Below are 248,839 nucleotides of genomic sequence, written 5' to 3' on the forward strand. Positions count from 1 at the left end.
TTTACCACGATAGAATTTAAAGGAATTTTGTTCCTTTTGGTAACTTGTTATTTTTCCATGATGTGGTTGGCATTTCAGTGGAATTGCCAAACCCGTACATAGTATGAATTTCTAATATATTGTGCTCACGTGCAAAATGTGAGTTTTGTTGTTTTGAACTACAAAAACAAAAGTGTGAAAGTGTTTTAGAAGTACAACATAAGCATTTTTCACATCAATCATCATGCTATGATGTTTAGTTATTTTATTAATCTTTTTTTATCATTTTATCTCCTATTTATCTTTGTGGCTTTATTTTAAAATGTTGGCCTGTCGTGTGTTCAATAGATCCAATCCATGTTCAATGGGAATTATTTATTGAAAGTATTTAGACCCCTTCAATTTTTTTTCACATTTTGTAATGTTGCAGCCTTATGCTAAAATGCTTTCAATTATAGATTTTTTCACATCAATCTACATACCTCTATAATGACAAAGCAAAAAACTGATTTATGATAACTTTGCAAATTTATTAAAAAGAAAAACTGAAATATCATATTGACATTTTTTTCAGACCCTTAACTCAGTATGTTGTTGATGCACCTTTGGCATCGGTTACAGCCTCAAGTCTTTTTGGGAATGATGCAACAAGCTGTGCATACCTAGATTTGGGGATTTTATGCCATTCTTCTCTGCAGGATGGTGACCATTGGTGGACAGCCATTTTCAGGTCTCTCCAGAGATGTTCAATTGGGTTCAAGTCTGGACTTGACTGGTCCATTCAAGGACTTTTACAGAGTTGTCCCTAAGCCACTCTTGAGTTATTTTGGCTGTGTGCTCAGGGTCATTGTCCTGTTGGAAGGTCCAGTCTGAGGTCCTGAGCGCTCTGGTACAGGTTTTCTCTGTATTTTGCTGTTTTTAACTTTCCTTCAAACCCTAACACATCATGATGCTGCCACCACCATGCTTCACCGTTGGGATGGTATTGCGCAGGTAATGAGCATTGCCTAGTTTCCTCCAGACATGATGCTTGGAATTGAGGCCAAACACTTCATTTCATCAGACCAGAGACTCTTGTTTCAGTCTGAGTCCATTAGGTGCTTTTTTTATGGGAATTTTGTCTGGCCTCTCTGCCATAAAGTCCAGATTGGTGGAGTGTTGCAATGATGGTTGTCCTTCTGTAAGTTTCACCCATATCCACACGTGATTTCTGAAGCTGACCATCGTGATCTAGAGTGACCATCGGGTTCTTGGTCACCTCTCTTACCAAGGCTCTTCTCCCCGATTGCTTGGTTTGGCCGGGTTGCCAGCTCTAGGAAGAGTCCTGGTTGTTCCAAACTTATGGAGGCCACTGTTCCACTTGGGAACCTTCAGTGCAGCTGATATTTTTGAGCCCCAGATCTGTGCCTCAAAACAATCTTGTCTCTGAGCTCTGCAGGCAGTTCTGTTGACCTCATGGCTTTGTACTTGCTCTGATATGCATTTTCAGCTGTGAGACCTTATATAGGTGAGTGCCTTTCCAAATCATGTCCAATCAATTGAATTTGCCACAGGTGGACTCTAATCAAAGTGTAGAAGAATGATCCAGATAAATGGGATGCACCTGAGCCAAGTTTCAAGTGTCACAGCAAAGCGTCTAAATACTTATGTCAAAAATTTTATATTTCAGTTTTTTCTTTTTAATACATTTGCAAAGTTATAAAATATTTGGTTTTTGCTTTCTTTATGGGGTACGGAGTGTTGATTGATGTGAAAAAAATATTCATTTAAAGCATATTAGCACATGGCTGCAACATAACAAAATGTGAAATTAAGGGGTTTGAATACTTTCTGAAAGTACTGAGTAAAAAAGTGATCTGAAGACAAATTAAAGTGGCAAAAATCTGTATTGGTGTATAGGTTTTTTATTAAAATCGGTATCTGCCAAAAAGTGTCATATCGGTGCATCCCTTTTTTTTTTTCTTCCTTTTTTTTTGATAGTTGATTTAATTTATTATTTAGAGTTATTTCAAAATGTGGATGATAATCTGTGGTACGGTTTGTTTTACTTTGGAAATTATAATTTGTTTTACATTTTATTAGTTGATTTACCTTAATTTGTTATTTGAGAACTACATTTGGTGGTTCAATCAATAATTTAAATCTTGAAAATTATCTTTTTTCATTAATTTACCTTAATTTGAATTGAGAACTTTTCTGTTACATGGACAGTAATTCGTGGTTAGCTATATTTTACATTCAAGTGGTTTATTCATTATTATTCTCAATTGAGAACTATTCTCAGTGCCATAAAATTTGTAAAGCTTTTTGTGCATAGCAATTTATATGACGCTAAATTTAGGGACGATCCCCCATTGAACTCTGATGTTTTTCCTTTCTTGAGCAGTTGTATTCTGTACTCTAGTGATGCCATGTTGTGATCAAACCTGCAGCCTTTTAGTTTGCTGCCTGAATGTTTAACCATTATGTTTCCACCACCCCATATTGAACAAACATGGGTCTTATTTAATTGTCAAACTATAATGTTTGGCGTGTTGGTCTGTGGATGAGTTAATGTGGCACACGCATAGATTATTTCCTTTGTTTTGTGTTTGACTCCACATTGCAAATCTTGTTGGACAATTACATACCATTTTGATTTGCAGCATAACTTTATAGTAAACACTCTCGACTGGATTGCAAGCTGTGAAATAATGAAATTATTATGAAATGTGAAATGACAGATGATTACAGTAGAGGAATGGACATTTTCAGCCATTAAAAGGTTGTTATAGTCAAGAGGACACATTTTGTGCTCACTTCGTTTGTAAAATATTGTTTTTTGTGTCTGTTTTCTCTTTTACAGTCTACACCTGACCACCTTCTGCTTGCAGCACAAACCCACAGTGGTGGCGTGTGTTTGTATTCACCTGGCCTGCAAGTGGTCCAACTGGGAGATCCCAGTCTCTTCAGATGGTAAACACTGGTGGGAATATGTGGACCGGACTGTGACACTGCAACTTCTTGATGGTAAGTCCATGACATGATTTGTATGAACCAGTTGGTCTGAACCAGTTTGATTCTACATAAAGAGCAAAAACTAGTTGTGCAAAATGGGCCGATGTAACCATAAAATTCATCTCTCTGTTTTTGTAGACCTGACGCATGAGTTTCTACAGATCTTGGAGAAAACCCCAAGTAGATTAAAAAGAATCCGAAACTGGCGGGTAAGTTTTAAATAAATTAATACACTACATCTCAAACCTCAATGACCCACAAATATGTCTGGCAATTTTATTTTAATTATCTTTTTTTGTTCCTGTTAAGGCGACGCAAGCTGCCAAGAAACCAAAACTCGACAACCAATCAATGGATAGTCCCTTCCAGGCACCTTCTCTAAACCTTGACACCTCATTGATGTCGAGCATGTGTGACATCCGAGGGGGCTTGTATTCTGAACCTTCCACCTCTTTCCCATTGGATGGGGTTTCGTTGGCTCTCAACGGCCTGTCGAACTTGCAGGATTCTTCCTTCTGCTTTCCAGCACCAGTTGCCCTGAGCGCCGATGCTTTCTTAGCGCTCCAGGGGGCGCCAGTTAGCAAACATGGACATAGCTCGGCATCTCTCGCCCCTGAGAAACTTACTCTAGAGAAATACCGCGAAAAACAGGTGGCTGATTTGGAGCAAAGACGCAGACACGAAGACGACGAGAGTGACCATCGCAAACATGGGCATTTAACGTCCGAACAATCTACTTCAGTCAGGGTGAAGTGTTCGCAAGTACAGGAGCGACCATTGAAAAGCGGGTCGCTCAAACGACGGCACCCGTCATCGTTGGAAAATGGTTCCGCCAGTCAGGAAGAACTGAAGATGAAGATCAAGGTTTCATCGGAAAGTAGCGGAAGCAGCAGCAGCAGTAAAAGCCGACACAGTCCGCGCTCCAGCCACGAGAAACATCGTGAACATTCATCGCACAAAGTGCAGAGAAACGACTCGTCGCATACGCGCACACACTCTCACACACACAGTGGCCACCATCACCACCACCATCACCATTCATCGTCCAAAACTCACAGATCTTCCAAGAGCCACTCCTCCTCTGCCTCCATATCTGTCAGCCAACCGCTAGGCCACGGCCATTTGGCGAAGATTGACAGGAGGCTGGGGGAGGGGCAGAGTTCTGAACCCAATGCTGCTTTAATTAATAACGGTCCACACATGGATTACGAAGACACTTTTAATATGCTTGATTCTCTATTAAATGCACACAATTTCTAGATTAGTGAAGAAATCGAACGATTTTGCGCGAAACCTCAAAAAATGTGCGATTGTCTCTCTTGAGCTAACTTTATGCAAGAATCAGTCGTCCGTTACATGTCATAGTCACTTTTTGATTTTATAATGTTTTATCGCTGAATTTAAAATGAAAAAAAGAGAGGAAAAAAAAAAATGAAGGTTGTGTTTAACGTACTACAAATGTGTATTTACGAGCTTTCTAAGAAATGTGAACGGATTGCGAAATGCCTCTGGTCATTTTTTGTTTTAGGTGGTTAAACACGATGTGAAGCGAATATGTATATGTTCTTTATGCCTGGTTCATGTTTTTATTTCGTTAATCAAAGGGATGAAAATAGAAAGGTGTGACTGTTTACAAAAGGAAGGTGCAGATATCTGTTCACTGTTATTTGTATCGATATATCTATGTCTAAATATTTCACAAATGCTCAGGTTTGGACGTTTCTAAGGTGAAAAACAACCCAAGTTGAATTGTAACAGTTGAAATGTTGATTTCGAGGATTCTAGCGGAAATGACATGTTTTTTCCGAATCGCAAATACCTGACCACATATTCCACTATATCTCTGTGTATTTTACATTTACATACTGTAACGTTATCTTTCTTTTTTTTGGTTGTTTTGTTAAAACGGTGAACTGAATTGCATAGTAACTGTTTGTCTTCAGATTTGAAAACTTTACTGACGTAATTCCACTTCGCTTTATCGACCCTTTAAGGTAGTGGTATTGTGGTAATCAAAACGTTTCACCCGTTTCTGAAATCGAGAGGAGAGCATTGTGGGTATTTTCTGTTTTTCAAATTGTGTACCAGGTTTGAATGGATAAGATCACGTCCCAGAATTCTCGCCTGATCTGTTCTGTTCATTGTGGTGTATTTTTGAGCCTTAACTGACCGATTTAATCAAACAAATATTTTTTTTTTGTGTCCCATTTCATCTAATCTGTATTAGGGACTTGCTCAGAATTCAAGATATTCTGTTCTTGTCTCCTCTCCTAATTAGCTGCTGATTCTGATTGGTTAGATAGGGGGCTGCCAAATCACATGAACCCGCAGTCAATTTCCTTTCCCTGTTTTTATTGGTTTGAATAGAGATAAAGAGGAGAAACTCTGGGAACTCACTCTGTATGTGGCCTGGATTTATATTTCCGTTTAAAGAGTGTTTTGTCATGCTGTTTTAACCTCCATTCACCAAAGGTTGTGCCTCAGTGTTTGCCCACCAGTGGAACTGTATGAAACTTATTGGTGTCTGTAATTTTTTACATTTGATTTGAATTGGAATGCTACAATTCTTGATAATAGTGTTAGATCGAAGTCTGTATGGATGATGTTGGATTGTCTAATAAACATCCAATAAAATTGCTTATCTAAATGGTTTGTGATGATTTTGTGATATTCATCCTTCACTTGGAACCGTTTAAAGGAACATTTTGAGTTCAGTACATGTTCAGTTCAGTTGACCGCATTTGTAACACGTCCTAATTGCCCCGTTCCGAGCGGGATTCAAACCGGCATGGGAGGCGGGTGTGCCAACAAGGAGGCTAAAGGCTACAGCCCCTAGCGTCAGTCGCTAGTTTGCCTCTTGAGGCCAGGGGAGTGAGGTTTACACACTGAACAGCGGGCTACCGTTACACATTTGTGGAATAAAAATGTTTTGTTGATTGCTACAACACTTTTTGACATGTCCCTATTTAAAAAGAAAGAGGTTTCAGTGAACCACTTGCAGTGGAAGTGAATGGGGGCCAATTTTTGGAGTGTTTAAAGGCAGATATGTGAAGCTTATCATTTTATAAAAGCACTTACGTAAATTCATTGAGCTGTAAAGCTGGTTAAATTACCGTTTTTGCAATCGTTTTAGGGCGTTAAGTTGCCGTGGCAACAAGATTGTAAAATTGGAAACTACACAGAAAAAGGTTAGCATGCGATTTTACGTTTAGAGGACTGGCCCCATACACTTCCAATGTAAGTGCCTCACTGTAACCCAAATTGCTGCTTTTATTTGATTATTTCTAAGAGGGGTGGGGGGGCATATCAGGGTTATTTCCCTCTTTCTTTGTAGTTGACATTTCTTGACATCTGTTCAGGGCTGAACTTGTTCGTTTCGCCATCCGACTTAGAAAATATAGTGGGCAATGACCCCCCCCCCAAGACCCCGCAATGCTCTATTCCAACTATAATGCTCTGTTGTTGTTTGGAGAGAACAAAAACTAAACTTTGGAATAAATATAACACTGATCACCAGTGTTATACTTATTCCAAAGTTAAGTTTTTTTCTTTCGTACACGCACACCATATGCTTACACAGCTCCTCCGTGAGGAACATTTCGAAGATCAGCAAAATTGCAGTCCCAGTAAAACAGCCCTGCTAAATCATAATGTCATATGCTGCTTGTTTTCATTGTCCCAAAGCACAGATGAGGCTCCATACAGACATGTTAAAACCACAATTGCATGCACATGAAATTTCACTTATCAGTGGGTGGTCGCTTGCATTTGAATTTTCTGTTTATCTTATAAGCTTAAACTGGTCAAATATTGTTTTTCGTTTTACTGCATATACATACTGCAAAAATAGCACATGTAGTGTGTGGGATGTGATTTCCAACATGTGCATTGTTACATGGCAGGCAGTTCCTCCTCGTCGCCAGTACAATCCCTCTCTTGACCACCAGGTGTCATTGTTGAGTCATAATGAGTGTTCGGTGTCTAGTGGCGCAGCTAAATCAGGTTTACACGCTGATCAATTCGCCATGACGTGATACGACCTCATTCCCCATGAAACGCCAGTCTTGATTTATGAAGAATGTCACTGGTCTGACTCTGAGCCCAATCTTTTTTTTTTTGTGTTTTTTTTTTATCAGCCAGGTGTTTGTAAACGCACACACACTTCAGGAAGAGGCCTAGTTCAGTGCAATCTCCAGTTAGCATAAAGCCCATCTGCTTCTAACCTCAAAACTTAATTGAACTCGTAGCATCTTCCTCATCTTACACGCTAACTCCATCAGTCTTACTAGCGTTATAACTCACTCCTACTGCAGGGCAAGTGTCGACTGTCTCCATCAGAGCAGATAACGGTGTGCTAGGGTTGTTTATGTAGGTTACGCTAACCCAGGCTAGCATAAAACGTAAACTTGTAACTTGTGCTGAAGACGTTCTGTGACTCTGAGAAAGTAAAGAACTTAATATTTCAGTCTTAACCCAGCCTCATGTCGTTTTTATTTTCAATATGACTTTCCTCTGAGGAACACAAAAGGAGATGTTATGCTGAATGTTAGCCTCATTCATTGAATGAAAAAGGATGCCATTTTGGCAGAGTTATAGGTCACAGTTGAAGTTTTAGCTACAACCCTTAAAGGGTGTTAAAAGTGTTTTAAAGGCAACATGAAGCAACATTTAGCAGAAATTAATCAACAGCTGGGCTATTTTGGAAAACAGACCAAACATTTTGATGACTCATCTTGTTCGAAGGGGCGTATACTAATTTTCTGTCCAATGAAAATGTCCCCTCCTGTTAATACCACCTGTTACCGATTAGCCGTAAGTAGTAGCAAGCGTTTTGGCAGCGTCTGCAACTACATCTCTTCAATAAGTCTTGTGCAAACTTCCTGTTTCAGTAAGAAATATGTCATCACAAACTTTGCTCATCAAGTCATCTCGTTAGGTTTCAAAAGGTAAGTTGATTTTAATTCTTCTATCTTTACTTCTCGTACCTTTCCACTTCCTCACCGTTCCTTTCCTTTCCTTTCTTCACGCTTTCTCTTCTTTCCATCCTTGCCTTTTTCTTTCCTCACATTTACATTAATTATTTTGTTACTTCCACACTTTTTTCTTCCTTTTTCTGCCTTCCTCACCTTCTATTCCTTTTATTTTTTACTTTCAGCATTATTTATTTATTTTATCTACATCACCCCTAACATTCCTTTTTTGTTTATTATCCTTCCATATCTTTTTCCCTTCCTCTTCCCCCTTTTTTTCTTTTCTTTTCTACTTTCCTTCCTTTTTTTCCTTCCCCTCCCTTACCTTAATTTGTTTCTTCCTTCCACAAATTTTTTTCCTTGCTTGCTTTCCATCTTTTCTTATACCCTTTCCTCTGTTATTCCTTCCATCGTATCTTTTTTTTTTTCGTAATTTTTTTTTTCTTCCCCCTTTTGTTTCCTTCCTTTCAAGTGGACAGAGGTGGGCGCATGTCAGTACAATATTGAGCTGTTATGCTTCCTGTCTATGCAGGCTGGAGCCTTGAATGAAACTGTGTGTGTGTGTGTGTGTGTGTGTGTGTGTGTGTGTGTGTGTGTGTGTGTGTGTGTGTGTGTGTGTCTGACATTGTCAGATAGAGGAGTGCTGGACAACTTGGTTGGCTCTAAGTATGTCCAGTTATACACTCCGAGAACAGATTTTGACAGACATCTCCATCGAAGACCATTTGTCCTGTTTTTCTAATGGAAGGCAAATCAGTACAAACCTGTAGAAATGTGAACGTTCATCTCTTGTTCTTTCAGGCCCACAACATGTTTTCTGTTCTTGACTTAAGTACTCGTAAACTGCGTTACATGGCAATTTAAGCACATTTCTGTCAATTCTGAAGTACCATTTGTACAAAGGAGAGTTTTGGTATATTTAACAAGACAATTTTGTGCCATTGCTGTGCAAATTTAAACCTGTAAGTGGAAGCAAAATGTTTATCAGTCTCTGAAAATACTGTAAATATGTCATTGTAGCTTTTGCTAGAGATTTACAATTAATTTTGCATGACGTGTTCAGATCACTCTGTTAAAAAAAATGTATAAAGCAGTTTATCACATCCTTCATTTTAGCAGTTATCCTAAAATTACAATCTGAATTGAATTTTAGATGCTGTTAGAGCCACAAACTTAATTTTCCTCATATCTCCTTTGAAACCTTTTGCACAGTTCCTCCTCCTGAGATTTGAGCACAACAACTTTTTTTTTAGCAGAGTTATGTTTAGGAATGAGGTCTCGGATAATCTTCTCATAATCTTGCTGGGTTTTTGCCCCGCCAGTGCAGAGAAAACGAGAGTTGGAGGGAAGAAATCATATTTCTGTGAAAACGCAACCTCTCTGTGGACTCTGATTTAATCAAACCTTGCTCTGGGATGGGCTGAGTTCATATTTAACCAGTATATTAGAGGCAATATGCTGATCTGAGCTTGGTTTACCCCGTTTGTCCCAGCTGACCCAACAAACGTAGACGGGGTGAAAATTAGATCACACAAGATCTGCAGTCCCACTCAATTTTCCGCAATGTTGCTGCTCTTACGAAAATGTGACAACTGATACACTTACAGCATCATGAATTTACAGGAAATCTGCGTGTTTTTAAAAATGTTTGCACCCAAATTCGGCCTAGATGTACCGATGTACTGACAAGCGGCACCAGACGGTGAAAGTTGAAGCTTTTGACGTCCCTCTCTTCAGATTTCCGGATAGTGAGATACATTTGCAGAAAATGTATTGTTTGGTTTAGGAGTTAATGTCATTGGGAAGGTAAAGATGTGTCGTGCAATGGCACATTTAGCTGTATTTCCAGCTTCAGCCACTGGGGCCGAATGCATCCGGGTCATATTCTGCATCAAAATATTGTATTTTTCTTCCAATGAAGCCTAGTTTGGTGTTTTCTTCACAACTAAGCACCGTTCCACCCCCAATTTTCATTCTCTGCAAAACAATCTCTATCGTGGGGGAAAGATAATGATGAATGATTGGTAGTAATGCCCAGTCGAGTGTCCTGGGCCTGGTAATGATCTGTCGTTTGCTAAGAAGATCATAGAGTACGTGAACAAAGTGGAGGGAAACGGGCAAGAACATCCACCGGTTATGTAACAGACTGGATTTTATTACGTAAACTGTTGGACTGTAAACAGTAGTGTATTATTGATAGGGTCATAATTGGACTATATTACACCTTACAATCTTTCAGAAAGCATGTAACATCGCTTTTCTCTGAATGGAAGGATTACTGAAGCGAAGACTGCATATAAATCAATGTGTCACCATGATAGCATGATTTACACAAGATATACAGTATTTCTATACAGCAACACCCCATTGTTGTTCCAGGAACAATATTCACATTTGCATGAAGGAAATGAAGCCTATTTTAGTGCCACTTAATTTCTTTTTTTTTTTTTTTTGCATTGTGACATTATTTTAATGACAGTTGAGGTGTGTGCGCGTGTGTGTGTGAGAATCAGCATAAAGTCAATAAAACAATTACAACCAGTTTAGGCAAGTTAATCTAAAGTAATTCATTACTAATTAAATCTACAGAGTAATCAGATTACTGTATAATTACTCTGTCTGAAAAGTATTTGCATTACTTATTACTAATTACATTCTAAAACCCTAATGAACCTCAACCAGATGAAAAATACAAGTATAGACGTGAAACTGTTCTTTTAATTCTTCATGAACTGGCCAAAGAATTTAAGGGAGCAGCGTTAAATTAGAAAACATGTATTTTAACATTAGACTTTAAATTTGTCATAAATTTATTTTTGTATAGAATTGTTCTCTAGTCTATACAGTATTTAACGCAATTTCATCAGAAGTAACTTATTAAATTACTGAACAATTAAGAGTAATCCCTTACTTTTTTCAATTATAAAGTAATTTAATTACTTGGCAATGCATTACACCCAACACTGATTACAACCATTATGTATAAATTATTTGAATACAATTTAAATATATTTTTTCACTTGACCTGGTCTTGAAAATAACGTCGTTATCCAAAAATAATGTAATTGTCCTATATGTTGTTTGAGCAGTGAACACCCGAGCAGAATTAGTTGTGTTCGGTGAAACTGCAGAGTTTGGTCAAATCAGGGCACGTAAAGTGATCCTCTGTCGTAAACAAACGATGGTGTAAAAACAAAAATGCATAAAATTTGATTGACTTCCTGTCTCATCCACAATTCAGAGGTTTTGACGTTTAAACTAATTCTGGCTATGAGAGTGACCCATTTTATTTATCTTGTGCTCTGCGGAGAGATTCATCCCCCTCTCTCACTGCCACGGCTCGAGGGGGTTTGAACCCCAAAACAGCTGTGACGACCTTACTACCAAACTAAACCAAAAACTTTGAGGAGAGAAGGAACAGACATGATGTACTTAACCAAACAGCTGTAAGATTTTCAAGAACTCAACTCTAGAAAACCTAACCAATGCATATTGAACTTTTCTTCTAGATTGGGGTCCAATCCGTTAAATTTGAAACCTCTGTTTTCAGTTTCCAAACATCGTGTACATTAATGGAGACCATGAAACGGTCCATTTTCAGTGGGGATTTTTAGTATGGATGAGAAGCTCAATCGCAGCAATTTATGCGTTTTCAAACAAAAACATTTTGGTGTGAATGTTACCTGACATTCAGGGGTGGGTAGTAACATGCTACATGTAGTCTGTTACATTTACTTGAGTAAATTATTTCAGAAATCTTACTTGTAAGAGTAGGTTTAATAGTGGGTACTTTTTAAATGGTCACTGAACAAATTTGTAAATGAAAACATAATGAACGATAAATTGGGGGTCTGGGTAGCTCAGTGAGTAAAGACTCCCACCCCTGGAGTCGGGAGTTCGTATCCAGGGCGTGCTGAGTGACTCCAGCCAGGTCTCCTAAGCAACCAAATTGGCCCGGTTACTAGGGAGGGTAGAGTCACGTGGGGTAACCACCTCCTCGTCATCACTATAATGTGGTTCTTGCTCTCGGTGGGGCACGTGGTGAGTTGTGCATGGATGCCGTGGAGAAACTGAGTACTTTGGAGTGACACAGGAACAGGACCATATACAGATGCCCCAGCCGTTCTGCCCTATGGCTGACCTCACAAAAATAAGTATGATTCACGGAATATGGAACATCATAAAGAGGAAGAGAGCAAAGAGAAACGGTCAGCAATTGCTAAATATATTGCTACTATACCATGCACACCCTGAGGCGTGTGGCGTGCATCTGGGGTCAACTGAACACGCATACATAGAAAGCAAAGACACACAGAGCAGAACAGCATGTATAATTTCACATTACTCCCACTCGCTCAACAAGCCACTTGATAAGATGTGTGGATTGACTGTCTCAGACATGGAGGCAACTGAGATTCGTCCTCCGCCACCCGGATTGAGGCGAGTCACTACACCACCACGAGGACTTGGAGCGCATTGAGAGTTGGGCATTCCAAATTGGGGAGAAAAAAAATCAAATGTCCCGTTCACTCTTTGGGAAGGCACGGACATGGAAAAGTGAAGTGAGTCAAATTGTGAAGCATCCCAGTGCGCTCTACGAACGCTGCCAATCGGAACGGAGAACCGGAGTTCACTGTTGTATAGCTTGCCATAAACTTGGCCACCGAGTGAGCAGTTTTAAGAAGTTGATTATGTTGCTTTAACATAATTGGCTAAACATGTTGGTTCGCTTAAAAGAATGTAAAATGTCAGGCTGTTTACACCAACATCTCTACATCTCACATTCAACAGGATCTTGGTGCAAATTCATAGGCCACTTTGTAGAAGCTAGCCAAATTGGGGACGGGCTCTTCGAAAACCATGACGAATGTACAAATCTGGATCCTGAAGCAAAACCGGTAAAGAACCTCTAGTCTAGGCCATTTTGTTGTACACCACGAGACCTCTCCGCTTTCGTAAATGGCTGTTTACTGAAGCAATCATTCCCTTTCACACCTACATATGTGCACACTTTCTCAACATTGTCACAGGGTTTTAGAGCAGTCTAAAAAAAATGGCATAACCCTCCTTTCCCCCATACAGTCTCTGCTGATACAGCAGACATAACTGAAGTGTAAAACATGCAAGCAAAACAGCCCTCGCCTTATCCATTAAGCGGCTGCAGTTAGCAAGAAGCGTGAATAATTTTAAACGGTCTTATTTTTGGCTGAAATCCCCACTGATAGGACTGATTGTGTTTTGGTCATTATCTACCAAGAACCTTGCATACTGCAAGACTACATCTGAGCCCCGCAAATAAACAGAGAGAGAGAGAGAGAGAGAGAGAGAGAGAGAGAGAGAGCAGCAGTTGTCTTGTTGTAAATATAATCACATTAGCAAACGACAACCATTAGGCAGGTTTTGGAGCACATCACATGGTCTTTTTTTTTTTATTCCTTGGGGCGGACGCTGTGTGTCCGCAACACTGATGCGTTACCCATGTCATTAGAAACTCATTTAGCAAGTGCTGGCCTCCAAATTTCCAAGAGCTAGGAGTGTGTGTGTGTGTGTGTGTGTGTGTGTGTGTGCGTGTGTGTGTGATGTGCTTAGCGCAGCATTTTTTGCTGTTTTTTGGTTAACTAATGAGCTCGCCACTGCATGGGGAGTTTAAGCAAGATTAATGGTTCACGCAGCAAACGAAGTATCGGAAGAACAAATTACGCACTGCTTTTCAGCAACAAAACCCCCCATCCCGAACACCAGAGGCTGCACACCTGCCGCTCCTGTCTTTATAAAGCCCCATGTTCATTCTTCTCTGCTTTTTATTCTGTCTTATTCCTTCCTCTTCTCTCTATCATGCGTTTGGCATGTCTGTTTTTGTGCTTGCAGGGATGTTTGGCGCCCGCCACTGTGATTACTGTAATTAATTGGATGGAGGGGAGAATTCTCTTGACGTGCTGGTCTGGGATCAGTTCTGAACTGAAGTCTTATTACAAGATTATGGTTTGGCTGGTGAAAAAATGATGACTTCGAAAAAAAAGTTTTTTTGTGGGGGGCACTCATATGATGGTAATATATGATTGTATATGCATTGAAAAATGGTGCTTTGGTAAGTTATGAGATACTAATATTTCTAAGGTAAACTGTCATTTATAATATAGAAAAGTCAAAGTTATAATAAATCCAAATTATGACAAGGTAATTCATAGTTTGTCTATACTAATATACCAATGTAATATTTTTGACTTCTCATAATTATGACTTTCTCATCATTTTGATTGACCTCTTATGACTTACAGTTTCATAATAACGATTTTCTCATTGACTTTTAATTTCATGATTCAATATATGAGGTTCAAGATTCAATATAATCTCTATTCGGTATAATAACTCAAATGACAAAGTATGACAAAAAAAATGCAATTTTAATCTTTGAGGAAAAATGCACATTTATAATTTTTAAATATCGTCTCATCCCAGTTGACTTCTCATAATTGACTTTTCATAATTTTGATAGTATGTCAACTGGGATGAGATGATATTTAAAAATTATAATGTGCATTTTCACTCAAAGATTAAAATTGCATTTTTTTTTCATAATTTTGTGTTATCTCAAAGTTGACGTATTTCAGGACTATTTATCTCAATAAAACTTTCTATTTTATAACAGAAATTTTGTCTTTTAAACCTCATAATTATGACTTACTATCTAAATGGACTCCGTACATCATGACTTTTTATCTCGTTTCTAAATTGGGACTTTCTCATTATGACTTACTATAGCAATTTTGACTATCTCATAATTGTGACTCGGTATCTCATAACTTTTTATTTCATAATCATGCCTTACTATCTCATAATGACTTGGTATATCAGTTATCATGACTTTCAATCTTATTATGACTTCATTTATACTTTCTCATATCTCATTTTTGACTCAGAAAATTATCTAATTATGACTCACAATTTTGACATTGTTTGACTCATTATGACTCTGTATCTTATGACTTTACCTCCATAATATCTATTTTTGTACTTTTTATCTGAGACTTTTAATCTCATAAGTATGATTTGGTATCTCAATTTTGGTATCTCAATTTTGACAATCTCACTGTGACCGTATCTCATGACTATTTGGTAACTATGCCTTACTATCTCAGAATTGTCATTATGACATAATTAGGACTCTGTATTTGAGTTATGACTCAATCTCATTATGACTTTCTATTTTTTGACTGCTCAGAACTGACATACTATCTCATTTTTGGCCTGCAGTATCTCATTACATTTACATTTATTCATTTGGCAGATGCTTTTATCCAAAGTGACTTACAGTGCACTTATTACAGGGACAATCCCCCCGGAGCAACCTGGAGTTAAGTGCCTTGCTCAAGGACACAATGGTGGTGGCTGTGGGGTTCGAACCAGTGTCCTTATTACTAGTTATGTGCTTAGACCACTACACCACCATCACTCATTATGACTCCGTATCTCAATGACTTCTCAATTTTTAAAATATCATAGAAATGACTGGGTATCTCCTAATTAGAACTGAACAAGGCTCTATATTTCCATGTAGCAGAAATAGGCATCCATAGTAATACCTTGTAATTACAAGCAGACATAGTGACTATCCACTACAGTGCTTTCTCAAGTGACCGTCTTTATTTAGCATATATTAAAGTGCCATAGTTCAGATAGTAGCCGCCTTGTGTAAGATTCATGGAGATTTTGGCTTTCACCAAACTTTGATTGCATAACTATCATAATTCAGTTGTGAAAGGTGTTAAGAGCAAGTTCTTGACACACAGTACATTCTCAAAGAGTGAAATGTTTATCGAATTTCTTCCCTTAGAAACGGGCACCATTATTCAGGGCATCGTGGCACTTCATCTCTAAAGATCACACAGAGGAAACCATTTTTCATATCCATACACATTTGAGTCTTCATGCATATACACATGACCGGGGTCTCCATCTGGTGGCACAAAACAACACAAAGCACATTTGAGGTTTCAAGGACATGGAGCAATTGCTTCGGGCGATAGATGGAAACAAAGCACATTTAAGGATGTGAACCAAATGCATCGGTTGCAATCTGACTCAGAAGTTTCTTGCACTCTTTACTTTGACGGACAACAGCTAGTGTCCTACCCCGGAGTGCTATTTCTGTCCAGCGTCACCTCCTTTATTACCTTCATCCAAGATATTGTCTCGTCCCTCTCTTTTGTCCCCCGCCGCTATCGCCCAACAAATATACAATGAAGTCATTTGAATCTGGCCTGCTTCAAAGATCGCCCAGGGGGCGTCATAACTCGCATCTTCAGTTGACGTCCACTCAATATCTCTCAGTCTCTGTGTTATTAAAGTTGTGGTACAGCTACAATTTTGTTGTCGTTGGCAATAAAGTAGCACAGGCGTGCTGGTGATCGCATCGGTCCGTGTCCACAATTGTGACCCCTGATTTTTCTGACAGGTTCAGAAGTGATTGTTACTCAGTGGCACCTTATTACAGGCAGACAATGAACACGTCATCCCCTCTTCAATGATCTGAACACACTTTCAAAGTCAGCATGGCTCTGTTCTTTACAGTTAGAAATGAGTTACTTCAAGGGCCAAATTTCAGAAAATGTCCTCCCATATATAGTAGAATATCTCTAAACCAACTTGCGAGAAAGTAAAGGGACTATTTCTTTAAATATGATGTCAAAACGACAACTATTAAAGCAACCCTGGATAAGCCGATTTTGTGCTGAATTCTGACTCCCCACTACCTGATTGGCCCTTAACCCTAAAGCCGGCCCATAACCCTAAAGCCAACCCTTAACCCTATCCTCATTGGTCCCTACCCCTAAAGCCAATCCCTACACCTACCTCTAAACATAAGGATACTGGGGAGACAAAACTTGGCACTACACTGGTTAAAATGTAATTGTCCATCATATTAGCTTGAACTGTTCACGACCATATCCCGATAAATGAATGTGTTTTGAGGTGTTTACATGACCACATATGTTGTCAACTTCTTAAAAAGAAATGGTGTAAGCATTGCATATGGATCACATTTTATTTTTAGTCTATAGTACGCATAAGGCAAATATTCTGCGTTCCACACTTGGCCTATCTGCTCATCGCCAAATAAAATGAACTGGAAAAGTTAGATGTTGGCTTGTTACTTTTGAGTATTTTTATGTAGGCTTATGTAAGCCAAAACAACATGTGTAAATTGCATTGTTGGGTTATAAAAGAACCCGTTTTGATAATCATGATGTTCTGTGACTTGTTCAACACCTCAGAGTGTAATTCCACTCAGGTGTGAGATACGTTTGACTGTGCGAATTAATGAGACAAGATGAGAAATGAAGCGAGGAACGGTTTTCCGCCTGCCACGGTTTATATAAATATGGCTGGCTAGTTTTATTCCCTTTACATCCCAGTTTTTTAGCCAAACAGTCCTGAATAGACCAGCGACTAAATTTAGAATAACAAGGACACTCAAGCATCCAATCACGGCTGATTCTGCCGCTTCCTGCCCTTTTGAATCACAGTTTTGGATTTTCTTTTCTTTAGAGAAACACTGTCTCTGACATCTGAAATCTTAAGTAACTCATGCACTGGGTGAACTCTTAATTTACACCTCACTGATGAGGGCAGTAATGTGCCTCCATCATAGAAAAACATATCATAATGGCTACAAATACAAGCATTTCTTTTTTATTTCTCATAACACAAGACCTTGGTAAAACCACAACACACATCAGACCACCAGTTTGTTTTTCATGGAGAATAATACAGATGTATCTGGCTAATACATCTAAAAAGTCATTTAAAAAGTCCCACAAATTAATGCTAACAACAAAGGGGCCATTCAAGCCGAACGCGTTCTTGCACTTCAAGAAGCTAGATGCACATGACAAATAGAACAAACAGAGTTGTGTAATTTGATTACAAAGTAATTAAAAGTAATTTGATTGCAATAACTAAAGTGGTATAATGCATAACATTTAAAATGCAATCAGATTAGTTACTTGAGTACATTACTTCAGTTACAAATATTTCTTAAATAGTATTATGTATAATACATGCATTTAAAAATGTAATTCATATCTTCATATATTATTGTCTGTTTGCATGTTTGTGTCCGCTGAAGGACGTGCAACAATAAACAGGGGAAAGTTAGACATTTTGAATTAGTTGCGTCGAGAAACAAAATAGTTTCTGTGAAAAGTATTTCAGAAAGTAGCTTGTAATTAGTAATGTGATTACTTTTTGACAAAGTAATCAGAAAAGTAAGCTAATAACAATTTTAGAGAACAAGTAATTTGTAGTGGATTACTTTTGAGTAACTTACCCAACACTGGCCTTAAGAAATGTCTTTAACTTCTTAAAAACATGGCGCTCCTGTGCGAGATGCTGCTTAATGGCAAAAGACGTATATCTAGCACGTTTACATAGAAAAACAGCGCTGATGGATGCAAACCAGTATGAATGGCCTCGAAGTGGTTTCATTTACAGTATGTACGGTCCAAATTATTTGTCAATATATTGATAAGCAAAAGCTCAAATGTCTCTACGTAACAGGACGGCGTCTCATTGACAACAGATCTGTAATCGACGTTAGCGATTGAACTAGCTTACCTAATCAATTGTAAATGACAATGCGACAATTTCTTTCGCGTCACTCTAAAAAAAAGTTCAGTAACTAGGGTGATATCTGTGCTGTTTTGTTCCCTTGTGCTAATGAACGATGCTGTGTTTCTGTACGAGAGCTTTGGTCGGAGGGTAATGATGCTGACTTTAGAGGAGTGTTCACTAGACTGAATTCACACAGCTAATTTGTGTGGCGGCATCGCAGTGCACAAAGTACTAATTGTAAAAATATCCTCATGTCCTTTACAATGTGCATCACTTCAGTCTGTTGCCGTGGCAACGGGAGCACTGTCCTACACCCCCTCCTGGCTTTTATTGAGTTCGCTCAAGAGAGACAGATTAAAGTAACACAAACTTTTGGTTCAATGCAAATTATTTTCTCTGCAATGCCTAAAGAATCACATCTGTTTCAAAACTCGACACTAGTTAAATGAACATATGGCCTAGAACAGTGTGTGTGTGTGTTATACATGTATATTACACACACACACCTGTATAGAGTAGAATTTACATTCAGGATTGTTTATTACATTACTGTCCAAAAGTTTTAGGCACTTGAGAAAAAAATTGACACATGGTTCACATTAATCAACATCATACAAAGTCCAGTAAACTGAAAAAGAGCTAAATCAATATTTGGTGTGAACACTTTTGCCTTCAAAACAGCACCAATTCTCCTACTTGCACCTGGATACAGGTACTTCTATTTATTTCGGCTGTCTCAATTGCTTCTGTGTCTTTGTGTAATCCCAGACTGACCCGATGTTCAGTGGGGGGCTCTGTGAAGGCTGTGCCATCTGTTGCAGGGCTCCCTGTTCTTCTATCCTATTTGCAAAATAAATGTTTGAGAGCATAAAATGTATATTTCCTATTGATACACTAAAGTAGCTAAACTTATTTATGCGATTATCTAATCAACCAATCATGTAGCTGCAGAGCATAAAATCTGCAGATACAGGTCAGGAGCTTCAGTTAATGTTCACATCAACCATCAGAATGGGAACATTTTTGATCTCTGATTTAATCCGTGGCATGACCCTTACAAAAAAAAAATCTCAACTTGCCGCAAATTTGTTGCTTGTTATTTTCACATGCATATGAGTTTGTGATTCGCCGCAAATATTTGCCAGACGTTTTAAACTCTTCACTGGTAATGGTGAACCTCCGGCAAACCTTTGGCAACAATGGGCAATTTGCCTCAAGTTTACCGGAAAGCTCGTTTGCATGTGAAAATTATCAGTGGCGAATTTGCAATGAACAAAATTTTTGTAAGAGGATTGTTTGTGCCAGACAGGCTGGTTTTGAGAATAACCGCTGATCTTCTGGGATTTTCACACACAACAGTCTCTAGAGTTTACTCAAAATCGTGCTAAAAACATTCAGTGGGCGGCAGTTCTGTTTACAGAAATGCCTTGTTGATGAGAGAGGACAGCAGAGAATGGCCAGACTGGTTTGAGCTGACAAAGTCTACGGTAACTCAGATAACCCCTCTGTATAATTGTAGTGAGCAGATTAACATCTCCGAAGGCACAACATGTCAAACCTTGAGGCGGATGGACTACAACAGCAGAAGACCATGTCAGGTTCCACTTCTGTCAGCCAAGACCAGAATGCTGAGGCTGCAGTGGGCCTACCATACATCAGCAGAAACTGGGATTTGTCAGAGCTGGCAATGTTTTTCCAGTCTTTTAACGGTCCAGTTCTGGTGAGCCTGTGCCTACTGTATCCTCCGCTTTCTGAGTAAACTCTTGAGCAGGGGTGACCAACCCATCTGCTGGAGAGCTACCTTCCTGCAGAGTTTAGCTCCAACACACCTGCCTGTCATTTTCAAGTAATCCTAAAGACCTTGATAAGCTGGTTCAGGTGTGCTTGATTAGGGTTGGATCGAAACTCTGCAGGAAGATCGCTATCCAGGAGCAGGGTTGGTCACCCCTGCTCTAGAGACTGTTGTGTGTGAAAATCCCAGGAGATCAGCAGTTACAGAAATACTCAAACCAGCCTGTCTAACACCACCAATCATGCCACAGTCCAAATCACTTGGATGACATTTTTTCCACATTCTGATGGTCGATGTGAACATTAACTGAAGCTCCTCACCCACATCTGAATGATTTTATGCATACCACTTCTGCCACATGATTGGCAGATTAAATAAGTGGAAGTAGAGGTGTCCCTATTAAAGTTGTCGTGTGTGTGTTTGTGTGGTCAAATCCAAAATATTTTCAGAAATTTTAAATATGAAGAATTTCATATTTTATCATAATTTAAACAAGTGCCTTAAATGTATCCAGCAGTACCAGAATATCTAACCTTGCATCTTGTCACAACCTGTCTGTCTGTGGGAGGGAAGCTATTATCATGCTGTAGTAGACACCCAGCACTGCACCAGTGAAGGTGATCCAGCCTGCAGAACATTCTGTCCCGATCGCTGCTCCTAACACCCTTCTTTCTGCACTGACCCAAAAACTCAACAGACTTTGAGTCTATGAGGGACTGTGAAACCTTTTGCGGTGACCAATACTAAAGCAATTCAAAGTAGTTGCATTGCAAAATATTTAATTGGCAGGTTCAGACTTTTGCAAATGCATACTCCAAAAGAACAGTTCTTAGGCAGTTTTGATTGTGATTGTAGAAAAGATACAAGAATTTTATTCTGGTTCTATTGTGCGCTAGTCATGTCGCCCGTATGAGCAGCACAGCTCAATGTGTTGGAGCATGTCCGCTACCCACCAGGTCAATTTTTTTTTTGAAGTATCTAATTTTTAATAACCTTTTAAATACTGCAATTTCCTTCAACGCATGAAGACAATTTTAAACCATCTTGGTTGTGCACAACAAATATAATCATTTTAAATGGCAGAATCCAAGACGCCAGTAATTAAAACCAGCTGCCTAAACAACTAACACCTCTTCAGATACTGCAGATGATAATCTTCAGATGTTTGTAAATAACTCTTGTGACACGTAAATTGCAGAAAGGTCATTTCCAAGGCAACAGTTCTTTTGCTGCTCAAACTTTTGATTTGGTATTTATTTGAAATGACTAGTTGCAGGCAGAGCATACATTTATTTATTTTTTTACTAAGAATCACGTGATGTCGGACTTCTGTCTTTAGCTTGCTGTGCCGTCCTCTGCAAAACAAACTGTTTAAAAAATGCTGCATATACAGATTTCATAATTAAGCCTGTATGTGCTGTAAATTGTACTGAATGTAAGGACAAAAACATACTCCATGCATGTGAACGCATACGCTTCTAGCTATGCAAGCTTGATTTTTGTATGCCGCAGGTATGCATTGTATTCCAATCACTGCCACAAGGGTCAAAGGTCAACTATTATCATGGCGGAGCAACAGTTTAATGAGCATCTAAAGCTAAGGCTTTGGTATACTCCGCTATTCTGCATGCCGGTCCATCTCGTGCACGGTCGAGCGCTCAGCCTTTCAAAGTATACTCTTTTGACCGCGAGCCCATACTCATCAGTTTTCATCATCGGCACTGTAAGCATGCTCTGTCCGTGTGCAGGTTATTTACTGGGCGGAAGACGCACTGTGCACGAGACGTACTATAAACCGTTGACCAGCTAGTTTGCTGAATACCAACACCTCTAATTTAATGACACTGATATTTGAAGACAACTCTAAACGGAGGTTTGTTACCGCCACCGTAACAAGAATGCACGTTAAGTATTCAATCAAGCTGCGCACTCTCGCATTTTGACATTAGCCAAACATTCTCGTCTCTATATGTTAAAGTTAGGGTTAAGTCTAAATCATGGACAAACTTTTTTATGCTTATGGAAATTATGAAAAAGCCCTTCTTGGATACAACCAATTTTCTGGCAAAAGGGTATGTTAGAATGTCGTTGAGATGCCATTCCATACGATGGCAGATGATGCAGAGTGTTTGAAGGTTCTCCAGTGAACACTGTGTTCCTCCTCTGTACACGGGGTTAATGTGGTTCACCTACCAGAACTGTCCTTCAACAGGATTTTGAATCATTTCATTCATCTGAAATGCACAGCCAAACCATTTAAGCATTGAGTGCTGTGCATAAAATTTAACTTGAATCTGAGTTTGGTTCATTTGCTATGTGAAGGAAACTGCACCCTAGTTCATTGACTGGGATTTACGTCGACTCCAGTGAAGTTTGCCACCCTCCTCAACCTAACCCTAAAGCCATTCTGCCTATTTTATTGAAGTGATGAGTTAAAAGTCTATTAAAGTCTATTGAGTCTATTATGACGATGTACTTCGTATTGCTGAATTACATTTCAGAAATGGCCTTTTGTGAGTAATTTTTGCAATACATTGGTGCACATTTACCAGTAAAATGCAGTGTTCTCTAGTCAACAATTACTGAAAAATGTTTATCATTGACAAAATAAAAAAACCCATCATCAACAAAGATGATAATCAAAGTTAAAGCATACTGACTGCGGCACCTAAGGGCTATCCTGAGATCATTGAGACGGACGGGACTCGTGGCAAACCCAAGGAAGTGCATAATTGGGTGGGTGGAATTATGGTATCTGGGCTTCAATTGGGTCATGGGCAGGTGCCGGCCCCAAATCAATTAGACTGCAGCGATTGCAGCCTGCCTTAGACCAAAGGCGGTGAGACAGTTCCTGGGGCTAGCTGGCTATTATCGTAGTTTTGTGCCTAACCATTGGACCGTCACCAGCACGCTGACTAAATAGGGGGGAACCAGATCTGGTCCAGTGGACTGAGCCGTGTCAGCAGGCGTTCACGCTTGTGAAAGCTGCACTTTGAGGCGGGAAGTTATTGCGCACTCCTGATTTCTCTTTCCCTTTATCTTTCAGATGGACTCATCGGACAGGGGAGTGGGAGCAGTAATATCTCAGATGGTGGAGGGGGAGGAGCGCCCGTGCTGTATATTAGTCGTAAGCTCTCGCTCAGGGAGACTAAGTACAGCACAGTGGAGGAGGAATGGTTGGCCATCAATCGGTCCTCCCCCTCCGGTACTATCTGTTGGGGTGTGCTTTCACACTCTGTTCGGGCCATGCCCCACTCTAGTGGCTCCATCGCATGAAGGATACCAATGCATGGATCACCCATATGGTATCTAGATCTCCAGCCTTTTAAGTTCGAGTTGGTTCACAGGCTGGGTGGTAAAATTTCATTTGAAAGGAGGGTGGGACTTTATTTTCTGGAATCGATTGGATCATGAAAAGTAGGCATTCCATACCAGAATTAAAAGCAGCTGGAACTCGAAAGAAAATTAGTTTTGGAGGTGGAGCAAATTATTTCATTTTGATGGAAGATACCCCCTGATAACTCTATCGAGAAAGAGAGCAGACGCCTCAGGGCGCTAGCTATTATTGCTCCTGTAAGCTAAACAGGCTGTTTTTATTTATCTTTCTCTGTAAGCAATATTTTTTCAATAAAATGCAGTGCTTGCAGAGTTGGTTTCAAATGTTGGATATAATTCCGACTAATGTGCTTTTTGGAAACTCTAGCCAATTTTTTCAGGTTGAAATTTGTCCTACTCGTACAACTAATACAGACTGTGTTAGGGAAGGTATTAGAGCTAATCAGTGAGAAATACTTTGAGTTAGCTTTCAGGATGCTGATAAATTTGAGTTGAACAAATTCCACAAAGTTCCACATTGCCAAAGGTGTAGATTTAGGTAGGGACAATGGGGACATGTCCCTATCAACTTTCAGAAGATAGGAATTGTCCCGACCAACATTTGTGTTGGTCAACCACCAAGGCAAAATTATTTTCCTGCCTCTTCTGAAGTAGCACATAAACGGTGTTGTCACATGACATCTGTTACTTTTCTCATTGCCATTCTGGATGCACCAATCACATTTGTTTGTAAGATAAAAAAAAATAATAATTCTGGAGATTACACAGGCAGATTTTCATTGGTATTTTATGACCTATCCTTGAAATTAATAGATTAACAAGCATAATTTCCATGTTCAAATGTTTTCATGTCTAGGTCAAAAAATCTTTTTAAGGATGCAGCCCAATGGAGGATTCGGCTTTTTTGGCCATTAAGCACCCTCTTGAGGAATTTTAGATTTAAACGGTTGTGACAGAGGGGCAAAATTGAAGATGCCAGTATATCTCACAATAAAAAGTAATTAGTTGTTTAAGAGGCCTAACTTTTCAGATAAAAATGCAATTACATAAAAATAATCAATATTACAAAATATTATGTGGGAGTGAGGGGTGTTGGAAAGCAGAAAGTGCGGGAAAACATCAGTGCTCTATTCTCCACAATTTGTTAATCTTGAGATGTCATTTTGCACATGCAGTTAGTTAATTTGCCCTTCATTTTATAGATTTCCATTTGTTCAATGCTGTAAAATACATTTTACAGAATGTAACTTCATGTCCCTTGGATATAATTTTCTCAAGTTTAATCTTCTTAATTTGATTTTGACCCATATCACATTTTTACGTCTAGCCTTGAAGCCATAGTGGTCAGTTATTAATTTGTTTGTTCTTTTGAAATAAAAAAAAACAAACAAAAAAAAACAAAACAAAGAATCAAACAAACAAAGGCCAATATTTCATATTGCAGGGAGGGAAATAATAAATTAATTTAATTGAAGAAATTAGAATTGTTATATGAGGTAATAATGTTAATTTTGCCTGTAATATCAGACTGACTTTCTCGCATTTTCTTAATACCAAAAACTTTGAATATTATCCTTGCTATATGTCCATACCAACTTTCAAACCAAACTGACACCCTCGCACATTGCTAAATTATTATTTATGGGTTTCCCCATGGGGGGAAAAAAGACCCCTTTTTGATTATCTATAGTTGAATTCAGAAGTTTACATTCACTTTGTTAGTATTTGGTAGCATTGCCTTTTAAATTGTTTAACTTGGGTCAAATGTTTTGGGTAGCCTTCCACAAGCTTCTCACAATAAGTTGCTGAAATTGTGGCCCATTCCTCTAGACAGAACTGGTGTAACTGAGTCAGGTTTTTAGGCCTCCTTGCTCACACATGCTTTTTCAGTTCCGCCCACAAATTCTGTATCGGATTGAGGTCCGGGCCACTCCAATACCTTGACTTGACTGTACCACAACTTTGGAGGTATGCTTCAAACATTGGAGGTACAACATTGTCCATTTGGAAGACCCATTTGTGACCCTAGCTTTAACTTCCTGGCTGATACCTTGAGATGTTGCTTCAATATATCCACATAATTTTCTTTCCTCATGATGCCATCTATTTTGTTGAGCTATTTTCCCTCCTGCAGCAAAGAAACCCCACAACATGATGCTGCCACTCCCATGCTTCACTGTTGGGATGGTGTTCTTCGGCTTGCAAGCTTTACCCTTTTTCCTCCAAACATAATGATGGTCATTATGGCCAAACAGTTACATTTTTCTTTAATTTGACCAGAGGAAATTTCTCAAATGTCCACATGTACACTTGCAAATTGTATTCTGTCTTTTTTTTTAATGGTGGTTTTGGAGCAGTGGCTTCTTCATTGCTGAGCACCTTTTCAAGTTATGTCGATATAGGACTCGTTTTACTGTAGATATAGATACTTGTCTACCTGATTCGTCCAGCATCTTCAAGGTCCTTTGCTGTTGTTCTGGAATTGATTTGCACTTTTTGCACCAAACTACGTTCATCTCTAGGAGACAGAATGCATCTCCTTCCTGAGCGGTATGTGGTGTTTATACTTGTGTACTGTTGTTTGTACAGATGAACGTGGTACATTCAGGCATTTGGAAATTGCACCCAAAGATGAACCAGACTTGTGGAGGTTCACAATTATTTATCAGAGGTCTTGGCTGATTTCTTTTGATTTTCCCATGATATGAAGAAAAGAGGCACAGAGTTTGAAGGTAGGACTTAAAATACATCCACAGGTGCACCTCCAATTGACTCAAATTAGCCTATCAGAAGCTAATTGCCTAAATGCTTGACAATTTTCCAAGCTACTTAAAGGCACTGCTTACTATGTGTACGTACATTTCTGACCCACTGGAATTGTGAAAAAAATCTCGAAACAATTGTTGGAAAAATTACATGTCTTGCACAAAGTAGATGTCCTAAACGACTTCGCAAAACTATAGTTTGCTAATATAAAATATGTGGAGTGATTTAAATTAGTTTTAATGACCTCTTCATCCTAACTGTATGTAAACTTCTGACTTCAACTGTAGTTTCTCCTAAAAAGCAATGAGTTTAAATGGAGCCATATTGGTGTCTTCTGCTTCTCCGATGTTTCTTCTGAGAAAAAGACCCAGTTCTCTCGTGTCTCCTTTTAGTTTCAGAAAAGGTCTCAAATTATGTTTGTCAAGGTTTCAAAATAAATGAACATTTCTCAAAATTCCATGGCCAATTTATCTGAGATATGCCATCCTTGGTTATATTATCACTCTTTACCATTTCTGTATGTAAACAAACACACATATTTGTTTTACTCAAGAATTTATCCTCTGTGAACACCTTTTGTAAAACCAAGTCAATGTAAAATGCTGTTGGTAACCAATTTTACTTCTGTAATCTGAAGTATTTCCGAGTGAAACAGGATAGTAGTAAGGCAGGACTATTTATTTATTTGGGAATTGACAGGATTGCAAAAAATTCAGGTTGTTGAGGGGGGTGATAAAGTACGATGCATTTGTGACATTGGTGGAAAAGAAAAGTTGTTTCAGAGGTGAATCAAGTAATTACAATTAGATGAAAGATTATGAAGTCAAACATTCTATTTATATGGAATAATGAGCACTGAAGAATTGTTCACAACACTGAGCAACAGTCTAGTTAGAAAGTAAAAAACCCATTTATTGTTTTCCATAGGGGAACCCTTAAAGACAGACCCTACCATAAACTCTGTTGTTAATCAAGGCTATGTGCTTCTGTTCTGTGCTTCAAACCACCAGTCCACGTTATTTCAACTTAATTTTTAACTATCATGTTACCAACGTAATTCTGGGTGAAGAATTAAACCATCCATGATCCTGAAGAGAAAGGATCCACCAATCAGGGCAAACAAAGTCACACTGTTGTCCAGTATCTCCTTGGGTTGTGTGCGTGGGGCATCTCAGACTTGCAGGTAGAGTTGGTGGGCATTCAATCCGCAGTGTTGACAGACCTTGCTCAGTCTCCAGCATGCGGGCGCACATGTAGCTCTGATTGGAGTGCAGCTAGAAGTCCTCCATACAGGCAGGGCTGCAGAAACCTCCTGCCCAGCCAGAGTGCTCCTACGGAACCTACGGCCTGCAGGTAACCAGACTCTGAATCTGCCTGGAAACATACAGAGGAGCTTTCGGCTTCTCTGTGGATACACAATGAAAAAAACATGCACAGAAATACCGTCATACCGTCAATGTCAGAGATATGGACTTGTCTAAAAGATTAGATTTGCTAGTAGTTGACACGTTGGGTCTGTGATGAGTATTTGTGGGTAACATGATTTCAGGTGCGCTTATTCCATATGGTGATGGGAGAAAAAGTTTCCAGTCCACAAACTGCATACTTTGTATGTGCATGCAAATGTATATTTCCGATATGTGCAAATATATTTTCAATTACGCTAAAGTGTCGTTGGATTTGACAACGTTTGTGGCATTAAATGCTTAATAGATGTTTAATAGAATTTTGTTTAAAGCCCTTTGTAACAAAAAACAGATATCACAAGCAGATTGTATATTGTGTTTTTGAGTTATGTCTGTGAAATCTACTACCTTAATTACTTTTATTACTTGAGATATTGGCTGTTTCTAAATGTGCATTCTTGTCTGTTTTTCTGTTCTTGTGGAGTTCAATTACAATGCTCAAGAACGCAATTCCCGGAAATGAATAAAATTACACAGATATGTTCTTCACATCCAGGTAATCAGGCCGAAAATAGAGGACCAAGGACTTGTGGGTAATAACCCAGTATTACGGTGGCAGACGAAGGACGCATGTTGTCTTTTTTTTTTTTTTTCTCAAGAGTTTCCTACTCTAAGCTCGCGAAACTATGACTGCTATTGAGACTTTGTCAACATTGGTTGTTCTGTTGGGCATAATTTAAATATAGTAATAAATGCTGAGGAAACGAGTGTTAACAGACTTTTCTTTAAATGTGTCATCTAGTCCTGTAAAACCTCACTGGTGTGATAATACAGTCAATTCCTCTCACTGGCTACAAACAAGTTGGGACGAGCGATTGCCCAACAGGAAGATCACGGCATATCTCAAATCTCACAATGGATGCATTCTACACAGGGCCATTTCTAATCGAAATCCTACTTCGAGGCCCCCCCTGCACGAAACCCCCTTCCCCCAAAAGAAAATGAATGCATAAGAAATAACAATAAATTACTTGGTCATGATCACCAAAAACCAATTGAGTGTGTACGTATGTCCTTGCGGTTACATTCTCCCTTCCCTCTTGGGCCACAAGGGGGCCCCCTATAACTGTTTTATTGAGCCATTACAGCAACCTGAGTCTTACACTCCGATTTTAGTAAAAGACCTTGCTTTGTGGGCCCCCTGGTGGCTCGGGGACCTAAGCGGTTGCTTATACCGCATATAGCTATAAACGGCCATGATTGTACAGCATCCTGTCCGAATTCATTCTTCCAAGGTGGCTTGGCAAGTCCATTCCCTGTGTTCTTCGCATTGAGCAACACCCATATTCTAGTTAAATGTCTACAAACCTTTCTGGTAATTTCTCTGGTTTTTCTGTACAGCTAAAAACTGACACGTTGGCCAATTTACATATCAGTCAAGACAAACTCTTTCTTTCTAAGTGGGGGGTTCTTGGACCGAACAAGCAGCAATATGGACCAGACTTCATGCTGGTAGATCATCCAAGCATCTTTCTTTGTCGACTATGCCACTTAGCAATGCCATGCCAACTGATTATTTTATATAGTTGATTGAGTGATCGAATGCATCTTTACCATACTAACTTACGAAAACTTTATCTGGAAATAGCTCTTTGTTTATAACATCTACCCTTCATTTATCTGGACATTTCTCTGTAGATATCGAAAACCATAACACTCACTTCCTCTTTTCTCCATTCCTTCCCTCATTCTTGCCATCTCCTAAAAATATCCAGCCCCAGACAGCGCTCAGTACGCCGCAATTTTCCCTCCTGCGGTTTCCATGGTGACGCCGCAGCACTCATGTATGTGGATTAAGCCCTTATCCTCCGCACTAAGCATTCTTGAGCACACTTTACAGAGTTCCTACACACACACACACACACACACACACACACACACACCACCCACCCACCAGGTTTACAAGGTTAACAGTTGGCTCCACATAATTACATGAGGAAATGTACTTTCAAAATAAATTGTCACTTGCAGTGCAATATTTGTATTTTTTTCAGAAGCAATGCAAATTCATAAATGTGTGTCTGTCAGCGGCAGTTTCCACACCCTGACCATGGGAGGGAAAGTAATTTAAAGATCCAAAAGCCAAGTGAAAAATATATATATATATATTAATTTCCCTTTTGGGATTGCATACACCTGGGGTTGCAGCCGTCACATTTCTGAGTTTGCAAAGCGATTTCATCGTAGAAGATCAGACTGTTGATGAGAGCATCTGTTTTTCACGTACAAATGAAGTTCAAGAGGAAACAGCTGTCACATGTGATCAAAAAGCAACACCATGGCTGACGGGAGTGTGTTGATGGCTTCATCAGTTGACTGTGGATGATGAGCGTAATTCTCTTTCCTGTGAGAGTGGCGGTGTTGAGAAATAATTCAGATTGTGGTGTTTGTGTGTTTTGGTCACTTCATCAAACCTGATATGAAACAGACTCACTCCAGCATGATTTTTGAGAATACTCATTGTGAATGAGAGCCAATGATGTTGTGTTTGTTTGTAGAGGAGTATTTCAGTAAGGATTCAACGTTTGAAATACTCACTTTTTCAAGTGTGTCACTAGTATTTGTGTTTCTGAATTAGTCCATTACATGTTGCTATATGGTTGCTACGGTGTTCTGGGTGGTTGCTAGGTGGTTGTTTACAACCTGAAATTATTGGGTTGAATGCAATCACAATATTAATGTAAAATATCTCCAATAAGGCAATGATGTCCTCTGATTTGAATGTCGCCCAATGGAGGATTTGCTATATGAACCGTTGAATGCCCCCTTGAGGAAAACCAGTATGTTCTGCATAGAAACTGATTTATTTATATATATATATATATATATATATATATATATATATATATATATATATATATATATATATATATATATATATATATATATTATACACACACAGTGCATCCGGAAAGTATTCACAGCCTTCACTTTTTCAAAAAACAATTCTATTACAGCCTTATTCCAAAATGGATTAAATTATTTTCCTCAATTCTACAAACAATACCCCATAATGACAATGTGAAAAGTCTGTATGAAATCTTTGCAAATGTATTAAAAATAAAAAAACAATTATATGTACATACGTATTCACACCCTTTGCTCAATACTTTGCTGAAGCACCTTTGGCACAAATTATAGCCTCAAGTCTTTTTGTGTATGATGCTACAATCTTGGCACACCTATTTTTGGGCAGTTTCTCCCGTTCTTCTTTGCAGATCCTCTCAAGCTCAGGTTGGATGGGGAGCATCGGTGCACAGCCATTTTTAGATCTCTCCAGTGATGTTCAATCGGGTTCAAGTCTGGGCTCTGGCTGGGCCACTCAACGACATTCACAGAGTTGTCCCGTAGCCACTCCTTTATTATCTTGGCTGGGTGCTAAAGTTCGTTGTCCTGTTGGAAGATGAACCTTCGCCCCAGTCTGAGGTCCAGAGCGCTCTGGTTTTCATCAAGGATGTCTCTGTACATTGCTGTATTCATCTTTCCCTCGATCCTGACTCGTCTCCCAGTTCCTGCCGCTGAAAAACATCCCCACAGCAGGATGATGCCACCACCATGCTTCACTGTAGGGATGGTATTGTTCAGGTGATGAGCGGTGCCTGGTTTCCTCCAGACATGACGCTTGCATTCAGGCCAAAGATTTCAATCTTTGTTTCATCAGCCAGAACATTTTGTTTCTCATGGTCTGAGAGTCCTTCAGGTGCCTTTTGGCAAACTCCTGGCGGGCTGTCATGTGCCTTTTACTGAGGAGTATCTTCCGCCTGGCCACTCTACCATACAGGCCTGATTGGTGGAGTGCTGCAGAGATGGTTGTTGTTCTGGAAAGTTCTCCTTTCTCCACAGAGAAATGCTGGAGCTCTGTCAGAGTGACCATCGGGTTATTGGTCACCTCCCTGACTAAGGCCCTTCTACCCCGATTGCTCATTTTGGCTGTGCGGCCAGCTCTAGGAAGAATCCTGCTGTTTCCAAAATTCCATTTACGGATGATGGAGGCCACTATGCTCATTGGGACCTTAAATTCTGCAGAAATTATTCTGTGCCTCGATACAATCCTGTCTCGGAGTTCTACAGACAATTCTTTGGACTTCATGGATTGATTTGTGCTCTGACATGCACTGTTAGCTGTGGGACCTTTTATATAGACAGGTGTGTGCCTTTCCAAATCATGTCCAATCAACTGAATTTGCCACAGGTGGACTCCAATCAAGTTGTAGAAACATCTCAAGGATGATTAGTGGAAAAAGGATGCACCTGAGCTCAATTGAGAGATTTTTGTATTTTTTAATAAATTTGCAAAGATTTCAAACAAACTGCTTTCACGTTGTCATTATGGGGTATTATTTGTAGAATTGAGGAAAATAATGAATTTAATTAATTTTAGAATAAGGCTGTAACATAACAAAATGTGGAACAAAGTGCTGTGAATACTGTGTGTGTGTGTGTGTGTGTGTGTGTGTGTGTGTGTGTGTGTGTGTGTGTGTGTGTGTGTGTTATAAGTAAAACATCTCAATAAAAAAAAAAATAATTATATAAAAATATATACAATGTAAAAAATAAAATGTGAAAAAATAAAAATGTACTTCCAAAATAGAAATTGGGGGTGTGAAAAAAAAAAAATGGGCAGGCAAATTTGATTGGCACTCAAATCATACATCCACCCACATGTCCCAAACCTCTCCATATCCTCTGCCTCCTCAATGTGAGGGAGCTCCACTCGCAAACAAAACGCACAACCTGAAACACACACAAAGGGACACGTTTGAAGAAATCTGATGAAACCATTCTTAAAGATACTGACACACACACACAGATGGGACTCATTAAAATCTGAAGAAACTATACTAGAAGATTCTCTCTCTTTCACCTGTCTCCTGTTGTCAGGTTGATCAAATTCTGGTGGCAGTTCCTCCCAGTTCTTCAGTCTGATATGCAGAGGAATGAAGTTACATTGGCACGGGAGACCATTCTAAACACACACACACACCTTGAGTGATGGCAAATTCAGGGCATAAACAGGGCATTTTCATTTTTGGCTGAACTCCCTCTTTAAACACGTCTGTTTCTTCAAGCTAGAAAAATGAAATCAACGACACATCTGAAGGTCGTCCCTTGGGTGATCTCAAGACCATGAAAGTGGTCAACCCATCAGAAATGTACATTAAAGATCTGTCAATCACAAGCACGGCCCTCATAAGCACTGGTCTAGTTCTCGTACAGTAGGGTAGCAACGTCCCCAAACGATTGTCCACAGGGAACAACTCGGGCCTTTAGAAAATATTAAATTACGAGCCCACGGCAGGCGTCTTTTCCATCTCTTCCTCTGTCTTTCTCCTAAACTCCTCCATTCATCATCGCTCAGCTGTAATAGCCCGAGGAAAAGCTCTTATTAAAAAAACTAACCCAGATAATATTTCTCAATCAAAGTCAATTAGAGGCCCCTGTGCTTATATCGGCTTTCCTTTAATCCAGTTGAAGAGAACTATAAGAATCCCATCCTTAAGCCATACAAACGAGGACTGTGTGATTTCGACACTTTAGATAAAAATCTTAAATTCTGGTCATCTGACCGTGTGTTCAGAGCTCTAGATGGAGGCCATTTAATGCCATTTTCACACTAGAACTTTTGAGGTGAACCGGAGTCCTTTGGACATTTAGAGATTTGGTTTGTTTGGTCGATGTGAAAGTTGATTTCCAAATAAAAAAATACGACTAAGCTCTCGTAAATCAACTTGAAAACTGGTCAGTTGATTGGTTCACGTGGACAGGGGTGTAGGAAAGCTTGTACCTGCAATTTTCGACAATCACAATATTTTAAAAGCTACATTTGTCGCATTGCGAAGAAAAAAGTCATAGCCATGCAGCAAATAGTTAATAGTGTACTGGCTGTCAATGAATGAACAAGTGGTTATCCTCATTTTACAAGCACACACTTACCTGCTTTTCAGCCAGTCAGCTACAACCAATGATTGAACACCTGAAAAACGATTGTAGCCAGTGGCATAAAACTGGTTGCATTGGCAGTTGAATGAACAAAGTAATTATCCTAATCTTACTAGCACCTGCTAGCTACTTTTTAAACAACCAGTTACCACTAAAAGTTCAATGCTTAAATGGAGAGTCTGAGGTACGAATCACAAGAACAGGGGTGTAGAAAGTATTCTAACTGGGGGTGACATGCCCCCCTCACCTTTTAAAAATGTCTAAGTTTGTCCCAGCACTTTTGCACAATAATAACATCTAGAGCTTTGTTTCGCTTTGCCAGAGCAGAAACCTTCGCCAAGTGTTGCATCGGCAGTTGATTGATAGAAAAAGCGGTAATCACAATGTCAATAGATAAACCATTGACCTACATTTTAGCCAATCATTTATGACAAAGTTAAATGCTTAAAAGTCTGGACAGGGGTGTAGAAACTATTTTAACTAGATGGTGACATGCCCCCCACCTTTCGAAATTTCTAAGTTCGTCCCACCACATTTTGGACAATAACTATATTTTAAGAGTTTGCTTTGCATGCAGAAAAAATTCAAAAACATTGTAGCCAGTCATGTAAAATGACTTTAAGACCGAGCAGAAGCTTTCGCCAACTGGTTGTATCGCCAGTTGAACGACCGGCAAAGCGTCAGTCCTAATATCACTAGCACCCACATACCTTCTTTTCAGCAAATCAGTTACAAGTACAAGATACTCAGGTGGTATTTCACCCCACACTTCCTGTAGCACTTGCCATAGATGTGGATGTCTTGTCGGGCACTTCTCATGCACCTTACAGTCTAACTGATCCCACAAAAGCTCAATGGGGTTAAGATCCATAACACTCTTTTCCAATTATCTGTTGTCCAATGTCTGTGTTTCTTTGCCCACTCGAACCTTTTATTTGTGTTTTTCTGTTTCAAAAGCGGCTTTTTCTTTGCAATTCTTCCCATAAGACCTCCCGAGTCTTCTCTTTACTGTTGCACATGAAACTGGTGTTGAGCGGGTAGAATTCAATGAAGCTGTCAGCTGAGGACATGTGAGGCGTCTATTTCTCAAACTAGAGACTCTGATGTACTTATCCTCTTGTTTAGCTGTACATCTGGACTTCCACATCTCTTTCTGTCCTTGTTAGAGGCAGTTGCTTTGTCTTTGAAGACTGTTGTTACACCTTTCTATGAAATCTTCAGTTCTTTGGCAAATTCAAGCATTGTATATCCTTCATTCCTCAAAACAATGTGTGACTGACAAGTTTCTAAAGAAAGCTGTTTCTTTTTTGCCATTTTTGACCTAATATTGACCCTTAATTGACATTTAAACCTACCTGCCTAATATTGTGTAGGTCCCCTTCGTGCTGCCAAAACCGTGCCAACCCACATCACAGAATAGCATTCTGATATTATACACTTCTCAAAACAATTGTACAGACAAAGTCCACAGTAACTCAGATAACCGCTATCTAATCTATACCAGTCTGGCCATTCTCTGACCTCTTTCATCAAGACATTTCAGTCCACAGAACTGCCGCTCACTGGATGTTCTGAGTTTTGGCACAACCCAAAACTTGCCAAACCAGCCCATCTGGCAATCACCAAGATCACATTTTTTCCCCACTCCGATGGTTGATGTGAACATTAACTGAAGCTCATGACCCGTATCTGAATGATTTTATGCATTGCACTGCTGCCACACGATTGGCTGATTAGATAATCTCATGAATGTTTGAACTGACGAAGTCTATGGTAACTCAGATAACCGCTCTGTACAATTGTGTTGAGAAGTATATAATATCAGAATGCTGTTCTGAGATGCAGGTTAGCGCTGTTTTGGCAGCACGAGGGAGAGCTACACAATATTAGGCAGGTGGTTTTAATGTTGTGGCTGGTGTGTGTGTGTGTGCGTGTGTATATATGTGTACACAAATGAAACAAATAAAAACTATTCAATTTAAAATGAGTACAAATAGATACAGTAAGTAAATAAAATAAACACATAATAAATATAAAAGCAACAAGAATATGTAGAAGTTTAATCAAAGATGCAATTAAACCATCTGTAGTAACACTCTCATACTTACAAGCCTTGAGACAAGGAAGGATCGAGACACTAGTTTATAACGTGCTCCTTAGAAAAATAAAAGGCCAAAAAAAAGGGACATCATTGCAATATTCATGAAGATGCATAATTACAAATCATGAGCAAAATCATTGCAAATATCTGATGTATTGCACAGCCATTATGGGTATTTGAGTTTGTTGCATATTGTACCTTGTGTTATATGTAGATCCTATCAGTGTTTTTGCTGGCACAGAACTTTAGACTATTGTACACTGGAAAGAATCATCTGACATCACCTATCAGAAAGGAGAAACAAAGAACCAGACAATGAGAGGAAGATTCAAGAGATCATTATGTACCAGTGGCTAATAAAGGTCACGTGTAACGGCACCAATGAGTGCTAAATCACAGTAACGATGCCAACACAGACTGAAATTCAGGTACGAAATTACCTGAAATGATCCTGCTGTTCTAAACATTTCGATACGTCCAGAATTCATGCCACACGGCTGCCCTGTGTTCATTTGGGTCAGGTTTGCTATAAAGACACCCCTTGAGGCTTAGTTACCAGAACACCACTGCAGTCTAAAATGCTGTCTGGCCAGTCACACTATGTTATTAAAGAACCATTATGCGTACTGTATGCTGGAATTGTGTGGTACGTAAAGGTAAGACTTAAGACAAAGCATGCGGAGTGTGTCTAAAAATCACACTCTTTATTACAAAGTTGAATGTGTTTCTTATTTTTCTGCTTTCAGGGTTCTTTGAATGGAGGCCTGTTATTATCATATTTTAAATTGGACACGCTGTGAGTGGCGGTGACGCAATTGTGAAATCATTCGTACAAGCTAATTTTGTTTTCCAGGGCAAATCTTTCTTAAAGGAATAATTGACCAAAAAAAACGTTGTTTCAAACATGCATGACTTTCATCCACAAAACACAAAAGGAGATCATTTTCAGAAAACCTAAGCAGCTCTTTTCCATACAATATTCGTTAGAATGTATCTTGTAACCGGAGGCGACTCGCCAAGTCTTACATTTCCATTTTTTTCTCACGTAAAGCTATCGTATGGCTTCAAATAACTCCGAATATAGCACACTAGTCATATGGACAACTTCTATTGTGCCTTTTTGTCCTTTTTAGAGCTTGACATCCCCTGGTCACAACATGCTTGTGTTGAATGGAAAAGAGTAGAGGTCGACCGATGAAACGGTTGATCATATAATCGAAATAACAAAACCTGCATTCAAGTGAGGATTAAATATGGACCGCCAATCCGCACAAAGTGTATGTGATTTCAACATCGTCCACGGGGAAAAAAACCTATTAGCATAATAGCATTTTTTGCGGATACCCGACATTTCCATAAGCAGCTATAGGTACCGATTCATCTGCTAAACCGATTAATCGGTCCGCCTCTATAAAAGAGCAGCATGAACATTCTTCAGGATTGCCATTTATGTTTACTGATAACCGACAGTTCCAAAAGAAGCTATTGTCGCTGATTAATCGTCCAATATATTGTAAAGAGCAGAATGAATATTTTTCACGGTTGGTGTGCATTTTTGCAGATAATCGCTAGTTCCAAAAGAAGCTATTGTTGTCTATTAATCAGCAAAACTGATTAATCGGTTAACTTATAGAAAAGATCATCTTTTGTGCTCCACGGAAGAAAGAAGTCATACAGGTTTGTAACGACATGAAGGCGAGTAATTATGGAATTTTCACTTTTGAGTGAAAGATCCCTTTAAGGTCCTTAAAATAACTTGTTAAAGGGTACTGATAACCATGTGTGAGGGTAGACAAAGTATTGAGAACAGATATGGATTACCAATACAGTGCATTTTTGGGGTAAGTCCTTCCATTTTTCGAGAGGTACTGTATGTATGTATGTGCATCTTTGCTTCGTCTTGACTGGCGTGTTTGTTCGGAAGTGCGTGTGGAGTCTGTGGGGTGCTGGTGGTGGAATTGCTGTCTGGGGCACTGGGTAGCTTATTTTTGTTGTCTGAGTCAGAGATGCAGGAGCCAGCAAAGCATTTATGGAGTCCCGCAATCTGCTGTCGTAAACGACACATCAGTACTGTTCGCAACATTCAGTTGATCACATCTTTTGACGTAGAACTGGTTTCTTTAATTAGGGCAGTAATAAATCTCTGCGGCTATCTGATGTAAAGGGCATCAGCACACAAACCGCTTTGGAACAGACTTCCTTTTTTCCATGAACCATAAATTGTGAATATTTGAAGAACATCCTGAATGCTCTCTTCAATATAATGAACGTAAATGGAGATTTGTTGCTGTTATGCTCCAAAATAAAAAGTATCATAAAAGTTTTATATTATTTTTACATTACTTTTACGACAACTTGCATTTCAGTCACTTCATCACACAAAGCTTTTGAACGACGTCAGAAAACATGGTATAAAGTGACAATTTGTATGTGCTATTTTCTATACTTATACTGATGTTGCAACCTTCTCACTGTTTAAAGTGGACCACGGCGCCACCTCTGGTCATGAATCTGTAAAAGTCCAGGGAGAACAGCTATTAAGCACTGTATTCAAAATATTCCACTTTCTTTGCAAAAATATATAAATTATAAATTTTTTCAAATCTACCACAGCATTGGTCATGGTGTGTTGAACAGCTTAAAATCCTTGTGCCAGTGGTGGCTCAGTGGTTAAGGCTCTGGGTTACTGACCGAAAGGTCGGGGGTTCAAGCCCCAGCACTGCCAAGATACCACTGTTGGGCCCTTGAGCAAGGCCCTTGACCCTATCTGCTCCAGGGGCGCTGTTTCATGGCTGACCCTTCGCTCTGACCCCAGCTTAGTTGGGATATGCGAAAACAACTGCATTTCATTGGCTCTGTACCTGTACTCTGCACAATGACAATAAAGTTGAATCTTAATCTCAGGCCGAGCCACTAAAAACTGACCAAACAGAATTTTGATTAGCGGTTTAAAATTATGCCAATGTGAACGATGGCGACAAAACAGAAAGTGAGCCTGTATCTTGTTGACGCTTTGGTCTTTTGAAACAAAACTTGGTATGCTTCATTAGAGCCATGATCTGAAGGTACATGCCAATTTTTGTAACGGCGCCACCTATGGGTCAAGAAATATACATAAAAAGGCTATTTTGGCCCCTCACATTTGAACAGTTTTGTCGAAGTTCATGATGTCAACCAAGATTCAAGATTTTGAATGAATAGCAACTTGGTCTGTTCGTCACACAAAGGTATCGTATGTATTCAGTAGACTTGGAAAATAGTTACATGACCTACTTTAATGATACTTTTATTATTTATTTTTTTGGAGCTTGGCTATCCCATTAATTACGTGGAAAAGGTCGACAAAAATATTTTTGAAATTTGACTTTCTTCCATTTGAAGAAAGAAAATCATACGGGTTTGGAATGGAATGCCAAGAGGATAAATAAACGTTGATAAAATATTCATTTTTGGGTGAACTATCCCTTTTAAGTTCTCGCCAAAGCTGAGAATTGGAACAGATTCTGTCTGTTTTGCTTTTGACTGATTTCCTTCCCTCAGACCAACAGATTCACATCTTGTTGCCATATGGCGCCACGGGACACGTCGAAAAAACACGATCTACATTTAAAAGCCTCCCTTGTGCCCTTCCATCTTTAAAAAGCATCTTCATGACATTGAGTTGCTGAAAAGCACTATTTGTCTTATTTGTCTTATTGCCTCCTCAAGGGGCCGATTGTCTAAAATGTGACTGGAGACTTCATCTGTAACGCAGAAGTTTGATGTTGTCGAAATTCAAAATTCAAGGACAGAACGATTTTGTTTGGATTTGAGGCAGCAGATGAGTTTGATAATTGCGATTTTGTCTTGCTTTGAGTTTCAGAGATGCTGCTAATGAATTTCCACACCTCTGATTCCCCCTTCCCATTTTTGGATTCTATCACTCTTCTTTTTCACACATTTCCTACTATATTTTTTGAGCATTGCATTACGCTTTCTTTCTTTCGTTCTCACCCTCACTTTCTCACTCTCTCAGAAAGGTCTCGTATGGATCTTCTGAAATGTCAGCTGAATTTGTGAGAAGCTGAATAAAAGCTCCACTGCTGTGCTGTCGCTTAACGAGTGGACTTGCAGAAAGAAAGCCAGGCACTAGCAGAAAACAACTCCTGCTGCGTATCTGAACCCTTATCACTGTCTAGAGTGGACCATGGCACCACCTTTGTGGCCGCAAATCTGTAAAAGTCCAGGGTGAACGGTTCAAAGCACTGTATTCGTAAAAGAAAAAAAAAAGGATTTTACATCTGTGCAATTTACCACAACGTCACATTTGTGACCACATATTTTTAAAAGTCCAGGGTCAACCGCTAAAAAGCTTTGGATTTATAAACCCTCCACTTTCGAAAGTAAGCAATCAAGAAAGAAATTTTATGGTAGGCCTAAATGACCAAAGGGATGCATTGTGGGAGTTTCAGAGGAATGCAGTGAATAAGCAAATCATTCTACAAGTTTTATAAGATAAAAAATAGATGCTATTATTTGTGTAAATCTGGGTTTACTGAAGGTTTACCAAAGGTTAAATGACCAAACTGAACCGCTAAAAAGCACTCAATTCGTAAACAATCCACTTTCATTCAAGTAAAAATAAATAAAGGTTTACTAAAGTTCAAAACTACAAAACCAATGCATGTTGAGATACAGAGAACTGCAGTGAATATTTATTTATTTTTTTTAAATCAAAGTCTCCAATTCTAGTGCGAACAGCTAAAAAGCCCTGCATTTGTAAACAAACACTTCACTTTCATTCGAAAGAAATGCTAACAAAATAAAAACAATGCATAAGTAAATAATATGCATATCATGCTCCAACTTAAAAAATTATGAAAAATATATATTCACACTGGCAGCCAAAGGTTTGGAATAATGTACAGATTTTGCTGTTTCAAAAGGAAATTGGTACTTTAATTCATCAAAGTGGCATTCAACTGATCCCGAAGTATAGTCAGGACATTACTGATGTATAAAACAGCACCATCACTATTTGAAAAAAGTCATTTTTGATAAAATCTAGACCATGTTAAATTTATAATTTGGTACTAGAAAATCACGCCATTTATATCAAACACTGAAGCTGAAAGTTATTTGGTTTGTTAAATGAAGCTTAACATTGTCTTTGTGTTTGTTTTTGAGTTGCCACAATATGCAATAGACTGGCATGTCTTAAGGTCAATATTAGGTCAAAAATGGCTCAAAAGAAACTGCTTTCTCTAGAAACTCATCAGTCAATCATTGTTTTGAGGAATGAAGGCGATACAATGCTTGAAATTGCCAAAGAACTGAAGATTTCATACAAAGGTGTAACTACAGTCTTAAAAGACAAAGCACAACTGGCTCTAACAAGGACAGAAAGAGATGTGGAAGGCCAGATGTGCAACTAAACAAGAGGATAAGTACATCAGAGTCTCTAGTTTGAGAAATAGACGCCTCACATGTCCTCCGCTGACAGCTTCATTGAATTCTACCCGCTCAACACCAGTTTCATGTACAACAGAAAAACAAAATGTATTGAAACAGAAAAACAAAAAGGAAATGGCATTTCCACCAAGGAGTGGTGGTGGTGTAGTGGGCTAAAGCACATAACTGGTAATCGGAAGCTTGCTGGTTCGATCCCCACAGCCACCACCATTGTGTCCTTGAGTAAGACACTTAACTCCAGGTTGTTCCGGGGGGATTGTCCCTGTTTATAAGTGCACTGTAAGTCGCTTTGGATAAAAGCATCTGCCAAATGCATAAATGTAAACGTAAATACATCATCATTTTCAGATATATAAATTTTATCCACTTTGGAGTGCGTTTTCAAAAAGCTCAGTTTTCGTGGACAAAAACGTAGTCTCCGTGTGGACAGAAGGCCAAAACGGAGAGAAAAAGATGCGTTTTCAAACAAAACTTTTTAATGTGGACAAGAGATAAGCTTTTCAGAAATGGCATCTTCGCGTTGTACCGTAGACTGCGAAAAGGATATATCTGAAAAATGTGATCCATTTCAACCAAAACAATCAAGATGGCGGCCCATGTTATAGTGGCACTGTTGTGCCTGATAATAACTTTTATCACATTGTTAAAGATAAATGTTACATTGTATAACGCTCACACTACATTCCTTTAAAGGTGACGGGATGTTTACTCGGAATTGGTGTTCGTGACTGAACACAAGGACAATTGCGTATTTCCTCCCCGCATGCGCATTAGAGGGATTTAAGCGTTTTCGTATGTTTTAGTGTGGATGAGCAACTTCTGGAAAATACCTAAAAACAACAGCGTGGACAGAGAGCGTTTCCAAAGCACTGTCTTTAATCTGGATTAATCTAGTCATAGCCCTGAATTTCGAAACGCACCACTTTGTTTGAAAGAAACAAAACAAAGAGAGATCATTCGTGGCATCCAGGTTTTTTGAGTAAATCTGCACAATTCACCACATTGCCAGCTTTGTGAACAGTTCTGTAAAACAACAGCTAAAAACAGCTACGAATTGCGTAAATCTGCCTGAATTACGACAAGCCACTCATGACCACAGATCTGTAAAACTAAAGATTGAATAGCTCAAAAGCCCTGTAATTTTAAACAATCTACTCTTGCTCAAAGAGACAAAATGACCAATGAGATAAAAGAGATAAAAAAACCAATGTATGCCACAGATTGTGTAAATCTGCATAACTTCAGGGTGATCAGCTAAAAAGCCCCACATTTGATCAAAAGAAAACAAAGACAACATAAAAAATGGCATGATACAAACATTTTTAAATATGTGCAATTCACCACAATGCCACGTTCGTGACCACAGATCGGTAAAGTGGAGTGGTGGTGGTGTAGTGGTCTAAAGCACATAACTGGTAATCAGAAGGTCACTGGTTCGATCCCCACAGCCACCACCATTGTGTCCTTGAGCAAGGCACTTAACTCCAGGTTGCTCCAGGGGGATTGTCCCTGTAATAAGTGCACTGTAAGTCGCTTTGGATAAAAGCATCTGCCAAATGCATAAATGTAAATGTTAAAGTATAGGACGAGATGCTAAATTTCTAAACACCACTTTCGTTTGAATAAATGAAACAAAGAGCAGTTTTCCAAAGGTCTAAACAATGTTTCAGAGGAATTCAATGAATAATATAAATTTTTGAATGTTTTGAAAACATCTGGATGCCATGGGTTTTGAAAATCTGCCCCCACAACAGTGTTAAGATCAATGTTGTTTTTAAAACATGCCTGGGTTCTCTCAGAGAACAAACCTTGAGTGAAGTCATGTAATGTGGCATACCATTGCTGTCGTTTTCAAACTGCAATCCTTCACTCATACTTTGATTTGGCAAGTGTGCATTTAATAGTTGACAGAGATGCCACATTTTGCGTGTCTGTTACTTTTTAAATTGGGCTGATAGTCACAGAGACTCCCAATATGTGCTGCAAATTCTCTATCTGAAGTGACAGGATGTCAGCGTCGTGTTGAGCAATTGGTGTAATTTAACAGTGTCATTGCTTTATAAGTGAGAGCGATATGTATTTGTGTGCCGTTTAGAAAGTAAACATTACTCATGGTACCAAGTTAACAAGCACTGAGGAAAATGTGGAAAAAAGAGGTATAGCTTGTGTAATTTTTTCACATCCAGCAAATCACAACCAATGTTGTTGTTTTGGAGATGTGTTTCTCAGAACGTATCTCGAAAGTCTCAAAATAGTGTGTTAAATAGTTTATATATATATATTTTACACACACACACACAAAAAGTTAGTTCCGGTCCTCGAATCTGATTGGACGAGAGACGTTCCATGAGTAGTGATGGTCTGACACCATCAGCACTCCGGTGCTTCACTGTGCGTATCACTCCATTTGTGTTCATGCTGTTCTAAACTAAAGTGTAAGAGCTGTGCAGATTTTAGAGCTACGGTTTGTCTTTTTTACATGTCTTGTTATCCAGCAGGTGGTGGCAAAATATTGTGTAATATGAGCCAGTTAGATGACGTGAAGTGAATTTCGCATCAGCTAGTGTTTACATAGAACAGTGCTCTGTGATCGCTCGTATTACAACTAATGCTAGGAAATAGCTTTAAACGAACAACTTCAGCATTACGGCTCATCACAGTTGAGAGACACAACAGACTGATTAATTACACGAACCAAAGGCGCTTGCCTCTTATCGGACTTTCCACATTGGAGTGGGCATACTTGACATTACGGTTTCTATAGCGAAAGACTCTTGCGCACCGGCTACCGTGAAATAGGGAGAAATACCCGGCTATTTTTCCACTGAGAAAGCTGATCTTCAGAAAGCTGACAGCATCTCTGCTTGGGAGTGGCAACAGGTGATCACACATGCTCCGTCTGTCTCTCACACACACACACACATTCATCCATCCATTCTTGTTTATCCAATAACTTGTAACCGTTATACTTTTTCTGAAGTGACATTTTTTTAATTACTAATGAATGTTTGGACGCATCATTTGGTTTGAACCAGCAATGGTAGATTCTGATCCGTCGCGTAAGAAAGTAGTTCCATGCACAAATGCGTTTTTATGACCGTACCCAGTTTTTCCTCATTTATTTAAATGTACTTGTTCATTGAACTGTTGTATATAAGCAATATCACACTCATAATCGTGCTATGTGTCCCTAAATCAGCACTGATGTGATTACCTACAGCACTCGTCCTGCGGCCGAATCACAGCAGTGCTGATGTTGGGCCATATCGCACTCTTGCTCGTGTGATATTGCTTAAATATTATGCAAATATGATACATTTGTAATATACTGTAATATAGTCATATCAAATAGTGTATCTTCAGTGTAATAGTGCATTTAAGAATATGTGTTTGTACTGATTCTGTAAAAGATGACGCAAGAGTGGCTTTCAAACACATCAGAGCATCAAATACACATTCATACACTGGTAATAAGATGGCAACAGCTGGCCTGGTGTACGCTTATATATTTCTGTTTTGATTTCACGTCAGAGAGCTGTTGTCAGAGAACAGGCTGACGCTCTGATTGATGGCATTGGAGTTGATGGTGAAAACAAAGCTCACAAAGATTTCAAAGTTTTCCAGCACTGACATTGAACGAAAGCGGCATTCTTGATTTGACAGGTGACTAAATCCATTCCACCTCACCATGGCCATTATGAGTCCTTTTCAATCTGATCTATTTCTGTCGTTCAGCATGCATGGATTCTTTTTTCACTTTAGTTTTTTCTTTCATTACTTCTAGAGGCAGACAACACAGGGGAAGGTTTCGACATAGCTTTAATATATATTAGGACTTTGGATAAAGGCCATTTCTTTAGAAAAATGTTTAAAGTCTGAGACCAAATTGAAAATTCGGTATTCAAAATGTAAACCTGGAACTGAAATAAAAATAAATACTTAGTTGGAAAAACTGAAACTAAAACACATTTTAATGGCTTTTAATGTGGCTCAGGTGGTAGAGCGAGTTAGCCACTAATCGCAGAGTTGGCGGTTCGATTCCCGGCCCACATGACTCCACATGCCGAAGTGACGTTGGGCAAAACACTGAACCCCAAGTTGCTCCCAATGACAGACTAGCGCCTTGCATGGCAGCATAGCATTGTATGGTGTATGAATGGGTGAATGAGTCACAGTGTAAAGCGTTTTGAATACCGTTAAGGTTAAAAAGGCGCTATATAAGTGCAAACCATTTACCATGACGGCTTTGTCCACCCTCACATACTATAAAACTAATAAACACTGTACTGGTCCTAACTAACTAAAAAAAGGGAAAACTAATAAACTAAACTAACGAGAAGTATTATATCCTTGCTTCTAACCCTGTGTAAAATAATAGTCATAATAAAGACTAAAAAACATATTTGAGAAAAAAAAAACTGAATCAAAACAATGAAAATAATAATAAAACTGCAACTAAAACTAAACTAAAACAGTCACCGAGTGAAAACTAACAAAATCTAAACCAATTTGGAATGACAAATTGAAAAAAATAAATAAAAACGTAATCTAACATTTTTTTTTATCCCTGGCATTTTAAACCAGATTAAAATAATAATAATAATAATAAAGAGATTGTAAAGACATTTAGAACTACAATAAAAACTAAAATAAAATAAGTAAAAAAACAAAAAATACTAAACCGTTAAAACGGTTATAGTGAAAACTAACAATATTTAAACTAAATCATAATGACAAAATGAAAATAAATAAATTCTAAAATATTTTATGCCTACTTGCAAGCCTGAGTAAAATAATAAAAAAAGAGATTGTAAACATATATAACTAATGTAACACATTTGTGTGTGTAGATATCACCTGTGTTTCACACATCTCACAGTGTAGCAGCAATCCACTCTTGGAGAAGGTACATGCTGACCAGCTCCGATTTTGATTGAGGCGCTGTGCCTGCAGTCCCACTGACAGCCTTCGGGGGGCGCACAGGGGTGACAGAGGGCTTTTCTTACCCCTGCAGGACAAGGGGCTAACCTGCCTAAAAGCACTTCACCTGGGGGGAGAAGTCTTCCCCTGATTGGCCTTCGAAACAGAACTCTGGATCTCTGGGGTCTGATTAGGCTCCGCCCCCCAGGTAATTGGATGAGAGGCGAGCTGTCCATTCTGTTGATCTGCTAGAGTGGCACAAATACCTAAAGACTGCTCTTTTTTTATTTTTATTTGTGATGATACAAAAATTATACACCTATTAGGAAAGGCCATCTATGTCGTACTCCGAGTCGCCTCTCGTGATCTCACTTGGTGTCCAAGCTTGAGCGAAGTTTTGGAAGTCCCATTTCTCCTTGTTTCCCACCTCAGCTTTCAAATACTCTTTCTTTCCATTCAGAACACTCCTCGTTACTGTTTCCTGTCCAATATGATTTTTAAGAATGTCACTGTATATATTGCATAATTACCAAAAATAAATCTTATTTTACGCTCGGAAGTTTATACATTGCTGCCACTCGTTGTTCTTTCGGAAAAAGGTACCGTTTTGCACAGCCTTGCTAAAACTATAAATAGTTTCTTTTAAGAGTACTTTTAAAAAGTCTGGGGTCTACAGTGGGGTATTGTTTTTAAGTTAAAAAGAGTTAATCTATAAATTATGAAGGAACGAACTGTCATCTGACCTGAGAAGTACATCACACACTGAAGATTTAACTTTCTGTTGAGCGTAGCCCACATGATGATGTCAAAAGTTCCTTTAGCGATGAGGTAGTGGATGTGTACAGTGGTCGTCTGTCCTATGCGGTGCGCTCGATCTTCCACCTGTTTTATGTGTCCTGGATTCCAGTGGAGTTCCGCAAAGACAAAGAGAGATGCGCAGTGAATGTCAGACCCTGAGCAGATTGAGCAGAAGCATTGTAAAGTACAGTATAAAGTTTATACTGTTATTAAGATGGACATACTTGAGTACATACTAGTTGATAAGGTTAAGGTCCTTACAAAGTTATCTGAGGTATAACCAACAGGAATACAAGGTTGTGTAAATTAGAACATTATGATTTTTACAAGGCTGAGGTTATGAAGTTGCATGAAGCATTATGAACAGCAGTATGATAATTATGAGGTTGAGGTATTATGAGGAAGTGTGAAGTATAAAGAAAAATACAATGTCTACAAAGTTGAGGTTTATTAGGTTGTATTAAGTATAAAAAAACAGCATGTTTATGAGGTTGACCAGTTACAAGATTGAGTGAAGCATTACGAACAACAGTATGATAATTATGAGGTTGAGGTGTTATGAGGAGGTGTGAAGTATAAAGAACAGTACCGTGTTCACAAGGTTGAGGTGTTGAGTCGTGAAATAAAAAAAATTGTAAGATACTAAGGAGCTTGACATCCTTTTAGTAATGAGGTTGTTAAATGTAAAGAACAGTCAAATGTTTACAAGGTTGAGGTGTTACTAGAAGGTGTAAAGTTGAAAGGAAATAACAACAGTGTTTATGAAGTTGATGTACTACAAAGTTGTGTGAAGTATAAAAAAGAACAGTAAAAATTGAGGTTTCACGAGGTTGTGAAATATAGAACAGTACGATTTTTATGAGGTTGAGGTGTTACGAGGTTGTGTGAAGCATAAAGATCAGTACAATGTTTATGAGGTTGAAGTGTGATGAGGTTGCATGATATATAAAGAATTAAGAAATTTATGAGGTTGAGGTGTTACAAGGTTGTGTGAAGTTTAAAGAAGAACAGTACAATGTTTACGAGGCTGAGGTTTTACAAGGTTGCATGAAATATAGAACAGTAAGATATTTTATGAGGTTGAGATGATATGAGGTTGTGTTAAGTATAAAGAACAGTACATCATTTATGAGGTTGAGGTGATATGAGGTTGTGTTAAGTATAAAGAACAGTACAGCATTTATGAGGTTGAGATGATATGAGGTTGTGTTAAGTATAAAGAACAGTACAGCATTTATGAGGTTGAGATGATATGAGGTTGTGTTAAGTATAAAGAACAGTACAGCATTTATGAGGTTGAGGTATTACGAGGTTGAGTGAAATATAGAAAAGTAAGATATTTTATTAGGTTGAGATGTTGTGAGGAGGTGTGAAGCATAAATACATTTTAAGTGGCAATGTTTATGAGGTTGATATACAGTACTATGAAGTTGTGTGAAGTATAAAGAAGAACAGTACAATGTTCACGTGGTTGAGGTTGCATGAAATCTATAGAACCGTAAGATGTTTACTAGCTTGTTACGAGGTTGCATGATATATATACAAAGAAAAAAACTTTACGAGGTTGAAGTGTTACAAGGTTGCGTGAAATATAAAAGAACAGTAAGATGTTTATGAGGTTGAGGTTTTACGAGGTAACATGAAGCATTTATAAAAACAGAACAATGTTTTTCAGATTAAGATAATTATTACCTTTCCAGCTGCCTGTATAGTCCGTATGGCCACACGTGTGTCTGGATCATTCTGAAAACGATGCACCAGTTGGATCCTCTCAGCAGATGAACACTACCATAAATGTGGATATAACCAGCCTGGAAGAGATTGCGTAACAGAGAACAAAAGCCATATACAGTAGTTTAACACTGTGTCCAATCAGATCACGTCACATCAGAGTAATTGAACTTGTTATTAGGGCGTTTAAGTTTAAAGTTATTACAATTCAGTTTTACATAATTAGTTTAACTGTTTAGTCTTTTGTTTTACTGCTACAAACAGTTTTTGCACTGATGCTAGATTTATTATTTGCCGTGCATCTCATCTTTTGGTTCACGTACATAAAGTTCCAAATAAAAGATAAAATAATAAATAAGATGATCTTTTATTTGTAAATATTTAATTCACTACTACATTATCCATGTTGACCTATTTTTTTTTTTTTTATTTCCAGTAAAAATAATGATATTACAAAATGTCCTGTTACCATGATCTAAAAGATTTTTAATAAGTTATATAATAAGATTCTAGTCATACCACCACCCTCATGACTGGATACACTTCAAATGTTGTGGTTATGTTGCGGTTATTCAGAAAGTGTATATGCACTCAACTCAAAACTTTCCCCATTTTTCTGCAGCATCATCAGTATGTTCAATCGTACTTTTTCTATATTTGACGTCAAATACGTTTTGGACAATATCATCTTTGGCTGACAGCTGAATAACACAAGTGAACTGCTGTGCAACACCTCTCTCTCCTTCTCCCTTGCTTTCTCTCAAAACATCAGAATTTTTCTCACCCTTTTTAATTTTAGCTTCCTCCCCAACTTGTTTCCCATCTCTCGCTCGGGTGTGAGGAGTGTGATAGGTGTGAGAACGTTAGAGCGCGTGTTTTGGCCCTTTGAATGCGCGATCACACCTGCTGGTGTGAGGTCCCCACTTCTCCCAATAGATTCATAATCACCAATTAAAGGTAAGACGGGAAAAGACAAAGAACATTTTTACAGTGTCTCGGATCAAATGTTTGGCCAGAGAGAAACGGAAAAAGAAAGGGAGAGAGAAGGGGAAAAGAGGGGGGCTGGGGGCCGATACGAAAGAGGAAATTGACAAAACAAGCTCTCATTAAAACAGTGAGACATCTGTGAAGGCGTTGTGTCGGCAACCAGCCGTGCTCTTTAGGGTGCAAAGTGCTTTCAGCGAGTCGCTGCGTGAACGGGTACAAGAAGAGCGATAGATTGCTGGATTATGGTAAAAGATGAATCAACAGCTCTGATAAAGCGTCTGTTAGACAACAAAAATGGATTTGTCAAGTGACGTGATTCAAGTTTTGCACCGATACAACCCAGAAGCTCAAAGTCTGAGTCAAACCAAAGTTTTTGATGGGTTTGTCAGGTATTGCTGAGATTAATAAAAGTTTTAAAACTTATTTTAAGCATAAGATTTATTAATAGTTTTACGTTTTTGATATTGTTCTCCTTCAAAGGGGCTGGGGATATTGTAGTCTGGCAAACCTGTACCTTTGCAGGTATCCATGGACGTGCCATCCATGGCTGAGATTAGGGCCGAGAAAGGTGCAGTTCGGACGTTAATTTAGTCTTTAGTGACTGCAAGATGATGATTCTAAAAAATGGACCGAATGGATGTCCTGAATGAGTGGTTCATACCAATAGACTTTCCTGACTGACAAGAAGTCTCTAATAGGCAAATAGGAGCCATTCTTCTACTGAAAAAACGTTACAGTGCCCTACAGCAGATTGAACTCTATCCTGGGAATCAAACCTTCTCGCTAACTTTCTTGTGCTTTTATATCTCATTCTGCTCACACACAGTAGGGCTGGATGGTATGAACTGTATAACAGCAGAAATTTGTAACAGTAGATACTCTTCTATACCACTGAAACTGCTGTATATCTGCAACGTGATTTACATAAGCTAGTAGCCATGTTCTACTTTGCAACTCTGTCACAGACAGGCGATTCCTGTATAGAGGGCTTTGTTGATTATAAATGGGAGCAATTTTGTTTTGATACGTCTAGTTTAGTTTCAACTCTATTTAGTCACTTACGGCAATTTGACCTTTGATTACAGCGTGCGCTCATCGTGGCATTGTTTCGACAGACTTATGCAACCTCACAACATTTATTTCTGTCCAGAGTTGCATGAATTTTTGGCCGAGATCTTGTATTGATGACGGGAGAGTCGAACCACTCTGTAAAGTCTTCTCCAGCACATCCCGTAGACTTTAAATGGAGTTAAGGTCAGAACTCTGTGGTGGCCAATTCATGTGTTAAAATGATTCCTCATGCTCCCTGAATCACTCTTTCACAATATAAGCCCGATTAATCTTGGCATTGACATCCTGGAATATGGCCATGCCGTCAGGGAAGAAAAATCCATTGATGGGATAACCTGGTCATTCAGTACATTCGGGTAGTCAGCTGAATTCATTTTATTGCTGCAAAACGCTGCTGAGACTAGACCTGACCAACTAAAGCAACCCCAGATCATAACTCGGGCGGGCACTATGCATGATGGGTGCATTGCTTCAATTCTTACACTGATGCGCCCATTGATTTTGAATAGGGTAAATCTGGACTCATCAGACCACATGACCTTTTCCAATGCTCCACACTCCAATTTTTATGCTCCCTAGCAATTTTCCCAATTAGCATCACTAACAAGTGGCTTTCTTGTGGCCACACAGCTGTTCAGTCACAATCCTGTAAGTTCTCATCGTGTTGTGAATGTGGAAATCCTCTTACTTTCTCTATTAAACATAGCTGTGAGTTCTACAGTGATTTAAGGCCAATAATTTGCCCCTTCTGAAACACAGTAACATCTTTTCCACGGCCACAGGATACGTCTTCCGACATGGTAGTTTAAGAAATGAGAAGCTACACACAGCATCAGTTAGGGTTAAAATTGTTGCCAGCTGAAACATATTAATTACTGCAATAATGATCCAATCATAGGCTCAAGTATCTGCTTCTTTAAATCCAAATGGGTACTTTTTTTTTTTTGCCAGGCATTGTGATGAACTTAAATAGCCGTTACAAATAATAAAAAAACAACAACATAAGAATTCATCATAAGGGCATTTTTTTGCATCCACATTTTGAATTTCAGAGGCATTTTTGTCATTTATTTTGGTGGCATTTCTGCCCTGAGCCCCTCAATTTCTGATGCTGGTTGCAACTGTTTAACAAGACTTAAACATTACACACCTGTTAACATGATCATAGCGTAATAAAATCGCTTAATAATTTTATCTGTATAAAGTTATATCCAATATTACTTGTAAACTCTGGAATTTGGTAAAACTCTGGATAGAAAATCCTGACAGTAACAGCGCTTTTTTTTTTTTTTTTTTTTAAATAAATGAGGGACAAGTAAATATTTTGTTGCGGTAATCAACGTTTATTAAAAAACATTGTTAATTAAGCTTGAATCATTTTGAACCCAGAATACTTCTTTTAAAGTATTAAAGTCACTAGATGATAAAACATAGACTTTATTATATTGTTATTTTAAATAGTGTTTAAAAGACATTTTGGGGTTAATTTCCAAATATATTGCATTATATACAGTTACCATGATATATAATTACACAAACCATGATACAGTATTAGAGTTTAGTCATATTACCCTCCACTAACAAATGCAAAACATACTGTACTCCTCTCTTACTGTCTGAATAGGTCAGTGTGTGTGTGTGTGTGTGTGTGTGTGTGTGTGTGTGTGTGTGTGTGTGTGTGTGCGTGTGCATGCGTGCTTGCGTTTTGGGACAGCACTGTGACAAGGTTTGCTGCTGGCTGGTTTAATGAACCGAGTTGAAGTGCTGAAATACTTTTGCTTTCACTGTTCTCAGTGTAAGCTCTCTCTCACACACACACACACACACACACACACACACACACACACACACACACACACACACACACACACCTTGGCCTCAATGACAGCCTCTGTACACGCCTGCAGCATCCTGAGATGATGAGCAAAAACTAGAAACTTCAGCTCTTCTGTCTCCAACATCATCTTTATATAGTCCTTCACCACTCCAGAGAGAGAGAGAGAGAATAACAACCATCCGGATTGCAATCTAGTAAAACAAATTATAATGTTGATAATTATAATGGATAGTTCTGGCTCTGAAATCTGATCGGATGAGCCACGTTAAAAGCCGTTGTAAACCGCCAACATATGGTCACCTGCGATCACACATCAGTTGAATTTCACAACATGCAAAGGTAACGCTTTACAATGAGGTTATACACGTTATCATTAATTCATGCATTCGGTATCATGAACTAACAATGAACAATGATTTATTAACAGCATTTATTAATCTTCGCTAATTTGTTCAATGTTAACGTTAACTAATATAGTTAACAAATGTTAACGAATATAACTTTTAATGTAAAAACAATGTGTACATGTTGAAATTGACAGTAACCAAAATTACTAAATGCTATAACAGTATTGTTCATTGTTAAAGTTTCCTAATATAATGTAAATTAGTACAAATTAATGACAAGAAATGTGTATGTTGAAATTAACATTAACAAAGTTTAAAATGAAAGTATGTTCATTGTTAAAGTAAACTAATATAGTTAATGAGCACAACTTAATGAAAACAAAAAGGAATTATTTTGTTGAAAATGACATTAACGTAGATTAAAATGCTGTAAAAGTTCATTGTTAAAGGAATAGTAAACCCAAATATGAAAATTCTCGCATTATTCACCCTGATGTTATCCCAGATGTTTCTTCAGCAGTTCTTCTTTTGTAAATAAGCGCTGCTTCTGAATTCTCGTGTGATCTCGCCGATGCGCTTACATCACGTGATATCTTCGTAATAAGTCAACTGCTGGAAGGAAGCGCTTTTTAAAAGTTAATAGCGGTTTCATTATCTATGTATTTTTTTACACAAATATGTCGATTTGCTTCAGAAGACATTCATTGATCGACTGGAGTCGTGTGGATTACTTTCATGCTGCCCAAGTGTGACTTTGGGACCGTCAAAGTGCTGGCACCCGTTTACTTGCATTATAAGGACCTGACAGAGCTCTATATCTCCTTCTAAAATATTAATTTGTGTTCTGCAGAAGAAAGATAACGTTAATGTTAATGAGTACAACTTAATGAAAAATATTATACCGTTAACCTATATTTAATAAATGCTGTAAAATCTTGTTCATTGTTAATGATAACTAATATAGTTAACTATGTTAAGGAATATAAATATAAGCATGTTGAAATTAACATTAACCAAGATTAATAACTGCAATAAACTATTGTTCACTGTTAGTTAATGATAACTAATAAAGTTAACTAATATTTGGGAATACAACATAATGTAAAAATGTATTGGTATGTTAAAAATAACATTTACAATGAACAATACTTTTTTAGAATTTATTTATGGTTAATGTTATTTTCAACATATATATTTTTTGTTCGTTAAGTACTCATTAACTAACTATAATACTTTAACCATAAATAAATGCTAAAAAAGTATTGTTCATTGTTAAAGTATTATAGTTAGTTAATGAGTACTTAACGAACAAAAAATATGTTGAAAATAACATTAACCAGGATTAATAAATGCTATAAAAGTATTGTTCACTGTTAGTTAATGAGTACTTAACGAACACAAAAATGTATATGTTGAAATTAACATTAACCAAGATTAATAAATGCTATAAAAGTATTGTTCACTGTTCATATTAACTAATATAATGTTAATAAATACAACTTAATGAAAAAAAAATTAAATAATGCATGTTGAAATTAACATTAACCAAGATTAATAACTGCAAAAAACTATTGTTCACTGTTAGTTAATGATAACTAAAGTTAACAAAATATTAGGGAATACAATTTAATGTATAATATATATATATATATATATATATATATATATATATATATATATATATATATATATATATATATATATATATATAGGCATACCAACACCAATCAACAAATATATATTTGTAAAAAATGTGTCTTTTATCATATTCCTGTTGCCACTATTTTAGTGTTACACTGATTTTTATGAACTGAAGGGTATGGGGTGTTTTACAATATTTTTGTATTTACAATACAAAGGTCCCAGAGCTTGTCCATCCTGATAAACTAGTTTCCTTCTCCAAAAACATAAAATCTTCCAAACTCCACAAATCCTGAGATGAACTCCTCGTATAATGCCTGTTATGGTTAGAGTTGTTAAATTAACAGTGTATCAAGTCAATTGCAGGAAACCTTTCCTCTTTTCCTGTGTTTCAAAGCGCTGCTCTGGTTTCTCATTATTCAAGGTTTGCCTTTTCAATATCGTCTAATTGGCATCCAAATCTCTAGCCTGTCGAGGAGCGCAAAGGCTTTTTAAAGCCCCAAGTGTGTGAGTGCAGGGGCTGTAGTTCACTCATTTTTACTTTGCAAAAAAAAAAAAAAAGATTTCAAAAACTAACACCATTCCTGACATGGCACTATTTCTGCCCAGAGAAAGAGGGGGGTGTATCATCTCAGTGGCAAACAATACATTAAAGAACGAACAGGACAAGAAGAGCAGGGACAGGAACTTCAAATTCAAAAACAGAAAATTTAAAAAACACACTTGCTCTCACAGTGTGGTTCGTCTGGGACTCGCACTGGTTTCACACACAGGCGGGTTTAATACACACCCAGAGTTAAAATCACAAGCACAGAGACACGCACAGTGGAAGGCTTCACTCAAGACACACACTGTGCTCAAGAGGATGATAAAAACTGCTCGTAGCTTAAATTGCTTGAGACGAGTGAATGTCCAAAACTCGGTGGAAAAGAATTTTTTTGTTAGTGTGTTTTAAAAGGGATAGTTCACCCAAAAAATGACTACGCCTTCAAAAAACACTAACTTTGCACTTCATTCTAATCAGACACAACATGGCAAATTCTGATCATCAAGATTATAACCAAAAGCTAAAATGCAGTGCATTTTCACTTTGAATTATTACTTTAAAACAATGGAGTGAAATAAATAATCAGTTGTGGCACTTTTGCTTACTGTATTTTAGTGCAAAAATGTGCATATTATTCACTAACCACCAGCAATTGAGTTTAACTAGGCTCTAACTGTGTTTAAGGACCCATTAATGTACACCTGCATCAGACATGCTTGTGTAGCGTCTCGGGTGTGTTGCATCATAAACATAAAATGTTTAGGTCACTGTTTCAAGTTAAATATAGTTTAATACTTAATCTTTAAACACATCTTGAGATCCCTTAGATCGCATTTGCGCTCCTTCAAGTGTTTTGAAAGCAAGAACGTAACACATTTTTTTGTGTTGTTCTGCTGCTCAAGGGTGTTTTCTTCACTGTATAAACTGTGCGTAGCTCATACGGCTGAAGTTTCACTTACAGGTGGTACTGCAAGCTTGTATTTCTCAGGAATCTTCCTTATTATGGTCCGTGGGCATTGCAATTCATTACGTAAATAGTTTTAACACATTATTTTTTATACAATTAATCACACTGAATTAACGTGTTAAATCGACAGCCCTAATATTATACAATACAATATTATACATTTGGCCTATTCACAAAAATCAGGGCTATTTCACTAGATTCCTGAAGTTGCATTGCACTATACGCAGAATTTTAGAGATGTGAAAATATTTTCTAAGCACATATTTTTAAGATATATTCTCTTAAAGCAAGTCTAAATATCTTATATGTTGCTTCTCAAGTACATTTATCTTGTTTAAAAGGTTTTTTAGACAATTTTAAATGGAAAACAAGACAAAAACGCTTGATAACAATAGCTTTTTTTTGCAGTGATTTTCTTTATTGAATTAAAATTAATAAAAAGTATTTTTTCCCTTTAATTCAGTGAATGTCATTTAGAGAGATTTTTATTGTTAGTAAGCACGTTTAATACAACTTTTTAAGTCGGCCACAAGCTGAATAATCGGTTAAGAGCTAACAATTAATCGTTGCAATAATCGCCGAATAATCGATTAACAAAATAATCGTTAGCTGCACGAATAATTGTTAGTTACAGGGAAAAAAACGCTTTTTTCTTCGGATCATTCAAATTGGGTAACACTTCGAAATGAGGTTGTATTCGTGCTAATGTTTGTTAGCGAAATACTTTCATGAACTAACAATGAACAACCATTTTACTGCATTTATTTGTAAATGTTACATTCTATATTTACTATACAATACAATCTTACATTTTAAGTTGTACATGTTGTTGTTATTATTAGTAAATCTATGTATTAACATGAAAGAAATTTAATAAATGCGGTGAAAATTAACTGTTAACTGTTAGCTCTTCATCTCTAATGCATTAACTACTGTTAATGGATACAAACTTAATATAAAGAGTTACCAAAAATTGTTAGTATCATAGCAAGCAAAGTCGTTTTATAATTTCGCACCACAGTATAAAAGTTGTTCATCCGAATGATGCAGAATCACTAAAAGCTATGGTAGGTCACATCTGGGTGAACTCGTGAAAAACACCTTGTTAAATCCAGAGATCTACAGGAAAAAGAAAGAAAGAAGTGTTCTGCGATCAAAAAGGTCAGTGTTAAGGTCTTTGCGGCTCTGGACCGGCCCCCCTGGAGCTCGTTCCCATGGCAATGCCACGGTGTTTGATGTGCAGAACAGAAGGGCTGGTTGCCATGATGGTCGTTAGCAGCGATATCACGCTGTCCCTCATCGTTAGAGAGAACGAGTGGGAGAGAGGAGGAAACTGCAGATGGCTGCTATTTCAATGCCATTGGACAACATATTGAATTGACGTCTAACATTGTTTCGTAAACCACTAGCTAAATAATTCTCTGCATATAATCAGAAGTGGATCTAGTATGTAAATGTTTTGTTTTAGAGAAAAAACCCAGATTTCTCATTTGATTAATAATGTTTGCTAAGGCAAGCATCACTATTACTATTGCTCATACTTGGGGGATAGGGATTTGAAAAACTCTAAACCCTAAATATTACATTTACATTTACATTTATGCATTTGGCAGACGCTTTTATCCAAAGCGACTTACAGTGCACTTAGAATTGTCATTTTTGGGGTGAACTCTCTCTTTAACCATCTCTTTATTTCCTTTGAAAATACAGTACGTGAAACCCAAAACAAAAGTCAACAGAGGGACAATAAAGAGAGACAATATGAATCTATAAAGAACAGCACAATTAATTATACAGTAAACTTTCCCACTTTCCCTCCGCTTGGCAAAAAGAAGTGAGGAAAAAAATGAAAATAAAAGAAAGATGGTGAGAACGAGGGAAAGAGAGAGGTGGAGAGATGACACAATTCCCTGAAGTTGCAGAACGACTCCTTGGGTCATGTGACCTGCCCAATTATAGCGCTACTGTGACAGCAACGGGAGAAGATGGAAACACACAGCACCGGCGCTATAAATCACACACACACACACACACACACACACACACACACTACTGGCCCTAAAACAAATGCATATTCTTCTCCCGGTCTGTCTTCACACAAACGCTCAGCACCATCCATGAGGTGCTGGCAGGTTTTGGCTGTCTCAATGTCAAGAAGGGAAGCACAGAATGAAGTAGAGCATTGAAATGACACACACGATCATTATTCCCTTGAATGTTGTTCACCCAGAGGCTGTTTTATAGTCCTCACTATGTATACTTTGCTAGTAATACTGAGAGGGCAATTATACTGTATAGACATATATAACATATAGAAAAAGAAATGTAGACATAGATACAGTATAAGAGTGATTGTTTTAAATGGTAATGCCATTGTACTGAATGTGTTTACATCATACTCCAAGGTTCTTCAAAGAATACCGTGGTATTACTAGGGCTGGGAATGGATACAAATTCCCGGATTCGATTCCAATTCACAAGCTTTAAATTCCGATTTGATTCAATATCGATTCATATGGGAATATTTCAGATATAATGTCCCTTTTGCTTACATATATGAGAAATTCTCTCCAAGCTAATACTGTTAATTATACAGGGGACGTTCTAACTAGGTGCATTACACGCGTCAATGGTGTATGAGTGTGTGTGTGAATGGGACACAGTGTAAAGCGCTTTGGTAACTGATAAGGTTAAAAAAGGCGCTATAAAAGTGCAGACCATTTACCATTTTACATTGAGTATAGTTTAGCTTTATCATTTGTCACATTTTAGCTTTAAAAAAAATCCATGTATTCAATCATTTTCATTGATTTACTGAACATATGTTAAAACCGTTACTGTCTCTTTAAGGAAACCGGGAGTTCTGTAAAGAGAATCTGTAGATGAGCTCATGTTAACGAGAGAAGAATCGAATGGCTTTATCTCATCTGTGCCATGCATGATTGGAACAAGATGTTTATTTTTGCATGTTCTGATCAACAACCGACAGTAAAGAACAGAAATGGTATAAAAAGAGAATGTATTCAATGACAAATGGGTCACTTGGATCTCATCTTTGGACACGCATTACACAGAACAACTTTTACTCTCAATGCGCAGTGAAAGGATCTCTCTGTTGAATACTCCACCACTCACTATACTACACATTCACTGGTGAGTTAAATACCAGCCAGTTGCCATATATTTACATTTTAGTCATATAGTGCAACATTTGGTTACAAATATTAGCCTAGTCGACAAATTGAAAATGTGACATTTGCCGCCTTCAGCCCGTTTCCATTCAAATGGCCTTTTATCGTTAAAAATGGTGTGCGTGATGACGTCATGCCTAAAAAAACACTTTGTTGCGCAGAAGAAATCTGCTCTGAAGCCGTTCCCATTCAGAAATGTGTGTTTATCGCTAATTCGCCTCCCAGATGTCCCTCATTTTTTTCCTCTGAAGTTTGAGTAAAATGGGGAGATTATTGAGACAATTCATTGAAATTAGTCAGCTTTTATTTATTATAAATTAACAAATAAAAGCAATCCAAAGAGGAGGCATTGCAATCAAAAGGGAGCAGTTGCCCTTCTGATAGGACTGTAATATTGGTCCTGATGTTGCGCCTATCGCAGGTTGGCACCGGTTCCGACCCGACAGCGGATCGTCATATCCCGGTTCAAGCTGGCCACCTATCGGCAAAAGTAGTGGGGGAAACTTTCCGTCTCAGTATGAGGACCATCAATCGATGTGTATATGCTGTGCGCACAGCTATTATAAAAAATAAATATGTGGTGTTATATCAGGGTTTACATACGATACATTCCTGATATTCAATATTTTGAACAATCATCTAATCAAAAGCATCGCCATCACAACTGCATTATGTCCCGCATATTTCTCCAGCAACATTTAACAACCTACAGAAGTTGATTATTTAGCTTCATAATGCAAATTTACATTTTCTGAAGAAGCAGTAAATGTAATCGGAGGTAAAGAGGGTTAGATTTAAAGTATTTAAACGTTTTAAAATGTTCAAAAGCTCGTTTTCTGAAAGTGAACTCATTGGACAAATAGTTCTGATAGTTTACAGCATAAAGCTAAACTAAGTTTGAGAAAAGAAAAGGCCTAAAAATAAGTATTTTTTTCGTTTGGTAAATAGTTTTTTTTAATTAAATGCTTTTTTTGTTTGGCAATTAATTTTTTTAATTTAATGCTTTTTTTTTTGGTAATTAAAGTTTTGTAATACAGAGAATTTTGCCGGCATTTTTTCAAAAGTAATATATTATCAATTTTATCACCAAAAAGTGTTTCCAATCCAGTTTTTCGCGACATTTGATGTATCGACATAAAAATATGTCTGCATTTGTGACATTTTAGCGATAATGTGCGTTTCTATCAGCTTTATTTTGATGCGCTAAAACTTTTTTCGTCAAAAATCCTTGGATGGAAGTTATTGTAGTGGAGAGTTGTGCATAAAGTAAAAGATCGATCTTGGTATTTAAAAATCAATATCGAGATGAAGATCGCAATGTATTTGAAAATCGATATTTTTACCGTATCTAAGGTATTACCGTAGAACATGTTTAAAAACCGTAGTATTACCATTAGAGGTGGAAAGTAACAAATTACAACTACTCACGTTAGAGTACTTGAGTAAATTTTTCTACTTTTTTATATATAAATAAATGATATTACTTTACATTTAATTGAGTTGATTAAAATTGAAGTATTCAAATTTGCAACATATACTTTGCACCATAATTACAAAGTACAAAAAAAGGCAACATCCCTGAATATTCAGCAAAGAATATGTGCTAAATATTGAAGTGATTAAGTGGCAGATTTTTAAAATAGATTTATAGAATGTCGAAAAATGTCCTCACTATGGCAAGCACGGAAAAAGAGTCCAAAATGAATAAAATCCCAGATGCGGTTTATTGTTCAACAAAAACTCCTGACTTTTCAGTATTAACGAGCCCGAAACACACCGGAGTCTCTTATTTTGAAATTAAGAAATTATGAAAAAACCATCAGCAACTATTGGCATAGATTTTAACCAGTGTGTGTGTGTGTGTGTGTGTGTGTGTGTACTGTATGTTTGAGTGTGTGCATTGTCAGCTTGTATGTGTGCTGACAGAAGATGATTTATGAGGTCTTACAGCAGGTGAGCTGCTCTTTGTGTTTCAGAAATCTGACACGCACTCACACACATACACACACACTCAAAATATGCTGTACAAGCGGTCTTGCCCACACACACACACTCATTACTTGGAGAGAGAGAGAGAGAGAGAGAGACAACGAGAGAGACAGACAGATTAAATAAATTGTGGATATGGTGATGAATTTAATGTGCTTTTATTTTGGTCATAACATTTGTTAAGGGAAGGGATGCACAAGATAAGAACGACTGGTCAACAAAATGGTCTTAAGGAAACCCTATATTATTTGGCTGATTTTGGGTTCACCTGACCTAGATTGGACCATTTAGTATGTGTTGTTTACATAAATCGCTTTCCTCTGTTTAAAAAATGCACAACTAATTAACTAGTTGATGGTGAAACGACTAGTTGACTAGTCGACCATCATGACTCATTCACAATAAAGACCGTCTTTAAAGATTAGTTTTGCGATCTCTCGTTTCGCCACTCGTGAATCTGAGAGCGTTAAGACAAATAAGTTGCGCCTCTGATTTTAATATCAACATTCGAAACATGAAGGGATGCACCGATCCGATACTGACGTTTTTATATGCATCGGGTATCGCACTGACGAGCCTGACCCAAATCCGATACTGTGTGTTAGTTATGTTACTGTCAAGCTCCATAACTGACATAAACATAAAAGCACCATTAAAGTGGTCTACAAGTGGTGCATTTTATTCAAAGCCACTTGAAGATGTGCGATTAGCTCTGTGAATCACAAAAGGCTGTGTTTAATAAGTAAATATAAAGTATGCATGCGCAGTGCGTTTTAGCGAATGCCGCTGCTCAATTCACACACATGCATAACATGCACAGGCTGGTGAGGCGGTCAAGAGCTCAACTTCAGATGTGAGCGCTACTCACAAACAACATCTCAGATGTAGATGCTCAATAGTTCGGTTCACTTGTAAAAATGCATTTAGAATGGCACCGCAGGATAATTAGCAAGAAGCTAATTAAACTACTCTGAACTACGTGCAGTACAGACACATACAGGACTTCCTGAAGTGCTCTGACCGTCAAAATAAAAGCCAAAGGTTTTTAAAGTTAAATGTGCACGACTGAAATATATGCCTGTTGTATTTTTACATTCTAAAAGTCAATAATAATAATAATAATAATAATAATTGTATAATCTATAATTAATATCTTTATTATTTGTTAAAACAATTATAACAATATTTAAGTTGAATGGGTTCCAAAAATAACTGTGTGAATAAGTGGACGGATATTTTACTAAATTGAACAAAAATAAGATCTGAATCATTTAAAATGCAGATACAAAAGATTCAAAAGGCCGGGCATTTATATTGCAATAATGTGTAGTTAGAGGTTTGAGTTTCTTTACTTATAAAAGTGTACTCCCATTTAGTTCCACGTAATAATGTAAAGATATTCTAAACTAATTATGCAAAAACAAAACAAAAAAAACAACAACACTGGTATCGGATCAGGATCGGTATCGGCCGATACTGAGATTTCAGATATCGGAATCGGAAGAGAAAAACGTGGTATCGGTACATCAGAACTTTTTGTTTCAATTTATCAAAAAATGGTGGTTGTTAGATTAATATTTGATTCGTCACACATTGTGACACATCCATTGTAAATAGTGTGTTATTAGATTAGTTTCGCGATCTCCCCTTTAGCGACTCGCAAATCTGAGAGTATTATGACAGATTTAAACTTAAGCTCATCTTATTTTAACGTCAATGTTCAAAACGTTAGTTGGTAAGCTCAATTAATATTCATGAATTTGTTCAAACGGTTTAAATTATTGAAAAATACTAGACTAATTGACTAGGTGGTTGTTAGGTGACTAGTTGACTATCATGACTCATTCATAATAAAGATCGTGTTATTAATTTCGCGACGTCGTTTCACGAGTCACGAATCTGAGAGCGTTAAGACTGATGTAAATTTAAGCACCTCTGATTTTAACATTTGGTATATTTTCGTTAGTTGGTATGTAATTTTCATGAATCAGATTAAACAGTTTGTTTCAATTAATCGAAAAATGCTACTTTAATTGACAAGTCGGTTCACAGATGGCTAGTCGGCCACTGTGACCCATCCATTGCAAAATGGTGTTATTAGACTAGTTTCGCAATCTCTCATTTCACGATTTGTGAATCTGAGAACATTAAGACAAAGATGTAGCGCCTCTGATTTAAACTAATGGCCAAAAAGTTAGCGCTGGTGAGTTTGTTAATATCCTTGAGTGAGTTGAAACTGTCTGTTTCAGTGCATTGATTCAAACTCAGTGATTTGTTCATGTCATCACTTCAAATTGTTCACAGAAGTCTCAGAGTAGCATTTAACATGTATTAAAATGCTTCGGTAAAAATTTAAAATTATATAAAAATGCTGCAGTTTATTATCGGGTACTGTTATCTTAGTGCACATAAATTAAAATAATTAAATGATCATTCTTTTGTTTATTTACTGAAAAACATGCATTGATTTATTTTTAACGAAATATTTTTTTTACTTCTTACATCAAACATTTGGAATATATTTGGCTATAATTGCTGTTTGGTTGAAAGGAAAATTCCTCTGATTGAAAAAAATTTCAGAGCAAATGCACAAATATTAAGAAATATATCAATATCGCCAAACGATATCATCCAGCCCAACTGGCAAGATCCAGGGTAAAAATAGCTGTAAGTTCATATGAAAATGAAATAACAGAGGAACAACCACTTCTGATGTGTTTTTTTAGACACTGCAGCAATTATAAGCTGTGCTAAGCGCGATGGTTCGGAACAGAATGTGATGATTAGTAACGTCCATTTTTTCTCTGAAAAACAATGATGGGGAAATAAAAGTAAACGATCAGAGACAAGTGAGATGAAATGATAATTTGTGTTAATCGCATACTATTGCCTAGCAACAGGCACGGGGCGGTTATACTGGGGTGTAATGGGGTAAATCACTATATTTAACCGCTTTTGTTCTCTTAGTTCAGAACAAGTGATTAGAAAAAGTATAAAGGGAAGAGAAAGAGAGAGCGAGAGAATACGCTGTAAAAGTGAGAGCTTAAGAAATACAGCAGTCACAATAGCTGCAAAATATGCCATTGACAACATAAACTAATGAATACAATTAGCCGTTTCTGGTTAATTTGCTTGTTCTTTATGTAACAATTTTAGTTTTAATAATTATTATTTTATTTATTAATTTATTTACTTAATATAATTTTTTTGTAATTTATGTATTATTATTCTTGTGGCAGTGGAGTGCAACAGTCCCCACCCACATTTTCAGCCATCTTGGTTCCGGAAGTACCCCCCCATCAATTGTTGATTATAAGTATAGAAAGAATGCATTTGAAAGTTTATTGCAAAATATTCAGATATTTACAAATATTCAAGTAGTTTGAGAGTGTAGGGAGACTGACTTAATTGCGTCACTCACAGCACTTTTGATGCGCTTTGTATGCTGCGATTAGCTGATTGGACAGTCGTTTCCCATTAGGATCATGGGTAGTGTAGTTCATCACCAGATATTCTGCTAATAAACATCAGTCTACTGATGGAGAGAAGCGATGATTGCGTACCTTGTTTGTGTCTTCGGGTAAGTCAAAGGGAATCCGTTGCCATATTTTGGGTGTCAGTTGAGTAAGCACTTGATTTTTGAGTCTACGAATCATGATTTCACCGAGATGCTGGTGTAACTCGTCCAAATGAGATGCGCGTGACAATCCCATTGGCGTCTGGCCCCAAAATACCTGCACAAGACACATAACACAAACACACACCTGCAGTATGCACTTCTTTCATTCATAACACACACACAACCATACATTCCTGCTGTAGCCATTAGTACACAAATGTACTATTGTAATCATAGTTTGCATCAAAATATCAGAGAAGCAGTTTCTAGCCACTGGCAATGTTTCTGTCATTTTATTTCTTTTTTTTTAATGACAGTGGTGGCCAATAACATGTTTATTGTAATAATAATTACTGCAGTAACTATGGTTACCATGGTACATTTTGGTACAGGCATCTTCACCAAATTTGTCTTGAACGTTCGAGTTTTATCATGTTAATGAGACATTTTCAAATGTGAGATTTAATTATGAATATTCTATATTTACTTGGAGCAGCTATCTGAATGATTGACAGGAGGTTGAATGAGTGTGTGTGTGCGGCAGTGTTTTCAACTTGATAAATTAATTTGTTCTCAGGGACCCTAGTGTGATTCACTGTCATTGAATTTCTCTGCTATAGATTTGAAAAGAATAAAATAACTTTCAGATGTTTCGAAGTGTCACACACACACACATGCACACACACAACTTCATTACATATTTTATGTCTGAGTTAACTCTGAAATGATACAAACGAAATAACTAAAGTAAATGGTCTGCACTTATAAAAAGGCTGTCGACTTCAATTATTATATGTGAAAATCACTTAAAACCTAGTTTAAAACGGGGCGGCTGTGGCTCAGGTGGTAGAGCGGGTCGGCCACTAATTACAGGGTTGGCGGTTTGATCCCCGGCCCACATGACTCCACATGCCGAAGTGTCCTTGGGCAAGACACTAAACCCCAAGTTGCTCCCAATAGCAGGCTAGCACCTTACATAGCAGCTCTGCTGTCATTGGTGTATGAATGTGTGTGTGAATGGGTGAATGAGTCACAGTGTAAAGCGCTTTGAATACCGCTAAGGTTAAAATGGCGCTATAAAAGTGCAGACCATTTACTATTTAGTTGTACCTTTTCTAAATAAATAAATGCAGGCCTGCTAAGCTTTCAATTGGATTGTGTATCAGAATGAACTGATCAGCATTAATGGCGCTTTTTATTATGGTGTTAATTTAATTCTATATTGTGCATTTATTTTACCCCAAAAAAGTTGATTTTCACTTGTAATGAGCGTTGCAGTATTTTTTGGCGTAGTAGCTCCAGGTTCCAGAGAGAGAGAGAGAGAGAGAGAGAGAGAGAGAGAGAGAGAGAGAGAGAGTGAGAGAGAGCATACATAACATATTAAACAATGTAACTGTACAACTTCCAAATGGAAACGAATGACAAATTAGTTCAGTTCTTACAAGTTTTGACCTTGGAACTTGTGTGCAATCATGAAACCGAGTTTACTGAAAATCCGTCAGCAGATTTCTGTTTATAGCTGGTGCGAAGCGAATACTCTGCAGATTAAAGCTGATTAAATCGGGTATTAAGTTCATAAAATGCAAATGTGTTTCCTCTAAGAGCATGTCTCAGAGTGCATGTTATGTTCTGTTAGTATAAACCACAGAGAGATTGTTTTGATGAATTGAGAAACACAGCGTCTTTAGTAGTCCAGCGAGTCCAAAGAGGAATTGGGGTAACAATTTAGGTTCAGAGCTCCATATTTAATTCAGTGCAAACAAAAGTGAGGCTGTGAGGTGTGCAACTAAAATCCATGGTTACACTTTATTTTACAGTGTCCTTATAACAGTGTAATTACACGTGTAAGTACTAAGTAATATTAATAGCATGTAATTACTATAGGTTTAGGGTTAGCTGCTTGTAATTATGCATAATGAACTGTTCCATGTCAAATGTGTAACAAGGACAAGTGTTGCTAAATCCATTTATTTGGGTCTCATTTATGAAACACCAGTAGAATGAATGTGTTAATCGTTTGTGAAAATGTAAATTGTGAACATTAAATTCAAAAGTGATGGTTTATGTAACCATTACAATTACAGAAATAGTTTTTGCACCCAAGAATGTTTTTGCGAACGTTATGAGGAATTTGTTGTGCTGGTAAGAATGGATTTCTATAGGTATTCGTTCTGCTCATTTGAATGGTTTTAGGAAATTTGCGCAGAAATTTTGCTCTGTTCGTAAAAATTATTTTTACGAGCTATCCACACATTGATTTGTCCTGCTTGTTTTGAATGGTTTTATAAACGACTTACACTCTACTTTATCCTACTAGTAAGAATACTTTTACAAATGATTTACACAGTAATTAGTTCTACCTCTAAGAATGGTTTAACACGGGGGCCTGGGCAGCTCAGCGAGTATTGTCGCGACTTCCAATCCAGGGTGTGCTGAGTGACTCCAGCCAGGTCTCCTAAGCAACCAAATTGGCCCGGTTGCTAGGGATGGTAGAGTCACATGCGGTGACCTCCTCGTGGTTGCGATCAGTGGTTCTCGCTCTCAATGGGGGCGAATAGTGGGGGAAGAATAGTTTTACGACAAAGTAATGGACTCTACTTGAAAGAATGGTTTAAACGGTAATTCGTCTTGCTTTTATCTTGCAGGAATACAAATTTGTTCAGATTTTTGTTCACTGGAAATTAGTACAGAGACACATTTTCAGTGTTTCATTAACAATCAACACACATGTACACAATTCAACATGTTGTACCGTCATGTTTGCGTTCAATTAAATACAGCGCTCAGCCTGACTAATGTCAAAAGGTATATTTTCTGGAGTTTTTTCCCACTAGGGGACATTAGTAGACAAACGTATTTTCAATTGCTTGGCCCACAATTAAAAATCCCACATATTGTTGTATCCTCACGTTTGCTTGCATCAAATGTAATGTGCCATCTACTGCAAGGTCTCTGATAGTTCCTATGACAATATACAGCAGTTAAACTCAGATTTCTTTGCTTTTTCGGTTGCAAAAATAAGAAGGAATCTATTCGTCAAACTTGCCAATGCACTAAAAATGGTCTGAAACTGGTAAGAGTGATTGAATGTTTGTGATGTAAAAGAAAAAAGAAAGGGAAAGGGACAGAGGGTGAAAAAGAGCGAAGTCAGGAGCGGAGCGAGACCAGGTGTGCAAGTAATATTTGTATCTTGCACAGAGTAATAACAGCAGAGATGATCACTGTGCTTTTGAGACTTTAGAAAGACAGAAAGAAAGGCTTCCTCACTTCTCATTCATAGCTCTAAAAATCACTTAAATCCCCTCATTTTTCCTATGTCACCCCTTGGCATCGATATCCAGCCATCTCACTAGGGGTCACTGGGTTATATAAACATCCACAGCAGCGTAATATCGAGCAAGGTGAACAGACCTGAAACACGATAAAATAAATCAGCTTACCCGCAAATGACAGAGACAACACCGGTGTCAAATTACTGGGCCGCACTGTATAAAAGGATAAACGTTGAAAATGATCTCTTTTTTGATTGATTAATTTAATTTAACTGCAAGCAGGTCATTAGACCAGCAAGACTGATAAATTCAAACTGTCACTTTACAAAAGAAATGAGAATGACTATAGATGTTTATTCGCAATGTAAACTAATCTGTCGCACAGGAACAAGAACTCTGTGGATAATTTGATAATCGGGTGATTTTACAGTGTGTACAATGGTAAAATAAATGATTTTAATAACTTAGTAATAACATTCAGGGGGAAACTTATCAAAACTTTTAGTTTATGATATTATCTCAATTGCAATTTTGGGTGACATGAGCGATGAGTGTAGGATGGGAAATAATTCAGCTAATGACAGGATCTCCTCCTGGTTTTGTTCAAACAAATCCACGCTGCATATTACCAAATGGCTTAATAAATCAAAGCAAATGACAAGCAGATTTGGAGGAAGCAGTACCTCCTCTGGTCTGCCCAGCACTGGGGTACCAGTTAGAAGGACATGCATGGCACGCATGGCATTCTGAATGATTGGCACCAGTACATTACTACGAGCTGCATTAAGGGGCTTCAGGTAATGGGATTCATCTACTATGACAATACCAATTCATTGTTTGTTCAGGGCCTCCAGCAGGGGGCGTGCGTCCATGGTGAGTAGCCCGTATCCAAGAATAGTCGCATTGCTAGTGCCAATACTCCTAGAAAAATAAACAAAGTGAAAACAATTATGACTTAAAATAAGTCAAGAGGTCGTAAAAGCATATGCAAATTTTACTCTCAAAATTGTGTAAAGATACTAGCCATATTTGGAAACAAAATGTACTTTTATACACAGTATTTACACATTATAAAATAAAGCTAATATTTCAGTTAAGATGAACTTATTAAAAATATTTAGTAACTTTTCCATCCAACCAGACTCTCTCTATGCTTATACAAATCTATCAAATTAGATTGTCTACAGCCGTGGCCAAAAGTATTGGCAGTGACATAAATGTTGTGTTTTGCAAAGTTTGCTGCTTCAGTATTTGTAGATTATTTTTTCACATGTTTCTATGGTATACTGGAAAACAATGATAAGCATTTCATAAGTTTGAAAGGCTTTTATTGGCAAAACATTCAATATATGCAAAGAGTCAATATGTACAGTGTTGACCCTTGTTCTTCATAACCTCTGCAATTCACTCTGGCATGCTGGATATCAGCTTCTGGGCCAAATCCTGACTGATGGAGATCCATTCTTGCCTTATTAGTGCTCAGAGTTGATCACAATTTGTGGGCTTCTGCTTGTCCACTCGCTTTTGAGGATTGACCACAGGTTCTCTATGGGATTAACAGCCGGGGAGTTGCCTGGCCACGGATCCAAAATTTCAATGTAATGATCTCCAAGCCACTTCATTATCAGTCTTGCCTTGTGATATGGTTCTCCATCATGCTGGAAAATGCACGGATCATCACCAAATTGCTCCTGGATCATTGGGAGAAGTTGCTCTTGCAGGACGTTTTGATACCATTCTTTATTCAAAAAGAATTGCAGAATTGTGAGAGAGCCCACTCCCTTGGATGAAAAGCAACCCCACACATGGATGGTCTCAGGATGCTTCACAGTAGGCACGACACAGGACTCATGGTAGCGTTCACTTTTTCTTCTCCGGACTATTGATTTTCCAGATGTCAAAACAGTCGGAAGGGGGATTCATAAGAGAAAATAACTTTGCACCAGTCTTCTGCTGTCCAATCCTTGTACTTCCTGCAGAATTTCAGTGTGTGCGCTTGATGTTTTTCTTGGAGAGAAGTGGCTTCTTTCCTGCCCTTCTTGACACCAGGCCATTGTCCAAAAGTCTCTCACACCAACCTGTTGCCAATATTGAGCTCTGCACTGGTGGTGACACGATTCCGTAGCTGACACCTCAGGAGGAGACGTCCTGGCGCTTGCTGGACACTCTGGGTTGTCCTGAAGCCTTCTTCACTGCAGTTGAACCTCTCTCCTTGAAGTTCTTGATGATCCGGTAAATGGTTATTTCAGGTGCAATATTCTTTGCAGAAATTTCCTTGCATGTGAGGCCATTTTGATGCAAGGCGCTGATGACTGCACGTCTTTCTTTAGAGGTAACCATTGCGAACAAGAACACAATGATCGGAAGCACTTCTTCCCTCCTTTTATAGCAAATAGTCTCCTCTTATAATCCAGTCAGAATGATAGAGTGATTTCACCTGACTAGTACTCGTTCACGCTTTCCCAGGTGCTGCGGATATGACTGGTGAAATGATGTTGGCTGGACATTTTTGTGCCAGGACCAAAAAACAGTGAAATTTGGGTTTTTGTGATAGTGATAAAGTTTTTTGGCCAATTAAGCTTTTTGCAATTATTTCAAATGCATCTGATCACACCACAACAATTGAAGCAGAAACATTTGCGAAACACAGAATGTATGTCACTGCCAATACTTTTGTCCATGGCTGTATGCTTCAAAAGTATTTAGAATACTTATAGCTGAAATGTATTTATTGGAAAGGGCAAAGAGGACTCAAGAGGTCATAAAAAATGTAGCCGCATAGTTAAGGCACTAGCTTCCTGTTACATTCCAACCATATGGTGAGAGGAAATAATGTTTGTTCCTTTTCTGCACTATAAGCCATTAGAGTGAATATATCATTCACCGCCCTGACAACCCTTCATCAAGCTCAGAGGGAGACGTTGCCGTGGTAACAACTTGAGGTCGACTCAATCCCGGGCCAGAATTCTCAGGGTAAACAGAGCAATTTGTGAGCCTCTTTTAGAAGCATCAATAACAGGCAAAAAGACAACATGAACCTGTGACTGCATGGGCTGTACAGTCTATCCCAACATCCTCTGTGGAAAATCAACCCTGGCTGTATCCCAAAATAAAGAAATGTATTATTCATTGAACACTCGTAGCTGTAAAAGGTGAAATAATTTAGGATTTGTTTAATATCTTTCTAAGATTTGATTGTGTCTGAGGTATAATGTGTAACATGCTATAATTCTGTAGTGTCTGAACAGGTGATGTTACGTTCTTTGAAGACATTTTTACAAGCTAAAAAAACAGAAAAAATCAGCAAGCACGATTTTAATAACTTTCTAAAGCAGCTCCTCATAAAAGCAAGACACAAAGAAAAAAATAAAATAAATCAAGAGATTTCTTCACAACTTTTCCTGAGGCATCTGCAAAGTCAAACTCAGTCATAAATTTCATGAATCAATTTCACCACTATGATTAAACTCAGACACAGTCTGAAAGAATCAATCTTTCATTTTGAGCAAAAATTATCTCGGTCACCAGTGAAGACAGACGTCCTCTTGTTTGGTCCACTGGACCTGAATGAATTACAAACTCATGTCCTCTTTCTTTTTGTCAGGGAATGCAAAACAAACGTACACGATCAATTTGTTAAGACACTTATCTGACATGATAAAACATCTCGGCCATTTAAGGTCAATCATGTACGCAAGTACGCAATCATGAATGCTTGGACAACACATTGCAAGAGCCTCTTGTATTGCTCTGGCGATGGCAAATGTCAATACTTAAGATGCCAGTGTTGTGGCAACACTGAGAATACAGTTTGTTCTTGGGTTGTGCTAGATATTGCCATCTGACAAATTTCGGAACGCAACAACGCACAAAATCACACGTGTAGCTAGAATCATTTGCGTTCATGTACATGCACGAAATGTTTCGGAGCAAACGGATGTTAGAACAACATTTACCAGAAGTTTTTGTGAAAATCTCAAAGAGAAAACCCAGTATAGCACCCCTTGTGGCAACACTGAGAATGCAATTTGTTCTTGTGTTGCATGAATATTGCCATCTAAAGAAATTTGGAACGCAACAATGCACAAAACTTGCATAGCTAGAATTGTTTATGTTCACATACTTGCACGGAGTACATTTCAGGCCTAAAGGATGTTCGAACAACATTTATCGTAATTTTTCATGGAAATATCAAAGAGAAAACTGACCCTAAAAAAAGATTGTTTAGTCTAATGCCCACAGTAGCGCTCCTTGTGGCAACATTAAGAATGCAAATTGTTCTTGTGTTGTGCTATGAATTTACATCTGACGAATTTCGGCAGAAGCATTTATGTTCACGTGCTTGCGTAAATGAGTATATTTTGGGGCATGACAGATGTTTGAACAACATTCACCAGATGTTTTTGCAAAATGTTTGCGATTGCCATTTTTAAGATTTTAATTGGATGTTTGAAGTCATTCAGATTTGACAAGATGAAGGGAAGGGTAGAGGATGACAGAATTTTCATTTTCGGGCAAAATATTGGGTCATGTTCTCATACATTGTGTTGGTCTTGCTTTCCACCAAGTTGAAGTCTCTAGGGTCGAGTTCAGGAATCCAGTTCTTTAGTCCTTTAATCTAGGGGTATCTCAGTGATGAAGGCACCACAATCAACAGGGGCCATTCCTGTATGTAGATATACGCCACAGAAATGGCCTGGATGGTCTTTCCTAAACTCATTTGTAGGTGAGTAAAGAAAACAATTACTGCCGTTAAAGTTAGTACAGTGGCCCCAAAATGTTTTTGGACTGTTAAGTCACACTTAAAATGTAGGAATAATTTGCAAATACAATGAAACATCTTATCAATCAAATTGGATTACAGGTGAGAAAAGCAAAATACACTTACCTCATCAGCAATCAGACACCTGTGAACAGAAATGAAAATGAATGAAGCATATTAAGCTAATGACTTCAATGTTCACTGACAATGACCTACCCATACACCAGAAGTGATCAAAATCAGTAGTCAGTCTCCATGTTAAGCTCTGAATAATTACCCTCTGAATCATGCTTTTAATTTCTTCCCAAAATCAATGTCCAGAGAGGCATATATTGATCCAGGCAATATTGTGAAAGGTGGGCTTCCCAGCCACTGCACATTGCTCAATATAATTTCCTGCACACCTGAACTCAATGGCCAATTTTGCACTGTTGGCCAATCAGCACCAAAAAATCCCAAATTAGATCCGTGTTGAGCCCTGCTGTGGCATCCAGGGGTTTATTCATTATAGTCACTCTTTTAGACCTGAATAATGAACTAATACTGTCCCATACTGAACACGCTGTTCCATTTACATTTAGCAGATGCTTTTGTACAAAGCAACTCACAAATGAGACACATAGCGAGCAATATGTCTTCCAAAGTTTAACAACATCTGCAGTATATGACTGCCAAGTTCTCAAAATGGCAGGAGTAGTAAAGATGCTAGCACAAAAGAAAGAGACAGTCAAGGATTTATTTATTTTTTCCTGTACATTAGGTGCAGGTTAAGTGCCGTTTAGTGTGGGTTGGTTAAGTGCTTGAGGAACAGATGTGTTTTCAGCTGGTTCTTGAATGTTGAGAAGGTAACAGCAGATTGTGTGGAGGTTGGAAGTTCATTCCACCACAGAGTTTGCAAAGAAAGTGAACGATCGTGAAATAGACTTTGAGATTCTTTGTAATAGGACCATCGGGCGTCGCTCATTCATAGACCGCAAAGAGCGAGTGATGCATAGACCTGAAGAAATAAACTGAAGTCAGAGGGAATGGTTTCATTGGCTGTCCTGAAAGCCAGAGTGAATTTGATGCAGGCAGCTACAGGTAGCCAGTGGAGTGCATTCTGGACCATCAGCAGTGGCCTAATTGCGTTAGCTAGAAGGCCAGCCAACAGAGCATTGCAGTAGTCCAGTCTTGAAATGACCAGAGCTTGGACTAGGAGTAGCATATTCAGGCAGGAAAGGTCTGGTTAACTGATGTTGTAAGTCGCAATTCTGCCAGACAGTGTGGTTGATGAGATGTGTGCAGTGAAATTAAGCTGGTCATTAACCACCACTCCCAGGTTCCGGGCTGTTCTGGTTGGTGGTAGTGTAGCTGAACCAAGATGAATGGTGAGGTTGTGGTCCACAGATGGGTTTGCTGGGATCTCGAGCTGAAGGTGTCGTTCCTTCATCCAGGACGAAATGTCCGAGACACGAGCTGAGACAGTAGGGTCAACAGGCTGGAACGACAGGTAGAGCTGCGTATCATCTGCGTAGCAGTGGTAGGAAAAGCCATGTGCCTCACAGCTTTTTTTACGCTGTTGCCCTAAATTCATTTTTACCTAACATCCTGAGGTCAGCATGTTGTATCTGAAAATATAAGCCACTCAGTTCCTAATCAGTGAAACAAAAAGAAGTTAAAGAAGCCATATTCTACACTTTTGTTGCGTTTTATTTTCCCCACCTAAAAAAAGTCGACTTAAATTAATACGTTGAAACAATTAGTTTTTTTGCACCAAAAACATTTTACATGGCCATTTTCCACCCTCTCTTTGACGAGTTTAAGGCTTTTAAGGCCTTTATACTGTATGTAAATGACCTCTGTTATAATTGGCTAACCTCTCAAGACAGCTGTAGTCCGCTAGTAGCGCTAAACAGAGCAACTTGTCGCTAGAGGTGGGCATTTTCGAGTAATTTGGAAGTTGAGTACTCTAGGGCTGAAACTATTAGTCAACATTATCAACAATGTCGACAGTAAAAACACATTTTCTTTTCGAATAGTTGTTTGATCTCATTTAACGTAACATGAGATCATATGAAACTTATGATTGCACCAGGGGAGCACTTCAGCTCACGCCTGACTGAGGAGAGGAAAATAACTGCTCACAGACCAGATGCACTCCAAACTTTCCAAACAGCTTTAGGTGATATAGATCGCAACGTATGAGGGAAATGTAAAATAAGTAAAGACAGAAGCACTCTCATTGTGAAATAAGGCAGAGCTGGAGTTACCGTTTCACTTAAGCAAATCTTGCATGTCAGAATGTCTTTAAAGGAAACACCCCGGCATTATATCTTTAATGCATCCTTTATTAAAGTTAAAATAATAAGGAAGCAAGTCATATATAGAAGTACAAACTCTACTAGAAACTGGCATTTCTCTGTGCGGTTAGCGCCGCTTCTATGAGTCATGTGAAGTGACCCTATCTAAGGGGGAGAGATTGAAACTGCATCCCGGCTGATGCACACCAGCGTGGGGAAGCTCTACAAATATAGAGTATATAAATATCTAAAACTCTTTTAAAACAACATACATTTAATTTAGGAGCTCTACTGCAGAAGAAAGATTTATCTGAGAATGTTGAATATAATATAAAAAATGTAAATACCAAAATATCCTTAATAATAGAGATGCATTCACCTGAGAAGCAGCATATAAGTTTGTAAAGGGGTTAATGGAAAGGAAGAGGCGAGAACCGGCTTGAGAATATAAATAATATCTTAATAAAAACTTAAAAAGACAAACACACAAACACAGGTGTCGGACAGCTGCCCGTAAATCTCTCTCTCTGTCCCACTGCAGTCTCCAGTCGGCCTTTATCCCTCTCCGAGGCTTGATTAGCCTGCCCCGCCCCTGGCAGCGGTAACCATTCCAGGCGGTTGGTTGGGAGCCCCTCCTCCTCTCGCGGTCCGTGGTCGGGTTCCTCCATCCTCCGGTGGATGGCCACGGATGCCCCTTTCGGGTGAATGGTAGCGGCGAGAAATCCACTACGGCGCATTCCTCCTCCTTCCCGGATTTCGGCACAAAAAACAAAAACAAATATATATATACAAACAAACAGGTCTAACAAGCTTCCGTGTTTCTCTCACTGCTGGGTCTGAGATCTTCATCCATTGGTTTGCATGACTACAACAATATTGCACTTCTAAACCATGAACAGACGTCAACATTTATACTGAAAAATGACTTAACTTTGCATTGTATCTCACTAAGTATGGCCTAAGAAGACGATTAGGAGTATACCTACAAAGTACATCATACTCCCTTATTACAAAAAAAGCCAAAAAATAATGTTTTCTGTGATATTTACCCTTCAAAATGAAGGGCCTTCTATACTTTACCTCTATTTCCTAGTGTTTAATGTATGATATCTCTACCAGCACCTCCTTTAAGTTTCCTTGAATATTGCATGATGACACATGCAAATAAATATACTAAAACAGCCTACAACATTTGTTTCCTGGTGAAACCACTAAGGAAACAAAACATCAAGAGTTTTTTCATTCCTGAAATGTCACTGTGCTCCCCGAGTTGCCCGTCTCCATTGTTCAAACAGCGGATCTACTCATTAGAGGGAGATGTTAGCTCTTTTTTAGCATCCTTTATTCTTTTTTTAAAAGTAATGCTGTGAGACACTGATCTTCTGCGGATTCTTTCAGGGGAAAGAATTTAATTGCTAGTGCGTCAGGCAATGTGCAAGGATTTACTGGGAACAAATGAAGCGGATACATGCAGAGCCACAAATAAAAAATTTCCCCCATTTTGTTTTTTATTAATTTATTTATGCAGGATTTTTTTCCTTCTTCGTTTTTTGTTTTATTGTTAATGTGGCTTCATTCTGGATTCCAACAACACCTCGGTTGGTGATGACGTACACGATGGTCAATATAAACATGCATGACATTGATGCATTCAGCTAATGTTACTCTATATAATGCTAATATGTTGTTCTGTTCCTAAAATTGTATTTCCATACAGTACTAGACATTAATAATATCTAGGATGCTTTCTAAAGAATTGTAGGAGTAGGTATAAATAGTCTCAGAACAATGGCATATTGTACTGTACAAGATGCTAAAGCAGCAAAATGTATTTTTACAATTTTAGAAGCAAATCCTCCTTCGTCTTTTATTTTTTTCTGTTGATACGAACAAAAAGTGGACATAATACCAAGGTGATGCCATGTTGTTGTTTATTTTATTTTTTTACAATTTACCATGGAACCACCACAGTTCAATGTAACATTGTGTATTGGTATTAACATTGGTGTTCTTTGAAGTTCCTTAAATTGCCATTTAATGACCATCCTATATGAATGATTATCATTTCATTGCCACTATTTGTATTAGAAGTATGTGCCATGGTACTACAATCACAGCACCATGAAAATCCACTGTACTTTTAGTTTAGGTAATAAAAAAATACAAATAAGATAATATAGAGCTGTTTCTCTATCGATAGCAGCATAAAGTGACCTCTTGAAATGTCTATGAGAGTCACAAACAAAGATAAAGAGGTAGAGAGAGAGAGAGAGAGAGAGAGAGAGAGCTATGATAGTCTCTTCATCTTGTTTTCTCCTCCCTCTGTGTGAAAGGATGATTAACAGCCTCTGTTCTGCCAGTGGTTTTTTTTTCCCACCTTCAAATTGTTGGAGCACTTGCTGGCATTGTGTAATGCGCTCTCACACGCCGAAGTGCCACTCAGGTGTGTGTGTGTGTGTGTGTGTGTGTGTGGTGTTCCGCCACACATTAATCACTGTTCTTTAAATAACGCTGCTTGCAACAGACACACCGCAATGTTCTGAAGAGGGCTCTGTCGATTTGCCTGACAACAGCACCAAGAACATCGTTCTTGTATTTTCAGACCTGTATGACTTTCTTTTCTCACAGCCCATTACAAAACACAACACTGGAGTTATTTTTTTGTCAAGTACAGTGCTGCACAGCTGATCATCACAGTATTAATGATATTTATTTTTAGTACAACAGTACTCTTTTGAGAAACTGCTTACATATAAATGTAATTATTATTGATATATTATTATTTTTAATAATATTACTATAATTTATGAACACTACATTTCACTATACACTAAATGTATAATACAGATAAAGTACAGAAATATATTACTGTTGCAATTTCTTCAATTTAACTCGTCTACTTAAACTGAGCTTTTATTTTGCCGGAAAACCGCACTTTTAGTTTGTATGTTTTTGGCAACAGCTTTTCACTTCCGAATGAGCAGTTCACTATATATGGCTTAGTGTGCTTATTAAGCCACAAAAGGCTGAGATTGAATTATATAAATAAATGGCCTGCATGTGGTGTGTGCTTGATAGTGAAGAAATACTCTGCTCTTTGTCATCTACACACACATTTGTGATGTTTATGATGCAGTGTTGTCAGCGCATGAGCAGCTGACTTCACACATTCACTTTAAAGCATGCAGCACAAGCAGACTGTATACTTATTTAATGAAATCTCAGCCTTTTGTGGATTCATTTTCATACTAGCACATATCATCATTTTACTTTGATTAATTAGCATTAATACATTCATAATCCCCCCAAAAAGTCAAATTCCATGATATTTCATGTTTTATAGTTAATTCCGTTTTTATGACTGGATGATTCCGTCCATGTTTTCCACATTGCGGAAATCATTGGGCCTTGGTGACTGAGTCATACAGGTTTGAAAAATGAGGGTGAATAAATTATAACAGAATTTTCATTTTTTTGGAGAACTATTCTTTTAACATTCTGGATGGTCATTTTGAATGGTCTCGCAATTAATGAAGTGAAAATGTAGGGTTGCGCAATTAATCAAATAAATAATCAAGATTATTGCTGCACCGATAAACTTAACATTTAGAGTAGGTCTACTGGTGTTGCATAAAAATTTGGTATTTACAAATATTCAGCATTGGAATCAATTGACAGAATTGTCATTTTTGCTCGAACTACCCCTTTAATATCCTGGACAATAATCATGAACCATCTCGCAATTAATGAAGTGAAAACGTTGGGCTGCACAATTAATCATAATCGCATTACGGTTTTGCATTTACAAACATTTATGCAGCGGATGAGCTTTGTTACCAATCAGACATTTACGTTGAGCAAATTAACACAATGGCGTATCGCAGTCAGTTCAATGAGTCCATCAGTAATGGCAAACAATCCAAGTCAATGAAATTTAAGCAGTCATATGTAGTTGGTTGATGGTGGCCAACGAAACGGAGCACTAAATTAGCTTACACTCAAAAAGAAAATGTAGCTGCAAAATTTTTTTTTCCTAATTTGAAAATATTCCCGGAACGTCTATTCACGGAAACAAGACCTCATCGTTGCTTCGAACTGAGCTACAGGAGCCATTTTTAAGACCAAGTTTCACCAAGTTATCAAATACCTATATTTAAAATATCTCGATGTTCAAATAAGCACTGTGATGCAAACAAACGTTGCTAACGAGCGATGTTTAAGCAGTTGCTCAAGCACTTTGGTGTACAGTGGCCAATGAAAAGGAGCACTAAAAACATACTTGCACTCAAAAAGAAGATTAAGCTGCAAAACAATGCTGACTGTAATTTGGCAATATTCCCAGGAACGTTGTGTTTGCGAATGCATGACCTCGTCATTGCTAGCGCCAAACAAATTAAGCTATAGGAATCCCGCATATCGTGCCATGAAATTTCCATTGTTGAGGCAGTTAAAATTTATCAAAAGTTACCAAATAGTAATAAATAAAAAGTTAAAATTTCCAAAATGTGCTGCACTCCACAAATGATCCTAACGAGCAATGTTTATGCATTTCATGATTTTTCACTTCAATTCGCGGTGGCCAACAAAAACGAGTGCTGAAGAAACATTAGCTTGCACATGAAAATGACCTTTAGCAGCGAAAAACGTAGATCAAAATTTGGTAATATTCAAAACATTGTGTTTTCCCGAATACATGACCTGATCGTTGCTAGCGCCATTGACTATGAATTTAGCTACAGGAACCCTGCGTCTTATGCCATGAACGTAATGCCTAAAATGATCAAAAGTTACCAAATACCAAAAAATTTTCAATTTTCAAAATAAATGTCTGTTCTACGCTGTTGCACTCATTTTAGCTGTTTTTAAATGTAAGAATGCGCTCTATGTGAACACTTATCCATTCACACCCATCAAGTCGTTAGAGCTAAAAAAAAATTGGGCTGAGTCAAACCAATATGGCTAGCAAATTCTACTTAATCTGCACTAATTTGCTTTGTTATTTCAATAGCGTTACAAGTGTAATATTGAATTATCTCTTAATCTTCCCCCATGCCTTCATTTGCACCTCTGATGCAATTATAAATGGGCGTCCAATACACTCCTTTGCCATCTTCCATCTCGGATCAATAGCTATCGATTGGCTCAGTCATGATGCTCAATATGGAGACAGAGATCGTTTAGCTCCTGTGCGTCACATAATGGCCCGTGGTGTAGTGGTTTGATTGTTGGTTCAGAGTTCAGGGCTCATTAAACTGCAGTTATTGTGTCAGCACGCCGTATGCTAATCTGCCCTTGCGTACCGTTTCATCACCCGATATGATGAATTACTGTTTAGTTGTAGTCCATACGCTGGTACATTATGACTTTATTAGCTTCTTTAATGCAGAATGAGTGTTCTGGGAGTTAGTATAGAGTTGATAAACGTGGGTTTCTTGTTTTTGTAATGAACGAAGTGTAAAAGTAGCATTCATCCTGCAACAACAGGCTATGTTGGCTGTTCCATGGAAAAAACAACATTTTTAAACATGAGACAACAGTTATATATAGCAGCCCTGCTGGAAAATAAACGGCTTAAACCAGCCTTATTACGATTTTGCCATGGCAACAACAACATACCGTTGCTATTTTAGCAGAAACTATGGTTACCGTGGTTCATTTTGGTCATCCATATCATTAGATATTTCAAGATGTTCAAGTAAGGTTTTTATCAAGTAATGACTGGTGTTCACCATTTGTGCTTTCAAGATACGAAAGCAGCCATGGGTATCTGTCTTCTCGACTTGTAACAAGTCACTGATGAAATCTTGCTATAAGCAGTACAGTGCTGCTCTAAAACACTGCATAATTTGAACAAGTATGGTGTCTCAGTGTGTAGTTTGGCTGTGTTTTAACCAAAAAAAAAAAGCAATTCCGCTTCAGGGGGATTATCGAATTGCAGAGAGAGAGAAAGAGAGAGGTGGGAGATAAAGGGAGAGAAAAAAAACGGAAATCGATGGTTTAGAAAACACCAAGTGGTTGTATTCTATTACATGAGAGGCACAGAGGCATATCTACTTCAACCGCAAGGTAAAGATTCACAGATTAAACGAAACCGACTCTCTAAACTTGTAAACAAACAAACAAACATACTGCAGACTACTTCTTGACTGCCTCGGCTTTACAGGTTTGTTTAACTTGGTTGCAATAAACACAACTGTATGCAATTAAGTTAGTTGAAGCTAAATAAAGTGTGCAATTTCTGCGCAACTAGCCTCACCAAAGGAAATTGGAAAAATTATGATTGTTTTAAAAATGTTTCCCAAACATTTGGTATTCAGCAATAAGGTATAACGCAATAATTAACATAAACGGTTATGTTAATATAGACACTTCAAAATTAAGTTCCAATTTTTTTAAGATAACCAATATTGTGTCACGTGTGTTATAAAAGCTTACCTTCATGGATGTTTAACTAGGATGCCTGAAGTTTTTCTACAAAACTCGCTGTGGTGACTCTAGGGCTGTGCATGAGTAATCAATTAATAGAGTCCATTAACATGTGAGTGACTGCACTTTTGTTTGTGGTCATTTTTGAATCTAGATGTTTATGCATAGTGCTAAGGAAAATGGGTTCAAGGGTTGAACTTAAATGCTAAACTTCAAGTAATCAATTAATAGGTTTTTATGTGTTAGCATACTCGACTACAAAATTGCTTGAAATGCCCATTACTCGGTGACACATACGTGCAATATTCCTCACATTAAGAAATCAGAACTAAAATATACAAATATTGATTAATTACATTTTCTTTTTTATTTGTATTTAACTATAAATTCAATTTCTTCAAATTTGTCATGGCTTCGGTTTATTCTGTTGTTTTGTTTTTCTCTCTCCCTCATGTCTCGCAGGCGGAGATCAGTGTTTCCATGGGAACATTGATTGTTCACGGGGAAGCGCTGATCATGCCGCTGATTAACGTGCTAGCTACAACTGTTCCACTCTGATTGCACTCCCTACTTAATCCTTGTGTGCCCTCACAGTCTTCCCTACATTATTGCTTGTGCTGTCAAGCGGCGAACCTTGCTCTCTTTGTCTAGTTGGTGCTGTTTCGTGTATCTGTTGGTTGCTTGTCTCTGCCCGTGTGTCAGGAACCGTGTTACCTTCCAGTTTGCGGTACGCCTGTCCTCACCGCCCACGAATCGCCAGTGTAGGATTCCTCGTCTCTGCTTAGGTGTCAGGAATACGACTGCCCTCCATCGCCCGGGCTTTGTTCTCTACACCACACCATGCTTCCACGCAAACTTCTGCTCCTGACTTCCACAGCGCATACACCTCTGCATGCCCTCTGCAGCCACTGCTGGGAATCTAATACTTTACCAGCACAGTTTATGTTGGCATTTTTTGTTAATAAATCCTTTGAACTGTTCTTCTGCAATTGGGTCTCCATCTCATTCTTGCTTTGACAAACTTGTCATTAAGAACAACAGTAAAATTGGTCAACCTGTTTCGCAATGACACTGTAAAAACATAAAAAAATCTTGTTTGTTATAGTTTAGTGAATTTTTTCTCACAATATACTCTAAATGGACCGATCATTGGCATTAACCTAACATTAAACTTCGATGTAGGAGGACAAGAATGTTAGTCAAAGTTGAATGAACACAAGGAAATTTAAGTTTAAGTTATTTTTTTACCTTTCAGCATCAACGATGCTCCGAAAATCTAGTTTGTGTTAATCAGGCTTAATTTTTTCATAAATCCGACAAGTTGAATATGGAAAGTAAACAGTAACTAGCCACCTTAATTTCCCATGATAAAAACAAACAAACAGAAACGTGGATGTTTACTGGTGATGACTCAAAGCCATGTGGACACCTGTCCCGGTTCATTAGACAGTAGGTGGAGAGTCTCCACACGGATAAAGCAATTACAGTAGAGGATTTCTCGGGTTATTGGCTGGAGTGGAGATTACATATTTAATTAGAGAGCAATTATCTGGGCCCATAATCCACATACTAACTGATTAGCAGGATCAAAGCGCGACACAAGGGGAAATTAATTGCAAAATTAAATTTGACAACAAAAACAAAGGACAAACTGCAAGTCCGATAGTACAAAATTGAAGGATGCAGTGTTTTAGACGTGTAGAGGAGGATTTATAAGATGACTATGTAATCAAAACTTTCTTTCAGACTTCTCTTTCTTCCGTGATGAAACATTTTAAAACTTCTCACAGCTTTTTATAATGAAATATCTCATGGTGCATTGGTATGCTAACATACACCGATCAGCCATTAAAACCCCCTGTCTAATACCGTGTATTTCACCCTCATGCCGCCAAAACAGCTCTGACTCGTTGAGGCATGGACTCCACAAAACCTCTGAAGGTCTCCTATAGTATCTGGCACCAAGACATTAGCAGCAGATTGCGAGGTGGGGCCTCCATGGGTCGGACTTGTTGGTCCAGCACATCCCATAGATGCTCAATCAGATTGAGATCTGGGGAATTTGGACGCCAATTCAACACCTTGAACTCTTTGTCATGTTCCTCAAGCCATTCCTGTGCTCATTATCCTGCTGAAAGAGGCCACTGCCATCAGGGAATACCGTTGCCATGAAGGGGTGTACGTGGTCTGCAACAATCTTTAGGAAAGTGGTACGTTTCAAAGTAACATCCACCTGAATGCCAGGACCTAACACTGCCTCTGCTGGCCTGTCTTCTTCCCATGGTGCATCCAGCTGCCATTTCTTCCCCAGGTAAATGACGCACATGCACCCGGCCGTCCACATGATCTAAAAGCATACATGATTCATCAGACTAGGCCACCTACTTCCATTGCTCCATGGTCCAGTTCTGATGCTCACGTGCCCATTGTTGGCACTTCCGGTGGTGGACAGGGGTCAGCATGGGCACTCTGACCAGTCGCAGCAAGCTGCGATGCACTGTGTGTTCTAACACATTTCTATCATGGCCAGCATTAAGTTATTCAGCAATTTGGGACTGGACCAGATGGGCTAGCCTTCGCTCCCCAAGCACATCAATGAGCCTTGGGCACCATGACCCACCTGTTGTCCTTCCTTGGACCACTTTTGGTAGGTACTAACCACTGCATACTGGGAACACCCCACAAGACCTGCTGTTTTGAAGATGCTCTGACCCAATCGTCTAGCATCACAAATTAGCCCTCAGATCAAAGTCACTCAGATCCTTACCCTTGCCCATTTTTCCTGCTTCAACACATGAAATTCAAGAACTGACTGTTCATTTGCTGCCTAATATATCCCACCCCTAGACAGGTGCCATTGTAACGAGATAAACAAGTTATTCACTTCACCTGCCAGTGGTTTTAATGTTGTGGCTGATCAGTGTATGTGTATTTATTCTGATTTCTTTTAAGGAAATGTTTACACCATTCTCAGGACATCAAACCTGAAAAGTCAAAAATAATATCCATAAATAATTATTATTTTTTTAATTAATTTATTGTTCAACATTTTCCAAGAGTAGCTGGCAACTCTAGTTAAAGAGGAAATTAGTGCCAGATGATTAAACACAGTCAGACTTGATTACAGTCAATATACAGCTTTATTCATTCAACCCCTCACACAGAATCAAGACACCAGCACTAAAATTCAACAAATACATAATGGAGTGGTGGTGGTGTAGTGGTCTAAGCACATAACTGGTAATCTGGGTATCAGAAGGACGCTGGTTCGCACCCCACAGCCACCAACATTGTGTCCTTGAGCAAGGCACTTAACTCCAGGTTGCTCCGGGGGGATTGTCCCTGTAATAAGGGCTCTGTAAGTCGCTTTGGATAAAATCGTCTGCCAAATGCATAAATGTAAATGTAAACATAATGACATGGAAATTACTGAAAAGATCATGAATTAGAACTGCCGGTGATTGGTTGGAAATTACAGCTGATGTCAAAACAATAACTAGTCAAAACAATTTGTAATGTTTTTAGAATAATCTCATTATAGGCCTATTTAAGTCATAATGTTTTGAGAATAAAGACAAAATTACAGGAATAATTTTGCAGCACTATGATTTTTTGCACAATTTTTTCCCCATTAAAAAAGTTTACCTCCTAAAGAAATGAACTGTAATTTTGAAACATATGTATAAAATCATGAACACTCGCATGAAATGAAGACTCTAGTCCTATCAGTAACCTTATAAAGCTGTTTTATTCTACAGGGGGCGGGGTCGCCATCATGGGGGCTGCCATTTTAGAATCACATGATCAGCTGAACACTACTCGCTTAATCTCAGTAACCCTTTTGTTATTGGACACTTTCACTCTTGGATTAAATTAATCATGTCTGATTGTGAATAGTGAATTTCTACAATGGCATCTGAAAACTATTGATTTTGAATGATGCTGCATCCACACCACTAGGTGTCACTGTAAGTTCAAGATGACACAAACAAAAATGTACTGTTAGTTTTAAGAAATTAAAATAGTTTCTGTTCGATACATACAGGAAAGGGTGTACAATTTTATTGTGCATGTAATTTTAATGTGCAAGTTATTGAAATGTTTGCAAAGGCAAGAATCATTATTATTATTATTGTTCATACTAAGAACTGAACAAACCCCACACCCAAAGTATTCTGTTTTAGCATGCAACTTGTCCCGTACTGTTTGTCCTACAGAGATAAATGATATGGCACATGATGAGGCTTATTGTTGTGCTAGTACATCTCTAAGCAATCAGACTTACGATTTTTGCTCAGGCAGTGGCTGAAACAATGTCATAGACTTACACTGAAGGAGGAAGCCAAGCAATATCTAGGAACCAGAATATCATAGACTTGTAGAGCAACTTTAAAATGAAGATATGCCAGTAATTGGCAATTTTGTGTTCTCTCACTTAAATAAAGGTCAAACCAAAAACAGGACATTTGTAACTACATCTATCCCATCAGCCACTGTGACTCACAAAGATTCCTGTGGGATTCTATAATATGCGTCCAGCTGAATGTCTGCCTAATTAAGTGACTGACCCTGTTCACACCAAACAGAGCACTGTGTGTCTTATCATTGATCCGAGACCCACCACAGCGTCTACTAAATGACCCGTCTGACCCAGAGCTACAAAGAGCATTGACTGACAGAGAGCTTGAGTAAATTAGATTCTCCCTTGCTTTAATCAGGCACAGATTAAGAAACAACTACACACTGCACAGACAGACAGACAGACAAACATTTATATACAGTACATATGAACATTGTGATATGTTATTTTGTTTAACTTTCGTTAAACTATGGATTGATATGTTTTATTATTATTTATCTGCTTTGGCAAAACTATATTGTTTACAGTCATGCCAGTAAAGCCCGTTTGAATTCAATTTAATTAAATAGGCAGATAGACAGACAGAAAAACAGATATATAGACACACAGACAGAAAGAGAGAAAAGACAGACAGACAGATAGATAGATAGATAGATAGATAGATAGATAGATAGACAGACAGACATAGATAGATAGATAGATAAATAAATAGATAGATAGATAGATAGATACATACACAGACAGAGATAGATAGAAACGTCTGAAAGACAGACACACAGATGATAGACAGATAGACAGACAGACAGACAGAAAATACAGTAAGACAGACACGTAGATAGATAGATAGATAGATAGATAGACAGACAGACAGACAGACCAATAGATAAAAGACAGACTGCCAGACAGACTAAATAAAACAATATATAGACAGATAGATGGATGGATGGATGGAAAAGTACTATTAAAAATATAGAAACTAACCATCCATCCCTTGATAGAGCAAAACAGACCACCTCTCTCTGGAAGGGCATCAGTTTTTCCTGCAGTTTCTTTGGAAGAAAATGGAGTTCTGTGCATCCTTGCGATGGAGAGAAGCTGGCCTTTCCTCATTCTTTTGCCTTCATTTACAATTCTGTAATAAAGAAGAAAGAAAAAAGTATAATATGATCATTTTTAGATATAATACTGGTCTAGTCTAATGCATGTTGCACAATAGCAAAACACAATAAATGCATGGATGCGCATAGAGCATTTTCAATAAAACTCTAATAAGTCATTACTAATGCAGTTAAAGCACACTCACCATATGAGGATTGTGGAAGCAAATAATTTCATAAGTCCTGCAACCATGTTTTGACATTTCGCGGCTATACAGTCATTGACGTCATATATGCACGCTATATCCGCGCGACGCGTGGCTTTTAAAAATGTAAATTGTGATTTTTATTGTGTATCATTGCTAGTATGTTGAAGTGCAAGATATGCAACTGGAACAGTGTATTCCACAACAAGTGTTAAATTGGGGACGTTAGGTATTTTTAAACGTGTTTATTTTTTAAAGGTTATGGGGCCTCATTGCTCTCATCTTTCGGCGGGCGGCACACGTTTATTTTTACGAAATGTAATTAGTAATAATAAATGCCTCTCACTGGGCTTCTTTCACCCGTCTCTGGGTCTTAGAAATGTAAACAAAACCTAGAGCGGAAAAGACGCTGGAACAATGGGCGTAACTTCCGGTACGAGAAACTTGATCAGCGATTGGATAAACTCGTATCACGTGACATAAAAGTATTTTTCAGATCGCAGAGCTTCGGTATTAAACTTGTATTTATATGTAATTTATATAACCTGTTATTTATTTATTTATTTAAATGTTATTTATTTTTTGTACATTACTACATGTATTATTTATATTGTAATTATGGTATTACTATTGTTATTTTTGTATGTATACTAATATATACTAGTACTAATGTATACTATTATTTTTTACATAAGATAATTTTCTTATAAAAAATAAACTGTAATAAAATATATATTTGAGCCAATTCCATATTAAAGTTTCTGTTATGAAGCTATTATATATATATATATATTGTTTCTTACTCTATGCGTATTTGCCCACCAAAAATGTTGAGATGTTTGTGTTCAGTCTTCTTTTTAGGGCCACGCTGCGCAATCTATAGGTTAAATGTTGCAATTGCATATGATTGAAACGTATTTTTTCTTCCAGGTGTTTGTGTATTTCGTCTTTAGTGCCGCTGACAGACCGAAAGCTTCGACTGGAGCCTTAGCATCCATTAAACGAATAATTTGTCCACATTTCTCCAAATATTTACACTCAGATCTGTACCAGAGGTAAGCTAATAGCACATTTACCTTCCTTAACCGCTTAAATATCATGATATTTGGTGTTATTCTGGTGAATGTAAGTGATCTGGAAGAGCTATCCATGTTTAATATCACTTAGCCTAACCATGTGTGTTAGCACACCTCAGTGTTTTAGTCTTATTTTATGTATTTGAAACAAAATTTCAGCCTTTGATGACAGACAATTTGTATATTTAATGTCAAAGAGTGTTTTACAAACGCTGTTTAGATGCTCATATTTATAAAATAAATGTGCTAATTGATCTATATGAGGGCCATGGAGAGTCCAGACACTAAAGAGTAAACAAGCATGCAGCTGAATAAACCAGAGACACGTTCGTGCTTTGAAGTGGTTTATGATTATTTAATCTGAATGCACTTCTGTTGGGATTAATTGGGTTGAAAGTTGTTTTGCGTAGGTTGGTTTAAAAATCAAGGCTTCATTCATCAGGGCCTGTCCTGGAGATCTAACCACCAGAAGTAGATTTGTCAAAAATATGACTGTGTTTATGTTATTAAATAAGATGTTCTTTGTGTATGTTATCTTATCGTTGCCACTGAACTAAAAGGTCTGACTAATAGGTGTTTTATGCTTGTGCATTTACGAATATGCTCACGATTTGTGCTATTTGAAATGTGGAATATATCTGTGATTGTGTCTATATTGGACAATTGTGACAATTATCGGTATGACTAGGCCGATATTACAAGCAGATAATGACAGGGCTTTTTAAAATTTTAAATAGTGGTTGATTCTAGTTAAAACAGAAATTGTGTATTATCCATGCACAGGACTACTGTTAGGAAGACAACAGATGCTTATAATTGGCCAAATGGGCACGCTGTCGGCAGATATTCTCAACATGGAGAAATATTCAAACAGTAATCAAACCTTTTTTATTTACAGCATGCAAAAGAGTGTGGGTTTATAATGTCAGCCATCATATCTGTTATCGACCATATCTTATACATAATTATCGGCTATCGGCAAAACTTATATTGGTGCGTTCACAATTCTGCTTTATTCCACATTGCTACATTTGTGATATCATTGGCTCCTTATAATTAAAAGGTGTGTAAATCACCAGTTTCGTTATAATTCAAATGATCGAATCGATACAAGATCATATCGATTCTCTTAACCAGCTATCTGATGTTTGCCGATACCTCAAAGTGTGCCATGATTTGATTTAGGAGCCTGCGATCGATATCACGATATTATGTGCCTATTTTGCACAATAGCATTTATGTCAAAAATGCAACCAAAATCTAATTTGAATATTTTAATGAGCTCACTTTGCTCCACATTGGGACATCCACAATAAAATAAGGTACTTCAGTTTATACAGAAAAAAAAAAACATACACTGGCGGCCAAAAGTTTGGAATAATGGACAGCTTTTGCTCTTATGGAAAGAAATTGGTGCTTTTATTCACCAAGGTGGCATACAACTGATAACAAAATATACTCAGGACATTAGTAATGTGAAAAATTACTATTACGATTTGAAAAACATTTTCAGAATCTCTTAAACTACTTTAAAGATTTCTCATTTAAAAATCCTCCATGATTATCAATGACAGCTTTGCAGATCCTTAATATTCTAGCTGTCAGTTTGTCCAGATACTCAGGTGACCTTTCACCCCACACTTCCTGTAGCACTTGCCATAGATGTGTCTTGTCTTGTCGGGCACTTCTCAAGCACCTTACAGTCTAGCTGATCCCACAAATGCTCAATGGGTTTAAGATCCATAACACTCTTTTCCAATTATCTGTTGTCCAATGTCTGTGTTTCTTTGATCACTCGAACCTTTTCTTTTTATTTTCTGTTTCAAAAGTGGCTTTTTCTTTGTAATTCTTCCCATAAGGCCTCCTGAGTCTTCTCTTAACTGTTGTACATGAAACTGGTGTTGAGCGGGTAGAATTCAATGAAGCTGTCAGCGGAGGACATGTGAGGCGTCTATTTCTCAAACTAGAGACTCTGATGTACTTATCCTCTTGTTTAGTTGCACATCTGGTCTTCCACATCTCTTTCTGTCCTTGTTAGAGCCAGTTGTGCTTTGCCTTTGAAGAATGTAGTGTACATCTCTGTATGAAATCTTCAGTTATTTGGCAATTTCAAGCATTGTATATCCTTCATTCCTCAAAACAATGATTGACTGATGAGATTCTAGAGAAAGCTGTTTCTTTTTTGCCATTTTTTAACTAATATTGACCTTAAGACATGCCAGTCTATTGCATACTGTGTCAACTCAAACAAACACAACGACAATGTTAAGCTTCATTTAATGAACCAAATAACTTTCAACTGTGTTTGATATAATGGCAAGTGATTTGCTAGTACCAAATTAGCAATTGAGCATGATTACTCAAGGATAAGTTGTTGGAGTGATGGCTGCTGGAAATACTTTATGATCAGTTGAATGCCACGTTGGTGAATTAAAGTACCAATTTCCTTCCGAAACAGATAAATCTGTACATTATTCAAAAATGTTAGCCGTGTGTGTGTGTGTGTGTGTGTGTGTGTGTGTGTGTGTGTGTGTGTGTGTGTGTGTATATATGTATATACACTCACCTAAAGGATTATTAGGAACACCATACTAATACTGTGTTTGACCCCCTTTCGCCTTCAGAACTGCCTTAATTCTACGTGGCATTGATTCAACAAGGTGCTGAAAGCATTCTTTAGAAATGTTGGCCCATATTGATAGGATAGCATCTTGCAGTTGATGGAGATTTGTGGGATGCACATCCAGGGCACGAAGCTCCCGTTCCACCACATCCCAAAGATGCTCTATTGGGTTGAGATCTGGTGACTGTTGGGGCCATTTTTAGTACAGTGAACTCATTGTCATGTTCAAGAAACCAATTTGAAATGATTCGAGCTTTGTGACATGGTGCATTATCCTGCTGGAAGTAGCCATCAGAGGATGGGTACATGGTGGCCATAAAGGGATGGACATGGTCAGAAACAATGCTCAGGTAGGCCGTGGCATTTAAACGATGCCCAATTGGCACTGAAGGGCCTAAAGTGTGCCAAGAAAACATCCCCCACACCATTACACCACCACCACCAGCCTGCACAGTGGTAACAAGGCATGATGGATCCATGTTCTCATTCTGTTTACGCCAAATTCTGACTCTACCATCTGAATGTCTGAACAGAAATCGAGACTCATCAGACCAGGCAACATTTTTCCAGTCTTCAACTGTCCAATTTTGGTGAGCTCTTGCAAATTGTAGCCTCTTTTTCCTATTTGTAGTGGAGATGAGTGGAACCCGGTGGGGTCTTCTGCTGTTGTAGCCCATCCGCCTCAAGGTTGTGCGTGTTGTGGCTTCACAAATGCTTTGCTGCATACCTCGGTTGTAACGAGTGGTTATTTCAGGCAAAGTTGCTCTTCTATCAGCTTGAATCAGTCGGCCCATTCTCCTCTGACCTCTAGCATCAACAAGGCATTTTCGCCCACAGGACTGCTGCATACTGGATGTTTTTCCCTTTTCACACCGTTCTTTGTAAACCCTAGAAATGGTTGTGCGTGAAAATCCCAGTAACTGAGCAGACTGTGAAATACTCAGACCGGCCCGTCTGGCACCATCAACCATGCCACGCTCAAAATTGCTTAAATCACCTTTCTTTCCCATTCTGACATTCAGTTTGGAGTTCAGGAGATTGTCTTGACCAGGACCACACCCCTAAATGCATTGAAGCAACTGCCATGTGATTGGTTGATTAGATAATTGCATTAGTGAGAAATTGAACAGGTGTTCCTAATAATCCTTTAGGTGAGTGTGTGTATATATATATATATATATATATTAGTAATAAATCACATACAAGTGATGATCAATCGTTTGATGACTACTCATTGCCTTGTGAAATGAGGAAAACACTACAGTGACAATTTGTTATCTCTACAGTTGTCAAGCAAGTCTTTCAATCCAAAATACTTAAATACCCACAACAGGAGAGTACTGTATGTGGTAGAGCTGCACAATGAATAGTTAAAAGATCATGATCTCGATTCTGCAATCTATATTAATGTTCCAGTGGCATGCATTTGTAAGGCGGTCAAATTTAAAAGCAAAATTCACTTCAAGATGTGTTTCTAAATGTTGATAAACTTTATATGCACTGTAAAAAAAAATCATAATTTTACAGGAAATAACTCTTTATTCTGTTTTTTAATTGACATTAAAAACTCATTATCTGTATATTAACACCTCAACTGGAATTCTACGGTTTATGACAATAATGACAAATTACATGTATTTCAAAAAATTTTATGGATAAATTACTATATTATTTTACTTTGTTTTTTCAATTTTGTAAAATTACAGACAAATTTATGTCAAATGAAAATAATTATCTGTAATTAAATATGTAGCTCATTATATAAAGGTTTATGTCCATACTAACAATTTAACGTTTTTCTTTGTCATTTTAAGGTAAATCTTATTAGATTTATATCAACAAAATACAGCGCTCCTGCACGAGATGCTGAATAAACTAAAATGCATCGGCCAAATATGTTTGTCCAGCACAGTGCTTTACAAACTGCAGGGTGTAGCCATGATTAGCTAGGTGTGTGACATAATCTCTGTTCAGTTCAATATTTTAATAGCCACCGAACAAAAACACCGGCATTACCAAGATCTGACTAAATTCGCTACCCTTGCGCTGTTTCATCACAGCCGACTGCTTTCAAACGTTCACATGCGTGTGTCTGCCCATGCGTTTGTGTCTTGTGATGAATGCAGCGGTCCTGAGCGTGACTGATCAAAATACCCCTCTTTAGGTGATAATGTAAACACACAGCTGTTAATGTAAAAGGAGACTATTTATTCTTAAAATGTTAGTTTTTTGCGATGTCTAAATGTATATAAGCTGCGTGCTGTCTGTTATAGGCGTTCAGGCATTCTTACTGCATCAAATCAATATTAATGTAGATCTTTCACACAGTAAAGTGTTCCTCTGTGGCTGGCGCTGCAGGATTCTACATTTAAAACGGCTTTATTCTGCAGTATAACAGTGTCTTTTAGAGGTAATTAACATAATGGGTGTTATATATATATATTCAAAACCCATCATGTGCTCCAGTGTTTCTCAACTGGTGGGTCACAGGTCTTTTAGAGCTGGGTCTTGGACAGCAAGGAAAGAACAATGCCATGGCTCCCCATTGAAGATTTTTCTGTGACAGCCCAAGTGATAGCCTATTTAGGACTGCCAAGGCCAATTTAATTATAATCTCACGTTCAACTAAAGGCTTCTCATCTGCACTGCAAAATTTTCTCTGTGCAATTAAAGCTTTTGCACGAGTGTAACCGAACCTTATGATCTGCTCTGCTCTCTGGCGATCAACAACCGGGCTTCCCTCGATATTGCGGCGTGCAGACCTCAAAACTGATGTGACCAGACTTGACTTGAGAGTCAAAACTCTAAAACATTAGGCAGCCCCAATATGACAAACAGCACTGATTTGGAAAAGAGCAACACTGTTCTATGCGCTAATGTATTTATTTATTTTTTTCTTTACACATCACCGTTACAAAATTGTTTTATGATTTTACACGAGTAAAAGCAACTGTTATATTTTGGAAAAAAAATAATTTTATAGTTTCATATGAAATAATCTATTAAACCTAATTTTTATATCAACATTGGCAGTTGTAGTTAAAGTTTCAGAACGTGTTTTTGGCTAGAGATGATCCGACACCTGGATCAGTATCTGCTCCGACACTGTCGGTTTTAGATGAATTGTGTATTGGTCCAGCGAGTCCGATCCAAATCCGATACCGTGTGTCAGTCATTTTCGTTACTGTCAAGCTCCAAAAATTACTAAAAAGAACCATAAAAACACAAAGTAGTTCATATGACTCTTGCATTTTATTCAAAGCCACTTGAATACATGAGATAGCTCTGTGAATCGCAAAAGGCTGTTTAATAAGTAAATATATTATAAATTGATACATCTTTCTCAAATTCTCGAATAAGATATTTAAAAGTACACATTGACACCAGCCTGTTTATCTTTAAATCATTTTGTAGAGTGTTCCAATCACAGGGGGCAGCATACCGAAAAGCTTATTTCCTTAATTCTGTTTGAACAAATGGAACCGAAAGGGTATAGAAACTCTGAGAACTTAAGTAATACTTTACTGCTATTTTCTGTTGGTAAGAGAACAGAGATATGATGGCAATAAGCCCAAAATGTATTTATAGATGAACAGATACCAATGCTTTAGTCTACATGTGGACAATGAGTGTCTTGTGACCCTATTATACAACTCACAATGATGAATTGTAAAGTTACAATTTGTTATAACCCTAAGTGTATCATGATAAATAGTGTCTAATGAATGTAAAAGATAGGATGGTGCAGATTTATACAAAACATCTCCATAAGCAAGCACAGGCAGAATAGTAGCTGAGACTAGTTTCTTTTTTGCATCAAACATAGACTTATTTCAAAGCGTATTTCTGATGAAAAAAAAAACAGTTTTGTCTCTAACTGATGCACATGAGACTTAAAAGATAATGATTCCTCAAGTATAAAACCCAAGATATTTATATTCAGATCCTGACTCTATCGTTGTACCCTACAAAGTTTGAAGAGATGCTAGATTTGTTGTTGATTTGAGTTTGAAGTTGAGTTTAAATGCTTTAGTTTTATCAGCATTTAAAACAAGTTTTAAGCTATAAAGCCTTTGTTGCACAACATTAACTGAAGACTGTAGCTGAAACACAGCTTGATGTATAGTGGGAGCACAACAATTAATAACAGTGTTGTCGGCATAGAAATAAAAACTACAGTTTATAATATCAAAATCAAGGCAATTAATATAAATAGTAAAGAGCAGTGGCCCCAGAACAGACCTCTGAGGAACACCCTTGGTGATCTGTAAAGGCGTAGATGAGTGACTTTCTATTCGCACCTATTGTGTTCTGTCATTTAAATAGTTTGCAAATCATGATATAGTGTTATCAGATAGTCCTATAGTTTTAAGTCTAAGTTTCAATATTTCATGATCGACAGTATTGAAGGCTTTAGATAAATCGATAAAAAGGGATGCACAATGATGTCCTTTATTAAGGGCCTCGATGAAGTCATTCACGACCTTCTTAGCAGCTGTAGTGGTAATGTGTTTTTTCCTAAAGCCTGACTGGTTTATAGATAAATGGTAAAATGGTAAATGGTCTGCATTTATATAGCGCCTTTTTAACCTTGACGGTATTCAAAGCACTTTACGCTGTGACTCATTCACCCATTCTCGCACACATTCACACACCAATGATGGCAGAGCTGTCATGCAAGGCGCTAGCCTGCCATTGGGAGCAACTTGGGGTTCAGTGTCTTGCCCAAGGACACTTCGGCATGTGGAGTCATGTGGGCCGCGAATTGAACCGCCAACCCTGCGATTGGTGGCAACCCGCTCTACCACCTGAACCACAGCCGCCCCGGATAAAATATTATTTTCAGATAAATACAAAGACAATTGTTTACTGATAAGAGTTTCTAAAACCTTTGAAAGAACGCATAGTTTAGAAATGGGTCTACAGTTATCCAATTTAGTAGGATCACCACCTTTTAACAAAGGAATAACAAAGGCAGATTTCCAAATTTTTGGCATTTCATTTGAGTATAAGGAAAGATTAATGATATACGTTAATGGAGAAATATAGGCAGCTGTTAATTTTATAAATGACGGTTCTAATTGATCTGGACCAGCTGACTTATTTGTATCTAGTAATGTGAGAACTGTTTGAACCTCATGGATGGTAAACTGTCGAAAACAAAAATTAAGATTCATAAGACGTCTCTCTCCATAGTCAATATCTGATTTCATATCAGTGATTTTAAGTGCCTGAAATAGAGATCCAGCATCAACAAAGTGCTTATTAAAACAATCAAGCATTTGAGCCTTGTCCAAAATTTTGGTGAGGTTGTTCATTATACATGGTGTAAGCACTGTAGTCTTTTTAGTGCCAGATAAGGAATCGATATTTAAAAAATAAAATGTCATTTGTTTATTTAAATTCAATGTTGTTTCAGTAAGGAAATATTCAGCTTTAGCTCTTCTAATTGCTACTGTTCATTTATTTCATAATTGTCTAAAATAGAGCCAATCTGATTGAAGATCAGAGCGTCCTGGCCCATGCAACATCACGCTCATAAAGCAAATTAGAACCAGGGATTGTCCTGACCTTTAACTATATTTTTTAAATGGAGCATGCTTATTGATAATGGTAGTAAACCCATCATAAAAATATTTCCAGGCACACTCAACATATGCTATCTGAAATGCCTTCTCCCAATCAAACTGAGCAAGATTGTGAAAAAAGCCTTGTTCACTAAATTGAGATATGCATCTTCTAAAGATAACAAGAGGTTTTATTTTGACTAACTGTAGCGACAGCACAATGTTCACTTATATCATGTGCATAAACAGATGCTATTGAATAATTAATTATGTGGAGCATCTGTAAAAAAGAAATCAATGTGACGATTTTTCTTTTTTTTAAGTTGAGTCTGGTAGGTGTATTTACTACTTGCGAAATATTAAAGGTGTCGCAGAATAATTTAATTTCATCAGACAATGGCTGCAGCTAGTTCCAGTTAAAATCACCAATTAAAACGAGTTCCTTAATGTTTAGTGATGACAAAAGACCCCATTAAAGATGAAAAGCATCACTAGTTGCTGACGGAGGCCTATAACATACTACAGTAGTACGTTTTAAATTCTTTGAGGGCAAGAAGTTGAAATTGTTTGGCGATCGATTTGGATAACGGCAAAGTAGCATCATATCTATTTTTTTATATAAATGGCTATCCCACCTCCTCTTGGGCGATCAGTCCTAAATACATTATAACCATCAATATTAATGTCTCTCTCTAAAACAGAGTTATTAAACCAAGACTCGGAAATGACCAAAATAACAGTATCAGAATTGTTTACCCATATCCGCACCATATCTGCACCATATCCATTTTAGGAAGCAAACTTCGTACATTTAAGATTTTTTTGTTTTTACATTTTATGACAAAAATACAATTTATATACATCTTTTAGAATAATTTGTTTTTCAGTGTAGATAGAATTGTGTGTATAAATGCTGAAACATTTGTCATTCTGATCAAATAATTACAAGTTAAGAGCATTGCATTGTAAAATACTGTATTCTGTGCAGTGTCCTTTGGTTGTAATAGTTGACCATCTGGATATTTGTTTTTGCATACGATGTACAGTATACATACTTGCTATATACAGCAGATCTGGAGTGGACCTTTAACCACCAGCACCCCAACATCTAATGTTTTTTTTAACCTGTATCAGGTACACAAGCTTGGTTTTTCTTGAAAACCGCTGACGTTATACATCGTCTTGTTCCAAAGTTCTTTTTGACCTTGCGATTGTTCTTCTGTTGTTCTTTTATTTATATATGTTTTAAATGCTCACACAGTGTATTGTTAGGCGTCCTGGTTTCCTGTGCTACCGGCCTGTTTCTGTCACGCCGAATATTAATGTCGGTCCGCGGGAGGCTCTGCGGTAAGGAATGATCCACGAGCTCCCATCCGTACAAGCTCATCTGCATCACCACAGGAGGATTCTCACCTGCTCCCCAACCCCCGTTCCCCGTACATTCACCTGAGCCTCACTTTACTCAGCGCTGCATTTGTTCATTTCCCTTTGGTTCACACCGTTTGAATCTAGATGATGTGATGACTTTTATTTAATGATTTTTATGCTTTATAAAACCTTCCTGCCATACTGTATAATGTGTTCAGAATGGAATACTAACATACTGCAAACTGCACAGTATGTACTGTATGCTATGTTTTTTAAATGGCATATGAAATGGTATGCAACAATGAATGTTTCATATGGTAGTATGTGAGTAGTGTCCAGTTGACATCTTGGCAACAAATATGGTAAGGCCTATCAATTTTTATTCTGATCAAATAATGAGTCAAGGAGATGGTAAAAGTTGCAGCTAACATCAGTACCAGTTCAAACTGGAAAAGGAAGGTCAAGAGCACTGCAATGTGGTAAGCACTGTGCTCCAGTTGAATACTGCACACTTTGGTAAATGGGTCATCTGGGTAATCTATATATAGAAAATGAGCATAATATGCACAGTATACATGCTCTATACTGCAGGAACTGTCAAATTAGTATGGCAGAATGCATATTATGATAAATTTGTTTCATAATTTTATGCGTTAAAGATATTTGTGCTCTACATTCAACCAGTATGTACCAAAAATCAGTGCAGAGCTACTTTGGCTGAAGAACTAGGACTAGTTTTGTGATATGCATTTGTACTGGTGTCCAAAGGTTGTAAAAATCACCTTTTTATGGTGCGTTCACATAGAGGGTGAAGCGAGCATTTCATGCGGCGCGATTACATACAAATCAACGCAAAGATGCGAATAGACGCGAAATTGTGCCGGCGACGCGAATGGCGCGCCTCGAACATGCGAAATCGCTTCATTCGCGGATTTGCATAAGTTTAAATTGTTCAACTCGAGCGAGAAAATCGATTTACGCGTTGTCACGAAAGCCTACCAGCATTGAGATTATCTGGTTGTCACTGACGTAGTAGCAGAAGAAATCTGGAAAAATGGATGAAAGAATTGTTGTAGCGGTGTGTGCACACCCGGAATTGTTTGACACAACGTCATACATGTACAGAGAACGGACGAAAAAAGACATCGTTTGGAAGTAAGTAAGTGAGCGAGGAAGTTGGACTACCTGGTAAGTTCTGAAAATTTGCACGTCTACTTGATTCCAGCTATTGGTTGTACTTTACTATGAACCAAGTCGTAGAAGCCCCTCCTCCTGTCCTTTTCCAGAAGAGAATACTCGAGGGTTCACGTTACTCTTGCGAACGTGAATTTAAAAAAATTTATAATCCAGCGGTCAAACTCGTGCAAAAATTTTCTTCGCGTTGTATGTGAACGCACCATTATGCATTTTCCAAGATTTGTTAACATCTGGAAAGATACATGTTCACCATTTGAGCCTTTTTCACCCAATAAGTACTTTGAATCTAGAACAGCACTGCCTTTAGTTTGCCATTTGTTACTGGCCTACTTTTAGCAAGATGTTTTATTGCCTAGAGAGAACCATCAGAAAGCATCTTGCACCCAGAATTCCACAAAACCCTCGTTGGCACATTTTTCTTGAGCGTAACTGGGTCTTCTAGGTGTCACCTAGACCAGAGAAATGACCTTCGTGACCGGTCACCTTTAAATGTCAACACATTTTCTCATTCTGTTCTTACACGGCTGAAAAAGCCACGGGACAGCAAACCTTCTCTCTTCCAACTGTATTAGTGAGAATAATGACCAGTGCGTTGATTCATGGTGGGGTGGTATTTTGGGGCGCTACTGAGTTATTGACCTGTTCCCTCTTATGGTAATCGGCGTGGAGCTGGACGTTTCACACTAATGAGATTATATTCAATACAAATTACTACTGCGCTTCCTCTCGCTGTCTGTTCTGGTTCATTAATCCATATCTTTTTCATTTATTCTAGTTTTATTTTATTGCGGAGGTAACATTTCTTGGTCAAGCTAACCCCCTAAAATGCTTACTAGGAGCCATCTACAAATTCCTTATCGCGAGGATATTCCCACCATGCTTATGGACACCAACTTGAATGTAAGCTATTCTCACCCTATGCACCCTGTTCACCCAAAGAGTACCATGATTTAGTTGTGGGAATGGGTGGGGCGATGTGAAATTATATTGATTTCTGGTAGATATTGATGCACCGTATTTTAGGCCAATACCTGATCAGACATTTTTCTTTTTGAAGTGTCCATTGCTACACTTTAACAAGCAATAATCTGCACTTATGTTTGTGCCCCACACTGTGAAATTACATTCAGTTAAATGAATTGGGAAATGCTGACATTGAATTAAAAACCGTTATGAATAGTTCTGTTATCACTATCAAATATCATTACATACTGGCAACCAGTAAACACCATAAGAGTACCACACAACTGAGTGAAAACCAGGAGCCGTTATTGAAGATTGAAGTTCTCACAAAATAGTGTTTGGATGAGTGACTGATGAGAGATTGAGAGCACATGTTGGAAAGTGAAACTGAAAGCGTGCATGATTGCTCATATTGTCTCTATAGCTCCTCACACCGTCTGACTGTCGGGACTCGTGCAACATTACGTATACTCAGTTTTTTATTTGCATCTTTATTTGTTGTATAATCATTTTCACATCCGTTTGCAGCATCTTTTTCCTCTCTGTGTCTAATATAAAATACAGCTTGGTATTTGAGGGTGTCATTTGAGGTAACATTTCTTGGTCAAGGTATTAAAGCAATGCATAGCACCATAAAGTGCTTATTAGACAGTGTCTGCTAATTCCGACCCTTATCCTGCAGGCTATTCCCGCCTGCTCGCGGCTGTCACGTTTCCTCTGCAGGCGAACGGCATCTTGGGCTACAATTAGCCAGCAGTGGCAGCTCTCACCCCCTCTGGTCTTTTGTTATGCAAATGAGATGCATGTAATGCCCCGTTTAGCTGAAATTTAGCAGATTTTCTCTTTTACCTAAAGGAGCAGTGGAATTGCTGGATGGTGAATGGGGAGTTTTACTTTTACTTGACTGGCTTTGTGCAACTGTCAGTGCGACTTCCTTTTTCTAAAACCAAAATGTGGTGGTAGTTGGCGCAGACAGTCACAATCATTTCAAAATTATAGTTCTTTGTTAATTTGTAGTTTTGTCTGCACATTTTGTGTAGTCTGGAACAGTGGTTCTCAGCCTTTTTGATTCCGAGCCCCCATTGTCCAATACAATTTTTAATCAATAGATTTAAATACTTATGATTCATTTTGTGATTCCAGACGTTTTAGGAACGGTCAGTTTCCATGTTGTAGACCAACATCATGATTTTCGGCATTTAAATTAAAGGCCCCCTAGTGGGTCCCAGACCCCTGGTTGAGTACCACTGGTCTGGTTTGAACTGCCTACCTAAACATCTTTTTTTTGTACATCAAACCTATTGAGCGTTCTACCTAGACAATATTTTTTTGGGCATCATATCTTGCGTTTCCTATCACCGCAGCAGTTTTGGGGATCTTACCTCGCAAGCTGCCTAGCAAGACTGCACTTTTGGGCATCAAACCTAGTGAGCTGCCTACCTAGACTGTATTTTTGGGAATACAGCAGCTTTGTGCATTGCACCTAGCAAGCTGCTTTTTAAGACTGAACTTTTGGGTGGCATACCTAGAAGGTTCCCTTCCTAGACTGCTTTTTTTGACATCATACCTTGTCAGTTGCCGGACAAGACTGCATTTTTGGGTGTCGTACATGGGTAGCTGCCTGTCTCGACTGCATACTTGAGCATCGTATTAACAAGCCACCTACTTAGCATTTTTTGTCAGCACAACTAATGATCTTGGGCTGCTTGCTTAGATGGCATATTTGGGCATCGTATCTAGTGTGCTGTGGATCTCAACAGCAGTTTTGGGCATCGCACCTTGCAAGCTGCCTATCTAGACTGCATATTTGGGGGGCTTATCTAGTGTGTTCCCTATCTAGACAGCATTTTTGACATCAAACCTATTAGTCTCCTTACCTAGACAGCTTTTTAACCTAGCAAGTTTCCAGCCTAGACTGCGTTTTTGGGTGTCGTACCTAGTTAGCTACCTATCTAGACAGGATATTTGGGCATCATATCTAGGAAGGAACCTACCTAAACAGAATTAATTCTTTATCAGACCTAGTAGGCTGCCTACTTCGACAATATGTTTGTGCATCAAACCTAATCTGCCTACCTAGACTGCATATTTGGCCAATATATCTATCAATCCACCTACATGGACAGTATTTTTGGGCATCAGAGAAGGCAGTCAAAGCGCTAATTTACAATGAAGGTGACAATTTATGTTAAGACCAACATTGCTTCGCACTGTACGGTGTGCTCGGGAATCTGGATTGTCGAAAACAAAACAGAAATCAAATGAATCCCAGCTTTTGGTGCACTCTGGAAAACTGAATAAGGTGGATTTGCAGTACTGGCTTGATCCAACCCTGACAGACTGTCCCACAGTAGCACCTCGCCGTGTGTGTGTGTGTGTGTGTGTGTGTGTGTGTGTGTGTGTGTCTTTGCCACTTTTCTCTTTGGTCCACAGGGGCCATCTGATTGGCTCTTGAGGGTGGAGCCCGGTTTAGTGCTGACATACTTCATCCAGCCCTCAGGGCATTCTGATTGGCTGAGGGAGGGATGACATCACAAAGGCCAGCTGTTGATTTGGCGGAGAGTGTGTGTGCATGAGAGAGAGAGAGAGATAGGAGAATCAGGAAGGATTGCGGCAGCGATGGCTTTGTGCTGGTACGCGAGCAGGCTGCGCTCAGACGGAGAAGAGCAGAGCTGCACTGAACGTGCTCCCTTTGATGGCACTCGGGCTGCTATGGAAACTAATGATGTGAGCCGAGATCCGGATCATGAATGCCACCAGGCAGGTGTGTGTGAGTGACAATTCTTCAGCATGGAAAATCATGTTTGTTTGATTGCTGACGGTGGTTTTGTCATAATTGCATTTTATTGCTTGTTTTTTTTTTTTTTTATTGGTGTGAACATAAAATAAAAAAATATATTGCACCAAAAAAAAAACTTTATTTTTGTTTTTTTACATAATTTTGTTTCAAAAGAGATCAAAAAGGAGATCATTTTGAGGAAATTTTTAAATTACACTAGTAATGTTTGAGCTTTGTCTTCACTTAAACATTCTCAAATAGCTTAAATTAGCAATTCAATTAAACTTTACATTAACACAACTCATTAAAGAATCCAATTAGATCTAATTAATAATTTTTAGTCCCACATTTTCCTAGGCTAACGTTAGACTCTTTCGACAGTGACTGTTAAATTTAGTGTGACTAAATTTGTGTGTCAGCAAATTGCACTCCGTGCATGTTCATGTGTGTGCGCGCACGCATTTGTGGTTTTTAATGACATTCACGTAATTGCTCCATTGTATAATTTGCAAAAGTGCCCCAGGCAGCTATCAGCGTAAGCTGGGTGTTTGCGCGTTTGCGTCAGTGTAAATTACGGCTGAAGGCATTCAGCTAATATCGTTAATGTAGCGAGTCGTGTAAATGAACCGATGAGGGGAGGAGAGAGATCACCCAACTCCGACAGCGGCCACACTCTGAGAAAATGGATTGTAACAAAAAAAATAAGGAGTCAAAAACCATTAGCGATTCTTTTATCCAGAAATATGGATCATTTGCATTTTAGTCTAAAACAGGAGTGAAGTCTATGTAGCCTGAAGCCCAATGCAATGACGCGTTTCTTTTGTCAGGAGGGTAAGTGTTCATTGCTTTCTGAAATATGGTAATTAATAATTGATTGTGGGAAATTATGGGTGGCCTTTAATGTCTTGTGCTACATGTAGCGGTCCAATAAAGACCGATAATGACAGCTGAGTATTTGAAAAGGTCAAAAAAGTTCAGTGGTCTCATTTATTATAAGACTAACTCATTTGCTTGTCTTTTGTCTATATTTGGTGGTTGCCTGAAAGAAAATTGGACAAAGAAATGTGAGAAAAGTGTGTCTTTGTTTGTCATTTCTATTGGACTCTGCTGGTCCATCTCCGTTCCAGAACTGGTTATTTTTGGCACTATGTCTTAAAGTCTAGTCTGCTGCCTTTCCTAAACAGCAGCAAAGCATTGTGCGTGGTGAGTTGCTTACCTAGACAGTGTTTTTAGGAATAATAATTAGTAAGCTACCTGACTAGACAACCTTTCTGACCATCATACTATATGCACTGCCCAGCTAGACATCATTTATGGCCATCATACCTAGACAGCATTTTGGGGGGAGTTATACCCAGAAGGCTGCTTATGCAGACTGCAATTTTTGCATCTATATGGCAGATTTAGGCATTGAACCTAATGAGCTGTTGACCTAAAACTAGACACTTTTTTTGGGGGGCGTAATACCATGTGATCTGCCTACCTAGATGACATTTTTATGCATCATACCTAGTGAGCTGCATAGCATTTTTTGGCATTTTAAGTGCATTTGAAATCAGAATGCTTTTTTGAAATGCAAAAATGGATCTTCACCTCACCTCTGTGTTTTTACATAAACTGCATGTTAGGGGGAAAAGGTACAGCAGCACTGAGATTAGCCCGCGGCAAGAGAGATGCTTGGATATTTATGAACCGCTCTTGTATCTCTGGTTCACTTCATAGTGCATATTGTTTCTGCAAACAGTAGGTGTTTAAATCAGTGTGTGGGCGGAAATGCTCGCTCGCCCTCTCTCTCTCTCGAAAGTTGTAATTGTCCTTGAGAGCATCAGTTTCCATCATCGGGTACAATTAGTTCTCTTGGTTGCCCGTCACCCCGCGACCCAGAACGGCTCATCCGTTTGCTAAATTTAATGGCTTTGAAGAGCCGAAAGGCTTCTGATGCGAGACATTGGAGATAAAAGCTGGTTAAAAGAGACACTTTATTTGGAATTATCGCTCCCACTTTCATTGCACGAGTGGGATAAAGGCAATGAAGTGTGCAAACTAGGGCCAGATGATATAGCCAAACAAATTAGATCTTGATATTTTTCAGTCATTTGACAATATTCAATATTTGTCTATTTATGTATTTGCCCAGTGAGCAATAATTTCAATCCAGAAGCTATTGGGGTCAATGTCAATCAAAATATTTAATTAGAGTTAAAAAATAAATAAATCAGGAAATATCTAGTTAAAAAAATCTAGATGTTTTTAACTAAATGGTCACAATGGACAATATTTAATTTCTTTCATTTAAATGCACCATTACAACTAAACAGTCTTCAGTGAATCTTATTTTATTGATGGTGCAAATTACTTTGAGTTATGAATCAATTAATTGAAACGGACAGTTTGAACCGTTTCACAGAAATGAATTGAACTCGTGAATCGCAAGTCACAAATAAAAGAAGATGGCGAGTCAGTCATAAAAAAGTAACAACCAGTTAAGAAGCATTGCGACGTTCATGATGCTGCTTCATTTTATATTGTGAACATATCATGAATATTCAGTTACCCTGTCCTAACACACACACACCCAGAAAGATAGCATGGCACAGTCGGAGATAATTCTGATGGACCGATGGATGACAGCTTGGGAATTTGTGTGTATATGTGTGTGTGGTCATACCCACCTGTTCTTGTCATTGCTGCCACCTGTGTTACTGTCATAGCATGTGTGATGCTAATCCTCTGAATTCTGGTCTGTGTTTCTGTGTCGCAGTATTCATCTTCTCTAATGGTTTTAGTAACCTGATCGCACTCGCACTCTGTCTGAATTTCTGGCTGTTCTGTTCTGTGGTCAGATTTGACCACAAGTGTGTTCTGACCCAGTAGAAGCCAGTGGTTGTTGTTAACAGGATTACAAAGATAAAGGTTAGGACCGTTTGATCTCGAGATTCAGTATGGGTCTTAACTTGGCACAGGTATCTAGATTGGCAGTGCCAGGATTCAATGATGTACCATCATGGAAGGGGTTATTGATGCCCAGGCAAACTCTGTTCCATATGTTCCGTTCAGACGGACAGCACACGGGCAAGAGTGAATTAATCCGATGTTGTTGAAGGTTTGGATAGTGAATTTTATTTAGGCTACAAGACATGCTGCATTAGGAGTGTGACCTAAGTTATATTCATTAAGTTCTTGACATATCAGCACAGCCCAAGTAGTATTCATTAACTAATTGTTCGTCATAGTAGTATTTGTAATTTCCCCACCCCATATTATGTACTATGGTGCTAATTGTTCATTATTGTAGGATTTGCCATTTCACCACCCAAATTAAGTTGGTACTGGAATACTAATTGTATGTCAATGTAGGATTCGTAACATCGCCACCTATAGTAAGTTTGTAATCCTGATACTAATTGTTTGTTAGGGCATTTGTAATTTCACCACCTGTTTTGAGTTGGTAATACAGTACCAATCCTAATCATTTGTTAAATTTTTTATTTTTTTTTTTTCGGCTCCCGTTTTGAGTTTTTACTTCCCATTTTAAGATTAGAAATTTCAGCACCTTTTGAGTTGGTACTTCTGATACTAATTGTTCTTCATAGCATGATTCGGAACACCAACACAATAGGCCTACTGAGCTTGTACTACCAATACTTATTGTTCGTCAAAGGGTCCTAATGTCACCACCCATTTTGAGTTGGTACTACCGATACTAATTGCTCATCATAGTAGTGTTAGTCATTTCACCATTCAAATTAAATTTGGTTCTCTGATACTACTAGTTCGTCATAGTAAGATTTGTAATTTCAGTTACAGTGTTTTAGTAATTACTGATTGTTTTCATAGGATTCATAATTTTGTATGTAATTATGAACGATGACGCTAACTCATAGTAGGATTCGTAAGTAGATTTCAGCACACGTTTTCAGTTTGTACTTCCGAAATTAATTGCTCATTATAGTAGGATTTGCCATTTCACCTCAAGTTGGTACTGGAATACTAATTGTATGTCATAGTAGGATTCGTAACATCGCCACCTGTAGTAAGTTTGTACAACCGATACTAATTGTTCGTCATGGGATTTGTAATTTAAGTACCTGTTTTGAGTTGGTACTAACAATACTAATAATTTGTTAAAGGATTCATAATTTCGGCTCCCGTTTTGAATTTGTTCTACCGATACTAATTTCTGATAATTGTAGATTTGTAATTTCGCCACCCAAATGGAGTTAGTACTGCAATAGTAATCGTACGTCATTAGGATTTGTAATTTTGCCACACATATTACCTTCATACGACAATTTGTTCCACTTGTTTGGACACGGTATGATGTTACGAAGATACATCAGAATGACCTAAAATATTTATGTGTTAAACTTTCAGCATACTACAATCCATAAATTATCTATAAAATAATCTGCATGCACCAAATATAGTCGTTAATAACGATTCTCTTGAACTAAACACATTGAAGTCACTTCCTTCATTATATCAGCAATTGTTCTCTTGTCCACCCAAATGTCCTTCACATGTCCAACTTTTTTTGCTCTGTCCTTTGTTCGATTGTTATAATTATTGAATATTTAATTGAGGGCGGAGCAGCATTATTGGCAAGAATATTCAGCTCATTTAAATACTTTATGTGAAATGCGGCATAGGTTCAGCTTAAAATGTGAGTACTTCTCTTTGTATTGCAGTGTTCTTGTCTCTTTGCGGCACAGTCTGTTCTCAATATTCATGTCTCAGTTTTGACACTTTTTCAGAATTGCTGCAGTATTTCAGCTCTCAAAATATGCCACACATGTTCATGTTTTCTCATGGACGCTACTGTAGCCACTCATCCCTGACCTCTTGATCGCTCCATATTTGACCCCTGACTTCTGTCCTCATGTGTATGACAGGTGTCCGAGGGTGATGCGGAGGGTGTGTGTGAGCTGTGGCTTGGCGACCCGACTCGAGCACTGGTGACGGGGGTCATGGGACTGCTGCTGCCCCCTGTCCGTCTCTCAGTCCACCCCTCTGCCTCCGGAGGCCCCAGGGTCCTACGCTCCCCAAGGTAACAGTCTAAACCAGCCTTGTCCAGAAAACAGCACAGACGGTAAACAGCATGACATCCTGCTGTATTTTTTCTACTTGTATTTTAATAGATGCAAGTTCATATTCATATTCAAAAAATATTTTTTTTTACAATTTTGGCATTGACTTGGTGACTTCATGAAATCACTAGATGGCAGTCAACTCTATCATGTAGTTGACTAAATTACCTGTAGATCTTTCTCTCACTCAGGCGGTGATTTTCGGTGTTGCGTCTGAGGATAATGTCTGAGTCTTCTCTGGACACCAGAAGTTGTGACGTTATGAAGGTTCTGGAGAGTACTGAGCCACACCCGGCTGACTCGCCTGCGACACATATCGAGCCCCAAGACACGCCCCAGAACAATGGCACACACACTGCCCACCAGGAGTGTGTCACAGGCCAAGGCTCCTCCCATCAAACTCAGGTAAAAATTGTGTTTTGGCTAATTATACCCCAAGTGGTGCATTGTGAATGCATAGTTCAAAGCCAGCAGCATATGGAATTTGTGTTGAATTTGTTATTTCTCCACCCACACTAAGTTGGCACTACTGGAACTAATCATTCGTTATGGTAGGTTTTGTAATATTGCCACCTGGATTGAGTCCATGCTACCATACAGAGACTAATTGTTTATTGTAGAATTCGTAATTTCACCACTTGTATACAGTATCGTACTAAAACTAAACATTCGCCATGGTAGGATTTATAATTCTGCCACCTGTATTGAGTTGGCACTACTTTTCTGGTACTAATAATTTGTCATTTTATAATTCGTAATTTCACCACCTGTATTGAGTTGAAGCTACCATACTAATACTAATACGAACTACCATACTAATTGTTAGTTATTGTAGTATTCATAATTTTGTCACCTGTATTGAGTTGATGTAACCGTAGTGATACTAATTGTTATTCTTTGTAGAAATCTGAATTTTGCCACCTGAATTGAATACCGTACTGACAGGGTTGGGAGGGTTACTTTTGAAATGTATTCCATTACAGATTACATGCTGTAAAATGTAATTTGTAACATATTCCGTTAGGTTACACAAGGTGAGTAATGTATTCTAAATACTTTGGATTACTTTTTTAGCAGTGGTAGATTTTTTTCACTTGTTTTGAGTCAGTACAGTAAGACAAAATACACATGTTAAAAATACATTCTCTGAAAAACCAAAATATCTTATACAGTGTTGTTTCTAAAACAAGATTAATCTAACTGATCTTGTTTTTAAGGATTTTTAGATCTTTTTACAGGAAAACAATACAAATATTATTATCAAGAATATTATTTTTGCCCTAATATTAAATGTATTACTAAAAAAAAAGGAATATGATCTAAAGGGAATTTAATTGATAAAAAAAATTTGATCGTGTCTGGTATGTAAAATTGCTAGAATTTGCATTTTAGCTTAGCGTAAAACTGACAATTTACACACAGTTTATTTCTATTTCTTCTGCTCCAAACTTACTTCAAACTTACTTCTCTGTCTGCTCGTGTGAATGTTACACATCATAAGAAAGTGTTTCACCGCTGTTCAAATGCACTTTGAATCACATCATTTATATGTATAAATGTTTTCCATCTGAAAGGACTAAATATTAAATGAAACACATGACAATAAAATGCAAAGTAATCTGTTAAGTAATCAAAATACATTTTGAATGTAACTGTTTTTTAATTACCAATGATTTAAATTGTAACTGTAGTGGAATACAGTTACTTATATTTTGTATTTTAAATACATAATCCCGTTACATGTATTCCGTTACTCCCCAAACCTGCGTACTGATAATCATTCGTTATTGTTAGATTCGCAATTGTCACTTTTATTGAGTTTGCACTACCTTATTGATAGTAATCGTTTGTCATTGTAGAATTCGTAATTTCGCCACCTGTATTAAGTTGATGCTACCGATCTGATATTTATAGTTCGTCATTGTAGAATTCTTAATTTCCCCACCTTTATTTAATTTGATTTATTTTGATTCGTAATTGTGCCATCTCTGTTGAGTTTGTACTACCATATTGGTAGTAAACTTCTTCATTGGAGTAATTTTGCCATCTGTATTGAGCTGGTGCAACCATTGTGATCATTCATCATTGTAGAATTTGTCATTTCTCCACCTGTGTTGGTTGGAACAACTGATACCTGCTAACTGATACTCGACCTTTTTCCTGAACGTGGAAGTGTTCCACGATTCGACTGTTTTCAGTTTGTAGTCTCCAGTGTTTTCACGCATAGTCACATATTCTTAGCAGGTAATGTAACCTTTAAGGTAGTACATTTACAATTTTCAAAAACATGTCGATACTTCACACAATTGAAAACAGGCAATTAGAATTATCATGGTGCCACCCAGTGGTTGCTTAGGAAATCTGTGCCTTGAAAAGCTAGTGTTGGGCTACTACATATTGTAATTTTCAATTTTGGTTTTAATATCATCCAAAGCCAGAAAGATTTGAGATTGTATCCACTCGTTAGTTTTTTTTTTTTTTTTATTGGCAGCACGGTAAATGAGGTGTTTATGGGGAAACGCTTTTCTAAGTTAACCGTTCTTGTGCCCCTCTATGGGATCGCACGCGCACATTTACTTAATGGCTACTGAGTGGACTACCATTGCCATGGTGTCTTTAAAGACAAAGATAAGACAACAAGATGAGTAGAATCGGGCAAATCCTGAGGCTGTTCAAGCTGGCATGTGATTGGCTGATGCCAGGAAAGAGAGGGAGGACAGTTAATCTGCACCTGAAATCCTGCTGGTTTATGTGCAAACCCTGGGGGTGTTTGAGAGAGAGAGAGAGAGAGAGAGAGAGAGAGACTTTGCCACCATCTGCTCTTGGTGCATTGAGAAAGGGCAGTGGCCAGGTGCATTAAAACACATGCTGATCTCAGCTCTTCTCTCTTTCTCCCCCTCTTTGTTCATTTTTCCTCACCCTCCTCCACAATTAGTTGCTTCAATGGTGCACACACTTTGTTAAAGATATATTATCCAAAATAACATGCACGCATTACTTTTTACCTTCCTGCCAAACCAGCATGTCATACATACGCTGTGACGTTGAAATGTTTTAAACCTATAAAAAATCGTTTTCTTAATATTCCTACTCCTATCGTGACCGATGCACCTTATTCTGTAGAAAAAAAAAATATCCATCTTTGTAATCTTTTATTAAAATGTTAGAACTTGCTTGGCATCTAAAATGACCAATTCCTGGTCCAGTCAATTCCAGATGAATTAAATCAATGCTGTTTTACTCAAAAATGTCTGATTACAAATGAATATGGGTTGCGAATGCAGTTACATGTTGACTTTAATATCATGACTGTACAAACGTGGCCTCATTTTCTCCATTCTCTCTGATTCATGACAGCTCGGCCAATCAGCAACGAGTATTAAACGTTCCAAGGTACAGTATTGCAACCGCATGAGTATGTAGCAAAGATGGTTGGTTTGTTTTTTGATTGCCTGCACGTTGTATTCCGTGTACAAATAGTGCAAGAGTTTGTCAGTGCTTTGTGAGTACTGATAATGGAATAAAAGTCCCTGCATGTGTCAGTAAATTTAAATGCATTTTGTGGGTGATGCTGAGGTTTGCTGGACTAAAGTGCGCACTGGCGATTTTACCACTTGCTGCCGAATTCTGATTATCGGATTAAAGGAATGTTCCGGGTTCAATACAAGTTCATTTGTGGCAAGTTATGTCCAATTTTACAACTGCGTTGCCATGATGATCTTGGGCTGTAAACCCTAAAACAACCATAAAAATAAAGATTTAAACAAACAAGAATTAATGCAAGTTATTTTATATAATTAAAAACATTTTAGGCACATTTCTGCCTTTTTAAGCCCTCCAAAAATTGGCCTCGAATTGGCCTGTTACCTCAGTTTTAGTTTTTAAAAGTAGGAGATACGAGTCTAAATTATTTCAGTTTTAATCAACATAATAGCACAAATGTTGTAGATTGCGTTTTACTTGAATTGAACCCAGAATATTCCTTTAACATTGCATTTTGAACAGCAGAACGTGTGAACTATTATTTCATTTTTGTTCAGTGTGCATTAAAACAATGTGCGGTTTTATGTTGTGATACTTGTTTTGATATTGCCTGTGAATGATCGCCTTTTGAGTTTATTATTTTTGTTTAAAGTAGTAGCGATTTGCATTTAGATGCGTGCTTGTTTGTCTTACAAATGGCTTGTTTCACCTGTTGAGAGTGTGCCGATGATTGCTTTTGCCATTTATTTATTAGTTTGACGTTAGTGCCTGATTCTTCTCTCTATTGCCGAAGTCGTCTTTCAACTGAGATATTCAGACTTTCAGGGGTTTTAAATCTATTTATGTAACGAAAGCAATCGTTCTAATAAACATGCCTCCAATTAACGATCTTAACACATAGCCCTCCCTGAGCTCTGAATGTTCTGCTGAAAGGTTTGCTTTTTGCGTGTGAAATGGTGGATGTATATTTTTAGTTGCTGTGGTAATGTGTTTCTGGACGATATGTTGAGAATGAGTGCCAGTCGTTTTGGTAACCATGGTTACTCTCCTCCAGTCCAACGGCAAGTTAAAGTTAGTACGCAGCTTGGCGGTGTGCGAGGAGCCATCTCCGCCCCCGCTCGGAGAACTGCTACACGAACAGGTAAATGCAGATAATAAACCCGAAAGTGAGTTTGTGAGTGGGCATGTTTGGAATGGCGTTCAGCCTATTATGTTTGAAAGAAAGTAGTATGCCGTATTTATCCTCTATGCATTTAGAAAATTTGCATACTGTCTACTTTTGACACTACGGAGCACACTCGACTCTCCATTTCCATTGTGACGAATGAAACGATACCAACTAAACATTGTAATCTGTATTTAATCATTGGATTAAACTAAAGTTTGCATTAAATTGTTTTAACACAAAACATATAAGACAAGCTTGAACTAAAAATGTGGAATATCCACATTTATTTCTGACATTATAACTAGATGGTAAAATGTTTCACGCAAAATTGAACTCTTGGTTATATAGATGCTTATGTGTGTGTTTCAAGTCATCTTTGTGTGTACGTTTAATAGAGCTATGAGTTTTTGAAGGTGTGTGTGTTTGTGCATCCCCAATGCAGGATTGCATTCATCCATCATCTATACCAAATACAATTTTCCTGTCTCAGCTGCCGAGCTCAGTGGATTGCTATAATTGCCTGTTCTTATCCAAACCCCATTTTTGTTCTATTTATTAGGTTAGCCTGCAGCTTAGAGGCACTATTAGGAAACCAGAGCTTGCCGCAGGCAGTCAACACCTTAAGCTCTTTGTATCAGAGGCTGCAACTTTTTGTTTTTTTGCACGTTTTCTTTATTTTTTTTTTTGGTTGTTGGGCAGGTTAGTAATACTGAAGCGTGAAAAACATTTTTGTGGAATAGGGCTGTGGGATACAATATTATATTGATATATTGTGTTTCTTTGCCTCACGATATTGCAACGATACTTAAGTGTGCAATTTTGTCACCGCTAGCATCACAAAACAAAAATAATGATCGTTCAAAGCAGGTTTGCTGGACACACCCCTAATCTGCAGTTGGTAAGTTCAAAAGTGAATCAAATAGCGTGAGAAAGTTTGAAACTCGATTCAATCTCTCTCACGGACCGCCGATGGGTCTTTTTTTGTAGATTTGGCATTTGGTTTCAGTCGCAATCCGATTACAAAATTGCGAGGCATTGCGAGTTATTATAATTTTTTTTTTTATTGTGAGGTTTCTATCATGACTTCAAATCATATTACAAGTAGTTGGTACTTGGCAGTTTGGTTTCCTTGGCTGCCATCTTGGCAACGCCATCTGACAGCTATTTTCTAGTCACTAGCATCACCAAACAAAAATAAGGATAATTTAAGGTTTCCCAAAAATGTCTGCCATTGTTCGGTTCGAAAGTGACTCAAACCATGTGAGAGTTAGTAACTGATTCAGTTTCTATTGGTGAATCATGATGCATTGCAATATTTCTCTCACGATGTGTATTGTATGCTAGGTAGTTCAAGTAAGGCAAGTCGGTTTGCTTCGCAGCCATCTTGGCAACGCAAACTCTAGTTGCTATTTTATAGTAAGGTAGGTACAATAACAATTTATTTAAATGCAGAAAGACAGAAATCTCTTTTTGTCAAAAATCACAGATGAAACTTACAACAATGGCATCATAAATTGTGCAAACTCCCCCATTGTCTACCATTCGTCAGTTAAAAAGTGAATCAAATTGCACGAGAGATGGAAACTGTGATTCAGTCTCTCCAATATCGTACAGTTTAAATTGCAATTTAATTAAGAAATTGTGATGTGGGGGGGCTTGGGTAGCTCAGTGATATAGACGCTGGCTACCACCCCCGGAGTTCGCTAGTTCGAATCCCAGGGTGTGCTGAGTGACTCCAGCCAGGTCTCCTTGGCAACCAAATTGGCCCGGTTGCTAGGGAGGGTAGAGTCACAGTGGGGTAACCTCCTCGTGATCGCTATAATGTGGTTCGTTCTCTTTGGGGTGCGTGGTGAGATGAGCGTGGGTGCCGCAGTGGATGCGTGATGCCTCCACACGTGCTATGTCTCCGTGGCAACGCGCTCAACAAGCCACGTGATAAGATGCGTGGGTTGACCGTCTCAGACACGGAGGCAACTGGGATTCGTCCTACGCCACCCGGATTGAGGCAAATCACTGCGTCACCACGAGGACTTAAAAGCACTTTGGGAAGTGGGCATTTCAAATTGGGAGGAATAGGGGAGAAAATTAAATAAAAAGGTGTAATGTTTTGCAAGGTAGTTGGCCATAGCAAAGGCAGGTAATTCGGTTTGCTCGGAAGTCATCTTGGCAACTCCCTCTGGCTGCTGTCTTTTAGTAATACAGGTACAACTACTTTTTTGGAATAGTGAAAGACCGCAATATCAAAAAATATTTTGTCAAAATGATCAAATCTGACGATGGTATCATAAATTGTGCATCTCAACTATCCTGCTAATGTGATTTTGTTGCATTTTCTTATGTTATTTCGTGTATGAATGGTCAAATTATGATACATGCTACTTAAAAATGGACTGTTTATTTCCTTCGAACGGCCTTGCATTTTTAAGACGTTTTGTGATTGATTTAGCTGCATTTTTTTTAATCGGAAGTTGCACAGTGAAAGAGCAGGTGAGCAAAAAAGATTCCAAGGTCTTTGTAGATGAACAAATGTCCTTAATCAAGGGTATGTCCTTGAACGAGTGAACCAGACTTCATCCCCGAGGAAAGAGGGCCTCTATTCATAGACCTTTCTCCTCTCTTTGTATCTTTTTCCGCATCTCGCTCTTTTACAACCTTCTCCAACACGATCTGTCTATTTGTCTTCTGTTTCACTGTCCCTCATGTTGTGTGATGTTTTTGTCCTCATTCAGGATGCTGGGCAGTTTCATTCAGGTCGTTCTTTTTCTTTGGGGGACAGTGAAGGACAGAAACACAAAAAGAAAAGTGAGCGAGAAGCTAGAAGAGAACGAAAAAGAACGGTTAACCATTTAAGATATAGTCTACCCAAAAATAAAACTTCGGTCATCATTTACGCACTCAAGAACCAATACTTTTTTGCATAATTGACATTAAACCAGGTGTGACACGTCTTTACGTCGATGTGAGGGTGAATAAAATGGTGATTATAAAGACTTTTTGGTTGAATTATCCCTTTAAATCTCTCGGTTTGAGCCACTGCTGTTCATTTGGCTGGAGTCTCTCGTGCTCTCTCTCTTTCTCTCTCTCTTTGATTTAAAGAGAGTTTTAGCATCAGAGTGAAGGATCAGGGTAAGACAGAGTCCAAAGCTCACAGAAGGACAGAATGATCTCATAACCTCCACAATCCTTCATGTAGCTCCACAGGGGAGTTTGTAAATCCCATTCATGAAATATGCATTCTTGTGCTATAGAAGATGCCAAATACCCTCTAAACCCACAACCCATGAGCCTTAATAGATTCACTGTATTGATATCCAAATTTATTTGTATTCTTAGGTTTCATTACAATCTGCCTCCGACCATTTTATCATTTTGTACATCCAACAAACAACCAGCATCAGTTCTCCCAGTGATCAGTTTTCGATATAATGGCAATGCAATGTAATTATATAATTGAGACGTTTAATTAAAAACATTGCTATGTTAAATGAATAATGCGCCTCATTCAAGAAAAACAAACCAAACAATTTGTTTTAATTGTTCATAAATACATTCTTACGTAATTTGCTGCTTTTAAATTAGTAAATTTCGTTATTTTCAAAAGAATGGTTTTTCAAAGATTTACACAGAAATTGAAGCCCATTTATTTTACACAATATCATTCAAAATTCATTAAGCTGACACTTCTGTAACTGCTGTTGTTTAGGCAAAAACGCTGATAAACTATAGGCCGATGTATTGGTGTGTTCCTAATTCAATGCTAAAATTATGATTTGTCACAGAGCATTATGGATGTTTAAATTTTTTTTTTTTTACATTTTGGCTTTGCTTATGTTTTCTGTATTGTGAATTATTATGGTAAAACACTGGCCGATATTTTGGGTAATTACTAATATAAACCTAAAACTATGATTGTTTTTGTTGTTGTTGTAGCAGAGCACTAGGGAATTTCTTTGGGGTTTTTTTAGACAAAGTTGTTTAAACAAAAAAGTTTGTTTTGTAAAGCCAATTTTTATCTTTATTGTAGTTTTTAACTGAGAGGAGGCAGGTCTTTATTATTTGAGATGTCAAATTGGCCAAATATCGGCCGATATATCGGTGTTTCACTAATACGAAACTAAAATTATGATTTGTCACGGAAATTAAGTACGTTTTTGTGTTTAAACAAAAAGTTTAGTGTTTGATGTTTTGTTTAGTCCTTTATTTTTGTGTTTTGAGAATTATTATAATTTATTATTAATTATTATGGCCATATATCGGCCGATATATCGGTCTACTACTAATTCAAACCTAAAACCGTGATTGTTTTGGTTGTCGCAGAGCAGAGACATTTTTGCACACAAAGTTGTTTGAACAAAAAAAAGTTTGTGTAGTGTTTGGTTTAGCTTTTTCTTTTTTTGGAATCGTTAAGTGAGAGCAGGCACAGGTCTTTATTGCTTGAGATAATTACAAAGTCGTCTAATTCTGTTTACTAAGTATTTTAATCATACTCCTCTGATTAACTGGAACAAAGGGATAGAGGTCACAATGAGCTTTTAATTACTCCCCTCACTTGATAATAACAAAAAAAAAATTGTGTTGTTTTTCTTTTGAAAACAACTTATCGAAAAGGTTTACGAAAAAACTTGGGAAACATATGTACGTTGCCAGGATATTTAATGTGAATGTATGTTCAAATGTGTCTTATATAAACAAATATAACTTTTTATTTAAAAAAAATGTATCTAAAAATCTTATTTTCTATGTTTTAACAGGATAAGATTCATTTCGAGCTCAGTCAGTCTTTTGAAAAAGACGAAACGTTCATCAGAAATGAGGACAGTGAGAAAATCTCTGTAAAGACAGAGAAAACAGACCGACTGTCCAAGAAGACACTCTCAAGAGGTGTGTGTGTGTGTGTGTGGTTTTTTTTTTTGGCAGCAAAGGTGTTTTCTCACAGTCCAGATGGATGCGACAGAATGTGTGTGGTGAATATCTCTCTCTCTCTCTCTCGCTCGCTTTCAGATCCCAGTCAGGAATACACAGACTCTACGGGTATAGACCTCCATGAGTTTCTGGTCAACACACTGAAGAACAACCCCCGGTGTGTGAAAATACTCCCCCACCATCTCATTAACACACCCTCTTCTAGAGCTACTTCTGTAGAACCATTGACCTTTTTTTGCATCTGAGTCTTTCCTCTTCTGTTACAGTGATTGCAAACTTTATAAATATATCACTCACATGTTCTAAAGCCATAAAGCTAAATGAACTTTCAGAAAGAAATGCATTCTTGTATTGAAGACGTTTTTTTTAAAGTATTTTATCTTGACACGGCATCTAAAAATTGCAACGCTGAAAAGAACCTGATGCACCACAACTGCCAAAGATGTCCGTTTAGTGCATGTTTACATAGAAAAACTATTAAAAAAACAGAGCAGCCCCTTCGTGTCTAATTAATTCACCCTGAATCGCTTAATGCACAGACTTCAGACTTTGTTTTGTAGGTAATTACTGTCTAAGGCTTTCTCTGTATCTTCATTATTTGTAAACTATTTTATTCTTAATGATTTTGTTTTTTTAATGTGGATTGATGCAGAGATGTTTGCCATTTGTTTGAATATTCTGCCTCTCGTCTGTTTGATGAGCTGTGATAAATGCTAATGAACGCTGTGCTTGCAGGGACAGAATGATGCTGCTGAAACTTGAGCAAGATATTCTGGACTTCATTAGTAACATTGAGTAAGTAGAGCCAAAAACAACAAAGAGTTTGAGTTCTTTCAATTTAATTAGATTTGGACATTTACAAGCATCGTTTTTTAAACATATTATTTATTAGCATCCTTACTGAAACACATTAAGTAAAAAATTTTCTTAATGTTACTTTTTCTTAAGTTTTGCTCATTATAATAATAGACTGATGTATTGGTCAGGCCAATTAATTTGACGATAGTTTGATATATTCTCTCAATTTTCTGCATTGACCGATCGCTATACAGGTTTAATGAATATTTTTTTGTTCAAGTTTTGTCTGAAAAAAAATTAAAGATTTATTTTACACCATTTCCGCAGTTAGTTTGTGTATTTTTATCGTTAAATGGTATTTCGGTATTATATCGACCATTTTCCTCTCTACACTTTAGATGCTGCCTTCATTGTAAAACGGCCATTTGAAAATCAGCCAACTACTAATCCATTCAAAACAAAATTACAATTTGTGTTGTTTTATGTCATTGTTATTCTTGCAGCAGTCAGAGGAGGAAGTTCCCCCCGATGACATCATATCACCGGATGCTGCTGCACCGCGTGGCGGCGTATTTTGGGTTGGACCATAACGTTGATCCGACTGGGAAATCGGTAATCATCAACAAAACCAGCAATACTAGAATGTACGTCTGGACTAACGATTTCTTAGCTTGAGTTCTTCTCTGTTTTCTTATGTTTTTAAAGGTTTTAATTAAACAATCTTATCACTTTTTCTTCTAGACCGGATCAAAAGTTTTCTGATCACATTAAAGATGATAAAACGGACGATTTCCAAAAGCGGTACATATTAAAGAGAGATAACTTAAGCCTGGACCAGGAGGATGGCAGGGTAAGACATAAATATGTACAGGAATCTACTGTATGTTAAACGCAACAAACAAATAATTATTACGTAACTATTAAAATTTGCAAAATTGAGTAGCAAACAAATATAGTTTTCTATATAATCCTTCACTTTGTGTTTAGCTGCGGATGCGTCTTAAGGATGATAGACGGAGTAAATCTATAGAGGAGAGAGAGGAGGAGTATCAGCGAGCCAGAGACAGGATCTTTGCTGAAGACGTGCGTTTCCATAATATAATTACTACACATTGTAGTATAAACCTGTTATAAGTACTTTATAACTATGTATAATCATGTTATAACCATTTACATTTTTAATCTGACTATAATGTATTACAGTTTGTGTTTAAAATGTTGTAGCTTCTGGAAAAGTGTTAGTAGTTTAGTTCCTCGAAACTTTTCATTTAATTAATTTATTTTAATTTAGTTATACGTTTCCTGTTATCATTATGCAAAAGTATCAAATGTTGTTTTTTTTATTTACAATATTTTCAAACCAAGTTACAGAACTTAAAGCAATTCATTGTCTAACAGGCTAGAAGCTGCATGTTTTATTCATGTGAAGAAGTAATAATTATTATTAATAATTGAAAAATAAAAATTCAGTATGTTATTTTGATGTATGTCTTTTTTCTTCTTGCAGGGGGAAGATCATTTCCCGTTTGACAAAAGGTAAAAAAATAAATATTTTTATTTTTATTTTATTGTATTTGTCACATACAGTATGGGACATATTATATATGATAGTTCAACACTTGATATTTGCTTAGCTTTTATAACAACGATAATATTTGTTCTATTTCTGCTAGAATCCAAGAGGACGTGACTTTCATTAACACTCAACAAAGACGGCAAATATTCAGGTAAATCTTTATTATTGCATGTTTTACTAGCTTAATTAAGTGCTGTTTACGATACCATTGAAGTAATGACCGTATTGTGTGCGATAAAGATTTGCGCGATTATGGCACTTTCGAGTAAACAGTGGCGTTGTTTGTTTATTGTTGGGCTTATATCTGTGCATGTTTATGGCAGATTGAGAGACGGGCGCTCGGGAAACAGTCATCAGAGCAGCTCTGAGAACGAGTTGAAGTATTCAGACCCTCGGCCGTGGAGCAGCACAGATTCGGACAGTTCCCATAGGAACCTGAAGCCCGCCATGACCAAAGCCAACAGCTTCAGTGGCATCAGTCTGTTGATACGAGGAGACAGCACCGCCAGCAGCAAAAGCACGGGGAAGCTGTCCAAAGCTAGTAAATATCACTTTTTTACCTACTTATGTAATTAGGTACTTAATGTAGACTTCTCTTGGGACGCACTGATATAGACATTTTTGTCTTTACCGATGTCTGGTAAATTTCATTGTCACATCTGAAACCAACGGAGCCCCCTGTTTTCTGAAATGTTCTCTCCTGAATTATTTTTGCTTCCCTCGCTATACCTTTATCAGTCCCTTACAAAAGGGAACCCCTATTCATTTTACGTTACTCAATTGATTGAGTAAATGTATTCCCTTAATTGAACTGAGTAATGGCAATTCCAAAACTTGAGTAATTAGGCTCACATAACTTGGTGTTCATTTACAATGAACTTCACTATTTAAGTTAACTAGATGCAAGTAGACTTAACTCAGATTTGCCATTTAAATATTGTTGTTTCTACTTCATTTGAATTGACTTAAATTGATATTGTACAATAGCAATGATCAAATAAAGAAGATTATCACAGATCCTAGGTCAATCATTTATTAAACTTAATTCTTCACGGAAATGCATTTATACCCATAATTCAGTTGCACACGCACAAGGTGAGCTGAAATAGTATTAATGAAACAAATCACCATAATAGTGTCATAAAATAGCTATTTACATCTAAACAACATTAAGCTAAAACCTCTTAATGCTCTTAAAATGTGCTCGGTTCTTAATAACAACTATTTAAATCCCCCCATATGTTATCTTTGACCAAGGAAACATAATTAAATAATTCAAGCGCAAGGCATTGTGGGTATTCCCACAATTATTAACACGTAAAATCTTCAAGGAACATAAATATTTACATTATGAGCCCAAAACTTGACATTTCAAGTTATGTTTAATTAAGGCAACTTGATTTTTCCAGTAATGACAACATGAGGTTTTATGATATCATAAAAACTGCATGCAGAATGATTTATTATGAATAAGTGTAATGCTGTTTTAAATTGGAGTATAGCATGTGTATTTTATACTCTTTTGCCCACGTGTTTGTAATAACACCGTAAACCTACAATTCAACTTGCAGTTTTTTTTAGAAGTGTATAAAGACCATATATAGTGTCTTTATGCATTGTTTTTCACTTTTGAGAATTTCCTAAATGATTGTTTCATCTGGTTTAGCTCACTTTTAGCAATACTTTTCAGCTATTTTGTCCCTAGATGTATAGCGAAATCTGAAACACATTAAGCAGCAATATGCACATGCAGAATACACACTGATACAAAAGCATGCACTGACTGAAAATCAGTAATAAGGTAAAATCTAAAGATTTTAACCTACAAGTCCATCTCAATCCTGTTTCCATTTCATTGCTTTGTTCTTTTTCCCTTCCATGTGGAAGGCTGTTTTATGATTCTGCTTTTCTTGTTCTTGCTTTGAGCAGCGATGCATTGGCAGTGCATGTGTTGTATGCCTTGTGGAAAGCACCTCTTTGCCCTCTTTTCACCCATTTCATGTCCATCAAGGAAAAGCAGAGAGAACACATCTGTATTCAGAGCCGTCTGCTCTCTGGATTCATTGGTTATTTATGCTTTGGCATTTAGAAGCTCAAGGATTGCCGCCAATATATATTTATAATGTTTAATATTTAATGCCTCTCCTCTTCCGTTCAGCAACCTCTGGGTCTTTCCATCTACCCAGTTACGTTTGAACAGCCCTCTGAACGATCAGAAATGTTTTCCGAGTGTTATGTTGTTATCCTTATTTCTAGATGTACAAATACAGGTTAGCTAAATTGTGTCTCTATGGCTTTGTACAGACAGGCAGCAAAATTAGGATGTTTTTTGCGTAACTCATTCTTTTAGTTGATTGAAGTCTAAACGGCAAGAAGAAGAAATAAAAGAAACTTACACATGAAATACATTTTTTTACAATCTTATCCAAACCACATTCATATGTGGTTTGAAATCTGATCAGAATGCATTCAGATCGTATTTGTTTCGGTCTTTCTTGATGTAGTGGATATTTATGGTCATATACAGCACATTAGTTCTGTCCGAATGGACTTTTCTCACTTTTGTCCCAAATGTAGCATTCATTATGTAGAGAATAATACATTAATGAGAGGTTTTAAACACTGCATATGAACGAATGTGTGAAATGCTATAATGCCTCTAATGCTTATGTTGTCCCATGTGCCTCATGAGTTCACCACCATGACCAAATGCATTACTATGGCAACCGATGTGGCTAGCGATTGACCAATATTGACTAATTTGTTACATAAAACAACGTTAGACGATTAATAAGTGAATATTGTTTAAAAACATTGTTAAAACCAATCATCAGTTGATCTCTAGTAAATACGTTGGTTGTCCTGGGTGGTATGATGCATTAAACCAATTCTGTCACACTATTAATGATTTTTCATTGACTAAAGTCCTAAATGAGTTGCTAGACAGTAACCCTGGTGGTACGGTATGGTGGACGGTAACATTTGTAATCTAGAAGAACTTGAGCAGATTCATCTTTTGGCCATGTGTATGGACCTCCATGCATGTTTTCCCGTCATCTTTTTTTTAGTCCCGCCCATCTTCAGCCACGCCCTTTAGCCCCACCCACAACACCTTCCAAATTGATTACCTCGTCTACAACCCTTCTAGTAAAACCTCTTTCGCTCTTCTTCCGTTACTTCCTCCTTCAGGTTCAGACTCCTCTAGTAGCGTAGGTTCATCCTCCGGGTCACTCTCTCGGCCTACTCAGCTGTCGTTACCTGCCCCTGTTCTACCCCAGCCCAGTCGGGTCTTTACCATGGCCCCTGCGGCACCTCTACCAGCTGCGCCAATGTTGGGCAACACACCAACCCAGGCTCCTCAGAGCTCGACTACTAACTCAAACATTATTACTAATGCTAGCTTCTACATTGTTCCTCTGGATACCACCGCCATTCCACCAGGCTGTGTGCTACTCAGTCCACAAACAGGTGGGTGTCACCTGACCAAATACGTTTTTGGTTGATAAAGTTTTCCATTTCTAGCATCATAATTTTCCAATGTACTAGAGTGTTTTGTAAACACAGCAGAGGAAAACACTGTTCAAGTGTGGATAAGAGGTGAAAACATGGCAAAATCAATACATTTTCAACTGAATATGGATTAATGTGGACGTGGCCTTGTAGGATGGAAGGCAATCATGTTTCGTAGAAGTTGCAATTTAACAGTACATGTATGTTTGCACAATTATGCATGTACAATTGTCCTTGTAGTTTAAATGCTTTAGGCTAACACTTGATATTATCTTTGCATATTACTTGCAATACTTACTGGCAATTGAACATTTCCAACTATTTCATGAATATTTCACTGATGAAGTGGAATTTAATTATTGTTAAGCCAATTTAAAAGAGGTTTCTGGGTTAAATACAGGTTAAGCTCTATGCCACAGATGCTGTTAATTTATCACAGAAAATTACGACTTGTTCCTCTGTAAAAAAAAAAATAAAATTTTTTTATCAGAAATTGTCTAGCACTTCTACGTTTAAGTATAATCATCTGTAATTGCTCAAACCGTCCGTGATAGCTCAAACTGTCGCCTAATCGCTGGAACGATGTATCATGGCTGGATGATGCGTGATCGCCGGAACGATGCGTGATCGATGAGTGATTGCTCGAGCGATGAGTCTTTGGGAAATGTGTCTTGAATTGGTGCTATTTTAGTGCATTTCTATCTTTATACTGTGGAAGTTTTTAATACTTTTTTGAAAATGTTAATAAAGCATTATATATTGTTACTTATTGTTTTGTTTTCTAGCCTAAGAAGGAAATTAATGCATTTTGACAGGAAAAATAGTATGCTGTATTCTGAGTAAAATGTCAGTGCTCTCAAAATCTGCGATTAATCGTGATTAACTATGAAAAATTATGCGGTTAATCGATAATTAAATTTAATCGACTGACATTACTAGTTTTTATATTTGTTAACTTGTGATTTGTGTTGATTTCGCAGGTCAGCCTTTTGTTAACCCCGACGGCAGCCCGTTGGTCTACAACCCTGCCATGATGTCACAGCAGGGGCGTGGCCAACAGCCCATGAATCTTCATCATCCGCCTCTTCCTCCTCCCCCTCAACCGCAGCCAGCCAATCACCTTCTCGCACAGGTCAGTGAACTCCATCCAGCCACCTCATTGGGTCACACTTCGTTTTCAGAATCGGTGAGGTGAAAGTGTTGTGCATGAATTAAGATGGTGGCCACATTGGTATCTGTAAATATTCATGTTATTTGGCATCGTTGTTGGCGTCATTATCTGTATAGGTTGGCAGCAGAAAATATTAAGCTTTATTTTTTTCACATTTTGGAAAAACTATTTAATTGTAGATTGGACATTTAAGGATGAGTTTTGTATTTGGTTTGGGTTTTTTTGTGTTTTGTTTGTTTTTGGGGTGCTTTTATGTGTTTTTATTTGTAATTTTGGTTGGTTTTGTTTGTTTTGTTCTTATTTTATCTTTTTGTTTCATTTTTATTTTATCTTTTTGTTTCTTTTGTGGTGTTTTTTTTTTTGGTGCATCACTAGATGATATTTAAAAAAAAAATATAGTGAACGTTTAATTGTAATATAGCCTACATGTATGTTTTGGAGAGCTGGCAAAATTGTATTGTCAGTCATTTTTAAATTAAAGCTTCTATCTTAACTCTGCAAAGGTGGCACAGAAGCTGCATCTGAAGTGGCATTTAGTTGTATTTACACAGACTGCTCAGATCAGGAATAAATTCATAAAATGTAAATTATGAATATAGAAATATGAAAGGAATGAAAATATGAAGCTGTACTTTTAAATATGAAATTAAATTATGAAACGTGTTCTCTATTATGACAAAAACAAAGTTTAAGGCTGCTCTGATGCTGCATTTCAGTTACATGGAACCGAAGCAGTATTAGAACTGCCTTTGATATTAGGGCTGAGGTGGGTCAGAGCAGGCTTAAGTATGGCTTTTGCATCTTTACACTGAATTTTAAGCAGGCACAGAGCAGGCTTAACTCAGAAAAGTTAAAGACTTTTCAGAGTAAAGACGCCTTAAGGTAATATTTGTCTGTAATCTTAATGGATCTGTTTTATGTTATTGCTCCACCACATCATGTCTGCTCTCATATATTCCATCTTTCTATCATTCAGCACCGCTTTGCTCACTTTCTCTGGACGATGTGCTTTGATCTCTCACTATCCTTTCCTGCTATTCATCCTCTCTTCTTCTGTTTTTCTCCTTCCTCTGCAGTCATCTGCGCATCCAGTGCAGTTTGCTGCGGTTTCTTGTCCTCCTCTCCTGCCTGGTGCTTTCTCTCAGCAATACACTGTGGTACTTTTCTCCTCCTTTACTATCACTGCATCATAGCGTCTTCTTTTTCTTCATTTGTTTAAAGGGATAGTTCACCCATAAATGGAAATTGTCATCATTACTCAACCATACATGTTCCAAACCCTGTATAACTTTCCCTCTGCTGTTAAATACAAAATGTGCATTTTTGAGGAATATCCCGGTGGCCATTCTTTTCCAGTGCAATTGAAAAAGAATAGTGATGGGGACTGTCAAGCCCCAAAATGACAGCAAAAGCACCATGAAAGGATTATAAAAATCGTAAAGAAAGTTTCGTTCTAATCCATTTTTGACAGTCTGGAGTTTAATTTTATTGATAAATCTCTCAGAGGTTTTAAAAATGAGACCTATTTGACTTTGCTGCACCCAACGGACCAGCGGTTGACTTAACTGGGTCACTTCTGCCATCTCTCTCTCCTTCTCTGACCTGTTTCTACCAAATATAACACCCTCATTAGCAAATTCAGACTGCATTAATAATTAATGCCACCAGATGTTGGGTTTTCTTTAAATACAAATATTTCTACCAGTTGTGAAGCCAAGTGGGGGCGGGGGGGTCGGTCTCTGGCCCTGGTGGATGGTGGCCCAGACTTTGATGTGTGGTGGTTTTTAAAGCTTAAAGTCCTGAAAGTGATGGCCTGGTTTAGTTTCTGATGGACTTGCCTCTCATGATACCATCATCGTGTGATCCACTTCCACTTTTCCAATGTATCTCCTTTTGTTGGCTAATCCAAAAAACTGCCATTTGGGGGTTCAAATTAAGAGCCATTGATGGCTTTTAAAAATGACCTAGTACTCCGTTAATGTCATTGAACAACAGTTAATAAACAAGTTGAAACAGCCACGATCCAGCAGACAAAAATCCCCCAATCTGAGAATTGCAGTCAACAAAGTATGCCAAAAGAGCTCTGCATCAACCACTCTTGTGAATGACGCAATCAAGTCAGTCGCCCTACACTCAAACTACTTAGAACTCTTTGCTTATAACCACATAGAACTCTTTTATGAAGGATTTTATGAACTCCCTGTGGAAAATATGAATGGGAAAAATACTTGTGGAACCAAGACAGCTGTAAAAGTGCATTTGTGTTTTTTTGTGTATGTCAAAACAGCAACAGGATGGTTTAAGCACCCAGTTTAGCCAGATGAATCTAGTTCGGCAGCCTTCGGGGGATGCTTCGGACCCCCACATGGGCCTCTACCCACAATCCCTGATGCTCCAGAACGCTCCGCCCACCGGATACATGCTATCATCAGCGGGACAGCCAATGAGCGGACACGCCTACCCCCCGCCCACACATGTCAATCAACCGGTCCTTCAGCCGCATGGATACATACAGCAACCCGTTCAACAGGTACATACACGCTGCTTTCATGGTGCATTTATCTGCATGATCGCAGACAAGAAAATAAAGGTTGTTGTCATATGTGTGCTTGTGTTTGCAGGTGTCTGCGTGTTACTGTGCTCCGGGACAGTACTCCCACTCAAACCAACACTACAGAGCAGTGACGCCAGTACACTACAGCACCGCTCAGGGTCAGCAACTGCCACCACAACAGACAGGTACAAACGCATATTAATGGTGTAAATATAGTTGAAATTTGTGTCGACAGTTGTCTCAACAGGGCTGGTACTTGGATGTGAAGTTTGGGGGGGGGGGGGCATTTTGAACTTTAGGGTGTGCAAAAGGTTCCCTCTTTGTCTGACCGGGGGGGTTCAGACCGGTTCTTGGCCATATTTAGCAGCAATTTGGACCAGATTTTATGCCGATAGTCTAAAGTCTGGCTGCTCCTGTGTTCTGATTGGAGTGTTGGGAAGCGGGGCCGTTTCACTGTATGAGATTCTCAGTAATTCTCACAGTGAACCGGTCTCTTTTCCCAGCCCTCACTCCTCAACTGTTGCCCTGCCTGACCTTTAATCTCTGACACCACTTCTGTCCTATCAGACAGGCCCTTCTTAAGTGGCTACTTGCAAGGCGATTTAGTTTTCTTGTATTTATTTTCAATGGCATCATGGTGGTGAGTTTTTGCGCGAGAAAGCATCACTCATATATTATTCATAAAATTACAAAATCTAGATAGAAATAAAAAGTAGCGGTTGCTTTAAAAAAAAAAAAAACACTCTTAAGATTTATTTTTCTCCATGAAGGTCCAAAAATTTTAAAAATACATTTTTAAATGAGATGTGTGTGTGTGTGTGTGTGTGTGGAGAGGAAAAAAGTAAAGCACACCTTGTCCACAATGACATTAAAAGACCTCATTTCACAGGCACTTTAGTGTGTAGGTTGTATGGTCTAATTCGACAGGCTTTTATTCTCTTCACTCTGGCCTTGCAAAGGCAGGTAAAAATAACCGTGAGCCGACACGCACACTGATGGAAAAAAGGGGGTTGGTGATGATTTCAACAGCAGACTAAGGGGCCGTTTACACGACAACGTTTCCAACTGAAAACGTTTTATGCGTTTTGGGTGTTCGTTTACACGATAACAACGTTTTGGGGACTGAAAACGCAAACTTTTGAAAACGGGTTTCCAAGTGCAAGTTTTTGCAAAATGAGGCCTTTATGGTCTCCGTGTAAACATACAACGCGAATTTGCGCACGCGTATTACGTGTTCAGTCTATAGGCATGCGTGTACGTACTTCAAAACAATTGTCGAGACATTCAAAACTACAATGGCGGACTACAGGACTGTTTGTGCTGCTCAAGATTGAGTTTATTGACGCTTCTCAAGCAAAGTAATTGTAGTAATAAAGCAACCTCATCGTCCGTCCAGACAAATTTGCTCGATGCTTTCGCCATCTTCATTGTTTGTATTCACCACTCTGTGGAAGAATGCTGATGTGCGCAGTCGCGTAGTGTTTCTTTACATAGTGACATCCCCAACTACTGGCCTGGCATGCATAATACAGCGTTTTTTGTCGTTTTCGAGGAACCTTAGTGAACAGGGATCGTTTTGACAACGTTGTCGTCTGTATGCAAACATTTTCAAAAACGCAAAAGAAAAACGTTTCTGTTTTTAGTACATCGTTGTCGTCTCACTTACCCTAACTCATTAAAATGACATAACTGTGGCGACATTTTTTAAACCAACATTACGCGGTTGCGTACGTGTATCGTGGCAGTTGTAGTGCTAAAGTTACATTTATTCCCAAACAGATTTTAAAGGTTTATGCTCAATCGAGTTTTAAATAATAATAATAATAATAATAATAATAATAAATTGTATTGAATAGCACCTTTCATAAGTTGGAACATAATTTGATCAACAGTCAGAAATGTATGATGGCACTAAAGCTTTAAAAACCATTAATGAGCTAAAACTGGTGTAATGTGGTCTCTCCTCGGCAAAGCCAGAGTGCCTAGTGCAGTTTCAGTTCTTTCCCTCTCTTGTTTTGTGCCAACAAAAACTAAATACTAAAAGTATTTAGATGTCATAAGATTGCAGCATTGTGTGAGGAACAGGTCGAAGATTGCCGTTTTTACCAGTGATTTGTGTGAAAGAGAATAAAAGTCGTAAGTCTAGCGCCTCTAGTGTTCACCATTTCACCAGGAAACCAACGTGGTATGTACAATGAACCAAACTGTGCAAAAATATAGGTGTAGAAATGTAATGTGAGACCAGGTTGTTTGACACGATAAAGAGCAAATGCTATTAAAAATCAAAGGAATTTAGGGTTAGAGAGAGGCACAACAATTGTGTTTGTTTTATGTTCCTTGTACTCTTGAGAGAGACTATATCCACAACTCAATGTCTATCTGGAATGCAGGTTGAAGACCCAAAAAAGCGACAAAAACAAAAAACGTTGCTTTGTTGTGTTTTTTTGCTCTTGTGCAGAAATCCCAAATCATAATGTGTTGAAAATGGAATGCCAAACATATCTGGACGGTATACTATTATGGTTCATATTAGCCACAAATCCTTGTTTTGAGGATTGCTTCGTGACTACTTTCGGACGTGGTATCAAACGTTCATTTATTACGAAATTCAGTATGCGGTTTTGATACTGTAATATGTCCCAGTAATGGAGTACTGGATTACTTTGCGCTTATAAATTTCAATACTTCACCATCAACAACACCATACGTACTTTTCATACATAGTATGTTAATTAGGATTCAGTCAGTGTTATTCCCTTGAGCCCTTTGCATATTTTCAGATAGACGTTTGACTTTTAATCAGTGATTCGGCGAGTTTTTGCCGCTTTATTATTGCGTGCAGCTCCCGGTGATTGTCTGTTTCATTGCGTTGTGTCCTCGTTAATGTTTTGGCTCCAGATGTTGTTTGTTCATCGTTGTTAAACAGATGTTTAATTATTGTCATTTTAGGTTTTCATGCGGTCATGCCCGGTCCACCCCCCAGCTACCAGGGCATGATGGGAGTTCAGCAGTCTCGGAACCAATCACTGGTCAGCACTCAGGGCGGGATGGCCAATCAGATGCAGAGTGTGATGGTGCAGTACCCCACCATGCCTCCATATCAGGTAAGTATTTTGCATCTTATTAAATGCGATTTGAAACACTTGAAACACGTTTGTGCTATTTGTATGTTTTTAAATAAACGCTGTTTGGTTTGATAGTTTGTTATCTAATGCATTGACGTTCACACAGTTTTAAGTGTGGCTTAAGTGTCGTTTGGCAGCTCGGAATTGATTAACGAGAGCTCTCGGCATTTGATATTTCAGTGATGTTGATTAAGTGTATGTGTTTATCAGGTGTCTGTGCAGCAGGGTTCTCAGAGCGTTCCACAGGCAGCCTATCAACAGCATATTGTGCTGCAGGGACAGACCAATCAGACGCCAGCACCCTCCGCCAGCATGCAGGTGTATTACAGCATGTTGCCGCCAACACAACACTCTACCATCAGGTAACAAACACGCATATGAATGTATGTCAATGCATGGAAAAGTGCTATTTGTTTTGTTGATATTTTCCTGTGTGTGTGTGTGTATATACAGTTCTACTGTTGGCTTCCTCCCCCCACCGGGTTCAGAGCAGATGTCGTTTCCCCGAGCGCTCTCCCCCTGTGTCTCTCAGCCAATCTCAGGCCAGCAGTGCACAGGTATGCCAGCTCCTCCCACCTCCAAGGTAACACGATTAAGTGCATTTAAATGTACAGCAAACAAGATGCTGTTTACTAAAATGTGGAAGCAGTACTTTATTTACTTCATGCAAAATATCATTAGTTTTTGATTTTGGGGTGAAATTGCCATTGGCAGGTTTTTTTAATTTGGATATTAAGTCTCGGCACGTCTCTTGGTTAATAAGTCGAGCACACATAATGAGTTTTGAGAGGAGTTTATTTCTCATTTTCAAACTGTTTTATTTAGCAGTTTCATTAAATGCGATTCTGCTTGTGCTTTACGGCGTTTGAAATGAGCTCATCAGGCCTTTCGGAGGAATTGAGAAGAATCAATGTTATTTGAATAAACCTCAGCATTAATGAACTTGTGTGTGTGTGTGTGTGTGTGTGTGTGTGTGTGAGGTGATGATTATCTTGCTGAAGAAGAGGGTGTTTTAATGAGGAAGAGGCGAGATGCATGCACTCTTTGACCTTTCAGTGTTTTATAAAGCTGTTTAATTGGATAGAGTGTGTGTGTGTGTGTGTGTGTGTGTGTGTGTTAGTGGTACCTAGATATTGCATTGTCTATGTTATCAAAAAATTCAGAAGTGAAGTATATTTGCAATGCTATAAATTAGTATATACATTTTAAGTGTGCTGTACTAGAGTTGTACAATGTTAAAGGTCAGTTGTATTAATAATTATGTTGAGGTCGAAGTTTTAATTGTATGAATTATTTAATTGTCAGTCTATTTAATTGCATCACATTGCATAATTTACAAAGTATGTTTAATAGCTTTTTATTGGATTTATTTTTTAAAGGTGTCAAGAATATGTTTGGGTCATATTTAACCCCAAAATCTAGTATTTGTTGTATTTTTTGGTTTAAAAATTTGGTTATAAAATCCTTATGGTGCTAGATTTCTGATAGAAAAAATACTGAAATACAATTATTTATTCAATGTAAGAAAGTGTTATATTGCAGTAATGAGAATACCATTGAGAATAATGGGGAAAAGGTCAAATATAAACATCCGGATGCATTATTTGAATGAGAATTTAGCTTGATTGTCATTAAAAAAATGTATATAAATATAATGAAAACAAAACAAATATATATATATTTATTTGAAAAGAATTTATTTTATGGTACTTTTTGTTTTACTTCCATTTTATGCTGATAGAAAAGGAAAAAACTATTTTATTTCCTTTTTTAATTTTTTTTTTTATTGTATTGCAGTAATGGAACGCAATACCACAAAATAAAATAAAAAGTAAAATATGTATGCCCATATATGCATTATGGTAATGAGAAGTTTGCTTAATTATATATTTTAAAAAAAAGAAAATTCAAATTTAATGATAATCAACTTTAACCACTATAAATTGAGAAATGTAAATGTCTATATTTATTGCATCACTGTATGAAATAAAAATATGTTGGTAGACTTTACCTATAGGTAACACTAAAAAAATCTTATTACTGCATTGCAAAAACAACAACAACATATATATTTGTGTTAGTAAATTATTTATGCATCATGACAGTATTTGTTGTACTGCCTTTGAGTTAAGCTTTTTAAAAATATGTATTATAGTAATGAGAATCACCTTTTAGAATAATTGTCATTTAATGATTAATCCTAAAATCTTAATGTTCCTAAAAAATGATGCAAAGTTTTAATGATGTAAATATAATTAACTTGAATCAAAATAGAGAAATGTAAATGTCAATTATATTTATTGCTTTACAATGCATAATGTGAAAGTGAAAATATAAAGCCTATAATAATTAAATGAATACCTTTTTGTATTATATTTGATGTTTTGGGAAATAAAGTTTACAATGCAAAAAAAATTATTGTAAATTATTTATACATCATGGTAGTATTTGTTGTACTGCCTTTAAATTATGCTGATTTAAATAATTACAAAAGTGTTACATTAAGATAAACCATAGAGGATTATGGGAATTACTCAAAAGTTAAACATCTGTACGCATTACAGAAATGAGAAATGCAGTTGCAAATGTACCCTAATTAACTGTCCTAAAAAAATGTCACAAATCTTATTGCCTTTTAAAAATAGGCTTCATTGTATCTAGACAAGATTGAAAAGTCTTATTCCTTTTACTTGTGGGATAAAATGTGTCCTGAACATGTTTTTATCCGGTTCACTCATCCAGCTCATTCTTTGGTTGGTTGATGTTTAAAGGCATTCTTAAGCTGCAGTTATTACTCAATTATATGTACTGAGAACTGCAGCATTGCTTGACACTCTGCTGTGATTTTCAGGTGTTCCTCCGCTGCCCCCTGCTGGTGGAGTGGTGATGATGCAGTTGAGCGTTCCTCCCATCCAGCAGCCGCGAGCTCCATCACCACCACTGTGGAAACCAAACCGATACTATAAACCCAACGAACTTCCCCCACAGGACAACACACATGTACGAACAACTGCGACTAATCACAACTAACAGTTGCCTCTAGTGCTATACAATATATGTTGTCACATTTTGATGTTATATTTGCATACTTGGTTGTGATTGTTCTTTCTTTTTCTCTTTCTAGAATAATCCTCAGCAGTTGGTTAGCCCCTCCCCCTCTCCTACTCAGTCACCCGCCCCTGCCCATCTGGCCAATCTAAAGGGTCCTCGTCCTGGCCCCGCCCCCTTTCCTATCATGCACCAGTTTTCCCGCCCTTTTGCTCCAGGCCAAGGTGAGCCAGTTAGAGTGTGTTTAAATAAGCTAAGCTAGTACATATTTATTTATTTCAATTTGGGGTCATGGTCCGTCCGGGTAGTCAAAACATGTGTGTGTATGTGTTTGCAGGTGATGGCAGGTATCCTCCTCTGATTGGACAGCCCCTGCAGTATAACACCTCCATCAGACCCCCACTAATGCACAGCTCTCATGTTGTCAACCACCATAATCATCATCTTCATCACCAGCAGGTTGAACACACATACACAAACTGCACTCACACTGCCAAATATTATCGGGTGAACACAAACACGTTCTAAAAATCAACACACAGGTGTTTCTTCAACTTTGTGCACTTTTTTCATATCGCTGTAGTTTATTGAAATTGTGTACTGTGTCCAATAGTGTATGTACATGCATCACAGGAGATTTATCATTTTTCCCCCTGAAAATCAAGAGAACTCCTACCAGAGTGTATCTCCCGGCAAATCTCAAATTCTGTTTTGTGTTTAAAAGAATTCTGTACTGGAAATGACGCTGATGGAATGTTTTTTTAACGTTTTTGACATTTAAAAGGTCAGACTCCTTTGTCTTTCTAAGGCTAATTTCATAGCTAATATAGTGTGTCTTAAATACACACATTAAAATAATTCTTTTTAAAATTAGGGCTTGATTGGAAATTACGGCCAATTAAAATGTTCTACTCACAAGTGATATTTACCTTGATTTTTCTTGATTTTCATCAAACCTCGCTTGTCTTATATTTGATCTCAAGCATGCTCCTCACCGACACACTTGTCGACTTGGTTAATAAGTACACTGACTTTTTTTCAAACTTTGTTGGAAATGATGCCGCAACTGTGGGACAGTTTTAGTTTTATTCTTTGATAGTAATCTTTTTCACACAATAAATATTTAAATGTGTAGTTTACTTTTGGTTCAGATTATTTTAGTTTTAAATGTGTAATAATTAATATTTTTATGATGGGTTTGCATAGTTAAAAATGTAAAGTCTGGGACGAGGCTAAAACTATACATCTATACATAACAGACATTTGAAAAGTAGCAAAAATAGATTGAGGGCCTGGTAAAAAGTTCCGGAGTCAGTTTTAATGAGACCTTCATATAACACAAAACAAAAATAAAGTTGATATCTTGTAGTTTTAATAAACAATCCCCCCTTGGGTCCTAGGGTGTAGCCAGCCCTCAATAAAAATGGATGGTGAAACTTTTCGGCCACTTTTTTCTTCTTCTTCTACATTTTCGGTGGCAACATTCAAACAGTTCTTTAACACTTTCAGAAAGCAGATTTTAAGCATTTTTAACTATTTTATAAATATATATATATATATATTTGAAGTCAAGATTTCTAATATTCTGGCCTTGTTATAATTTGGGTGGGTCCAGGGTCACTCCGGCCCACCCTTGGCTACACCACTGCTTGGGACAGGAAATTGCCTGAAGTTGAAGAAACACCATATAGGCATTAATCCATGCCTTGCATCATCTTCATCACCATCATCATTCAGGGTTCCCGCGGATCCTTAAAAGTTTTAATGTCTTAAACTCTTAAACCAAATTTAAGGTCATAAAAAGTCTTAAATATCTTAAATGATACATCAAAAGTCTTAATTATCATTTAAAGAGGTCTAATATTGTAATATGTTGTAGATTATTGTAGGAGTGCACATTTTATATCCCTAATCTGTTTGAATGAGCAGCTGGAAGCAGTGAAGCACAAACATTTCAAAATAAGAGTCCCCGGTGTATTTTAGCCTTTAAAGATAACATTTCTGTGCTATAAATCAAATCTTTATTTATTTATTTTTTCTTGGTTATTGGTGTTTTGGTTGCACCATAAACTGCATCTGGAATTTAATTAAATTTGGACTCTGTCTGGCCCTCCCCATCACAGGAAGGAAAGACTAAGAACATTTAATATTGGCTACCAATTAAAACTATTGGCAGACTTTCAACACATTATCAAATCAGCACAATCCAATATCGGTCAAACTCTTATTTGTATTTGTTTATATAATGGTACATAAACCAATTTTAATGTGATATACTGTATACGTGAAAAACATGTCTTGACTATTTTAAACTTGCTTACAGCCTACCGTGTTTTACTGATGAGCGATGTTAAGTCCATGTTGAATGTGTGCATGTTTAAGTGAGAGTCTGTGACACATGATTTATTTTGAGCTTGTGTTGGTTTTTATTTATATGGGGATACGGTATTAATTTAATATGTTCAGGTCTTAAAAAGCGTTAAATTTGATTTTAAAAACTATGCAGCAACCCTGTCATCTGAAAGAACACTCTCTTCTATCTAAAACACACGCACCAGCTCATGTTCAGCTCTGTTGTCGTGTCTCAGGGTCCTGTGGGTGTCCGGCATGGCGGCCGCGGTCGAAGACCCCCAAAGAAATCACTGTCTACTGACATGAGCACAAGAGAAACGGGTACGAAAAGACACACAGACATGTTTATTTTGCTAGCTAAATGAAGATTTTGCACACTGGACTCTAATATTTTCTCAAAAGTTAACTTTTGCATTGGGCTGTCAACGGGGCTGAGAAAGTACATTTTAAATGTTAAATCTACAAGAGGGCCTAATGAATAAATATAAACAAAACAGCAATGGTAAATTTGTTTATAGCAAAAACATACCTGGCTGTTAACAAAAGTGCTTTCCATTTTAAACTAAACTGCATCAAATCAAATCTTCAGGAAAAAGTCAAATGAGAAAAGAAACCCTCTGATAGACAGTTCTATGTTGACTTGCAGCAATGCTATGTGTGTGAGTTTGTGAACGGAACTTCATTTGTAGCATTCGTGGCTCATTCGCTTAGGAAAATGATCTTGTAAGCAACGCACTAGTCTGCTATTAATTGCATAAGTCTGTGAATATTTGTGTAATGTTCACTTCATAATGTTAACAACACAACAGAAAACTAGAAATGAACGTTATTAACAATTATACAAATAAATGAGAAAATCTAAACATTGTGTAACGTGTGCATAATTATAGCCACACAACAGAAACTTATAAGCAAATTATAAAATCTAACAATTTGGCCATTTCATACAGTCAAATCTAAAGTAAAATGTAAAATAATAATAGAAACGCTTCAATAGACCGTTCCATGTTAACTTGCTGCATCACAGTGTGCGCAAAAGTTCCACAGGTGATGGAAAAGGCAGAAAACTGGTTTATCAGCCAATAATTTTTCAAACTGGTTTATAGAATGTTTTAATAAAAATTAAATGTATCAGCCTTTCCTTACTATGACGGGCACAGACCCAAGAGTCCAAAATAAAATCCCAGATGCAGTTTATTGTCCAATCAAAATCCCAATAAAAAGATTTTATGCATAATCCATTACAATGCTAGTTAAGTTGACTATTTACAAAATTAAGCTTTTTATAGCCTGTGTATTCACCAAATAATGGGTTGTGTGTGTGTGTGTGTGTGTGTGTGTGTGTTTATATATGTATATGTGGTGAGGAGTCACTCTATATATATATTAGGGCTATCGAATTAACGCGTTAATTCAGTGCGATTAATTTTATAAAAAATAACACGCTAAAGTTTTTTATGCAATTAACCGCAATGCCCCGGACCGTAATAACGAATTTTAGAGGCTTGTAGTACCACCTGTTTACTCCAGAGGGCAGTAAGTGAAACTTCAGCTGTTTGGACAAAGCGCAGTTTAAACAGTGAAGAAAACACTTCAGCAGCAGCACAACACAAACATGCATTACATTCTTGCATTCAAAATACTTGATGGAGCGCAAATTCGAACTAGGAGATCTCAAGATGTGTTCCAAGTATTAAACACAAGCATGTCTGACGCATGTGTTCATTGAGGGGTCCTTAAACAAGCCCTCATAATAAATCTCCAACTGATTGACAAATTCACTTGTGAAATGGATTGCTGTGAACTGTGTGCCAATGATTCACTTATGATCAATAATATGGTAGTAAACAATGAATTGTGTTCTAAATATCGCCGCTTTTTGTATTGTCTCATCAATGATGAACTCTTCTGCCACAAGAATGTAATGCATTTTATTATATATATAACCCGCCATGTTTATTACCTCTAAAGGCTTCTGTTATACTGCAGAATAAAGCCGTTTTAACTGTAGAATCCTGCAGCTCTGGCCACAGAGGAACACAAAGGTAACATTTTAAAAACTAACGGCAACTATCAGCATACATTTTTGCAGATAACCGGTAGTTCCAAAAAGCAACAATTGACATCAATTAATCGGTAAAACCAAATATATCAGTCTACCTCTACACCAGACTGCAATTAATTGCACAAGTCTGTGATTAGTTGTGTAAAGTGCTCTCCATGTTTGAAAAATACAGAAGACTTGAAACAAAGTAACAAGCTTGTCTTGTGTTTGCCACGTTTCTAATTTGGCTAATCTGATCAATTAAATTCTATTTATAATCACTTTATGCAACAATACATCTCAAAGAATGAAATTTCAGGTTATAGCTACATTCATGGAGGAGAATGATTTTGTAATTAATGCACTCACTACTCGGCAAGAGAAAACTAGAGACGAAGCAACGAGCTTGTCGAAGTTTTAAATTAAGCTAATTTGATTGATGTAATTATACTGATAATCCGATACATTTCAAACATTTTCGAAAACTAGCCAACCTATCTTTAGAGGTGCTCATGTTAACATTTTGTCAAAAGTCAACTCCCGCATTACCGTGCCCGAATTTATTTCGCAGTTGTACGTTCGGCAAGGGGAATGATCTCATAATTAATGCACAAGTCTGCAGTTAATTGCACTAGTCTACAATTAGTTGTGTAAAGTTTGCACCATAACGTCGACAACGCAACCGAAAACTAGAAACGAAGTGCTTATGTTGTGATCGCGGAGCTATAAATTACGCTAATTTGATTAATTAAATTGTATTTTTAATGACGATAAATTTAATCCCAGCCCTAAAACAGATTTTAAATAAAAAATTTACATTTTAAATGTGAAATTGATACCTTTTGGTGCCTATTTAAGGACCATTTTATCTTTTTTGACTTTGTTAACTTCCTAACGTTAAAAAAAATAGCTTAGTAGCTTAATAGCTAGAAACACAATGTGCCATAATTTCCATAATACACAAGCAGTTTTTCAGTAATGCTTTTGTCTGTGTGTCCAGACACCGGTCGTGTTTTGGAGGTGACAGATCTTCCGGCTGGCATCAGTCGAGTGGAAGCGGACTCTTTACTGGCAGAACTCGGCAAAGTTGGCGCTCTCATAAAATGGCTGCCCGAACCTCCATCCCCCAGCCAATCTGCGAGCCGCGGCGAGGGAGCGAAAGTAACGAACTCTCCCAAACTTCCCAATCCTCATGACCTGGCTTCCACATACACCATCCTGGCCTTGTTCCCTTCGAAATACGCAGCGCAAAGCGCACTTCAAAAACTCAACAGCTCCATCACCAAATTCAAACTGAGAACTAGCAAGGGACATAACGAACAGCACACGCTCGCCAGATCCAGCTCTCAGTGAGGCCACCCCCCTGCGCCCTATCTCCACCGATCACCGCCATTGCCTCTGGCTCACTTCCTGCCATTTCAGTCACACCTTCCTGTTCTTTTATTTTTGTTTTTTGTTTGTTTTTGCACCACTATGGCTCAATCCAAACTGGTTTGTTATTTTCGATTGGGGTTTTCATGTTAGTTTGTTTAAAAAAAATAATTATTGCACACATTTGTAATGTTGTAGTTGAATTGTTCTCTCAGTTTTGAATTTATCTAGCTTTGTTATTTAAATGAAACCAAAACAAAGGCAAATTAAACATGTTTTGCATATCTTTCGGTTCATTTGGAAATGGAACAGGAACTTAATTAAACCAGAGCATGTTTTTTTGCTTTCTTTTTTCATTTACAATTAAAAATGTGAATAGGAATGTCACACAGTCACAAAACACCCTTTGCTTTTGCCATATAGCTCTTATGAAACATTGTTGGGCTTGTTTTAATTTTATTTTAAGGAATTTAAAGGAAAAACAAATGTTTTACAACTAAGCTATGATTTTTTTACAGTCGACAATAAAGAGGGGACATCTGTAACGAGGGAACACTTCGACCAGTGCCTTCGCGCAAGGACCCATTGTTTATACCGAACTACAACGACAAAGCCAGAAAAACAACATCCAAAATAAAACTTAATATATACTGTTGCCGAATCCAAATAAGCAAGTCATTTGTTCTTTGGTGGAATGTATTTTCGGCACTGGTTTGGCGCGCCAACATGTTGACTTTTATTTTTTATTTTATTTTTTTTACTTAATTTAAACGTGGATTGAAATGGCGCAGCTGCCAAACAAAAGGTTTTATCACTTTGTCTCTCATTACCTGTCTTTGGGACAATGGACGCTTGTCCATTAGGGTTTTTTAAAAATTCTTATCTCATTAAAAGTCACTGGAATAAAAGTTTGCACTCTCTCACATCTTTTCCTCTTTCTCTTTTTAGTTATTTCCCTTCTGTTTTATTTTCGTTGCGAGATGTGTGGACTACGAAAGGCTGTAAAATGTTTGCTGGTGCAAGTTGTTTTTAATCTACGTTTGAAACCAATAAATGTTTACACACATTTTTTCCCCTCCTAAAGTTTTTATGGAAAAAGAAAATTATGCACACAGGATTAAATAATGGTTTAATTATAATAATTAATAAATAAATGCACTTACAATGAAAGTCAAAGGGGGAAGCAAAGTATGAGTAATTGACAGTATAGTTTAACTTGTATATTACCCAGAATATTCCTTTAAAAAATGTCCGATTTAAGTCTTTCCTGTTGTACGAATTAAAAAAAGATTGACTTGCTCAATAAACCAGAAGCTTTAGGCTATATTAAGGTACATTGCTGGTAATGAGTTTTTATGATCTGAGGTTTCTAATTAGGTAAAACATGATAAAACCATTGTAATAATAAATGAGAATTTCATCAGTTTTCCAAAGGTAACATTAGATATATTCAAAATGAAGAAGTATTTGAGCTTCTGTTTGTCAAACGATAGTGGAACATGTAGGTAATGTGATAAACTACACCTGTGGTTTGGAACGTTTTTTTCTGTGAAATTTGTTTTAGTAGTTTTTTTTATTTAAAAGTGCGCTCAGTAACTTTTTGTTCATGTCATCTTGGGCTCACAGTGACATCTAGTGGTGTGGATGCAGCATCATTCAAAATCAATAGTTTTCAGATGCCATTGTAGAAATTCACTATTCACAATCAGCCATGGTTAATTTAATCCAAGATTAAAAGTGTCCAACAACAAGACGGTTACTGAGATCAAGCGAGCAGTATTCAGCAGGTCATGTGATTCTAAAATGGCAGCCCCATGAGGGTGCCCCCGCCCCATGTAGAATAAAACGGCTTTTGTAAGCATGTTGATATGAGTCTTCATCTCATGCGAGTGCTTATGATTTTATACACGTTTTAAAATTACAATTCATTTCTTTAGGACAAACTTTTTTAAAGAGGAAAATATTGCTGAGTGCACCTTAAATGAAATGAAATTCATACATTTGGCTTGTAAGTGTACAAATGTGTTTAATTGTAAGGGGCCACTGTACATGTATTTTGATTTGAAGATGCATTTTTATTTTAAACCGCATTGCTTGAAATGGTTCCCACAGGTTTCATGGAGTGAAAGGCCAAATATTATCCTGGTAAGTCTTGCAGTTAAATGTTTACTTAAAGATAATGCGAGTTAGTGTTGATTCCTGAATTTTGTGAATAGAACTGGACAGATGTTGTCTGGTGTAGGCCTACCAAACATCCTGTTGAATATCGGATGACCAACAAGTAAATTTACTTCCAAAAATGTTACAGAGAAGACACGTTATAACCCACTGGTTTAAGAGAAGGCCTGTGTTTGTGGTGAGCGTACCAGTTAATGTATGTATTTATTTTTTAACCAAAATTAAATGAACGATTTGATTAGCTGACTAGCTGGCTGAATTTGATCAGTTTCCACAAAGGTCTGAGCAATGTGGGATTCATGATTGAAAATTAAGTGTGTTGTTATTATCAAAACAATGATAGAGATGATTTTTGATTACCTTAGATTAAAATGAAAATGGTATAAAAAAAAAAACAATTCAATTCAATAAAAAAACGTCAATAGATATTATGTCATAGAATAACGATATGTGCAAAGCCACACTATGCTAGCAATTTAACCAGTGACAACACAGTATTATTTAATTAGCATGTTAATAATAAAAAAAAATAAAAGCTTATAAGTATATTACACTGAACGTTATATATATATATATATATATATATATGTAATATTTTTTGTGAGTATTTTTATATATTGCTGAACCTCGCAGTACCTTCTTTAAGACAGTAACAATGCAGCAAATATAAAGACTAATTGAAAATAAGACTAAGACCGATTAATTAATAGGTAAAGTGACAGTAACCGGACAAAATGCTGTAACTCCTCTAAGAAACAGACGGCGCGAACACTTTCTCGAATCAATTCAAAAATACTACGTAACTGAAAAACGCAAAACAATATTGTGTATACGGCGATATATTATTGCAAACGCAAATATGAGCCTTAAAAAAAAATTCAAACCATAAATCTGTAAAAGTATTGAGTATATAAAATTATTTTCGATGTGTCAGATTCACGGTCTGTCGAGTAGGCCTATACAAATTGGCGGGAACTACGAGATCAAATCTCACATTTTGAAAACGTAGTATGAATAATTGTATGCTGTTTGTGGTCAGGGGTGTAGCAAAACAAGCAAGTACATGATCAATGGAAACATGTAGATGCTTCACGCTGCAACACAAGCATGTTTGTGAAACACGAAAGTATTAAGGCAGGTGTGTTAGTTTCAGACATTTACTTAACCCCCTTGCATTAACCCCCTTGCACACGTACATTACCCAGATGCCTATTTGATGTGTGTTTTTACGTCTGGAAGACATAAGTTGTTTTCTCAAATGCAATATGTCTATAAGACATTTCTTAATAAGTATGTCTCTGATGTCAATAAAATATTCATCAGATGTCTTTGAGATGTTTATTATTGAAATTAAATCTGATCTTTTTAAGATGTTTAGAATTCTATCCAGATGAAAATATCAAAAACAGACATCTTGGTGATGTACGTGTGCTATCTGGGCCTATTTCATCAATATCTTTACATTTACATTTATGCATTTGGCAGACGCTTTTATCCAACACGACTTACAGTGCCCTTATTATGGGGACAATCCTCCTGGAGCAACCTGGATTAAGTGCCTTGCTCAAGGACACAATGGTGGTGGCTGTGGGGCTCGAACCAGCATCCTTCTTATTACCAGATTACCACTTATGTGCTTCGACCACTACACCACCACTTATCTTTCAGAAAATATTTGAATTTTCTGCTTGTCAAATTGCATACAGCCTCTTTAACTTTCTGCCTAATATGTTGTGTACCACAGAAGGAAGTCATACAGGTTTGGAACATGAGGCTGATTAAATTGACAGAATTTTTGGGGGTGAACTATCCGTCTATGATCATGTCCTATTATGATGAAATCAAGGCCTACTCTTGTTAATCGTTTTATTTGCTGTATCTTAGCAGTGTCTGTCCTTCTAACCTTCATTCCCTTTTTTCAATTGATCTGAAACCTGTGCAGATCCACCCCCTCAACATCAGTTGGTTTTTCAGAGGATTCAAGAGTTGCACCCAGACCTGATAAGAACAGCTGCAGGGACAATGTTCAGTCAATCCGTGATACTCTACCCGAGTATATCTGTACTGATCTACGGTGGCCCAGGGGTGCACAACACAAGAATATTAGCAAAGCAAACAATGGAATTAAACCACAACATAACGGAAATAAGACGCAACACAATGAAATGAACAGAAAATACAACATCGTTTGCTGTCATATGGCTTAATTTTGTTTTGCCTCAGTTTCTTTGTTGTGGCTTTTTTTTCTGTTGTGTTGAGGATTAATTTTGATGTGAAGTGGTTTACAGTATATCCATTGTGTTGATTCTTTTCTGTTGTGTTGTGGTTTATTTTAGTTGTGTTGTGGCCTTTCTGTTGTGTTGTGGTTTATTTTCGTTGTGTTGTGGCTTAATTTATTTGTGTTGTCATCTATTTTCATTGTGTTGTGGTTTATTTTGGTTGTTTTGTGGCTTTTCTGTTGTGTTGTGGTTTATTTTCGTTGTGTTGTGGCTTAATTAATTTGTGTTGTGGTTTATTTTTGTTGTGTTGTGGCTTAATTTATTTGTGTTGTGGTTTATTTTTGTTGTGTTGTGGCTTTTCCTTTATGCTGTGTCCTTTCAGTTGTGTTGTGGCTTCATTTATTTGTGTTGTGGTTTATTTTCGTTGTGTTGTGGCTTAATTAATTTGTGTTGTGGTTTATTTTTGTTGTGTTGTGGCTTTTCCTTTATGCTGTGTCCTTTCAGTTGTGTTGTGGCTTCATTTATTTGTGTTGTGGTTTATTTTCGTTGTGTTGTGGCTTAATTAATTTGTGTTGTGGTTTATTTTCGTTGTGTTGTGGCTTAATTAATTTGTGTTGTGGTTTATTTTTGTTGTGTTGTGGCTTAATTTATTTGTGTTGTGGTTTATTTTCGTTGTGTTGTGGCTTAATTAATTTGTGTTGTGGTTTATTTTTGTTGTGTTGTGGCTTTTCCTTTATGCTGTGTCCTTTCAGTTGTGTTGTGGCTTCATTTATTTGTGTTGTGGTTTATTTTTGTTGTGTTGTGGCTTAATTTATTTGTGTTGTGGTTTATTTTTGTTGTGTTGTGGCCTTACCTTTATGCTGTGGCCTTTCAGTTGTGTTGTGGTTTTTCCCCAATTGTTTTGTGGCTTAATTCCATTGTGTTGATGCTTTTCTGTTGTCTTGTGACATTTCTGTTGTGTTGTGGCTTAATTTAGTTGTGTTGTATTTCCATTGTGTTGGGGTTTATTTCTATGGTGTTGTTGCTTTTCTGCTGTGTTAGTGGCTTATTTCAATTGTGTTGTGGCTTATTTTAGTTTGATACAAAGAATAATTTCCTTACCAATATATTGCAGCGGAGAGTCTGAAAGACTTTTTATTATAGGGCATCAACATTTGCAAAGGTAAGTGTTACAACCATATAGTTTGTATAAAATATGAACACATTTAAAACATGAGGGAATTAAGTTGGCGGCCTTTGCAAAATACTGCAGCTCTTCAAGCAAACACCAGAGAGCGCAATTGTACCAGTCAATGATGTCCGTTTTCAATATGAAACACCAGTTTACTGATTATTGCGTATTGTGCAGTAACGCCATTATTGCTGCATTATATTATTTTGATCAACATAATTAGCTAAAATATAGTAATATAGAAATCAGTTAATAATAACAAATGTTGATGCACATTTTCACAAAATATGCTGATAGCTGTCATTAGCATGTTATGTATTCACTGCCCCATATACTTCTATAAATGTCTATCGTCTTTTGATTATAGGGGCCTTTTTACAGTTACTTGAATTTTGTTTTCCAAAAGTTTAGTTAATTATTAATATAATCATTTAAGAGCAAACCCATTTCAGACCTCATTTTTAATCAAATGTGGTATTTTCCTGTTCGTCTGAGTTTTCATTTTTATGGAATTAAAAAGGCAGTAGCTGTTATATTGAATTTCTATATGACATCATCACTCAAAGTTAATACAATTTTAATAATGCATCATTAATTACTGCCATAACAGATACATCAGTTAGTCTTTGCTTATTTGCAATATGCACATAGGCCTATTGCTTTTACAAATGACATTTAAGTTAAAGATGAATCTTATTTAGCATCGTAAATGAGTAAAATTGGGGTGTTTATATGAAATCAAAGTATTTAAAACTTTTATGCCCAGGATTTCTGTCATATAATTGATGGCAGATGGAGAATTTGTCAGGACAAAATATGGGCCAGTGGCTCCCTGCCAGTTGCATTTATGTGTGTGTGTGCATAAATTAAACACCAAGTGTGTCCTGCCATTGTAGAAGGTGTCTGGAAATTATCTTTGTATATTACACGATCAGAATTGTATTTTTTTGGTATTTAGTCGGATACTAGAAGTTTATAATAATAGGTTTGTGTCAGCGAGACATTCACAGCCTTTATTTTTCAGGGTAAAGGGCTGTCAGTTTGGATTCAACAAATAATTGTTCTGCACTGGTGGCCACAGGCCGGTGTTCTGGAGGAGAAAGGGTGGATGGGGAGGGGTGTGATGATAGACCAGCTGTCCTTGCATGCTCCTGATGGTCGGGCAGAAAGGCAGGATGTGTTTCTACATGCCCAGACATGCTCACATGATACTCGCTGAGGGCGATGTAATTCACTTATTGCTGTTTGTGATGCTAGAAACAATTAACTGAAGAATTACAGAAGAAATTTAATCACAGAACCATTTTATTATGATAGCTGTATGGATGGATGGATGGATGGATGGATGTGCTTGCTTGGGCAGGTAATTAAGCCACATTGATCCTTAGTGACCTTGGTGACCTTTGACCCTGTTTCCATAGGGGTCAAATGTCAACTGTCCACCCTGCCTGTGGAAGCTAGTGGCATCTCGCCCACAGCTGTCGAGAAATGTACATTTCAGCACACAGAATGTAACAAGCTGAATGAATGAAATTTGTATGAATGAATGAAATGGTGAAAAAAATAAATAATAATGCACAAATTTTGTGCAGGAAAAGTTTTTTAATATTTTTTAGCAGATGGATAAAAACAAAGTACCAAGTTGTAAATAAGGCAAGGAAAACACTACATAATTATTCAAAATAAATTGTTTCTTTGTCTGCATTTTTGCAAAATGGCAGTACGCGATTTATTGCACGTATTGCAGCGGTTCCGAAGTGAAATGTCCACTGGGTGGCGCTAAAAGTGAGTAGAATTTTCTCTCTTGGTTTTTAATGTTAATCAAGTTAATCGAACAAAATCTACCACCCTATCCTAAACCTTCAACCTAAACCTAGTGTATAGTGTCATAAAAAGCAAATGTGAGATGAAAAACACAATTGTTAAAGCAACCTCGCTTTTTGTGCTGCTTCACATGTTGACTTGCATGCTCTTCAACTTTAAACTTTACAAGCTTATTCGAAACCAATCAAATGGTGTGGTTGCTCAAGTGATGGAGCATTGCACTTGCGATGTAAAGGACGGGCGGGGTCCTTTACATCGCAAGTGCAATGCTCCATCACTTGAGCAACCACACAATTTGATTGGTTTCGAATAAGCTTGTAAAGTTGGTTGATAATGTAATGCAAATGTTTAAATGAATTGCCTTACAAGTCATGCGGTATAGCAAAAGTGTTTCGATGTCTTAAGATAGCATTGTGTGAGGAACAGAGTCAAAATGACAAATGCAAATTGAAAATCTCCTGTTAACTCGTGAAACTCGTGATCATTTTCTCGTGATATGTGTGAAAGTGAATAAAAGTCATTGTTGTTCATTTCACCAGGAAACTGGCGCAATGTAAAAAGCAGTTTGCAAAAGTGTAGGTATTCACCATCCTTCCATCATATACAAGAACATTTTCTTAATTTTGATCGAATTATAGAATGGATATGTTAGATTGGTACGTCTGTTCTCTGTGACTCTCAAATGATGTTACAAACCCCTCATTGGACTACTCGTGGATGCCATAGCGATGTGATGGAAGCCATCCCAGCTATACAATTTAAAGGGAGAGGCAATGCAATCATAAGTGGTTTACAGGCAACACTGGATCCAAAAATAGCCCCTCATTCAGTGTTGAGGGCCTGTTGTTGGGGTCTCTCCTTCACTCGGAGGGTCTTTCATCTTCCTTAAGGTATCCACCTATTGATACGTCTCTCTTGTTATCTAAGGCTGTCCCTGCCAATATCCTAATTGGTTTTGTCATTTACTCTGTCTGTCCAAGGTTCTCGAACATTTCTACAATATGTATTTTTCCTTTGTCCCTTTTAAAACATGCTGTTTCTTTGTGCTGTATTTCCATCATCAAAGGTGTTTGTTCACTCATTAACAGCACAATAACAGGGTTGTTCATTTCTAAGTATTTACTTACATTGATATTTGTCTTTTTTTGTGGGTCAAACTTAACTGCAGAGAAAGGTGTAATGATTTTATTGATATTTTTTTTTTTGGGCTGGTCAAGTTTTTGTGGAACTCTCTTTTCCATCACCCTTGAAGGCCGCACTGACATCACGCAGCATGTTCATACAAAAAAGCACGTGGATGCTGCTAAAAGTAAATGTGTCACCCCAAATGTTAGTGTTTTGTTTGTGAAGCAAAGTTCAGAATCTAACGATGTGCACACAAGTGAAGGATCATTCTGTTGTGCACGGCCATAGCTTTGCACATTCATGACCTTAGAAAAGTCTTGCAGGCCAGGCTGGAGGAATCATTCATAACCTCTGACATTAAAAAGCAGTTGGATGCCCTGGTTGAAGCTGGTGACATTCGAACGGGTGATTTATTTTGTGCAGTGAGAAAATATGAAATTTGTATCAAGAATATCAAGAAGTTACACCTGTTCTATGTTTTGTTTTCTCCCCAATTTGGCATGCCCAATTCCCAATGCGTTCCAAGTCCTTGTGGTGGCGTAGTGACTCGCCTCAATCCGCCAACCCGCGCATCTTATCACGTGGCTTGTTGAGCACATTACCGCTGTGACATGCGTTGGAGGCTTCATGGTATTCTCTGTGGCATCCACGCACAACTCCCCACATGCCCCACCCCAGAGCAAGAACCACATTATAGCGTTCCACGAGGAGGTTCCCCCATGTGACTCTACCCTCCCTAGCAACCGGGCCAATTTGGTTGCTTAGGAGACCTGGATGGAGTCACTCAGCATGCACTGGATTCCAACTCGTGACTCCAGGGTGGTAGCCAGCGTCAATACTCGCTGAGCTACCCAGGCCCCGTTTTATCCATTTTTAAAAAATGTTCTTGTTTGTTTACTGACGGGTTGATTTTGTATACGTTTTGTTCTCTCTCTACGAAATATTGACATTTTTCATCAGTTTTACAGCGGCTCTGCAAATGCAAAGTGCTTCCATTATAATCAATAATGCTGCAAATGCCGTCTACAATGAATGCTATCGTTTGCGACTTTGCGGACACCGTGTTGTATTTCTGATGCAGGTTTTGGAATTAAACTGAAGTTTGTAAGTAGGTTAGTAGTTTGTACAGTGTCCATCAGCATAGAGACAAAAAGTGTGATTTCCTGCTATAAATTACTGGTAGAGTTGTTGGTTACGGTAGGTCCTGCTCTCACTCTCCCAGGAGCGCTGTAGGTTGCAATTTATCTCCTGTGGTTACCCCATCTTTCTTTCTTCTCAGCTTTTGACAGTTTTTCTATAGGCTTTATAAATTAAATGATAGATAGATCAGAGATGGTTTCACTCTCTGCGTGAGAAACGTGCTTGTCAATTAGCATGCAAACATCTCTTTCTCCCTCTCTCTTCTCAGGTTTTGATAGATGCAATCCCTCAGGTGCTTGTGTTTATTGGTCTGAGTGATGGCACACACACTCTGTAAAATGCACTTCATCACATCAATTTTCCTCCGTCCTCTCTGCACGACAATCCCACAGAGAAGGACAGAAAAAATGTGCGTTCCCTCAAAAAAGGTTTAGCATTCCCTCGCAATAAATTTTTCATCCCTTTACAACAGTAACCATATTTTAACTATGATTTTCATATTGAAACCATAGTAATGATGTAAGAAATCCAAAACTATTGCAATACAATTTGTATTATTCTGCCTAAAAATACATGGTTACTATAGTTTTACAATAGTAACACAATGGTTAATTTATGGTAGAAGTATGGTTTTTCATTCCCTCAGAGAAATTAACCATGGGTTAGCAATAGCAATAATACAGGAAATCCATATTTTAACCATGATTTCATATTAAAACTAATAGATATTATACAGGAAAACCAAAACTATGGTAATATAAATCACTTTAAATATTAATTGTTTTACTACAACCTCATGCGACCCCACGTCCTTCTGCGTGGACATTGTGTTTTGTCTTCGCTATCCAAAACTCATTATTTAAATGTATTTAAACTGACTGATCTCAGTTCAGAAGACTCTGGGCTGTCAGAAAAGGGTTAAACTTTCTATGTACTGAGTCATGTGACAAAACAACATGGCAGAGACAAACGCAGCAGAGTTTGTCGTTGGACGCCAACAAACGGCAACAAAACTACATCTGGTAGGATACCTAATTAAGGTTTTACATTGAAACATGTTTGAGTCAAAATATTAGTCTCTAGTTTCATATGATATGCCATTTTTATTAAGTTTGAGCAATTTTTCACAAAATGGCACACTGTTTAACACAATGACCTCTATAGTGGACAATAGCACTAGTTTTTCATTAAGACTATATTACTGTGCATTTTTTATATTGAAAAAGTAAAACAGTTTAATTTAATTAGTCCCACTCGGGTCTCAAGAGGATCATTTTGGGGTTATGGTTGTACTACAAATTCCATAGTTAAACTAAAGTTGCTATAGTTTAACCATGGCGAACGTTGTAGTTAATATGGTTTTTCTACAAAAACCATAAGGTTCTGTGTTGTACTATAGTTACTGTAGTAAACCATGATTAATTATCATAAGGGATAGATGCATATTATAATGGAGTGAACGTAAAATGTATTGTAAGGGAATGAAATACTTATTGCAAGGGAACACAAATCTTTTTGTGTGGGAACGCAAAATTATTTACAAAATGAAAGGGGGCCTGGGTATCTCAGCGAGTATTGATGCTGACTACCACCCCTGGAGTCATGAATTTGAATGCAGGGCGTGCTGAGTGACTCAAGCCAGATCTCCTAAGCAACCAAAGTGACCCAGTTGCTAGGTAGGGTAGAGTTACATCCACATGGTCACTATAATGTGGTTCCCTCTCTCTCGGTGGGGCGTGTGGTGAGTTGTGCGTGGATGCCGCAGAGAATAGCGTGAAGCCTCCACACGCGCTACGTCTCTGCGGTAACGTGCTCAACAAGCCACGTGATAAGATGCGAGGATTGACGGTCTCAGACGTGGAGGCAACTGAGATTCGTCCTCCCCCACCCGGATTGAGGCGAGTCACTACGCCACCAAGAGGACTTAGAGCGCATTGGGAAGTGGGCATTCCAAATTGGGGAGAATTTTTTTTTTCCCTCCATATTCTCTAAAGGGGTCCATACAAACCTGGATGACTTCTTTGCTTCTGTGTAATACAAAAGCAGAAATTTAAAAAAATGATTGATGATTTTTCTGGATTGAAAAGATCAGACTAAAACGAACGATTGCTACTTTTATGATGAATGCGCTAGGCCTGAAAAAAGAGATTATGGTGTTCCATAAATGAAAGAATGTTGTGCACATTTAGCACTATTAAACTCAGTAAATGATGTCAGAAAGTTCATCTGTTTATTGGCTTTTGACACCTTTTTGAACAGCAAGCACCGCTCTCTGAGATGATTTATGTTTTTGAGATGTTTGTAGTTGTCTTTAAAAGTGTCTGTGGGCGAATGGAAGCTGACCTGGGCAAACAATGTCCATAGCTGCAGGCTAACATTTCTAAAATAATGATGCTAACATACCGAAACCAAATGGGAAAACAAAGCTAAGAGTTTTACAGGGAATGCCAAGCACAGTGTGCATCAGTACAGTGAGTGTAACTCAGACGGCAGGTTTTAATGTGAATTCCTAACAGAACACAAACACATTTTGCTGTGTTGCTCTGCCATACAAGTTACGGCTAGTTTAGGATTCACAAAGCAAAGCTAGCTTACTGCTTACCGAATATGATGCAGTATACACTGTACAGCCTGCTGCTAACCATTTTTATAAAATTGTAAAACAGTATGCATTTAGCACGTATAAATGTTTCAAACAGAAGTATACTACATTGTCAATTGACATTGGTCCACTGAGGTTTGATGTTAGCTTTGCAGACACCATATTGGATTTTAGAGCTTTTTATGTACTTTTTTAATGATTTGATTCGATTTGAGAAAGAATAACGAGTCAAATTGCACTTAAAGTTATTGCATGCCTTAAGAATATTTAATATATGACACATGAGTTGCATAGATTACTTTTAAGACACTTTTGGGTGCTTTATTACCCGTTAAAATTAGCCAGTTCTACCATTTTTATCAAATTCAGCCAACGGGACATTCATTTAACGATTTCCTTTTGTGTTCTGTTAATGACACAAATTCATATAGGTTTGGAACAACATGACGACAGAATGTTCAACTTTAAGGTACTTTAAGCTATTCTTTTGGGTGGAAAATTTCAAGTTTTAATGCTTCTTAATGTGACTTCAAGTGGTTTGTTGTCTCTTAAATGTTCTGTAAATGGTACAGGGTTATTAAAAAGTCTGTTCATGAGAGTGTATATTTGCATAAAAGCATCATTTTCGTGCATTTCATCTCTCATGAGGCTGGTTTTGTCTGCATATTTTTTTGTAAGATGTTTCTCAGGACTATTAGCTGTGGATAAAGCATTAAGAGTTAAGTTATTAAGAGTGAAACTCGCCCACACAAGACAACCTCGCATGTACACTGAATTCATAACTGCAAATTCAATAAAAGGTCTGCTAATTTCTTTATAATGAAAATAATCAGCGGGAGAGTTAATACTAAAATTAGTGGTAAAATGAATGGCTGAAATGTCATCCAGAACTATTTTTATTAAAAGAAAAAAAGAAAACTTTTTTTAAGATGCAAGCATTAAACAGCAGTTCATTTTGATTACAGTTTTATACACTTTGACTCTTGGATGGATTGTGAAATTGTTGAAAAAAGATTTATCCCTTTGCCCATTTTTGGGTGGTGGGGTACCAAGTGTAACTGGCCCCAGCCCAGTAACGTGGCAATTTTCCAGGTTACCCCCTTGTCAACAGCCCAGACTGGATGCTACAAGAGCCAAATGACCAAATGGTTGGTAATGAATCCAAAAATGTAAGTATCAGCTCAAACTCTTTGTAATTCTGTGTGCTCTATCAACATCTGTGGCTGAAACATACAATTGCAAGTTACTTGCAGCTTACCATCGTTTTGTTTTGTTTTGCTTCGGCACTGCTCTTCTGCGCAGATGAATTCAAGGTTTGAGGTATGATCATGGTTGCCTGTGATCACCATATAAGGGCGGATCTGACTAGCTTCACTGATAGTAAGAGAAAGTCCTACAAGACTTATATTCTAAAACGATGTCGTCTGTGCAAGTAGCATATCTGCTGCTGGAACATCTTTTTTGTCGAACATGATCTAAACACGCAAGGACGATTGATGGAAGCCTAAATTTTCCTGCCAAATCAAGCCCGCTTTTTGCTTACTCTGCAAAAACTTCTTAAAACAAGAGCAATTTACTGGAGAAGTGAAATGACATAAGATATTAAGTCTTGGTAACGAAAGATTTTATATCCACAATGTCGATGTCAGACAATGCTAAACTGTTTACCCTGTAGAGTGCCAAGTTATTGTGTGGTATAGAAAGAAACCAGTTATCTATGAAGCCTGGCAGTGGTGTGAATTAGGTCAGCGCCCATCGTGAAGGGCCTAAGCCACCATTTGAGTCCAGCTTAGACACTTTAACTCATAATCAGGTTTGTTGGTTGCCGTGTCTGCAAAAGTAACCTCAGTTAAGACCCTTTGAGATTAAATACCAAAGAACAGAATTTGGAATAACTAATCGGATTAACAGTTTACAGTGTTTATTTGTTTGATTACCGGCTTTGTTGTTGGAGATTAGCATGTTGTGCTTAAGGGTAAAGCTAACGAGTTAGCACTGTTAGCGCTAAGTGTAGTCCATCCATCCACGTTAGACAATGTAAACGTTAATAAGTCAAAGCAAATACAAAGCTCCTGAAGCCTCTCATGACAACTCTGAAGTTCTTCTAAGACATTCCTAACAGATTTGAATACATCTGTGACCTACCAAACAATACAAAAAACAACATTTGCAGTCTCAAAATACTTCAGATATTACCAAATAACTTCTTGCCCAAATTCTTGCCTTTTTCCAGAAATGTGGCCACACCTACAGTACATGTCTCAGGGCATGACATGAGAGGCATGCTGATCGAATGAACTGTTTGGCTTGTGCAGAATGCAACAGGAAATGTCAATGAAATCATTAAATGAGGAGCTTCCATCATAAAGAGGAGTTCAAAGAAATTCCTGCTGTAGTGGCTATATTAAAAAAGTCCAGACAGCATGCAGTGTCAGCATCTGTATCCCAGCATGCAGTTTATAGACAAAAAGAGAGAGAACGTGTTCCAAAATCTAATGAGCTGCATTTCTGTCTACATAGACGTTGTCCCTGCATCTCGAACTTTTTTGTTATGGAAAAGCGCACACTTTTGAGTGTGTAGATAAAGAGTGTGCAAGTATTGAAACATGCTAGCACATCATAAAATGGCGTCTCGACACCACAGACCCCTTGGCCGCATAGTCTCATGCATCCTGCGACAACAACGACCTGTCAATCTGATGATGTTTTACAGTTCATACGATGCATGTAGCATTCAATGCAAGCCAAAATGATGTATTATGCTATCATTATCGCCATTGTGTGAAGTTCACAATGTGTTGCAGACTAAACCTAATACGTAAACGTAATACATTTTATCTATCATATCTTGAATGTTGTAACCAATTCAGAAAGACAGATTGCATTACACTTTATTTATTGCGTTGGTGTTTTGAAGCGTTGCATACGGTTGCATCATTCAACCGTCCATTGAAATGGAATCTGATCTCCGCTATATTTCATTGTGATACAATAAAAGGCAGAGTGAGTGAGAACATACATTTGTGTTAATTTGATTAATGTTTCTGTAAGTACCATGTGAACAAATGTTCTTTTCACAGCATTTAACCATTAAACTTACGTGACGCTTAAGATGGGAAAGCATTGAAGAACTGATGAAGCGTCATCGTCACCGCCATGTTTGTAGTTTACCACGTTTCAAAGTCGTAGTTCTGAAGTGAACCATCAAACTCCTCTTCCATCGAGCAAGGGACTGTGGGCAATATTAGCCAAAAAAGCATGCACGGATCCACACTTTGGCAAATCTCCTGGAAATAGCTACTTTGGAACCCTTTTCTAAACACTACCATTTGAGACATACTAATTCATATCTCATTCTTTTCAGGGCAGATAGTGTGCACATTGAGACACAGAGTGAATTGATTATGGTGCTAGCATGTTGCTAAGCTAACAATGCGATACTGTTATATTTTTAGAGTATTTTTAATTAAAATTGACATTTCTCTCACTTTGTCCACCATCTTAGATGATTTTGATTTGTCACTGAGCTCATCGCAATGCATTTTGTAATTTCCTTCTTCATGCGATGCTGCTCTAGGGTACTATAAAAGGGTAGATGCAGAGTAACAGATATAATAGAACACAAGATGTTTCGAGATGCAATTTTAAAAGCTAAAGTTCTTTTTAACTTGACATGTCATCTAAAATGTATGCTGCAAAATAGAGATGGAAAAATAACAGAGAAATGGTGCAATGGTCAACGACCAACATCAATGCGTGTTTACATAGGAAAACAATTGAAAACAGCACAGACGGTTACATAAATGGGTTCGATTTGAATGGCCCCTTAGAATCTGGCCGAAATAAGTTATTTTAAGATGGAAGCATGCTTCTATAAGACCTTACGTAGGAAGCTCACTAGGTTTTGGAATTGAGCTTGAGGCCGTCTCCTCAACTTTTTGTGTCATTGAGGAAATGTGTGTGTGTTAGAGAGGGAGAGAGAAACTGTTATCCGTCAGTAGAAGAACCCAAAACCGCGACCCTGTTGACCCTTTTCAATTGTGAGCCATAACTTAATTATAACACACACACACACACATACACACACTTTCACACTTAAAAACCAGCGGACACCCTGAGAACCCTTCAAGGATAAAAGGCTGCATGCCAATGGGGTCTCCCGTTGCGTGAACCGCAACTGAGCCCTTTAAACACACACGGACCGCCATCCTCGTCAAAGCAGACTGGCACGCTGTTGCTCTGGAGAAAACTGCCCCCCTCTACAGCTCACAGAAAGACTGAAAGGGGAAACAAAAGAGGGGTACAAACAAAGACAGATGGATGGAATAAAAAGTAGTGAACAAGAATAGAGCATTAAGAATAGTTTAGAAGAATTGGGACACCCCCTATTAGAATTCCTGAAAGATGGAGAAATAGTTGTTTAGAAGTACTCCAGACTCGCAAAATAACAAGTTACTAAATATGAAGACAAAAGCAACACCAGCGTAAAGAAATTCATCAACAAATGAAACTTGTACTGATATGGATGTTTTATTTCTTTATTTCTTTCTAAATAGTTTGTTTTATTTTTGCTTTTAATTGCAAATAATGTTTTCTTTACAATTCACATTTTTATTGGTTGCTTCTCAACATGACACATAACAAAGCAAAACATTCATATACAGTCAACCATTAAAGCCCATTGTTTCCCTTCCCCCCCTCCCAATCCCCAACCCAACCCAACCCCTCCCCGACCCCCAACAAACATCCCTGTGGCTAAAGTCTGAGTACACACGCTGATTAAAAAAAATACAAATATATATATATATATATATATATTTAACAGAACTAGCACAAAAAATATAAAAACGGGCCATTCAGTTCTTCATGCAGTCAAACTCACTCCAATGTCCTGCAAGAAATATTCAACAAAACCAACTCCAGCCAACGGGAGACATGAACAGATTCATCCACAAGCTGTCCCAAAGAAATTATATTACACGAAACAAATTCCAGCTGCTAAGCGGAACCAGCACAAAGAGATACGGAAAAGGCGCTCGGCTTCCTCGGGCAGTCGAGTGTATGTTCAACGAGTCGGTCCACTAGGCAGCAACATGAAAATCACCAAATGGTTTTGTGGCAGCGGGGGCGTGGTCAAGCGCCCGTCCGGGAGAGAAAAGCGGTAAGGGCGCTCACACCTGAGCTAAATGATAACTAACACCTGTGTCTAATTTCAGTAACATGAGGAGAGCGGCATAAGAGGGCAGGAGCGAGAGAGCAAGGGAGAGAACCAAGGAAGACTGTCTCTGATGTGTTGTAAAAACTTAAGAATTAAAAAAACTTACCCCTTAAGTTGACGTTTGTTTCCGTCCCGTCCTTGAGCTATTTCACAGGTTTACTCACTCCGTTTTTTTGAAGGACAATGCTTGCTGTGGGCATGCAAATTATCTATGTCCATCCTTAGTATCTATTCTCAGTTATATAACATATACCTGTTGCCAACATAAAGTTGATGTTGTAATGCTGTTTTCTTTTTCACAAGTGACCTCTTAAATATAATATTTTTCTGCGTTGTGACCAATGCTTTAATGGGTGTGGAAATATAACATACAATGCCTAGTAATATATACATATATTGTTTGTTTTTTATTACAGGTATGGCTCTAATTTTTACAGGTTATATTGAGTACAAATGTGTCCATTTCTTTTGCTTAATATATTCAAATTGATGCTGAAAATGAATAAAAAAAGGCTAAATAAAAGTAGTCCATTTGACTCGTACACTATATTACTAGTTAGCTTTATGTAAGGAGAAAAAAAAGTTTTTGTAGCTCTTAAATCTCAAGATGTCAAACATCAGTGGTAGATGTCCCACATCACACATAGTATTGTTACTGAATGCGACGTGTTTGACTGAAAATTTGTTCTATTCCGTTTGTTCCATTTTTGCATGCTTTGGAAGTTACTTCTGTTATCTGTGTGTGTGGTATAACAAATCTGCATTACAGCTGTCGGCTTCCACTCTCGCAGTCTGCAGCTTTATGGCCTTTACCACAGACATTCTCCTCTGCATCATTATGGAGTACCTCAAAGTTCAGTGCTTGGCCCTCTAGATTTGCGGAAACCACAGCAGAGGAAATGCAGGGCCAACATTCGTCTTTGGTGGTTTGGCGTAGTCAACTTTCTACAGTGTGATCTATATTGACTGGTAATGAGATTTGGATTTTATTGTTGTGACACTGACAAACGACATCCTCAATTCTAACATGAAAGATGCGAGGGAGGCATTTGCGACAAACCACTTGCCCCTCTGTCACTGCAGTCAACACCCTGGGAATTGTGTGGCTCTTGTCACACATACTGTACTCTTCTCAAGCACCATATGTAGTCTCAGATTAGTTTGTCACAGGTTTTGTTGGTCAAAAGCATAAAATGCCACATATGTAGATGATAACAGGGAACTTGTGCAAACCTGCCACCAATGGAGACACAGAGTGTGCAATTTAATAACTTTAGATTAATTTCTTAAATGTATTTACAGGATATCCTTAACAACATTTATACTGTAATTTATAGATCACAAATCATTTTTGGGATAAAACATATCTGCATTTAAAAGTATAATACATTAGGGAGGGATTCCCGGAGTTATTCATATGTCACAATGACAGATTGTTTTATTAAATCAGATTATTTATAATGTAATAATAGAGTTATTTATAATGTGTTTTGTATCTTGACAAAACTTGGTAACATTTTAATGACCTTTAAATTAACATTTTAGCTTCTAAGGACAGATTTAAACTGAGCGTAGAGAGCTCTTGCTGTCTTTTGTTCTTGCCCTGTGATTGACAGGTGGAATAATTAGCCAGTCAAAAGCCCCTGGTCCACTAAAACGTTATACTGTAATTCCAGACTCATTTGAATACTGTATCGTTTCAGGGTTGATTCTTGGTGCACACAATATAATTCTTGATGAATAAGACATTAAAAAAAGACATTAATTATCATTAGACCCTGTGTAAGAAAGTCAAGAGGATTCTTTTTATTTCATTTTTTTATCCTAGTGTAAACCGACACCTTTTAAAGCTGACACCTCAACTAATAGACTAGAGTGGTAGAACCGCGTGTGTGTGTGTGTGTGCGTGCGCGCGTGTGTGTGTGTGTGTGTGATCGTGATCTGTGGGTCATCATGGAAATGTCAAATGGCAACACCTTTCCCACATTTCTCTTCTTTCTATCTTTCATTCATTTGTTCTTGCATTTTCTTTCTTTCTTTTGTTTGGTTTGTTCGCTCATTCTTTCTTCTTTCTTTACATTTTATAAATTTTTTATTTTGTTCTTTCTCTCTCTTTTATTCATTTGTTCTTTCCTTTCCTTTGCTTGTTCTTTTTATTCTTATTTAATTCGTTTGTTCTTTAGTTCATTTGCTTTTTGTTTTTATCTTTCTTTCTCTTTCATTTGTTTGCTCTTTCTTTCTTTACTTTCTTTCTTACAAACAAATAAACAAACATTATTTTCTGTTAGTTTTTCTCTTTCTTTTGTTTGCTCTTTCTTTCTTACAAACAAACAAACATTATTTTCTGTTTGTCTTTCTCTTTCTTTTGTTTGCTCTTTCTTTCTTACAAACAAACAAACATTATTTTCTGTTTGTCTTTCTCTTTCTTTTGTTTGCTCTTTCTTTCTTACAAACAAACAAACATTATTTTCTGTTTGTCTTTCTCTTTCTTTTGTTTGCTCTTTCTTTCTTACAAACAAATAAACAAACATTATTTTCTGTTTGTCTTTCTCTTTCTTTTGTTTGCTCTTTCTTTCTTAACAAATAAACAAACATTATTTTCTGTTTGTCTTTCTCTTTCTTTCGTATTTGTTGTTTAAACAAATAAACAAACAAGTTGTTTGTCTTTCCTTCTCTTTCTTTTGTTAGCTTTTTCTTTCTTACAAACAAATAAACAAACATTCTTGTTTGTTTGTATTTCTTGCTTGTTCTTTCAAACTTTTCTTTTCTTCTTTTGTACTTTTATGTTTGTTTTCTTTTGGTTTGTTTACTTTTGCTTTCTTTCATTAATCTGTTTGTTCACGCTTTCTTTTTTGCTTTTATTCTTTTGTTTTTTATTCTCCTTTTCTGTCTTTTGCATCATCATTCATTCTTTCTCACTTTCTTTTGTTCTTTCTTTCATTTGTTCACTTATTCACTCGCTCTCTTTTTTGCTCGTTTGCTCTTTCTTTTTTCATTTATTTGTCTGTTCTTTATTTTTTTCTCTTTCTTTAGTTTAATCTTTTGTTCTTTCTCACTCTGTTTCTTCCATTCATTTGCTCTTTCTATCATCGTTTCCCTTTCGTTTTCTTTTGTTCTTCCTCTTTCGTTAATTTTTTTGTTCTTTCTTCTTTAGTTTGTTCTTCCATGGAACTCAAAGGGAGTTATTATAATGGTGACCACGGCTATCAAGAAAGATTTTAAAAGCAAGAATGTCAGTGAAAATATTTACATTTCGGTACGTTCCTCCTACAAAGCTACCAAAAGGGGCTGAGAAGATGTGGAATATAGCATTCAAGTTGAATGGACTATTTTTATGCGTCTTCTTTGCTCTTTTTGGAGTTTCATAGCCCCTGTTCCCCATCCACTTTCAATTTATGGAAGAGGGCTGCTCAGAGATTCTTTTAAATATCACTTAGTGTGTTCAACAGAAGAAACAGTCACACAGGTTAGGAATAACATGTGAGTAAAACGACGACAGTAGTTCAGTTTATGGGTGATTTAATGCTGATCTTTTGTTTTCAACTGTAAAATCTTCTGTGACGTACGTTGGTAGTTCTTCTCTCTTTGAGCTTTTTTCCAGATCTCATTTACACTCACTCTCACAGTCACCACCACTCAAAGAAAGTAGAAGCTTTAGTTTAAAAGCGAGCAGGATTTGAGCAGTTTTAGCCAAAAGGAAAATGTCAGTGTGCTTTCTGCTTGAATGACTACTGACAGAAAGATCTGTGAAGCAGAAAGCAATTTAAGAAGAAAAGAGCCTTTTTACTGTCAGTCTGTGTCGCGATATCGCTAACACAATCAGCCATTTTCACCAAACATGATCTCAATGAACACATCCCATATACAAACATATAACAGTATGAGATGGGTTTGTAAAGTTGCATACTGTAATGAAACCCACAGAGGGATGCTTAAATTGTGTAAAATGCCACAATCAAGTAATTTGTTCTATACTTTGTTATAGGTTTTTTTGTATGTGTTTCTGCATGTATGAAGTGTGGGACTGGTGGGATGCATTTCTTTATGCCCCTTCAGACTTTGACCTGAGGGTAAACCTCTAGTTGTGGCATGAGTACGTAAATGCTTCCATTAGTGATCGAAAATCCCCAAATCACTATTTTAATAGCATGTTTTATGACGCATGTACTGATCTTTTAGTTGGGATGTGCAGAGACAGGTCGGGCCATGCCATTTCACCTAACAGAGGCATGTGAGCTATTATGACTATGTGAGCACTGTACTGTAGGCACACATATGAAAGATGATTTTCATGCGGTAACCATTGGATACAGCAGAGTTATAGGAAGGTAGAGTTGAAATTATAAGCAGTACATTGTGTCAATATTTGCCCTCATTTCACAGAAAAAAATAACAAATTTGTCAGTGTACAAATTTGTTATTTTTACACTGACACACACACACACACACACACCATCAGCAGCTACAGCCTCCTTTTATCCATCGTTCAAACATTCTATTGTTTTATCATTCTATCTTACCATTGTCACACACCAACTGTAAAATCTGATGATTTGCTAATGGACACATTTTTTCCCCATTCTGATGGTTGATGTGAACATGAACTGAAGCTCCTGACCCGCATCTGCATGATTATATGCACTGCACTGGTGCCACACTATTGGCTGATTAGATAATCACATGGATGATTGTTGGTGCCAGATGGGCTGGTTTGAGTATTTCTGTAACGGCTGATCTCCTGGGATTTACATGCACAACAGTCTCTAGAATTTACTCTGAATGGTGCCAAAAACAAAAAACATCCAGTGAGCGGCAGTTCTTTGGACCGAAACCCTTGTTGATGAGAGAGGTCAACAGACAATGGCCAGACTTCTGATGGTTCCAGCCCGGCCCCTCCCTCATCCGCACTTCACTGACATGTGAGACAAATCATATTCGTGACACGAAATGACAAGGTTGCTTAAGAAAATGTTCTTTTCATGTCGCATTTGCTTTCGGAAATTATTGGTTATGTTTAGGTTAAAGTTAAAAGTTTTAGGGGAGATATATTTGACTCATTAAATCCTCTGATATTCATATTTAAAAGGTTGTCTGTTTACAACACTATTTCACTCGCTTTTGGTGCCCCCCGCTGGACATTTCACTGTAAAAAGACATGTTGCAGACATGTTTCCATGGCCATGTAATGTGCATGAGACCAGGCTGAATAGTAATGTTTCTACCCTCTGAGCAATTCAAGCGTGATGGACCACCTTGAATTTCTCAAGAATCTGGGACAGAAGGGGGCAGTCAGTGCAACTCCAGCTGTACAGACAATCAAGCAGGGTTCTCGAGAAGCGTTATTTAAAGTTTGAAACTATATTTAACTTGACACAGCTTCCTAAAATCAATAAACTAGTCAATAAAACAAGTGAGATGCGACAGAACCAGAGTGAGACTGCAAAAGCATTCGTCCGACAAATGAGTACACAGACAAACTATTAAAAATAGTGCAGACATACATAGGCCAATAATAGGGTTATATTCAATTATATGGAAATAAAACAAACAGTATTTTGACTTTGAATACACTTTTTGTATTGTTTATATGATTTACATGTCTGCTGCCACAATATATACATAATGTATTTTAATTATCTGAATTATACAAGGTGATTCATAATAATTATAATATTATATTTACATTAATAAACATTATTGAACATTTCCACCATTATTGGCCAGTTCAGTCATTTATAACACCTTGGCCCAATGGGAACCTGCTGTTTATTGACACTGATTTATGAGGAATACCTAATTTTTTAATAATGAAATATCATCATATTTGTATTTAAATGTCTGTATAATGGACTTCAGCTCATTTTAAATGGTAAAACTATTACAACACAAATATGATAAAAATAAAAATCAATATCAAGCAAAAATGAGAAAGGTAACAAATTGTTTTGGCCTACAGTGCTTTTGATGAATTGTATTATAATACTACATATATATATATATATATATATATATATATATATATATATATATATATATATATATATATATATATATATATATATATATATATATTTTTTTAAACACACATATGTGACAACTTGCACCAAAATCAATGTGACAAATTGATCTAACCTTAAATTTATGACAGATACTTTGTCCTGAGAACACAGATCAACCTTTCAGTTAAAATGTACCTTCATTTTTATAGCTGACCCTTGTCTTAATGTGGTTTCATTGTGTTTACTTGTTTATCCAACAGCCAAAACTATAATGATGATTATTGGAATTTTAGTTTGGAATTTAAGAGTGGTTCGAACTGTGTGTTTGAAACAAACATCCAAAACCACTGCTTGAGAAAACACATTTGTGATTTGTTTGACTAAACCATACAGTTCCTTAGCCAATGGGGGCGCTCTATCCCTCTCCCAGTTGAAGGAAAGGGGAGGATCACTGGAGGCGCATATAAAAGCCCAGCACATACCCAAAAAGTGAGAGGGTGGGAATTCAAACAGTTGATTTATTTTCCTGCAGGAGTGCGAGCGAGAGAGACCAGGACACGGATATTAGGCACAGGGAATCCGCAACACTTCCACAGAGTGATTATAGAAATCTGCGCCTTTTTCCCCATCGCGCGCCTCCGCGGACTTGCGCGTAAAGACAATCAATGAAGGAGAGAAGATCGGTTCAGAAACTATTGCAGTCCGGTATGGATCCGAGTCAGAGCGTCAAATGTAAGATCGTGGTCGTGGGGGACAGTCAATGTGGGAAAACCGCTCTGCTCCACGTTTTCGCCAAGGACTGTTTCCCGGAGGTGAGATGATGCGCAAAGAACCCACTTAACGAAACACTCTTAAATATATCCATTAAGTAATGTTTAATAGATTCTACATTTAGTTTAGGTTTAATAAATAAATAATAAAAAAGTCCTGTTTGGCCACATTTGTCATTTTCTGCCTGGTTTCTTGCCATAGAATTATGTGCCCACAGTGTTCGAGAATTACACCGCAAGTTTTGAGATTGACAAGCAGAAAATAGAGCTCAGCCTGTGGGACACTTCAGGTGAGTCTCACACATGTTTTTATGTCTTGATGCATTTAACATTTCTGTTTGTTTATTCTGCATGATAAACTGCTGTGATATTGCAAAAACACTAGATTGTACTGTATGCAACATAGTACACATATGTACACTGTAGGTTGTATTAACAGTATTCTCTATATAGGGTAGTCTACTGTATATATAGTATACACACGTTATATATCAGTGGTACAATTTTTAAATGACTTTAAAAGTCACAATTGAAAAAGTCAAGGTTTTACCCATGCAGCCATTGTTTAGCCCCTACTGTATAATATATATATATATTAGACACACACTGGGTACATAATGTAAAGTATTATATTATACTCTCATTATATACTAGTCTATGTAAACAGTTAAAAAGTATTGTATAACCAATATATATATATATATATATATATATATCTCCATATTGAACTATATCAAATATACTCTCTATATATACATTATATAATATATTGGGGTTAAATAATTCTATAAAGTGTACTATACTATATCATGCATATGCTGACTCTGTATATACACTATAGAATTGTGTAACCTCCATTTATAATGTAAATAGTGCACTATAATATATTGTGTATATACAATATATAATTGTTTAACCATTTTATATATAATATAAAATGTGTGCTATATTGTACTTTATTGTATATACTCTATATGCAGTGTACTGTACACTTTAAAATTGTTTAACCCTTTATATATATAATATAAAGTGTGCTATAAACTGTATGTACTCTATATAAACATGTAATTGTTTATGCCCTTTATATAACATAAACTGTACTATACAATGATGTGTAGATATGGTCTTTGTATATACTTTGTATATAAGATTGTTTAACCCCCATATATATATATATATATATATATATATATATATATATATATATATATATATCTCAAATAAAAGTGTACTATATACAGTATACACTCTTTATATACATTATTTAATTTTTAACCCCTATATATAATATACAAATGTACTATACAATATTGTATTTTCTGTATATATGCAAGATAGAATTGTTTAACCCTTATATAATAATACATTATACATATTATAGAAATGTTTTGACCCCTATATATATATGATATAAAAAGTGTGCTATTTTCATCTATATTGTATATAAACACTAGAATAGACTAAAATAACATGTTGTAATCTAATAAATAAGGGTTTGATGGTGATTGTTTTACCTGAAAAAGTTCCCATATGAACATGTAATTCACTTATGTAAAAGATTAGAGTACACCTGTTCCAGACACATTCAGGCATGTTGTCATTCTTAATAATACCGCTGGTTTCATCATTTTGATGCATCAATGTGTTTTGCAAGGTAATGATGTGATGGCCAAGATGTTTGTTCCTGAAGCAAAATCTGGATTTGTTTCTTTCTCATTCGGAGCGGTAAAGTGATTCTCAGTTGTTGAGTCAGTTCAACAGCCTGCCAAGCATTTAATCACACACACACACACACACACACACACACACACACACACACACACACACACACACACACACACACACACAAGTAAAATGTATGTGAACTGCCACTCAATTTTAAGATGGCATTGTGGGGAATTTTAGCTGTAAATTATGTTTTGCGTTAAGTAATGAAACCGAAACCGTTTCTACAGCTGGGTTTTTTTCTGTAATTCAATCATTTAAATAAATCCAACAGCCATGACCACGCAGAGGTAAATGAGAGCTGGGAATTGGCTGGCTCTTGTTGAATGTAGGGTGCTGGTCCATTTCCAAAGCTCCGAATCAGATCAACCAAGAGAGATCCGGCCAGACAGACTGCAACAGACTCATATTTTGGCCTCTTTGGGGCTTAGCTGTGATATGGTGTAAACTGTGTTCAGACCTGTACCAAAGACTTCGGTTGTTTGGTGCTGTGTATGATTTTAATCTAGAGTTATGTGCTAAATCTTTCCTGTTGAAGAGACCAGCATATGCTGTGGTCCCCCGCATGGGATGTCCCCACCAGGTTTCTTACCTAGCTTACCTAGCAAGACGCTCAACGCTCAAAATGTCGTTATCGGCACAATCCTGCGTACTGTCCACATGGAGCCTTGTTTATCTAGAAATGCAGAAGGCGTCTTTTTGCGTCATTGCCGTATAACCTTAAAAAATGACATTATACAAGACTTCTGTTAAATTAAACCTAGACAACAGGCATTAAACAAACAAAAAGAAGTGTATATGCTATTGTATTCTTTTCCTGTTTTTCTGCTCCAAACCCAAAGTCTTGGTTTCACTCTTTCGAAAAGGTACTAGTTGATTCCAGAATGGTACGCATTTATTCTTGAGACCCGACTTCATCAATAGGTTCTATAACGGTTATAAATCTGGAGTCAGTTCCTCCAATCTGGAGCCATGTGTTGAGTCGTTTGGATCTCTTTCCAAAAATCTACAGGTTTGTGCTACTCCATTTTAATGCTCTAAATTTGCAGTCAGACCCAACTCTAGGGCCATGTGCTAATATGGAATCCAATTTCTATATTTCTAAACCATATACACAAGTTAGAGCTGTTTCAAATCATAATTCATGACATGGTGGTGCAGTTTGTGAAGTAGGTACAGGAGTGCTCCAATCACAGCTGTCTGCGGTGGGTGTCTGTGGGCAGGACTGCCCGTCTGGTACTGGTGTTTGGACATGTAGTTAGTTGCAAGTGTCAGGCCTTGGGCTTGCAGGCTGTTGTTCATTACGGTGTAAGTTATTCTTTTGAACCAGACTCCAAGGTCTTCCCAGTGTGTGTGTGTGTGTAAGCGCTATTTCCTCTCAAATGCCTAAGTCCAGAATTTAACAAGTTCCAAACACACCTGGGCACATTGCAGATAATGAGATGGAGACTGCCAGACACTCTGGGCAGAATTTCAAGACTTATGTGTTTGTGAAAATTTCTTCTAACAATCCTAAATTCATTGCCTTGAGTGTTTTTGAATAGATAAATCAGGGAGTTGCTCCCAGAATTCCCCCAATGGTTTGTTTGTTTGTTTGTTTGTGCTTATCTTTGTGCTGTTATCTTTAACAGCTGCCACCCCCATCAGCCAATCAATTGGTTGCTCCTGTCATGGTCCACCAATCAGCTGAGTCACGACCCCATTCACTATTCAGCTGACAACAACTGTCACTGATCTGAACCTATTGATACAGCAGGAGTCTTAAGACATGTGCACCATTCTGCAATCAACTAGTTAGTTTCTGAAAGTATAAAACCCAATACTGTTGGTTTAGAACACACAAGAGGAAAATACAATGGTGTTTACGTCCTTTCTGGTTTGTTTTAACTCCCTGTTTTCAATGTTCAATTGAACAAGTCTTGCTTAATGTCTTTTTTTTTAGATTGCCACCCATTATTTTCGACGTTAAAACCATAAATGCTTGTGGTTACAAAGCAATTTTTTATTTAGTGTAATATTTGACCGTAATTTCAGAGTCATGTCTTGTGTAACGTCTTTTGTAGGAGTGCCGTTCATTATGTTGTATGTTTAAATGTTCTGCACATATTGCAATGTACTGAGTTGTGTAGAGTAATGTTTGACTGATATTTCAATTTCAAAGAGCCTGCCAGTCCACTTCATGAATGATTCATTAGGGTTTTGTAGTCCATATTGACTTTAGGGGATAGGAAGGCCTTCTAAATCTGACACCCAAGTGTGCATGTTCATGTACTACATGTTATTTGTTACCCAAGAGGCCTTGTGCCAGGAGAACATGCTACTAGAAACGATAGACTGCATACTCTGATCATCTCAATGGCTGTGTGTGTGTGTGTGTGTGTGTGTGTGTGTGTGTGTGAGCGTGTATTTATCACTTTGTGGGGACCAAATGTCCCCATAAGGATAGTAAAACCCGAAATTTTTGACCTTGTGGGGACATTTTGTCGGTCCCCATGAGGAAAACAGCTTATAAATCATACTAAATTATGTTTTTTGAAAATGTAAAAATGCAGAAAGTTTTCTGTGAGGGTTAGGTTTAGGGATAGAGTTAGGTTTAGGGGATAGAATATAAAGTTTGTACAGTATAAAAACCATTATGTCTATGGAAAGTCCCCATAAAACATGGAAACCAAACGTGTGTGTGTGTGTGTGTGTGTGTGTGTGTGTGTGTGTGTGTGTGTGTGTGTGTGTGTGTGTGTGTGTGTGTGTACTCTAAAAGTGATCCCTAGAATGGGACCCTTCCCCCAGCCCTTCTTCCATACACTTATTGACCAGAAACCCCCTGCAGATGAGAAACCAGGGTTTCCACATGTCTCAAAGCTTCCCTATCCACCAGTCAGACATGATCAATCAATGTACGCACATACTCTGCTGGGCTGGTTTTGTTCCATTGTGGCTTATCGTTTGAGATAATCATAGTACCAATAGTTTGGTCCATTGTCCCTCAAGCGTCCCATCTTTGTTTGTTCCCCTACAGCTTTTGACAGATACATTGTCATGGTGTAGATGTTTTCGACTGGCAGTCTTTGAAATTGGCATCATTGATTGGTTGCCTCAGGGGGTGACCTTGTTTGTTGCAGCAGAAATGTTCTAACCTTCAGATTGTTGAGGTTGTGTGTAAGATGGCAGGTGAAATTTTGGGGTGTAATTGGGGTTTGTTTGTGCTACAGACATGAATGATACCTCATATTGTGTGACTTGTTGAGGCGAGATATGCTTTGACATTTCTAAATGATTAAATGTATGATTTTTGCATGGTTGATGATATAATTGCCGAAAAAATCCATCAGACTTACATTAAAGGAAAGACCTAAACCATGTCTCGAAACCAGAATTTGGGGCGATTCGCAACTTCCCAGAACACCTTAGAAATTACTCAGATGTGCCCTAGAAAACACCTAGAATTATCTTGGCAACTATTTATGCCCTTGGAATCACCCACAACATCCTCTATCTTTTCTCTACGTTCAAAAACGTCAGTGTTTATACTTGATATAGTTTCGTTCATCGGTATCCTATTGCTATAGCAGATCTCTTTAAAGTCCTGACCTAAGACTTTGTTATCTAAACCCCCTAATCCAACTCTTGACTATTATCTGCAAGTGAGACCCCATTATCAGCTGACCCCAGTAAACAAAACATTCCCGGGATCAGTTGAGTGATCTCCTACCGGGACAGACTTTCTCAGACCGACTCTCCAATACTCGGATCACATTTCTGGGCTCGGCGATTTGGGCTCACATGCCTTACATTCCTGAGAGGAAAGGTTTGCTCTCGCAGCCCACAAAGAAGCTATTGTGCGGTGTGCCACCAAGAAGAAAAAAAACACCATGTGAACCGTTATTTTCTCTGAAATGATTCTTACCTTGTTAGTTGGAGAGGAAATTACCTTCAGGAGGAACTTGTGTAGTGATGTTGAGTTCAACAAGAATTGAGAAGACGTTTTGACCGTTTTTGTCAGTACTCTCTTTATGACTTTGTTTTTTGTTCTTTGAGTCCCATTTATCAAAACAATATGACCCAACTCTGATTGGAAATTATGATTTTGGAAATTAGTTAAGTTTAGGGGTCATGTATTCTTAGAGCTGAAGATATGTGTTTGTTTATTGCTTTGTTTTGATCTAGCTCAGGAAGGTCAAGAGGGATACAAGCCAGCAACACCAATGGCCAAGAGTTCTTTACCCTTTGTGTGTTTGTGTGTGTGTGTGTGCTTTACGCGGTCACCACATGTTTAGAAAAGGCATTTTAACACTCCGGGAATCCATCAGCTGTTCTGTCAGTATCCCCATCCCCACACACACACAAACTTTCACACACTGAGGTACGTGTTGTGATAGCTATGGGGAAGTTAGCTATTACTTACACACAGCTGTGTTTGGGGTTTGTATGCATGCATTGGACAGTGAAATAAAATTATTTGTTTAGTGAGCTGTTTAGAGAGAAAACTGTGTGTGTTTGGTGGGGAAGGCATCAAATAGTGTGTTTATGTATTCATGTGTGTGGGCATCTGCTAGCAGAAACGACTGAAAGTCACACTAACAAGAAGTACGAAGTATTACCATGTTCTATGGACATGCTACAATGGCAACATGTTGTATTTTGATTTTCATTTGCCATGTTTTTCAATATGTAGCATGGTACAGTACCTTGGAATACCATGCAAATAGTATTTGATAAGTAGCAAGTCATCAATTTGGTGTCAAAGTAGGATGGTATTACCATCTCAGGGTTCCCGCGGATACTTAAAAAGTCTTAAAACATCTTAAATTCTGTTTTTCAAAATGTAAGGTCATAAAAAGTCTTAAATATCTTAAATGATTCATCAAAAGTCTTAGTTTTTATTTAATGAGGTTTTAAATTTGGGGGCGGAAAGACAGGAATCGTGATATGACCTAATGTGATTACCAAACTTCAAAAGAATTTGAATTAATTAAATGCATGCGCTGCATCCTTCAGAGTGAAAACAAGGCACGGTTGAATTTTCTCCAAGCACACAGGGGCTTGTGAGTGTTTTCAGCTGTTGCAGAGCTGTTCACAATCATTACGCCATATCGGAAATTTATGACACATGATCAACCGTTGATGATGATCTTGTGTTGATGAAATAAGACAATGTTTACTTTAATTGTTTATATTGTAATATGCTGTAGATTATTGTTGGAGTGCACACCCTTATTTGTTTGAATGAGCAGCTGGAAGTGCAAACATTTCAAAATAAGAGTCCCTGGCGTATTTCAAAGTTAAAGGTCCTTTCAAGTTAAAGGTTCGACGCTATGAACTCCCATCACAATTATACGTAGTTCATCTGGAATTTAACAACATTTTGACTTTGTCTGGCCCTCCCCATAACAGGAAGGAAAGACTAAGGACATTTAATATAGGCTACCAATTTGTGGCAGGGGCAGGGTTGTGATTCCACACACCCGGCCCCTAATTAGGCTGATTAAGCCCGAGAGGAATAAGGCCGGCCGGAGATGGCAGTGGGACAGAGAGAGAGAGTTACGTGGGTGCTGTCCGACATCTGTGTTTATTTGTCTTTTTGGTTCAGTTTATCATTAAATGATCATTTATATTGTTAAGATGGTTCTCGCCATCTCCTTTCCATTGAACTGTGTTACACTGGTGCCGCAGCCCGGGAAGGAGGAGGGATGCACCGTAGTAGAGTCCTCGCCACTACCAGCAACCCCAGTGGAGCAGCCGCGGCCATCTGTCCTGCCACACAATTAAAAAAATATATATATTAACAGACTTTCAACACTTTATTGCTTACAGCCTACCCTGTTTTACTGATGAGCAATGTTAAGTCCATGTTGAATGTGTGCCTGTTGAAGTAAGAGTCTGTGACACATGATTTATTTTTAGATTGTGTTGGTATGGGGATACAGTATTCATTTTATTTTATTTGTTCAGGTCTTGAAAAAGGTCTTAAGTCTTAAATGAGATTTTCTGCTATAATATGTTTTTACTAAAACTTATCACTACGTTTTTGTTACTTATTACATACTAAAAAGGACCACTTTTTAACGTGTACTGTGGAAAAACGTATTATTCACATAATAAAGTAACCAAACAGTGAACGTTTTTAAGTTGTTGTTCTGGTTTTTCGCTTGTTACTGTGGCTAGAATATGATGCCTGGGGCTGCGTGTGTTTTGCAATGTCACATTTTTCCACTTAAATTCTGGCACTGTTAATCATCATTTTGTCAAACAAAAAGGCTTCCCTTCTCTCTCTTTCCCCCTCTCTCTGTGTTTCCTCCATAAACACCACCCATGTCCTGGCATGTTATAAACATGTTTGTCCTGTGTGGATTCTGCAGTCTGTGTCGTGTTAACGGTGGGTGGGAGCGCTGCATTTTCTCTGAGTAAATCCAGGGCTGTACTGTTCTCTCAAAGACTTAGGGAAAATTCTTTGGAGAGTTATGGGGGAGGGCATGCCACATGTGGAAAGGGTCTAATTATGTATTTGTTCCGTTTACTAAGACAAGCCTCACTGTTACTATTGCATATACTTATGAATAGGGATAATTTAGGAACAAACTTCGGAACGTTATTCATCCCGCGACATCAGTGATACTTCAAATTATGTGGCTGATAAAGAGGTGTGCTTTGACAATGGAGATGTATAGAATTAGTAAGCAAACAGACTTCTGACATTCACCTAGTAGATGATAGAACAGGCCAGTCAAATTCATGGAGGTACCTGAGGGGGAAGGGGGGGGGGCCCTTTATTCACATTGACCAGTAAGCAACCAACATGCAGTGCCTAGAAACTACCCATAACACCATAGCAACACTCGGAACACCTCAGGAACTGCATAGAACCACCTTGGCAACCACCTAAAACACTGTAGCACCAACCAGAACACTCTAACAACCACATAGTAACACATTTTAAACATTCCGAATACCTCAGCAACAGCATAGACACTATAGCAACCAACCTTACACTGAACTTTAACACTCTAAAACACTCAGAACACCTCGGCAACCATATAGTAATGCCCTGGTAACCACCTACAACAACCTAACATTACGATGGGGAGTTTTGTGTTGGCAAGAACTACTCAAATTGTCTTTATGGAAAATGTGACGTTCTAGTTGTTGCAGTAGAGGTATGGTCGTCACTTTAGCATCAGCTAAATTTCAGGAAACAATCACTTGGAGAAATGAGCCACCTGTGGATTAAAAATTCATGAATTACTTTTAAATAACTGTCTGTGCTGGGTTTCTAAGTGAAAGATGAATGATGTTTAGTGATATATTGACACCTATTCAAAAACTAACCAGTCCGCTTCTGTGTTACAGGTTCCCCGTATTACGACAATGTCAGACCTCTCTCGTACCCAGACTCTGATGCCGTCATCATATGCTTTGACATCAGCCGACCAGAAACCCTGGATAGCGTCTTAAAGAAGGTGAGCATTTTCCACCTTGAAGTAACTGAATTGACACACTTGATGTGATTTACAAAAGTAGGGCATTCCTGGATAAACATGCTTTATTGTTCCTGGAACTATATTTTCTTTTTATAAATCAGATTTTGGGGTCAGGAATTGGGTTAAGGTCTTAAAGTTTCTATGAACCAGTCAGATTTTAGGGTTAGATGAAGTGTTGAGGTTAGGGTCTTGAGCAATATTCCTGTCTACCAATCGTTGCCCTCTGAAATTAGGGTAAGCGTTAGGGTCGGGGTATGTTTTGGTGCAGTAATAGCAAACCATGGGTTGCAGAGTTTGACCGCACAGACTAATGGGCCTTTCAATGCTTTTCCCATTCTGTCCTGTTGTGTTCTGCCCATTCTCTTTTTATATCCCAGTGAAATTGCCCTTTGTTTGGTAGGATTGAATATCTTCTCTTAGGATGTCAGACTGAGGTCAGGTGTCTGAAACCCTACTTGATAGTATTATTATGCTGTGATTAACTAGAGCATGTGAGTGGAAGTTCAGTCCTGTGGTTTGTCTTAAAATGGTTATGGTTGAGATCTGGGTCAGAGAATGTGAAACAAGATCAGGTGGCATGCAGGTCCTTGCTCTGAGCTCTCTGGGGACTTTGAGGCCTCTGAGAGTCAGAGGTGAGCAAAACGGATCATGGGAATGAGAAAATACAGGGTGTCCATGTTCCTGTGCAAACAATCTTACAACTGTCTAGATCCCGCCGACTATGCCAACTTGTCAATGAGTCTGTGCGAGCAGAGATTAAATCTGGCAATTTAATGCCACACCAACAAAGGAAATGCTTTGTTTTCTGAAGGAAAGTAATGCAGATCACTTGTAGCACTGTGGGGAAGAAGCACACACTCTGAAATTCTCACAAGAACTCTTTATTCTCACAGGAAGTGTGTGCCTCACCTGTAGGATGGAAGATTAATACTCTTGTGGTCGTAAAAAAAGGGATGGGATAGAACTAGATACTCTGAGAGAATGAGAAAAGGAAATGCTTGTCCTTGTCTTTTGTCCTCTGGGACAAGTATGGAACAAAGGTTTATTGGTTTATATTTTCTGTGCTTGTCTATTTCTCGTGCAGTGGAAAGGAGAGATCCAGGAGTTTTGTTCCAACACAAAGATGCTGCTCGTCGGATGCAAGTCGGACCTCCGAACGGACCTCACGACTTTAGTGGAACTGTCTAATCACAGACAGACGCCTGTATCATATGACCAGGTGGGTGGTTTTAATTGGATAAACTGCATAAGCGGTTACGTTGAACAGTGTTAAATGATAATAGGGGCAAAATAATATTCCTTTAGACTTGCATTAAAGAACACACTAGAAATGCATACCAATGTCCTTCAATGTAAACTTTTAATCTTTAAGTAGATTAAATGGCTTCTCTTAATTTGCCTAATTATCTAACGATCATCAAATTACTTTACACGTAATTACGTTTATCATCGAAGGCATTTCATTGCCAGTACTATGGTTTGGATTACAAATTAGCATTTATTACAAGCTCATATGTTAAATGTCTGAGATAAAGTCTCGCCTTTTAGTTCTGAGCCAATCACTAAAGAAATTACCTGTCAATCAACTCTAGAACGTGCATGCGCATTATCTATACAAACTGGGAAAATTATGTGTTTTAGCGCAATGTGAGGTAAAGAATCACAATTTATGATACCAGTATATTGTCAGATTTTTATATACTTTGAACGTAATCCCTACCATTTTTGAGAATTTGGTCTTTCTCCATTTAAGTAGATAGGAGCTGCACTGGCGTTACTGGAAATGGTCTCTTGGGAACGTTTCCAAGAACTTGCTAGAAAGACTTTGTTGTGAATCATCGTTTAACTTTTAATTGCTGTCGCATTCATTTAATTTCTTATCAAAGCTCATGGTTCTGTCTCTTTCTGTTTTAGGGTTCAGCTATGGCTAAGCAGATATCGGCACCTTATATAGAATGTTCTGCAGTACAGTCGGAGAATAGCGTGCGGGACATTTTCCATGTCGCAACGTTGGCTTGTGTAAATCCGAACAACAAAAACCTCAAGCGCAACAAATCCGCTCTCTCCACCAAACGCATTTCGCATATGCCCAGTCGGCCTGACCTGGCTGCCGTGGCAACAGACCTACGCAAAGACAAAGCAAAGAGCTGCACGGTCATGTAATGCGAACTTGCATGGGGGAAAAGATGCATTCTGGGAATAGGCAAGGGTGGACTGTGAAAAGAAGAAAGGTCTGGAATTGCCTCCAAATGCAAAGCAAATGTTTGAGGATTCCTGATGTCAACCCATAGTACTGCCCCAACCATCCCTTCTAAACTTAGCTACTCAGCAAGAGGATGTCTCCACCCTCTCGACCAATGGGAGGCCTTCCTTCCGACTCCTGGAAGTGCTTTCTCTCTGCAAGGTTGCATCAGGAAGCTGAGCTGCCTGCAGGAAATGAAGGAGGAAGTTGAATCACATAACCATTGAGTCCAGAGTTCCGCTGAGCTTTGGTTCACTGCTATTTTTAAAACTGTTTAAGAGAAAAGATGTTTTGATCGTCGTACAGACCAGATTGACTGAACTGTGAAGGGGAAGACTGCTTCTGAAATGTGGATAAAGGAAACTCTTCCGTTGGAAATGGAAGAGAGTATCACTGTGGTTGCGGATCACTTCCTTCTTCGATCCTCAGTTTTGGTCTGTTGTTGCTTCTGTAGAGCGAGAGCACAAGTTTGTGTGTGCATGGGTTTTCATTTTCTTATGCTAAGCTCAGCTAAAGCTGTCACCATGGATACACCAGCTGGTATATTTGAACTCGCACTGTTTTCTGCAGAACTCCTCATAATCACATTACACTTCATTAGAATTCAGAAACTGAAAAACCAAAGAGCTGGAAGATTTACAAGTCCAATGACTCAACACTCAATGTTCTGGAGGGCGTGATGGATGTGAATTAGAGGGCTTGTGGTAGATCAGAGAAAATATTTTCCCGGTTCCGCTTGTCTGTGCAGATTGGGTAAATGCAAGTACAAATACGACCTTTGAGATTTGAATGGATCGATTTATTGATGGTGTCTGGCATTTGTTTATTCCTTAAAGGAGCGTTCTTACTGACTCTGAAAAGATGCAGGGAGTGGGGTGGTCAAATTATGCAATTTATCAACCTGAATATTAATTACGTGACATGATGTTCCCCCATTAGTCCCTGTGACGGATTTGCTTAAAAGCAGAATTTGTTAAATAGATGTTACGATTGCCAATTATCATTTTTGCATTGTCACCGCAACAGTTTGCGTTTGGCCGTAAAGTTGTAGTAGCCAACTACAATTTTATGCTTTGTACTCTTAAAATTAAACTCTGTAAATATAATGTTTTTTCCGAAGTCGGGAGAACGAATTAGAATTATTGATTTTCAGTCAGCGACGGAGTTCAATTCAGCGGCGTTAATGCGAATGCGCAGTTATGCGCAATCCAAGAAGGAACGCCTACAACAGTGACCTCCAGTGGTTTAATCTCTGTCAGTGTGAACGCCCCATAGGAATAAACGACACTATTGCAGTAACGAATGATTGTTGAACACTATCATCATGGCACAAAAGTAGCTTTTCATCGTGAACTGTAGTTATCATAAAGCGTAATGTGAAAATTTGTGCCTTTTCCGACATCTGTGAAGTTCTTTTAAGCACAATTGTTAAAATAATGATTAAATAATCAAATATCAAACTGAAGATCAGATTAGATTTGTGCTTTTCTCTGCCCAGTCCAACAAAAAAGAAATTGACTTCTGAGGAAGTGTACGACAAAATTGTTTTTTCCCCCCTCTCTCGCTCTCTCTCCTATTCCCTATCTGCTCCCAAACAAACACATACAAATGTGTTACTCAAAATATCATCTTGCAGAGCCATGAGAGAAGATGCATTCCAACTTTGTTTGTTGTAGCGAACTGCAAGATTGTCTAAACAAAATTTGCATAAGTATGAAGCTAGCTACAGTCATTCGCTGCATGATTATAGCTGCACTCTTATTTCAAACTTTGAAAACATAAACAAAAAGCTGTCTTTTTTACATTTGCATAATTTTTTCCAATGGTTCAGATCATTTTCTTGACTTTTTCAAAACACAGGCAGTATTAAACAAATGTTGTGTATGTGATGATAAAAAAACGTTTCCTAATGTAGGATGTCTGTAATTTTGTTTTAATACTTTGTGTGTTGAGGTCCATTTATGTCTGTTTTTGTTGATGTAGACATACTATTTATTGAATTATATATTTTTCCCGTAAAAATAAATCCAAAAATAAATAAACTTTTTTTTTTTTTTAATATGAAATGTGTTTTTATTGCTGCCATTATGGGGTCATCAAAGAAAGAGGTGGTCAGAATATTGAAAACCTGCTTCTAGATTTCATTTTAATATCAATAAAGAATCTTGATATTATACAAAAGTAGATTTCATTTCAAGGCATGCATTACCGTCTTATGCAGACAGCGTTTTCGTTTCATAGATTTGTGATTCATCTGCTCATTCCTAATGTCTCGTTCCTTTCATTCCATGTGTGTGTGACTTTGCCCTGAGCGTTGAATCTCTTCCTGTGTTCCTCAAACTCATTAAGTCCACATGCTGTTTCAGGTCATTTTCCCCTGTGGAAGGAAATGACCTTCAGATGACCTTCACCTAGCCCTTTCCTGAGACTCCATTCATAGAGCCAAGCTTGCTGCACTTTATATACTTTTTACTTACTTCATTCTTTATGGTGCCATTTTTTTTATTCTGTAGATTAAATGTCACACTGATGCAAGGGAGGGCTGTAACATTGTTATTTCATTCCTCAACATTTCCTAATTCTCATCCTTTTGGTTGAATTATTCCTTTAAAAGTATGGATAGAAAGCTGCAGTTCAGATATAAAGACGCTTCACGAATTCCCCTCCTTTTTGTGTGAATGCAGACTAAACATACACTTTTATACTGTCAAGAGCATCATGTAGTCTTTTCATTGATGGCAGACAGCTATGACAGCGATAAAGCCAGGCAATTATAAGCGCACACTGACCCTGATGAATTGTATGAATCATAAAATCACTTTGTTGTTACCTTAAAACAACACTGAGTGAATGTGATTCATTACAGGAGCATTCGACTGGAACGCACATTAATAGTGTTTCCTTTACGCATGATAGCTCATATATCAAACAAAGAAAAATGGCATATATTCACACAAAACATGTCAAACGATAAGACAGGAAAGTCGGATGTGTGTTTTTTGTGTGTGCCTCAGTCATGTTCAATTTCAGTGTATCCTTTTTCATTATAGTAAAAGTCAATGATGACTGAGGCTTCAATCCCTAACATTTCAAATTGCTCGAGTTGGCTCATACAAAAATGTACAACTTTTACTCCATTAGAGAAAAATAATCTTACTAGCGGACAATGCTGTTATGATTTTTCCTGTTAATCTTTGTCAAGTTTTACCCCTAAAACAAATATGATATATCATATGATTTTGGCATCTCGTACAAATTATTACGAGCTGGCATAAGACTGTTGCGGCTGTAAAGTATTGATTCTAAATTCTGTTTGTTGATTGGTTTATCTCTGGAAATAAATATAGTCTCTTTTCGTACTAGCCAATTCGTACAAAATCTTACCATTTTACTATCTTGTAAAAATGGTTTACAAGCAGCTGTCCATCCTATGTGTGTGTTTGTGTCTTTTGATTTAAGTTCTTTATTAAATGTAATTTATATTGTCAAGCCGGTTCTCGCCGCCTCTTTTCCCTTGTTCCCTTTACTCTGGTGCCGAAAACCTGGGAAGGAAGAGGGATACGCCGTAGTGGAGTAGCCACGGCCATCTTCCGGGGGACGGAGGAGCCCGGCCGACTGGAAGCGGAGGAACGGCCACTGACCACGAGGGGAGAAGGGGCTCCTAACCAACCGCCTGGAGTGGTCAGGGCCGCTGACAGAGGCGGGGGGAAACCCCTTTGCGGCAGGTCGTGATGACCGCCAACCGCGAACGGGGAGGGGCTCCCGGCTGACCGCCTGGAGCAGGAGAACCGCTGCCAGGGGTGAGTGGAGACCCCTTCTGTTTCCCGAGAATGCGGTGGGGTGTTCCGTCTGTTCCCTCCGATCCGCCCAGAGAGGCGTGGCTGTCGTCCATTAGAGTGTTGAGGAGTGGCCGAGGACCAAGCTACGGCATATTGGAGAATACAATTTTCTCTCTCTCCCACTGCCGCTCTGTGTTGGCCTTTCCCTCTCTTTTTTAAAATGTTTTGTTAATTTGGCAGGGAAAATCCCAGGGAAAGAGGGGGGGGGTGTACATCATGCTGGATGTTCCCCGGCCTAAGAGAACGAGAGAGGAATGTGGCAGGGCCGAGGGCGGGGCTGGGTCATGATTCCGCACACCCGGCCCTTTCTCAGGCTCATTAGCCCTCGAGAGGGATAAAGGCTGACCGAAGACGGCAGTGCGACAGAGAGAGAGATATTTATGGACAGCTGTCCGACACCTGTGTGTGTTTGTCTTTTTAGTTCAGTTTATATTAAACTATTATTTATATCGTCAAGCTGGTTCTCGCCTCCTCCTTTCCATTAATCCCTTTACAATCTGTTATTATATTTTTTATATATTCCTAAGTAAATATCTCAGTAGTGGTATCAAAGAAGGGTAATAATATTTTTAGTCTGGAGACACATTACCCGGTGCACCACCCTAATAGAACTTGGGTAAGGTAAAGCCTAAGAGGGTAGGGGTTGCTACACTATATTGAACATTTCTCTTTTTGTGTTCCACATTAGAAAGTGATAAGGGTTTCGAAAAATATGAGGGTTAGTTAATCATGACAGACTGTGTGTATCTCTGTTAGATGTTGTTTGCTACAGTAATTGCTTTTTGGTCTAATGGACATACATCCGTGTGAAGTCAGGGGAAATGTCCGAGACAGAAGGCGAGACATGATAACACGAGACATCAATGTGTTGTGACCGGTCTGGGTTTTTGTTTTCTAACACTTCAGAATGCTCAGTGACATACTGAAACTAAAGCTTGCCGGGTTTTAGCGGCGTGTGTGTTCAGATATCTGTAAATGTCACCGCCATTGTTCTCACTTTTTGCATGAACCGATTAAGGTTACTGTACGGGACAAATGAAATGCCAAGCAATATGTAGCGCTCAAAACATCACCAGAAAATTCCATTTTACTCTTGGGTGAACCTAGAAACTCAAAACCATTTAGCACTTCAGAATTCCTGCAAAAAAATCAATACGTTGAATGTGGGACCTCTTTTTACAAGGGTGTTCTATTGCTGAATGAACAAAGGTTAAAGGTTGTGTGTGTGTGTGTGTGTGTGTGTGTGTGTGTGTGTGTCTGTGTCTGTGTCAGTGCAGACAGGATACAGTGTTAAATTGGGTATAAAAGACTGTGCATTGAAATACAATCTTTACTGGATTGTTTGTACAATTTTTAGGGTTATTTTGAGATATGGGTGTGCATTAAGTTAGCCTCATACAGCATATAGAGAAGGCCGCATGCATTCACACATTACATTTTACACCAAATAATTACTTAAAACAAAAAGTCTAGATCAAATCTATTTAAAGTACTCCAATTCAACACTGTCCAATAATATTGTATTTGTTAACAACATTAGTTAGCTCAACAAGAAGTAACAATGAACAACACTTTCACAGCACGTATTAATCTTGGTTAATGTTTATTTTTAATATATTAATACATTTTTTTAATTAAAAGTAAACATTAATATTACTTACAATAAAGCATTACAATGTGTGCTAAATACAGCACATTTAATGATTTAATGCAGTATGAACTACACTAAAATAATATATATTTTAAAATGTATGCATTTTGATCCAATCAAATTTAATCGAGTAATCTTTAACAAAATAAAAATATTTGTATTAATTTAGTTTTAATTAATTAATTAAATTAATTAAAAAATAGATATTATATTGAGTAAATGTCATTTTTGAGTTTTTTGTTGTTCGTTTGATGACTTCTGGCAAATGGATTACTGCAAGTAAACTTCCATTTTAGACATTTAAATTGTTTGCGCATAATGAAATGTTAAAGAATTGTGCTACATTAATGCATTTTAATTAACTGAATTAAATAGGAAGCAAAACTAAATGTTTTGTGAGTTGTTGAGCTATGAGGGCTATTTTGGGGTGATTGTTAACATTACAAATAGAGCATACACACAGACACACACACACACACACACACACACACACACACACGTAGCTTTCACACCTGTCTGACAGTGAGGAAATTAAATCATGTCTCACTGCTGGAAACATAAACATCCAAACAGTGTTGATAAAACAGCCACTAATTGAAATTCCATTCTTAATGGCCACTAAGTGTAGATTAGCAGTGGACCGCACGGGTGATTGACTTTTATTGCGCTTTCGGTGTCTGTCTTGACCCGCCTGACCATGATGTCTGGGGGAATGGGCTACATCTAAATTAAGATGCTTGCTTTACTTAATACAGTAATGGTGCAGCCCCATGCACAGAAATCTGACGTGTCATATAAAACCATGTCATAGCAAAAAATAAAATAAAAAAATAAAAAACGTTTTCTAAGTAGGTATCTTTAGATTGAAGAAAGGCCACTTCCCATGCTGTATCCTTACAAACCGCCACAACACACACAAAGATGCCAGATCAATAGGTGCAGTCTGCAAAGCTTTGTTCTGCAAAATCCTGAGCCTGAGAAAATCAGTCATGCACAGCTGCAGGATAAGAGACAGAGACTAAACAGACATTAGCAACTGTGTGCATGAAGCAAAACCTCTGAACACAAAGCACAACTCTCCTTCTTAGTGAATCATCATCAGAGAAGTTACCTGTAAAATTAAACACTTGCACAAAAGACATTCAAAACAGACAGTGTTAGAGTTTACATTTCTCATCAGTCTGTATGTGGAGGTGAGGGTGTGGTCAAGCGCCCATCGGAGAGAGAAAGCGGTAAGGACATCCACCTGAGATGAATTGTGACTAATTACTGTTTACGTGTTCAAAGTGAGAGTCGGTGGAATAAAAAATGGCCCAGTCCACTGAAAGAGACAGGGAGAGCTGCACCGAGCAGAGTGTTCCTAAGTGCGATTTGTATTGTGCTGAAAAGCATCAATTTGAGTGTGACCACTGAAAAGTGGAATAAATATATATATATGAGCTTGAGGCCTTTCTGCAGCTCTTCGAGTGCACAGCCTAAGCTCTGGAATGGCCGTGGGGACGATTGGCAGTCCACCTCCTGCCGCTGCTGACCGGGGAGACCCAACTACTCCCGGTCGACAACCTCGTGAGTTACCCTGAGCTGAAGAAAGCCATCCTGCTGTCCCAAAGAGCATCGCCAGCGGTTCCGAACCCTGACGCTGAGCGAAGTCGGCCTGTCCATTTGCCTTCACTCAACAGGTCTGCGACTCCTGCCGGCGGTGGGTGCTGGCCAAGGAGCCCAGTGATGTTGGGGGTGTCAGGGACAATGCACAATTAAAAGTAATTGCGCCAGAATTAGCTAATAGCTAGTTTACTTCTGCTGTCCCTGGGCAGGAAAACAGGACAGAGCCATGCCAACAAGCTTTTCACACTGCACTTTGTGGTGGGCCACTTCTGCATTCCGCTGATTTGTCTCACCCTTTTGTTTTACTGACTGATGCATCGGACAGGGGGCTGGGTGCTGTTCTGTCCCGAGTGGTGGAATGGGAAGACATTTCCAGGACATGTGCTGTACATTAGCCGAAAGCTCTCTATGAGAGAGACAAAGTACAGCACCATAGAGAAGGACTATTTTTGCCATCAAGTGGGCGGCCCTCACTCTCCGCTACTATTTTTTTGGGATGAGCATCCTCCCTCTGTTTGGACCACGGCCCGCTCCAATGGCTCCACTGTATGAAGGATGCCAATGCCTGGATCACCCGTTGGTATCTGGCACTCCAGCCATTTAACTTCGAGGTGGTCCATAGACCGGAGGCACAGATGGCTATTGCGGATTTCCTCTCCAGAAAAGGTAGCGGGGGGGGGGGCGGGGGATGGGGTGTGGGCATTCAGGACGGTTCTCCTGGCCTGAGTCGGGCAGTTGGGGTATGTGGAGTTGAGGGCGTGGTCAAGTGCCTGTCTGGGGAGAGAGAAAGCATTAAGGACATGGAGGAGTTGTGACTAATTACCGTTACCATGTTCACAGTGAGAGTCGGGGGTGATAAAAGATGGCCCAGTCCACCGAAAGAGACAGAGAGAGCTGCATGGAGCATAGTGTTCCCGAGTGCCATTTGTATTGTGCTGAAATGCATCAATTTGAGTGTAACCACTGAAAAGTGGAATATATATATAGACTGTGAAGCTGTGGGAAATAAAGACCTTTTGAGTTGGATCTCGCCGTGTCATGTTTCCAACTTTTGATCCAAATACGAACATCTGTTACACTGTATTTACAGTATTAGGCATACTTTGCAGTGATGTGTGCATTTTGTATCAGTAACAAGAGAGTTTTAATGATATCAATGCCATGCGGCGAGTGCTCTGTCTCAAAGCTGATATCGCTTATCCTTTCTTCAGACGACTGCATCCGGATTCAACTTTGAATTAGGTGAATTAGTTACTCTTTGAAAGGATTGTTAAAGCTGCTATAAAAGCCATTTGATGGTTGATTTCACCTAAAAGTGTAACCCTGGCTCGATTACTGTTTGTTTGAGTGGCCAGACAGGTCTGACACAGCAACAGCTCCAAGGGCATGAGTTTGCTGGCAGGAATCTCTGTTTGTTCAAACTATGTAAGATGGCGAGAGTTTTCTGTTATCTGTTTGAAAAATGTAGAACTTACTGTTCTACACTTGAAGCTGATTAGGGTTATTCCAAAATCCTTAAAACCAAGGCCAAAATTTCCAATTGTACAATTAACTCAACCAAGAGCTTTCAAGCTACATCCACCAAATTTGGCAAAGACCTTCAGGCTGTTATGACTTGCGTTACTGTCTTTTCAAACATTGACAGAATGTTCAAACGAGCCTGCAGTCAAGTCCAATTGTCCAAAAAATTCAAAAGTAAACAAACCCACTCAAGGACTTTAATCTGCTTTAAGTTAGGTAGGTGTCACTTTACATCTCTTGCCATTCATTTGTATGGTATCCCCAAATGTTGCTAAAAAAAATAATAGACTCTTATTTAGCAACTTCACACTAAAAATGGTTAAACTCTATTTAATCGTAACATTTGTGTAATTTATTTGCAAATGAAGAAATTGTTAATATATTAGGAATAAGGAAATAACAGTACACACAGTAGTCCAGCAACCATGGATGCGCATTAACAATCAAACCAATTGTACATACAGTGCATAGTGAATAAGAAATGTACTTCTAGCACATATGAAGCGCTTTTACTCTCTTGTGGATCATTTCACAAAGTTACACAGTGAACAGATACAATGTGAAGGTAATGTCGATCGTTTCTTTCCTCCTCTATGTTTCACGGTATTTTTTATATATTTGGTCTGTTTCTTTTTAAGAGGATGAAACTGTAAACACCCTAGATTTAATGTTAATTATCATTTTATAATAATATCACTGTTCAAATTGCAATATTTTCAAAATAATTATCAAATGCTAATTATCATTTTTGTCCAAATTGTTCAGCCCACTAAAGTGTATAATGGTCCATTGTCCCAGGCAACCAATTTCCTATAGCAGTTTTACTTTTATGTCTCTTGTATCACTGTGGCAGCGGGGGCGTGGTCAAGTGCCCGTCCGGGAGAGAAAAGCGGTAAGGGCGCTCACACCTGAGCTAAAATGATGACTAACACCTGTCTCTAATTTCAGTAACATGAGGAGAGCAGCATAAAAGGGCAGCAGTGACGGAGCATGGGAGTGACAACCCGTCCAAGAAAAAAACCCAGAACCAGAGAGTGTGATAGAAAAATAAAAGCTTACCCCTTAAGCAGAGACTTGTTTCCGTCCCTTCCTTTGGGCGCGTGTCACATTGGTGCAGAAATCCGGGACATTTTTTTTTTGGTTATGGAACAAGGTCGCCCCATAGAGTCCTCCCAGCTGGCGGAAATCCTCCAGTCCCTCGCCACTCTCCATCAAGGCCACCAACAATCCCTGCTTGAGCTCCGCCAGGATCAAGATCGGCGGTTCTTCGAGATCATGCGGGCTCAGGCAGAGGACCGACTTGCTATCCGGAGCCTCCTCAGCCAGGAGGCTGCGCCGCCCCAGCCGCGACCCCGACATTCGGTGCTACGCTGCCCCCGCCCACGCTACAGAAGATGGGGGTAGCAGATGATCCTGAGGCCTTCCTCGACCTGTTTGAGAAGACGGCTGACATCTGGGGCTGGCCGCCCAACAGTGGGCAGCCCGCCTAATTCCTCTCCTGTCCGGGAAGCACAACTCGCAGCACAACAACTGCCGGCGACTAACCTCCTGGCTTACTCTGACCTAAAGAGGGCCATTCTGCAACGGGTTGGTCGGAGCCCGGAGGAGAATCGCCAGCTCTTCCGGAGCATGAAGCTGGAGAAGTCCGACCGCCCGCTTGCGTTTGCTCAACGGCTCCGGACGCCTGTCGGCGGTGGCTGCTCGCGGGGACCGCGACGCCGAGGGAGTCATCGATCAGGTGGTACTGGAGCAATTTGCGCAACGACTGCCCAGGAGAACGGCGGAATGGGTCCAGTGCCACCACCGGCGCCGCTGGAGGCAGCTGTCCAGCTCGCGGAGGACCACTTGGCGGCGATACCGAGGGCGGATGAGCCCTCCCCTCTCTCTCTCTCCCCTTCCCCTGTGTCTTCCCCTGCCTCTCCCCCTGCTCCCTCTCGCTCTGCTCTCTCCCCAGGGCCCGCTCCTGCCCCCGCGAGGCGTGGAGGATACACCAGGCCAGCTTCCCGGCCGTGGGAGAACCCACCTAACCCTTCTCCGTCCTTCAGCCGCCTCCTCCTCAGGTGGTAGCGCCGCCAGCACGGGTGCGGCCGTGGCGCCTGGGCCGGTCTGCTGGAAGTGCGGAGACCCGGACCACTTCCGGATCAGTGTCCGCTGATGGAGGTGGGGACGGTGGTGCGGGTCTCCGATGTCCCGCAGGCTGCCCCCGGTCGGGCTGGAGCGCACCGGGTCCCGGTAAGGATCCAGGGGGTACATACCAAGCATTGATGGATACCGGCTGTAATCAGACCACCATCCACCAACGCTTGGTTCGACCCGGGCTTTGGGCACAGCTAAACGGGTGAGGGTGAGGTGTGTGCATGGGGATATTCACAAGTACCCCTTGGTGACTTTAGCGATCAAATTCGGGAGCACAACATAGTGTGGAGGCAGCGGTTAGTTCCGCCTCACCCATCCGCTAATCTTGGGTACTGATTGGCCGAATTTTAGAAGTGTATTAGAGGGAGTTTGTGCGGATGGGTCCTGCATGAAAGTGAAGAGGTGTGTGATGTGCGATGCTTTGGCGGGGAGGCGGAGCCGGGCCGCCCTCGGCTGCTCCGAAAGTGACGAGGGAAGGGGCGAGGGGTCACCCCTCCTCTCAGGGAGTTCCCTGAGGGGGACTTTCCCTTGGAGCAGTCGCGGATGAAACCCTTAAGCACGCTTTTGACCAAGTGAGAGTGATCGATGGTCAACAACTCCGCCGGGTATCGCCATCTCATATCCGTATTTTTCAGTTATTAAAGATCGGTTGTACAGAGTGACGCAGGACGCTCAAACAAAGGAGGAGCTGACACAATTGTTGATTCCACGGAGCCGCCGGAAATGGTTTTCCAGGCGGCTCACTATAATCCTATGGCCGGTCACCTAGGGGAACGGAAAACACTTTTTCGCCTAATAGCCCGCTTCTATTGGCCGGGCATTGGCGGCGACGTCCGCAGGTGGTGTGCGGCGTGCCGTGAATGTCAGCTAGTAAACCCACCGCCACCCCAAAAGCCTTTTGCGCTCTTCCATTGATCGAGGTTCCTTCGAGAGAATTGGAATGGACCTCGCCGGGCCATTAGAACGCACGCCACGCCGGACATCGCTTTGTGTTAGTCCTGGTGGATTACGCAACGCTGTATCCGAAGCAGTGCCTCTGAGCAACATCTCAGCACGTAGTGTTGCCGGGCACTCTTCAAGATAATCTCCGGTGGGGTTCCGAAAGAAATCCTCACCGACCAAGGCACTACTTTTATGTCACGTAACACTTCGCGAACTTTACGTAACTATTGGGCATTAAGTCGATTCAAGACTAGCGTGTACCATCCGCAGACGGATGGACTGGTGGAACGATTTAATAAAACACTCAAAAATATGATTCGTGAATTGCAGTCACGAAGACATCATACAACACCACATCGAGACCGAAGCCGGGCGTAGTGGTACGCTGTCGCCTCTATCGCTTGCCCGAACACAAAAAGAAAATAGTTCGGAAGAATTGGACGCTGATGCTTGACATGGGAGTAATAGAAGAATCTCACAGTGATTGGTCCAGCCCGGTCGCCCTTGTTCCCAAGAGCGTACGGGTCTGTACGCTTCTGTGTGGATTATAGAAAAGTCAACGCTGTGTCTAAATTTGACGCATACCCAATGCCCCGTGTTGATGAACTGCTCGATCGGTTAGGTACTGCTCGGTTTTATTCGACCTTGGATCTAACGAAGGGATATTGGCAGATCCCCTTGACACCAATATCCCGTGAAAAACGGCCTTCACCACGCCGCTCGGATTACACCAATTCGTGACGCTTCCTTTCGGTTTGTTCGGGCACTAGCCACGCTTCAGCGCCTCATGGATAGGATCCTCAGACCGCATACTGCTTACGCCGCTGCCTATCTAGATGATATCATCATTTATAGCAATGATTGGCAGCTGCACTTACAACATTTGAGGGCCGTCCTGAGATCGCTGCGGCGGGCAGGCCTCACGGCAAACCCGAAAAAGTGCGCGGTTGGGCGTGTGGAGGTACGGTATCTGGGGTTCCACTTGGGTCATGGCCAGGTGCGTCCCCAAATTGACAAGACCACGGGCGATTGCGACTTGCCCTAGACCCAAGACCAAAAAGGGGGTGAGGCAGTTCCTGGGGCTGGCTGGCTATTACAGACGGTTTGTACCTAATTATTCGGATGTCACCAGCCCGCTGACTGACCTTACTAAAAAGGGGGCTCCCGATCCGGTCCAATGGTCGGAGCAGTGCCAACAGGCGTTTACACAGATTAAAGCTGCACTTTGTGGGGGGCCGCTTTTGCATGCACCTGACTTCTCTCTCCCTTTTGTTTTGCAGACGGACGCTTCAGACAGAGGGTTGGGGGCCGTACTCTCGCAGGTGGTGGAGGGAGAGGAGCGCCCGGTGCTGTACATTAGTCGGAAGCTCTCCTTGAGGGAGACTAAGTACAGCACCGTAGAGAAGGAATGTCTGGCCATCAAGTGGGCGGTCCTCACCGTCCGATACTACCTGCTGGGGCGGGCCTTCACCCTCTGCTCGGATCATGCCCCACTGCAGTGGCTCCACCGCATGAAAGATACTAACGCCCGGATCACCCGTTGGTATCTGGCCCTCCAGCCTTTTAAGTTCAAGGTGGTCCACAGACCGGGGTGCAGATGGCTGCCGCTGACTTCCTCTCCAGAAATGGGGGAGTGGTAGGCAGGTCGGATGACGCCTCGGCCTGAGTCGGGCGGTGGGGGTATGTGGCAGCGGGGGCGTGGTCAAGCGCCCGTCCGGGAGAGAAAAGCGGTAAGGGCGCTCACACCTGAGCTAAAATGATGACTAACACCTGTCTCTAATTTCAGTAACATGAGGAGAGCGGCATAAAAGGGCAGCAGTGACGGAGCATGGGAGTGACAAACCGTCCAAGAAAAAAAAACTGGTACACACACACACACACACTTTAGATTACTGAGGATAGGGGAAGCCAATTGCTCCATCATTAGTTCACACACACACACACAATCGTAAGTGCTCTCACACTGAGCAGAACTGCATCAAGTCAGCTGCGCATATGCTCAATTCTCTTGCCTTTTGCTCTGGCCACACACACACACACACACACACACACACACACACACGCACAGATACCTCTTTCTCTCACCCAGCCATCTGCTATGCTCTTTGGCCTCTCTCTTTATCTCTCTTTGTATGTGTTTGCATTTAGGAGGTTTCATGTTTGGGTAAACTATTGCTTTTAGATGGAAAATTGTGTGTGTGTGTGTGGGGGGTTCTCCATCATAAAGGTCATGTTAATTTGGTAATGCATGGACACGAAGCCTCTGGGAGATTGAACTTGCTTAATGTCTGTGTGTTTGTGTGAAACGCTTCTTGCCATTTGCCGATGTGACCATGTATAATTATCTGAGGCTCCCTTGAAATGTTTGTCACCCCTCAGCACAAAACAAATTAATTTATCAGGTTGTATATAGAGGAATACATAACAGTATGCCTATCTGTGTGTGTGTGTGTGTGTGTGTGTGTGTGTGTGTGTGTGTGTGTGTGTGTGTGTGTGTAGAGAGATCATACCAGTCCTTTTCCACTAATGGCTCTATTAATGAGGAATGACCGTTATCATAATGGAATCACCATAAAGAGAGAGAGAGAGAGAGAGAGAGAGAGAGATAGAGAGAGAGAGAGACTCAGTGAGCACAGTCTGGCTATAGAGACGGGCCACCGCAATCAGACCTGGCTGTCCTGCGAGGACAGACTGTGCTCCCAATGCAACCTAGGAGTGATTGAGACAGAGCTGCACTTCCACACATAATGCCCAAAGGAACAAATATTACCACAAAATTAACAATATATGTCCAGATGTGTTTTATTCTAGGTGAAAAAGAAGAATGTGAAATATAGCTGCAAGATTTGTAGTATCCTGTAATAACCTGAGGTACAACAAGAACCTTATGTTGCATTCATTCTAAATGGTTTATTATTATTATATATCTATTTCTTATAGTTATTATTGTTTTCATGTTCTAGTCCTCGTTCAATTCCTGATCTGTTTTTCTATGTAAATGCTTTGGCAATACAACATGTTTTTGTCATGCCAATAAAGCACTTTGAATTGAACTGAAGTGAGAGAGACTTACTGCACTATAGGCTTAAAGATAAGAAAGAAATAAGAGAATTCCCGAATGAGTGTTGGGCTCATACAGTATATTATATATATATATAGCTTAAAGAAAATTAAGACTTTTTCCATATAAATTTTTATTATAATTAAGCACATTTCCCCCTAAATCTCATTACCTCATTTTTTTTAAATCTCATTAAAAAAATAATACAAAAATAAATGAAATCCTTATCATTACTGTAATGCAAAAATAAATGTGAAATTATAATGTGAATTGCAGTGTTGTATAAAACTACCCAATCACCATACTTAATAAAATACATTAATAGAAACTGACTCGAGTAAATTAAATGTGAATGTGAAAAATACTTCAATTGAACTGAAATGAATGTACTTAAATATCAAAAGTGCAAGTAACAGGCTTTTAAAACTTTGTTTTAGATTCGCAAATCGATTTGCAAAAGTTATCGTTCAGTGGACTTTTTGAACCGTTTTGACCGATTTCAAAAGAAACGAATTAAAACGATTAATTTGCGAAACTCACCAAGCCACATGTAGTTTGCATCTGCAGCTGTGTTATTTTTAGCGGGGTTCAGTCGCATCAGAAGTATACATTTTGTCTTCAAAATGTTGTAAAGTAAAGTAGAAATGATCAAAACTTTACTTAAGTACAGAACAAAGTATTTGTACTCTGTTACTATACACATCAGTAGAATTATAATTTTTGGGTGAACTATCCCTTTAAGAACAATACACTATATTGTATATTCATGGACATCTGTTTGGTATCCTATGCGGTGAAACTCTAAAACTCTAGCACACACACACACACACACACACACACACACACGCACACGCACACACAGAGTCTCCTCCTCACCCACCGTTAACACATGCGATGGTAATTACACCATTCCGTGCCTAATGAATGAATTAAATGTGAAAGCACTCTTCTGATACACGGGGGCTTCATTTCTGTGCCCTACAGGGTCACATGAGCACACCCAAACATCTCTTCACGTTGATGCGTTTTCTAAAGACTCCAATTCTGGCCGGGCCCTATTCATTAGAGGGGGCGAGATGGGTTTGTCTACCGCAGGAAGACATGTTGGCTGACAGAGAGGCAGAATGAATGTGAATTTGGTGAATATTGTTGGAGACAGCTGGCTGATGGACTGATAATGACCTGACTGAGTCTCTGTTTAGATTTTGGTCCGCAGGTCCTCGCTTGTTTAAGAGGGAGAGGGGGAATTTCATGAAAACACATCCAGGTTACATTTCACCCAAAAACCAAATAATTAAAAATAAAGAATCTTTTGCCCAAAGAACATGAAGCCTATTTGTTGGACCATTACAGAAATAGTTCACCTAAAAATAACAATTCTGTCATTCACTTCCCCCACATGTTGTTCCAAGTTCGTATGACTTACTTTTTCCATAACACAAAAGATGATAGGACTTTTATTTTGATCATCATGTCATTTCTCTTATTTTGAAAAACTTCCACATTTCCTGTCATTAGTTTCCTTATTCTCTTGGTGCTGTTTCTTGTTAATCAATTATCATTTATGTCCATAAAGGCCTCGGTTTTGCCAGCTCCTATGTTGTGCGCTAAATGTGCGCTTTACGTTTTCCCAACAGTTTCGGTGAATTTTCTTGACTTTGTGATGTTTTTGTTTTCAGGATTAAGTTATGTTATTCATATCCTGATATATTTTCATGTATTTTTAGTGAATCTAGTTGAGTTTTTCTCATCACAAGTCTTGCGTTACAAAGAAACAAGCGAGAAATGTGTTGTGTACGTACAGCCAGAAGCTTAGCATGCGCTACATCATAGCAGAACTGTTATTTAAAGTGCTGCATTGCTAAAATAGTAGTTCTTGCATTTATTGCACCAAGTTTGAACGTGCAGAGGCATGAATGAGATTTGAAAGCCTATGGCGAAGGGCAAGATTTTTAGCGGAGAGCAACTTATTTCAGCAACCTAAATTTCAGTCTGTTTATCACGCTAAGCTATCGTATGAATGTTGAAGACTCTAAATGTTGCGCACACATTATATGAACCATCCTTATGGTGCTGTTTTGTCCTTTTTGGGGCTTGACAATTTACCATCTCCATTCATTGTATAGCAAGTGCAGCCCGAACATCTGCTAACTGACGCTGTTCAGCTAACTCTGCTAGCAGACTCCCTGTTCCATGTGATAACAAACCTAATGAATGATGCTAGCAAGCTAGCAGTTGTTAATTAAGGGTTTATGCTTGTGTTGAAGCAATCTGTCCACTTTATTTCAACTTGATTAAAAAAAGAATTGTTTAATGATGCACTGTGAATGATATAATCGAGACGATCTACCTCAAACTATAAACTACTGAATATTTTGCAATAAACGTAAAGTATATTGTTTCTATACTTATAATCAACAACTTTTCTATAATTTATTTGATTACGTTATTTGCAATACTTCATGGTATTTCATGAATAATGTTAAGTCTACAGTTACATACAGACTTGCACCTTTGTCTTTTTATCCAATTTTCAAATACAGTTTTGCTTCATATCAAAGTTTGTAATGTTGTAATTCATCTCTGGTTGGGTCGGGCCATGGCTAAAGATTTTATGAAATTATGAAAATGTTTTATTTTATGAATAATGAATGGGAAAATACTTTGGGAGACAAGACGTCTGAAAAAGTGGATGGTAACTGTTGCACTCTTTGCAATACTCCAACACAGGGTATGACCAATCAGGCAGCAGAATTGTTAAAGTGGGCAGAGACATTGCCACAGTCACTCAGCATATATTCCCTCAAGAAAATCCCCTTCAGTCACATTTATTCAATATATGAATGGCTGCCCTCATGGTTTGGTGCGGTTGGGTTGCGACTGAGAAAGAGAGATTACGGCCCTTTCCACAAATGGGGAACAAAGTAGGGCTTGAAACTCTTAAGAAAGTCAACTTTTTGTTAATAATACATCAATTCAACAGGTTAAAACAGTGTTGCATGATATTAAATATTTGATACAGTTGCGAAGTAGGATTGGTCCAAATAGCCATTTATGCGCCATGGACAGCCGTTTGATGTGTTTAATACCAGCTACATTTCATGCTAGGTTAATTTATTCTCTATAGTACTTTATCTCATATATTTACATTAATAGGCTTTAGGTCTTTCCGAAGTATTTTGATGCCATTATTTATGTAGGTAAACATCATGGGACACCAATTTGTACCCTATTCATGAAAACTGCCCCATACCTCACATTAACAAACATAACCGTCTTATTTGACCCTTTTGTTTGTGCAATTATTCAAGTTTATCATGTACAATTTAATTCCGGCTGTATATATTTCCCTGAAGACACTAGAATATGTTGCATGCTAAAGGGTTAAATATGGTTTTAATTGTGATGCTAATGTGCTTGGAGATGGGAGAGATTACTACACCCTCTGGGGCGGCAATGTGAGAGAGAGAGAGAGAGAGAGAGAGAGAGAGAATGGGGAATCAGAGGATATGAGAGAAGCGATCCGAGGCGGGGGATCCGGTTGGGGTATTTTAATGACTGCACCTGAAATAAACAATTACATATGAGGCTTGAGTGTGACATGCTTACAATATCCCCTTACAGCAACAATGGCACATGCTCAGAGTCTGGGCATGGACTCCAACTGGTAAAGTCCATATTATCGGGCGAGAATAAAGCAGAATGCCATCTGGGCTCAAATCTGAGCCATCACTGAGTCTTATCAGCTCCTGGCAGCCACCGATTTACGGTAATCAATTATCTGATAGCATCTCTGACATGATTATGTCTGGGCGAATCCAAGACATTGCTTTCTCTATTCGTTAAGCGGAGCAAAGACAAATGCTGTTTTTCAAAACGTAGTGAAACACAGGCAGTATTTTAAGACGCCCACACTAATCCAACTCTGTTTTCAGTTTCCTAACGTCACAGTTTTACAAACTATGTGGTTATGGAGCACGTTTACGAAACGCTCTGTTTTCGGTATAGTAAACCACTGTTCTAGTGTGAATGAGAAGAGTAAACATAGTAAAAACATTAATGCATTTTCAAGCGAAAACGTATTAGTGTGGATGTGGCCTAAGGCATCATAGGTGCAAGAATCCAAGATGGTGGATGAAACTATGGAAAAATATTGATTATGAATATACTTACACTTCATTCAATACTGAAAAGTAATGATAAAAAGAAGTTTAATTTCATTAAAAATGGACTACCCAGCTGAAAAACAACAGACTATGATGGTTTGCTAGTTTAAGCTGGGCTGTAACTGGTCTTGCTAGTCTCACAACCAGTCACTGACCAGTTCCTAAAACCTCAAAACCTCTTAAGCTGTTTTTCTTTTTTCAAGCGTTGTATTTTTTCATGTTTTTGTGCTTATTTGAGTATTACATCATTAGCTTAACATGCTAATGGTGAGCTCTATTGGAATCATTTGCGAGTTATTTGCCAATCCAAGATAGCTGATGAAGTGTTGATAATAAATATACTTAATTTAATACTGAAAAGTATTGATGAAAAGTAGTTTAATATAATGAATAAAATGACTAACATTTTGAAAAAGACATCTTTAATCAGACTAAGATGGTTTGCTGGCTAATTTAAGATGGTCTCCCAGCCTGGCCATGCTGGTCTTCAGCTAGTCTAGCTAAGTCTCCTAACCTGACCAGTTAAAAAGTTCCTAAAACAAACCAGCATGACCTTGTAGGGAGACCGGTAAACTATCTTAGGCTGGTTTAAGCTACTTTTTTTATCAGGGTAATTTACTCAATATTTGTGTGTGCTGTGCATTTATGCTTTTTTGAGTATTGCATTGTTAGATTAACAACATGCTGACGTTAAACTGTATTGGAAACAAATGTGAGTCAAGCATTCTGAAGTGATTCAACAATCCAAGATGGCAGATGAAGAGAGTGAGAAATCTTGATAATAAAATACCGTATACAGTACTTAGAATTACACACACTTTTTTTTTTTTTTTAATAAAAAGCAGTTCAATATATAGTTAACTACACTTCTGAAACAAACATCTTAAGATGGTTTTCTCATCTGGCCAATCTGGTCTCTAGCTGGTCTTGCTAGTCTCTCAACCTGACCAGTTAAAAGTTCCCAACACCTTTATAAATATCAGCCAACAGACCAATCGATTGGATTTGAACTAACTGTAATAAAAGTGCTTCATGTGAGGAGTGCTATTTGTATGAGTTCTGCCCATGTAGAGCATTCCAAATCAGTCACTAACTGTATGGGGGTTCCGTTTAAATTATATGCTGCCTTAGAAGGCAGCTCCCTATGTAGGCAACAAGGCAGCCCCCTTGGTTTTGGAACAAAGCCTTATTGTTTCTGAATGTCGATGTCTTCATTAGGGAATTTGGGGTTTACCCTACTGTTTGTTTTATGGTTCTTGGCAGTATTGTGGCAAATCTTCGAAGCCATGGAAAACGGGATGGATTAGGAGTGAAGTCTGGCACTGTGGTCCATTTGGGAACGGTTGGTTTGGAAGCCTCTGAAATATGTTGGGTATTTTTGGAGAAAATTTGAAATAAGCAAGTGGGTTTGTTGTCATAATTTCTACAGATGTAGAGTTTCCACCATTCTTTTTAGATGGCGCAGCCAAGAACCCTGTACAGCACCAAGCTATTAGCTTTCCATTACATTTACATTTATGCATTTGGCAGATGCTTTTATCCAAAACAACTTACAGTGCACTTATTACATGAACAATCCTCCCAGAGCAACCAGTAGTTAAGTGCCTTGCACAAGGACACAATGTGGCTGTGGGGATCGAACCGGCAACCTTCTGCTTACCAGTTCTGTGCTTTGGCCCACTACGCCGCCACCACTCCACTTTACAATTATAAGATAGCATTTAAGCTATAAGATATTTAATTTAAAACTTTTAAGCATTCTATACTTTATCTCAAAACCATGTCAAATCAGACGTTATAAAGCGTCAAGCGATAAAGACAGCTTCCTTATTGACTAGCTTAACCAGGAAGAATTGAATGCATGTTTAAACAGCATTGCGAGAAAAACTATAGTGGTTGACCTGCTTCAACAGCCAAGATTTAGTGGTTAACAACATGACTATGCTGGTCAACCAGCTAGACGAGCACCAAACCAGACCCCAAACCAGACTTTTCAGGAGGGTTCCTGTCCATGGGGAGTTTCACACGAACACAGTTTGCTAAAAAAGATGTCTGACCATTGTGCCATATGTTAAGTTAATAGAACTTGCGTCTTTTGAAACCTGCGTTCTGTTCTATTCATTGTGTTGCGTCTAACTTTTGTAAAGCAAGAGAGCATTCAGTCTGAATGGCTCCCAAGTGGGCGATTCTTGGCAAGAATAAGCTGCAATGTGGACCAGAATTTCTGCTAATAGTAAAAAATCTGGCTTCGAAGAGTATGGACAGCTGCACCTAACCAATCCCAGTACAGGAAAGATTGATGAAGCAATGTACATGCAGCTGGACCCTCAGAGCATTGCAGGACTTCTGTCGCCACACGAAAAATCAACTACACCACATCTCGCCTGGTTTTAATGTTGTTGTTTTCCAGGTTTCCTCCAACACATGTTCAAATCTCTGATTCCTTCTTTCCTGAGAGAGACACAGATGTGATGAAACTGGCCTCAAGGTGCCAAAAAAACGTTACTTTTAATTTGTTTATCGGTTTAAAAAGAATCACAGACACAGTCCAGGGGCTGTAGGAACAAATTGGAAAAATCAGCCACAAATGAACAACGTCCGTCTTTGTTTCCACAGGAAGCTTTAGAGCAATGTTTCACAATCAGTGAGAGAGAAATATTTTAAAAACCCAATTTCTGTCAGAATGTTCCTGTTTTGTGGCTGTGCAGACGTGCACTGAATCAAAATGCCCCTGAGATGTTTAAAGTTTGTCGCCTGTATCAAGATGAATGCCTTTATTATCTTGGATTATACGAACAAAACCCAAACACAACACTGTAAATTCCTTGCAGTAATGTTTATATTATAACATTTTACACAACAGTAGTAATGTAAGATTTGCGAACAAATCCTTAATTTCAACCGTTTCTTTTTATTGATTCGTTCAAACTGATTCAGTGTTCATGAATGACTTGACGTAAGAGAGTAAACATAATTTGGGAGTAAAACTGTGGGGTGGGGTGGTGTGCTTGAATACTAAACAACACAGCATTGACATTTAATTTAATTAAACATCAACATATAAACTATTTATATAATAAAAAACATAGTAATAAACTGCAGTTTCGAAAGATGAGGTGCCATATTCAACAGCAGAACGAATTTCGGTATTTGTTCGTTCATTTTTACGTAAAACCATTAAAATGCTGTTTTGAATTAAATGTGACAATTTACGTTCAAATGGTTTCGAAATTCGTTCTCACTATAATCTTTCTATATAATAAAACACATAGTAATACACTGCAGTCTCGAAAGATGAGGTGCCACATTCAAGAGCAGAACGAATTTCTGTATTTTTTCGTAAAATTTTTCATAAAACCATTCAAATGTAGCGTTGAATTAAACGTGACAATTTACGTTCAAATGGTTTCGAAATTCGTTCTCACTAGTGGCTCCAAATAGAATAGCTGCATATTTTTAATTTGTACTGTATCCATTACAACAATTTAGATTTAACCTTTTGACCTTTTTATGTTGCAGTCAAATAAGGCTACAGCATGTTTGGAATTCTTTTGTGATTCCGTTTGGTGATGCTAGCATCAGAGAAATGTAAATAGTTTTTAAAAGTTAACTAATATTTACTAACAAACAAAAACAAACATAAAATGCCGTGCAGGGACTCCTGGGAACACTTGTGACTCTGAAGAACTGTTGAATCATTATTTTTTACATTGATGCGAACCATCTTCCCAACTTCCTAACGCTACACATTAGTTAACCTTTGCAATGTTGCGATAGTAAAGAAATATGTTGGATCGGCTGCACATACCTGGAATTTTAAGCTATTTTTCTGGGTTTTATAAAGGTTATGCTAACGTTGCACTGCAGTACCTTCCCTGGTGATGCCTGAAGGGTCTATGACGTCAAGAAGGTGATACTGTGACCCTTGCTGACCCCTGAGACACACTTGAAACGATCTAGGGCACATGCTCCTCTGCCTGATATAGAAACAGTGTCAAATCTCTCTCTCTCTCTCTCTGTCTCTGTCTTAAGTCTTCCTTTGGTTTTTATGATCCTTCTCTACACTTTTCTGGTCGAATTTCCCATCTCTTTCTTATTCATGCATCTCTAATGTCTTCCGAGGTTACTGAGTGTGTGTGTGTGTCTCTGGGAGTTTTGTCCGTCTGTGTGTCTGTCCACTCTATTGCTTGTATTCTGGTATTTTTACGGCTGGTCCAGTACAATGTGGCTTGCCTAGATACCCAGCATGATTCCTGTAACTTCCAATGAAACATAAGTGCTGTAGATATACATTGTATACAGGGATTCTTGAAGCAAACAAGTGCAAATGTTGCACCCATTGACGCAGTACTCATTTTGAACAACATTAGTAAAAAACTTGAGTTTGTCAAGGCAAACTTTGGTGTTGGCTTGACAAAGCGTTGTCTGAAAGTTTAACATTATTAAAAAAAAAAAAAGTTTGAAGGTTACAGAGTAAAGAATAAAGGCCTTGTTTACATTTGAATTTTTTAATGATTTAACAGTTGGAGTTTGAATAGTGTTTGAACATTCCGTTCATGCAAGTCAATGGGATTTTGAGGATATTTGATCACCCTCTGTATGAAAACCGTAATTCTGATCAGTTTGAAAAATCATGGCAACCCAAGTCAGAACAGTCTGAAGGTCTGTGCTGAGTTTGGTGGATGTAGTTTGACAGCTCTAGGGCAAGTTACAGTCGGAATGTTTGTCCTTGGTTTAAGGATTTTGAAACAACAGTATGTTGGCATTGTCAAGTCAACTAATGACAGAATGTTCATTTTCAGTGAACTATTCCTTTAAAGTTGAGTACTGGGTAATTTCTGCCGTTTACGTTTTTATTCAGTAATCTGGTCTGCTGCTGTTTGACGTTTAATCTTGTTCCAGCAATAAACATGAAATCAGACTTTCTAGCTGATTGTGAATATCTTGCTGCCCCTCTGAACTCTGAATATTTGTAATTTATTGTCTGATCATACACAAATTCATCTTCATCTTCCGTGGCTGACAGGCGACTCGAACCAATCTGAGAAAACGCCTCGGCTGCATCAATAATTAATCAAAGAGAGTGTGTGAGAGAGTGTTGGTGTGTGGGTATTGTATTAAAGCATCACTAGAAATATATTTAAAAGATGAAGGGCTTGAAAATAAAAGCAAAACAATATATGAAACCATTTTACATTTTATGGTAATACTATGTTGGTTGTACCATGGTAATGTCATAGTAATTGTATATATATATAAATGGTATTACCATGTTTTTTGGACATGTGCCATGGTAGTACCATTGTAATTGTTTAACTGGCACATGAGGATCATGTAAATAACATGGTACATGTATAAGGTAGTCAAGAACGTTCCTGTGTTTCTAGAACAATCCCTGTCGCCGTCATGGCACATAGCGGGAAGTGAGCCAATCCAAACACGGAAACAGCACTTCCCTTCAACTGAGGCACACAGGATGGAGGAAGTTATCTGATGATGTCACATCCTGTCACTGAGGTAACCTCAGGTTTTTATATATCCGAAAGGAAAACTATTAGAAGAAAAACGGAAACATGGATTTGTCTTGTGTAAGCAGCTTGTGAATTTACAATCACAATGTTTACAGTATTTAATCTAGCAAACTGGATCTGCTTTAATAGTGGGATTAATATCTGATTATGATTTGATTAGTACTGTGAAAAAAATAAACATTAGAGATTGACAGACATGGGATTTTAAAGAGATATTGAATGATATATACAGTACTTACAATATAATTTAATGCTAACAAATTAAATGTAGCGTACACAAAATTTATTTTAAACAATATTTACTTTTTTAAATAAAAATGTATAACAAATGTACAATTGATACATTAAAATGTACAGTAATACATTAAATAAATTATCTCCTGATAATTGTTATATTATATTTATTTATATTTATATACTTGAAAACAGATTTTTGCATTTTTTGTCTGTATATTTTTATGCCAATGCAGATAACCTCAAAATAACCTCAGATACTTTTTATAATATAATTTCTGTGTATTTAAATACAGAATTGTGCATTTTTGTGAGTATATGTTTAGGCAAATTCCACTAATATGAAAATATCTGCCGATAGTCGCCTTAGCCTATATATGTATATATCACTAGTAAACCATCTGAAATATGTGATGAAAATTTGTCATTTAAAAATGGTCTTCCTCTTTCAACAGACTTCTCTATCTGGTGGTAATAATGAAATGTAAATCTGTGTTTAAGGAATCGTTCACCCCTTCCAAGGCCCCACCAGACAGAAAAACATGAACAGAACTCATACCAGGTTGTCAAGGAAACAAACTTGTCACATCTTCATTACTTTTAATTGCGTTTTGTCTTGATTGGCATTATGTTTTATGATTTAACGTTTCAATAATCAGAACCAGCAGGGACAATTACAGCGCAGCAATGTACAAGCTGTTTAATTCCGAGTTTTCCAGTCCAGCTGGATTCTTCGGTGTGTTTATTTAACTTGTGAATTTTTTATTTTGATGCATTTGTCTGGCTCCAACTCGTCTCGCCAAAACTTTGACCTTAAATTCTGGACTCAGTCGGTTTTGATGAAATCATGCAGTTACACCCTCTTTTCATATACTCGCACATTTGAAGTCCTGACGTTCAATGTATTCACATCAAATTGTTGAACCAAATTTTTTGAATAAACGTCAATTTTTTGGCGACCGTAGCAATTTCCCGAAGATTCCTAAAGACTCTTAGACCAAATGTGTCAGTTTTTACATGATACAATTATTTCTCCTACAGTATGTTGTGCCGTGCTGTTTGGGAAACCTATTTGAAAACAGTTTTCTTTTGTTCTGTTACGAATTATGAGTAGAGAACCAGAAATCACATATCACCATTATCTAGAACTGCTGGGTTTATTATCAGTGAATCGGTATCGGTATCCCTTCCTGAAACTAGAGGAATATTCCTGAAAAGAACTGGAACGTTGATGTCTTCTGGATACATCTAGAGGAAATGAAGGTTTTCCTTTGTTTGTATGGTGTTGGAGGATCCAAACCCTCAGCTCAGTTATTCCAACACCTCAAAGCATGATCTATGTGTGTGTGAGAGGGCCTAAATGATTCACAGCACCATGGAAACACAGCTCACGGCTTCCTGGCACACATATGGAGATGGAAACGTTGCCTGTGATCGCATATAAAAAACAGCATTAGGACTCTGAAGTTCCACCTGCTCTCTAGAGTTAAATATGTTCACTATGTGGATGCACAATACACTGAAAAAAAATGTTTCATTTACTTAAAATATATATGTAGCATTTTTTTCTCTCCCCAATTTGGAATGCCCAATTCCCAATGCGCTCTAAGACCTTGTGGCGGCGTAGTGACTTGCCTCAATCCGGATGGTGGAGGACGAATCTCAGTTGCCTCCGCGTCTGAGACCGTCAACCCGCGCATTTTATCACGTTGCTTGTTGAGCGCATTACCACGGAGACATAGCGCATGTGGAGGCTTCGTGCTAATATATGCGTCATACACGCAGAACCCACCGAGAGCGAGAACAGCATTATAGCAATCACGAGGAGGTTACCCCATGTGACTCTACCCTACCTAGCAACCGGGCCAATTTGGTTGCTTAGGAGACCTGGCTAGAGTCACTCAGCACACCCTGGATTCAAACTCGCGACTCCAGGTGTGGTAGTCAGCGTCAATACTCAGCTGAGCTGCCCAGGCCCCTGCATCATGCTTTTTAAATAAATAAATTCAACTTATGATCATTTTTATGACAGCATTTCTAGAAAACCTTTGTCAGATATACACAAAATGTATCAGTGCATTCAACTATATTTACTTAAACATGTATGCCACATGAATAAGATTTAACAACTAATAGCACATTGTTTCAGCTTCATTTAACTGGCTCAAAAGAAGATAATAACTGAGGTCAGTCATTAAACTTGATTCCCCAGAGAAGTGCAGATAATGTAGCACTTCAGCTACGCATGCAAAAAGAAAAATGGATTGAAGAGCATCCAAGTCCACCAAAGGGAACGTTAATCACCTTAATGGAGATGTTTCACAAAACAGCTAATTATAGGAAAACAACATCAATAATCCTAAAGAAGTGCTCAAATCTCTATGAATTCGTAATAAAAAAAAATAATAATATGCCCCCAAAAAGTCCTTTTGACAAAACAAACATGCCTAAATTATTCAAGAGCACGGGCTTATGGGTATTCTGCACAATCTCAGTTCTGTACTCAATTGTTTGAGTTAGTAGTACTTAAAATCTTAATTTTATGGATTTTAAAGCCAATAAAGTTCAACTCGCATCATCTTAAGTTGATCTTAGAATCTATGTTTTGTGATGTACATACAAATGCTAATTTAGTAAAGGTACATTTCTGAGTAGCTATTTATTTTCATATGTTATAGTTGTTGAGCCAACGTCACGCCAAAAGCGTGACATTATGGACATTAAATGAGTCGTATGTGCCATTTATTTTGTTCAAACTAAATATACAATAATTTTGTTAAATTTGTCCAAGTACAGTTTCTGATACGTTTGAATGGAAATGTTCACACACACACACACATTACAATTACACAGGTTCAGTGTTGGGGAGTAGTTACTGTAACTAAAAGTAGCAATGCTGCTAACTTAACTATGGTTTCCGCCAAAAAAAAAAACACACAAAAAACATGCTTACTACAATATTACTTTAGTAAAACTATTTACATTTTCGTGAGGGATAAACAAATAGTATGACAACCTTGAATATAACTAAAATGTATACTTAATCACTACTTAGAAAACACCCTATTTTTTTTATACATAACAGAATCAACATTTTGTGATAAACAGCAGCAATTTACTAAATATTTTACTGGAGAGAAAAAAAACGGCAAAGTCCCTTTAAGGCTGTGCTGGGCTCGTGTGAATTAGGGAATAATTTATGTGAACTAGTTAATTTACTTGAACCATCCGAAATAATCGACTCACTAAAATGAATCAGAGTTCTATCAGGAAGACTCACAGACTTGAGTGAAATTTAAGATTACATTATTTGATGAATATAAAACAAAAATGTAAAGTTTCTCTTTGGCGAAGACTTTGTCTGGCGGTCCGAAGAAGATGTACTCGGAAAGTCATATCCTGCCGGAGATAGAAGGCAGGGGCGAGGAGCCTACTCCCGTGTAGGAAGGGACTCAACATGTGGAGGTGGGGTGGTGGAGGTTGCCATGTTAGCACACTGAAACAGCAATGTGATAGATTGTGAGCAGACTTATAAAGCAATGGCTTACATGTGATTGGCTGGGAATTACCCCGCTAATGGTGCGATGATGCACAGCTGCTAGTCTTCCCGCTAGAACTACGCTGCGCTTACATTTCCAACATTACATAAAAGGAAATTTGTTTTTTAAGCAGTTTATTTTCACAAGCTGTCTGAAAGAACCAAGTCACTTTATCATTTGGTTTTCCCAGTGCTACACGAAAGAGGGGACGGAGTATGTGAGGGTGTTTGATTACTGCTGTGGCTCCATTGCTGCATTTTGTGATGCTTCAGCACTGTTCTACTAATGTAGCTTGTTACTGTGAAAGCTAAACGATTGTAAAAATAGCTGAGCTTCTGCCTCGCTACTGAAAAATGTTACTGTATTAAAACCATGTTTCATTTTTGTAAGGAACTGTCACCCAAATTATACACAGTATAGTATTTACGTACAATATATACAGTATTGAGTACATAATATAATCTGATTGATACATATCTAAAAATAAATGTTCTTTAATTAGCTTCAGTGTAGTTAACTGAGGGCAGTGGTGGCTCAGTGGTTGAGGCTCAGGGTTACTGACCAGAAGGTTGGGGGTTCAAGCCCCAGCACCACCAAGATGCCACTGTTGGGTCCTTGAGCAAGGCACTTAACTCCAGGTTGCTCCGGGGGGATTGTCCCTGTAATAAGTGCACTGTAAGTCGCTTTGGATAAAAAGCGTCTGCCAAATGTGTAAATGTAAATGTAGTTAACATTAGCTAATATTAAAAATATTAGCATCATTTTTTGTTAGTAGCTTGTAGCCTAGCTAACTACTAAAAAGAGCTTAGCTACTTTTTTACTTAGCTAGCTTAGTTAGCTACGGTTTCATCTCTCTGTACACTTCCTTTACCTGATGTACAGAGCGAGGAAGAGATAGAGAGAGATAACGAAGAGATTTTTGGGGCTTATGAATTATCGTAAGCCTTTCCCTGTCAATGTTGCATTATACGATCCACCCCACAATGCACAGCTCAGCAATCCTGACAAGCACCACAGCTGTGGAAGATGAACGACAGAAATATACTGTGTTTCCACCATTTGTATCATAAAAGCAAAGGGGTAATATTATCATGCTGATGTGATGCGCATAATCCATGTGTCAGCAGTGGCCTTATTCAGAGGGGAACGAAAACACGTTTGTGCCAAATTGGTTACATGGTAAACAATTGTGTACCAGAGAGTGAAGTATTTTTGTGTTGGTGGTTGTATTGTGGACATTTGCTGTCAGGGAAGCTAGTTACATATTAAGATATTGAGTGCGTTTACTTATATAAGCTACACCAATATGCGGATAACGGCCAAAAATCAGCTTTTTCGAAAACCTGTTGACACATATATTCTTCTGTTAAAACTCATGCATTATTTGAGCTGTAAAGTTATTTAAATGGTCATTTCAGGGTTTACAGAGTTACGTCGTCATGGCAAGAAAGTTGTAAAATTGTTGTGGATATACTTTTGAAACAGTGAGTACATTCTGGCTACTAATGGAGCGTTGGTAACCCTAATGGATGGTGAAAAGTATGCTTATAGATTAATATTATTTTTCCCTGCCCCAACGGACTTGCTTAATATATATCCGCAGAAAAGAAAATTAGTTACAGAGGTGGAAAATGTTTGAGGAAAGATGTTGAAACCAAAAAAGATCTATTTCTTGGTATAACACGCATTGATGAATCAAGCAAAACAAGACTAGGTACAATTATGAAATACTTAAATATAGTCTATTTTGATTTTCTATTATCTTTAATGTTGAGACTACACACAAATGTGCAAAAACATCCTGCACCACATTGTATGTCAACAGCATGTATTGTCTGCGGCTGCCTGTGCAACAATTCTTGAGTGCTCGGGACATTGGCCTGCAGCGTGTCAGAATACCCCCTTCATCCAGAGCTCCTACCCAGTGAGATACCGTAGTTGCATCCTAATCTCGCCCACATCACTGCAATCCTGGCTCAGGGGCGATGCATGCATTCTTTATAATGTTTACTCGGAGTGACAGCATTGTCTATAGAAAACCAATCTGGAAGCAGCCCACAGCCACTGGGGTGGAACGGCATTGAGTTAAGGGATGACATTTTTTTTTCAGGAAATCACATTTATGACAGATCTGGGTCTTTACAGACCAGAACGTCACAATTCTACGACCTGAAAAAAAAAAACATTTGAATTCCCCTTTAAGTGACATCTCGGAACCTCAGTAGCATCGAGGGTGTGACCTGCTTTCTCAGAGGTGAAATAAATGATATCAGATTTCCATCCCATTTTTTGTGTGAATTATGTGAGTGTCACAAAATGTCATATTTCACCCCAAAATCAATGGAAATAAAATATGAAATTATATTTTGCATAAAAAAAAAAAAAAAAAGATTAGGCATATTTTAAGAACCATCAAGATTTGTTGCAATGTCACATTATATTCAAATTTTCAAATAGATAGAACGATCAGCACAATTTGTCCAATATTTTTAAGCCCAGACGAACCCCGGTCGGACAGCAAAAATGTTAAGCGTAACAGGTGCCCAAATGTGGAAAGCCTAGCTGCAATGCCCTGTTTCCTGTCAGACTGATCTCTCAGTGAAACTGAAAAAGTAGGTTGACTTTTCTTTAGCTGAAATCGGTCTGTGCTTACCGGAATGCAAAACACTGCCCCCAGTGGCCAAATCAGTAACGGTGGTTGGGCGAATGGGCATGAGTGCCATGTTCCGGGTGTAATGTCCACAGAGGGGCGCCAAAAGCGAGTTGTAATGCGAGTTGTTTTCAGCTGTACAGGCTGTAATGGAAAGAGGAATGCATATTGTATTAACTGAATCCCCCAACCCAAACATAAACCTATGCATGCCCACCAGATTATCAGTATTCATGTTCCATTTATCGGTAAAGATCTATATAAAAAACAAACCGATTAAGCAAAAAACTGTAAGACTGAGTTTATAGTAATCCAGTAATTGATGAGTAACCTCAGTCTCTATATGTATTCACATAGCCCAAGACAAGCTAAATCTCACTGTAAACATTTACTTTACGCTGTTTTTCTGTCTTTTGTAGCCTATGTAAGTTAGGGTTTGTGTTTGGATTGTAGCCCGCAATGGAGATATAACCATTCACAATGTTCAGTCAAGCATTCAGTCAGCGATACTGAAAACAGGCGTCAAGAGAATGTCTGTGTTTACCTGCATCAGCGGACACGGTTACGACCCGTCCGTGACTGACTGAGCCACAGTGAGCTGTGCAGATGTGAATACTGACCTCAGGTCAGTGAGAGAGTCTGTTCTGTGTCGGGACTCTGCTGGAATTTAAAGCGAGCAGCATGGTAAGAGATACCAGAGGAGTTGAATTACAAAAGTATGTAAACACACACACACACACACATTTAGCCATATACATTCATTTGTACATGAAAATACACACATTGTAACAGGATCCAGTTACATACACATTTCTCTGAGGTCTGGATTTCGGCCAGCTGTCTGCAAAACAGCACGTGATTAACTGAGACTAAAAACATGTAGGAAAGTAAGAAAAAGAGAGAGAGAGAGAGATTTATGTCTCAAAACCAGCTGTTTTCATTTCAATGTGAAACTGCCCCTTCAGTGCAACAGCTCAGAAAATAGCCACTCCGTTGTACTGTGTGAAGAGTTTACAGTTACCTCGCTACATCAGCGGCCCTGTTGGTTGTTACAGACTACAAGCTAGAGGAAGTAACACAAATATTTTAGTGGAAATCAAAACAAACTAAGAAAATGATTTGACAGCCCTCATCAGTGAGCATCGCATAGTATCCAAAGCAGTTGTAGTGCACATGCATCGAATGTGTTCGCATTCACTGAGCACTCTTCCTGTGTGGGGCGACCTGGAACAAGTAAAAACGAAGTATACCTTTAAACTCAAAGCATACTTCAGTCAGACCTGACCGCAAAGCATCTGTGTACAGGATGCGGGACACAAATTTTGTCATCAACCCGAATACGAACACATGCGGCCTGATTTTTCTAACCGTGTGTACGTGCCTGGAATTATTTGCATTAATTACTGGGTCCACAAGGTGGCAACACTCACAGTTGACCATTGCTTTCAAGAAGAATCACTAGAAGATGTAATTGCCACTTATCAAAAGGACACGAAGGTAGAAACAACAACAGTGGATTCAAGAGCACATGTGGGAGGAGGTCAGGAGATACCTGCGTATGTATAAATCGAGTCTGAAGGAATGTAAAGATATGTTTATGGGTCTAAACTCCTGAATAAAAATAGTCCGGTTGTAGTGCACCTTTGTATGCGTGCACAGTCAACTGATGTACACTTTGAAAGGCTAGCATTTGACTAAACGAAGATGCTAAGTGTTAGCGTCAAAAAACAAATATACTTTGGGATTTAGTCAGAGTTCATATTTGTACCTAGCAGCAAGCAGACGTTGCCCTTAAAAAAACTCTAGAGTTCTGGCAAACTTGCCGCAAATTTGACACTAATTTCAGCAAATCTTTGGCAACAATATAACATAGTGACAGCAGATGGCTTAAGCGTTAGGATCAGCACTGGCAAATTTGCCGCTGATCATTTTCACATGCAAATGAGCTTTTCGGCAAACGTATGGCAAATTGTACATTGTTGCCAAAGGTTTGCTGCAGGTTTACCAATACCAGCGAAGAGCTGCAAACTTCTGGCAAACAAAAAAATTTAAATAATGAGTGGCAAATTTGCGGCTAGTTTGCCAGAACGCTAGATCTTTTTTGTAAGGGATCACAAGAATCACAAAAACAGGTTTTGTTTAAAAATTCTTTAAAAAAGTTTACATAGTCAGATATCCATGCTAGGAGCACCAAAAGTCAATTTTGATGCAAGACAAACCTCAACCTGTACTGTTTTTCTGCAAGTGTCAGAGGTTTCTCATAAACTGTACTGCATGTTAACCGCTTTCACGTGGAAATTTAACTGCTTTTAATGTGTTCCCTTTGTCTACCTGTGTGGCCGGAGTGTGTTTTACAGCCGCTCCCTTGTAACTATTTTACCACAGGAAATCTGGTTTTAACCACAGGGAATCTGGATCAAAGTGTTCTTCTGCAAGGTGAAAAATATATATTTTTTAACTTCAACCAGGTAAATTGGGGCATTTTGTCCCTTGAGATCTGTGCGAGCTGGGAACATTTTAGTCCTGTCTGGGTCTGTGTGTGTTTTGTGATCTTGAAAGTGTTTTGATCAGCACTCACCCAGCTGCGTCAAATCATAAAAACAATCAAACATGCGGACAATCTTCGTACATATCTCTATTGTCTGCCACTGTCTCTTCTTAAATACTCCAGCCTTCCCTCACTGGAACGCACTCACTCTGCATAAACGCCGCTCGGCTCTGCCCCGCCCACCACATATGAGTACTCTGATGATGCACTTCTTCAACCGCCAAAAAGGAGTGTGAAATGTTGGACACTTCGTGCACTCAGAGCTCGTGTAAGAGTTTCCTGGCTGTGCTGCAGGTCTGACAAAACAATTGTAAACGATTGAGAATGTAATAACTAGCTAAACTTCACCCTAATGAAAATCGAGAGTCCATAGAAAATTTGCCTGAAAATTGCCGCAAATTCGTCATTGATCATTTTCAACTGCAAATGAGCTTTGCAGCAAACTTGCGGCAAACCAAAGGTTCACCACTACCACCGAAGAGCTGCAAACTTCTGGCAAACATTTGCGGTGAATCAAAATCTCATTTGCATGTAAAAATAACGAGCTGCAAGTTTGCGACTAGTTTAGATTTTTTGTGAAGTGAAGACAGCACCTTACAAATGTGAGTTGTATGCTTTACCATCACCCCATGCTCTGTGAATATGTATGTTGTTTGAGTTATAAGTGTTGAACTGAGGTTGGCTAACGTGCTAAAGCTAGCGGCAACACATCACATGCATTTTAAATGGAACTTCCTTTCACCTGTTTAACGGTGAATGCTTCCATGTATTAAAAAAAACTTAAGTGTTAAATTTTGAAAGTACATGGTGTATTTTGTAGTTTCATAGTGTTTTGTGCATCATTTGGGACACAGCTACTATAATAAGATTTATAGTCTCTATAATGACTTGTACTAAACAAAGAAATGGTATTCACAATGCATTTGATTCTGTAATGTGATATATTTTCAAGTGAAAAAGGAAAGTAAGTCAGAGAAATGTTACACATTAGGATTTGATCGTAAAAAATGGCCATTGTTTTTTTGATACTATCATAGGCAGAGAACATTTTTATATTTTAATGAAAGTCAGTGAAGATTTTTACATATAATCAGCTGATGTAAATTCAAATATTTTGAAATTTTACTAAACTAGTCACAAACAGGGCCGGTGCATTTTGACCTTTGGGGTTGTAAATGGGTCATTTCATCATCCAACTTGGTGGGGGTGCACATTAAATTTTTGGGGCCTATACCCCCCACCCCCATGCATAAATGTCTTTTCATTCCATAATTTGAATGTCTAATCATCTGTATTTTAAGGGGCCTTTTACACCAAACAGACCTTGTGTTAAAAAAGATAAACACAGTGCCAGAAAAATAACAGAACGCTACTGTTTCGAGATGCATTTTTAGCAGTTGAAGTTCATTTTAACTTGACATGGTGTCTAAAAAAGCGTTGCGCTCTTGAGCACGATGTGGCGCAATGGTGAAAGAAGCCGTTTTGCACATTTTTACATAGAAAAACAATGGAAAATGTTTTCTATGATGACGAACATAAAGACAAATACTAAATATATATATAGAATATATAATGTTAGTCTTTCACTCAAAGTAAGCCTGCTGGAATATTACTTTTGCAACTGCAGACAGCACACAGCATTTTTATGTCTTGGGGTGAGACTTATTTCTTAAGCTCTTCCGGAAGGAAGTGTGTATTTGTGCAAGGCTCCAAACCATACACTATTGTGTGTGTGTGTTTGTGTGTATCCGCAGTGTTCTTAATCACCCTGTCATGTGCCCGCAGGCCTGCATACTGTGACTCTGTCATGGGGTCTTTAGTGTCATCATTTGTGTATACCTGCACGTATACATGTGTGTGTGTTAACACGTGTCCACATGTCTGGTATTCACGTTGAATTAATGGCACTCCTACAGGCACAGAAAACACAGCAGCAAATTTAGCATCTCAATGCAATTTCAGCTGTTTAACATGCAAGTTTCTTTGTTTATGTTTGAAGAAATGTGGTTTATTGTTCTGTTTGTGCCAGACCTCTCTCTCATACATGCACACAAGCACAAATTCTCACAAACAAATAAAGCAAATCTGTATTACCAGTAACATTTCCATACTGCAGTTAATGCATGTCAGAAACCTTTGTTTTGTCAGAAAGGTTTGCTGCAGGTTCACCACTACGATCACAAGCTCATTTGCATGTGAAAATAATGAGTTTTGAATTTGCAGCAAGTTTATGGCTACTGTAACTCTACCAGTTATTACAAAATGACAATGACAAGAGTTTGGGTCCAGGAAATATTTGTGTTCACATAAATAATGGTAATCGCGATTCAAATAACACTTTTACTCCACTGATGGTTTGGATTAGGGTTGGGGTTGGGTCAAGGAGGTATGGCGAATAAATCTGCATTCCTGTTGATTATATTACAACATTTAAAACTAAACATACAACTCGCTTTTGGCGACACTCTGTGGACATTTCATGCAAAAACTAGTGCTCACATGTGCCCATCATTTTAACAACAATTCCAGCTTCTACCACTGGGGGCAGTGATTCAAATTTTGGTAAGCACAGGCCGTTGTCAGCTGAAGCACTTTCAACCCACTGTTGTTGAATTCCCAGCGTGATCAGTGTGGTTACATCAGCAGAAAAGAAAAGCGTGCCTAGCTTTATTTTTTAAACCAAGTTGTATTTTTTGTTTTAAATGTTGTAATATAATCAACAGGAAAGCAGATTTATTCGCCATACCTCCTTGACCCAACCCCAACCCGAATCCATCAGTGGAGTGTTATTTTAGAGCAAAAATGCAACTATGAATAACTGAATCTGAACAACCCATTTGACAATTCTCAGTAGTTGCACTTATGGGAATATGTTCTAAGCAATGCAGTTTTGTTTATCAGGGAAGTTTACCCTTTTTCTGCAGTTTATATATCGTGGACAAAAATGTGCAGCATACAACAATTGCATATTCCATTGTGATGAATGAATCAAAAGTAATACTACGTTGCAATTTGTAACATCCTCTTTTTGACACACATTTATCAGACTGCTGAAAGTTAAGACAATTTTGCGCATAATTGGATCAAAAGTGCAAAATATATGATAACCTGATGCCACTTGCTGAATTAAACATGAAATGTAGAGAGGTCAGAGCAGAAAGGTGTTTCTATCGGGAAGACACGCAGGCTTGTGTGAGGTTTAAGATGACATTTATTTGGTGAATGTAAAACAGAAATGTAATGTCTCTCTTTGGCGTAGGCCCCGTCTTGGCGGTCCAAGGGAGTTGTACTCGGAACCGTCATATCCTGCCGGAGATAGGAGGCAGGGGTGAGGAGCCTACCCCCAGGCGGAACGGGGCTCAACTGGTGGTGGTGGGGTGGGGGAGGTTGCCGTGTTAGCACACTGAAACAGCAATGTGATAGATTGTGAGCAGACTTATAAAGCAATGCAAACAAGCGATTGGCTAGGAGTTACCCAGGTAATGATGTGATGATGTACAGCTGCTAGTCTTCCCGCTAGAACTACGCTGCGCTTACATTTCTGCCACATCCGCAGTAATCCAAAAACTGATACTTTCATGAACACTGGCCATCGCCGCATACTTTGGAAAAACTATGGTTTTAGGAAACTTTCAAAAGAAATGTTTTAAGTGGACCTGACCTCAGAAACATCCTACATCAGGAATCCTTTCTGGCAATTTCAATTAGGACTTGTCAGATCTTAACTTAAGCACTTAAAAAGGAAAGTTTCAGCAATACAGCCCCTGGTCGAGGAAACTTCTCCATCTATGACACTAAATATTGAAATGAACTCAAAGGGTGTCAGATAGGGTGTGTTACAACAGCTGCCGAGGACATGCTGTGAAACTCGCACAGTTCACCTCTAAAAATACTCCTTTCACAGGAAACAGCACATCACAAACTTTAACGCCATTATAGAGGCGCAGCAGTGATATTTGTGGCATGACTCGTTGCCGTATTACAGTGCACATCCTTTAAAATACAGATTATGAATACAGTATTTTGACTTCTTTAGTTTTGATGTCACTGTTAGAAAAACTACTCATAGGTTGAATGATCAGATAAAACTGTTACATACTTTGTTTAGCAATATTTGTTTTGAACAAACAAATTAGCGGGATTGAGTTTAAACGGAAAAGATTAAGAAATCGGAAAGCAAGTCATTTGATGATTTCCTCTTGAAATAAACAATACGGTTGTTTGTCTACAAGTAGAGCATGACAGTCCCAATATCATGCAATTGCCTTTGGCCATAAACACATTTGTTGCAGTTTATGAAAGCATTACTCAATAGCACGTCCTTTCAGCCATTCACAGAACTCAAGAAAGCTCTATCACTTGGTTTCTTTCTCTTATTCTGTGTGAAATAGGAACTAGGCACCATTCATATGCTTTTACTCATGAATAAGAAATGCAAGTCTTCACTCAGCAGAGTTGTACAGTAGAAAAGCTAATCACCAATGGTGTGACTTGAACATGATTTCATGAGACGCAGTATTTGTAAGTATTCTTATGCAAAGTGAGCACATGGACATTTGCTTACTTTTGCACTGACACTGAAACGTACAATACTGACGTACTGGGCAAGGTACTGGCAAGGGCGTAGAGTTGGTCTGGACATGTTGCGAGGAGGATAATATTCAAAATGTTTGTATTAAGAAAATGAGAGAAAGTGAGGTAATATAGGACATTTCCGATTTTCTGAAAGTTGGTTGGGACATGTCCCTACCATCCCAACCTAAATCTACACATATGCATAAAGGTAATCAGTTTTATTTATGTTCTATAATCCAAGTCTTCAGAAGCAGCATGATAGCTTTGTGTGACAATCAGACCCAAATTTATATCTAGAATAAAAAATAAAAAAACTATAAATACACATATTAATAACCTAAAGGATTCTTAAATATATTGTATTTCTAAAGCTGTAAAAATGTAAAAACTTTTAAATTTAAGATACTGTCAATACCTCTACATACTCGAGCATGTTTCTCGTTTATCCAAATATACATACATGTATGTGTACAGTAAATATAACGCACAAATACATATGAATAATAATGTTTCATTGGTCTTCAATCATTGTCTTATTGTTTAAACTCTGTTTAAAAGCCGATAATAGCAGGTTCCCATTGTGACAGCCTTTCCCATATATATGAAGTGTTCAGTGTTAAATAAACTGTATTGTTTTTCCAATGAATAATAGCTTTTTTGAAGTAAATACTTTAAATGGAATAAAGCTACAATCAAAATATTTACTTGAGTAAAAGTTTAACTAACTCTGTTCACCAATATAATATACAGTAATATAATAAAAAATGAAATCTTAAATATAGTGTATATCATTATTATATATTGTTATTATTATATTAGTTTAATATTAATATAATATATATTGATAATAATAGTAAATAATTGATATTGAATAAGGGTTTTAGGTGAAGGTGGTAATTCTTGATGTGTGATTGTGCTGTCATGGTCTTTAACCGCTAATGTTCTGTTAGTCCTCAGGCCCTTGAAAGGACGCAGAGAAAGTGATGTACTGTCGGCAATTAGCATGGCTACCCAATTAAATGCACAGCCATTCAGATGTGGTGTGTGTGTGTGTGTGTGCTCCCTGTTGTAGTAGACTCTGGAGGATATGTACACACAGCGAGGTATTTTTCGCCGACGGCCAATTTGTCACAATATTTGCACCGCTGCCTATGCAGTTGATTTTCTGCCAATAGAAACACATGTATACACAGCTGGCCACACACACATTCACTGGGCAGTATAACTCAAATAAATTGTCTTCATAATTTTTTGCCTTTTTCCAATATTCAGTATTTATCTAGATATTTATGTATTTGCTGTGAAATGGATTGGGTAATATATATATATATATATATATATATATATATATATATATATATATATAAATTCTTTTCAATCAGAGGAAACAATAATTTCAACCAAACAGCCACTGAGGCAAATTCAAAAAGCTTAATGCAAGATGTAAAAAAACAGAAAAAATCTGCTTTTTTTATCCATTAAATTCATTTTAATTAAATGTAATTTCTTACTGAATTAAAAATGTCTAATTAATATTAATTTCTTATTAATTAAAAAATCATACTTTTTACAAAATCTTTTTTTAGTTAAACAAAGGGCTTGTTTAACTGAATGAACAGAAGTATGATAAGAACAAAAAATATTTAGTTTATATATAATTGTATTTTTTATTTTTTTTTACATGAAAAAAATCCACAGATGATGCAAGTGAATCTCTTTGAGTCAGTTCATTGAAACAAACAGGTTGACCTGATTTGCAGAAATAAAACGTATTAACTCTAATGATACTGATATTTCACTAAAGTTTAAATAAGAGACTTTATTAAAATATCTGTCTTGATGCTCTCATACTTGCAAGTCTCGAATCGCAAAGCTAATCTAATGCTGCAGCCTTTGGGAAACTGGCCAAATATAAGACCCGTTAAAAGTATTGCAAATATTCATGATTTTGTTTGTTTTTCTATTACCAGCAAAATCGTTGCAAATGTTTTGTGAATTTTCATTATATCACCATTGTACGTGTGTTCACGAGATGCACTTTGAACTAATGTGGTTTTATGTTATCCGCACAGCTACCGTGTTTTTTAGAAAACGAATGGCCAAATATAAGTAAGGTATAACGTACAGTCAGCCTGTTGTTATCACAACATACAACAGGCTGATCAGGGTGATCTTGTATCAGCCTGAAGGGGTTTATTTTGTGATAACAACTGGCTGACTGTATATTATCCCACTTATTACACAGCTGCTAACCAAATGAATAAATGAAAATAAATAAATGTACATGAAATTATTTTATTGGCCTACTTGTAGAGATCGCTCAGTGATCCGAGAAGAAGGAAAGATGACTCGCAAATTCACACTACCTGTATGAGTGGGCTGATATGTGGATGTGCGGTTGTTACTCAGAGATTTCAGACCACTAGATGGCACCATTGACCAATCAGAGTCAAGTATTCTAGAGTGCTGTTTAATAAGATGTGTTAAAATTATCACAATTTATCATGTTTCAAGTCATTTGGCATCACCAGAAAAAACTGCACATGTATCATGAACAAGACGTGGTGAGAATCAATGGGGTTTAATGTTATTGAAACATCTGCCACGGTTTTTGCAAAATTAATGGTCAAATATAAGGAGTGTTAAAATTATATTACAAGTAGTTTTGTATCACCAGCAAAATTGACACAAATGTACCATCAATGTTCAATATATCATATTCACATGTTTGATCACGAGACGCGATGAGAACCAATGAGTTTTGATGTTATCGACATAGCCGCAATATTTCATTTCATCACAAAATATTATTGTGTTGCTTCATAAGACTTAGACTGTAGCGTACGAGTCATATTGATAACTTTCACTGTGTGTTTTTTGTCCTTTTTCGAGTTTGACAGACTTAACACAAAATTCACGATTTGTGTTCAACTTAAGAGAGTAATACAAGTTTAAATTGACATGAGGGTGAGTAAATAATGCAGTATCTTAATTTTTTAGGTGAGCTATTAATTGAACAATGCTGAAAACGTCAACATATGAGTTACTTGTAATTAAGACCAATTTCTGTAGTTGTTTTTAAATGTGCGTCATGAGCCACTTGCAGGAATATTTTGATCATTAGTCGTCTTCTAAATTGATATGATTCATCGTCCACTCCCCTGGACTTGAAATAAATTCGTAGTAATTCCTGGCAAAGCTATTATAGCGGTGTGGAGCAGCAGGATTAAAAAGGCCTGTGGTGATCTGCATTTACATGTAATTAGCACCGCTGTTAAGAGTTCAGTTGTGTCACGGACCATTAACGTCTGTATTTCTCTCTGTAGCATGTCAGGTTGAGTAACACTAGCATGTGTGAGAAGTAGCCAGTCTGCTAAAGAAATGACGTAGAGTGTGCCAAACAGTGAGTTTCTTATCTGAGATATGAGCTAGCTTGCTATTAGTGTTGCTACACCATTAACATACAACATTAAAGGGATAGCTCAACCTAAAATGAAAGTTCTTTCATCAGATGACTTTCTTCCATGCAACACATAAGAATGCATGAAAGACGCTTTAATAACTTTAATACTTCGAGTTAGGGGTTTGTTCAAATTGCTAAAGCTAAGTAGAAGCAATGCTAATAGTGACACTTGCCTTAGCTAGTGGTGCTAATAACACTTTGGGGGTGACTCCACTCATGTTTACAATCATAAAGCTGATTGATAGACACATATATAGTTGCACTGTTAAAGACTTTAAAAGACTACAGAAACAGTGTTAGCTTTGTGAACATAGGCTTTCACTTTCTCTCCCGAGTGTTTTGTAGCTTTGATAGCATCTCTGCGAGCAAAAGATGGCCTGATTTCCAAAAGGCATAAAGTTAAAGATGACACATTTCCTTAATATTTTAAGCAATTAATTTTTTTTTATATCCATCATACAGTTTCAAAATAACAAAAAAGGAAAAGGGCACTGCTCTTTTCAGGTCTATCCACTGATTTTTGATGATGTTTATGTCAGGGGACTTTGAGAGCCATGGCAAAACCTCTTGAGGTAGTCCTTTGTGGATTTAGAGGTGTGTTTAGCATCATTATCCTGTTGTAGAATTGTGTTCGCGGCTCCCCTGCCGGATATACCACCATCATCTTCTCGGGTACCACCAGCACTACCATCGACCCCAGTTTGAGGCCGATCCAACCTCGCTCGGCCGAGTTATGCATCAATACGGGTCCATATTGGACCCTTTTTCATGTCAGTATCTACCTTATAAATCTGGGGAACATAGGACCTTGGGAACACAGTTACGCTCCCAGTGGCAAACAGCCTCTGCGGGCATGCTGTGTTTAATCAAGCACAAATAGAGACAGTCGGAAAGGGCTCTGACACACAATTTTATCACACTCGCACTTATATTGAAGTGAGTTTGTCAGTAATCAGATCCCTGTTGTCAGACAAATCGTCCTTTTTCTCTCTCACACTCTCTCGTCTGTGTTTTGGTACAGACAATTCTATCATAATTTTTTTGCTTCTTTTAATGCAGAGCACTAAATAAGATGATTGTCACTGTCTGTCTTCTCAACACAATGGCTGTGAATAGTGCCTCCACTTTAAAGCTTGAAAAAGACCCAAAAGAAACATAAAAGTAGTCTATGCTACTTGTGCATCATATGGTCTTCTGAAGACATACGATAAGTTTTGGTAGAAACGACCTGTAATTTAAGTAATTGTTCTGCTCATGAGCACTATGGGAGAAGCTATTTCTCAGTGGCTTGCGTCATTACATAATTTGCGCTTAGGTTTAAGATGACATTTATTTGATGAATGTAAAACAGATAAGTAATGTTTCTCTTTGGCGTAGGCCCCGTCTGGTGGTCCGAGGGAGTTGTACTCAGAACCGTCATATCCTGCCAGAGATAGGAGGCAGGTTCGAGGAGCCTACCCCCAGGCGGGACAGGGCTCAACTGGTGGTGGTGGGGTGGTGGAGGTTGCCTGTGTTAGCACACTGAAACAGCAATGTGATAGATTGTGAGCAGACTTATAAAGCAATGGCTTACATGCGATTGGCTAGGAGTTACCCAGCTAATGGTGCGATGATGTACAGCTGCTAGTCTTCCCGCTAGAACTACACTGCTTACATTTATTGCCATTTCTTAACGCCAGACTATTATTGTCATATAATCCATTTTAGATTACCTCTAAACAAACAAACAAACAAACTGTTGTTTGTCATGGCCCCATTCACATAAAATGTGTTTTTGTGTCTTTTCGTAGTTTTTCCTATGTAAAAGTGCTATATTGCGCATGCCTCGCTGATATTCCAGCGTCATGTACAAGAGTGCTGAACTTTTTAGTTGCAGTGTCAAGTTTTAAAGAATGTCAACTATTAAAAATGCTTTTTGCAACGCTGTGTTCTGTTCTATTCGTTGCACTCCGCCTAGGTTTTTTAGCGCAAGCACACACACCAAACACACTTTTGCAGCATTTTGCACTTTTTTTATTGTTTTTTAGGAACACGTTTTGTGTCAGGTTAAAAAGAACGTCAACTTTTAAAAACACGTTTCTAGGCACCTGCGTTCTCTTCTATTTCTTGTGATGCATGTAGCTTTTTTTGAGCGCAAGAACACACAAAACGCAATTTTACGCCCACTGCACTGTTTTTCTATTTCAGCGTTTAGCTGTATTTTCAGCGTCTCCCAAAGGAGCACAAGCTTTTTTGATGCAGTGTCATGTTAAAAAGAATGTCAAAAAGCATTTTTCTCGCTGCATCTACTGTAGCGCATTTAGCAAAAGAACGCAAAGGAGAAGTTTTTGAGTCCATCTGTGCTATTTAAAATACGTGTAAACATGTGCTAGGAGAATGCCTTCGACCGCTGCGTAGCATTTAGCTGTTTTGACAATGTCTTATGCAAGAGTGCTGCATTTTCATAGATGCCGTGTCGAGATAAAAAGAAACTTTTGAAAACACGTCTTGGGACACCTGGATTATGTTTTCTATTTTTTTGTGCTGTGTCTAGCATTTTTTTAGTTCAATAACTCATTCGGTCAATCATACCTAACATGTTTTTGTGTTCGTCTGCACCTTTTTTCCCCATAGTTTTTCTATGTAAACGTGCTAGACAGACATCTTTGTCCGCCGCGTCGCATCTTGCATTTTTTGCCGTTTTGTGCAGGCCTTCTATGTTTTTTAAATATTGTGTCAAGTCTTAAAAAGGCATTTTGAGACACCTACATTCTGTTATATTCATTACACTGTGTTAGTGCAAGAACACGTTTGGTCTGAACAGCCCCTCAAAAGGCAACTGCATATGTTGGCAGTAGACAGCAAGGACGCTAAGTAGGCATTGGTACAGAGCTAATGTGTCTGCATAGCTCAGAAAGCCAGTCACACCCAGACCCTCTCAGTTACCTGCATCATGCAGTGACAAACACACGGCCATAACAATATTGCACCTCTGCAGTGGGCGAAATAAGTGCTGTGTTTCCATTCGTTTTTGAGTGTGTTTGTGTTCAGTTTTGAGGTAATTTCTGGCATATCTCGCATTTGGATCCAGTTATGAAACCAAGATGCATGAAAAACTCAACATTTCATGTTTTCAATCACACAACATGTTTGTAATGACCGTTGTCCCAAAAGCAGCAGTTCTGGGTTTAAAACCCTTTGCCAAAACATCCATAACAACATTAAAAGTGAATCAATACAGAGAAGGCTTGAATCCAGAACTCAATTCCAGAATCGATTCCAAAGCGGACAAATATACCTTGTGGACCTCCGAGGACTTTATATGTGTAATATAAGAAACTTTATTAGACAAAAACTAAAAGTACAATTAATTCCTTGCAGTACAGTTGAACACATGATCAAAATATTGATAGAAGAAATGGCATTCGCTATTATGAAACATACCCAGCAATGTAATCATTATTTATGAATGACCCACGTGATACCTTACAAAATCATACTTTAGCTATACCATGGTACAGTGATGTTCTTATTAGATGGTTATACCATGAAATGCAATAGTATTGGAACTATTACCACTAACATATAACTATTACATGGTACTCTAATGCACTTCAAAGAATACCAGTGTGCAGTAGCAAAAACAGCCTGTTTAATTCAGAGGGTCAGAGAGAGGGTTGAAAATTGTCATAAAAAACAAACAAAGCAAAATTATTACATTTTTGATGGGAAAAAAACGGACATATGTTTAATAAGCATAGACATCTCAGATTTCTTACCCGACAAATATCCGTGCATGAAACCTTAACATAATAAATAAAACATAAAATAATATGGCCTCTTTAAATGCACCCACTGACCCCTTAAGGTCACAAGACCTGCTGTATGATTAAAAGGGGGTCGTTAAAAATAAAAACAGTCTCAAAATGGGACAGAATGGTCTGTCTCTCTCTCTCTCCCTCTCTCTCTCTCGAGACAGAAGCTTGCTTGCTCTATGCTTACACGGCATACAGAGAAGTGTGGGCCAATAATTAGCCATGACAGTGATGTATGTGATGGCTCAAAGCTCATGGGCATTGTGAAGTGAAATGCAACGGAAAACACACATGTGCACACACATACACACATGCATGCACAGCCATAATGGGGGGGGGTGAGCTTCCTTTTGCTGGCCTTTTCGCGCCGGCTCATTTTAGCTTATCGTGGCCCATTCGGCCCATTTCACGGTATGCCCTGTATGCCAGATTACCAGTCCAGCCCTGATTAAAAGACATACAATGTATTTAATGTGTAACTACATGTTCTTCTGCAAAATTCTCACAAGATTCACATTAGCTGCTATTGAGGTTGATGTACAGGTAGGTGTAAGGGGTTAACCCAATGTAACCCAAAGTACAATGTAACAACACGTATGTACATAATAAGTACATTGTATCTAATGCTTAAGTGCATAGTTGTTAAAGACACTTAATATAAAGTGGATCCAAGTAGTTTGCGAGTGTAGGGAGACCGACTCAATTGCGTCATTCGCGTCATGGGAGTAGGCAGTCGCTGCAGAGCTCTTTTGGTGCACTTTGTTTGCCGTGATATACTATCTGAACAAGTATATCTACTATTTGAACAAGTAAGGAGCTGTTCACTCTGAACACATTATCACAACCACCTGCACTGTTTTTTAATTGCATTTCTTTGCATTTCGGACATCTCTGACCGTTGTGCCGCATCTCGCTGTTGCTGATCAGCATTTTGCGCAGAAGCGCCACGCTTGTTAGACGCCATGTCAGGTTACAAATATGCATTCTAAACTATTTGTTGTGCTGTGCTGTGTTTTGTTTTTTAACACAAAAACATGCTCTGTCTGAACTCGCCCACACATTTCTGCTACAGACACAAACGATACCTCAAATCAAACAAAGTGTTGAGGAAAGATTTGCTCATTCTTTTCTAAGCAATTGAATTTTTGCTTGCCCGACGATGAAACAGGCGAAAATATCTCATTGACTTACATTAAAGGATCTAAAGACAACAATATCATAGAGACTTAGTGGTTGGCTCTTTTCACTTTGGCCAGTAAGCAACCACCCAGAAGACCCTAGCAACTGCATAGCAGCATGCTAACAACAACTCAAAGCACCTTAGCAACCACATAGCAAATCTCTGGAGACCACTCAACACCCTAGCATCAAGGCAACACCATTTTTCACCAGGTAAGCACTACTAACATTTTCTTGATCAGGTACAGAAATTAAAAACTCAATATCAGAATATGGAGAAGTGATTATCGATCATTTAATTCCCATAGCTGCATTACTGATGGTCTATATCAGACAGTAAAGCAATCAGAAAGCAGTTTTTTCCCTCTTTAAACTGGCTTTGTCTCATTCCGTGCCACATTGCAGCAGATTAAATTAATCAAATATAAATTTTTCCAGGGCATCACGCACAAGTGAGTGAGTGAGTGAGTGTGTGTGTGTGTGTGTGTGTTTGTTAGAGGGTCTGGGCTGTGTTTTATAAGCTATATGTTATATATGAAATAGCTTGCGGCAGAGAAAATTGTCTTAAGCGTTTCATATATGTCATTTGACATGCTACTTAGTATCAAGCTGAGTTCTCAGTGCATCTAAATACAGTTTTTGATTGATTTTTTTAGTTTCCTGATGTCATTGTTTTCTCCAAAATTCTTTATTTATTTTCTTCAGTGCACAAATAAAAAAATGATGGATGTAGTATAAAAGCAGGCTTCTTTCGCCTAGGGTGCTTGAGTTCATTTTTGGAGAAAAAGGTTGACTTCTTCCATTGTATAAATTAGGCTTTAGTCAATTCAGGATTGCTATCCGATTGGAAATACACGTTCCATTCTAACATTTCTTCTTAGCTATGTTATGTCTTGAAGATAGCATAGAATCTACTTTTATACGGCTAAAATAGCTTTGACGATTGCTGTACAAAGGGCTCAACAGCTGTTTTGTCGCATTTTCTTTGTCGTCTTTGGACTTCCAAAACTTGTGTATGCTAGTTCTGTTAGGGAGGAGCAAAGTCTACGGATGTGGCCTGAACAGGCAGATGCAATTACATTCGCAGAGTTGTCGAGTAATTGGATCGCTTTCTGTCTTAAATTTGTTACATTAACGCCTCTGATCCACAATAGAATGGCCATCCAAGTTTCCATTTTTTAGATTATAGAATAAGATCTAAAATGATAAAAACAAATCATATATATAAAACCCTTTTAGTCACATTTGAGTGACATAAACCAGATATTAATTTTTTTTCTCTGTAATGGGGCCAAATCAGTGCCAACGGAAATGAATGAATTCTACCTCTGTTTTAATTAGGTGCTTTGGTTTCTAATATATTCATAGAAGCAAGAACACAAAATCCCTCAGCCATATGACATATGATGAGCCTGACTTCACTATTCCAATCTATGAAGAGGAAACATTTAAATTCAAAGATGTGTTTAGCCATCAGATAATTTCCATTTGATGCCATTAACTCACGGGCCACCGCGCAAACCCCTGCTGTCATTACGGCTGTTCTACATCAAAACATTGCGGCCTCTAAACGAGACTTCAACCTATTGTTAATGAAATTCATTTAAGTGAGTTGTTTATCATGGAAAAACACAGCTGTCCACCTCTCTGAGCACCAAAATCTTCATCAGAGATCTAAATGAAAGAAAGCAAGTATTAACATTTTATTGTATCACAGAAAACTAGTATTTAAAGTGATTTATATATATATATATATATACCGATCAGCCACAACATTAAAACCACCTGCCTAATATTGTGTAGGTCCCCCTCGTGCCAACAAAACAGCACCAACCCGCATCTCAGAATAGCATTCTGATATTATATACTTCTGAACACAATTGTACAGAGTGGTTATCCGAGTTACCGTAGACTTCGTCAGTTCGAACCAGTCTGGCCATTCTCAGCTGACCTCTCTCATCAACAAGACAATTCTCTCCACAGAACTGCCGCTCACTGGATGTTTTTGGCACCATTTGGAGTAAATTCTAGAGACTGTTGTATCATCACCAGCTTCATCCACTGGCAGTTTCAACAGAAGATTGGAATACTCCTTATTTCCAATGATGAAGCGCCCCACAAAATGAATGATGCATTTATTAAAGTATTATTACATCAGGTTAAATACTTTACTCATGTATTTGTTCTTGTTAAAATGTCCAAATGCTATTCTGAGATGTGGGTTGGCGCTGTTTTAGCAGCACGAGAGGGACCTACACAATATTGTAATGGTTTTAATGTTGTGGCTGATCGATGTGTGTGTGTGTATTTATATATATATAGAGAGAGAGAGAGAGAGAGAGAGAGCGAGAGAGAGAGAGAGAGAGAGAGAGAGAGAGAGAGAGAGAGAGAGAAAAAGAGAAAGAAATGGGCAAAAAGTGCTGAGTGCAGTGCAAACCGTTTTCGGGATTACCCCATCATTGCTAGATACCTGTAAGCGACACACCTGCAGTCATATACTGTATAGTACAAGCATTTAACATAAATATTTTAATATCAGGTATACAACAGGATCAAAGGTCAAAAAGACATGGTTTCATACATTCAGAAATGCATAGCTTGTAAATACTGTTTATATCAAAATACACTTAAAAAAATTTAATCATACGATTACATCCGATTTTTTTACATTTCAGATTTCTAAAATGTTATTGTTGTATTGTTTCATACATAAATCCAAGTGACTGTCTCTTTTGTTTTCATCTTATTCTTTTGTTTAGCTCCTGTATTTCACGGATGGCATCACCCGAGAGTGTGTTTCTCGACTGTACGACTCTCTGGATAGACAGATCTACATGTTTGATCTCCCTGCATCTGTCACATACTGTTTGACACCTGCTCAACAACTGTTTGTGTGTGTGCGTGCGTGCGTGTGTGTGTGTCCTGGTGGAGCGGTACTGTAGCGGTTAGCGCACTGTTCTACGAACCTGGTGACCCCAGTTCCATTCCTGCTCATGGCCAACACCAGTGACGATTATCTGATCCATTCCCGGGCCTCCCCTAGGTCAACTCAGCCTAAAATGAGTACCTGGTGCGGTGTGTAAAAACATCGCCACTGGGGAAACAAAGGCGGTCGGGCGTGGTGCTGGCCACCCACCCCCTCGTGTACCGTTCCGGCCTTCATAGGTGCTCGCTAACAGCACTTGCCCCTACAGTCTGTTAAGGCTAAATGGGGGATCTTTGTCTTGTGTGTCCTGCAGATTAACTCACACTTGTCTTTGATCTTTTAGTCTTTATATAGTTTTGACTTTTGAGCTAAATAAAAAAAACTAAATGTGGGTAAACTGCTGGACTTTTGCAGACACAATAAAAGCAATAACACCATACATTAGACGAAACAAATAATATTTGTTTTCAGTTTATTTTAGCTTTCAAAGTGTATTTTATTTCACAGAGGTTGACTTTTCTGTGTTTTTGTGTTGGCAGCACAGTTTTGCATGACATTAGAAGTTTTGACGGCTTTGATGTGGAATGGGTGGCTGTCGCTGGGAGTTTAGAGTGTGTTTGCTGATGAGGAGTTATTTGTGAGGAGAATGCCTGAGGAACACACACACATTGAATGCTGCGGGGACGGCCGTCCCCAGACACTGTAAATGGGCACAGTAAGGCTGGGGTTGCATCTATATTTGGCAAGGTCAACAATGTCCCTGGAGGTAAACCCAATGAGGTTTCATAGCTCTGTGATTTTGAAAATGAGGCCTTTTGGACTCATAAGGAGTAATAATGACACTTTAATGATGTGAGGAGGTGGTGATAGGGGTTAGGAGGACAGGAGAGTCGACAAGTCATCCAACATCCAGCAAATTGGATGAACTCGACTAGTGGGTTTCTCAAGATTTGTTTTAGCTTTAAAGAAGAATTTCATCCACAAACTGAAAATTCTGTCAATGCTATCATATGACTATTGTTCGGTGTAATCTGATTACAAATGAATTACTGTAATCTAATTACTTTTAAGTCAAAGTAGTGTACCACAACACAATTTAAATCATTGTATTCAGATTAGTTACTGACTTTCACTTAAGTTAATTACTTTTCAGTACATAACGTAGGTTACACATATTTCTAAAGTAGTAGTATTTACGTACCATAGATTACTTTTAAAACATGAATTACGTTCATTTTTTCGTCTGTTTGCGTTTCTGTGACAGTTGAAGGAGATCGAAAATGATCCAGGAGGAAATGCATGAATGGACGACAAAAACTAACTTTAAACATAGTTTTAGAAAGCAACTTAAAAGTGAAGTAATTAGAAATACGATTACTAATTTGAAATATAATAATTTTAGTAAAGTAATTTTTTTATAAATTTTAGATTTTAGAAAAGTAATTAGAAATTTGTAATGCATTATTATTTTTGGGTAACTTAATAAACACTGCATACGACTTAAGAAGACTTGGAATATAGCGCACGACTAGTATGAACAATTTCAGTCCCTGTTTATTGTAATTGCATGGAAAAGCGTGACCAGGACCATCTTCAAATTTTCTCTTTTAGTGTTGCACTGAACAGATAAAGAAATTAATATGGGTTTGGAATAGGGTTGCAAATGTTTAGGCATTTTCTTAATCGACAGTCATTAAAGTTAAGGAATGAAAATTCATTAATCATTAACAGCAAAAATAATAAAGCGGTGAATGGCATGAAACTTGATACAAGACACATATTTGTCTTCAGTCCAAGATTTATTCACTAAGTTAGAATTTGACCAAACATAGAAAGGCAACATTGGAGAAAAATTCCTTACTGTGGAATGAAATGTGAAAACCGTGGGCATAGGAACTGTTATAAATGAGGGGGCCATTCGTAAGCAATAAACATTACATTTTAATACTTTTATTTTGCTTAACTGTAGTGCAAGGGAAAAAAGTGCAGCCGTTCACCTAAAATGTAGCCTTTAAGACTTTGCTTCGGCAGTGGGTGGAACTCAAAAGTGGTAATCCCATTGGCTAGCGCTCACAGTCCACATTTTGATTCAGCAAATCAGTTCGAGTGAACGCAGACAACGTGATTAATATTAATGAGTGCAACACTGTCAGTCATCAGACACTGAGCTGCAATCTGCACGAGACAAGACGTGAGCAAACAGAAACATTTGTTTATTTGTGTTTTTGGCAGTAGTAGCGCCACCACGTGCACCGCACAAATGGAACGGGACACCCGTTTACTGTCGGCACGATGCGACGCACCACAACGGACACTTCCAGTGTAGACAGCATCATTGATTATAATGGGTTCTATTGATTTTGATGCAATGCTTGCATCCGGTGCAGACAGGACGTTAGAATGTGTCCCACCCCCAGTTTTCAAATCGATCCAATGCCCCTGATGAAGACACTGAAGTATGTGCATGGAATAACATAAATAAATATGCATGAATAAATACACTTAAGAAATGCCAATATTGTTACTTTGCTCTTCATATATTTTCCAGTTAGTGTTTTTTTTTTTTACTTTTACATTCATGCTGTGTTATAAATAATTTGCATTGATTTACTGTAAGGGGTATGAAAAATAACCTTATTTCAAAAGCAAAACAAGTTTATTTTACTTACCCCATTGGTAGATTTTTCTTTTTCTTGTTTTAACCATAAGTTAAAAAAAATTGGTCAGATTTCTCTGAAAACAAGACTTGAATATCGTACAGCATTTTGCTTGTTAAGTAAATATATCTTGTTGTAAGAATATTTGGATATTTTTACTGGTAAACAAGACAAAAATACCAATAAACAATTATTATTATTATTTTCACTGTAGCACAAGACTAGTATGGAAAACTTTGGTCCCTGTTCATTGAAATTGAATGGAAAAGAGTGTCCAGGACCGACTTCAATTTAGCTTTTTTATTGTTCCACAGAGGAAAGAAAGTCAGCTGGGTTTAGAACGATATGAAAGTGCCTAAACGACAACCGAATTTTCATTTCTGGGAAAACTATTCCTGTAAGACTGACTAGTCATTCAGACCACCCAAGGATTAATCAATTTTGAAATAAATGTAGTCTTGCATGTCCCTGGTTTTGGCATCTTTTTGTTCTCTATTCCTGTCACAACCAAATTTCACCTATTCAGGTCTGCTTTCTCTGTCATGCCCATCTGTATTCAGTTGGTTCTTTGCTATTCCATTGAAGTCACCTGCCCTTGAACTCTCTTCTTTGTGCGCTCAACTTACTGGAAGTTTCTGTGCCTTGAGGTTCATCGGATCGCTCCGAGAGCTTCTCACATGTCTCCTAACAGCTCCCAGAAAAGCATACTACACAACACATGCCTGATAATTAGAAAAATAAGAATTGGAGAGCTCTTCCAAAAGAGGAAATAATTGGATCTTAGGGTGTGTACCTAGGGACTCTGAATCGACTGACTTGATTTACTCTTTTCATCGCAATTTTTTAGTAACTGATTAGTGATAGGATAAAAGAAAGCAATTAAAAGATCATTGAAAACATTACCTTTTCACCACTGTATTTCACCCCTGTATTTCTCTTGTTTGGAGACAAACATGCTGTAGCAAGCAGTCAATTTCTCTATCTGATCATAATTTCTTGGGTTTGGATCCTGCCTTGAAACAAGATGTAATCATGTTTGCATAATCAGTGACGAGCACGATTCGAAGGTTGTATTTTTCCCTATAACATAACATTTTTACACCACTGATGGTTAGGTTTAGGTTTGCGGTTTGGGGTAAAGTTTATAAAATATGCATTCCTCTTCACTCTATTATATCCTGTACAACTGAAAACAACTTGCTTCACAACTTTGTGGACATTTCACCCAGAAATTGGAGCTCACATGTGCCCATACGCCCAACAACACTTACCACTTTGACCACTGGGGGCAGTGTTTGGCATTTTGATAAGCACAGACTGATTTTGGCAATAAAAATAAAATAAAAAAATCGACCAACTGTTTCCGATTTCACTGTGAGATCAGTCTGCTGTAACGATTTGACATCAAAACTTTAGCAGACATGCACACATTGAATAAGTCACCAGAGCGGCGTCAAAGTGAAATCAGTGTAGTGGACAAAAATCGAGGTGTGTTTTCTCGCATTTGAATAAAACCCTTTACAAACCTCTGATTAAAGAAAACCATTTAAGCCGTTTATATGACCTTTCACGTTGTTGGCTTATTAAGCATAATCAGTGTACAATTGTGCATGTAAATGCACTCATGGATTAACAGTAGCTAGCTAGTAGGTGAATATGTTTTGCGGCACAGCTGATGCTTTGTTGTTGTTTTGGAACACTGTGTTGACCAATCAGCATCCAGGACCAACAATATCCATTTACTAAACTTAAAACATACACAATAAATATCAAATATGTTCTGAATGGTTGAGATTTTGTCCGTTTGTGCAGCATTTTCGCTTTCAGTGAGGACTAAAAAAATACTGCACATGGTTGAGACAATGTGTTGAGGTCCCATATGTATCATTTGTGTAACTTTGATACTGTGATGTGAGTTTTATCAGAGTTTGACCAGGCAAATCCTTCTTCCGTGTGCATCTGTTTATCATCACTTGTTGATGGAGGGCAGTCGGGTATGGATTTAGAAAAAACCTTTATCGAGTCCCATCACCCTTGAAACGGATGACATCGATTGGGCAGGCAGAATATTCCTGACCCCTACTGCCCTGCAGGACGATCAATGAACCTCAGCAGAGGATTAAACAATTTTCAGCCCAACACAATTAACTTAAACATACCTGACATCAATAACCAGGACACAGCTTCACTTTGCATGTAAAACTTTTAATTGGGATTCTAAAACATTTAGATGTGAATTATCACAATGCAATAGATACAAATATAGTGTATGCACATAATATCCAAAAATTGCTTTACTATGTAATTGCTTTATGACAATGTACTACTTTAAACGCTGATTTTAGAGCACGTAGAGTAACATGTATGGTACAAAACAATATATAAAATTAGCTTTACAATGTAATTGCTTTATGATGATTTATTACATTAAACATTGGTTATTCAGCATGCAAGATATACACAAAATAAAAAATAGCTTTACACTGTAATCGCTTTACAACAATTAACAATGTTGAATGGTGATTTTAGAGCATGTCTTATGTACAATATTATTTAAAAATTGCTTTACAATGTGATCAGTTTCACCAAGGATGAACTGCTGAATATTTGGCAGAGCATGCCTGATAATTTTTGCCTGTGTTTGCTTATTCGGACATTTTATTAGACATCTTAGTTGGAGGGGGAGCGGTGCTATACAACCAATCCAAAAGACACATGAAGCGAGCCGGTGCACATGTGAAGCTTGGAAAACGCAGCTTTAGGACTCCGCTGCCGAGTATTCATCTGGCGAATGCCCGTTTCCTCGCCAACAAAACAGATGAACTATTTCGACTCACTCAACAAATAAGGACTTTTCTAACTCTGCTGCTCTGTGTTTCACAGAAACCCGGCTGAGTGAAGCCATCCAGGACAGCATGTTACATCTGCCGGGCTTTCAGCTGTTGAGAGCGGATCGCATCACCGGAAGTTGGTGTACAGATGTAACAGAGTTGAAGAAGATGTGCTGTCCTATTTTAGAGGCAGTCTTCATCAACTGTAAGCCTTTCTACTCACCGCGGGAGTTTTCCTCATTCTGGTGAGTGTTTATATCCCGCCACAAGCATGCATGAATGCAGCATTGCAACAACTGGCTGATCATGTCACAGACACAGAGCAACAATACCCGGACTCTCTTATCATTATTCTGGGAGATAACTAACCTCACCTGTGAACTGCCAAAATACAAACAAGGTAACACATGCCCCACCAGAGAAAGAAATATATTGGACCACTGCTACACCACTGTAAAGGATGCATATCGCTCTGTCCCACATGCAGCTTTAGGACTCTGATCACTGTCTGGTTCATCTTCTCCCGACCTACAAGCAGAAACTAAAATCAGCTAAGCCTGCAATAAGGACTGTAAAAAGATGGACCAATGAAGCAAAGCTGGAACTACAAGCCTGCTTTGACTGCACTGATTGGAGTGTTTTTGAAGCTGCAGCCACAGACCTGGACGAACCCACAGATACTGTGACATCATATATCAGTTTCTCTGAGGAAATACGCATCCCTACTAGGACATTTTTATCATTTAATAATGATAAACCATGGTTTACAGGAAAAGTCAGACAGCTTCATCGTGCCAAAGAGGATGCTTAGAAATGTGGGGATAAAACATTGTACAACCAAGCCAGGAACACGCTTACTAAGGATATCAGAGTGACTAAAAGAAGCTACTCTGAAAAGCTGAAAAAACAGTTTTCAGCCAACGATTTTGCATCTGTGTGGAAAAGCCTAAAAACATCAAGTACAAGACACCTCCCCTTGCTCTGAAGAGAGTCAACTAATAGCTGATGAACTGAATGTGTTTTACTGCAGGTTTGAAAAGCCCAGTCTCACACCCCACCCCTCCCCTCCCCTGCTCTGATCTTCACTTCACAAACAAACACCAACACCTCCTGCAACCCCCTCCTCCCCCTCCTGCTGCTCAATCCACACTTATGATCTGTGAGGAGGATGTGTGCCAGGCCTTTCGGAAACAAAAGACTGGGAAAGCTTCAGGCCCAGATGGTGTTTCACCTGTCTGTCTGAAAGCCTGCACTGACCAACTGGCCCCATCTTCACACAGATCTTCAATAGATCATTGGAGCAGTGTGAAGTTCCCTGCTGTTTCAAATGCTCCACCATCATTCCGGTCCAAAATCACAGGACTTAATGACTACAGACCTGTCGCTCTCACATCTGTGGTCATGAAGTCGTTTAAGAGACTGGTTTTGGCCTACCTTAAGGACATCACTGGACCCCAGCTTGACCCCCTTCAGTTTGCTTACTGAGCAAACAGGTCTGTGGATGATGCTGTCAACATGGGACTGCATGTCCTGCAACACCTCAACAGACCTGGGACTTATGCAAGGAAAAGACTGAAGGAAACTACAACGGACAGTCAGGACTGCTGAGATTGGTGCCCCCCTGCCCACCCTCCAAGACCTGTACGTCTCCAGAGAGAGAAAATGTGCAGGTAGAATCACTCTGGACCCCACACACCCTGCCCACTCCCTCTTTGAACTTTTGCCCCCTAGCCGGTGCTACAGAGAACTGAGTGCCAGGACTTCCAGGCACAAGAACAGAGTCCCTCAGAATGGACCCTCAGTCCATTTTCCTTATGAACAATTAAACTGCTTTAGGACTCCCCCATAGTGCAATCATTTAAATAAATATCTCATGTAAATTCAATTCAATAACTGTACAAACCCCTACCTTGCACATGTACATAAGCCATTCTGTTATATGTCCTATATTTGTATGTCTATTTATACTCTAACCTTGTTTTATATTCTGTGTCTCACTGTAATGTTCTGTGTGCACTTGTTTCTCCTATCATCACCAAAAAAAATTCCTTGTGTACGTGAGAACACTTGGCAATAAAGCTAATTCTGATTCTGATCTGATTCTGTAATAACTTTACAACGATTTACTACATTAAACATCGATTTAACAGCGAGCAATATATACACATAAAATAGAAAAAGTTACAAAGTAATAGCACTTTTTCGTTTAACATTGATTTTAGAGTATGTAATAAACACTATATAAAACTAGCTTTACGATGTAACATCTTTATAACAGTTTACAATATTGAACATCAATTTTCCAGCATGCAATAGATACACATACAGTATAAAAATAGCTTTACAATGTAATAGCGTTACAGCAATTTATAACATTGAATGCTTAATTTAGAGCCTGTAATATATACAATATAATACAAAATAGGGGTACATTTTCCCATGAGTTCGTCTTGATCTGTGGTGTGTGTAAATGTTGGCAGGTTGAAACAAAGGTACAGCTGTGTAAAACAGCTTTTGACACATTAGAAAGAGAAAACCATTTATTTTCAGTCAATATCAAATGATAGGTCTTGAAAGGCCAGCAGACTGTATTTTATTAAGTAGGAGTCCAGCCTGAAGTGGTTCAGATCAGAGCGAGTTCTTTGAGTGGCCTTGCAAAGCGTTTTTCTCTTCTAATGGAGAGTTTGAATGCCGCCTCGACCTCTGAATTGACCTCCGTCAAGTCGTACAGCTCCGTGGACGCTCCTGGAATAGATATTTCGGATTCTGGTTTACCTCTCTGGAGATATGCGGTAGGCCTACAAACAGTGGAGATGTGGAGGGATATTGGGTAGAATAGATCTAAGCTGTTCACCTTTGAAATAAATACAAGATTGGGAGTGTAAAAAAAAGTAGGTTTGTAAATTTCTGCAGCTAAGCTGCATTAAAATAGTTGGTTACTGCATTGGTTTAGCGTGCCCTCCAGGAAACTAGACCAACCTCAACAGTGTAAAAGTCTATCTGCAGTTCTTATAAACTCTCATGAGCTTTGGATCAGGCTTTTTAATGAGTATAGCTCCACTATCTACTCATTTATGCTGTTTTATCTGCGTCCTTTGGGTGTTAGGGGTATGGGCAGTGAGTGCACACACACGGAACACACTTACTATTATGAGCCTACTAACAAGGCTCATTTAAAATCTTTAAAAGAAGATATTATTTTTGGTTAGGCTTAAAGGGGTAACATCATGGAAAACAGGATTTTCCTTGCTGTTGTTACTGAAACTTAGCTGTAAAACTGGTACGAATCATTCAGAAATTATCATTGATTTGACATCACATGACCGCGCTTCACGTCTGTGTATCAACGCCTATTTAGTATCCAGTAATTTGCCCTGATGAATGACCTTGTGAACTTTGCCATAATGCAGAGTTCAGCCTATCATTTATGTATGGAAGTCTTAAAGGTAGAGTAGCAAAAAACAAACAAAAACAACACTTTCTTAATTAAAATATTTGTATCTTATTTTCCACAGGATAAGCGGTTGACGATGGATGGATGGATGGTATCTTATTTTCCAGTAAAATAATATATTTATATTCTTATAACAAAAACAAAAATTTTACCTTTGAGGCGAGTTTTTTCTTGCACACGGTTAATTGTCAAACAAATATTTTGCGATTATGACGATGAATTGTCTGTTTTAGGGCTATGACGATTAATTGTCTCGTTAAGGGCTTTCGCGGTTAATTGTCAAGCAAATATTTTGTGATTATGACGATGAATTGTCTGTTTTAGGGTTATGTCGATTAATTGTCTCGTTAAGGGCTTTCACGATTAATTGTCAAACAAATATTTTACGATTATCGTGATTATTTGTCATTTAAATTGTCATATTTCTCAAGGTGTGCTTTTTTTCAGCATTTGTGCTTCATACATAAGTTATTTTTACATATTTAACTTCCATTATATAAATCAAATGATAAAATAGGGATTTGTGATTTACTTTTAAGGCTTTAAAATGTATGAATGACATGAACAATTATTCTATAATAACCTTTTTGGTCAACTTTAGTTTTGGTACATTTTTCATTTACACGGTTGTTTTTGAAACTCACATAAAAACCTTTGAGATTTCATGTCATCATGTCATCACTCCACAGAAATAGAGTAATAAAAGTTCGATCAAATAACCGCGATCGGATGGTTATTTAATAATCGCCTACTCAAATGTACGTTGTTTTAAGAATGTTTGGATATTATACTGGAAACAACAAAATAAAATTTTTTGCAGTGAAAAAACTTAATTCTAAGTGTTAGAAAGGGTGGAAAATGTATTGTTTTTGGTACAAGAGTCCTTGACTAACATTATAAGTAGACTTAAGGAAAAATATTACTAAAGAGTAGAAAAAGGCCTCTTTTATGGTGAAATATGTCATTTCTGTGCCAGTCACATCGCAGAACAGAATTGCCAAAATAATTGTTTTCTAACAGGTTTCCCAAAACCCCCCAAAACCCACACACACCTGTCATTGGTTGAACAAACATATAGTCCCGCCCCAAGCACACACCATTGGTCAAACCATTGTTGCTGTGTTGGGCTGGTTGGGATGCTCATAGCGTTACAGAGCTAGCGTTAATATTTTTTGTGGAAATAAGCCTACAAATGGCTTACTTGTAGTTGTTTATGCATGTTAAACTGGGATATGAGAAAGTATTTTAACATAGAAAAAACTACTTCAGATTTAAGGTAATGAGGAATCTGTATATTTAGTTCTGGTTACAAGCTTAGAAACATACAAGCATAAAAGTGGGATTCTAGTTAGAAAAGACAATGACCAGTTAAGATCCACTATGTATAAAAACATGGAAATTGCTATAAATCTGAGATCACAATGTATATATGTTACCGGCTTATATCAGTGGAGCTTCACAGAGTGAGTTCTCCACCCTCAGGACACATGCACAGCATGATAACACCAACCAGATTAATTTGTCAGATCAACTTTGCAATTAGACTGGCTTGTGGTGTAGCCATATCAAATCAAATCACACTGATGAATATTTGCTCTTGTGTTTCTCTGGCTGACACTCTCTCTTTCTCTTTCTCTCACACACACTATCTCAGGAGTAAATTTTTGATATGTTGCAGTTCCTCAGATAAATTAATCATCAACTGCTTGGCTTTGGCATGTTGTTAACATCAGCATCAGTCAACATCGGATGTTATGTTAATCTCGAACATGCAGATGTGGCGTGACGCCATGCAGACTCCTACTATGTAGCACTTAAATGTGAAGTTTCTTTTATGTTAAAATAATTTCTTTTATCCCATTAAGTAGAGTCAACTACTGTATATGTAAGCCAATCTTACAGTAGGTTGACTTCCTGAAGAGTGTAAAAACAGTGACTCTTTGGCGCTTTTAAAACATTACTCTGTTTAAGTGGACCACCATGTCAAGTTCTGCCTCAACCACTGGCATGAGTTTGGGTATCATTTGATACCCCAAATCATGCTGTTTTTGAGGAGCTATTACTTTTCAGACTCTAAATTCTGATTGGACAAGCCACATTCGAAGCCGTTGTCAAATGCTGATAAACACACACCGGTATTATATGTTAAACTGCAAAGTTGTTACATTGCTGAGCAACCATAAACCACATCCAATTATGCTAATAAAAAATAATACTCAAATTTGTATAATTGGAAATCAAAACTTATTGTAGGGTCACGCAAAACTTACTGCGAGGGAACTCAAACTAACTGTCGTAGGGGAACACAAAACGTACTGTGTGAGAAAGCAATCTATCATGAGGTAACAAAACGTATTATAGGGGAACACAGAACCTATTGGGAGGGAACACAAAACCAATTGCGAGGGAACTCAAAACATATTGTAGGGGAACTCAAAACATATTGTAGGGGAACTCAAAACATTTTGTAGGGGAACACAAAACTTATTGTAGGGGAACTCAAAATATATTGTAGGGGAACACAAAACTTATTGTAGGGGAACACAAAACGTATTGTAGGGGAACTCAAAACTTATTGTAGGGGAACTCAAAACTTATTGTAGGGGAACTCAAAACTTATTGTAGGGGAACTCATAACTTATTGTAGGGGAACTCAAAACTTATTGTAGGGGAACTCAAAACTTATTGTAGAGGAACTCATAACTTATTGTAGGGGAACTCAAAACTTATTGTAGGGGAACACAAAACTTATTGTAGAGGAACTCATAACTTATTGTAGAGGAACACAAAACTTATTGTAGGGGAACTCAAAACTTATTGTAGGGGAACTCAAAACTTATTGTAGGGGAACTCATAACTTATTGTAGGGGAACTCAAAACTTATTGTAGGGGAACACAAAACTTATTGTAGAGGAACTCATAACTTATTGTAGGGGAACACAAAACTTATTGTAGAGGAACTCAAAACTTATTGTAGAGGAACTCAAAACTTATTGTAGGGGAACTCAAAACTTATTGTAGGGGAACACAAAACTTACTGAGAGGGAACTCAAAACCTTTTTCAGAAATAAATTCCCTCCCTTGATGTAAGGGGCTCCATATTGATCATATTGCTTTTTTATAAATAAAATAAGCCAGTGAAGGCCGTGTGTTACAGTGATTTTACCCTGGTTAAAGAAAATCCACTCTCTCTGGTTTTATTTTGCTTTATTCTTTATTTTACTAATTGGACATTTTAAGCTTTAGGTTGATTTCATGCAGTGTTCTATTATGTAAATAAAATGTATTGTTCAATTTAAAATAATACGTTTTATAATTTTTTTAATATGGTACATGGAATCATTTTATTTGTGTGTGTGTGTGTGTGTGTGTGTGTGTGTGTGTGTGTGTGTGTGTGTGTGTGTGTGTGTGTGTGTGTGTGTGTGACATTTTGTCGGTCCCCATGAGGAAAACAGCTTATAAATCATACTAAATTATGTTTTTTGAAAATGTAAAAATGCAGAAAGTTTTCTATGAGGTTTAGGTTTAGGGGTAGGGTTAGGTTTAGGGGTAGGGTTAGGTTTAGGGGATAGAATATAAAGTTTGTACAGTATAAAAACCATTATGTCTATAGAAAGTCCCCATAAAACATGGAAACACTACGTGTGTGTGTGTGTGTGTGTGTGTGTGTGTGTGTGTGTGTGTGTGTGTGTGTGTGTCTGTGTGTGTGTGTTGTAGCATGATGTTAATTTCAGGTGATGTGATTCAGTAGCAGAATTAGGTCAGTGATAATCTGATATTTCCTCTATTCTGGACAATAAAGGTCAAACACCTAGACATCACCCTCAGGACACCTACTGGACCATAATCTGTGTGTGTGTGTGTGTGTGTGTGTGTGTGTGTGTGTGTGTGTGTGTGTGTGTGTGTGTGTGTGTGTGTGTGTGTGTGTGTTGAATGGGTAAATAATGTGTGTATACCAGGATTTACAGAGAACAACCTGATCCACTGCCTGCAGTCTTTGTCATATTATCAGTTCTACATTATGAATTTTCATGCTTTTGGAGTCAAATTCACCCAGTTATGTCAACCTGTTCCACACCTTGTTTTTGTGTCATAAAGCAACAGTGCACTTTAAACATTTGGGGAAACACTGTAGGCTATATACCAATTATCAGCCTCAGAAATTGTATTTTATTTATGGAAAGAAACCAAATAATAAATACAACACATTTTTCAAAATTCCTCTATTTTAGTCAAATGATCTGGACATGGCATTTTAAAGAGCCGTTTCATATTGGAAGGGTGTTTTCTCACAATATAGTTGATACTCCCTCCGCTAGTGTTTCACAGTACTTTGTTCGAGAAACATGATAATAAACCCCCATCTGAAATCCCACTATATGAAAACCTTTCATGTTGTTTCTGTTTCAACCAAGAATTACAGTTGCTGATCGATGAGGCGTGAGAGAAAGGCAACATCAAAACAACTGTATGTGTGTGCGTCCATCCCTTAACACTTGGTGTTGCTCTCGCTCGACTGACTCGCTAAATCGATGGACTTCAAGAGTTGCAGTCATTGGGCCAGTTGAGTAAATGTTACTGACTGCAGTGCTACCAGTAGTACACTTCAATTTGTATGACAAGAGTAACCAATTTTCTGCTACTGTATCATACAAAATGCTAAATATCCACTCTAACAGTAGCTGGGTTTCCATTGAAATGTTTCACACATTTTAAGTGCATTTCAGAAAATTGTACTTAATACGAATTGTTGCACGTTTCCATCCATTATGTAATGCGCATTATTATGAGGGAGCCGCCTCGTCATGATGGAGCAGCTGAATTACCTCCCTGCTTTGGGGCGAGTTAAATTTGCAAGATTGGAGCAAGTATCTCATTTTAAGTATGTAATATTGGATGTAATGGGGCTAAAATGGCTGCGATGCCCACATGCTGTTAGTCTCCGCATACCTGGTAACGCCCGCTCTCAAAGCTGTTCTGGCGGATTGTGAGAACCCAATTTATTGACCGGTTGTGGGTTAAACACTTCAGAATGACAAGAGCTATGTTCAAAGTATTATGTTCCACGGTCTTATCTTTCATTGGACCAAACATCAAGCTATCTCACGCTCATAACACACACACAAATGGTTAAAAACAAAATTAGTTTTGCGAATAATTTTCATTTCCATCACCTTAATGTGCATTTTAACTAATGTGAAACTAATAGATCCACCTCCTAGTGCATAAAATTCTATGCAAATTTAAGTTTATTCGCATATCAGGCGTTTCCATTCAGGATTTCTTATGCGCTATTTGAAAATGTCCATATAAATAGCTAATATTTCTTTTAACTTCATTGTCAAATTTGCAAGCAAACTGCTAAAAATTTACTAACGATATTAGATTGTTTTTTGTTTGACTTGTCACCATAATCTGCAAACGAAACGGCAAATATATCTGCTCGAACAGCATTTGTGCATACGTTTTTCTACTTGCCACTACAATTCACAAACATGACGTGAAATAGATCCGCTTTAACAACGTTTGTTTGCACTTTGTACTTTTCACCACGATTCACAAACAAAATGCTAAATATCCACTCAAACATAATTCGTTTGTATTTTGTTCGAATTGTCGCCACAATGCCTAGAGCATTCTCGAACGAAATTTGCTTGTCATTTGTTTGACTTGTCACAACAAAATGCAAGTATGGGCTCTAACATATTTTGTTTGTATGTTTTCAACTTGTCACTATGATTTGTAAAAAAAAACACTAAATATTCACTGTAACGGTATTTTTTGTTCATAGTTCGATTTCTTCGACTGGAATTTGCAGATAAAACACCAAATTCACAAACAAAATGCTAAAATATCTACTCTGACAAAGTTTAGTTTTAATTAATTTGCAAAAAAATGCTAAATGTTCACCTTAACATTTGTTTTACCTTTGTTCGACTTGTTGAGACAAATCGCATACAAAAAGCTAAATATCCACCCTAACAAGATTATTTATGTTTCATCACAACTTGCAAACAAAACACAAAATATTTGCTCTAAAGTCATTTGTTTGTCCTTAGTTCGACTTGTCACAACAATTTGCAAGCAAAAGCTTTTAGAGCAAATATATTTGCCGGTTTTTTTTGTGCTTTCTTAGAATTGTTACCACAATTATCAAACAAATGCTAAATGTTTACTCTGACAACATTTGTTTATTTTTTCGACTTGTCACTACAATTCACAAACAAAATGCTAAATATCCACATATTTGTTTGTCCATTGTTTGACTTGTCATCACAGTTCGCAAAAAACGCCAAATATTCATTCTAACACCGTTTGTTTATTTGTTTTTCTACTTGTCACAATTCACAAACAAAATGATAAAGATGACAAAGTTATTTCATTCAAAATGTTGCTTCAATTTGCAAACAAAAATACAAAATGTTTGCCTTAACAACATTTGTTTGCCCTTTGTTCGACTTGTCGCAACAGTTCCCAAACAAAAAGCTAATCCATTCCAACGTTTCTTTGTCCTTCCTTCAAACTGTTGCTATAATTCACAAACAAAACGCTAAACAACCACTCTAAAAAAAAATATTTGTATTTTGTTACAATTATCATCACAATTCACAAACAAAATGCTAAACATTCTGCTCTAACATCATTGTTTGTCCTTAGTTTTTCTTGTCACCACAATTTGCAAACAAATGTTGTTTGAGAAAATAAATTTGCTGTTTTGTTTGTACATTATTCAACTTGTCCCCATATTTCGCTAGCAAAATTCTGAATATCTGCTCGAACATCATTTGTTTGTAGATTGTTCAACTTGCACCTACGTTCCACAAACAAAACCCAAACATCCACTTATACAATGTTTGTTTGCTCTTGGTTAATTTATTACCACAATTTGCAAACAAAGCAGTACATTTCCACTCTAATAACATTTGTTTGTGCATTGTTTGACTGCACGTTTAACTAAAGATCAATAAATATTTGTTGACTATTGCCACAGTTCTGTTTCACAAAGCGACACTTGTTGCACATTTAAAATGTGTTGTATTGTTTGTGGCTGCACTTGGAGGAAGATACCGTCAACACGATCTACATTTATTATCACATATATATTATACACAGCGCTGCCGCCCCATTCCACTTTATCTGTCTGTGTTTGAAACGCACTAGCCGTGCATAATGTGTGCTGATGGATGAAGGTTAGGACCCCCCAGACAAGTGTGTGTGCGATGCACGTCGAGAGTCAAGGTTAAAGGGGTTGTGTCTGGGTTTGTGTTGATGTGTCTGAATTTACCTCAGGTAAACAAGGAATTCCTCCACCACCAAACACAAAGAGCATATCAGACCCTTCACTTACATTATTTCTCCACCATTAAGCTTTATGCTTTGAGTACTATTCTAATTTTGCAATAGTTCCTTCAGATGAAGTAGTCTAACTATGTGATGTGGTTCATTTCTTTTGTGTTCCTCAAATCATATAGGCTTGGTATCATTCAGAACAATTTATTCTCTCTCTCTCTCTCTCTCTCTCTCTCTCTCTCTCTCTCTCTCTCTCTCTCTCTCTCTGGTGTGACAGAATGCTTAGTGTGACAATGATTTCTGCCTCAGAAAATGTCACCGTTCTGCTCTCTTTCCCTCTGTGTGTGTGTGTGTGTGTGTGAGTGCATGCGTGTGTGTGTGTGTGTGTGTGTGTGTGTGTGTGTGTGTGTGTGTGTGTGTGTGTGTGTGTGTGTGTGTGTGTGTGTGTGTGTGTGTGTGTGTGTGGAGAAAGGGCAAGATCTGGCTTGCGGCAATCCTGTGACACTATAACACACAGACATACTCAAACCTGGCATCACATAAAGACAGTGGTGATGAGAGTAGAAAGCAGGTGACAGAGCAGAATAATGTGACAGTATGCATGTATTTTCTGCTTCTCTGCATATGTGAAGTGAATAATTTATATTATAATGATCTATACTAATGCTATGCTAGTTCTGTAAACTATATTAAGTGGGCAATGTTGTAAAATGTTGCAATTTAAATAACAGTTTTTCATTTTACAACATCGAGTATTTTATAATGGAATAGAATATATAATTATATTTAAAAATAAATTATAACATTATAAAGTTTAATATAAAAAAATAAAAAATCTATACTTTATATAAATAAAATATAAATATATATAAAATATTATTTAACTAAATGAAAAGAGTATACATACATATATATATATATATATATATATATATATATATATATATATATATATATATATACACACTCACCTAAAGGATTATTAGGAACACCTGTTCAATTTCTCATTAATGCAATTATCTAATCAACCAATCACATGGCAGTTGCTTCAATGCATTTAGGGGTGTGGTCCTGGTCAAGACAATCTCCTGAACTCCAAACTGAATGTCAGAATGGGAAAGAAAGGTGATTTAAGCAATTTTGAGCGTGGCATGGTTGTTGGTGCCAGGCGGGCGGTCTGAGTATTTCACAATCTGCTCAGTTACTGGGATTTTCACGCACAACCATTTCTAGGGTTTACAAAGAATGGTGTGAAAAGGGAAAAACATCCAGTATGCAGCAGTCCTGTGGCGAAAATGCCTTGTTGATGCTAGAGGTCAGAGGAGAATGGGCCGACTGATTCAAGCTGATAGAAGAGCAACTTTGCCTGAAATAACCACTCGTTACAACCGAGGTATGCAGCAAAGCATTTGTGAAGCCACAACACGCACAACCTTAAGGCGGATGGGCTACAACAGCAGAAGACCCCACCGGGTACCACTCATCTCCACTACAAATAGGAAAAAGAGGCTACAATTTGCAAGAGCTCACCAAAATTGGACAGTTGAAGACTGGAAAAATGTTGCCTGGTCTGATGAGTCTTGATTTCTGTTGAGACATTCAGATGGTAGAGTCAGAATTTGGCGTAAACAGAATGAGAACATGGATCCATCATGCCTTGTTACCACTGTGCAGGCTGGTGGTGGTGGTGTAATGGTGTGGGGGATGTTTTCTTGGCACACTTTAGGCCCCTTAGTGCCAGTTGGGCATAGTTTAAATGCCACGGCCTACCTGAGCATTGTTTCTGACCATGTCCATCCCTTTATGGCCACCATATACCCATCCTCTAATGGCTACTTCCAGCAGGATAATGCACCATGTCACAAAGCTCGAATCATTACAAATTGGTTTCTTGAACATGACAATGAGTTCACTGTACTAAAATGGCCCCCACAGTCACCAGATCTCAACCCAATAGAGCAATTTTGGGATGTGGTGGAACGGGAGCTTCGTGCCCTGGATATGCATCCCACAAATCTCCATCAACTGCAAGATGCTATCCTATCAATATGGGCCAACATTTCTAAAGAATGCTTTCAGCACCTTGTTGAATCAATGCCACGTAGAATTAAGGCAGTTCTGAAGGCTGAAAGGGGCTCAAACACAGTATTAGTATGGTGTTCCTAATAATCCTTTAGGTGAGTGTATATATATATATATATATATATATATATATATATATATACATTAATACTTTTAAAGCTACTAAAGTTACTCCGTCAAGAGCAGTTAAGAGTGTTTTCTCGTTTTCTTGTCATGGTTGTTTGATTATTATGATGACACACTAGACGGCAGCAGGTCTATTAGCTCACATTTATACTTACAAGTCCGACATTTTTATACAAATCCACTTTTTTCTCTGCTGTTTGCGTTCACTTTAGACATCCCTCTCTGTGTTTACATGGATCTAATCATTTTGAAGTGTGTTTGAGGTTCAGGTGCATTTTCGGAACACGCGCATGTTCAGCACACACACATACACCACCTGTCAATCAAACAGGGTTCAGCTGTTACTAGATCGCTAGTGAATTATAAAATGATGTGCTCTTATTTCAACAGCAGAATAAGAATATGCACTTTCTAATAAGTGACACAGGCCAAGGCTATCACAAATACAGCTGGTTATTTTTTTGTTGACATTTTAATCAGTTTGCTTGTTCGGTCGGGCAACTCAAATTCTCTTTTAATTTCCGCTTCAAAAATCCACTTGTACCGAAAAGCGTTAATATCAAGCCCACCTAGAACACCCTAGCAACTACCTACCAACACCCTAGCAACAGCATAGCAGCAGTGTTGGGGAATGTTACTTTTAGAAATAATTCATTAGAATATTGTGTTACTCCTGAAAAAGTAACTTAATTAAAAATTACATTTTTATGGAAGGTAAAGCGTTAAAAAATTTTTGCTTCATTTTTGCATTACTTTTTACAGCTACTTTCTTACAAATGAGCCATGCATTGCATACAAGAGACATTACAGGTCATGCTAGCTACTGTACAACACTCGTGTCAAAACAACATAGTAAACAAACAGATATTTAGAAAGTAGGTCTTCAAGTCATATTTATAATAAAGAATCAATAACATGAATATGCATGTTTTTCCATCAACATTGCAGCCAATATGACTAATGAAGAATAACCATGGTCTTAACAATGGCAGCAAAGTCCAACACTTGAACCTGCATCATATATGTCATCATGTGCAGCCCATTGAGTCAACTTAAGCTGTTTTTCAAAAGTCAGAATAAAATTCAGTGAGGAATGCCAGCCTAACATGTTCAAGGAATAAGTCTGATGAATAAATGAATATTTTTCACTTAAGTCATCTCAGTGCTTGTTTTGTGTTGATCCACGGTGCGTACAGACGCTGCAACTTCAAAGGCGCATTTTGATACAACTTGAATGGTTAATGCTTCTAAAATTTCGACGTTTGTTTCATGAATCAAACTGCTTGTTTATTATAAAACAAAAATGAAGAATCTTTTTAGAAACTATGACATTTACGCTGCATACACAATCGATGTAGAACATTGCACTGAGCCACTGATCCTGAGTCAGCTTTTCCTATCTTATTCTCCCAGTTATGAGGAGCTGTAACACGGAGCAGTTCCGCTGCATAAATCAGTGAACTGAGCGAGTATTTCTCTCTGTGTATCATGTCGTGGTCAGTGCCCTCAGCCTAAACGCATTTACTGATTTTTATTTTTAAAGCAGTATGTATTAACACATGAATCAATCACGTTTCACTCAACCAAATGTTGACCTCATATTACTCTAAAACATGCAATTTTCCCAGCTTGTATTGCTAATACTGTTTCTAAAAGTTGATTGGCTCTTTTACCTGCAAGGCGGGACTTCATTTCTACAACCATTGACTGTTGGGTGCTAGAGCTTTTTGGTTGGAAGTTCTCATTTCTCCCATTCATTTAAATAGTAGTGACTCATCTCTCTCCACTAAATAGTCTCTGGTCTCACACTCTATAGAAATACAATGCCCATCATGCACTGCGTCTCCTCTCCGAAGTTTTCACACGTTTGCTCCTGAGTTCTCGCAATACAGGGAAAGTAGAGGTGTACAAAAGCAACACGTTACTTTATTTAAAAAATAACTCTGATATTATGATCTAAAATAAAAAAAATATTGTGCTACTTTACTCGTTACACGAAAAGTAATCTGATTACATAATGTGCGTTACTTTTAACGAGTTACCCCAACACTGAAAGTGCCCTGGAAACCACCCTACCATCATGGCAGCAAGTTTTGCATGGGCAAACATCATTCACATCTTGTTTAGAAAATCTGGCTTAGTTAAACACCGTTTTCCATGTTTAAATCATTTTAAGTAAGTAAAATTGCCAATTCCATAGATTTGACTAAGAATTTACCCCAAAATCACCATACATGTGAAGATTCCATGCGGACCTACACTTTACCATTTGGTCTACTATGAGTTATGATTTTTATTTTGGTAAGTTGTGTTAAAGTTGACATCTCTCCTTAGATGGTGTGGCAGGGCGGAGGGTGGGGCCGGGTTGTGATTATACACACCCGGTCCCTTATCAGGCTAATTAAGCCTCAGAGAGGGATAAAGGCCGATGGCAGACGGTGGTGCGACGAGAGAGAGATAGTTTAGTTTTTATGTGTTTGTCTTTTGTTTCAGTTTACCAATTGAACTATTATTTATATTGTCAAGCTGGTTCTCGCCTCCTCCTTTCCATCGAACTGATTACAGATGGTTTATGGTATTTTAGCATATTCAATTCCATTACGTTGGTTGGAAACTGAATTTTCCAGTTCAAAATATTTCCCCCAAAATCTGCGTACATGTAAAGATGCCATATGGACCGATGCATTACCGTTTGATCTACCATGAGTTTGCAATCTTGGCAAGTTGTGTTAGAGATTATGATATTTAACCATATCTAAATCAATTGGAAACTCTGGAATTTCCAATTCTGTAGATTGCCTGAAAATGTTGCCCAAAAATCACCAAAATTCCATGTGGACCTACACAACACCAACTGGTCTCCTGTGTGTTAGATCTTTGCAAGTTGTGTTATAGTTGACACAACTTGATGTTCTTCGAAGTTTGTTTCACAATGTTGTCTGTATCTGTATCACCTCAACATTTGTTGTGAAATTTGTTGATCTTAAAAGAAGCATTTCAAACTCGAACTAAGAACTTGTAGCATTCCACCGTTCCAGCTGTGACATCAAGCAGTGGGTTGCATATTTCAGCCCAGACTGGACCAGATGGTAGAACATAAACTCTAATCTGCAAACGGTCGGTCAGCTCCACGCACATCACACAAACACCTTCTAAATCTCCCCAGGAGCACCGAGTTTCCTGTCAAGGGTTAAACTAGTCAGGGTGTGGAGAGAGAACATGGAATGTGGCTCTTTTCTTTTTAGGCTTTCATCAGTGAAGAGCACATGTTGCTGGGGGCAAAGATTATAGTAAAGACTTGTTTTCTGTAAATCAGATTTGGCTCAAAGACCCGCTGTGGTTAAAGTTGTATTTGCATGGGGCGAATAGGGATTTTGAAAATGCCATTTACCTGTACTGTCATGGAAAGTTGATTGTCAGCATTGTGATTCGCAAAACTGACATTTGACTTGTCTGGAAAGTTCTCTACCAGTTCCTAGACCGTGTTTATCACATCAAATGTAAAGTTTTATGTTTGGCAAATACTTTAAGTTGAAAAAGACACTTTGTTATGATAACCACATATGTCAAGTTTGTCAAGATGTTGGCTTTGAAACAAAATTTCAAAGCAGTTTTAAAAGTTTGAGGTTTTATGGTTATATGGACATTCAGGGTTGGGAGTTACATTTGAAATGTATTCCACTACAGATTACAGAATAAGAATACACAAGGTTTATTTCTATTTCTTCTGCTCCAAACTTACTTCAAACATACTTCTCTGTCTGCTTGTATGAATGTAACACATCATAAGAAAGTGTTTCAGCGCTGTTCAAATGCACTTTGGATCGCATCATTTATATGTAGAAATTTTTTCCATCTGAAAGGACTAAATATTAAATGAAACAAATGCCAATAAAATGCAAAGTAATCCCTTCAGTAATCAAGATACATTTTGAATGTAACTCTATTCTGATTACCAATTATTTAAATTGTAACTGTAGTGGAATAGAGTTACTTTTATTTTAAATACGTAATCCTGAGAGAGAGAGATTAACCTAAAGCAGATCAAAGGCCTCTTGTGGGTTTGTTTACATTTGAATTTTTGAATTAGTTTGAATTAATGAGCATTCCATCAATGTAAGTCTATTGTTTTTTCTGAATTTTGATTCTCCGCTGTGTCTGATCAGTTAGAAAAGACATAACACACTATTCCAGAACAGTCTGAAGGTCTGTACTAGGTTTGGTAGATGTATCTTGAAAGCTCTAGGAGGAGTTGATGTTAGATATTTTGGTTTCGTGATAGGGATTAAAAAAGAACCCTAAACAAAAATGTTTGTATAACAACAACTGTTGATCAAAATCTGATGAAAACACTGCAAGATGCAATATTAACACAGTATGCATGATGCAAATTTCGGCAACTGTCTGTGGACAGTCCGTGTCTATGCGCGTCGTCAGTGCATGACGGCTACGGTCACGGTCAAAAGAGTACACTTTGAAAGGCTGAGCACTTGTCAGAGCCGTAGCCTCATTGGCAAGTGCTCTAACATGGTGCAGTAGCATCACAGGTGACCCACTCGGGTCCCAATTGAACCCACTTGAACTCTCAATTCCTTGCTCAAGGTCCTTTCCCAATTATGATTCCCCTCTTCTCCCAGTCAATTCCTGTTTCTCTCTCCACTAACCTATCTAATAAAGGTGAAAAATGGCAACAAAATATAACATAAAAAAATGAATGCTGAGTGCTTGACCATGCGTGAGACGGAACGGTAAAAACGAAGCATACCCTAGCCTAGCTTAATTACTCAAACACATCCTATTAATCAGCTATATCCACAATATTAACATAATATCACAGCGTACTGTACATCTGCACAGACAATGAAGCAAATGCACAGGTGAACTAGAACTACACTATATGCTAATCGGAATGCGTAAGTCGCGAATATGCGGTTGCGCTACACGTAATGCGTATTCCAAAACTGTTTCTAAATTCACAGCAAAATTCAAAACAGTATAAAAATGTAGCTTATACTTAAGTATATGCATTTTATGTTATTATTTCAATAACTCGTTAGCATCATTACGAAAGTGGACGATAGTATAGTTACATATTATAGTTGATCGTATTTATTCCTTTATTGCGGAAAGACATTTATGTGGTCCAATACATAGTAAATAACATAAATAGACTAAACCAACAAGTGTGAAATTTAACACCATTCCCAGATAACGGCAGTGATGTGCTTTTGAGTTTACAGCGACTTATGTGGTTGGCTCTCACAGCGAAAGAATCTGAGGATTGCGAAATCAAATCAGGCGAGTTAATGAGGTTCCAACAGCCCCCCACCATTCCTCCTGAGAGAAAGAAATAAAGAAATGAAACGGCCCTGGAAAAGTGCTGATTCTTGGCACTGAGACTCTGAGCTTGACAGCGCAGCAGTAAAAATCCCAGAACTGAGTCATACAGTTCTGCTCGACTCCCTACAAGGGAAATCCAACTGCCAGAGAGACCTCAAATTACACTCCGGTTCTGTTGTGAAATCAGTCCATCGGCCCGTTTTTCTATGGAAATTAGGCTGAAATGGGAAGATGAGGAGTGAAGACGTGCTGCAGACATTCGGACGGATGTTAAAGTCAACATGAAATGGCCCTGGTAAAACCTCATTTACGTAATGAAAGTGTGTTCACACTAGTCTTTGAGAATACAAAATGACAATGGACTCCGCAATGCATGTAGGCAACAGGAGATAACAGAAGAGTTTCAAAGATGACAGTTGAATTGTGCATAATAAGAACATAAAGCTGCGTTCACACTGCCAGCGACTTTGTCACTGTAGATCGCCAGTGGTTGGCGGTTAGGTCGCTAGTGGGCGTTCCCACTACTGGTTGCCTAGTAACGTTTATAAATGACATTCACGGATGCCATTCCATTGCTGTTGACAGCGAATCAGTTTTCTTGCCGCTAAAACAAACATTTTGGAGGGAAAAGACTAAATATAAATGGAATCAGTACATAAAATGCTTTGTATCAAAGATGAATGAGAAACAAGGCGTGCTGTTTGCCATAGCGGCTGTTTATCTGCAGCGAAAACGCAAACACCGGTCTGTCTGGGTCCACAAAACCATT

The 248,839-nt window shown here is 38.1% G+C and overlaps 3 protein-coding genes and 1 pseudogene across 12 annotated transcripts in view; 3 read left to right on the forward strand and 1 right to left on the reverse strand.

Annotated features, from left to right (window-relative positions):
• The window catches only part of LOC127640026 (cyclin-T2-like), an 11,907-nt gene extending 6,290 nt beyond the window's left edge, over nucleotides 1-5,617 (forward strand). Inside the window, exons 7-9 of one of the 2 annotated variants that reach the window (XM_052122400.1) lie at nucleotides 2,825-2,988; nucleotides 3,115-3,185; nucleotides 3,286-5,617. In XM_052122400.1, coding sequence (XP_051978360.1) covers nucleotides 2,825-2,988; nucleotides 3,115-3,185; nucleotides 3,286-4,236 — 1,186 coding nt within the window. In that variant the 3' untranslated portion in view covers nucleotides 4,237-5,617. Of the gene's footprint in view, nucleotides 1-2,824; nucleotides 2,989-3,114; nucleotides 3,186-3,285 lie in introns of those variants that run through there. The other variant, XR_007970051.1, reaches the window with a different exon arrangement.
• A 21,495-nt stretch (nucleotides 5,618-27,112) lies between these two features.
• LOC127639497 (DNA annealing helicase and endonuclease ZRANB3-like) lies at nucleotides 27,113-94,334 on the reverse strand (annotated as a pseudogene).
• LOC127639676 (R3H domain-containing protein 1-like) lies at nucleotides 88,389-140,412 on the forward strand. Of its 9 annotated transcripts, none has more exons than XM_052121814.1 (27): nucleotides 88,389-88,514; nucleotides 107,925-108,079; nucleotides 108,311-108,524; nucleotides 111,477-111,512; nucleotides 112,657-112,743; nucleotides 117,522-117,651; nucleotides 117,772-117,850; nucleotides 118,429-118,488; nucleotides 118,995-119,135; nucleotides 119,233-119,341; nucleotides 119,479-119,574; nucleotides 119,999-120,027; nucleotides 120,165-120,218; nucleotides 120,391-120,608; nucleotides 123,257-123,535; nucleotides 124,558-124,709; nucleotides 125,825-125,905; nucleotides 127,036-127,278; nucleotides 127,370-127,487; nucleotides 130,252-130,406; nucleotides 130,638-130,789; nucleotides 130,881-130,984; nucleotides 133,279-133,427; nucleotides 133,552-133,699; nucleotides 133,813-133,934; nucleotides 136,064-136,148; nucleotides 138,872-140,411. In XM_052121814.1, the coding sequence occupies exons 3-27, from the start codon at nucleotides 108,342-108,344 to the stop codon at nucleotides 139,222-139,224; spliced, it is 3,363 nt and encodes a 1,120-aa protein (XP_051977774.1). In that variant the 5' UTR covers nucleotides 88,389-88,514; nucleotides 107,925-108,079; nucleotides 108,311-108,341; the 3' UTR covers nucleotides 139,225-140,411. The 9 variants fall into 9 exon arrangements, with proteins under 9 accessions (XP_051977774.1, XP_051977776.1, XP_051977782.1 ...); XM_052121816.1 differs by lacking the exon at nucleotides 88,389-88,514 and adding an exon at nucleotides 102,841-103,017 and having other exon boundaries at nucleotides 108,294-108,524; nucleotides 138,872-140,412; XM_052121815.1 differs by lacking the exon at nucleotides 88,389-88,514 and adding an exon at nucleotides 102,842-103,023.
• A 22,810-nt stretch (nucleotides 140,413-163,222) lies between these two features.
• Nucleotides 163,223-177,023, forward strand: LOC127640011 (rho-related GTP-binding protein RhoE-like). Its single transcript, XM_052122385.1, has 5 exons — nucleotides 163,223-163,530; nucleotides 163,691-163,778; nucleotides 172,558-172,667; nucleotides 173,773-173,907; nucleotides 174,603-177,023. The coding sequence occupies exons 1-5, from the start codon at nucleotides 163,384-163,386 to the stop codon at nucleotides 174,849-174,851; spliced, it is 729 nt and encodes a 242-aa protein (XP_051978345.1). The 5' UTR covers nucleotides 163,223-163,383; the 3' UTR covers nucleotides 174,852-177,023.
• Nucleotides 177,024-248,839: the final 71,816 nt, after the last annotated feature.

Source organism: Xyrauchen texanus, chromosome 48 (genome assembly GCF_025860055.1).
Source record: "Xyrauchen texanus isolate HMW12.3.18 chromosome 48, RBS_HiC_50CHRs, whole genome shotgun sequence".
In the NCBI taxonomy this organism is placed as follows: Eukaryota; Metazoa; Chordata; class Actinopteri; order Cypriniformes; family Catostomidae; genus Xyrauchen; species Xyrauchen texanus.

Bases quoted from the DNA above. Each gene is read 5' to 3' on its own strand.
- LOC127639676 (XM_052121814.1), top strand. From the start codon at position 108,342: ATGTCTGAGTCTTCTCTGGACACCAGAAGTTGTGACGTTATGAAGGTT. The intron at 124,710-125,824 runs GTCAGTGAACTC...CTTCCTCTGCAG, and splicing joins CCAATCACCTTCTCGCACAG to TCATCTGCGCATCCAGTGCA. The intron at 133,428-133,551 runs GTACGAACAACT...TTCTCTTTCTAG, and splicing joins CCCCACAGGACAACACACAT to AATAATCCTCAGCAGTTGGT.
- LOC127640011 (XM_052122385.1), top strand. From the start codon at position 163,384: ATGAAGGAGAGAAGATCGGTTCAGAAACTATTGCAGTCCGGTATGGAT. The intron at 163,779-172,557 runs GTGAGTCTCACA...TCTGTGTTACAG, and splicing joins CAGCCTGTGGGACACTTCAG to GTTCCCCGTATTACGACAAT. The intron at 172,668-173,772 runs GTGAGCATTTTC...TTTCTCGTGCAG, and splicing joins TGGATAGCGTCTTAAAGAAG to TGGAAAGGAGAGATCCAGGA.